The sequence below is a fragment of the Somniosus microcephalus genome, chromosome 5 (assembly GCF_052327205.1).
Source record: "Somniosus microcephalus isolate GS21.2 chromosome 5, FLI_Smic_1.0, whole genome shotgun sequence".
NCBI lineage: Eukaryota > Metazoa > Chordata > Chondrichthyes > Squaliformes > Somniosidae > Somniosus > Somniosus microcephalus.
Window position 1 is genome coordinate 222,366,077 of NC_140991.1, and position 288,358 is coordinate 222,654,434.

At 46.0% G+C, this 288,358-nt stretch overlaps 1 protein-coding gene across 1 annotated transcript; it reads right to left on the reverse strand.

Moving 5' to 3' along the window:
- Window positions 1-22,814: 22,814 nt before the first annotated feature.
- ice1 (KIAA0947-like (H. sapiens)) lies at window positions 22,815-183,400 on the reverse strand. The gene is made up of 19 exons (XM_085988719.1): window positions 183,257-183,400; window positions 152,932-152,990; window positions 151,550-151,585; window positions 141,998-142,015; window positions 105,704-105,815; window positions 105,283-105,359; window positions 105,154-105,191; window positions 104,465-104,547; window positions 97,271-97,307; window positions 97,118-97,177; window positions 92,957-93,049; window positions 92,354-92,754; window positions 84,744-89,960; window positions 61,264-61,432; window positions 58,226-58,386; window positions 35,467-35,657; window positions 33,607-33,713; window positions 31,683-31,781; window positions 22,815-26,267 (listed from the first exon to the last, which is right to left on the reverse strand). Exons 1-19 carry the CDS (start codon window positions 183,347-183,349, stop codon window positions 26,071-26,073), a joined length of 7,248 nt encoding a protein of 2,415 aa, XP_085844845.1. The 5' UTR covers window positions 183,350-183,400; the 3' UTR covers window positions 22,815-26,070.
- Between the last annotated feature and the right edge of the window lie 104,958 nt (window positions 183,401-288,358).

Below are 288,358 nucleotides of genomic sequence, written 5' to 3' on the forward strand. Positions count from 1 at the left end.
CCCTGCCAAGAATGGCCAGCACTATCTCCTCCAAGGGGGTGAGGTGAGGCTAGGAATGGGAGATGTTCCTTGTGATTGGTACAGATTGTTGATAGGTGAGTAATTGGTGGTGGTGGGGGGGGGGGTCGGTAGTCATGCATTGAGCAGCGTGTGAGGCTAGTGATGCAGTTGGTAGGAGACGGCTTTTGAAGATGCATTCACTGACCTTGACCAGTGGTCTGAAGTCATGAAGCTTCTTTGGACATTGGAGCCAGGTGGTGGGGGGCGACACTACTGGCAGTGATGGCCTCGGTGATGTGGTCCCACATCATTCTTTCTGGAGGGCCTCCTGGCCCCTGTGGGTTGAGGACCTCTCGCAGTGTTGATCCCCTGCACAAAGTTGGAGTGCTGTGCATGAGACCTTGGGTGCCCCTTCCCTGGCTTGCTGAGCCATTTTTGTTAGTGCTGAAGCACTTCTCCCATTTTTTGAGGTTCAGAAGGGAATTCAGCTTTAAGAGTTGAAAACTCCCATTTGGGACTTATTTTTAATGTTAATTTTTTTTAAGGCAGTAAGGGTTGAAAACTGCATTTTTTCACTTCATTTTTATTTTTATTAGTTCAGAAGGCATTGCCCTTTTAATCTCACACAATGCCTAGCATTACATGGTAAGATAATGCTGGGCTAAAATCCTTTAGCTCGCAGCACAAATTTTTCTCTGGGAGCGCGTCATCCATTTACGCGGCCATCAACCCAAGGTTGCGGTGATGCCGGCAACTCTCATGGCAGCCACAAATTTTTAGTCCGTTGAGTCCAGAAGGCTTTAAGGTGCCAAATTGAAAAATGAGGTGCTATTCCTCGAGCTTCATTGGAACAGTGTAGGAGGTTGAGGTCAGAGTGGGAGAGGGGTGGAGAATTTAAATGACAGGTGACAAGAACTTGGGGTCGTATTTGCAGACTGAACAGAGGTGTTCCGCAAAGCGGTCACCCAATCTGCGTTTGGTCTCCCCAATGTAGAAGAGACTGCATCGTGAACAGTGAATACAGTATACTAACTTTAAAAAAAATGTTTATTCATTGATGGGATGTGGGCGTCGTTGGCTAGGCCTGCATTTAGTGCCCATCCCTAATTGCCCTTGAGAAGATGGTGGTGAGCCGCCTTCTTGAACCGCTGCAGTCCATATGGTGTAGGTACACCCACAATGCTGTTAGGAAGGGAGTTCCAGGATTTTGGCCCAGCGACAGTGAAGGAACGGCGATACAGGTCCAAGTCAGGATGGTGTGTGGCTTGGAGGGGAACTTGTAGGTGGTGATGTTCCCATGCGTCTGCTGCCCTTGTCCTTCTAAGTGGTAGAGGTCGCGGGTTTCGAAGGTGCTGTTGAAGGAGCTTTGGTGAGTTGCTGCAGTGCATCTTGTAGATGGTACATACTGCAGCCACGGTGCACTGGTGGTGGAGGGAGTGAATGTTGAAGGTGGTGGATGGCGTGCCAATCAAGCGGGCTGCTTTATCCTGAATGGTGTCGAGCTTCTTGAGTGCTGTTGGAGCTGCACTCATCCAGGCAAGTGGAGAGTATTCCATCACACTCCTGACTTGTGCCTTGTAGATGGTGGAAAGGCTTTGGGGAGTCAGGAGGTGAGACACTCGCCGCAGAATTCCCAGCCTCTGGCCTGCTCTTGTAGCCACAGTATTTATATGGCTGGTCCAGTTCAGTTTCTGATCAATAGTAACCCCCAAGATGTTGATAGTGGGGGATTCAGCGATGGTAATGCCATTGAATGTCAAGGGGAGATGGTTAGAATCTCGCTTGTTGGAGATGGTCATTGCCTGGCACTTGTGTGGTGTGAATGTTACTTGCCACTTGTCAGCCCAAGTCTGAATGTTGTCCAGGTCTTGCTGCATATGGACACGGACTGCGTCAGTATCTGACGCGTCTCGAATGGTGCTGAACAGTGTGCAATCATCAGCGAACATCCCCACTTCTGACCTTATGATGGAGGGAAGGTCATTGATGAAACAGCTGAAGATGGTTGGGCCTTGGACACTGCCCTGAGGAACTCCTGCAGTGATGTCATGTGATTGAGATGAATGACCTCCAACAACCACAGCCAGCTTCCTTTGTGCTAGGTATGATTCCAACCAATGGAGAGTTTTCCCCTTGATTCCCATTGTCTTCAGTTTTGTTAGGGCTCCTTGATGCCACACTCGATCAAATGCTGCCTTGATGTCAAGGGCAGTCACTCTCACCTCACCTCTTGAGTCCAGCACTTTTGTCCATGTTTGGACCAAGGCTGTAATGAGGTCAGGAGCTGAGTGGCCCTGGCGGAACCCAAACTGGGTGTCAGTTAGCAGGTTATTGCTGAGTAAGTGCTGCTTGATAGCACTGTCGACGACACCTTCCATCACTTTGCTGATGATTGACAGTAGACTGATGGGACGGTAATTGGCTGGGTCGGAATTGTCCTGCTTTTTGTAGACAGGGCATACTTGGGCAATTTTCCACATTGCCGGGTAGATGCCAGTGTTGTAGCTGTACTGGAACAGCTTGGCTAGGGGTGCAGCTAGTTCTGGAGCACAAGTCTTCAGTACTATTGCCGGAATGTTGTCAGGGCCCATTCTTGAAAGAAGTACAAGTAAATCGCTGTTTCATCTGGAAGGAGTGTTTGGGGTCCTGGATGGTGGGACAGCAGGAGGTAAAAGGGCAGGTGTTGCGCTTGCACAGGAAGGTGCCGTGGGAAGTGTTAGATCCGTGGTTCAGTGGATAAAGAATTACACGGATACTGTACATAAACAAACAACAGGTCTTTACTGGAGAAGGGTCATCTCTAGACTGGAGTACAGAGGCATGCGCACAGCTTATATACCGGTGTGGTTACTGCCGGTACTACAGTATACAGGAGCTGTAAAAAGTAGTTCTGACTTAAAGGCACATACACCACAATTCCTCCCTTTTTAGATTAATACTCCCTTAATATTCAAATAACAATTACATTTTTACATGTACATTCAATAACAAAAAGTCCATTTATAGATTCAGTCTTTGGGGCGGCTTCCTGACCCTTTCGGGATAGCGCCTTTCCGGAGGTTCTTGTTCTTGGTGCAGAGGCGATTCTGACCCCTTTTCATCGGGTAGTTCATCGGGTTCCACTGCTACTGGGTCTGAAGTAGATGCTACCGGTATGTCGGGTTCATCCCCAGGTACTCGAGACATGGGGTTGACGCCTTCCTGTGACACTAAGATCTGATCGACGTGGCGTCTCACAATGTTCTCCCCGACATCCAGTGTGTACATTAATGGCCCCTGCCTTGTACATATCGTTCCGGGTTGCCACTTCTCTGTTCGATAGTCACGAGCCAAGACTGGTTGCCCTACATTGAAGCTCCTTGTCGGCTTCTCGTTGATGTGCTGGAATTGTTTGTCCTCAACATTTCTTCGCACATTTGGCCTGAGCAAATCCAGACGCGATCTCAACCTTCTGTTAAAGAAGATCATGGCCGGGGTCTGGTTAGTAACTGCATGTGTTGCGTTTCAGTAGGCTAATAAGAAATTGTCCATCTTATGCTGTAGTGGAATTTCCTCGTCGCACATGGCCTTTATCGCCTTCTTAAAGGTTTGTACGAACCTCTCAGCAAATCCATTGGTGGCTGGATGATACGGGGCGGATGTGTAATGCCTTACCCCATTCCTTTTCATGAATTTTTGGAATTCGTCGGACACAAACTGTGGTCCATTATCAGAGCAGATCTGCTCTGGCAAACCGTTTCTGGCAAATATGGTCCGTAGGACTGCAATCGTTTTCTCTGTAGTGGTTGAAGACATCTTTATCACCTCAGGCCACTTTGAATGAGCATCCACTGCTATTAAGAACATTAAGTCCATGAATGGACCAGCGAAATCAATGTGCACCAGTTGCCATGGAGAGGAGGGCCACTCCCATGGGTGTAGAGGGGCATGTGGTGGTGCATTTTGGACCTTCTGGCATCCTAAGCAGCTCTTAGTTAGGTCTTCGAGTTGTTGATCGATTCCCGGCCACCACACAGAAGCCCTAGCAAGGGTTTTCATTTTCACTCCCCCCAGATGACCTTCATGTAGCTCCTTTAGCACTCTCTCCCTTAACTTGGGTGGAATCACCACTCTGGATCCACACATCACTGTCCCCTGGCATACTGACAGCTGTTCTCTTCTGGATGAGAATGCTGGCAACAGTGAGTCGCCATGTGTTGGCCATCCCCTCACCGTCAATTCATATACCCGTGACAGCGTCGGATCATTGCGGGTCTCCTTCTCTATATCCGCGTTTGTTACTGGCAATCGTTCAATTATCGACGAATAAAATATCTCGATAGGGTCCACTGCTGGTGCTTCCTCCACCGTAGGCAGTGGCAGGCACGATAGCCCATCAGCGTTCCCATGCGGTTTCGTGCCTTTATATTCTATTTCATATTGATTCGCCCCTAGAAACAGGGACCATATTTGTAACTGCTGTGCAGTCATTACTGGCACGCCCTTCTTAGGATTAAAGATGGAGCCAAGTGGTTGGTGGTCAGTCAGCAAGGTGAACTTCTGCCCATGCAGATAATGGTTGAATTTTTTTACTCCCCATACTAGGCTGAGGGCCTCCCTGTCAATCTGGGCGTAGTTGCGCTCGGCTGAGGTTAGTGACCGAGACGCAAAGGCCACTGGCCTCTCCAACCCGTCTGGGAATTTGTGCGACAGCACCGCTCCAATGCTGTAGGGTGATACATCACATGCCAACCGAATTGGTAGTGCTGGGTTGAAATGGGCCAACACCTTTTTTGATGTGATCAATTCTTTACACTTCTGGAAAGCTCATCTACGTTCGTCATCCCACTTCCATGGTACCCCTGTTTGCAGTAGGGTGTTCAGCGGGTGTAGTACCGTAGACAAATTTGGTAAGAACTTGTGGTAATAGTTTACCAGCCCGAGGAACGACCTCAGTTGTGACACATTTTCCGGTGCTGGAGCCTTGACTACTGCCTCAATCTTGTCAGGGGACTTATGTAACCCCTCTTCATCGATGACGTGGCCGCAATACAAGATCTGTTTCTGGAAAAACTCACTTGTGGCGATTAGCTCGTAGCCCATATTCCTTTAATCTGGCGAGCACCTTCTCCAAGTTAGCGAGGTGATCACTGTCATTTTCGCCTGTGACCAAGATGTCGTCCAAATAACACTGGGTTCCTGGAATCCCTTGCAGCACCTGATCCATCGCCCTTTGCTAGATAGCCGGAGCCAAGGCTACTCCAAACACCAGCCGGTTGTATTGATAGAGACCTTTATGGGTGTTGATCGTAAGGTAATGTTTCGAAGCTTCTTCTACCTCCATTTGCAAGTACGTCTGGGCTAGATCAATTTTGGTGAAGCGTTTACCACCAGATAGCGAGGCGAAAATATCCTCAATTCGTGGAAGCGGATATTGCACTGTGTGAAGGACTGGGTTCACTGTCACCTTAAAATCCCCACAGATGCGGATCTTCTTTGGTTCCCCAGGCGTATTACTCAACGACCTCTTCAATACAGGAACGATGGGTGTAGCCCACTTGCTCCAGGCCACTTTGGACAGTACTCCTGAACGTTCCAACCCTTCCAGCTCTGCTTCAACCGCTGGTCTGATCGCATAAGGCACTGGTCTGGCCTTCAGAAACTTTGGGCTTGCATTGTCCTCTGTTTTAATTGTTGCTGTTATTCCTTTTAGTGTTCCTAGTCCCTCCTGGAACACCTCTTTTGCGTCAGTTAACATTTTTGACAGTCGACCAGGTGTGACGTCGTCATCCTTTTTGGCCTCCACCTTCAGTGCCTGTATGGAATGCCAATCTAAATGTATCTTCCGGATCCACTCACGTCCTAGCAGTGGTGGTCCTCCATTTGGTAATACATATATATCCATTTTAGGTATTTCCTGACCTTTATATGTCACTTTCACCCTTATTTTTCCTTTGGGGTAGACTTTTTGCCCCGTATACGTCTTCAAGACAATCTCTGTAGCTTTCAAGGGTATGTGTGAAAATAGCCGCTTGTAGTCTCTTTGATTTATGACTGTTAGAGCTGACCCTGTGTCCAATTCCATTTCCACTTGGACTCCGTCTATCTTGAGTGTAACCCAGATAATCTGGTGATCCTCTATTTTGGTTACATTATGTAGTTTCAGACAACCCAGCTCCTTGCTTCCGGAGTCTGTGTCACTTTTCTGTTCGTCTGAACAACTGTCCATCACCTGGTGTACCTTTTTGTACTTCTCCTGTGGAGATTTCTTACTGTTGGTTTTCTTCCCAGACCTGCAGACTCTTGCTATGTGTCCTGCTTTCCCACACTGTCTGCACACTTGGTCCTTGAACCAACAATCTTTCTGGTCATGTGTTGTTCTGCCGCAGCAATAGCACTTCCCTGTTCCATAGGTCATTTCGTTGGTGCCGTATTCTTGCGGTCTCTGTTGTATCTCTGCAGCGCCCCTTGCGGCGGCTGCTTCATGTGATACTGCCATATTGAAAGCTTTGTCTAGCGTAAGGTCCTTTTCTGATAGAAGCCATTTCTGGGTTCCTTCACTTTGTAGCCCACACACAAACTTGTCCCTTAACGTGTCTGCTAGTCCCGCTCCAAACTGGCAGTATTTCGATAGCTTGCGCAGTTCCGTTAGGTACTCAGCATTGCTTTCGTCTTTGCGTTGGTTCCTTTTATGGAACTTAAATCGTTCTGCTATCAGCAGCGGTGTGGGGCTTAAGTGGTCCTGTAGGATTTCTACTATGCTTCCAAAATCCTTGTTTACCGGCTTCTCTGGGGTTATTAGATTTCGCAGTAACCCATAAGTTTTTGCACCCATGGAATTTAACAGAACCAGTGCTTTACTAGCATCTGGCACTTCATTCACCCTGCAGTACACCTCAATACGTTCCACATATGTCGCCCAATCTTCGACTTCATTGTCGAACGTAGAGATACTGCCACTCTTCGGCATCCTTGGTTGTGCGTTAACTATCCCCAATGGCGCCTCCCGTGCTTCCCCGTCTTCTCCGCTGGCACAAAATGGTGTCTCCCGCGCTTTCCTTCCTTCCCGCGCTCGCCCGTCTTCTCCGCTGCGGCTTCGCAAAATGGCGTCTCCCACGCTCTTCCTTCTTCTCCGCGGCTCAATGGCGCCTCCCGCGCTCTCCCTGCTTCTCCGCGGCTCAATGGCGCTTCCCCTTGCTTTGCCCCGCAGACCCTGATCAGCCCGTGATCCCTGGCTGTGCTCTGCGCGTTCTTCTCTTGATATTTGTCGACGCCGCTCAGTCTAGAACCCGGCTGTTTCTTATGCTCTCTCTCTCTCCGGTTTGCAGTATTTTCCCTCGACGCCGCTCGGTGATCAATCCCTGGCTGCGCCTTGCTCTCTTCACCCTCTTTCTTACCCCGTCGACGCTGCCCGGCTCTCTCTCTCTGCCGTCGGTCGGCTCCAGCCGCCGCTGCTCGGGAAGGGTCTGCTCAGGACCTGTCGTCGGTCTCTTACTGCTCGTTGTGGCTGGGGAACCAAGCCCGGCTCTCCACAGCCTCCCCAGCGAAGTTGGATCTCTGCCTAACTGCTGGGCGGTTGCTCGCGGTTGACGCCCGTGTTCCTGGACTTGACTTTTTTTTTTGTTTTTTTTTGTTTAATGTTGCAGGTAGATTCGCATCAACACTCGTCGCCACTGTTAGATCCGTGGTTCAGTGGATAAAGAATTACACGGATGCTGTACATAAACAAACAACAGGTCTTTACTGGAAGAGGGTCACCTCTAGACTGGAGTACAGAGGCATGCGCACAGCTTATATACCGGTGTGGTTACTGCCGGTACTACAGTATACAGGAGCTGTAAAAAGTAGTTCTGACTTAAAGCACATACACTACAGGAAGGGGAGAGGGTGTTGAGGGTGATTGAAGGGAGGACCAGGGTGTCACGGAGGAAACGGTCCCTTCGGAATGCTGAAAGTGGAGGGGAGGGGAAGATGTGTACGGTGGTGGAATCAGGTTGGAGGTGGCAGAAATGGAGGATGATCTGTTGAATCAGGCTGGTGGGTGGAAGGTAACCCTAGCCTAACCTAGGAAACTCAATCGTGGTAGGGTGGGGAACAGGCGAGAACAGAAATATGGGCAATGGGGCAGACACGGTTGAGAGCCATGTCAACCACGGACCACCAATTTGTAACCTGTTTAATTCAATATAACTTCCTTCATTGAAGGACTAGTGAGCATATTTAGAAAGCTTGTAGTTCATAACCAGCCTAATAGCTGTATGCTAAAACCAAACTGTGATCAAAACGAGGAAACAAAAGATGCCAGGAAGCACATTCATTTCAGAGTAATTTGCTGCTAAGTAAAATAGGATAGTTAGAATAATTATGTAGCAATAAGTAGGTGAGAACTGAATCAAATCAAGACGAAATTAATTGTATGGTGACTAATTTCCATCTAAGAAGCTCTATTTCGACAGTAGTTGTACCTCGCCTGCTTTTAAATTGGCCTTAGAGGGGAGTTAGTGCCAATGACTCCCAACACGCAGGTTTTGTACAGCTTGTGTCAACTGGCTGCTTTTATATTGGCGTCAGTGGGATGTTTGTGCCATCAGTTCCTGAAGTGCAGGTCTTGTGGAACTGACAGCAACACCAATTGTTGAATTTGAAAAGGCTACAATCTAGGAAAACCAGCAAAAGATTGTTTCCGTTTATTTCACACTTACCAGTCTAAATCGTAGAGAATATTGGCCCCATTTATTTGAAGTTATATAGTGACAAAGGCTGCCTGCTAAGTTTTCTTATTTATATTCTTTAGATTGGTTGGCCCATTGTTGGCTCTACTGCAAAATTAAAACTGTACCACTTTGGTATTAGTTATAGTTTTACTCAATTAAATAAAATGCAATTAATTGGATTATCAATGAAATGCTGAACGCTAGAATGCACCAAGGACAAGTAACTCTGCAGTAGGATAGTGGAAAATAATTGAACTCAATACAACAACCTTTAGTTCATGCCGAGAATCCAGGGCTTGGTTGTTCTTGCTGTTATATTGCTTGGACATGTGAAAGTCAAATGCTTGCTTACAGTTTAATTGACTGTGTGACATAAGAGTTAAGAAAGAAATCTCACTCCCAATGTTGAAATAAATGCAAAAGGAACATGGGTAAGGTTCAGTGTAGTTTAAGGGTTTATTTATTGCTGACAGGTTTGTGTCACACTACATGATGATGGAATTTAAAAGCGTTACATTGATAACCTGTGATAGCACACTACTTTAAATGGGATTAAAATAAGGGATTTTAGACAAACAAACAGTTTAGATCGTTGCAATTTAAATAGTTGTTGCTGGACCATACCCAGTGAAGTCAGGAGGAACATTTTCACCCAAAAGATAAGAGCTACTAAGTCACTATGGACAGCCATTGGCATGAATAGTATAAATCGTTTCAAAAAGCAACTAGCCATGCTTCTGGAGAAAGCCAGGATCAAAAATAGATAGGCTTGTAGGGCCAAATATATTGAAAAATGAAACCACATTTGTAACTTGAATATATATACATTTCCTTTGCAGTCTGTAATCATACTGGTGGTGGAACACAACATTTATTCCATGTGAGGTAACCTTGCAACCAGAAGTACTCCAGCACCTCAAATTACAGACAGAAGCCAAAACTTTAAAGTATAGTGACTGCAAGTGTTCTGAGAGTACCTTTGTCATCACGCTGACATAAAATACATGCACACGTACAACTCCTATCTCCTGGACATAACTGCGAAGTCATGAATACCACAGGAAGAAAAAGCTGTCTGCATTTGGAGTCAGCAACTATCGCAGTAGTGACGAGTTCAATTAAAAAGAAAAAATACTGCAAATACCAGTAATTGGAAATTTAAATGGAAAATGCCGGAAATACACAGTAGTTCATCAGCATTTGAGAAGAGAAATAATGGCCCGGATTTTGCGGTCAGTGGCGAATGGACGATACTTACCGCTGACCTCGAAAAAAGCTGCCCACAAAAATTTAGCAGGCTCGAGAGCGTCAATTTGCTCTATTGCTGTGTGACTTTGAATCTGGCGCCATCTATAGGGGATTTATAGCATCCAGCAACAGTGAAGTCATCAAGTAGGCTGATCAGCCAATCAGATTGAAGAATTCTCACGCAGCAAACCAGGAAGTAAAAAGCACAGACTATAATTCACTTTTTAATGATTCTACAGAAAGCGAAATAAAGATTGTGACATACACATGGGATTAAGCTAGAAGCTGAAATATCAAACAAACTTTAACAAAATAAAATAAAAATAATTTTCTATTATTTTAAAAATCATTGAATTTTTAAATGGTATTCTGAGGGGACGCCATGCCACACTTATGAAATTAGTTTTTCAGGGCCAGAGTGGTTGTTCAGCAGCAATTATGTCTTAATACACTGTTAAAAACTTAGTTACACGTCATTCAACAAGGCTCAACATTTTCATGGTTTTTACAGTGAGAATAGTGTGTAAAAAGTTGAAGTTCATATCAAATCACTGATTCTGTGTTAATTGCATCTGCGAAGACTGCAACAGTGCACCCTGTGGAGGAGCACAACCCAACGACACATTGGGGTCCTTAAACAACTCTGGACTGCTCTGGAGGTGCCCTGCAGTACTTGCCAGAGCCCATCTCTAGATTCATCATGGTCTGCTGCATGCTCCACAACATCGCCATCATGAGGGCACAGCTCATGCCACCAGATATATGGTGAAGAGCTGAGGAGGAGAAGGAAGAGGTGGTGGAGGAGGAGGAAGGAGGAGGAGGGAGGAGACAACCAAGACAGCCCCTTTCTGGCTGGGCTGCCCATGATCAACTGATCCAACTGCGGTACCAGTGAACGCGATCCCAATTCCCCATGCACAGACTGTCTTACACCTTATCTTCCCTCTGTTATGGACCATCACAGCGTCCTCCTGACCACAATGCTATAATAAAAGCCACCACAAAACAAACATTCCAAACCAGCTTTATACATAAATCCATCCAATATTACATAACAAAGTCAACTACTCACCCTTGTTCATCCCCTTAGTGCCCGTCTTGCATATGCCTTTGCCCGTCCTAGTGCTGCTATGCAGTGCTACCCCAGTGGCTGCAGCATGGCTGGTGGAAGGCTGCTGACTTTCAGTGGGGGAGACTGCAGATGGCCTTGCAGGAGAACCTCAAGCAGCTCTGGGCCTAGAAGGCCCGGATTTAGACTGCACCACCTTGGCATGGGCAGCAACAGTCTGGGCTGGCGGGTTGGCAGGCAACAGCAAGGGCACTGGTGGAGTGGCAATGGTGGGAGGACAAATTCTGTCATCCTGAAGGAGGACAGCAGGTTTGTGCTCCACGAAGCCCACTGCCACTCCCCCAGGGCAGCACCTCAGCAATCCTAGTAACCTCTTGGAGGACAGATTGCTGGACTGCAGTGACACCCGGCTATCTACGCTCCTCATAATTTTATACGTCTCAATCAAGTCTCCTCTCAGACTCCTCTGTTCCAAAGAAAACAACCCCAAGGGGCATAGATTTAAAGTAATTGGTAGAAGGATTGGAGGGGTGTTAAGGAGAATTTTTTCACCGTAACAGATGGAAGGTAATGTGTGGGACTGTCAGTGAATGGGGAATTGGGGTTGCATTCATTGGTAGCGCAGTTGGGTCAGTTGATCATGGGCAGCCCAACCAGCAAATTGATTAAATTTTTTGAGGAGGTAACAAGGAGGGTCAATGAGTGTAGTGCTTTTGATGTAGTCTACATGGATTTTAGCAAGGCTTTTGGCAAGGTCCCCCATGGCAGACTGGTCAGCAAAGTAAACACTGATTATTTGCACAAACACCTTTGCAGCCTTCTGCGCATGCACGCGGTATACTGGAGCCATGCATGCACAGGGCCCAACTGTTGCAGCCTGCACTGTGGGGCACGCTTTCCTCGGCTCCGTGCAGAGAAAGTCAGCAGATCCATTGGTGGCCGGGGGCAGGGCCGGGAGGAGGAAGAGAGAGGATCGAAAGGTGGGGGTGGGGGGGAAAGAGAGAGAGAGAGAGAGAAAGAGAGAGCGAGCGCCGAGATCGGGGAGAGAGAGCGAGCGCGGAGATCGGGGAGAGAGAGCGAGCGCGGAGGTCGGGGAGAGAGAGCGAGAGCGGAGGTCGGGGAGAGAGAGCGAGCGCGGAGGTCGGGGAGAGAGAGCGAGCGCGGAGGTCGGGGAGAGAGAGCGAGCGCGGAGGTCGGGGAGAGAGAGCGAGCGCGGAGGTCGGGGAGAGAGAGCGAGCGCGGAGGTCGGGGAGAGAGAGCGAGCGCGGAGGTCGGGGAGAGGGAGCGAGCGCGGAGGTCGGGGAGAGGGAGCGAGCGCGGAGGTCGGCGAGAGGGAGCGGAGGTCGGCGAGAGGGAGCGGAGGTCGGCGAGAGGGAGCGGAGGTCGGCGAGAGGGAGCGGAGGTCGGCGAGAGGGAGCGGAGGTCGGCGAGAGGGAGCGGAGGTCGGCGAGAGGGAGCGGAGGTCGGCGAGAGGGAGCGGAGGTCGGCGAGAGGGAGCGGAGGTCGGCGAGAGGGAGCGGAGGTCGGCGAGAGGGAGCGGAGGTCGGCGAGAGGGAGCGGAGGTCGGCGAGAGGGAGCGGAGGTCGGCGAGAGGGAGCGGAGGTCGGCGAGAGGGAGCGGAGGTCGGCGAGAGGGAGCGGAGGTCGGCGAGAGGGAGCGGAGGTCGGCGAGAGGGAGCGGAGGTCGGCGAGAGGGAGCGGAGGTCGGCGAGAGGGAGCGGAGGTCGGCGAGAGGGAGCGGAGGTCGGCGAGAGGGAGCGGAGGTTGGAGCGGAGGTCGGAGAGAGGGAGCGGAGGTCGGAGAGGAGGTCGGAGAGAGGGAGCGGAGGTCGGAGAGAGGGAGCGGAGGTCGGAGAGAGGGAGCGGAGGTCGGAGAGAGGGAGCGGAGGTCGGAGAGAGGGAGCGGAGGTCGGCGAGAGGGAGCGGAGATCGGCGAGAGGGAGCGGAGATCGGAGAGAGAGAGCAGAGAGAAAGATCAGAGAGCGAGATCAGAGAGAGTGAGTGGAAAGAGAGATCGGAGAGAGAGCAGAGATCAGAAAGAGAGCGCAGAGATCGGAGCGAGAGAGAGCGCGGAGATCGGAGAGAGAGCGCGGAGATCGGAGAGAGAGCGCGGAGATCGGAGAGAGAGCGCGGAGATCGGAGAGAGAGCGCGGAGATCGGAGAGAGAGCGCGGAGATCGGAGAGAGAGCGCGGAGATCGGAGAGAGAGCGCGGAGATCGGAGAGAGAGCGCGGAGATCGGAGAGAGAGAGCGGAGAAAGAGCGGAGATCAGAAAGAGAGAGAGCGCGGAGATCGGAGAGAGAGAGAGAGAGCGCGGAGATCGGAGAGAGAGAGAGAGAGCGCGGATATCGGAGAGAGAGAGAGAGAGAGAGCGGAGATCGGAGAGAGAGAGCGGAGGTCGGAGAGAGAGAGCGGAGGTCGGAGAGAGAGAGCGGAGATCGGGGAGAGAGAGCGGAGATCGGGGAGAGAGAGCGGAGATCGGGGTGAGAGAGCGGAAATCGGAGAGAGCGGAAATCGGAGAGAGCGGAAATCGGAGAGAGCGGAAATCGGAGAGAGGGAGCGGAGATCGGAGAGAGAGAGCGGAGATCGGAGAGAGAGAGCGGAGATCGGAGAGAGAGAGCGGAGATCGGGGAGAGAGAGCGGAGATCGGGGAGAGAGAGCGGAGATCGGGGAGAGAGCGCGGAGATCGGAGAGAGAGAGCGCGGAGATCGGAGAGAGAGAGCGCGGAGATCGGAGAGAGAGAGCGCGGAGATCGGAGAGAGAGAGCGCGGAGATCGGAGAGAGAGAGCGCGGAAATCGGAGAGAGAGAGCGCGGAGATCGGAAAGAGAGAGCGCGGAGATCGGAGAGAGAGCGCGGAGATCGGAGAGAGAGCGCGGAGATCGGAGAGAGAGCGCGGAGATCGGAGAGAGAGAGCGGAGAAAGAGCGGAGATCAGAAAGAGAGAGAGCGCGGAGATCGGAGAGAGAGAGAGAGAGCGCGGATATCGGAGAGAGAGAGAGAGAGAGAGCGGAGATCGGAGAGAGAGAGCGGAGGTCGGAGAGAGAGAGCGGAGGTCGGAGAGAGAGAGCGGAGATCGGGGAGAGAGAGCGGAGATCGGGGAGAGAGAGCGGAGATCGGGGTGAGAGAGCGGAAATCGGAGAGAGCGGAAATCGGAGAGAGGGAGCGGAGATCGGAGAGAGAGAGCGGAGATCGGAGAGAGAGAGCGGAGATCGGAGAGAGAGAGCGGAGATCGGGGAGAGAGAGCGGAGATCGGGGAGAGAGCGCGGAGATCGGGGAGAGAGCGCGGAGATCGGAGAGAGAGAGCGCGGAGATCGGAGAGAGAGAGCGCGGAGATCGGAGAGAGAGAGCGCGGAGATCGGAGAGAGAGAGCGCGGAGATCGGAAAGAGAGAGCGCGGAGATCGGAAAGAGAGAGCGCGGAGATCGGAAAGAGAGAGCGCGGAGATCGGAAAGAGAGAGCGCGGAGATCGGAAAGAGAGAGCGCGGAGATCGGAAAGAGAGAGCGCGGAGATCGGAAAGAGAGAGCGCGGAGATCGGAAAGAGAGAGCGCGGAGATCGGAGAGAGCGCGGAGATCGGAAAGAGAGAGCGCGGAGATCGGAAAGAGAGAGCGCGGAGATCGGAAAGAGAGAGCGCGGAGATCGGAAAGAGAGCGCGGAGATCGGAAAGAGAGAGCGCGGAGATCGGAAAGAGAGAGCGCGGAGATCGGAAAGAGAGAGCGCGGAGATCGGAAAGAGAGAGCGCGGAGATCGGAAAGAGAGAGCGCGGAGATCGGAAAGAGAGAGCGCGGAGATCGGAAAGAGAGAGCGCGGAGATCGGAAAGAGAGAGCGCGGAGATCGGAAAGAGAGAGCGCGGAGATCGGAAAGAGAGAGCGCGGAGATCGGAAAGAGAGAGCGCGGAGATCGGAAAGAGAGAGCGCGGAGATCGGAAAGAGAGAGCGCGGAGATCGGAAAGAGAGAGCGCGGAGATCGGAAAGAGAGAGCGCGGAGATCGGAAAGAGAGCGCGCGGAGATCGGAAAGAGAGAGCGCGGAGATCGGAAAGAGAGAGCGCGGAGATCGGAAAGAGAGAGCGCGGAGATCGGAAAGAGAGAGCGCGGAGATCGGAAAGAGAGAGCGCGGAGATCGGAAAGAGAGAGCGCGGAGATCGGAAAGAGAGAGCGCGGAGATCGGAAAGAGAGAGCGCGGAGATCGGAAAGAGAGAGCGCGGAGATCGGAAAGAGAGAGCGCGGAGATCGGAAAGAGAGCGCGCGGAGATCGGAAAGAGAGAGCGCGGAGATCGGAAAGAGAGAGCGCGGAGATCGGAAAGAGAGAGCGCGGAGATCGGAAAGAGAGAGCGCGGAGATCGGAAAGAGAGAGCGCGGAGATCGGAAAGAGAGAGCGCGGAGATCGGAAAGAGAGAGCGCGGAGATCGGAAAGAGAGAGCGCGGAGATCGGAAAGAGAGAGCGCGGAGATCGGAAAGAGAGAGCGCGGAGATCGGAGAGAGGGAGCGCGGAGATCGGAGAGAGGGAGCGCGGAGATCGGAAAGAGGGAGCGCGGAGATCGGAAAGAGGGAGCGCGCGGAGATCGGAGAGAAAGCGGAGAGTGGAGAGAGAGCGGAGATTGGAGAGAGGGAGCGGAGATCGGAGAGAGAGAGAGCAGAGATCGGAGAGAGCAGAGATCGGAGAGAGAGAGCAGAGATCGGAGAGAGAGAGAGCAGAGATCGGAGAGGGAGAGCGGAGATCGGAGAGAGGGAGAGCAGAGATCGGAGAGAGAGAGAGCAGAGATCGGAGAGAGAGAGCAGAGATCGGAGAGAGAGAGAGCAGAGATCGGAGAGGGAGAGCGGAGATCGGAGAGAGATCAGAGAGAGCGCGGAGATTGGGGCGAGAGAGAGCGGAGGTGTGTGACCTTGCCCTCCGGGTAGTTGGCACCAGCGCTACACTTTCCCCTTGCTCTGGCTGCAGCCCACTCATGCCCGGTGACTCACCTGGTGCAGAACCTACCCCCTATGCTACCCTCTAATGTACGTGCATTGCCAGTATCTGAGCTGATGGCTGCGACTGCGCGATTGAGTGACGGTGTTCCTTTTTCATCAGTGTCTTCTTCCTCTTTCACCACTGCCTGTCCAGGTTGGAGTTCTTGGGTGTCTGAAATGAGAAAGGCACAAGGGTAGGGTTGCGGTAAGGTGGGGGGGTGGGGGTGGAGGAAGCAAGAAGTGCCTGCTTACACCATGTGCAGCTTGTAAATCAGAAGAAATTGTGGGATGAGGGGGAAGTGAGATGTGAGGAGGATTAGGTATGAGCAAACCATCATCGTTAATGGATTGAGCCCCACCGCTGGCCATGGGCTCAGTAACGGCCGCTCCAATACAGCCAAGCACCGTCTCCTCCATCGGGGTTAGGATATGCAGGTGCGCCTGCCCTCCTCCAGTGAGCTGCTGCTGCCTGCAGTTCTGCGTCACCTTCACCTGTGTAGGGGGTGGCGCGTGTCGTGGTGTTGTTTGGCGCGTACGTACCATCAGTTATGCCCCTGACTGTTTAGTGAGCGGTTCGAATCGCTCCCACGCCCCTGGGTTCCAGACACCGGACTTAGGTACAAGGCGGCAGTACAGAGAAGACTCGAGTAGACAGGTGGTTGGATGTAAACAAAAACCAAGATTTTATTGAAGAGGAAAAACTTGACACAATCTCATGGTAAAAATTACTAGCGTACACTTCTACAGGCAAAAATACAAATGCAAAAGAATAATAATAATATACTTATACAGGGAATGGGGAACACACGGCACATCGAGGGAAAACAACTATCTTAACAATCCCCTTATCCTTATCCCACCCCCTATACCTAACTAGATTAAGCTATGAGGGGTCAGAACTTCATGCTCACCAATCAAAAGGTTTGTTAGACTCAAGAACAGCGGTTGGGTTCGGGGTTTGCTCTTGGTGCTCCCTGGAGCTTGTCGTCGTCACGTGGCCTCCAGGCGCTGCAAGGGCATTGTCCAGGTTCGAGTACCCCAAAGCTAAAGTCTCTGTTTGGGTACTTTACCTTGCAGGGATGATTCTTCGTTGACAGCCGCCAGATTCAGTTGGTGTTCAGTTACTTGAAGGTCGGCCGAGGCTGAAGGCCCGATAAATCGAAGCCTCCCCTCAGCTCGTCTCCTCAGTTGGTCTTCCTCCGGTGGTCTTCCCTCCTCCCCTCGTCGCGTCCCGCCTCGCCTGGCCTGAATTGTCCGTGTCCGCCCGACCCGGTGCCGGGGCTAGGTCCAGATGGTGTGGGAAAAGGGCACGGGCAAAGGCCAGGGGGTAAGCACGGGACGGGGGAAGAGCGGCAGCCACGAGGGTGAGGGGCCGAAGAGCAGCACCAGCACACCAACCAACACGAACACCCGACTGAAAACTTGAACTACGAACTGAACCGAACTCCTTGCTACCCAAGGGGGCCTTCAATTATACTTTCGTGAAAAACCCTTATCTGAGCGCCAAATCAGGTTAGTTCTTTGTTTTAATCTTGGCGGGCTATTTTAAATAATGGTAGCAATCCATACTAACTGGTTTTGGATGGCCGGTAATCGCATCTAGTGGCCCGATAATTGACTTGTATTGTCCTGAAAGTTCCTTGATGGGCCTTGTCTGGCCTCGATGGCACGGTTAATCTGTTTCCGATAATATATGCAGACTGCTAGATGGCCTTAACTATAGGCCTAAACTGAATTTAGATTTGCCTCCAATTCGGTCTAATGCATAATTCAGAGTCCTGTCTGGTTCCAAAATACAAAGTCTCTCTTCACAGAAGCCTGCAGCTTGGTTTCGATTTCTCCAAGCTGTCTGCGTTGCAGAGTCCATTTTAAAATCTCACAGGCTTGCTACCACGAGGCACGGACGCCATTTTGGGTACCCTTTTTGATTTTAAACAGTCCACGCAGGGTCCAGTTTATTAATAACAGCCTTCGGGGAAATACAGAAATTTTGCAAATCTTACACCTGCAAGAGAGAGGGAAGTGTGTCAGTGAGTGTCGTGCAATGTGTTTGATGTGGCTGTCATGGTTGAATAGCTGGCAGTGTGTGCAAGCTGAGAGCTGTGGGCGTGAGTCTTCCAGCAGTGGTACGTGTGTGAGGGTGAGGTGAAACTATGCATGTGCGGTATAAATCGTGATTGCTAGAGATTGTTGGTAGGTGAATGATGGGGGTGCAGTTGGTGGAATATGGCAACTGAAGATGCATTCATCGACCTTGAACACTCGTGCGAGGTCATTGATCTTCTTTCGGCACTGCATCTAAGTCCTCGGGGCAACACTGCTGGCCTTTACCTCCATGGCTATCTGGTCCCGCTGCCTTCGCAGTGTCTGTCTGGAGGGCCTCCTGGCTCCCTGTGGATACAGGACCTCTCTCCCCCTGTCCACCTCCTGCAGTAAGACCTCCAAGTGCTGTGTCGGAGAACCTTGGGGGCCCTCTCTCTGGCATGTTGTGCCATTCCTGTTCCTTTTCCAGGTCAAACTTGCTTCTGGAATGACTTCCAGCACCTGCTCTCGTCAAACTGCATCTGCCTTTTAAGAGGTGCTAGCCTCGCACAAACCTGGGCTCCCTGCGAAGCGTGCAGCCACCTAGCAGTGCATTCAACGCTGGGTTGCACGCTGTAATCATGTAAATTACCAAGCAGCACGAAGTTTGTGTGCTGCCTGCATTGGAATCAACAGGCGTGGGGTTTTTAGCTCATATAATTTTGTTAAAAGAAAATTTGTGATGTATATAAATTGTTATCGAGTTTCAGAGAAACTGTTCATTAATGGACTGCAGCGATTCAAGAAGGCTCACCTTCTTCTCCCTTCTTAGGCAGTCCCTCGGAACCGAGGATGACTTGCTTCCACATTAAAAATTAGTTCTTAGGTGACTGATGAGTCCAATGTGGGACCTAGTCTCTGTCACAGGTGGGGCAGACAGTGGTTGAAGGGGCGGGTGGGTGGAGTGCTTGGGTTGACGTGCGCTCCTTCCGCTGTTTGCGCATGGCTTCCGCTTGCTCTCGGTGAAGAGACTCGAGGTGTTCGGCGCCTTCCCGGATGCTTCTCCTCCACTTTGTGCGGTCCTGGGTCAGGGATTCCCAGGTGTCGATGGGGATGTTACACTTTTTCAAGGAGGCTTTGAGGGTGCCCTTGAAGCGTTTCCTCTGCCCACCTGGGGCTCTCTTGCCGTGCGGGCATGCGGACAATGTGACCCGTCCATCGGAGCTGATTGAGCATAGTCAAAGCTTCGATGCTGGGGATGTTGACCTGAGCAAGAGTCGAAGGCTCACCACCACATTTACAAGGGCAGTTAGGGATGGGCAATAAATGCTGGCCTTGCTAGCGATGCCCCTATACCCAGAATGAATAATAATTACTGTATTTGCAATTATGTGCAAATCTTTTATAAATAATACATTTTGTCCCTCAGCCTTACATAACAAGATTTCAGTGCCATTCTCTGCCAGACTTTGACATATGACATGCAACCAATAGACTATAATATCTTATTAAAAAGCTTATGCAGTAATACTTCTTTACGCTTATACCACGGCAACTGGATCCACCCCCTCCCACTCCAAGTTCTCCAGCCACGAGGAGATATCCTTAACCCCGACAGGCAACATAACCTTCAGAACTACCGCTCGCAGCTGCAGAGAACTGTATCCATCTCCCTGACTATACTCTCCCCTATCACTACAACATTCCTTTCCACTCCCCCACTTGAATGGCCTCCTGTACTGTGCTCAGTTTGCTCATCCACCCTGCAAACTTTGCCCTCATCCACACAGGCATCAAGAGTCATGTATCTGTTGGATAAAGGCAAAGGCTGAGGCTCCTCCAGCACTGCACCCGAGTCCTCTTATCTGCCTGACTTGCAGTCACACCCTCTTGTCTCTAACCACTAACCAGACCTGTACCACTACCTAACCTAAGGGGTCTGTCTGCCTCCTGGATCAAAGTGTCCAAGTAACTCTCCCCTCCCTGATGCCCCGCAATGTCTGCACCTTGGATTCCAGCTCAACAACTCTGAGCTGAAGTTCCTCGAGATGCAGACTCTTACTGCAGACGTGGTTGTCTGGCATCGTGCTGCGGTTGTGGCATACCTCCTGTACGGACATCCCTATCTAACCTTGTTTTGTTTTATTTAATTAATTAAAGTTTATGTATTTAATCATATTAGTTTATAGTTTTTTTTTAAATTAATTACTTTATCTAGTTTAAGTCATACGTAGATTAAATAAAAATATTTACCTGCAACACAAACCCCGACACGTATTGGAGGCAAAAAGCACCACCTCTTTCCCCCTCTGCACCAAATTCCCAAGTTTAACACTCTGGTTATGATGCACTTCATTTATGACCAACTCTGTGCGACCACTTATAAACGTCCCAATTATAAATCAGCGTCCCCTTCAACACACCATGAGCAATGTTCCCTCTAATTTTTTTTCGTGCGTAGTCCCTTTAAATTTGGTATCTCTTCCAGCTTGTGAGAGGCCTGCGCAGGATTTCCCCATTGAAGCGCGGTTGCGCACCTTCGGAGAACATTGGCTATGAGTAATGCCATAGGAGATCAGAGATGGCTAGATGTATATTTTATTTGTAACATGTAACATGATTCTTTGTCTGTATTAAGCAACCTGAAAGGCTATACTCTACACTAGGCAATCAGAACAGAGGCTTAAACTGCTCATACTGTTAGTAATGCATCTATAGAAATAAAAATTAACAGCATACCTTTCTATCTCAGTGCCATGAGCCAGTATAGCTGAATGCAAAGTGCTGTAGTTGAATGCTGCAGTGATAGTACCCCTTTATTTGCAAATGATCACCAAAAAAAAGTATTAAAATGCAGTCATATGCAATTAAAAATTGAGATCCTCAGTAAAATGAATTGATTGACACTGGTTGACTAGATTGGATTTGTGTTTAGGTGACAGCTGCATATAGGTAAGTTGCTTTAAAAGCTTATTTAGTTCTATCCAGTCTTCATTAGGTGCTGTCATCTTAAAACACTAGAATTAAGCTCGACTGGATGAACTTAGATGATATTCTAAAATGTTGTAAATCCTATGGGAACTGTAATAGCAAAATCCCATCATAAAATCAGATCACACATACTGAATTATAGATTTTTGTGTGTGTGCGCACCAAGTTTCAGACCTGACTGACAACTCTTTCTGTACCTTTTACATTCATTGTCAAACAATACTTACTAAACTAGGTGAAAATAAAATGGGAATTAATTACTGTTTATTATGAAATAGGCATAAACCATACCATCTATAATTACTGTTAAGTCTGACATTTGCACATATTTCCTGTCAAGCAACACTTGAATACTTCTTGTCGTACCTATTTCCATCACCTACACATCATGAATAAACTTGCGCATTCATTTTACTTACATCAAAGTCAGTCCTCCAAGCTTCATCTCCAAGATCAGTCTCCCAGTTGGACCTCCAAGATAAATGGTGTTGTTCTCCACCAAACCACATGGCATGCTGTACACTTCCACTCCATTGCTGCTGCCAACTCCCACCGTGATCCAATGTAATCTTGAGCCTCCCTAAACACCCAGCTGTGTTCCCACTGTGGAAATCCTACCGTCCCACTGTTATGCTCAGGCCTCAAGCCCCTACTTCACGGCAAGCTCTGGTTGCAGCAGGAGGGGAGGGTGGGGATACCTGTATTACTTAATGTAGTAAGTCACACAACACCAGGTTATAGTCCAACAGCTTTATTTGAAATCACAAGCTTTCGGAGCGCTGCTCCTTCTTCAGGTGAAGAAGGAGCAGCGCTCCGAAAGCTTGTGATTTCAAATAAAGCTGTTGGACTATAACCTGGTGTTGTGTGACTTACTACATTTGTCCACCCCAGTCCAACTCCGGCATCTCCACACCATGTATTACTTAAAGTACTCAGCAGTATTTAATAAAAAAAAACTCAAAAAATGCCTATGTCACCTTAAAAACTGCACAAGAAAAAATATTCAAATTTGTTTATCTTGATTACTTGGTACTGTCAAACTATGTATTGAACAGTAATGCCAAATGAACTGAAGAGAAATATTAAGCTGCCGATGAGATCTGGTGAAGCTGAATAAGTTGAAGCACTCGGACGCGCCCCTTGTTTTATTAAATATTTGCTTCATCACACAGTGCCATCTTGTGAATGGGCATGTTTAGGAGAAGGGATCTTTCATGTAAAATACACCAGACATCATTTCTGGTACGGTGGCTGGGTAGGCAACCTACTCCTGGACCCACAGAAATCACAGAAACCCCACAGTGCAGATAGAGGCCATTTCGGCCCATCGAGCCTGCACCGACACATATCCCACCCGATCCCTGTAACCCCTACACCAACACATATCCCACCCTATCCCTGTAACCCCACGTATTTAATCCCCCTAACACTAAGGGTCAATTTATCATAGCCAATCAACCTAACCCGCACATCTTTGGACCCCAGCCAATGTTACCTCAGGTGGACACATGAAGGTGTGCAAAACCTACTCTTGTGGATTTCTACTGCGTGTTTATCGGTGTGGATAGGCTCCATCCACACACAACACTGTAGCGCCTTGGAACGTTTTACTATGTTAAATGTGCTATATAAATGCAGGTTGTTGATGAAGAGAGAGCCCTGCTTTAGCACAAGACCTCGCCTGGATAGCTTAGCAAAGCATGGCAAATGGCTATCAGGGCATGAAACCTATGGATTTATATTTTAAAATAGCATGTCATTGACATTCTTTTCTGTTGCAACTTACTTTCCATTTCATTTCTGACCTCTGCATTAGAATACTGCTCACAAAAACAAAACAAGAAATGTGATTCGATATTTTACTTTAATATAAAAAGTGTTGCACATGAAAATTCCAGAAGAATTTGTATAAAAAATTTTTAAAAATCAGAAGTGTTATACATATTTTTACATAACCCAAAACCTACATTGCACCTGTGACTTTATACATAATAAACATTCCCAAATGGAACAAAAATATTCAGAAACAATGTTTCATTTAATTACAAGCATTCACAGAAAAAACCCCACTGTTTTTCACTATGAATAATCATATGTACATAACTATAACCTCTGCGAATCCAGGGACCTGGGGGGACTCAACAAAATATCTACATTGTTATTTTTCGTATAAATTTGGACTTGCTTATCCAACAGCTTAAAAACAAATATAGCTGAATCATCAGAGCACACAGGCACAAACAATACAGCATTAAACAATGTGTGGTCTGAGGTGAAATGGGGCAATTTTTAAATGGTTACTTTGCATTTGGAAGTAAATCTGTGGTCAGATGAACTCCAGCCAAATAATTTTTTAAATCGCAAGTTCCATATTTTTATTATTACTGTACCATACAAGTGCCTGGTATTTGTAAGTGCAGTATAAATAGAAATACCACTTGGAATGATGGGATACTGGGAAATAATTTAACTTGTGATATGAGGAAGAACATAACCCACTCTCTCCCATTAGGCCTGCCCACAATATCTTCACAATGCCACACAGTGGACTAATGTGGGCATCTCCCAATTCCCAGCTAGCAATTCTGTACAAAATCCACATCAGAGAGCGTGATTGATTCACAGGGCTGACACTAAAGATGTACTAACATTTTCATTGATTGAACACACAGCTAGAAACACAGACGGATGGTGGTAAAGGACAGTGCTAAGGAACAAAAATATGAAAAGCATCATGGTACTTTGTTAGAAGCTCACAAAGGCTGATAAAAGTACCAATTTCTGTTCCCGCCCCCTTTTTTCCTCTGCCAATTTTCTCCCCTTTCTTCAAAGGCAGTGGCTGATGAGATATATTTCTATAAGCATGGATAGTCCTCTGGTACCTTACACAAGTGGCTGTTCTCCCTCGTGAGTCTAGACATTGAGTATTGGCCATGCGTGAATACATTTTAGCTAAAGTCACTGAACATTGATCAGCAACAGGTGAGAGACATTGAGGCCAATAGCTCCCTTTGTTGAAATTAATAAAGCAATTCCAGACAAGACAGCAAGCTTGGAACAAAGTCTGACTTTGTCATGACTACTGCTGACAGCAGAAGAAATTAATATTTTGAGTCTACTATTTTAACCTGGCCAGCGATTACTGTACACATCCTGAAATCATTCCCAGGAAAGTCTGATGGCATTAAACAATTTCCAGGACTGAAAAAGCAAATAACACTATGTGGTTTGTCTAATGGGGTCAACATATAGTAAAACAAACTGTTTGCTATTATAAAGGTTTGCCTCATCACAGGCAATGTGGGTTCAAATATCCAAAAATAGCATCTGCTGCAACAAACTTTTGGAATCTAGTTAATCAATTTTGATTTTAACTTTAAATCAAACTATGATACTACATGCAATGATGGTCGCCTAGTTCCCGTCTGTATACAAAATGGTTGATTATTTTGGGAGCACATGGTAAAGTACACTTCAGCAACAGTAAGGCAACAATACTGCCTTAACTCCCAATAAATTTTCGTACCCTCAATCACCCTTTCTCGTTTCCTCTCCGGAGGGATCTGACTCGTGTAGGATTGCAGTGCCTCAGGTATCAGTAGCCCTCAAATATCTTGCCCAGTGGCCATTCTGATGACACACACTTTTCAGCAGGGAGTCACTAGATGGCATTCAGGTGCAAAATCCCATGCTGATATTTTTTTCCCTTTTCTAGCATAAAAGATGCGATGGCCGGCTATGGTGACCTGTCACTATTCAAGCCTTTGACTAGAGTGAAAGGGGAGAAAAAAAACTGCCAGAATGGGAATGAGTTATAATAGAGTTTAAAATTATTTCCCTGTATGAAGAAAACCATATCCATTGGTTATTATTCAATAGTAATCTCTCTCTCTCTCTTCATTTACCCAAATTATTTTCTAGTCTTGTAATTTTGGTTGAAGACTGTACTCCTTACCCCACTTTTTCTGCATTTGGTAGCTTTCACATTTGATTTTTTTTTGGCATCGGTGTTAATGGTTATGGGGAGAAAGCAGGGGAGTGGGACTAATTGAATAGCTCTTTTCAAAATGCCAGCATGGTCACGTTGGGCCGAATGGCCTCCTTTTGTGCTGTAAGATTCCATGATTCTATGGATGTTTAGATCATGTTGGGGAAGATTATATAATCAACATGAAATACGGGATTAGCTAGATTGAAAGGGCAGCAGTGTGTGCTGCTGCAACCCACCAGACCCAGGTGGTTAGAACTGTACTTTTTCAAAGATGGAAAGTGAACAACGTGATTTTGTGCAGCACTGCCCTCACCTTTGCTGTTCTGCCAGATAATGACCAGTTTTCAATAATACATATTCTGGTCATACTCAGCTTGCATTGTTTATGTTGCAAAAAAAGTGGGGGAAATTACTAAGATTAAGAAAGATTGCAAATGCTGGCTACCTGAAATAAAAATGGGGAATGCTAGAAATATACAGCAGGTCCCTCAGCATCTGAAAAATACCTGTTCATGTACAAGCATCGACAGTTTTTTATTTCAGGAACAGGATTACAGTTTCATTAAGGTTTACTTTGGAATCCTGGCTTTCAGCATTTTTGATTGGAGTCGAGAAGCACTCGACTTTGTGATTAGCTATTTAAATTTTTTTTTAAAACACAATCTAGTGTTTGCACACATCTATCAAAAAAATGTTGCGCTCCCTGTAAATTAAAAATTTATTGCAACAAGCTGAACTTTTCATAGAAATAGAAATGTTTAATTATAATAAGCAAGGCCTGATCTTTTTTGTTTTAGGCACTGAATTAAAAAAAAATCTGAAGAAAAAGTGGGGTATAGCAAGTTTAACACAAAAAATGGTCTTTTAACTATCCTGACAAATTATACTGAAATGCATATTCAGGTAAATCACAGCATCACAGTTCCAGGATGCATCAAAACTTACTTCCCATCTCTGCAAAAAGTGTTTTTTTTGGGTGGGGGGGGGGGGTGGGTCTTCTCAATACTAATGCCATATTCAGAATTGTTAATACAGACATTGGTTTAATTATCAGATATTTTATGGAGCAATTCAGGTAATCACCTGCAAGTGAAAAGCTGGACATAATTCTTATGGTTTCGTTATTTCGGAGTTTAATCTTTCACACAGAGTCTCCAGTTCCATTAAACAGTTGCTTGCCACAGAAGGGATTGGTTCAGTGACTGATGCATTCCATACATGTAGGGCCTCCAGGGCTCCCTTTGGATTACTAGGGGCCAGGTCGTAAACTGCATAAACTGCCGATAATTGTACAGGCCACGGGACACCTGAAAATGTTGCAAATCAGAAAACATGATCACCAACTGCACAATATATAATATGCAACGTATAGTCAGTTCAAAACATCAGATACAATACATATTTTCTTCTATTCACAATCAGTAGTAGTGACTTTGGACTAGATCATTTTCCTACAATTCGCACTGTGGGTATCAAGAAATCAAGACCTGTTAAAGAATGTCCAATACATACAGCCTAAAGATGCCCATATACTCCATCAGTTGTGGAATAGATTTTCCCTTTATACCAAATGTTGGCTCCATCACTCTTCAGCCTCACACTCTTTATTCAGTTAAACTTAAGTTCTAGGAGGCAAAAGGATATTCCCTAAACCACCCAGCTTTCCACTCACTATTTGACAGCTTAAAAACAGGCAAGAAAGTTGCATGTTGCAATGAACAGGTCATACAAATAAAGACATAACATACTGATGAAACATGAATAATCAACAAAGGAACATTTAAGTTATTTAGAATATTTTTTTTCATTAATACATAAAATTTACAACACAAGACTGCCTGCGTCTCCTATAATTGAAAATATATATTTTACAGTTGTATATATATTTTTGCTGCCCAAAGTCATACATGTAGAATTTTTAAATTTAATTTCCCAAGGTAATCAAGTTAGTGATCACAGACACATAGAAAACGTGCTGTAAATGATTGAGGAAAAGGGACATCTACTTTCCATTCTCCAAGGAGAGGGCATAGGCAGCATTAATGAGATGTATGAGACGCTGCTACTGGAGTGCCTTATAATGCCACAATCACATTGGTGTAAACTAGTCTACATAGGAGAGAAGTCAAAATTATTAGGTGTCCGTTTGGCTCAGTTGGTAGCACGTTTGACTCAGGCTGAGAAGGTTGTAGCTTCAGGACCCACTCCAAGACTTAAACCGATAATCTCGGCTGACACTCCATGAAGTAATGCATTGTTGGAGGTGCTGTTCTTGGAATGAGATGTTAAGTCAAGGCTCCAATTGCCTGTTCATATGATTAGGAACATAGGAACAGGAGTAGGTCATTCAGCCCCTCGAGCCTGTTCAGCCATTCAATTAGATAAGGACTGATCTGTACCCTTGCCTAACAAAAATCTATCAATCTCAGTTTTGAAATTTTCAATTGACCTAGCCTCAGGTTTAGGTGAACTTTAGAAAATAGCATGGCACTATTCAAAGAATAGCAGGGTCTCTTGCTATAAACCTGCCCAATAGTTCTTCCCCCACCAAAAGCAGATTAACTATTCATTGCCGTTTTGTGAGATCTTGCTGTGTTCAAAATGGCCTCAATATTTACCTCCATTACAAGCCACTGCTCTTCAAATAATTTTATATGAAGTACTTGGAGATATTTGACAGACATAAATGCAACACTTGTATAAATGCAAGTCTTTATTTCTTTTATAGATATAAAATTAAATGTACTCTGACTTGCTCTTAACTTAGTGCCTTTATTCTTTTAAAAGGTATTGCTCCTCCATTGTGAAGTTAAAACAAGTTTTGTATTTAAAAAAAAGATAAAAACAGAATCTGATTATCGTTTTAAAAAATTCAGTCTTGGGATGTGGGCATTGTTGGCAAGGCCAGTATTTATTGCCTATTCCCAGTTTTCCTCGAGAAGGTGGCAATGAGCTTTTTCCGTGAACCACCGTACCCCACGTGATGAAGGTGCTCCCACAATGCTGCTCGGGGAGTTCCAGGATTTTGACCCAGCGACCATGAAGGAACAGCAATACATGTCCCAGTAGGGATGGTGTGTGACTTGCCTGGTCCTTTTAGGTGATGGAAGTCACGGGTTTGGGAGGAGCTGTTGAAGAAGTCTTGGCGGGCTGCTATAGTGCATCCTTAAAATTTATGAATATGATTAAAATTTTGCACAATGCCTGGATAAAATTAATTTGCTCCTTTCTGTTGTGCATAGGGCTTCGTTTTAGGCAGTGTATATATTCCTTTGACTAAAAGAGGGAACACAGAGCTCCAAAGTAAAGGCAAAAGCACTTAAACATCTGCAGTAAACGATAAAACAACCCCAAGGTGTACCAGCTCAGAAAGAGAAAAGGTGTTTCCTCATTCAATGAGCAAAGAGAAATTCTACTGTGACTGTGTGCTACAGGTAACTTGTACTGTATTTGCCACACACAGCGCTGTAGGGAACTCAGGATTCAGAAGCACAATTTTCAGAAGACATCCTATTATTTCAGTGACCATGTCACCATGCATATTTGTGTGCAAACAAAACTGCAACAGAAGTGTAGACTTTGAGTATTTTAATACTGATTTACATCACCACAGTGCCAAAAAAACAGATCTTGAAGAGTCTGCAGCATTTTGTGAAGATTATTTTGAATATCATAAGGGCAGGCACTGAAACAATTCTACTGGAACAGATCCCCTAAATAAGGGAATTTTACCTTTGAAGACCAAAAGATGCTAGCACCGCTACTAAATGACCCCGAAATGAAGCTCTATATGCTTTTTCTACACTCAGATTACAACATTTCACAACTTAATCTTCCTAATGTATAGCACGCCACTGATTTTTAAGTCCATGACTGCATTACTGATATCAGGAGACAGCATATGCTGAGGCTAGAGCAACCAACTGTTCTCCATGGATCGACTCTGCTATTAGATGTTCTTTACAGTGATCCTCAAATCCAGATTTAAATTAATGACTTTCTATCAGATTCCAGATGATTATTCATACTTCAAAGTTGTCCCAACTATTTTTGTCTTCCTGTAGGATATGTAGAACATGCGTTCCAATTATACTCAGTCCCTCTCCCTAATCTCTTCTGCCATTAAACTGATGAATGTATTGGTGGCACTTTCTGATCTCACTCTGATCTTGAGAATTTTATTGATTATGCTTCCAATGTACATCTATTTTTTGCCTTTACATGGTCCATCTTGGGCATTTACTTTTTATTGCTGGGCCAATCTCTCTCTCCATCTCTGGCAATGGGTTTGCCACAGACATGTAAAACAAGCTCACAGACTCCTACAGCTACCCAAATTATGCTTCTTTCCATTTACTTCTTGTAAAGACTCTGGCTGATTTTTTCTAGTTTCTCGGTCTTCAACCCATTTGCTCTGATGTTTTGGCACCAGGCCTTCTGAAATGTCCTTTTTTTTTTTCCTCAGCCAAAGATGTTGGCCTTTCTTTCCTCTTTTTGGGCAGTCTGCTGCATTATGTCTTCTGATTTCCAGTATTGTAATTACCTCTCAATAGCTGGTTTCATGCCCTTTTACCCTCTAATGTCTTTTCACTTTTCCTCCACCAGATTTAACCCCTTTCTATGGAACCCTCAATCCATCATTATCTTACTTTACCCCAACCATTTCTTTCCTTCCATCCTATTATAAAGCTCACTTGTCTTCCAGTTTTCATTACTGGCCAAGGGTCCCATCCAAGACATTAACTTGTTTTTTTCTCTTTACTAATCTAATTTAATTTTTTGATGAAGTAACAAGGAGGATTGATGAAGGGAATGCAATGGATATTGTCTACATGGATTTTAGGAAGACGTTTAGCAAAGTACCACATAGAAGGATGATTAACAAAATTGAGGCTCATGGAATAGGTGGGTCAGTGACAGCTTGGATAAGGAATTGGCTTAAGGACAGAAAACAGCAAGTTGTAGTAAATGGCTGTTTTTCAGACTGGAGGATGGTAGACAGTGGTGTTCCCCAAGGGTCAGTGCTGGGGCCACTGCTTTTTTTGATATATATCTAAATGACCTGGATATTGGAATACAGAGTAGAATTTCTAAATTTGCCGATGACACCAAACTTGCAGGTGCGGCAAACAGTGAGGATGATACCAATCGACTGCAACAGGACATAGAAAGGCTAGCAGAATGGGCAGACAAGTGGCAGATGGAATTTAATACAGAGAAGTGTGAGGTGATGCATTTTGGCAGAAGGAACAGGGAGAGGCAATATACACTTAATGGCACAGTTTTAAAGAGTGTGCAGGGACAGAGGGACCTGGGAGTTAATGTGCAAAGGTCCCTGAAGGTGGCAGGACATATTGAGAGTGTGGTTAGCAAAGCATATGGATCTTGGGATTCATAAATACAGCTACTGAGTACAAAAGTAGATAAGTTATGCTGAACCTTTATAAAGCGCTGGTTAGGCCACAACTGGGAGTATTGCGTCCAGTTCTGGTCACCACACTTTAGGAAGGATGTGAAGGCCCTTGAGAGGGTGCAGAGGAGATTTACCAGAATGGTTCCGGGGATGGAGGATCTTAGCTACAAGGACAAGTTGGAGAAGCTGAATTTGTTTTCATTAGAGCAAAGGAGGTTGAGGGGTGATTTGATAGAGGTGTTCAAGATTTTGACGGGTTTGGATAGGCTAGACGGGGAAAGGCTGTTCCCACTAGTTGGTAGTACAAGGACTAGGGGACACAGATTTAAGGTTTTGGGCAAGAGATACAGGGGGGATGTAAGGAAAAACTTTTTTACGCAGCGAGTGGTGAGGACCTGAAACTCGCTACCGACGGAAGTGGTGGAAGCGGAGACACTCATTGTTTTCAAGGGGAGACTGGATAGCCACTTGAGGAAAATAAACTTGCAGGGCTACGGGGATAGAGCGGGGGAATGGGACTGACTGGATTACTCTACAGAGAGCTGGCATGGACTCGATAGACCGAATGGCCTCCTTCTGTACCGTTATGACTTTATGACTACTGACACAGACAGGCCTACAGTGCATTCCAGCATTTTCTGTTTTTATTTCATACTCGACACCAGGCTCTGGATGCTTTTTACTAGGAAGGAAAAAATATTTCCTAGTCTGCTCTAGAGTATATATAATGCATATTTTCTCAGAAAGATAAGATACTTTTACAAACTATAGTGACGGATTACATAAGATTGGAATTCAACACAAATACAATCGCCTTCTGACAGGCCTGTACCAATTTCACCAGAAAATGTGAATTCATTGGAGGAGGAGTCCATCGAAAAGCAAGTGCTGGATCAGCCTGAGGATATATCAGATAGCATTACACACCATGGCAAATTGAGAGTATATTTCTGCTTCGGATCTACAGCCAAGGAAAGACAAAAGTTTTTCTTGCTGAATAAAATGTGTAATTTTATCTGACTTTGGCATATAGCAACATTGGCCCAGAAAGAACATTGAGCAACAATTCAGAAAACAAGACCGAATGATCAATGGGGTTTAACATGTTTGACTGATCATACCGATTTAAGCTTAGCTTCTAACAGAGAAGAGCTGTTACCAGTTTATTCTATTGATGATTTAGTAAACAGGGCTTCTGTGCAGAATACAAGCAATTCTTGAAGTCACATGATCAAGTGTTTAATAGTCTTCAAAATTTAAGCAAGAAAGCTTTTTCAGAAATCAGAGTGAAATATACAGGGACACTTACCCTCTTGAAAAGCCTGTTGGAGGAATTTGTTTATCACTGTAGCAATGTTTTTTACAGCTATTGCAGATCCCTTCTTCAGTCCTTGCTGACCCAAGCGTCCTGGCAATTAAATAAAACCCAGTTCAACATAAATGAGTGTAGCAACACAATTCTGACCAGCACTGATTTGTAAAGAAAGACAGACTTGCATTTCTATAGTGCCTTTCACGACCACCGGATGTCTCAAAGCACTTTACAGTCAATGAAGTACTTTTTGAAGTGGAGTCACTGTTGTAATGTGGGAAATGCAGCAGCCAATTTGTGCACAGCAAGCTCCCACAAACGGCAATGTGATAATGACCAGATAATCTTTTTTGTTATAGTTGGTTGAGGGATAAATATTGGCCAGGACACCGGGGATAACTTCCCTGCTCTTCTTCAAAATGTCTTAAAGGCGGCCCATAATATTGAATTATTTTACAGATTGATACAGGATTGCCAATTTTACATTGTCACTTCCCCTTCCCAAAGAAAATCTTGAAAAAATAGTTCCTATTTCTGATGTCAAAATCAGGCAAGTGCATCAGCAGCTCGCAATTCCTCTCAGCAAAGAAGATATCCAGCAATCAGTCTGAGCATAGACCAACAGAAATATAGTAGTGACAGGCCCACACCTTTAGTGATGAAATCAAATGAAACAGAGCAAAGTTTTCACACAGAACCATCACTCATTATAATAAACTGCCAGGGCCATCCTCAAGCCAGCTCTAAATGTACACTACCTATTTCACTGCAATAGCATATGCTGTATGCTGCAATGCAAGGCCTGTAGTACACTATAACAGGAAAATAATTACAATAAAAGTTAATATTAAAAAATCTGCTCTCAGCTATCCAGACTGAAAAGGACAAATACATGTCAACAATGGCAGTTATACTGACTTTTCACTCAATGTAACCATGCATGCATGAGGGGGCATCATGTTATCTTCAAATGCACCATAATTACTGTTCAAATAGCAAGAAAGCAGAGTCAAATGTTGATCTCAGGGCAAAAGTGTTGAAAATAAAGGTTTCAATGTTTGACAGCACATTATCAGAAACTTCACATGAACATTGGCTAAACCACCCAAGTGCCTACCCTTGTGTGTTGTTAGTTGGTATGCTTGCTGTGGGATGAGGGTGAATGTGAGGGGTGGCTAGTGAGATGGGGATGTGATAATGTAGATAGAGAGGGATGGGTGGAGGTGCAAGGTAAGTTGGTGCGAGTAAAGATGTGCAGGAGTAGGGTAGGGAAGGCAGAGTGATGGGGATGTGATGAGTGGCACAGCTGGATGAGGTTGCGTGTGGCTTTGCAGTAACGTTTCGTGATCTACTGAGATCATTGAAAGGTTTGCGCCACTGCAGCCTGGTCCTCCTGACGACATCCCTACTCGTGCTTTCCTGTGTAATGTGTAATCAGGCTGCGTTGATCTCTTGGGGAGGTCTCTTCCGCCCACGGGAAGGGAAGAGAACCTCCCTGCGTGCTGTGACCCCCTCCATAAACATATGGAGGGAGTCATGGGAGAGTCTGGGTGCAGCCGTGCACCTCTGTGCAGTGCTCGTCAGTGTTTGCAGCACCTCAAGGCTGTAGAACACGGACAGCACAAATGTCAAAATCAATGTGGACATGGTCCCTTTAAGGAAACCAGCTGATGATGCGTCATCAAATGACATAATCAGACCTGCTTCCTTTTAATTGGCCGGGAACCTTGCAGGGCGGGCTTAACAAGACTTATCAACGGAAAATTCTTCTCAGCGCGGGATGGAGCCGGGAGCAGGGTTGCAACCCGCCACCTACCTCGGCTGCACTGAGCCCGCCCCTATATGTGGCAAAATTTGTAGTACTTCATGATTAGCAGGATCTTCAGCTAATGCAAATACAGTTAGCAATCAAGTTAATTACCAATAAGTCTCATGACGCCTGCAACCGTGGCATCCTGAATGTGAAGAACATTTTTATGTCCTTTTCTGCGTTTCATCCACTTATCCATTATAGGCCATACCTCCTTCCTAAAAAAAAATATAAAACCATAGCACCAATTAACCACTATCAAGAAAGGAAAATGCACACTATAAACTTTCCAGTGAAAAGGTGAACAGCATTGTACAGGGAAATACTATCAAAGAGAAGCACTTAACTTCTTACATGTCTGACATTTCATTGAACTGGAAGCAAAGTGGATGTACTTAGTTATATCATGCAAAGGGATATTTTACAACAGTGTGCCCACTAGCTGCTGTTAATTTCCTTATGGTCGTTTTAGAGGCTGGCTGTTAGCCATATATTTCAATTGAACATCCATTTAAAATGTTAAGTATGAACAATTATTAAAACAAAATTGTCATAGCTTCTGGAGGACTCTGTAGAGCAATGGATTTCCAGGTTGATAGCAAGGCAATGTTCTGAGTGGATTTCAGATAACATGGCTCTTAAGTTGATGCTTCTGTGTAATTGCAACCTTGAAAATGCTGCAAAAACATTCAAGTTATTAATTAAACTGGCTTGTGCTGGGTACAGCTCCAGAGACCTTTGAAGCCCTCGACGCTCACCCAAGTGACCACCAGACATCCAAATGTATGTACATTCCAGCAAGTGTCACTGAATAGCAATCATGAGTGTGAACCCTGCCTGATTTTTATCCTGTTCTAGCTTGGGGTACTGAGGCTAATTGTAGCACCTAATTGAGATTAGTTAACTGTATGGTTCAGTTCCATATGGCTGTTATAAACTAAACCATGAAGCGAGTGGTACCATGTAGTCTTTGCCTTTTCATGGTAGTGGGTGTCGTGGCAGAAGCTGATGGGTTGTACGCTGATGCATGGTGGCATCCACTTGAAAAAAATGATTACTATGTAATCACTGACTTTTTCAAGTAAGTTGATCACCAGAAAATAAGGCCGGATTGTTCGGGGAGGTGGGGGGTTCGCAGGCCCTGCTGATTTTACTGGCAGGGCCTAATTTGAATGTGAGGCCTCAGATTCCTGCCTGCAGCCAGCCAGCTTGAGAGGCTGGCTGGCTGCAGGCGGGTAGGCCTCAGTTGCGAGATCGGTGGGAGTGAGGAGTGGTGAAGAGAGGATTGAGGGGTTTGCAGGATTGGCAGGCGATGGGGGGGGGGGGTGGTCGGGGATCGGCAGGCAAGTGGGGAACGGTGGGGGGGGGGCAGGGTGGTAAATCGGGGATCGCGGGAGGAATCGGCAGGGGAGCCGAAGGATCGGGGCCGACCTCAACATCATCGTTGGTGGTGGTTGGGGGAGGCCTGGGAATGCGATCGGAGGCCTCATCGGGGGGGGGTCTCCGATTGCGGGGGGTGGGTTAGGCAGGGACCCTGGATCCAGGAAGTAGGTATAAATCCACTTACCTCCTGGATGCAGCAGTCCCCGCCTCTGTTTAAGTGCCGGGTTTCATGAATTGTGAGAAACCTGTCCCCAGGCAGTGAAATTCAAAATGGAGGGGAAAATAGAGGCTTCCAGCCTCGTAACAATATTTAAATTGAGATAACGCTCCCTGGGAGCAGGTTGGTCGCCTGCCCCCGGGAAAACTGGAAGTGGGCGGATTGGAGGTGGGATCAGGCCAGGATTCACATTTTTAACAATTTAACTGCCCCCATGCTCCAAACCCACCCAAGCTTTATGGGAAAATTCCGGCCTAAGAGTCAGCGTATGTTAGAATTAATTAAAAGTTATATGGTTATTTGAAATCAATAGTATTTTGTTAGTTTTCCATGTCTTGGAGCTCATTAGTCACAGCATATTGGTGAAGTACCTTATGAAACAGTCATGTGTCCATGTCCACTGCTGTTGGGAACACAACAGATCGATGGCGTAAATCAGCTCCCACATATCACCGTTGAAATCCATTCCGTATTCATTACTGGTTTGGAATCTTACTTTAGGACTCTGCTGCATTGCTATAAGGAAACTCGAAACCAAGCAACTTACATCCAGAGGTGGATTCTAGAAATCAAACATTTAAATACAAAAAATTAAACATTTCCAGTATTTTGAATATATAGCTTCATTCATATACGGAAATTGTGTGTTGTAGTGGACTAGCTCACTATCCTTTTACCTCTGGAACTTGGGATTGAAATCAGATAAACAGGTTGGGTAAAATTTTCCCTCTCTGATGCGATGATGCCCAAAAGCCATTTGTGGCTTTCCTCTGCTTCAATTATCCCAATAAAGACTGGGATACTAACAGTGTAAAGGGCAAAGAGGGGAAGGAATTCTGGAAATGTGTATATGAGGACTTCCTTGATCAACGTGTTTCCAGCCCAACGAGGAAGGAGGCAGTGCTGGATATAGTTCTGGGGAATGAAGTGGGGCAAGTGGAGCATGTTTCAGTGGGAGAACATTTGGGGAACAGTGATCATAATATCAGGTTTAGAATAGTTATGGAAAAGGACAAGGTACAATCAAACTTAAAAATACTTAACTGGAGGAGAGCCAACTTCAGTGAGTTGAAAAGGGCTCTGGCCTAGGTGGATTGGAATCAAAAATTGGTAGGCATATCAGTAATTGAACAACGGGGGGCCTTCAAGAGGAGATGATTCAGGTACAGAATAGACACATTCCTATGAGGGGAAAGGAAGGGCATCCAAAGCTCGAGCTCCCTGGATGACCAAGGGGCAGAATTTGTGTTGGTATGATGGCACACTCGGAGTACACAGTCATACCACCTTTGAGATGGACAGCACGTTCGTGTATTTCGGCATGTGCCTGCGCATGAGTAAAATTCTGAACTTGTGACCTATCAAGTTCCGACTAGACAGATCTTCCGCTCCGACTGTGAAATCCTTATTGCTGGCGCAGTGTTGGGCTAATTGCCCACCAATTGCGCAGTAAAATTTGATGGCTGGTGCAAACAGGTGCAGGAGCGCAAGGGGAGGGGGATATGCAGCAGCTTGAAATATACACCTCTCATGATAAAAAAATCTTCAAAATAAATATCTATATCCAGCGACCTAGCTCCTGATCCCAACACAACTCTACCAAGAATGAGAGACTAATTGATTTATTAATTTACCAGGGTGAGTGAGACTAAAAATTCATGAATGGGCATCGGATATTTCTGTTTCCTGATTGGAGCACCGTCCCACGTGATCCCAGGTACACTTATGCACACGGTGCACCCATGGTATCTGTGGGCCACTTCACTGCACTAGACTCCGCAGCGAAACAATGCAAGTTTTCGAAAGAGGCCTCGCACCAGGTAAATGCGGATTTCTTTCGGAGGTCAGCGGCGTACTCCTTAGTTATGCCGACGACCGCAATTTCAGGGCCATAGATTTTAAAATGAGACAGAAAAAGGAGGCTTATGAAAATTGTACGGTTCATAATAAAATAGAGAACCAAGCTGAACACAGAAAGTACAGAGGAGATCTAAAAAAGGGAATAAAAAGGGGCAAAGAGAGAGTATGAGGATAGATTAGCGGCTAACAGAAATGGAGACCCAAAAGTCTTTTATAAACACAAATAGTAAAATGGTAGTCAAAGGAAGGGTGGGGCTGATTAGGGACCAAAAAGGAGATCTTCTTGTGGAGGCACAGAGCATGTCTGAGGTACGAAATGAGTATTTTTCATCTGTCTTCACTAGAAAAGAGGGTTCTGCCAATGTAGCAATAAATAGGAGGCAGCAGTGATTTTGGACAGGATAAAAATAAAGGAGGTACTTAGAAGGTTGGCAGTCCGCAAAGTGGAAAAGTCACCTGGTCTGGATGGGATGCATCCTAGGTTACGGAGAGAAGTAAAGGTGGAAATCGTGGAGGTTCTGGCCACAACCTACCAATCCTCCTTGGATATGGGGGTGGTGCCAGAGGAGGATTACAAATGTTGCACTGTGAGGGAATAAGCCATGTTTCAGAAAGATACACAATATGAACAGAATACTGATATTATTAATACACGATATATATACTGGCTTAAAAAACTAAAGCCTCAGAGACACAAGCTGTAAAGCCTCGGAGACATAGGCCTAGAAATTGTGCATAGCCCAGCTTGAGGCGTTAGAACTGGCGCTGCGCAAAGTTTATAGCCAGACGAAACTTATCGCTGCCTGGCGCGATATTGGGTTGCATCGCCCCTAAAGGTGATTGAGGCGCGAATTCAGGCGTTACACGGGATTCCTAAGGCGCTAAACCTCCGGCGCAACTCAATATCGGAGCGGACGGGCTCAGCGCAGGTGCTCTCAATTACCGATGACCACGAGACTTCCAGGCGCCGGCTAGCTGGGTCATTCTACAGAAATGGTGGCATTCCTGTCTCTCACCTTTGTAGCAAGCAAAATACTTTAAATGAACTTAATGATCACATGTAATATATATTTTTGATAAATATACACTGTTCTTTTAATAATAAAACATATTTGAGTCATGTAATGAGCAATGCTTGTTTTTTTATAATTTATATAAAATACCAAATGCAAGCAATTTGCTTGTCACTCAGACCATGTATGGAAGTTTAGAGACATATTCTGAGTTTAAAAATATATTTTTCTCCTACTTTAAATGTCATTAAGTAAACACAAATGTCACATTTATGGAATGGAAACCTAAAAAAACTAAAATACCAACTAAATATTATAAATAATATAACGGCAATAGCGGTAACCCCATGTTATGTCATTGGTGTTACTGCTTCACAAAACACACTATTTTGAAAAAATGCAATGACTTTTGGAAGTACTTCCTGGTTCAAGTGGTCATTGGAGGAACTGCGATCAACAGAGGCACATGGTGAGTCTGCTGTCTCTCTTCATTTGTTCTAAATTTGATGATTTATTTGATAATTTTATGCGAGGCTTTTAAGTATGTCATTGGTGTTAGTCATTTCATAGGAAGGGAAATGAGAAATTGATCATAGAAATTGATTAAATTAGATATCTGAATGATTTTAATATGATTGAAGACATGTGGTCTGAGGTACTGTGGTGTCCATTTTGTAAAAAACATTTTTTCTGCAAATTGTCATTGGTGTTACCGTCATTGGTGTTACTACTCCTCCTGGACACCAATGACAATCAGTAATACCGGTGACGTTTTTGTGTGAATGAGCTTTTATAAAAGCTTCAACAAAAGTTATTAGGGCAAAATAGCACATTGTTTCATTTTCATAACTTCCTATTGTTATTGTTCCTTTTGTCAGGTATGGCGAAATTGAGTGCAGCTGAGAAGCAGAGGCTTTACAGAGCACAGGGATGCAGACCCTACACGTAGAGCAGAGTACTTAGAAAAAAGGCGTCAGGGTTATGCCAATGATACAGCAACAAAAAAGAAAGAAAATAAATGATCTCAGTGAAAGGGCAAAGAGAGGTCAGCGCAAGGCATGGCGAGTCAACCAGGCAAGACACAGGCAAGATATGAGAGCAGGAGAGACAGTCTTGACCCCCCCATCATCTCCAGAGAGTTCACCCAGCATCTCAAGGTAGAACTGAAGACATTGGTGTTAGTCATTTCATAGGAAGGGAAATGAGAAATTGATCATAGAAATTGATTAAATTAGATATTTGAATGATTTTAATATAATTGAAAACATGATTGGATTACTATTCTGACATATTACACCAATATATTTGACAGACAACTATGACAAGGGAGGAGAGCGTGCAGGAGAGATGCACAAAGGAGCCAGAGGAAAATTCAGAAGTTGGAAGATAAGCTTGAGGAAAGCAAACGACAGTGCAACATGTACAAGAAACGTTATTTCCGTTTGCGGGGTAGAGTTGCAAATTCCGAAAGCCCAGGAACGAAGACAAAAGAGATCCTCCAAGGTTACACAGTCCACTCTCCAGTCAAGAAAGCTCTGAAATTCCACTTTGCTCTTGTGGGAGATTTAAAGGAAATGTACAATGCAGCCAAAGAAACAAAATCCAAACAGGTTTTTGCAAACATACTGATGGGAAAGCTGATCAGAAAATACAAATTCCAGCTGCTGTGCCAGAAGTGCATTGGCTTCTCATGCAAAGCTTGGAGAAAACCAAAGATCAGCTCTCGAGAAACCACCACAAACAAGAGGAAGACTGTGAGACAGTTCTACCTAAGAGATGATGTCAGCAGACTGACCACAGGAAAGAAAAACACAATCACTCTCCAGAAGGTGAAGAAACAGAGGAGGTTACTCTGTGACTCCCTGCTCAACCTCCACAAGAGATTTGTTGCTGAGCATGGAGAACAGATTTCTTATGCCTTCTTCTGCAGGCAGAGACCCTTTTGGGTTGTGACACCAAATGAGCGGGACAGAGAAACATGTCAGTGCAAGACTCATGAAAATCTTCAGTTTATGGCAGATACACTGTACAAACTTGGGCTCTGAGTGTAAAAACCTGGATGAAATGGCTGACAGCACCGTCTGCAACAACTCAAAGTCATGTGCCTATGGTGAATGCCAAGAATGTGAACGCACCACATATCCCCTCACCGAATCAACATCAAATACACTGGTAACTTTAACCCAGTGGCGTCTGGAGAAGATTGACCATTCCAAACCAGGTGAAGAGTCTGAGAAGAGAAGAACAATCACTGTCAAGAAAGATGTGCCAATAACAGAGGATGAGCTTGCTACCCATCTTCAAGATAGGCCCTTTAAGTTCCGCAGACACATCTTCAACATCCGCTGGCAGTACAATGCTTACAGAAATCTAAGAGAGAACCTGACCTCCAAGGACTGCCTTATACACATAGATTTTAGTGAAAACTACACTTGCAAGTATGCAAATGAAATCCAGTCTGTGCACTTTGGGGGTCACATCAACAAGTGACCCTCCACACTGGTGTTCTCTATGTGCAGGACCAGCCCCCCATGCCCTTTAGTACGATCTCCCAAGTAGAAGGCACGACCCAGTCGCTATATGGGCTCATCTTGACCCCATCCTGGAGATGGTGAAAAATCAGTGCCCTGAAGTCCAGAACCTTCATTTCTTCAGCGATGGCCCTGCCACCCAATACAAGCAGAAGGGCAATTTCTACATGATTTGCTCAGAACCTCACCAGAAGAGCTTCCCCAAAACCACTTGGAACTTCTTCGAGGCAAGCCATGGGAAGGGTGCTCCGGATGGGGTGGGGGGTGCATTAAAGAGGTCAGCCGACATCTTGGTCCGTCAGGGAAGGGATATCCCAGATGCACTCTCTTTCTTCCAGGAGTTAAAGGACTCTGGAACGCAGGTGAAACTGTTCTATGTAAGCGAGGAAGATGTTGAGACTAAGGCACAGGAAATGCTGGAGGTGCCTCTTGTGGCAATAAAGGGGACCATGAAAATGCATCAAGTTTTGAGCATCACACCTGGCATCCTCAAATGCAGAGACATCAGTTGTTTCTGCCACGCAGCAGAGGGCGTGTGGGATTGCCCATGTTACAGTCTCCAAGAAATCATTGTAGGAGCTGTGCCGCCTACAGAACGTGACCACTCCGCTCCACAACAACCACACCGACCTGATGTCATTGAGACTCACCATAGCGGGCAGTGGTGTATTGTGAGGTATGATGACCAGACATACCCTGGCATTATACTGGAGGTGGAAGAGCACAACATAAAAGTCAAGTGCATGCACAGGAATGGCGTGAACAGGTATTTCTGGCCAAGCCCAAGAGATGACATAAACTGGTATGGGGACGACCAGATAATGTGTTTCATGCCAGAGCCAGTTCCTGTGAACAAGCGATCAGTTCAGGTTGACCAGAAGATCTGGACATATTTGAAGGGGCAGCTGGATGTGTGACCACAAGTCAAAAAACAGTTGCTGGAAGCCTAAAGTTGATGTAAAGACAGATTACTTTGTTTATTTGTGATCTAATGAGTATGTTTTATATCTGGCTCAATTAGGATAGAACTAGGCTACATGTTTTATGAGTTTCTATGAAAATGGTGATGTTGACTACGATGTTGATGACAATGTTCAGACACAATCATTCTTGATCTTGGTCTTAATGTGCTCTCTTTAATGTGCTCCTCTTTGGTCTTAAAGTGCTTTGGCTAAGTTTTTTTATGTTATTACTCAAATTATATGAATCTCTCAGTGCTGTAAATGAGTTAACTGAAAAAAATGGCACATTAGTTAGATGAAATGTAATAAATTCATTGAGTTGTTTGAAATAGTCTGGAGTCAAGTCATTGGTGTTGTATTGTGTCACTGGTGTTACTGCATGTTTTTTTTCAGTGATATGGTATCAAATGTGTCATTTTTGACTATATAATAATTTTGTGTTTGTTGATTGTTGCTTTATTCATGAGTTAGCAGTTTAAGGATAGTATCATTCAATTTTGATGACTGTCCTTCAGTTATTGTTGATATTATAGCAAAAACATGATGGCACAAATGAAAAAATGTCACACAATGTAACTTTACACATACCTGATTATAATAAATAAATAATCAAAACTTTTTCTTTAAATTATTATCAACCTACTCTGTCTTTCAGTATATGTGCAGATTGAATTGAGAAATAGCATTCTGATAAGCCTTTAATTTTGTTTAAGGTATAAGTAACACCAATGACAAAAAGACGGCACAAGCATTCTTTGAGTGAATGTATAAAAATAATTAAAATACATTAAGCTTTCATTTTTGTGGATTGATAAAGTTAAGAGGTTAATTAATATTGTACAATAAGCTTTGATTCTGTAAAATGAAATACATTTCAAGACATCTTGCAATTCCAAATGCCGTTTCTGTAGAATGACCCAGCTCTTAAAGGAGTGGGTCAGTCAGCTTCAGCATCCACACTCTGCGCCTTGCAGGCCTCAGAATCGGCGCAGGCCCTTCTCTGGCGATAAAAACCTGGACCAGATGGAGAAGGTGAGACAGAGAGCAGAGCGCTTCATCAATGAGGCTCTGGAGCAATTGGTGGCCGCAGTGGAGCGCCGGCGAGATGTTCTCTGCCCAGACAATGGCAGGAGGCCGAATCATAAGGACTACCGACGAGCTTGGAGGAATGTATGCCAGAGGGTCAACTCCAGCAGCATGGTGACCAGGAGCCCTGTCCAATGCAGAAAGAAATTCAACGACCTCACTCGGGTCGTGAGGGTGGGTGTTGTTCCTGCAAACTTCTGCATCCCTTCATTTGCACCTGACTTTATGGCTACAGGTTGGCCTGTGCCCCATTGGCCATCTGCCAGCAAGCACCCATGGCCCTTTCTGGGCACACACATGCACATTTGACTCAGGGCGTCATGTAAGGGCTCTTGCACCATGGGGGGCATGAGATGATCACTCAGGGCATCAGGTAACATAACTTCCCCTCCTTTCCCCTGCAGTCCATGCTGGCGAGGATTGGCAAAGACCAGCTTCGCACCGGTGGAGGACCTCCACAAGTGGTCACTCTCACGGATCTCGAGGAGAGAGTCCACCAGATTCTTGGAGGACGTCAGAGTGGTCCTGTAACCACTGCAGCTACCGACCCCATTGTCGACAGCGATGGTAAGGTCCTCACCTCTTACAACTGTCTCCTTCTACTTGTTCCCCCTGCCAGCATGCTTTCTCACTGTGGACCCATGTCATAGCCTTGCCGCAATCTGGCATCCCTTGCTGCGAAACTGTCCTTTTGCTAAAGCCACTCTTCCACCTCCCTGCTTTCAGATGCTGCATCACCAGCTCGGAGCCGGGCCCTCAAGCTGCCAGTGCCAGTGCCTCCGAAGGCTCAATGAGAAAATTACTGTCCAACAGAAGGTCAGCAACTCTCTCCAGCAACGATCAGGATGGCCAGCCCAAATGGCTGCAGCTTTTATACTAGTGCTGTCCCCTTTAAATAGCGCCCCCCGAGTCCGAGAAGGGCCTGGGAACGCTCCACCCAACTGTCACCAATTGCGCCAGGCGGAAAGGTTGCGGGCGCCACCGAATATCCGGTCGGCGCAAAAATGGCGTTGCACACTGAAATGACGTCATGATCTGCCTGCGCCCACAGGCGCACGCAAAGAGTTAGCGACAGCGCTAAAATCATACTCAATATGGGAGGCGGCGCTATATTCACAGCGCCCGCCCGAAAATTGGGTAACGCCCCAATTCTCGGGCTCTTTAGGCGCTAATCGCTGGCGCTACCAACCGAATTTCTAGGCCGCAGGCTGTAAACAGAGAACAGGCTCCTGAAATAAAGATCAGTTGATAACAAAGTTGTAAACAAGCTTTGAAATGGGAATTAGTTAAATATCTAAAACAATGAAAGATCCGTAAGGTCTATGGTTTGCAACGAACACAATGAGAAGACCCAGTTTAAAAAGTGTTAAGAGCTAACACATGAAACAGAAACACAACATTAAAAGAGGCATGTGCCTTAGAAAAGATGACATCAAGTAAAGAAACACCTGCTGGTCAAACAGTTTTTATGTTAAACTTGGATGACAGGAAACACGATTAAATATGCAACCAATTGAGATAGCTAGAAATGCATGAAACACTCTGGTCAAAGTGTCTTTAATTTAGACGTAGTAAATATGATACCAACAAGGAGACTTTGAAGATATGACTTCAATAGATGACACCAAGCAATTACATTGTGTTTGTATTAAACTTGGAGCAGCACGGAGTCACTGGCCCCGATTTTCGGCTTGTGTGGGGAATGGTCGGATTTCCCCGAATGTGGGGTTTCTGACACACATAAAAAAGTGTCAGCCAGCTCCACGCAATTTTCCCTCAATTGGCCAATTAATTCCCAGCATGTGGGAAGCCTTGCTAATTGTCCAATTCGAGTCAGAAATCCCCACACTATGATGTCATCATTCTTCTCCACCTCTGCAGGCTTCTCAGCCACTCTTGCACAATGGCAGAGGAGCCTGCACCAGCTGTGGCCAGTGCCAGACCCCGAGCTGCCTCCAAATTCGACGAGGCTTCACTGCAGGCATTATTGGATGGGGTTAGGGCCCACAGGGAAGTCCTCTTCCCTAGGTCAGGAAGGAAGAGGCCTCCCACTGAGACCAATGCTGCATGGATGCAGGTGTCAGCAGATGCCAACTCGCTAGGAGTCACCAGAAGAGCCTTGGCATTACATCTCTATCTCCTTCCTTTACTCCCCCACAGTACCATCCAGAGCCCTCGTCCACACTGTGGAGGAGGAAGAGGCTGTGCAGCCAGACTCCTCAGAGGAAGCTCCAACCTCTGAGGGCACAGCGTCAGCAGAAGTAAGCGCACCCAGCACCAGCACAGACTCACACCTCGGGGGGACCTTCGGAACATAGAGTAGTGTTGTCACCTGGTGTTTCACAGCTCACAAGTGAGCCTCAGTAGATTCTGGAGACAGGGACAGCAGTGGAGAGTCCTCGTCGGAGGGCGCAGGACTCTGCCAGCACAGCTCTGCTGCGCTGCACGTCGACCCTCTGCCTCTGGGTCCATCCGCAAGAGAAGAGGTGATGGATCTCCATGCACAGATGCAGGAGTCTCTGGCAGATTTTGTCTTCAGGGTCGCTGCGAGTGTGGAGTGAATGGAGGAGTCCATAGCGACCATGAGCAGAGCCTTTGTGGAGTCATTGGCGCATTAACGCATCACCATGCAAAGGTTGGCAACCTCCATGCAGGAACTAACTCACCAGGGTATGGAAAACATGGTGATTGCTCATAAGAGAATGACATCTCTTGAGGAGCGTTGACCATCTGTTGAACAGAGAAACCAGATCTTCATGGAAGTCCTTCTGAGTGGGACTGCCAGTGCAGAAATGGGTCCCACTGGCCCCCTAAAGCGCAGCAAGGTGCTCTCAAGCCACTTCCAAGCGCTGGCCCCTTCTGGCCTGTGCAGCTTCAGGTGAGTGTGAGCAGCAACCTGGTGCTCATCCTGCTGTTCCTGGTTCTGCTGCTGCCGCCTCTGCTGTTGGAGATCCTCTAATGCCAGGAAGGGAAGGTACCAAAGGCCTCCCATGCTTCTGGCAGATGCCTCTGTTGAGGAGGTGCTGAGTTAGGGTGGTGAGAGTGGCTTCCCAGGAGCTCACACTGGAGAAGTGTGTGAGGCTCCAACTTTCTACAGCTGCTCCTAAGGCTTCAAAAAGTTCCCCCAAGCCTTGATCAACAAGGTCCTGCAGCCTGCAAATGCTGCCTCTTTAAATCTCTTCAGCCTTCAGCGACCTGCTGCTGCAAGCAAGCAAGCCAGCTGTTTTCACGCCAGCTCTCATCGGTGGGGTTCCCCACAGGCGGGTTTCATGTGGGGAAAGCCCCAAATTCGCAACGGCCCCGGAAAATCTTCCTTAACAAGGAGATTATTGGTGATTAGTGCTCCGACGAGCAGTCCCGCCAGTGGCGGCCGGGACTGAAGCGGGGTGCGGGGAAATGGCGGTCCGAAAGTCGGACGGGGCGGGGAATCGGGGGGGGGGGGTCCCGACCCGCTTTTCGCCGATTTTCGGCCCCCAGCCGCATGAAAAGCCGCCCAACGGCGGCCAGAAAATTGGGGCCACAATGTTTGCTAAAAACTAGTAAAGCCAATATTAAGAACTGAATGAAGAATCCTCGATAAGAATGGCATCAAACAGAAACCATTGCTGTCATTGTTTTTAGAACACCTAAAAGGTAGAGAAATAATTATGCATGCAATAGTTGAATTAACAGTAAGATAGAAAGCATTCAAAAGAGGTATCAATAAAGACAATTAGCTGACATCAGAGAACATCAAAGAAGAAACCACTGCCAAAAGAGTGTAAAACATAGACCTTGTCAACAGAAAGGCAGAACTTGCTGAACGGGCAAAGCGTTTCTCAACTCTTCAGAGGCATCTCTGTAAGTCTTTAACTATGAGTCTCGGGAAGTCAAACTAATTGATTTTGGTGGATGTTCTGGAATTAGAAATAAGTAAGAAATAAGAAATGTAACGAAGTAAAGATTTGAGAATAAGGATCTCTGAGAAATAAGAAATGTAAGCTATCTGTATTTTGAATTGTTAATGTTGCGACTGACTCAGCAGTTGTTAAATGAAAGTCAGCTCTTAAATAAAACTATATGGCCTAGAAATTGGGTTGGTAGCGCCGGCGCTGAGCGCCTAAAGAGACCTAGAATTGGGGCGAAGCGCTATGTTGGGGCGGACGCTATGAAGATAGCGCCAACTCAGATATTGACTATACATTTAGCGCCTGCGCTAAGTGTTTGCGCGCGCCCGCGAGCGCAAGCAGCTCATGACGTCATTTCAGTGTGCAACGCCTTTTAGGAGCACCTGAGCGTATATTGGGTGGCGCCCGGAGCCTTAGCGCCCAGCGCTATTAGTGACAGTTCGAGGGAGGGCTAACAGGCCCTTCTCGGAGTAGGGGGGCGCTATTTAAAGGGGACAGCTCTACTGCAGAATCTTCTGCCACTTGGCCTGCTCATTGCGATCGCTGCTAAAGAGAGTTGGCGAGCTAATGTGGAGCGGAGTTCTGGGAATTTAGCTTTACAGTACTTGGGACCTTCAACCCTGTCCGAAGCACTTGCAGCACTACACCTAAAAGCCTTTTGACCAACTGGCATCGGAATGGGAGCTTGTTTGGAGGGAGACGGCCTCATCGCCCAACACTGTGAAGGGGCAGAGAGACGGCGGGAGAGGGGGCCGGGATTGGTCAGAAGGAGGAGGGGCAATGGAGGTCGGCCAATGCGACGGGATGCTGCGAGGGTCTTTAGGCAGCAGGTGACAAGCCTCGACATGTCGGAGGAGCAGTGTTTGGAAAGGATCCGAATCTGGAGGGACATTGTTACTGATCTGTGCCACCTGCTTGGTCAGGATCTGCAGCCGCGTGAACGCTGCAGAACCTCTCTGTCCGTGATGGCTAAACTGACTGATGGCCTCCATGTTTATGCCAACGGATCCTTTCAGTCAGCCACTGGGGACAATGCGACTGTCACTCAGGCTGCAGTCCACTGTTGCATCCGGCAAGTGACAGATGCCCTTTATAGGCGAACGCGTCATTTCATTACCTTCCCTCGGACCCTGCACAAGCAGGCGGAGGAGTAGGAGGAGGAGGAAGAGCAGGCGGAGGAGGAGGAGGAAGATGGAAGAGCTGCTGAAAGTGGAAGGTCCATACGTCAGAGGCTTCTCTGCACTCGTGTCGAGGCCCCTGTGGCGGAATGATGAGAGTCTTAATTCATGCGCACTTTGGATGTTTGAGGGCCTCTGAATGCCGGCATCACTGAAAGTAGTCACATGCACCATGCCACATTGAAACTTCTGTTTATTGGCACAAGTGTCTTTCATTACAGCTAAACAACGTAATGTCGGCAGAAACCATAACTTTCAAAATAACTGAACTGTTCGGCAAAGCCGCAAAACTCAACAAACCTTCTGCAAATATAACAGCATGTGAGGGTGTCCTTGAATTTGGACAAACAAACGTCTCAGCACCTCCCTCTACAACTGGCCCCTTGAGGGAGAACGACTTCTCTTTCACGCCCGGCTCCTTCCCTCCCTGCTGCTCCTACGTAATTGGACCCCAGTGGCGGGCTCAAGGCTGGGGGATGCCTCCTGACTGTCTGGAAGCGCAGAAGCCCGAGGGACGGGCTGGCCGACCTCTGGGCTTGGAGGGTGCGGACGCAGGATGCTTGCTGTGACCATGGCTGGAAGCAGTGTGGCCTGCAGGTGGTGGCAGCTGCAATGCAGGCGTCCCAGCGCTGGCATGTGCAATGGTCTCCTGCCGAGAGAGGACACCTGCACCATGGTCGGACGACACACTGGCTATCTGAGGGGAGCGGCTCGGCTCATCCACCACAATCGCATGCTCCACTGATTCCTGGCCTTGTACGGGAATGGAAGGGCCCGGGGTGATCCTGTCTGATGCAGAGAGGGTGCCTGCAGTGAGAGATTGCATTGCGTCAATCTGGCTGTGGAGGAGCCCAGCAAGTGACTGCGTGGCAACAGTGAGGACCTGTGTGCCAGGTGCCAGTGCTTCAGAGAAGGCCTGGACAGTTCTTCCCATTGCTTCGGACAAGGCAGGTGCCGACCGCTCCACTGCCTCGGACAAGCCCTGCACAGACCTTTCCAGGGATTGTCCGAAGCCCTGAACAATCCTTTCCATAGCCGACTCAAAGCCGTGGACAGTCCTCTCCATTGTTGGGCTGAAGCCCTGGATAGTCCTGTCCATTGTTTCCCCGAACACCTGGAGAGACCTGTCCATTGTTGCCCCAAAGCCCTGCAGAGTCCTCTCCATTGTTGCCCCGAAGTCCAACATACTCCTAGCCAATGAATCTATTGACTCAGGCATCTTCTCCACTGCAGCCATCAGCTCCATGTGTCTGAGCCGGGCCTGTTTGCTCATCTCAGCCAGGCAACGGACCTCATCTGCACTCTGTGCAGCAGTCATGACGACCTGCCTTGCCCTGCGGGGAGACGGTGGCCGCACTTGCCTATCCCCCGTGCGTGGCTGCGTGCCGCTTGGTCCAGCAACTGGTTCATCCTCAGAGCCCCCCCCCCTCCCCTCCAGGGGACTACTATCCCCAGTCTGTAGATGTGTCAGCTCCCCGGATTCTGCAACGGCTGGTCCGGATTCCTCCTGCTCCTCGCCTCTGGTGGCACTGGCACCTTCAGCGTGTTGAGCCCGAGTTGGTGCTGCTTCATCTGAAAGTGGGAGGTGGAAGAGTGGCTTTAGCAAAAGGACAGCTTTGCTGAAAGGCATGCCAGATTGCGGCAAGGCTGTGACATGGCTGCACACTGAGGATGCATGCTGGCGGGGGGACCAAGTGGAAGGCAACAGGTGAAAAAGGTGAGTCTTACCCTCGCTGTCGGTAATGGGGTCGGCAGATGCAGTGGTCACAGGACCAGACAGACGTCCTCCAAGTATCTGGTGCACTCTCTCCTCCAGATCCGTGAGAGTGACCACTTGTGGAGGTCCGCCACCGGTTCGACGCTGCTCCTTTCGAATCATCGCCAGCTTGGACTGCAGGGGAAGGGGAAGTTCTGGAACATGATGCCTTGAGATCTCATCGCATGCCCCCCATGGTGCAAGAGCCCTTATATGATGCCTTGAGATCTCATCGCATACCCCTCATGGTGCAAGAGCCCTTACATGAGGCCTTGAGACATCTGTCCATGTGTGTGGCCAGAAAGGGCCATGGGTGCTTGCTGACAGATGGCCATTGGGGCATCATGGCAACAGGGTGCCCGAAGTCAGCTGCAGATGGAGGGAAGCACAAGTTTGGTAAACCATCACTCACCCTAACGATCCGTGTGAGGTCGTTGAATTTCTTCCTGCACTGAACAGGGGTCCTGGTCGCCATGCTGCTGGAGTTGACCCTCACAGCAACCTCCCTCCAAGATCGTCGGTAAGCCTTCTGATTCGGCCTCTTGCCATTATCCGGATACAGGACCTCTCGACAGTGTTCAACTGCAGCCACCAAGTGGTCCAGAGCCTCAGCGCTGAAGCGCTCTGCTCTCTGTCTAACCTTCTCCATGATGAACAAGTTTGTACCGCCAGACAAGGGCGAGTGCCGAATCTGAGGCCTACAGGGCGTTGAAGCTCAGGCTGACTGACCCACCCCTTTAAGAGCCGGCCGGCGCCTGGAGGTCTCGTGCTTTCCCGTAATTGAGTTCACCTGCGCTGCGCCCGTCCGCGTCGATATTGAGTAGCGCCTGACCTTTTGCACTTTAAGAGCACCGTACAACGGCTGATTTAGCGCCTCAATCCCCTTTGGGGGCGATGCAACCCAATATCGCGCCAGGCGGCGATAAGTTTTGTCTGGCTATAAACTTTGCGCATCGCCAGTTCTAACGCCTCAAGCGGGGCTATACCCAATTTCTAGGCCTATATTTTTAGAATTGTCTCAAAGAGTAATTCTGTATAAACTCGTGAACCCAAATTCGGTACACTCTTTTGTAAGGAGTTCCAGAATTCTGGGGGAGTATTCCAGACCCTCATAATATCCGGAAGGTTACAGTCTAGTTCAACTTATTAAAAAGGAGGACGGTAACATCTTCAGTCGTTCCTTTCCTTTAGGGAGAGATAGCCTGAACCTTTAGACCCATTTAAGCGTCTTATGGAATTCGGCTATCTCCAATTTAAGTTGAGGGTGAACGTCTGGGGAATACGTCTGATCTGGGATAGCTCAAAAGGGCTAGGACTTGTAATTATCCCTTCAGCACCACTGTTTAAAAAAAAAGGGAGAGGCATAAGCCCAGCAACTACCGGCCAGTCAGCCTAACTTTGATGGTGAGGAAACTTTTAGAGACAATAATGTGGGACAAAATTAATTGGCATTTAGAAAAGCATGGGCTAATCCATGAAAGTCAGCATGGATTTGATAAAGGCAAATCGTGTTTGACTAACTTGATCGAGTTCTTTGAGGAAGTAACGGAAAGGGTTGATGAGGGTAGTGCAGTTGATGTTGTGTATATGGACTTTCAAAAGGCGTTTGACAAAGTACCACATAACAGGCTTGGGATTAAAGGGACAGTGGCAGCATGGATACAACATTGGCTAAGGATCAGAAAGCAGTGAATGGTTGTTTCTCAGGCTAGGGGGGGGGCATACAGTAGTGTTCCCCAGTGGTCGGTATTAGGACCATAGCTCTTTTTGATATATATTAATGAACAGGACTTGGGTATACAGGGCATAATTACAAGCTTGCAGATATACAAAGCTCAGAAATGTAGTAAACAATGAGATGCAGAGAAGTGTGAAGTGATACTTTTTGGTAGGAAGAATGAGAGGTAATATGAACTAAATGATACAATTTTAAAGGGGGTGCAGGAACTGAGACACCTGGGGTGTATGTACACAAACCTTTGAAGGCAGCAGGACAAGTTGAGGAGGCTGTTAAAAAAAACATATGGGATCCTTGGCTTTATTAATAGAGGAGGAGAGTAAAAAAGGCAAGGAAGTTATGCTAAACCTTTATAAAACACTGGATAGGCCTCAGCTGGAGTATTGTGTTCAATTCTGGGCACCACACTTTAGGAAGGATGTCAAGGGCTTGGAGAGGGTGCAGAAGAGATTTACTAGAATGGTACCAGGGATGAGGGACTTCAGTTATGTGGAGATTGGAGAAGCTGGGGTTGTTCTCCTTAGAGCAGAGAAGGTTAAGAGGAGATCTGATAGAAGTGTTCAAAATTATGAATGGTTTATATAGAGTAAAGAAGGAGAAACTGTTTCTAGTGGCAGAAGTGTCGGAAACCAGAGGACACAGATTTAAGGTGATTGGCAAAAGAACCAAAGGTAACATGAGGAAACTTTTTAAACGCAGCGAGTTGCTGTGATCTGGAATGCACTACCTGAAAGGGTGGTGCAAGCAAATTCAATAGCAACATTCAAAAGAGAATTGGATAAATACTTGAAGGGAAAGAAATTACAGGAAACATGAGGAAAGAGCAGGGGAGTGAGGTTAATTGGTTAGCTCTATGAAAGAGTCGGCACTGTCAAAATGGGCCAAATGGCCTCCTTCTGTGCTGTATCATTTTATGATCCACCTGCAGCCCTTGGGAGGTTTGCTGCTATATGTGCTTCTGGGCAAACATTCTTGGCCTGCCCAACTGTTGGATGTTAACCAAGGTGGGATTATGGCCCTCAATAAAACGTCAGCAACACTGATTGCTGCAACAGCCATACATAAAATAAATGTGACCAGTCTCAACATAGTTTCCAGTTCATAATACCTACAGCATAAAACTACCCAGAATGTAGTGTCAATTAGGACTCAACCACACTGTAACTCTCATACCCCTCCCTATAATGGTCACAGAAGAGAATGTTCCTGCACAGAATCACATTCAGCTCTCCAACCTTAACTCATCTTTCCTGACCGTCGCCAAAATTATTTGAGCACTACACCCTTGCTGACTGACTCCTGAAACTTTCCAGGAATGCAGATATTCAACGAGAAAATCATATCTCTATCCTTCCAATGAAATACACCTGATGTTATACAAGCCAAACCAGTCATTCTAAACTTACCTACCATGTCCCCAACCCTCACAGACTGTAATGTAGACCTGAATATTTCCTTCTCCCCCATCATGTTGATAGCAGAACATGCCAACATGTTTGTCATCCTTACACCTAAACAGAGTTTCCTCCATGTGACCTGTATAACTCCTTGTTAGATCGAATTGTGCCCACCCAAATTGAAATTAGGCCCTGACCCGCCAACCTTTCACCCCATCGAGATTGAAATCCAGCCCCAAGTAGTACCTCCTTCCCCAGCCAAACTGACAACAAATTTCATCCCCAACAAATTAGTTCCCCTTCGTGAAATAGCTATCCTGCCCATAATTACTCCTTCCTGCAATGTAATTTGGCCTGACACCTTAGACCACACTATTCACACCCCTCTCAATACTGGCACAAAAATGCAACCTGGACTCAAACCGCACAACCTCCCCAACCCTCTCCACCGGCCCAGTTTTTCCGTCCTTCTCTTCTCACTTTGCTCTATCTTCTCCCTCCCCCAACCATCCCCACAGCGTTAAAGCTTTCTCCATAATCTCTTCCAGCCACCAGTGTCACAGCCCTTCAGTAATAACCTGTCTTTAACCCAACTTGACTTGAGGAGGACACTTAATCTCGATTCCCTGTGTGCAATGACAACCCTGGCAACATGGTAGTTTTATACTGCTGAAAGCAAATCTATACTATAAAAAGTCTCGCATCTAGCGCACGTCTGTCACACTTCAAAGTGTTTCAATTTGTCACAGATGAGAAACAATTGTTTTTTGAACAGAAAAAGGGAAAACACCAACCATTACATAATAGAATCTTCTCACCTGAAGCCAGAAATTTATAAGCAGTTACAACTGCTGTCTGATTGACCTCAGGAAGTAACAAGAAGCTACAATTACTGAGATTTGTCTACATATGCCCCTTCTCCCAGGGAACACTTGAGTAGGTCAGTATTTTTGTATTCGTTTTTTTATGGGATGTGGGCATTGCTGGCAAGGCCAGCATTTATTTCCCATCCCTAATTGCTCTCGAGAAGGTGGTGCTAAGTCGCCTTCTTGAACCACTGCAGTCCGTGTGGTGAAGGTACTCCCACAATGCTGTTAGGTAGGGAGTTTCAGGATTTTGACCCAGCGACGATGAAAGATCAGCGATATACTTCTAAATCAGGATGGTGTGTGACTTGGAGGGGAACTTGGATGCGGTGGTGTTCCCTTGCGCCTGCTGCCTTGTCCTTCTAGGTGGAAGAGGTGGCGGGTTTGGGAGTTGCTGCAGTGTATCTTGTAGATGGTACACACTGCAGCCACGGTACGCCGGCGGTGGAGGGAGTGAATGTTTAAGGTGGTGGATGGAGTGCCAATTAAGCAGGCTGCTTTGTCCTGGATGGTGTCGAGCTTCTTGAGTGCTGCTGGAGCTACACTCATCCAGGCAAAGAGAGAGTATTCCATCACACTCCTTACTTGTGCCTTGTAGGTTGCTGAAAGGCTTTGGGGAGTCAGGAGGTGAGACACTCGCCGCAGAATACCTAGCCTCTGCCCTGCTCTTGCTGCCAGAGTATTTATGTGGCTGGTCCAGTTAAGTTTCTGGTCAATGGTGACCCCCAGGATGTTGATGGTGGGGGTTTTGGTGATGGTAATGCCATTGAATGTCAAGGGGAGGTGATTAGACTCTTGCTTGTTGGAGATAGTCATTGCCTGGCACTTCTGTGGCGCGAATTTTACCTGCCACAAGCCCATACGTCGTCCAGGTCTTGTTGCACGTGGGCATGGACTGCTTCAATATCTGAGGAGTTGTGAATGGCGCTGAACACTGTGCAGTCATCAGTGAATATCCCCATTTCTGACCTTATGTTGGAAGAAAGGTCATTGATGAAGCAGCTGGAGATGGTTGGGCATAGGACACTGCCCTGAGGAACTCCTGCAGCGATGTCCTGGGGCTGTGATGATTAATCTTCAACCACCACAACCATCTTCCTTTGTGCTAGGTATGACTCTAGCCAGTGGCGCGTTACCCCCCGATTCCCATTGACTTCAGTTTTACTAGGGCTCCTTGATGCCACACTCGGTCAAATTCTGCCTTGGTGTCGAGGGCAGTCACTCTCACCTCACCTCTGGAATTCAACTCCTTTGTCCATGTTTGCACCAAGGCTGTAATGAGGTCGGCAGCCGCGTGGTCTTGGCGGAACCCAAACTGGGCATCAGTGAGCAGGTTATTGGCGAGTAAGTGCCGCTTGATAGCACTGTCGACAACACCGTCCATCACTTTGCTGATGATTGAGAGTAGATTGATGGGGAGATAATTGGCCAGGTTAGATTTGTCCTGCTTTTTGTGGACAGGACATACCTGGGCAGTTTTCCACATTATCGGATAAATGCCAGTGTTGTAGCTGTACTGGAACAGCTTGGCTAGAGACGCGGCTAGGTCTGGAGCACAAGCCTTCAGCACGATAGCCGGGATGTTGTCGGGGCCCAAAGCCTTTCCAGTGCGCTCAGCCGTTTCTTGATATCATGTGGAGTGAGTCGAATTGGCTGAAGACTGGCTGCTGTGATGGTGGGGACCTCAGGAGGAGGCCGATATGGATCATCCACTCGGCACTTCTGGCTGAAGATGGTTGCAAACGCATCAGCCTTGTCTTTTGCCCTCACGTGCTGGGCTCCACCGTCACTGAGAATGGGGATATTCATAGAGCCTTCTCCTCCAGTTAGTTATTTAATGGTCCACCAGCATTCACGACTGGATGTGCAAGGCTGCCGAGCTTTGATCTGATCCGTTGATTGTGGGATCGCTGTCTATAGCATGCTGCTTCTGCTTTTTAGCATGCATGTAGTCCTGTGTTGCAACTTCCCCAGGTTGACACCTTTTTAGGTACGCCTGCTGCTGCTCCTGGCATGTTCTTCTACAGGTTGGTCCCCTGGCTTGATGGTAATGGTAGAGTGAGGGATATGCCGGGCCATGAGATTACAGATTGTGGTGGAATACAATTCTGCTGTTGCATATGGCCCACAGCGCCTCATGGGTGCCCAGTTTTGAGCTGCTAGATCTGTTCTGAATCTATCCCATTTAGCATGGTAGTAGTGCCAAACAACATGATGGAGGGTATCCTCAATGTGAAGACGGGACTTCATCTTTGCAATGACTGTGCGGTGGTCACAGCTACCAATACTGTGATGGACAGATGCATCTGCGACAGATAGATTGGTGAGGACGAGGTCAAGTAGGTTTTTCCCCTCCTGTTGGTTCTCACACCACCTGTCGCAGGCCCAGATTGGCAGTTACGTCCTTCAGGACTCGGTCAGCAGTGGTGCTACCGAGCCACTCTTGGTGATGGACATTGAAGTCCCCCACCTAGAGTACATTCTGTGCCCTTGCTACTCTCAGTGCTTCTTCCAAGTGGTGTTCAACATGGAGGAGTACTGATTCATCAGCTGAGGGAGGGCGGTAGGTGGTAATCAGCAGGAGGTTTCCTTGCCCATGTTTGACCTGAAGCCATGAGATTCATGAGGTCCGGAATCAATGTTGAGGACTCCCAGGGCCATTCCTTCCCGACTGTATACCACTGTGCCACCACCCTTGGTGGGTCTGTCCTGACGGTGGGACAGGACATACCCAGGGATGGTGGTGGAAGAGTTTGGGACATTGGCTGAAGGGTATGTTTCTGTGAGTATGACTATATCAGGCTGTTGCTTGACTAGTCTGTGAGACAGCTCTCCCAATTTTGGCACAAGTCCCCAGATGTTGGTGAGGAGGACTTTGCACGGTCGACTGGGCTGGGTGTGCCATTGCAGTGGTCTATCCGGTTTCATTCTTATTATTGTGTTGTGAAGGAATAAGCCATATAACCTATTCAGAAAAATACACCATTCTATGAAAGAATTCTGGCCTTATTAAAACATGACAAACTTGGTCTGGAAATCTAGAAACCTAACTATGAAAAAGCTGTGATAGCATTCTGGCGATAGAGATAAGATAGTTGTTGACACTGAATCAATAACCTTATTGAAACAGAAGGTTAAAGGCTCCGGTAGGCTGAACCTTTTGGAATGAGTCAATGGTTCACCCTCGTTAAGGTGTTCTAACTTACACTTTGTAAAGAGGCACATAAAAGAAACATCGGCCTTCATAAAAATGGCATCAAGTAAAACACACCTGCCATTACACCGTTTTTTATGGTAAACTTAGAACACCTAGAGAATGCTACCAGCTGAGGTGACTGTAAGAACTGCAGGGGTCAGCAGAAAAATGACTAGAGATAATTAGCTTACATCAGCAGAAAACCTTAAAGGAAATACCACTGGAAAAGGGTATAAATATTGAACTCTCAAATGGGATAGTAGACTCGCTTTAAAGGGGCAAAGCGATTCTCGGCTTCAGAGGCGGCTCTGTAAGTCTCCAACTCTTTGTACCTCGGGGATCAAAAGGTATTTGATTTTGGTGGATATCCTGTAGAACACTAAGAACTGTAAAACTGCAGCGAAGTTAAGATTTGAGAGTAAGGTTCTCTGATAATAGAATTGTAAGCTCTCTCTTTTTGGAACAGTTAATGCTGCGATTGACTCACCAACTGTAAATTACATGTTGGTTCTTTAATAAATCTATATATTCTTAGAATCGTCTCACATAAAACTTCTGTATCAAACTTGCAAACTCAATCTCTGTATACTCTTTGGGGAGAAGTTGCAGAATTCTGGGGGAGTTTTCTGGGCCTTCATAATATCTGGAACGTTACAGTCTAGCTAAACTTATTGAAAGTGCTATCTGGAGGACAATAACATTTTCAGGTTGTTCCTTTCCTTTAGGGAGAGATAGTCCAGACCTTTAGACCCAATTTAGCGTCTTTAGGATTCGGCTACCTCAAACTTTAGTTGAAAGTGAACATCTGAGGAATACGCCTGATCCGGGGTAGGACTAACTTCAGTGTTTCGCAGCGGTTAGTTACAACAGAGTGACTTGCTAGGCCATTTCAGAGGGCAGTTAAGAGTCAATCACATTGCTGTGGGTCTGGAGTCACATATAGGCCAGACCAGGTAAGGACAGAAGATTTCCTTCCCTAAAGGGCATTAGTGAACCAGATGGGATTTTACGACAATCCGATAGTTCCATAGTTACCATTACTAGCTTTTTATTCCAGATTTATTTAATTAACTGAATTTAAATTCCCTGGTGGGATTTGAACTCACGTCTCTGGATCATTAGTCCAGGCCTCTGGATTACTAGCCCAGTGAGATTACTACTATGCTATCGTTCTCTAGCGGCTAAATGTGCTGCAGACCCCAGGCTACAAATGAGGGAGGTCTATCATTTTTCTTCTGCATTTTTAATTATCATACTGTTGGGGACCAATTTAGAATATTTGTTATTCTGCCTTTGACAATATCTTAGCAAAGGACATTACTCCTTTAAATAGAGTGGAATTCTGTTACGCAGTAGGTCAGGATACACTAAAGGAAGTTGCACATGATAATTATATCACTGCTGACATTGAAAGCAGCAAAGCTATGGCTTAACAACAGCCTGCAGCTAATGTGATATTACCTTTTAGTTTCCTACATCAAAACTACAAATGAGATATGTGTCTACTTATCTGACTGATAAATTCATTGGTAAACATGTTTTCTCATGTTAAAAACACAGAAGGAAAGTATGACTGTAAAATGTGGAAGATTCTGGCTACTACTAGCAAACCAAAGAAAGATTTTCACAATGCAATATCAGACTGAAAAAGAGACAGTACCTTCTCCCAGTTGAGGTACGCGCTCAAACAATTCAGAACGTCTCCTTTGGCACGTTGCTTGACAACAGCTTGCATAGCTTTATTAACTGGTCCTTGCATAGAAAATATATTCTGCCAAACACTTATGATGAGCAACAACAGTTTGCTTGAATCTGGAAAGTCTGGAAAAAACAGTATTACCAAACAGTAAGGTTGGTGTGTGCTGTAAGCAGGACAGTATAAATCGATGACCTGCACGCTTACACGACATGTGGAATTGCAATAAAAAAAATTCAGATGAGATGAAACAAAACTGAACTACGCACCAAGCAGAATTCAGTGTTGTAAGACATTCAGAAAAGCAGAATTTTAGACATCTACTTCATACCTTACGAAAGAGTAATTCCAGTTGAATAAAAACATTGTATGTTTCTTCCTTTCAAATTGTTTCTGATAGTGTTTGAAATACACCGGAGTCTCAATATATCAAAGTCTGAGGTACTTGGCAAAAACTTCAAAATATCAAAAATTTTCACTTCTGGTCTAGACTCACTCATCATTTTGGTCCCTAAACAGCCCCACTCCTTCTCTTACTACCCGTTTACTATTTATATGCCTATAGAAGACTTTTGGATTCCCTCATACCTCTGTTCAGTCCGTAAACATGACCCCGAGCTTCCGGTCGCCTGTCACTTTAATTCTCCGCTCCACTCCCACTCTGACCTCTCCGTCCTCGGCCTCTTGCACTGTTCCAACGAAGCTCAACGTAAGGTTGAGGTAAGGTCGAGGAACATTAGGCACTTTACAGCCTTCTGGACTCAACATCGAGTTCAACAATTTCAGACCATAACCTCTGCCCCTACATTTTTTTCCACATGGCAGCTGTTGATGATTATACCATTCCCATTTACACCTCATCTAGACTCATCTTTTGTTTCTTTACTTGTCCTATTACCATCTCCCTTTGCCTTGCACCATCACCCCTGTTGTTATTTAATCACTCCTGCCTTCCACCCTATCGCAGATCTTCCCTTTTGTTCTTTCCTCCCCTCCCCCTGCACTTGCACAAAAATCTGGTACATCTCTAACTTTTTCCAGTTCTGACGAAGGGTCATCGACCTGAAGCATTAACTCTGTTTCTCTCTCCACAGATGATGTCTGACCTGCTGAGTATTTTCAGCATTTCATGTTTTTATTTTAGATTTTCCAGCATCCGCAGTATTTTGCTTTTTGCTTTATAAAACACTACTTCGGCCTCAACTGGAGTATTGTGTCCAATTCTGGGCACCGCACTTTAGGAAGGATGTGAAGGCCATAGAGAGGGTGCAGAAAAGATTTACAAGAATGCTTCCAGGGATCAGGGACTTCAGTTACACGGCTAGGCTGGAGAAGCTGGGGTTGTTCTCCTTAAAACAGAGAAGGTTGAGAGGAGATTGGATAGAGGTGTTCAAAATCATGTGGGGTCTAGACAGAGTAGATAGAGAGTAACTGTTCCCATTGGTGGAAGGCTCGAGAACCAGAGGACACAGATTTAAGGTGATTGGCAGAAGAACCAAAGGCGACATGAGGAAAAACTTTTTTACGCAGCTAGTGGTTATGATCTGGAATGCACTCCCGGAAAGGGTGGTGAAGGCAGACTCAATTGCGGCTTTCAAAAGGGAATAGGATAAGTACCTGAAAGAATTTTTTTTGCAGGGCTACAGGGAAAGGGCGGGGGAGTGGGACTAGCTGAAGTGCTCGTGCAGAGAACCGGCACGGGCTCAACGGGCCAAATGGCCTCCTTCTGTGCTGTACCATTCTATGATTCTATCTGCACTCGTAGGTTGCTTGTATTTGCTACAGGGAAAGGTATTTAGTATTCATGAATCTCACCTAACATCAATGTTGTCGCAGCGTCGTACTCTGACTTCAGTCTCTTGCTCTCCATTCTCCGACTCCTGGTCAGCGTACAATATGCCATCCTCCCCTGTCTGACTCTACGCAGCATAGGAAGAGTCAGTGTGATACTGGGAGTTTGAACAGTTAGTGCTATGCTATCCTGCTGGGTTTGCACTAGATTCATCTGTTTGAATTTGCAGGGGCCCAGTAACGTAGGAAACATCTGCTCTCAACGTTGCTTCTTCACAAGTGGATTTTAGAACACATGCTGACCAGCAAAGAGGGAAGATCAGCAGACCGGCACTGGAGTAGACTTCGGACTAGGTTTAGGGCTATAGTTATTGTACTAAGCTTTCAGGCAGTCCGAGAAAGTGGGACACAACGCCACAGTAGAGAGGTGAGGGGAAATACTGGAGTAAACTTCAAAACAATTTAATCATAGGGACCAGAACACGCCAAAAACTTCGATATATGAAGACATTGATATATTAAAGACTCCAATATAAGACATGTCCTGCAATGTGACTGGTGGTTATAAACTAAGGCAATGAAAAAAACAATCCTACTTCAGTTTGCTAAAAGAGTATCCTGAAGTTCTGCACTTCACTTTAAAAAAAAAAATCAATAAAAAGCATTTCTAAGCAGATTCTACCACTTTTAAAATCTTTTCTTTCCCCCAACACACATTCAAGTAATGTAAATAATGTAAAGGGAGGAGGCGGAGAGTGACCATATGCATCCCTGTGGAGGGATGCAAAGAGAAAATTTGCAGATTTATGGTCTTTGCAGATTGACTGCAGCCTTTCCTCTCTTTCCACCAGATGATAAAAGTTTCTGTAAATACTAAATGGTGGAGGGGAGGGTATAAAGGGAGGGCCACGATTATGAAACTCTTGCAATCCCCTGCCCTATTTTACCTGGAATACAGAGCTATGAATTTTCCCTAATCTCCAATACAAATTAGAATTATATTCAAAATAGCCCTAATAACCCTAGTTAATAGGAATAGGGTTAATGGGCTCAAACTGAAATGTATTTAATAAGGAATGATTTTACTTACTGAGGGGGGGATCTGATTAATGCCACCAATTATAATTTCACTAGGGCATCCAAAATAACATATTCCATTAGTTCATTTTGCATCAGTGTCATTATGCAATTCAGATGGTTCAGCTTCTTACCTTCCTTTAAGATACTGTAGGAAAGGAGACGAGCTCTTTCAAGATCTCCTTGTTGTCGGCAGATTGCAACATAAACTCGAGAAAGTGCCTGAAGACAGTTACCATCAAGGGTTGTTTTCTCAGCCTTCAGCTTCTTGATGACAGCCATCAGTAAAGCTTCTGTTAAAACCTGCCATTAAAGAAACAAGTGAAAAGATTACTGCATCAACAGCTATGACATTTTACGTAGAACCTACACCACAGAAATAGGTCATTCGGCCCAACTGGTCTATGCCGTTGTTTATACTGCACAAGAGCCTCCTCTCACTCTAATTAACACTGGGTCAGAATCAAAACCATGCAATCTAACCCAGCAATAGGACAATAAGCAAGTATGATCAAATCATGGCATCTCTCCCACCTAAAATGAAAATCTAGCCTTGACCACCCCAAAACAGGAGATTTGGAACCTCTACCACTCCCACGGAATAAAATTGGACCTGCTTCCCTCCACACTACAAATAATTGTGACCCACTGCTCCTCCCACCCCAACCAACCTGCAAGAAAACTTGTGCTGTAATCACCACAGAAAAAACAACCCGACCTTGAACCACCCCTCTGTGTGCACATCTTTTGAGCCCACCCAAATAAAAAAATCTTCTGGCTTGCTACCGCCTCCAGCACAGAAGAAAATTAAGACTAATGCTCTTCTAACAAGAACTTTATTGGGCTTGGACTATTATTTCGTCCCCCCAACATGTGCATAATAATGGTTTCCATTACCAACCGTCCCAATAGGAAAATCATCCCCGTGGATAGAAGGGCTAGCTCACCCGCCTTTGATTTTCCCCTCCCCATTCCCCATCCGCCTCCTCCTCCTATCCCCACTTATCCTGCGCCCACACCCACCTGCCTCACCTCCCCATCCTCATTTACCCACCTGTTTTCTTCCTCTTCTCGGTCCACCTCCCACACCCCTCCTCTTACCCTCTGTTCTCCTCCTTCGCCCATATGCCTCCTCACCCATCTCCTTCCCCGGTCCAGTTACTCCATCTAGCCTCTAACCACGCTTGCCTTGAATACTGCACTTGGTCTTGACCAGTGTGCAATGCCATGGTAGTTCAACTAGTAGCTCAATAATTTTTGTCACATAATTTAAGAATGGTTGAAGTGGATTTGCCAAACAAATGTGTTAACTTAACCCACACCATTTTAATCTACGTCAAAGGCACCCGTTATCTCCCTCCCCGAAGATGTGGAGTCAGCGGTATGTTCCAAAGGTGATGCTTGCCTTCTGGTAATTTATTCAAGTGACACATATTCATGTGAGCAGTAGCAGACTTTTCAACTACAACCTGCTGTCCACACACATTTAGACCAGGAATTGCTGGGAATAGAAATCTGGAGCTTCCAACAGGATACTACGAAAAGCAGTCTTTCTTCGGATTTATTTTCCAACCTTTGAACCAGGGAATTTTTTTTGCCAGGTTCCAGCATGTTGTCCCTATGCCATCCAGAGATTGGTACAAGACCCACCTCAGCAGTAATGTAGCCAATCTTAATATATGCACTCATTTCCTTCACAAGAGTCCACATGGCCAATCATTGCAATATTAACATGGATTTTCTCTTTGTCCTTAGGGGCAATGCTCAGGTAAACTAAAATAAAGAAGCATGAAATGGATGCAATGCTACAATATAAATATCCAGCACAGCCCTATTGACGAGAATGGGATTTCAACCCTTGTGAGAACAGCATCATGGATTAGTAACCTATCTTCTTAAACACTGGTATGTTCATTCCTACTCCTTCTCACATCCCACTTCCCCCTCACTACAAAAAGGAACTATCCAGCACTACCCCAATGATGATTTGCTCCGAAACTGGACTATGCGCATATTATTTTTAAGAGAACATGGGGTAGTAATTCATTATAGCCAAGAAATGGGCAGTGTTTAGACTAAAATTGGTTAAGTAGCACCACCTGAAAATCGTCTAGAATGCACGCAAAATTCCTGCACACTCATTAAAATGATTGCAGTCATGTTTCTAGTCTAAAAACCCAAGCTCATTGGCGTTACATGGAAAAGTTGGACCAATATTGGGGGCAGTCTAATTGAAAGTCAAGGTTGCCACAGGCTTTTTTCACTACTTAAAGGGGAGGTCCATTGATGCTGCAGCACCTCATTCTCAGCATTGTTGGGTGTGCAGCTGCCCCAACAATCCTAAGAAGAAGCAAAAGGATGAGTTACTAACAAATCGTGATGGCAGATCGTCGCCCCAGGGAGGCTTTGGTTTTCGCGGTCGAGAGAAGGCGGGCGGTCCTGTACCTGACAACTGGCATGAGGCCCCCGCCACAAGTCTGCCGGACTATGTGGAGAGAGGTGGCACAACACGTGACGGGCAGCACTGTGGTTCCCAGGACCCACACACAGTGCAGGAAGTGGTTTAATGACCTCACATGGATGGTCAGGGTGAGTGAAGGCTTCAACAAATGCTACATATCACCATCTGTACCACAAGCTTCACACACTGCTCAATGCACCACACACCCACCAACAATCTCTACTTAGCAATACTTACACCCACATCTCACACCTTGCACACAATGACAGCTATTCAACTATGGCAGGCATATCACTCAAACACATTGCACCACACTCACTCACACACTTTCCTTTCTCTTGCAGGCCAAGGTGGCTCACAACCGGAGGGAGCAGGAGTGGACAGGCGGGGGCCAAGCCCACACTGAACAGCTGAGACAGCTGGAGAGTAGAGTGCTGGACATCATTGGGCGTCAGGTTGTGGGCACCATGGCCACTGGTGACGTTGACCCCTTGGGGACAACAATGGTATGTTCATTCCTACTCCTTCTCACATCCCACTTCCCCCTCAGCCCACAATCTTTTCTCACTTTCAAGCTACTCATGCAGTATGCATGCATTTTTGCCTTCCTGCCCCCCTCCCCTCACCATAACCCGATTCTTGTGCCTTTCTACTTTGATAATCAGCAAGCACCTGAGCAGCCTGTCCCTGAGGACACCACAGAGAGTGAGTGAGGAGAAGAGGAGGAGGAAGAAGACACCGCATCACTGCATCCGTCACTCGCAGACACCAGCTCAGATACTGGCACTACTCGTTCTTTAGATGTTAGTGTAGTGGCAGGAGGATCTGCACAGGGTGAGGCACCGGGCACGAGTGGGCTGCAGCAAGGCCAGGGGAAAAGGGTAGCTCGGGGCCAGCTCCCCAGAGGGCGAGTTCACAGATGAGTTCTGCTCTACAGGACTCGGATGAGGACCTCGATAGGGAAGATTTTAGAAGAAAGATGATGGGCATGCACACGGAGAGGATAGGTGCAATGGCAAGGCTGCCAGAGAGCTTCTCAGCAATGGCAAGGAGCATGGAGGAGTCCGCCTCCAACATTGCACAAGGCTCTGTGCTGAGCGTGCAGCCCATCAGTTCCAGTCTGTAAATGATGGTACAGTCCCAGAGAGACTGTGGCGACCCAGACGTGATGGTGCGCATGATGAGCGATGTCGCAGCTTCCATTGCAGCACAGGCGGAAGCGACACAGCGTCTTAGTGCTGCAGCAGAAGCTCAAACTGCTCTTATGCAGTCTCCGCATGATGCCACCCAAGCTCTGACTGCTGCGATTGGGGCTTTCACGGTATCACAGCAGGCCAGAAATCTGTGCTCCAACAGATTGCTAGGAATGCTGAGGTGCCGCCCCGGGAGAGTGGCAGTGGGTCAGTGGAGCAGGAACCTGCTGCCCTCTCTCATCACAGCCACTCAGCCATTGCCCTCGTCGCTGCCTGTCATCCAGGCAGCCCAGACGGCTGACGCACATGCCGAGGTGGTGCAGTCTACAGCCGGGCCTTCTAGGTCCAGAGCTGGTCGAAGTCTCCCGCACGGAAACTCAGCAGCCTTCCACCAGCCGTGCTGCAGCCACTGGGGGCGCACTGCAGAGGAGCTCTAGAGTAGGAAAAGGCACGCAAACGATAGGCACTAAGGGATTGCACAAGGGTGATTAGTTAATAGTGTTGATGTAATATGTGTGATATGTGTACAGATAAATTTATTAATTATGTTTGGAATCTTTTGTGATTTCTCTCATTTCAGCTTTGCATCCAGGAGGACGCTGTGCTATGGCCTGTAACAGGGATGTTATGATGGGGATGTGGTGAGCAATGGGGATCTGGGGTTTCATTCATTCGAATTAGAGTCTGATGAGCTGGTCACGGACTGCCCATCTGGAAGGCCGATTGTCTGGTTGCATCCTCCCTCCCTCCTGTGTCTCTCGCTCCTCCTCATCCTCCTCCTCTTCCTGAGGCGGTCCTGCAATCCCTGGTGGCAAGGGCTGGGCCCTCATGATGGCCAAGTTGTGGAACATGCAGCAGACCATGAAATGAGACATCCGCTCTGGCGAATACTGGAAGGCTCCTCCCGAGCGGGCAAGGCAGCGGAACCGTTGCTTCAGTAGGCCGATGGTCTGCTCGATGATGTTCCTGGTGGCTCTAATTATATGGGTGCTCGGCAGGAGCGCTGGGGGTGTGGAGGGGAGTCATGCGCCAGGTGGAGAGCGGATAGCCCTCGTCTCCGAGCATCCACCCTTGAGCTAGACGTGGTGGTTGCAAGAGTGCTGGCACACTGGTCTGGCGCAGGATGATGGCATCGTGGCTGCTGCCAGGCTAGCGGGCATTGACATGGAAGATTCGCTGTGTGTTGTCGCATACCAACTGCACATTAAGTGAGTGGTAGCCTTTGCGGTTACGGAAGATCTCAGGATTGTTATGTGGTGCCCGCAAAGCCATATGGGTGCAGTCGATGACGCCCTGCACCATGGGGAAGCTATCCTGGCAAAGCCACATTAACGCTCGTCCTGCTGCTCTCGGGTGATCGGAAAGCCAATGTAGTCCCTGTTCCGGGTGTAGAGAGCCTCCGTGACTTCCCGGATGCAGCGATGGATGGTGAACTGTGAGATGTTAGCTATATCTCCTGCTGCAGACTGGAAGGAGCCACTGGTGAAAAAAATTGAGGGCCACAGTGACCTTGACTGCCAGTGGGAGAGCCGTGGTCACCCTGGTCTGAGGTTGGAGGTCTGGTTGCAGGAGGTGGCAGTTCTATGACCACCTCCTTGAAGTGAATACACTGCTCCTTGCTTAATTGAAGGTAGGATAAGTGCTGTCGGAAGACCCTTGGAGGGTAAGGCCTCTTGTCGAGAGCCCTGATGGCCTCCCTCCTCCTCCCTCTGGGCACATGTTCCCATCTTTCTCATTGCCTTCACTCTCCGTCGTAGATCCTGGAGGGTGAGGTCGACTGCCAGTACAGCCCCCATGACTTTTAGCGAGTGTATGTAGTTTGAAACGTTTCAAAAATGAGGGAGTTTTGTACTTCCCAGAACACTCCGATACCAAATAACCTCGAAATGACTAAAGAATACTCTTGCAGTAGCAGGCATTAGTACACAACCACTCAAACTTCAAAACCCGGTCAGGTGCGAGTGACTGGTGCTGATCCCTTTAAATAGCGTCGCTGGACCCGGCTTCCTGCTGCTGCACATCACGCAAAGCTGTTGCTGCTTTCTGCAGCCGGTAAATTCAATGGCCAAAACGAAGTTGGGAGATCGGGTGTCAAGTGAGTGATGCACACTCACTGACGTCATGATCGCGATGTCCCTGGTGATCGAGTTTACTGGCAGCGCTACCGGCAAAACGGATCTATCAGCTGGCAGTGGAGCTCTGAACGGCGTTTTAACGCCATCACGTGGCACTAACCACACAAATTTCTCTACCCATATTTAAATCCTGGAAGATCCATGCCAGCTACAGGAATTGTATCTCATCTCATCTTTTTCCTGGGATTTCTGTAGCCTTATGGTCTGAACACTGACTTCAACAACTTCAGACCATAGCTATCTTTTTCATTTTCTTGGAGGCAGGGACGCACAGTAGGCCCATCATCAGGGAGTAGAGGAGGCAGACTGCAGGTATGAACACTCCTCAGAACGCAATTTCTTTGTTTTAAATCTGTGGCTGATTTACAGCATTATTTAATTGTCACTTTGATTTCCTTTGTGCCAGTTTCAAATTTCAAAGTGGTTGGGGGAGTTATAATCTCACTTTTGTTCCTTTAATGTCTATTTATTCTATTAGGAACTTCATACTTCCTATACCAATTTTCACCTCTTTCCAGCTTCTCCATAAAAACTATCAATGTTATTTCTCTTATGTCCCATCCCAAATCCTCATTTTGTTCTGTTCTGTGAAGGAGCTTGCCGGAGAGTTTTCAGTTTTGATGAAGGGTACACAGCTAAAATGCCTTTCCTCTTCAGATGCCAATTCATCTACTTTGTTTTTCCAGCACCTTCTCTTTCTAACTTGTACGTTTTTTTATACTTCTGTCATCCAAACCCTTTGAATACATGAAAATCTTATGCACACTTCTAGCCACTGAAAATATCCAATTTTTCTGACCTAATCCATTTACCATTGCTGCCCTAAATCTATTATCACTGATAACAGTTTTGAGAAAAACTTGAACTCCTATCTTCCTAATGATAGAAACAGAAGCATTATAAGATAATGACATTAGACTAGGGATTATAATGTTAACTGTTGAGAAGAGCGAGTATTATGGAAAAAAAAAACAATACTCAGTTTACATAGCTCGAACAATCTTGTTTATCAAATTAATTTTTTACAGGTATTTTCAAAGAATTATGACTTATCTAAGTTGCAACTACATTTAGCTAAATCTGTTGTTTACTTTTTATAAACACCCTGTGCTGCCTGTGAAGTCCAGGGCATCAAATGAAACATTATACTGTGGCGGAACCACTAGAGGATGACGGACAATTGTATATAATTACTTTTACAGCAATGTAGTACAGCTGGGGGCTGCACCTTTAATGTATCTGTTAACTGTACTAGGGCTTCTTTCCTGTACTCCGCGTGATGACGTCATGACGTCAGAGCTCGGAACCTGCTAGCAGTTGAGCTCGGAACCTGCTAGCAGTTCCAGGGAGGCTTTCAAGCAGACCAGACCTATTTGCATTGTATCCTACAGTTTCCTGTACAGCTTCGTTTGTTCATTAAATTTTATTGTTTTTGATTTTCTGAGTCGATCTCAATTCTTCGGCTAGGAACCCCAGTTCCTACATTGGTGACCCCAATTTCTTCGAACAATTTTCGTTGAAGTTACATCATGGACACGAACGCCATCACCCTCAAACTGCCGCAATTTTGGGAGCAACAACCAGCCGCGTGGTTTTTCCAGGCGGAAGCCCAATTTGCAATCCGGGGAGTAGCAGCGGATTCGACCCGTTATTATTACGTGGTCTCCGCCCTCGACAGCGCCACGGCCTCGCAGGTCGTCAGCCTCCTCAAGAATTCTCCGAACGATGGCAAGTACGAAGCTTTAAAAGCACGTTTACTGCAGATTTTCGGTCTGTCCAAGTCGGAGCACGCTCGCAGACTTATCTCCATGCCCGGCCTCGGGGACTCAAAACCCTCAGAGCTCATGAGCCAAATGCTCACGCTTTTGGGCTTGGAATCGCAATGTTTTCTGTTCCGCGAGCTGTTTCTCTGTCAACTACCAGAGCCAGTACAGACGGCCTTGGCCAATTCCGAGATCACGGATTGTGCTGAACTCGCCACGGAAGTGGATAAAATATTCACCATCTCACAACAATCTTGTGCAGCCACGAGGCGCCCATCCCCCACAAGAGCGAATCCGACGACTCCTCCTGCAGGCTGGTGTGCATTCCACGCTCGTTTCGGTGCGAAGGCCAGAAATTGCCATCCGCCCTGCAGTTTCTCACCCCAAAAAAACCCTACCTCAAACCAGCGGTTTCTGAGAAGATCAATAAGGCCTAAGGGACGCGCCGGAGTTGCGATGACCGTCGGGTCCGCAGGGAAACTCCTATACATTACAGAATCCCTGTCAGGGCGACGTTTTCTCTGTGATACTGGCTCCGAGTGCAGTATCCTACCAGCGTCGAAGCTAGATCTTCAATCCGGCGGTCAAGGTTCCCCCCTCGAGGCAGCCAATGGTGCGGCCATTCGCACGTTCGGAAAGCGTAGGGTCCAGTTGAGTTTTGGCGGCCAACGTTTTGTTTGGGAGTTAATCACGGCGAAAGTCTCACAGGCCATCCTGGGGGCAGATTTCTTCTGCGCAAACGGGTTTCTCGTCGACGTCCGACACTGCCGGCTAATCAGTGCCTCCACTTTTCACTCGGTCCCCTGCCACCAAAACACCGCGATGCCTTGGTCAGTTGCCTGTGCAGTCCCATCTCCAAATGAGTTCTCTCATCTTCTGAGTTCCCGGAGCTCACCAGGCCCACATTTTCTTCTTCAGTCGCGAGGCACGGTGTGGCGCACCACATTACCATGACAGGATCCCCCGTTTATGCGAGAGCTCGAAGGCTGGGACCCAGTAAACTCGCGGCCGCCAAGGCGGAGTTCCATATAATGGAACGCCTGGGTATTATTCGACGTTCAAATAGTCCTTGGTCCTCGCCATTACACATTGTTCCTAAGCCGGGTAGCGGATGGCGACCATGCGGCGACTACAGACGCCTGAATGAGGCTACCACACCGGATCGGTACCCAATTCCTCACATTCAGGATTTTTCGGCCCATCTGGCAGGGAATTCCATCTTTTCCAAAGTAAACCTCGTCCGAGGCTATCATCAAGTGCCCGTGCATCCTCAGGACGTCCCCAAAACTGCCGTCATCACACCTTTCGGGCTCTTTGAGTTCCTTCGTATGCCGTTTGGGCTGAAGAATGCAGCACAAGCCTTCCAACGTCACATGGATTCCGTGTTGCGCGATCTGCCGTTCATCTTAGTCTACCTAGACGACATCCTTATTGCCAGTAACAGCACGAAAGAACACATTACGCACCCTTTTTTCTCATCTCAGCCAACATGGCCTTATTATCAACGCGGCGAAGTGCCAGTTTGGGATGCACAGCATTGATTTTCTGGGACACAGAATCACCTCAGAAGGCGCCGTCCCGCTGGCCACGAAGGTGGAAGCTGTCACCTCGTTCCCTCTTCCTCAGACTGTCAGGGCCCTCCAGGAATTTCTGGGAATGGTCAATTTTTATCATCGGTTCGTCCCCAAGGCGGCATTGTTGATGCAACTTTTATACGAGGCCCTCAAAGGTAAATTGGGCAAAGACCCGATCGATTGGACACCCCAGATGGACCAGGCTTTCCTCAACGCTAAGAACGCTTTGGCTGCTGCGACCATGTTGGCACATCCCCTTCTGGGCGCAACCATTGCCCTTGCCACCGACGCATCTGATTATGCCATCGGGGCAGTACAGGAGCAGTGGGTCAACGGCACAGGGCAACCACTGGCTTTCTTCAGCCGTCAATTGCGGAAGAACGAACGCAAGTATAGCACTGTTGATAGGGAGTTGTTGGCATTGTTTCTGGCCATCCGCCATTTTCGCTTCCTACTGGAAGGATGCCCATTCACGGCTTTTGTAGACCACAAGCCACTTACTTTTGCGATGGCCAAGACAGCAGAACCATGGTCGGCACGGCAACAACGTCATCTTATGTACATATCTGAATTTACAACCGACATACAACATGTCTCGGGCAAAGACAACCTGGTGGCAGATTGTCTCTCCCGCGCCCAGCTCCACGCAGTACACCTGGGAGTCGACTATGTTGGTTTGGCAAAAGAACAGAAGGCAGACCCTGAAGTGCAGGCATACCAGACCGCACCTTCCAGCTTACAAGTGGCTGATGTCAGTTTCCAGGCCGCAGGGACCACACTCCTGTGTGACATCTCGATGGGCGTCCCACGTCCAATTGTTCCAGTCGAATGACGCAGGAGAATTTTCGACACTATCCACGGGTTGTCACACCTTGGCATGAGAGCGTCACAACGACTCATGGCAAAGAAATTCGTCTGCAAGAGCATGCATCTCGACGTCCGTGACTGGACCAATACCTGCGTGAGTTGCCAGAAGTCCAAGATACAACGCCATGTTAAGGCCCCAGTCGCCACTTTTCCGGTTCCGGAGCATCGATTCGACCATGTGCACGTGGACCTGGTTGGTCCTCTCCCTTCCTCTCGCGGGTACACTCACCTCCTCACCGTGGTAGACCGCACCACCAGGTGGCCAGAGGCAATTTCTTTGGTTGCCACCACAGCGGCAGACGTCTCCAGAGCCTTCATCTCGTCGTGGGTAGCTCGGTTCGGGGTACCAGCTGACATCTCCTCCAACCGGGGGCCTCAATTTACCTCTGAGCTTTGGAACGCCGTAGCTCAAGGTTTGGGCACCAAGCTTCATCGTACCACCGCCTACCATCCACAGGCGAACGGTCTGTGTGAAAGATTCCACAGGTCCCTTAAAGCCGCACTGCGTGCTAGTCTCCGTGGGCCTAGTTGGGTGGACAGGCTCCCTTGGGTGCTGCTAGGTCTTCGCACGGCGCCCAAGGACGACCTGCATTCTTCTTCAGCAGAGCTGGTTTACGGCCAACCACTCAGAGTGCCTGGCGATTTTCTTCCTCCTCACACGGAACCCTGGTCCCCAGCTCAGCAGCTCGTCAGCCACCAGGAAGCGGCTAGGAATTTCATCCCAGTGCCTACGTCGCATCATGACCTGCAGCGCTCCCATGTCCCGGTGGATCTTAAGAGCGCAGAATACGTGTTCATTCGGCAGGATGCTCGCAAAAACCCGCTCAAACCGCCTTACACAGGTCCGTTCCGCGTCATCTCGTCAGGTGACAAGTCCTTCACAGTCGACGTCGGCGGTAAGCCTGACCACATCTCCATCGACCGGTTGAAACCGGCGCATCTGGATCTGAGCGAACCAGTCGTCACCGCTCAGCTGCCTCGTCATGGTCGTCCACCGCCGGTCCAGTACAGCCACAGTCATCTGCGGAGTCGCCAGTGCCCGCCTCACCGGGTCGACCACAGCCGGCCTCCTCTTCTCCTCCGCCTGCGGCATCATCCCAACCACAGCCAACGGCCAGTTCGTCTTCTAGCGCTCTGTTCCAGCTGCCGGGGTATCACAGTCGGTCGGACAGACTCGTCAGACCCCCTTCTCACTTTACCTTCTCTGTTAAAAGCAATTCTGGGGGGGGCGCATGTGGCGGAACCACCAGAGGATTACGGACAATTGTATATAATTCCTTTTACAGCAATGTAGTACAGCTGGGGGCTGCACCTTTAATGTATCTGTTAACTGTACCAGGGCTTCTTTCCTGTACTTCGCGTGATGACGTCATGCCGTCCGTCACGTGATCTCTCAACAGCGGGAAGAACGTGATGACGTCAGAGCTTGGAACCTGCTAGCAGTTCCAGGGAGGCTTTCAAGCAGACCAGACCTATTTGCATTGTATCCTACAGTTTCCTGTACAGATTCGTTTGTTCATTAAATTTTATTGTTTTTGATTTTCTGAGTCGATCTCAATTCTTCGGCTAGGAACCCCAGTTCCTACAATACCTACTTTTTATCTCCAGTGTGTTAGGTTTTTTGTTTCAGAATTCCAGCATTTGCAGTTTTTTTTCTATTGGAAAATTGTACCCATCAGCTGAACTTCAAGCAATCTTTAGCCTAGCTGCCATCTGCTGGAGCAATTTTGAACTAGATATTGAGGTATCTATGTTGTAGTTTCATTATCAGTAGTTATTATACAGAAAGATGTTATTTTAATTGAAAATTATTAAAAATTTGCTTTTGCGCTAGATTTTCTTCCCTATCCTCCTGTCTTCAAGGAGTTATTTCTCACTGGAGTTTGACCAGTCGCCTTCAGGTATCTCCTGTGACCATAATTCATATGCAACACAGCATCGGCGGCAGTTCAAACCTGTGGCAGTGAGTCAGGAGCAGCCCGACTAGAGCGGGCCTGTGTGGGAACACGGCATCGGCGGCAGTTCAAACCGGTGGCAGTGAGTCAGGAGCAGCCCGACTAGAGCGGGCCTGTGTGGGAACACGGCATCGGCAGCAGTTCAAACCGGTGGCAGTGAGTCAGGAGCAGCCTGACTAGAGCGGGCCTGTGTGGGAACACAGCATCGGCGGCAGTTCAAACCGGTGGCAGTGAGTCAGGAGCAGCCTGACTAGAGCGGGCCTGTGTGGGAACACGGCATCGGCGGCAGTTCAAACCGGTGGCAGTGAGTCAGGAGCAGTCCGACTAGAGCGGGCCTGTGTGGGAACACGGCTTCGGCGTCAGTTCAAACCGGTGGCAGTGAGTCAGGAGCAGCCCGACTAGAGCGGGCCTGTGTGGGAACACGGCATCGGCAGCAGTTCAAACCGGTGGCAGTGAGTCAGGAGCAGCCCGACTAGAGCCGGCCTGTGTGGGAACACAGCATCGGCGGCAGTTCAAACCGGTGGCAGTGAGTCAGGAGCAGCCTGACTAGAGCGGGCCTGTGTGGGAACACGGCATCGGCGGCAGTTCAAACCGGTGGCAGTGAGTCAGGAGCAGCCCGACTAGAGCGGGCCTGTGTGGGAACACAGCATCGGCGGCAGTTCAAACCGGTGGCAGCGAGTCAGGAGCAGCGTACCAGTTCAACAGCAGGGGAGAGAGGTAAAAAGTAATCAAAGTGTGACGTCACCAGGAAGCAGGTAAGTGATTGGTTGGTGAGTATTTGGTTGGTGAGTAGTTCTCTTTTTTTTTAAACTTTAACTCTGGTTTATAGTTTCTAAGGTCTCTCTGGTGTAGCAGGGACTGTTGGTAAACCAGTTAACTGTAGTGTAATTAGTGGGATTGATTGATTTAATTTAAATTCAATTAATTAAAGGGTAAGTCATGGCAGGACAGCCGGGCCCCGTGATCTGCTCCTCCTGCAATATGTGGGAACTCATGGACACTTCCTGTGTCCCTGACAACTACATGTGCAGGAAGTGCATCCAGCTGCAGCTACTGATAGACCGCATTGCGGCGCTGGAGCTGTGATTGGACACATATTGGAGCGTTCACGATGCTCAGGACAACGTGAATAGCACATTTACAGAGTTGGACACACCACAGGTAGAGGTTGGACAGGAAGAAAGGGAATGGGTGACCAACAGGCAGAGTACAAGGCGCAGGCAGGTAGTGCAGGGGTCCCCTGTGGCCATCCCCCTCTCCAACAGATACACCACTTTGAGTACTGTTGGGGGGGATGGCTTATCAGAGGAAGGCAGCAGCAGCCTACTTCCTGGCACCAGGGGTGGCTCTGCTGCACAGAATGGGAGGAAAAAGAGGGGTAGAGCTATAGTAATAGGGGATTCAATTGTAAGGGGAATAGATAGGCATTTCTGCGGCCGCAAACGAGACTCCAGGATGGTGTGTTGCCTCCCTGGTGCAAGGGTCAAGGATGTCTCTGAGCGACTCCAGAACATCTTGGAAGGGGAGGGTGAACAGCCAGTTGTCGTGGTGCATATAGGCACCAACGATATAGGTAAAAAGCGGGATGAGATCCTAAAAGCGGAGTATAGGGAGTTAGGAGATAAATTAAAAAACAGGACTTCAAAAGGTAGTAATCTCAGGATTGCTACCAGTGCCACATGCTAGTCAGAGTAGAAATAGGATACTTCAGATGAATACGTGGCTAGAGGAATGCTGCCAGGGGGAGGGATTAAAGTTGCTGGGACATTGGAACCTGTTCTGGGGGAGGCGGGACCAGTTCAAACCGGACGGTTTGCATCTGGGCAGGGCTGGAACCAATGTCCTAATGGGAGTGTTTGCTAGTGCTGTGGGGGAGGGTTTAAACTAAAATGGCAGGGGGTTGGGAACCTGAGTAGGGAGACAGAGGAAAGGGAAACAAGGATAAAAGCAAAAGATAGGAAGGAGAAAAACAAAAGTGGCAGTCAGAGAAATCAACAGTTTAAATCAAACATGGCCACAGTAAATAATAATTCTAATAGGTCTAAGAGCGTTAAAAAAACAAGCCTGAAGGCTTTGTGTCTTAATGCGAGGAGCATTTGTAATAAGGTGGATGAATTGGCTGCGCAAATAGAAGTAAACAAATACGATTTGGTTGGGATTACGGAAACGTGGCTCAAGGAAGGCCAGGACTGGGAACTAACATCCAGGGGTATTCGATATTCAGGAAAGATAGGCAAAAAGGAAAGGGAGGTGGGGTAGCATTACTGGTTAAAGAAGGGATTAACACAATTGTAATGAAGGATATTAGCTCTGATGAGGTGGAATCTGTATGGGTAGAATTGAGAAATACTAAGGGGAAAAAAACATTAGTGGGAGTGGTTTATAGACCTCCAAACAGTAAGGCGGAGGTTGGGGATGGCATTAAAAGAGAAATTAAAGCGTGCAATAAGAGCACAGCAGTCATCATGGGTGACTTTAATCTACATATAGATTGGGCCAACCAAATTAGTAACAATACTGTGGAGGAGGAATTCCTGGAGTGTTTACGGGATGGTTTCCTGGACCAATATGTCGAGGAACCAACCAGAGATCAGGCCATCTTAGACTGAGTATTATGTAACGAGAAAGGATTAATTAGCAATCTTGTTGTAAGAGGCCCCTTGGGTCGGAGCGATCATAATATGATCGAATTCTTCATTAAGATGGAGAATGAAGTAGTTGACTCGGAGACTAGGGTCCTCAATTTAAATAAAGGAAACTATGATGGTCTGAGGAGCGAGTTGGGTAGGATTGATTGGGGAATGGCACTCAAAGGGTTGACTGTGGATAGGCAATGGCAAACATTCAAAGACCGAATGGATGAACTACAGAATTTGTTCATCCCAGTTTGGCATAAAAATAAAACAAAAAAGGTAACCCAACCGTGGCTAGCAAGGGACATTAGGGATAGCATAAGGTCCAAGGGGAGGGCATATAAATTGGCCAGAAAAAGCAATAATCCTGAGGATTGGGAGCAGTTTAGGATTCAACAAAGGAGGACAAAGGGATTAATTAAGAAAGGGAAAATAGAATATGAGAGTAAGCTTGCAGAGAACATAAAAACTGACTGTAAAAGCTTTTATAGATATGTGAAGAGAAAAAGATTGGTGAAGTCAAGCGTAGGTCCTTTGCAGTCAGAATCAGGGGAATTTATAATGGGGAACAAAGAAATGGCAGACCAACTAAATACATATTTTGGTTCTGTCTTCACAAAGGAGGACACAAATAACCTCCCAGAGATGCCGGGGAACATAGGGTCTGATGAAAGGGTGGAACTGAAAGAAATCAGTATTTGTAGGGAAATGGTGTTAGGAAAATTGATGGGACTGAAGGCCGATAAATCCCCAGGGCCTGATAATCTACATCCAAGGTTACTTAAGGAAATGGCCCTAGAAATAGTAGATGCATTGCTGCTCATCTTCCAGAACTCAATAGACTCTGGAACGGTACCCATGGATTGGCGGGTAGCTAATGTTACCCCACTATTCAAAAAAGGTGGTAGAGAAAAGGCGGGGAATTATAGACCGGTAAGCTTGACATCGGTAGTGGGGGAAATGCTAGAGTCCATTATAAAAGATGTAATAGCAGAGCACTTGGAAAGCAGTGACTGGATCGGACAAAGTCAACATGGATTTACAAAAGGTAAACCATGCTTGACTAATCTACTGGAATTTTTTGAGGATGTAACTGGTAAAATAGATAAGGGAGAACCCGTGGATGTGGTGTATTTGGACTTTCAGAAGGCTTTCGATAAGGTCCCGCATAAGAGATTAGCGTGCAAAATTAAGGCACATGGGATTGGGGGCAAGGTATTGACTTGGATAGAGAACTGGTTGGCGGACAGAAAGCAAAGAGTTGGTGTTGTATCCGTGTATTAATGGAGACACGGAATGCAGGAGTTGGTTTAACAGGTGTTTACTGAACAAAGTCTGGAAGTGAACTAAAAGATAAAAGACACTATACAGGCTTATATACCCGAGTGGTCACTACCGGTATTACAGTACACAGGGGCTCTTAAAGGTACATACACTACAATTCCTCCCCTTTTAGATAATTAGTACATAACATTTTAAGTAATCATTAATTAACATGTTTACAAGAACAATAATCTACACATTTGCTGCAGTTAATCAATTATAAGTCAGTCTCTCTGGAGGCTTCCTGACTCGGTCCGGATAACACCTCGGTGGTGTAGTAGTTTTCGATGGTGTAGTAGGTTCTTTTGGCAAGGTCGATTCGGCTTGAATGCCAGTGTCGGGTTCATCTGGTTCCAGTATCACCGGATCGGATGTAGATACTATGGGTATCTCTGCTTCATCATTAGGCGTATAGAGTTGTGGTGTAGGTTGTCCCTTTTCGGATGACTATGATCTGGTCAGCATGGCGCCTTATTATGCTTTCTCCAATGTCCACGGTATACATCAGCGGTCCTAGTCGTGTGCAAATAGTTCCAGGCTGCCATTTCTCGGTACGGTAGTCCCGGGCCAAAACTTGTTGACCTATCTGGAAGGTTCTAGTTGGCCTTTCATTCATGCCTTGAAATTGCCGGTTCTCTACATCCCTTCTGATGTTTGGCTTGATCAAATCCAGCCGGCATCTTAGTCTTCTATTGAAAAACATCATGGCGGGAGTTTGGTTTGTAACCACGTGTTGAATTCCTGTTCGCAAACAAGAAGTTATCTACCTTATGTTGTAGATTTATGTCTTCATTACCCATGGCCTTTATGGCCTTCTTGAAGGTCTGGACAAACCTTTCAGCTAATCCATTGGTGGCGGGATGGTATGGGGCAGACGTGTAGTGCTTAACCCCATTGTTTTTAAGAACTTCCTGAATTCTTCGGACACAAATTGCGGTCCATTATCAGAACAGATCTGTTCAGGCAGCCCATTCCTGGCAAATATGGTCCTTAATACTGTGATGGTTTTTTCCGTGGTGGTGGAGGACATCTTTATTACCTCCGGCCACTTGGAGTGTGCATCAACCGCGATTAAGAACATTGAGTCCATAAATGGACCAGCAAAGTCGATATGTACCCTTTGCCATGGAGATGAGGGCCACTCCCATGGATGTAGCGGGGCATGTGGTGGGGCGTTTTGGACCTTCTGGCATCTGAGACAGCTCTTGGTCATTTCTTCGATGTCTCCATCGATACCTGGCCACCACACAAACGCTCCGGCTAGGTTCTTCATTTTCACTCCACTCAGATGCCCCTCGTGAAGCTCCTTTAGCACTTTATCCTGGAGTTTGCGTGGAATCACCACTCTGGATCCACACATCAAGGTTCCTCGACACACTGACAGCTGTTCTCTTCTTTGCGAGAATGCTGGCAACAGTGGTTTGCCATGTGCTGGCCATCCCTTCACCGTTAAATCGTAGACTCGTGAGAGAGTCAGGTCATTTCTCGTTTCCTTTTCAATGGTAGAATTTGTTACTGGTAGACATTCCACTATGGTTGAGTGGAACATCTCCACTGGGTCCACTGTAGGCGCCTCTTCTACCGTTGGCAACGGTAGGCGCGATAAACCATAAGCATTCCCATGCTGTTTTGATCCTTTGTATTCTATGTCATATTGGTGTGCCCCTAGGAAAAGGGACCACCTCTGTAGCCTTTGCGCTGTCATAATGGGAACACCCTTTTTAGGGTTGAATATGGAGACGAGGGGTTGATGGTCAGTCAACAAGGTAAATTTTTGTCCGTGTAGGTAATGGTTGAATTTCTTCACTCCCCACACCAGGCTGAGTGCTTCCCTGTCGATCTGGGCGTAGTTACGCTCAGCTGAGTTCAATGAGCGTGACGCAAAAGCAATCGGCCGCTCCGAGCCATCAGGGAATCTATGCGATAATACCGCTCCTACGCCGTAAGGGGATGCATCGCACGCCAGTCTGATTGGCAGTGATGGGTTGTAATGAGGCAACACTTCCTTGGACGTGATCAAGCCTTTGCATTTACTCCCGTTTGTAGCAGTGCGTTAAGAGGGTGCAGAACAGTTGACAAGTTCGGTAAAAATTTATGATAGCAATTTATCAATCCCAGGAATGACCTAAATTGTGAGACATTTTCAGGTGCTGGGGCTTTTATGACACCTTCAATTTTTTCAGGTGACTTATGCAACCCTTCTTCGTTAATTATATGGCCACAATATGATATTTGTTTCTGGAAAAATTCGCACTTGGGGCGATTTGCTCGTAGGCCCCGTTCTCTCAGTCTAGTGAGCACCTGCTCCAAATTGGCAAGGTGCTCGTTGTTGTTTTCTCCTGTTACAAGGATGTCGTCTAGGTAGCATTGAGTCCCCGGAATCCCTTGGAGGACTTGCTCCATAGCTCTTTGCCAGATAGCTGGAGCTGATGCTACTCCGAAAACCAGTCGATTGTACTGGTACAGGCCTTTGTGTGTGTTTATCGTGAGATACTTTTTAGAGGCCTCCTCAACCTCCATCTGAAGATATGCCTGTGCCAAGTCAATTTTGGTGAAACGTTTCCCTCTGGATAGTGAGGCGAAAATATCTTCTATCCTCAGAAGAGGATACTGTACCGTGTGAAGGACCGGGTTTACAGTCACCTTGAAGTCCCCACAGATGCGAATTTTTCTCTGTTCTTCAGATTTATCATTATTCAACGTTTTCTTCATGACCAGGACGATGGGTGTTGCCCACTCGCTCCAATCTACCTTGGATAACACGCCTGCCTTTTCCAAATTCTCCAGCTCTGCCTCGACCGCTGGATGAATTGCGTATGGCACCGGCCTTGCCTTAAAAAAACTTGGGAATTGCCGCATCTTCCACTTTTATTGAGGCGGTGACACCTTTCAAGGTTCCTAGTTCCTGTTCAAACACTTCTTTGGCGTTGGCCAAGATGTCTTTTAATCGTTCAGGTATGACGTCATCATCATTTTTTTTCTTACTGGTCACCGTCAGTGCCTGAATGGAGTGCCAGTCTAAACGTATCTTCCTGATCCATTCACGTCCCAACAGCGGTGGACCACCATCTTGCAGAACGTATAAATACAACTTCTGTATTTCCTTGCCGTTGTATACAACAGGCACCCTTATTTTCCCTCTGGGGTATACTTTCTGCCCCGTATATGTTTTCAAGATAATGGATGTGTCTTTCAAAGGTATATGCGGAAATAGTCGCTCGTAATCCCGTCAACTTATGACGGTCAGAGCTGATCCTGTATCTAGCTCCATTTTAACTAGGGACCCCGCTATCGTGAGGGTAACCCAAATGGTCTGGTAATCTTCTTTGGCAATTACATTATGTAATTTGAGACAGCTTAGTCTCGTTTCCGGAGTCGCTATCGCTCTTCTGGTCTTCGGAGCTACTGTCCGTCATCATTTGTACCTTTCTGTACTTTTCCTCATTGATTTTTTTTCTGTCAGGGGATTTTTTGTTTCCCGATCGGCATACACGTGCAATGTGTCCCATCTTTCCGCATTGCCTGCATGCTTTGTCCTTGAACCAGCAGTCCCTCTGGTCATGGGTGGATCTGCCGCAGCGATAACATCTCTCGAAACCCCGTGTCATTTCATGGGTGCCGCAGTCCTGTGGCTTTTGCTGTATCTCTGCAGCTCCTCTTGCTGCTGCTTCGTATGATACAGCCACACTGAAAGCCTTGTCCAGTGTCAAATCTTTCTCAGAAAGTAGCCTTTTCTGTGTTCCTTCACTTAGGAGACCGCAGACGAATTTGTCTCGTAGGGAATCTGCCAGTCCTGCCCCGAATTGGCAGTGCTTTGACAGCTTTCTTAATTCGGTGAGGTAATCAGCGTTACTTTCATTCTTGTGCTGATTCCTCCTGAAGAATTTGAATCGTTCCGCTATCAGCAGCGGTGTTGGGTTTAAGTGCTCCTGTAGGGTATCAACAATCTCCTTAAAATTCTTGTCCATCGGTTTGGCTGGAGTGATTAAGTTTCGTAACAGCCCGTATGTCCTTGTGCCCATCAGATTTAGAAGTACCGATGCCTTTTTATCATCCTCTACTTCATTCGCTGTGCAATATACCTCCACTCTTTCCACATGTGGTCCAATCCTCTATATTACTATCGCAAGCAGTAATATTGCCAGTCTTAGGCATCCTGAAAGTCAAAAATGGCGCCTCCCTCGCTTTCCTTTCTTCCCTGCCGAGAAAAAATGGCGCCTCCCGTGCTTTCCCGCCGCTGCCGCTGCTGACAACGCTGTTCTCCGCGGTTTTTATTTACACAGATATTTTTAATAGTTGGAGACTCGTGCCCGCCGGACTCTCTGGGATTTTTCCCTCCCTCTGCTTGGTCCGAACGCCGACCTGCTTTGCAGCGCCGGCCGTCTCCCGAGTGCTCCACCCTCCGTCTGTTTGCCTCCGCCTTCCGACTCGCTGCTCAGCCCCGCTGCAGAGCCACCTGATCGAGCCCCAGCCCGCCGCCCAGGAAGGATTAGTGCAGTACCTGCCACCAGCCCGGCTAGCTGGTGAAACCACAGTTTTTTTTCTTTTTTTTTTTCTTCGACCTTCGTCTGAGGAATCGATCGCCTTGAGGTGCTGCCGAATTGCAGGTAAGTCCGTTTCCAATTCGTCGCCACTGTTGTATCCGTGTATTAATGGAGACACGGAAGGCAGGAGTTGGTTTGACAGGTGTTTACTGAACAAAGTCTGGAGGTGAACTAAAAGATACAAGACACTATACAGGCTTATATACCCGAGTGGTCACTACCGGTATTACAGCACACAGGGGCTCTTAAAGGTACATACACTACAGTTGGAATAAACGGGTCGTTTTCCGAGTGGCAGGCAGTGACTAGTGGAGTACCGCAAGGATCGGTCCTAGGACCCCAGCTGTTCACAATATATATTAATGATCTGGACGAGGGAATTGGATGTAATATCTCCAAATTTGCAGACGACACAAAGCTGGGGGGGAGGGTATGCTGTGAGGAGGATGTCGTGAAACTCCAGCACGATTTGGACAGGTTGGGTGATTGGGCAGAAACATGGCCAATGCACTATAATGTGGATAAATGTGAGGTTATCCACTTTGGTGGCAAAAACAGGAAGGCACATTATTTGAATGGTAATAGATTGGGAGATGGGGAAGTGCAAAGAGACCTGTGTGTTCTTGTACACCAGTCGCTGAAGGTAAGCATGCAGGTGCAGCAGGCGGTTAAGAAGGCAAATGGTATGTTGGCCTTCGTAGCAAGAGGGTTCGAGTACAAGAACAAGGATGTCTTGCTGCAGTTGTACAGGGCCTTGGTGAGACCACACCTTGAGTATTGTGTGCAGTTTTGGTCGCCTTACCTGAGGAAGGACGTTCTTGCCATGGAAGGAGTGCAGCGAAGATTCACCAGGCTGATACCTGGGATGGCAGGAATGACGTATGAGGAGAGATTGTGTCGATTGGGCTTATACTCACTGGAGTTTAGAAGACTGAGAGGGGATCTCATCGAAACCTATAAAATTCTGTCAGGCCTGGACAGACTAGATGCAGGAAGGGTGTTTCTGATGGCCGGGGAGTCCAGAACCAGGGGTCATAGTCTAAGGATAAGGGGTAAGCCATTTAGGACTGAAATGAGGAGGAATTTCTTCACCCAGAGAGTGGTGAACCTGTGGAATTCTCTGCCACAGAGGGCGGTGGAGGCCAGTTCATTAAGTATATTCAAGAAAGAGTTGGATATATTTCTTAAGGCTAAAGGGATCAAGGGATATGGGGAGAAGGCAGGGACCGGGTACTGAATTTGGATGATCAGCCATGATCTCATTGAATGGCGGAGCAGGCTCGAAGGGCCGAATGGCCTGCTCCTATCTTCTATGTATCTATGCAAGCCTTGACATTGACTATCGGCAGGCTGGAATCTTTTGGTTTGTATGACTCAAATACTCACTACATAAGTATAGGTAATGGAAGCCAATCGGCCCATCTAGCTCATCCTTCCACAGAAACCTACAGGAAATCCCAGCAGAATATCTAACTCTCTCTTAAGTTAATATCTTAGAAACTTCTATAAGGTCCTCTCCCATTTGTTTCCTTTCAAAACTGAAGAGTCTGAGCTTTTCTAACCTTTCCTCCCAACACATCCCTCTCCAACATTGAGGATCAGCTATGTGTCATTACTCTGCATCAATTCCAGGGCTTAGATGTTTCCCATGTGCCTCAGTGACCAGGACTGAATACAGTATGATAATCTAGTGCAACAAGTATTAAAGGTGCAGTTTGACGAGAGCAGTGTGCAACTTCAGCATGACGGTTTCAGAATTATACTCTACTGATTTGGCAATAAAGCATTCTGTTTGTTTTATTGATTATTACTCCTATAATGACTGGACATGGTAAGTGTTGAGCCCATTATTACTTCCATATCGGCCTCTCCTCGAACAAGTTCAGTAACATGCATGGACTAGCTCCCCTATTTTATGACCATTAATTGTATGAGTAGTGTGATGTCTTTAGAAGAGTTTTATATTTACCTATCCTTATTTAATTACACTTATACTCTGGCAATGTAAAAAAAATTGTTGCCTCAGACTTCTTAAGTGCAGTTTCTGTCTACAATTGGAGGGGAAAAAAATCAACTAGCCTGGACCTCCTTCCTGGAACCCTATTCAATGGGTCCTCTCTCAAAACACCCCTACACAGAGGGAAAGACCGGCTGATGCCAGTGTGAGCAGAGAGCACCAATGGTCCACAACTATGCAGAAAGAAAGACTCAACCCATAAACACCCAAAGAAATGTTTATACCTGATCATTAGTTTGTTAATTTTCCTGTTTCAATTTGTAACCTTTTGCTTCTAGTGTTTGGTTTCTTGAAATAAAATGATCACAATAAAAATTAAGGATTTCTTTTTTATACCTACTGCACTAGCTTATCATGTAATTTTAAATTTGGGAATAGCTGAGAATTGGAATTCCATGTTATTTGTGACAGATTAGTATTAATACTTTTTAAAATGAGGAACATACATGTAAATACAAGAGTCTGACACACTGGACTAAGAAAAGTGATTTGCAATCACAGTAACTATTCAGTCTTACAACAGAATCATTACTGTATTAGATGAAGGTACAATGAGCAAAAGGACAATATTTTGTTTTGCATACATTAACTAAGCACTGTCTTTTTTGAGGCGTTTTCATTGGAGAGTTTAATTTTAGAAAGAGAGGGAGAAGGAATGAAAGCAAAATAAATTATAATTGTATGAAAGAAAAAACCTGCATTTGTAGATCACCTAATTACATACTCATGACAGACCAAAGCACTTCACAAACAGCAAATTACTTTTGAAATGTAATTGCTGCTGTTATGTAGGCAAGAGCTTCAGCCAGTTTGTGCACAACAAGATCCCACAAACAGCAAGTAAAATGAATTACCAGTCAATTGTTTTTTGGCAATAATATATGGCACTTTATCACTTCACACATACCCAATGAATTACTTCTGAAGTGTAGTTAGTTATTACCACACAGCACAACAAACCCAGCCCTCAGTGGGACTTTTATATGTCCTTATCTTCCTCCATTATCAGCAGTTACCCAACAACTTTAATTTTTGAACATTTACAATATATTAATTATTACTACCATGAGACTAGTTTGACCAAAACAATTGAATGGCAAGAGCACCTTCTACTGTAGTATAGTAATAGAACTGGTTGCATATGCTTACCTTATTGCCACTCAATTCACAAATCACTTCCTTCTCTTCATCGCGCAATACTGGGATCTGAGGTATATTCCCAACAAAGACATGGCTGCGAATAACAGGAAGTAGGTCAAAACAGGATTTAGTAATTTTCATTAAGGCACTGGTTACAGCCTCTTCACTTGAATTAACAGGTTCAAGAGGCTGGCAGAAAAGTTCAAGTCCAGCTTTACTTCCAGTTTTCTGTTCTACTAGACCATTGTAAAGTGGTTTGGTTGTGTCTACAACATTTACAGTCGAGGACTCTTTTGGGGTGATTAAATCAGCAGTATTATCTCCATGCTGAAAATTGTTTTCAGTTTTCAGTCTTTTAGTATTTTCTGCTCCATCGTCTTCTGCAGTTCTTTTGGCAGCCATTTGGTCTCGTTTGGGTCTATCCATGGTATTCGAAGTGACAGCAACAACTGGCTGCTGCTGCTGCTCCAAATCTTTTGCATGTCCATCGGTTTTTGTGCCTTCAGACCTGGAATTGCTTCCTGCTTTCACAAATGCAGTTGCAGTTGAATTGATTGCTTTGAACCCCATGATTTGATTCACAGCCCCGGCTTGGTTCTCACCATCTGCAGGGCCACGCATGCTGAGCTGAACATTTCCACGGAGAATATTTAAAGTTCTTGCACGGGCAGAGAGGTTAGGATACATGGCATCCAGAATCTTTACAGAGTTCTCCTGAGGTAAAGTTGAACCTGCAGTTGCTGATGCAGACTGAGGTAGTCTCCCAGGCACAGGAACAGCATGTTTTGGGGTTGCAGTGCAAAACTGTAATGGAGAGGACTGGATTCTCTCATTTCTTGCAAATTCTAATGGGGATGGTGAGTGTATTGATGGAGACTTTTGTTGAATATGATCAAACTGAGGTGAAACTGAAGCAGCGTTTGAGGTCTCCTTTGAAGGGGAAGCCAAATCATCTGCAGGGGACCACAAGGAGGCTACACTAGATGTTGTAATAAGAGGGGATATCGGTCTTGTAGCTCTTGCAGTTCTTGGAGGTGTGGCTACAAGTGGTGGCAGCAGAGGTGGCAGAGGTTGTCCCATTTCTAACATCACTTGATGGATTTCTTGTGTGCACAACGCTGGAGCAGAAGTGTCAGCATTGGCTAGTACAGGTGGATTGTTCGGATTTGAACCTCTGCTCCTTAAAACTACACGACTTTTGTAGGCGGATTGTGTTTTTGACTTTTGTAAACTGCTATCTTGCTGCACATCTCCATGTCCTTCACTCAAAGCACGTGGTAAACGTCTATACACTTGTATTTTTCTGCTTTTTGAATTCTTTCTGGAGGTCTGCTCACATTCTGAAGTTCCAAATGACTCCATATTCACTGAATTGCCAACTGCACTTTCAAATAATACCTCTTTTCCACACAATGCCACGGAGTGAACGGGTCTCCGAAGGTCTGAAGGAAGTGATGTGTTCCCAGATAGTCTCTTTGCCTTTGGCATTCCTACTTTATCTTTTTCAACAATGTCCATCTGAGAAACAGACTCAGGAGCAGCTAATAGATCATTGCTAGTGTAAAGCATAGTTTGTGAACCATCATATATTAATTCAGTTTGTGTTGAAATGTCGACTTTTTGTACAAGAGGTATGTAATTGAAGGTTCCCTCTAGAGTAGTATTTGTAGAATTATTCACTTTTTTTACACTTGCGATGCAATTGGGCATTTCCTCTGCAATTCCAATGGAATTCTTGTTTATTTGGATGCCAAAGTGCTCTTTTGTACAAGTGTTACTGTCTTGATTGGAACAGACTTCAGGAGAGCTTTCCAATTTCTCCACAACTTCTGGATCATTTTGCAGACAATTATTTCCCACCAAATGTTTATTTTCTATTTGCGTACATCCTAACAACAGGTCATCGTTAGGGCTCGATTCTGAAAGAGGCTCATTGTCACAAACTTTCAGCGCAGGGTTATCTGAATCCAAAGCTGAAGCTTCACATTCTACTGACATAGTATTGTCACCATTTTCACCTGCATCTTCAGAATTTATATGTGTGTCGTTGTTTGCTTCAAGCACTGGAGTTTGACAGGTGTCTTGTGAAAAACCTTCATCCAAAGTCACCAGTTCAGTTTTACTCTCTCTGCAGTCAGAATGAATAGCTATTAACTCTTCCTTAGCATATGTTATGCTTTCAATATTACAAACCGTTTCATCAGATTCCAATACACTTTTAGAATTAAAAGGCGAGCCAGCACATTGAACAGTAGCATGGCCAGTAACAGAAAGGGAGCACTGCTCAGTTTCAGTTTTGTAATTCCCAGTCTGAACTTCTAGCTCATGAGTCAGATTTTCAGGTGCGCACACTTCAGTTGCAATTTCCATTTCAACCACTTTATGATTAATGGCTTCCTGTGTTTCTCTCTCGGGAGTTAGACTCTTCCCATGCCATTGCTTTCTTTTCTTGATTTTTCTAACCAACATTGAGACTTCTGCTTCAGAGTTCTGTGGATCTTCATTCATCTCGCAAATCTGAGTTGAGGCTGACAGTTGTACCTCATTACCAGGCAGCTTTCTACTTTTCAAAGGTATGTCCTCACTTTTTTCTGAGTTTGCATTTTCTTCAGATTCCACTACATTATTATTCACAGTATCACCTATTTTGTTCTGCCCAACTTTAGCAAAGTTTTCTTGCCCAACACTATCCAGTAACACATATGGACTTGAGGATTCAGTTGAAAAAGCATTAATTTCAAACTGTGTGGCAGTCTGATCAGAAGACAAACATTCCCCCGATAGCCTTACAGTCCGGTTGTTTTTCTTTCCTATATCACTTCTTTCTTTTTCCTTGTTTTCCATTAACTTATCTTTTCCTTCATTCCACATATCAACTGGACTTTCACAAACAGTGTGTTTTACCTTTTCAGTATCTTCAGTTGATTCCGACCGTGCGCAAAGGAAACCCTGCTTTTCATATTTATCAGACATTCCTACAGTAGAAGTAAATTTCATGGATTTGTCCTCAGCAAGATCAGTTACCACAAAAGAACAGTCAGACTCAAGAAATGAAGATACTTCTTTTGTGTTGGTAATTATATCTTGCTCATTTATTGTGTACTTGGTTTGGGAATCTTCAATGGAGGACTGCACTGAAATCAATGTGCATTCAAGAAATGAGTTATTGGAACTAACTTCTTCCACCTCCTCATCTTGTGTAGAAATGCAGTCTTCGCACTGGTCCTGAATAACACCAGGTAGCACAGAACTGTCAAACTCAACAAGTGGAGAAGCCTGCTCCATTTTGTTAAGACAATCTTGACCCTTTGTTGCAGACTCTGCTTGGGCCAGGTGGGTATTGAATGGCACTAAAGTTGATATACATTTAACTTTTGGTCCGCCAAATGTAGAACCATTGGCATCTACTTCCTCTAGTTCCATATCCTTAATATGACTATAGTGCTTGAAACGGTCTTGAGTGACATCAGCTACCATAGAACAGTCAGACTCAAGCGAAGATACCTCCTCAGGTTTGTTGAGACTGTCTTTCTCCTTTATTATTAAGTCTGATTGAGTCGGTTGAATAAATTCCTGTTCTGAAGGTAACAGTTCATTGTTAGGACTGTCAAAAGTAGAACTATTGGAAGCTATGTTCTTTATCTCCATACCTCCAGTACAAACACAGTCCTTGGACCTGTCTTTAGCAACATCAGCTATGACAGAATTGTCAGTCTTGGCAAGTACAGTTGTCTCCTGCATTCTGTCAAGTCCATTTTGTTCCTTTGCTACAAACTCTTCAATATCATTGGACAGCACAGAAGTCAGTGTGCTTTTATCTTTTTGATTATCAGATATTAAACTACCAGAATTAATTTTCTCCATTTCTGTATCCTCTGTAGAAACATAGTTCTTTGACTTATCCCGAGATATGTCAGTTTCCATAGAACAGTCAAAATCAGCTCGTGGCGTTATCTCCTGCATTTTGTCAAGTCCACTATGCTCCTCCGCTACAAATTCAGTATAGGTCTGCTGAACATCAGAGGCTGGCATTGAATTCAGTGTGCATTTATCTTTTTGATGATCGGATATTGAACTACCAGAATTCATTTTCTCCATCTCTGTATACCTTGTAGAAATGCAGTTCTTGGACTTGTCTTGAGAAACACCAGTTTCCATAGAACAGTAACCCTCAGTTGGTGGTGTTATCTCCTCCATTTTGTTAAGATTTTGCTCTATCATTTCCACATCAATTAGCTGCAATGAAGTCTGTGTACATTCACCTTTTTGTCTGTTAGATGTAAAACTATTGCAATTAACTTCCTCCATCTCCATATCCACAGTAGGAATGCATTCCTTTGACTTATCCTGAGCAACACCATGTACCACTGTACTGTTAAGTTGTGAAAGTATTACTTTCTCCACTGTGTTAGTGCCAATTTGCTCCTTTGTCATGGATTCTGAATTGGTGTGCTCCATATCAGAGGGCAGCTCTGAAGTTAATGTGCATTCATCTTTTTTACTGTCACGTGTAAAACTATTACAATGAATTTCCTCCATCTCCATTTCTTCAAAAGTTGTACCTAGTTGTCCACAAGCACTGGCTTCTTGTAATACGAGCTCCTCCATGTCCACTTCTTTAACAAAAGTGCCTATCCCATATCCTTCTTTGCTGCATGGCTTTGAACTTTTAAGTTCAGGTTCCACTGTTTTAAGATTAGATATTACTGAAGCCACAGTGTCTTTCGACCCTTCTGTAATATCATCCCCCTGCATATTGTCACTGTAATTGTGTCGCAGAGATGTCAGATCCTTTTCATGAACAGCGTTGGTTGCGAGAAGAGAATCAGCGTTGCACATTTCTGGAGTTCTGGTCACATCCAAGTCCTTTACAGTTTCCTCAAATAAAGATTGAGCTTTAGCACTGTTCTCATTTCTACACTGAACATCTCCGACAATCAAACAAGGATCTGACAATTCACCCTTCACTTCAGTTTTTGTCAAACACTGCTCATTCAGGTCTTTAGTTTCTGCCTCAGTGCAATCCATTTTCTCAGCAGGTAACTCTCCAACTGTACTTTCAGAAATGCCTGCTTCCACCATGGATGATTGATCGGTTATCAGCACCTCGGTGCATCCAGAACTATCAAGTTGATCAGGCTCTGAAACATTTTCACTGCAGCTTCTTCCAGGAAGATTTCTACCTTCATCATCACTTGAATCGGTAATATCTCCAAATAAGGTTTGCTGCATAAGAGTAAAAAAATTTACAGTTATTTGACATTCAAGTTGTTTCTACCGAACAGAAAATGGTGAAGCAGCATGACATTACCCTTTTATCATTTAAAAATCAGATAAACCATGGCTCTCATGATATCCTACTTAGTAGCTAAGCCACAGAGATCAGGAAGATCCCAGGGTCATTCTTCAGCCCGTGCCGAGTTTCTAATTTCAGTCAGGGCAGTAGTTGGGATGCTACAATTCACTTAGCGTCCCTGAGTTGTTGAAGGGAAAAAAGGAGCTCCTAGGTTCTTGATTGCCATTCAGCACTGCTGTTAAAAATGCAAAAGGGTGGATGTAGATGACAACAGAATCAGACTTGTCTGTGATGGCCTGTGTGCTTGAATAGCCAGTGAACACTCATTCCTTGTCTCACACACAAATAATGATTACTCAGGCCAGGAATTGGAGGGTGCTTACTGCATTGGAACTGTACCTCAGCAAAGAGTTAACAGCTTCAGACGAGGGTAGGGGACAAAACTGACTAGGAAAAAAAAAATCTGCTCCAGTGAGCTGGAATTCCTTCGAGCTACAGGCAATTTTAAGACACAACTGACAACTTCCTTTTTCATTTTAGATCAGTTTAGGCATATTTTGTTCCTTTACCACTCCAATATGTTTTGTATTCCTCTTGGATCTCAGGTTCTATTTGAAATGTTCTTTGACAAAAGCTACCTTTTAGAAGACTTTTATGCCCTCGATGTATCAACCAGCATGACATTAACATACTGCTTCAGTTGTGCTGACATGGGGTGTTCTGCCTTCTTGTGAAGCTTGGAGCACCAATGAGCATGCAAAGGCATACAAGCACTGTGTCCTGCATTAGACCACTATAAATATTGGCTGTCAAAATATGACAAATGATATTAAGTTATAAAATTCAACTGGCCAATAATTGATCTCCCAGCTATGCCAGTATGGATAAGGGAGAGTTCTGTTTATATACACATATATACTAAAAAGACTGCTGACATCATTAGGAAAACAAATCAAATGTTATTTTTCCCTCTATCAACACATATAGGCTGAAAAATGTAACCTGAATAGGACTCATAATTCCGGTTTGTTCCAGTGTAGCTTTAAACATTTTCTTGTGCACCATCAAATCTAAAGATAATCTGGGAGTATGGGAATATCACAACACTTCCATGGCATTGCTTGTGAATAGTATGGTGTCTGGAGTACAGTTGTGATGTTTTAGGTGCTAACCTGACCTGTCCCTTTAAGTACACCCTGTAGGGAAATGGTGTAAATATACAAATGCAGGTTAATTGTAGACTGCGGAAGTCAATAAATCACTTGTAAATTTTAGGCTGCAGGTCAACCACGGGCTTTCTTTCTCTTTGTTTAATAATATTTTATATCTGTAACAAAATGTGACAGTTATCTTCCTCTCTCAAACTCTCCCTTTGTCTCTCTCAATCTCTCCCCTCTCGTAGACTGGCGAGATTCCACCAGGTAGTGGAAATCTGGAACTTTCTCCCCCAAAATGCTGCGGATGCTGGGTCAGTTGAAATTTTCAAGACTGAGATTGATAGATTTTGTTAGGCAAGGGTATCAAGAGACTATGGAGAAAAGATGGGTAAATGAAGTTGAGGTACAGATCAGCCATGATCTAATAGAATGGAGGAATAGGCTCGAGTGTCTGAATGGCCTGCTCCTGTTCCTATGCAACACACAGAGAGGAATTTATTTTTCCTGATGGTCAATTAAATTTTTTAATCAAGGTAATATTATTCATTTGTACATTTTTTGTGCTCATCAAGGAAAAAATACTAATGTTGGACCAGTTGCATAGTAAAGCTCCCTATTCTCAACTCCAGCATAACCTTAGCCTAAGAGGAGCACCCCTGACATAGCCACCACCCCTGCCGCACCCCCCATCCCACCACCCCCTCCATTTCTCATCCAACCATCTTGCTGGGCTGTGTGTGTGGTGTTACCAGAAGTCACCTTGTGCTGTAGGCCTATGCCCACCAAGAACTGGACAGAGAAAGGAAACCTTCACCCTCAGTCTGGGCTGGATTCAAGCACAGGTTTCAAGTGGCAGGAGAGTGTGCTAATGCACTGAATCACATATTATCTCAAACCACATTTATGTTTTCTAGGCCATTACGGAGAACAAACTGAGTGGTAATTCCCCGTGGTACCTCACAGCCCTGCCCAAATGACCTTGGCGTTGATTATAACAACTCCAATTAAATATTTAGTGTAATACTGTAATGTTCTGAAAATATGACAGCCCAAGGACCTGAAAGACTACGTGTTAAACCAATCATTGGAATAACTAATAGAATATTTACTAAAATGTATAAAATTAAGTTGTTCTGTAATAAATACCAAATTCTGCTTAGACCTGCCTTTTTAGTTGAAGGGGAACATGGCAGTGGAGACAGTTGTGGCGGAAGAGGTTCAGTCCAATCAAGTATCTCTTGCAGCTGTTGGCTTAAAGCATCTTGCTCATCATCATCATCACCATCAGTATCCGTACTTGAAGCACTTAGACTGTCAACAGGATCTTTCTGTTTAGTCGGTTCTACAGTTTTGTCATCATAGGAGGCACTGTCGCTATTGCTTTTCAGTCCTTCATCAGCCAAACTCTCATCCATCTCTAGGAGATCATTTTCCTCTTGGTCACACTCCAGCTGACGTGAGGGTGAGGACGTTAGCAGCTCTGAGGTTTCTCGTGGACTACTGTGACTTGGGTTAATTAAACTGCTTCCAACGATCTTACATTTCCTCCGTGGATTCCCTCTCTTGCCTACAACAGTATAGATTGTAAAAAAAAATTTAAACATGGTCAAACATTTCTAGTTTTTAAAAACAGGTTTAGACCCCCCGCCCCACAACCAACCACCATCATCATTACTTAAGCTCTTTGCTAATAAAGATGAGGAATGTTCATGCTATCCACTTCTACACCCAGTGACATGGTCAGACAATTCAAATTAGGCTCGGCATACCTGGGCTGTTAGCGCTTCCCTTGTTTGGCTTCTCTTGTACACTGGGCCTTTCAAGGCACATCCATATTTCATCCAGCAACAGTTTTACTTTATCTGTGGGTACAATCAACTGTCAATACATCACTCTGCTATTTCAGTTTCACCAATTAAGATTTAAACAATGGTGAAGAAGAAATCAAACATGCACAGGTAAATATTTGGGATAATTTTCCAAAGTTGTGCTCCCAGGGGGGAGCCTTGCCCGCCAAGAGTACATTCTGAAAATTCAGGCATGCAGATTTGGTAATTTTTCACCATTTAAAATAATAGTCGGAAAATGATGTCAGTGCATGCCTGAATTTCCAATATGTGCTCTTGGCAGGAACACAAAAATCAGGAAATTAACCAAGGTCTTTTAATTCTAAGGTAGAACTTTTGAAATGTTCAGTGTCAGTATTTCTAAAAAAAAGTTTACTTCTCAGTGAAAGGCCTGGGAAATAGAAAACTTGTATTTTTTTTAAATGTTTTATCAAATTACTGACATTTTACAAAGATAGTTTCTCGAGCATTAAGATATGAGCCTAAATCAAAATATGATGCTGTGACGTAAATTTTTATGTAATGTAGTTAATGCATTTTTAAAAATGGGGTTGTAAAAACCCGAGCTCATCACTAACATTTTTCAAACTTCTTTTAGTATAAAGGAAGCAGCCAAAATATCACTTCAGGTTTTTCTCTCCTTTTTACAAATCAACCATTTAAATACACATCCTGATCACTTCACATTTAACATGATTTGATTTATCAAAATATTCCCAAATATTATCTTTGATTATCCAGCCCAAAATATGACTATCTTCTACCTATAAGTTAAATTCAGCATGTGTAAATTATACACACCGTAGCACATTATTGATTGGTCTCAAAATTCTTCATATAAAAAAAAATCCAGTATTCACATCTGGCATACGGATGCCCATCATCAGGTTTAAACATAAGGGTAGATTTACTTTTTGCTATTTGTAGTTAAATGATAAAGTACATTCTTAATCAAAGCATATGAAGCAAAGATGCAAACTCTTCCCCAATGACTGTGCTTATACAATCCAGAAGTATGATCAACAACCCCTTTAAACTCAAAAAAACATAATGGCCCAAAATTTCGGGTCAGGGGCTTCCCGCGGGTGCAAGCCCCCGACCTTGCGCGCCGGCCGTTGAGCTGTGGGCCCCCGTGGAATTCCGATCCGGGGCCTGCTCCAGCTGCCGGCGCGCAGTGCTTGCGTATCCCAGGGGCGCAGTTAGTTTGATGCGTCCCCTGGGATCACGTGGGCTATGGGCAGCCAATCGGAGCAGATAATGCTCCATTCATAAGTCTGACAGGAAGTGCTGTCAAACTTAGAAATACTACGGGCCCCTTCTTCTTACAAAATATCACTAAATCTTCAAATAAATTTTTAAAAACATCACATTTTTTAAATAAACTATAAATTAAATGAAATAACTATTTTAAACAATAATTTAAATTTTCGAAAAAAATAATTTTATTTTCTAACAGAGCTAAAAATAAACTTACCTTGCTTTAAAGTATTTAAAAATAATGGCCCAGAAATTCGGGTCTCCACGGGTGAGTACGCATGGGGTACTCACCCATAGGCCCGATGGAAGTGCCGGTTTCCTGTATGCATTGCGCATGCGCGGGAAACCGGCACTTCCGTTCCTCTGAAGCAAGAGGTTCAGAGGTCGAACGCGTGCGCGGGGGAGGCTGCGCGTGCGCATGGAACTTCGTTTTTTTTTTTTTTAAAACAGGTTTTTCCGTGAGGGTAATTCTGCAGAATTTAGAAATATAAAAAGCAGGCGTAAGGCCTGCTTTTCACAAGGTAAGTGGTGAATTAATTAAAATTAAAACATTTTTTCCACAGGTTTATTATTTTTATACTTTAAAGCAAGGTAAGTTTATTTTTAGCCCCATTAGAATATAAAATTATTTTTTCCCAAAATTTTAATTATTGTTTAAAATAGTTATTTCATGTAATTTATAGTTTATTTAAAAAATGTGATTTAAAAAAAAAAATATTTGAAGGTTTAGTGCTATTTTGGGGCTGTAGTATTTATAAGTCTTGACAGCACTTCCTGTCAGACTTATGAATGGAGCATTATCTGCTCCGATTGGCTGCCCATGGCCCACGTGATCCCAGGGGACGCATCGAACTAACTGGGATACGCAAGCACTGCGCGCCGGCAGCTGGACCAGGCCCCAGATCGGAATTCCACGGGGCCCTACAGCTCAACGGCCGGCGCACAAGGTAAGTGCAGGTCAGGGGCTTACACCCGTGGGAAGCCCCCGACCCGAATTTCTGGGCCAATAAACCTGTGGAAAAAATGTTTTAATTTTAATTAATTCACCACTTACCTTGTAAAAAGCAGGCCTTATGCCTGCTTTTTACATTTCTAACTTCTGCAGAAGTGCATGCAGGAAACTGGCACTTCCATTGGGCCTACGGGTGAGTACCCCGTGCGTACTCACCCGTGGAGACCCGAATTTCTGGGCCAATGTACATGCAACAACAACAACTTGTATTTATAGAACACATTTAACGTAGTAAAACATCCCAAGGCACCGCACGGGAGTATTATAAGACAAAAAATTTGACACCGAGCCACAAGGATAAATTAGGGCAGGTGACCAAAAGCTTGGTCAAAGAGATAGGTTTTAAGGAGCGTCTTAAAAAAGAGGTAGCAAGGCAGAGAGGTTTAGGCAAGAAATTCCAGAGCTTAGGGCCTAGGCAACAGAAGGCACGGCCACCAATGGTTGAGCAATTATAATCAGGGATGCTCAAGAGGGCAGAATTAGAGGAGCGCAGATATCTCGGGTGGGGAGGGTTGGGGGCTGAAGGAGATTACAGAGATAGGAAGGGGCGAGGCCATGGAGGGATTTGAAAACAAGGATGATAACTTTGAAATCGAGGCGCTGCTTAACCGGGAGCCAATGTAGGTCAGCGAGCACAGGGGTGATGGGCGAACGAGACTTGGTGCGAGTTAGGACTCAGGCAGCCGAGCTTTGCATGACCTGAAGTTTACGTAGGGTAGAATGTGGGAGGCCAGCCAGGACTGTGTTGGAATAGTCAAGTCTAGAGATAACAAAGGCATGGATGAGGGTTTCAGCAGCAGATGAGCTGAGGCAAGGGTGGAGACAGGCAATGCTACGGAGGTAGAAATAGGCGGTCTTTGTTATGCTGTGGATATGTGGTCAGAAGCTTATTTCAGGGTCAAGGTTGCGAAGAGTGTGGTTCAGCCTCAGACAGAGGTCGTCGTACGTGTCTTCACACTGTTCCCTTTGGGGAACTGTATGAAGTGGTGGAAGGATTTCTGGCCGCGATTAACGCTCCTTCCGTGACCGTAACCATCTTTGTACCAGCCATTAGGGTGGTTAGTCCTATGGCGGGAGGGTTTTACGGGCTCCCACAACCCATACGAGGGGGGGGGGGGGGGGCCACCCACACCCATGGACGCAAGTATCCCGCTGGAAGTCAACCCAGAATTTAGAGCCGGAGCTCCGACTCCACTTGCCGGGACTGTCTGGAGCAGGGTTCGAAACCCTACGCCTCCTGGCCCAGCGGCGGGGATGCTACCACTACGCCAAAGGCCCACTCCCAGACAGAGGTTAGGGAGAGGGATGGAGTCAGTGGCTAGGGAATGGAGTTTGTGGCGGGGACCGAAAACAATGGCTTTGGTCTTCCCAATATTTAATTGGAGAAAATTTCCGTTAACCAGAACTGTATGTCAGACAAGCAGTCTGACAATTTAGAGACCGTGGAGGGGTCGAGAGAAGTGGTGGTGAGGTAGAGCTGGGTGTCGTCAGTGTACATGTGGAAACTGACGCTGTGTTTTTGGCTGATGTCGCCAAGGGGCAACATGTAGATGTGAAATAGGAGGGGGCCCAAGGATAGATTCCCAGGGGACACCCGAGCGGGAAGAGAAGATGTTGCAGGTGATTTTCTGGCTACGATTAGAGAGATAAGAATGGAAGTGCAGTCCCACTCAGCTGGATGACGGTGGAGAGGCATTGGTGAAGGATGGAATGGTCAACTGTGTCAAAGGCTGCAGACAAGTCAGTAAGGACAAGGCGGGATAGTTTACCTTTGTCACAGTCACAAAAGTTTGACTTTATGCTGAATTACTTACTTTTGTCAATTGCTGTTGGCATCTCCTGCGTGGCATTCTGTGTCTGTGCATCTTTCAAAACTAGAAGACATCATATTGCACAAATTTTAAAAAGATGTACTTAACACACAAATTAGTGAAAAAGTATTTCAGAATATAGATCGTGCTTTTTACCTTTTATACCATTCTTCTGCTGAACCATCAGTTTCTCCTGTTGATTTAAAAAAAGTTACCAACTTCAAAATAAAAAAGTACAAACTTTTCAGCACAAAGGAACACTATACAACTTTCAGTTCAATAGAGTCAGAGTTATACAGCACAGAAAGAGGCCCTTCGGCCCATCATGTCCACACCGGCCATCAAGCCCTGTCTATTCTAATCCCATTTTCCAGCACTTGGTCTGTAGCCTTGTATGCTATGGCGTTTCAAGTGCTCATCTAAATGCTTCTTGAATGTTGTGAGGCTTCCTGCCTCTACCACCCTTTCAGGCAGTGAGTTCCAGATTCCAACCATCCTCTGGGTGAAAAAGTTTTTCCTCAAATCCCCTCTAAACCTCCTGCCCCTTACCTTGAAACTATGCCCCCTGGTTATTGACCCCTCTAGTAAGGGGAAAAGTTCCTTTCTATCCACCCTATCTATGCCCCTCATAATTTTGTATACCTCAATCAGGTCCCCCCCTCAGCCTTCTCTGCTCTAAGGAAAACAAACCCAGCCTGTCCAGTCTCTCTTCATAGCTGAAGCGCTCCAGCCCAGGTAACATCCTGGTGAATCTCCTCTGCACCCTCTCCAATGCAATCACATCCCTCCTATAGAGTCATAGAGTTATACAGCACGGATAGAGGCCCTTCGGCCCATCGTGTCCGCGCCGGCCATCAAGCCCTGTCTAATCTAATCCCATATTCCAGCATTTGGTCCGTAGCCTTGTATGCTATGGCATTTCAAGTGCTCATCCAAATGCTTCTTGAATGTTGAGGGTTCCAGCCTCCACAACCCTTTCAGGCAGTGAGTTCCAGACTCCAACCACCCTCTGGGTGAAAAAGTTCTCTCAAATCCCCTCTAAACCTCCCGCCCTTTACCTTGAATCTATGCCCCCTAGTTATTGACCCTTCTACTAAGGGAAAAAGCTCCTTAGTATCCATCCTATCTATGCCCCTCGTAATTTTGTACACCTCAATCATGTCCCCCCTCAGCCTCCTCTGCTCCAAGGAAAACAAACCCAATCTGCCCAGTCTCTCTTCATAGCTGAAGCGCTCCAGCCCTGGTAACATCCTGGTGAATCTCCTCTGCACCTTCTCCAAAGCTATCACATCCTTCCTGTAGTGTGGCGACCAGAACTGCACACAGTATTCCAGCTGTGGCCTAACCAGTTTTTTATACAGCTCCATCATAACCTCCTTGCTCTTATATTCAATGCCTCGGCTAATGAAGGCAAGTATCCCATATGCCTTTTTTACCACCTTATCCACCTGTTCCGCCGCCTTCAGGGATCTGTGTACTTGCACACCCAGATCCCTCTGACCCTCCATCTTGCCTAGGGTCTTACCATTCATTGTGTATTCCCTTGCCTTGTTAGTCCCCCCAAAGTGCATCACCTCGCACTTTTCCGGGTTAAATTCCATTTGCCACTGTTCCGCCCATCTGACCAACCCATCTATATCGTCCTGCAGACTGAGACTACCCTCCTCGCTATTTACCACCCTACCAATTTTTGTATCATCCGCGAACTTACTGATCATACCTTTTACATTCATATCCAAGTCATTAATGTAGACCACAAACAGCAAGGGACCCAGCACCGATCCCTGTGGTACCCCACTGGCCACAGGCTTCCAGTCACAAAAACAACCTTCGACCATCACCCTCTGCCTTCTGCCACTAAGCCAGTTTTGTATCCAATGTGCCAAGGCACCCTGGATTCCATGGGCTCTTACCTTCTTGACCAGTCTCCTGTGCGGGACTTTATCGAAGGCCTTACTGAAATCCATGTATACCACATCCACTGCGTTACCCTCATCCACACACCTAGTCACCCCCTCAAAAAATTCAATCAAATTAGTCAGACATGATCTTCCCTTGACAAAGCCATGTTGACTATCCCTGATTAATCCTTGCCTCTCCAAGTGGAGACTAATTTTGTCCCTCAGAATTTTTTCCAATAATTTTCCTACCACTGATGTTAGGCTCACTGGCCTGTAGTTCCCCAGTTTTTCCCTACTCCCCTTCTTGAATAATGGTACTACATTAGCGGTTCTCCAGTCCTCTGGCACATCCCCTGTGGCCAGAGAGGTTCTGAATATATGTGTTAGAGCCCCCGCAATCTCTTCCTTTGCCTCACACAGCAGCCTGGGATACATTTCGTCCGGGCCTGGGGATTTATCCATTTTTAGGCCTGCTAAAACCGCCAATACCTCCTCCCTCTCGATGTTAATATGTTCGAGCATATCACAGTCCCCCCGCCCTATTTCTATGTCTACATCGTGCCTCTCCATAGTGAAAACAGATGCAAAAAATTCATTTAGAACCCCTCCTACATCTTCCGGCTCCACACACAGATTGTCACTTTTGTCCCTAATAGGCCCTATTTTTTCCCTAGTTATCCTCTTACCCTTAATATGCTTATAAAACATCTTAGGATTTTCCTTTATTTTGCTCGCCAGTGTTATTTCATGGCCCCTCCTTGATCTCCTTTCTTTTTTAAGTATCCCCCTGCACTTTTTGTACTCGAGGGCTTCCTCCGTCTTTAGCCTTTTGTATCTGCCAAAAGCCCTCCTTTTTTTTCTAATCCATTCTCGTATATCCCCTGACATCCAAGGTTCCCTGTGGTTTTTGGAACCACCCTTGACCTTTACGGGAACATGTTGCCATTGTATGATCTCAATCTCCCTTCTGAAAGCCTCCCATTGCTCCGATGCGGATTTTCCTACAAGTAGCTGATCCCAGTCCATTTTGGCCAGATCCTGCCTTATCCTATTAAAATCGGCCTTCCCCCAATTTAGAACCTTTATTTCCGGCCCATCCCTGTCCTTTTCCATGACCACCTTAAATCTCACCATATTATGGTCACTGTCACCAAAGTGCTCACCTACTAGCACTTCTTCCACTTGGCCGGCCACATTCCCTAGAATTAGGTCCAGTACCGCCCCCTCTCTTGTAGGACCTTCTACATGCTGGCTCAAAAAGCTCTCCTGGATGCACTTTAAGAATTCTACACCCTCTGTGCCTTTCACACTCTGACTATCCCAGTTAATATTGGGGAAGTTGAAATCCCCCATTATTATTACCCTATTATTTGCACATTTCTCTGAGATTTGCCTACATATCTGTTCCTCTATCTCCCCCTGACTGTTTGGAGGCCTATAGTACACTCCCAGCAAAGTGCTTGCCCCCTTTTTGTTTTTAAGCTCCACCCATATGGCCTCATTAGAGGAACCTGCTAATATGTCATCCCTCCTTACTGCAGTAATTGACTCCTTAATTAATATTGCGACACCCCCTCCTCTTATACCGCCCCCTCTGTCTCGCCTGAAGATTCTGTACCCCGGAATATTGAGCTGCCAGTCTTGCCCCTCCCTCAACCATGTCTCCGTGATAGCAACAATATCATAGAGTGGTGACCAGAACTGCACACAGGATTTCAGCTGTGGCCTAACTAACGTTTTGTACAGCTCCATCATAACGTCCCTGCTCTTATATTCTATGCCTCGGCTAATGAAGGCAAGTATCCCATATGCCTTTTTAACCACCTTATCTACCTGTCCTGCTGCCTTCAGGGATCTATGTACATGCACACCAAGGTCTCTCTGATCCTCTGTCCTTCCTAGGATCCTACCATTCATTGTGTATTCCCTTGCCTTGTTTGTTCTCCCAAAATGCATGACCTCACACTTTTCAGGGTTAAATTCCATTTGTCACTGTTCTGCCCATCTAACCATCCCGTCTATATCGTCCTGTAGCCTGAGGCTTCCCTCCTTGCCATTTACCACTCCACCAATTTTCGTGTCATCTGCGAACTTACTGATCATACCTCCTACATTCATATCTAAATCATTAATGTACACTACAAACAGCAAATGACCCTGCGGTACACCACTGAACACAGGCTTCCAGTCATAAAAACAACCTTCGACCATCACCCTCTGCCTCCTGCCACTAGGCCAATTTTGGATCCAATGTGCCAAATTGCCCTGGACCCCATGGGCTCTTACCTTCTTGACTAGTCTCCCATGTGGGACTTCGTCAAAAGCCTTACTGAAGTCCATGTAGACTACATCAACTGCACTACCCTCATCCACACACCTAGTCACCCCCTTGAAAAATTCAATCAAATTGGTCAGGCATGATCTCCCTCTGACAAAGCCATGCTGACTGTCTCTGATTAATCCGTGCCTCTCCAAGTGGAGACTAATTCTGTCCCTCAGAATTTTTTCCAATAATTTCCCTACCACTGATGTTAGCCTCACTGGCCTGTAATTCCCTACTACCCTTCTTGAACAATGGTACTACGTTAGCTGTTCTCCAGTCCTCTGGCACCTCCCCTGTGGCCAGAGAGGTTCTGAAAATTTGTGTCAGAGCCCCTGCAATCTCCTCCCTTGCCTCACACAACAGCCTGGGATACATCCAGTCAGGGCCTGGGGAAATTATCCACTTTTAAGCCTGCTAAAACTGCTAGTACCTCCTCCCTCTCAATACTAATTTGTTCAAGTATATCACAATCCCCTTGCCTGATTTCTATGCCTACATCACCCTTCTCCATAGTGAACACAGATGCAAAATATTTATTTAAAACCTCACCTACATCTTCCAGCTCTACACATAGATTGCCACTTTGGTCCCTAATGGGCCCTACTCTTTCCCTGGTTATCCTCTTTCCCTTAATATACTTATAAAACACCTTGGGATTTTCCTTTATTTTGCCCGCCAGTGTTTTTTCATGCCCCCTCTTCGCTCACCTAATTTCTTTAAGTACCCCCCCTGCACTTTCTATACTCCTCTAGGGCTTCCACTGTTTTTAGTCCTTTGTATCTGCCAAAAGCCTCCCTTTTTTTCCTAATACATTCTTGTATATCCCTTGACATCCAGGGTTCCCTGGGCTTGTTGGTCCCACCCTTGACCATTACGGGAACATGTTGGCATTGTACTCTATTTCCTTTCTGAAAGACTCCCATTGCTCTGATGTGGATTTTCCTACAAGTAGCTGATCCCAGTCCATTTTGGTCAGATCCTGCCTTATCATATTAAAATCGGCCTGCCCCCAATTTAGAACCTTTACTTCCGGTCCATCTTTGTCCTTTTCCATGACTACCTTAAATCTCACCGAATTATGGTCACGGTCACCAAAATGCTCTCCTACTGACATTTCTACCACTTGCCCAGCTACATTCCCTAGAATTAGGTCCAGTACCGCCCCCTCTCTTGTAGGACTTTCTACATGCTGGCTCAAAAAGCTCTCCTAGATGCACTTTAAGAATTCCACACCCTCTAAGCCTTTCACACTCTGACTATCCCAGTTAACATTGAGGAAGTTGAAATCCCCTATTATTACCTTATTATTTCTACACTTCTCTGAGATTTGCCTACATATCTGTTCCTTTATCTCCCCCTGACTGTTTGGGGGCCTATAGTACACTCCCAGCAAAGTGCTTGCCCCCTTTTTGTTTTTAAGTTCTACCCATATGGCCTCATTAGAGGAACCTGCTAAGATATCATCCCTCCTTACAGCAGTAATTGACTCCTTCAAGGTGCAATAATCTTGGCATAATACTGTAGCATCCATTATCCCCCATACTCCTGCATCATTCCCCAGCAGCTGACTGACAAATTTAATCATATTATACTATAGCACCCATGGAGTGATCTTGCTTTTTTGCTGTTACATTTATATCAATAATAGTAACTATAATCTAGATAGAAATCAGTGTTTATGGTTCAAGTTTGATTTCCATCATTTTTGGTTCTCCAGTCTCAATCCCCAAACATTGACCTCTAATCCAAAATACAATAAAAAGTCTTTTGATTTAAGTATATTGGATACAAATTGAAACTTGCAATTAAAATAAAGAAACCGGCAAGCATGTATGAGTAGCAAATACCTACAAGTACAGATGTTCTTAAAATAGGTTCAAGTTTATTCCCTGCTATGGTCACTCTAGTTCACCAAGTCACAGACCTACAATGGTTTAATGTGGGAATACACTGTTCACCTATTTATTCAGTGAAAGCTAGTGTGCAATGAAGATTGTGACTTAGGAAAGTAACAACAAAGGAGAGGACAAATCTGGGGGAGTTGGTATTATTCTTCTCTATTTTAGAGAGAAAAATAAAGTAAAAAGAACTTGGCCTAGAAATTCACTATAGCCCCGTTTGGGATGCCAGCCTCGCCAGGGCGCTAAAAGTAGCGCCCCGGAAGCAGTCGCGGCCGCCCGCCGGAAATTCAGTTTGCGCGCCCCAGAGGGAAGCGCGGTGCTACTGGAGGCGCCCCGCATCCCTCTTGGGGCGCTGCAGCTGAATATCACTGCGCAACGTGACGCAGTGCCACATGCTGCGGCATGGCACGCTGCGGTACTGCAGGCCTTCCTCCCCTTCTTAAAGGGGAGGGGCCTTGTGCAGCGTGATTGAGGATTGCGAGTGCCGGCAAAAGAGCCTGGCACCGAGGAGAAGTGCCGGGCTCTTGGAACGCAGTCGGCACTCCGCGGGGGGGGGGGGGGGGGCGGGGGCTCGGCAGCGCGGAGAGGTGCTGGCAGGCGGCCAGCAAAAAAAATGGCCGCCCCGCACCTCTCCTTTAATTAGCGCCTCTACCGCCGCAGGTAGGCCCCCCTGAACCAGTCGCAAATAGCGCCCGGCGTTAAAGCAGGGGGCGCATCTAAATATCGCAATCGGGGCGTTGCGCACACCGATGACGTCATTGGTAGCGGCGCAGCGCTAACGGTTAGCGCCACCATTAGCGTCCCGCTGAATTGAGCGGGAGGCGTGGCCAGTGGCTTCCGACCCACTTAGTGCCCTAAGGTGCTAACGGGTGGCGCAGCCCACTGAATTTCTAGGCCCTTACATTTAAACAGTGCTTCTCAAGATGTCCCAATGTGCTTCATAGCCAATAGAATGTAATCACAGTTGTAATGTAGGCAAACCCAGCAACCAATTTGTGCACAGGAAGGTCCCAGAAACAGTAATGAGATAAATGATAAACTAATCTGTTTTTGGTGGTGTTAGTTGAAGGTTAAATAATGGCCAAGACAGCAAGAGAACTGCCCTCTCCTGCTTTTCTTCAAATAGTGCCATGGGGCCATGGAATCTTTTAAGTCCATCTGAACAAGCAGACAAGGCCTCGGTTTACTGTATCATCCAAATGGGAGGTGCTCAAAGCAGCTGTACCTGAGTTTTCTTTAAATTTCTTTCCAATGTCTTCTTCTCCTTTTTCAACTGCTTTATTTCTATATTTTGTTTTGCTGTTGTTTCTTTGTTGGAAAGGAAGAAAACTTTGTTAGAATGAGATCACAGGACAGTCAAATGAGAGATTCCAAAAATTATTCCCAATGTACCGAGTTACAAGAATGCTTTTGTTGATACAATATCGTGTTATTTTATTGAATAAAAAATATAATGCTTTTTCATCAAGATGGAACTTATCCACTTGGCAAGTTCACTAGGTCTTGAAACCCTATAAAATAAATGTTTTCTGCTTTTGCTACTTGTATTTCTAGAGCTAACAAAATTTCTTCATTTGCTATCTGGGGAGAAGGGGTGGGGTGGAGTTGCAGGATCTGCTTTAATACTATGGCTGCAGGTGGGCTCCAAATATATTTAAAAAAATCAAAACAGCATATATAAATATCTACAAGAAGTTTGGAGTGAACATTTGCCAACAGAACAGAGTGCCACATGACAAAATACAGGGATCTATAACTAATTGGTCTTTCAAAGTTTGAAATGTAGCAGCCCACTAACATGTTTGCAGCCTATAGCTATCATATTACTGTAGAGTTTAGTTCCTGGATGCAAAGTGCCAGAACCAAAGAAAGTAAACTTCTGAAAATAGAATAGTGCATTGTATGATTAGTTACCTTCCAGTCTTTTTATCCGTGTTTCCAATTTCTTCTTCCTAAAACATAAGGGTAAGAAACAAAAATCAAATCTAAAACATCATGTAGGCTAAAAGAAGAAAACCAACAAACATAAAACTCTGCACTTACACAGCATCATTTCTTGTCTGTTCTTGCTGCAATTCACTGAATTCTAAATGGGTCTGCTGGTACATCTTGATGGAGCTCTACCAGAAAAATCAAGAGACAGGAAATGCATTAGATACCTAGAATTGTTTTTTTAATTGGGGAAATGGGGGGGGGGGGGGGTGGTGTTGTCAATACTTTTCAATTTGATATCATGTCAATGAGATGTGCTTTTAATTTATGTGAATTTTCAGCATATCTTTAACCTGTTGCCATAAAAGTACTCCCATTAATTTGCCAAGGGCAAAGATTTAGCACCATCTCTCAAATATCTCACAGATGTAATCAAAGAGATTTAGTAATTAACATGTACTCAAGAGAAAATAGTGCCTGCAGGCCTTTCAACTTTATGTTCACCAGTCCTTTTCATGCAAGACCATATTACCCTCTTTTCCTCCAGTTCTACCCTCATGGCATCCATTTCATCCTTGCATTTTTCCAGAGGTGCAAATTTCTGCAACAACTCATCCAGTTGACCTCGAAGTGTTTTACAATCCCTGCAGAGAAGTAACATTAAAAAAGGAACATAAATGGGAACATTTAAAAATGAGATGAAACCAGACTGCTAATTGTAAAAAATATATTTGCAAAATTACCAGGACTGGGACTTAACTACTTGTTTTATAGTCACCTCAGAATTGGAATGAAAGGATATGTTGAATGGGACAAAGCTGATCTTTCTACAAAAATTTCCACAGTTCATCTTTAAAACAGTCGTTGGGTACATTCGGTATTAATTTAAACATTTTTAGAGTATATATGCTATGGGTGTGCTCGTTAGTCACTCACTGTTCCTCAAGTTGTGACATGTTGTTACATATTGGGCACCAAGATATGGTCCGTCTCCCTCCCCCAGGACTATTCTTAATTTTGACAGGTCATCCAATTCTTTGAAATCTGGGGTTGTAAGGCTGAGCTTGTCAAAATATATGTTTCTTGTCTTGTTGAATTTTTCGCATTTTAGTTCATCTTTAAGTGTACTTTTAAAAAAAAGTAATTGTTCTATGGGTCTATGCAGTGAACAAGTGAGCCAGACAGACTAGGAACATGCCAGGTTCGATCTCAACTTAGTGCCCCAGGTTGGAAAGGGGAAGCGGAGAAATGTCAACCGTGGCTTCATTTTTGACTACTACCCAGTGACTCCTACTGGAATTGCACTTGTGTGGATATTGGGTAAGGATAGAACAGGGCTTGGCTCTGCTGTTCCCAGTCAAATAACCTGCCGAGACTCTCAGTGAAGGCTCACACATAAAAATTAACCACTTGGGGAATGTACTGTAGGGCAACTGGCATCTGTGGATCCAAACCCCAGACAGAAGTGAACTCCGAGAGAGAGGGAGAGAGAGAGAGAGAGAGAGAGAGAGAGAGAGAGACAGAAGTGAACTCCGAGAGAGAGAGAGAGAGAGAGAGAGAGAGAGAGAGAGAGAGAGAGAGAAGTGAACTCCGAGAGAGAGAGAGACAGAAGTGAACTCCGAGAGAGAGAGCGACAGAAGTGAACTCCGAGAGAGAGCGACAGAAGTGAACTCCGAGAGAGAGAGAGAGAGAGAGAGAGAGAGAGAAAGTGAACTCCGAGAGAGAGAGCGACAGAAGTGAACTCCGAGAGAGAGCGACAGAAGTGAACTCCGAGAGAGAGAGCGACAGAAGTGAACTCCGAGAGAGAGAGCGACAGAAGTGAACTCCGAGAGAGAGAGCGACAGAAGTGAACTCCGAGAGAGAGAGCGACAGAAGTGAACTCCGAGAGAGAGAGCGACAGAAGTGAACTCCGAGAGAGAGAGCGACAGAAGTGAACTCCGAGAGAGAGCGACAGAAGTGAACTCCGAGAGAGAGAGAGAGAGAGAGAGAGAGAGAAAGTGAACTCCGAGAGAGAGAGAGAGAGAGAGACAGAAGTGAACTCCGAGAGAGAGAGCGACAGAAGTGAACTCCGAGAGAGAGAGAGACAGAAGTGAACTCCGAGAGAGAGAGCGACAGAAGTGAACTCCGAGAGAGAGAGCGACAGAAGTGAACTCCGAGAGAGAGAGCGACAGAAGTGAACTCCGAGAGAGAGAGCGACAGAAGTGAACTCCGAGAGAGAGAGCGACAGAAGTGAACTCCGAGAGAGAGAGCGACAGAAGTGAACTCCGAGAGAGAGAGAGAGAGAAAGTGAACTCCGAGAGAGAGAGAGAGAGAGACAGAAGTGAACTCCGAGAGAGAGAGCGACAGAAGTGAACTCCGAGAGAGCGACAGAAGTGAACTCCGAGAGAGAGAGCGACAGAAGTGAACTCCGAGAGAGAGCGACAGAAGTGAACTCCGAGAGAGAGAGCGACAGAAGTGAACTCCGAGAGAGAGCGACAGAAGTGAACTCCGAGAGAGAGAGCGACAGAAGTGAACTCCGAGAGAGAGAGCGACAGAAGTGAACTCCGAGAGAGAGAGCGACAGAAGTGAACTCCGAGAGAGAGAGCGACAGAAGTGAACTCCGAGAGAGAGAGCGACAGAAGTGAACTCCGAGAGAGAGCGACAGAAGTGAACTCCGAGAGAGAGCGACAGAAGTGAACTCCGAGAGAGAGAGAGAGAGAGAGAGAGAGAGAGAGAGAGAGAGAGAAAGTGAACTCCGAGAGAGAGAGAGAGACAGAAGTGAACTCCGAGAGAGAGAGCGACAGAAGTGAACTCCGAGAGAGAGCGACAGAAGTGAACTCCGAGAGAGAGAGAGAGAGAGAGAGAGAAAGTGAACTCCGAGAGAGAGAGAGACAGAAGTGAACTCCGAGAGAGAGAGCGACAGAAGTGAACTCCGAGAGAGAGCGACAGAAGTGAACTCCGAGAGAGAGAGCGACAGAAGTGAACTCCGAGAGAGAGAGCGACAGAAGTGAACTCCGAGAGAGAGCGACAGAAGTGAACTCCGAGAGAGAGAGCGACAGAAGTGAACTCCGAGAGAGAGAGCGACAGAAGTGAACTCCGAGAGAGAGAGCGACAGAAGTGAACTCCGAGAGAGAGAGCGACAGAAGTGAACTCCGAGAGAGAGAGCGACAGAAGTGAACTCCGAGAGAGAGAGAGAGAGATTGGGAGTGTGAGAGAGCGAGGTCGCGAGAACCAGAGAGAACGGTGTGTGACTCTGTCAACCGGAGCACGGGGCCTGAAGCCGGAGAAAGGCCCGAGGAACCGGGCCGAGCGAGGCACCGGAGAGAGGGAGAGCGAGCGGCAGCAGGGGTCGACCCAGACCGGGAGGAGCGGCCCGAGCCAGTCAGGGAGGCGAGTGGAGAGGTAGGGGTGCCGGATCGGGTCGGGCCTGGACAGCGAGCAAGCCCGGGGCCTGAAACCCGAGAAACTCCGGGGTCGGAGAGACTCGGCCGGGCCGGGACTGCACAGCCGAGCCGAGGGGCTGGGACCAGGGCAGAGGCCCGGAGAGCGAGCAAGCCCGGGGCCTGAAAACCGAGAAACTCCGGGATCGGAGAAACTCGAACAAACACCGGGCCGGGCGGGGACTGCACAGCCGAGCCGAGGGGCTGGGACCAGGGCAGAAGCCCGGAGAGAGAGCAAGCCCGGGGCCTGAAACCCGAGAAACTCCGGGGTCGGAGAAACTCGGACAAACACCGGGCCGGGACGGGACTGCACAGCCGAGCCGAGGGGCTGGGACCAGAGCAGAAACAGCCTGAGACCGACGCGAGGAGAGAGAGGAAAACTCCGGGTCCGGAGGAAAAAAGCTATACCTAGATCTACCTAAATTTAGTTAACCTAGAAAAAGAACAACAAACCCGAAGAAAAAAAAAAAAAGGAATAGAAACCAGAGAGAAACGATAAACAACCCGAACCAGGAACCTGTGAGAGAGAGAGAGAGAAACTTTTAAGAGCAGCTATATCAAAGATGAACCCCTGAAAAACTCTCAATTTTGGACCTAAAAGTGGGATAAGGTGGAACACGACACAAAAAAGAGAAAAAAAGTTATCTACCTGAGACAAAACAAACGACTACAATGAGCAGGGAAATGAAATATCCTGAGCAATGCACAAAAAATAAAGCAAAGGAAAAACACAAGGACATAACACTAAAAAGTAACCCAGAGGTCCTCTACGTTGACTATACCACACACAAAGGGATTAAGACGAAGAACAACCTCATATTCTACACCGACTCCATTCCCTCATGGAAGGAGACTTTACAAAAATACTACGCATACGTCTCCAGCGAAGGTATTGGCAGTGGAGGCAGACTGAAAATATGTAAAGATGGAAATCTAGATAAAGATGACCCCCTGCTAACCATAAGCTACTACAACAAAAAAGGAAAGATCATGATACAGGGGAATGTAGAAAGTCTGGACTCCTTCGAAAAGGAATTCCCCCAGTTGAAAACTAAGGCAGACACAAATAGGACCAATGGACAGGAGGCAAAAGAGAATCGAACAGAGGATGATGAGAGCCAAGCGGAGGAAGAAGAAGAGAGTCCAGCAGAGACACACACCTCCCTGACCATCTCCACCCCCCCCACACCTCTCAACGCAAACAAACTGCTGAAAGAGAGTCTGTCCAAACTAGAACTCGAATTCAACGAATACAGAGAAACACAGACCAAGAACTGGACGGAGGAACTCAAACAGCTGAAAATGGAAAACGAGTCCACCATCCAAAATCTGAGAAAGACCGTAGAGGAACAAAGAAATAAGATCAAAGAACTCCATACCCAACTAAACAAAATGACGGAGGCCGTAGAAAGGCTCAGCAGGCAACACAAACCTCTTAAGGTCCAAAAAACAACACACACAAGGACACAGAACCCGTCGGATGCCACCCCACACGAGGACACACCGAAAGCCACAAACCCCGCTCCTGCCACACAGCTCACCACAGAAACCCAGCCAACAACCAGCCCTCAGTCGAGTCCTGCCCAGACTACCGCTACCCAGTCCTCACACACAGGGACGCAGAACCCGTCAGATGCCCCCCCACACGAGGACACACCGAAAGCCTCAAACCCCGCTCCTGCCACACAACATATCCCAGAAACCCAGCCAACAACCAGCCATCAGTCGAGTCCTGCCCAGACTACTGCTACCCAGTCTGAAAAACCAGCCCCTCAGGCGGTCCTGCTGACCGACTCCAACGGAAAGTTTCTGGACCCCCAGAGGCTGTTCCCAGGTCATCAAGTCCTGAAAAAATGGTGCAGCAACACAGAACATGCAATGAAGATCCTGAACAAAGAATCCCTTGGAAGCCCCAAATGGCTTGTGATCCACACAGGCACAAACGACCTACGCACCCTACGGGAAGGCACTGCTAGGGCGGTGAGCAGGATGGCGGAAAAGGCCAGCAAGGAATTCCCCGAGGCGCGGATCGTGATCTCCACACTACTGCCCAGAAAGGACACCCCAGCCTATATAATCCACAACACCAACAGGGAGATCGACACGAGATGTTCTGTCTTCCCCAACGTCTACCTGGCCCATCATCCAAACATCAACACAAGGGACCTCTATGACGAAATACATCTACTCAAACAGCGGATGTGGGTCTTTGCAAAAAACCTCATAAACACTGCCAAAAGATGCAGCCCTCCCACCCCCTCTACCATTGGGAGCCGTAACCCAAACAGGACCACCAATGTCCCCCACCCCCCTTTACAAAACCAACAACAGAACCGTGCTTTTATACCTGACCCAAGACCCCCCTCTAGACCACAGACTGTAGACCAAGAACTGAGAAAGATCATGACGATGCTGAACAGCCTGATAGAAAGCCGGAGAAATTATTAATATTGTTATTTATCATTATCATTATTGTTATCTTATCAGTATTATTACTACTATTAGATAGATATATGTGCATGCCTCATGAAATTTATACTAAATCATCATTTAGCATTATAGAAAATAGTGTTTCCACACTCATCCCACAAAATAGGTCCATTTTATTTCGTTTTATTGAACTATATAAATGCGTTCTTTCCACATAAGCTGCTGGAATATCCAGGGCCTCCGCTCCTCAACTTTTGGGATGAAGAGTACAGACCCTGAATTCCTAAAAGCTATAAAAGACATTGATATAATTGTGTTAACAGAAACATGGTGCCAAAAGGACATGCCGACCCACTGTCCCCCAATGTACCATGAAATTATTGTGCCTTCAGTAAAGAACATTAAGACACGCAAGGGCAGAACCTCCGGGGGAATCCTGGTGTGGTATAAAGGAGAACTGAACAAACACATCTCACCGATAAAACAGGGAAAATCACACGTATGGCTAAAATTAGATAAAAATATAGGAATAGCAAAAAACGATGTTTACTTATGTGCGATCTACATACCTCCAATAGAATCGCCATATTTTGAAGAGGAGATATTTGACACTCTCCACATGGAAATCAGCCATTTCCAGGCCCAAGGAAAGGTGCTACTATGTGGGGACCTAAATGCAAGGACAGGATGTGAACCTGACTTCATAGACCCACAGGGCAACAACCATGTGTTTGGCCAGACCCCTCTATATGTCACACCAGCCATCGCAAACCGAAACAACCTCGATTGTGAAATAAATAAAAGCGGTAGGGAGGTAGTGCAACTCTGCCGAGCCTTAGGCCTGTACATAGTTAACGGTAGGTTCAGAGGGGACTCCTTAGGGAGACTCACATATTCCTCAACTCTTGGGTCTAGTGTGGTGGATTATACAATCACTGACCTGGACCCCTGCGATATCAACGCATTCACTGTCAGGCAGCAATCCCCCCTCTCAGACCATAACCAAATAAATGTGTACCTTAAACTTTCTGCCCAAACTACAGACACAAAAAAGGAACCCAGTAAGCTACATAAAATAAACCAGACATACAGATGGGCCCCAGACAGTGGAGATAAATTCATCACAGCACTAAATTCACCTGATCTCACAAGTAAAATTTCAAAATTTAAAGAAAATCTATATGAGATCACCAGAGATGGGGTAAACATGGCCATAGAGGATATAAATATGATCTTTCATGAGGCAGCTGTAAAAGCCGACCTCGTGAAACAGAAGAGGAAGAGTCACAAAAGACAAAATAAAAATAAGAAATGGTTTGACCACGAATGCAAAAATGCCAGAAAAGACCTGAGAAAAATATCAAACCAAAAGCATCGCCAACCAAACAATCCGGACCTACGTACTAGATACAATGAAACCCTCAAAAGATATAAACACACCATTAGGAACAAAACACAAAACTATACCCACAAAATACTAGAAGAAATTGAAAACTCCACCAACCCAAAACAATTCTGGGAAATGTGGAATAACCTGAGTACAACACAATTGCAAGCATTACCAATCCAAGATGGCGACATCTGGAGAACACATTTTGAAAACCTCTACAAAGACATCCCAATAAACGAAACAAACCCAAGTCAACATCAGGTCACAGAAAAACTCCACACATTAGAAGCAACAATCAAAGACAACCAAAACCCTCTAGACTCCCCAATCACATGGAAAGAAATGGCCACAAAAACAAAATCTCTCCACCTAAAGAAAGCCTGTGGCCCAGACAACATCAAAAATGAAATGCTCAAGTTCAGCAATATGGAGATGCAGGGTGCGGTACTCAAATTATTCAACATCATATTACGTTCAGGCTGTTTTCCCGATATCTGGTGCCAAGGACTAATCTCCCCCATATATAAAAGCGGAAACAAATCAGACCCAAATAACTACCGCGGCATCTGTGTCAACAGTTGTCTAGGGAAGTTATTCTGCAGTATTCTAAATAGTAGATTACTTGATTTTCTTAACAAACATAATATCCTCAGAAAAAACCAAATAGGCTTTCTTCCAAAACACCGCACCGCCGACCATATCTATACCCTTCACACCCTCATTGAAAAACATATACACCAAACAAAAAATGGGAAAATATTCGCCTGTTTCATCGACTTCAAGAAAGCCTTTGACTCTATATGGCACGAAGGGCTCTATTATAAACTTCTTCAATGTGGAATAGGGGGCAAAGTCTATGACCTTATTAAATCAATGTATCTGAAAAACAAATGCGGGGTCAAAATTGGAGACAAACGCACCGATTTCTTCACCCAGAGAAGAGGCGTCCGGCAGGGCTGCAATTTGAGCCCGACCCTGTTCAACATATACATAAATGAATTAGCAGACATGCTGGAGCAAAGCGAGTCACCAGGTCTCCGTCTCCTGGATGGAGAAGTGAAATCCCTGTTCTATGCGGACGACCTGGTTCTGCTGTCTCCCACAGAACAGGGATTACAGCAACAACTAGACCTACTCGACAAATACTGCCAAAATTGGGCTCTAACAGTAAATCTAAAGAAAACCAACATCATGATTTTTCAAAAAAGGCCCAGATGTCAGGAAAACAAATACCAGTTTACCCTCAGTGATATCACTATAGGACACACTATGAGCTACACCTACCTTGGTCTAACTATTACAGCATCAGGGAGCTTCAGCATAGCAGTGAATGCACTAAAAGAAAAAGCCCGAAGAGCCCTATATGCAATAAAAAGAAAATTCTACAACATCCAAATCCCAATCAAAATCTGGCTCAAAATATTTGACAGCATAATCCTGCCCATTGCACTGTACGGTAGTGAAGTATGGGGCCCGCTAAATCACCAAAGCTACACTAAATGGGAAAAACATACAATAGAAGCCCTACATGCAGAATTCTGCCGAAGCATCCTTCGCACCCAAAGAAAAACGCCAACAAATGCATGCAGAGCCGAACTAGGCAGATACCCACTGATAATAAACATCCAAAAACGAGCACTAAACTTCCTAAATCACCTCAAATCTAGCTCCCCAGACACCCTTCATTTCAAAGCCTTTCAGACCCAAGAGCTAAACCCAGAAAAGAGTCCCCTGAGTCAGCTGCTACGGAAACTAAGTACTCAGCCGGACCCTGACCAGCCCCAGACCAACACAGCCGTCCAAACACCAATCCGAGTGAACCAAATCATTAAAAAATGCAAAGAAACCTACCTGGAACATTGGAACAAAATAACCGAAAGCCAAAGCAGATTAGAATGTTACCGGGCCCTAAAAAGAGAATATAAACTGGCAGACTACCTCACGACCATCAGAGACACAAAACAGAGACAGACCCTCACCAGGTACAGACTAAGCGACCACCAACTGGAAATTGAAAAAGGCAGATACAAGAAATCCTGGCAGCCTAGAGAGAATAGAATATGCGATCAATGTCTGGCTGGCGAGGTTGAAACAGAAATGCATTTCCTCCTAAAATGCGAAAAATTCAACACATCAAGAAACATATTATTCAACAAGCTAAGCCAAACAACCCCAGATTTCAAGGAATTGGATGATCTGTCAAAATTGAGATTAGTCCTAGGAGAAGGAGACAGACCATACCTTGGGGCCAAATATGTAACAACATGTCACAACCTGAGGACTGTTTAAAATTAAGACTGTTTAAAATTAAGACTGTTTAAAATTAATATTGAACGTACCAAATGAAGTACAAAGACTGTTTAAAATTAATATTGTTTAAAAGTAATATTGTATGTACCCAACAAATGTCAAATCGATTGACACCTACAGAATGTTGGAAAACTGTACCTTTTTGCTATGTAAGCTTTGGCAATATGGTTCTCTGTAAACTTTCATGCCAATAAAGCATTTTAATTGGAATTGGAATTGGAGAGAGAGACAGAAGTGAACTCCGAGAGAGAGAGGGACAGAAGTGAACTCCGAGAGAGAGAGACAGAAGTGAACTCCGAGAGAGAGACAGAAGTGAACTCCGAGAGAGACAGAAGTGAACTCCGAGAGAGAGAGCGACAGAAGTGAACTCCGAGAGAGAGAGCGACAGAAGTGAACTCCGAGAGAGACAGAAGTGAACTCCGAGAGAGAGAGGGACAGAAGTGAACTCCGAGAGAGAGAGACAGAAGTGAACTCCGAGAGAGAGACAGAAGTGAACTCCGAGAGAGAGAGCGACAGAAGTGAACTCCGAGAGAGAGAGCGACAGAAGTGAACTCCGAGAGAGAGAGCGACAGAAGTGAAGTCCGAGAGAGAGAGCGACAGAAGTGAACTCCGAGAGAGAGAGCGACAGAAGTGAACTCCGAGAGAGAGAGCGACAGAAGTGAACTCCGAGAGAGAGAGCGACAGAAGTGAACTCCGAGAGAGAGAGCGACAGAAGTGAACTCCGAGAGAGAGAGCGACAGAAGTGAACTCCGAGAGAGAGAGCGACAGAAGTGAACTCCGAGAGAGAGAGCGACAGAAGTGAACTCCGAGAGAGAGAGCGACAGAAGTGAACTCCGAGAGAGAGAGCGACAGAAGTGAACTCCGAGAGAGAGAGCGACAGAAGTGAACTCCGAGAGAGAGAGCGACAGAAGTGAACTCCGAGAGAGAGAGCGACAGAAGTGAACTCCGAGAGAGAGAGCGACAGAAGTGAACTCCGAGAGAGAGAGCGACAGAAGTGAACTCCGAGAGAGAGAGCGACAGAAGTGAACTCCGAGAGAGAGAGCGACAGAAGTGAACTCCGAGAGAGAGAGCGACAGAAGTGAACTCCGAGAGAGAGAGCGACAGAAGTGAACTCCGAGAGAGAGAGCGACAGAAGTGAACTCCGAGAGAGAGAGCGACAGAAGTGAACTCCGAGAGAGAGAGCGACAGAAGTGAACTCCGAGAGAGAGAGCGACAGAAGTGAACTCCGAGAGAGAGAGCGACAGAAGTGAACTCCGAGAGAGAGCGACAGAAGTGAACTCCGAGAGAGTGAGCGACAGAAGTGAACTCCGAGAGAGAGAGCGACAGAAGTGAACTCCGAGAGAGAGAGCGACAGAAGTGAACTCCGAGAGAGAGAGCGACAGAAGTGAACTCCGAGAGAGAGAGCGACAGAAGTGAACTCCGAGAGAGAGAGCGACAGAAGTGAACTCCGAGAGAGAGAGCGACAGAAGTGAACTCCGAGAGAGAGAGCGACAGAAGTGAACTCCGAGAGAGAGAGCGACAGAAGTGAACTCCGAGAGAGAGAGCGACAGAAGTGAACTCCGAGAGAGAGAGACAGAAGTGAACTCCGAGAGAGAGAGACAGAAGTGAACTCCGAGAGAGAGAGAGAGACAGAAGTGAACTCCGAGAGAGACAGAAGTGAACTCCGAGAGAGAGAGACAGAAGTGAACTCCGAGAGAGAGAGAGAGAGAGAGAGACAGAAGTGAACTCCGAGAGAGAGAGAGACAGAAGTGAACTCCGAGAGAGAGAGAGAGCAGCGCGGCGGCGCGAAGAGATACTGTGAGAAAAAATCCTGAGAGAGAAACCCCGAGAGAGAGAGAAACCCCGAGAGAGAAACCCCGAGCGGAGAGCAGGTGAGAGCCGAAAATCAGCAACAAGTCCCGGGAACGGCAACTCCCAACTTGGGCAGAGTTCGCGGCTGCTCCGAGTAACTCGGGAGAGAGAAACAGCGAGAGAAACAGCGAGAGAGAGAAACAGCGAGAAATAGCGAGAGAGAAACAGCGAGAGAGAGCGCTGAGAGAATCACAGATACACACTGAGACAGAGGCCTGAACCGCGAGACCGGAGACCGGGAGGAGCAGCCCGAACCAGGACAGTAAATAAGAGGCCTGGGGAGGGTGAACCCGAGAACGCGAGGCCCAGAGACCGCGGGATCGGAGACCGGGAGGAGCGGCCCGAACCGGGAAAACGAGTAAGAGGCCTGGGGAGGGTGAACCCGAGACCGCAAGGTCGGAGAACGGGAGGAGCGGCCCGAACCGGGAAAACGAGTAAGAGACCTGGGGAGGGTGAACCCGAGACCGCGAGGCCCAGAGACCGCGGGAACGGAGACCGGGAGACCAGGGCAGAAAACAGCCTGGTGAGTCAAAAAACCCGGGGGCCTGAGACCGACACGACGACGCGAAGAGATCTGCCCAGAGCGCGGAAAGCGAATGAGTCCGGGGCACGGAGAGTGGACGAGTTTGGAACACGGAGAGAGAGAGCGAGTCCGAGACCCGGAGAGCGAGTGAGAGAGTCGGAAGAGGAAAAAAATAAAAATAAAAAATAAAGCCGGAGAAATAAGTTTTACCTAATTCTACCTAAGTTTCATTTTAGTTAAAGTTAGTTCGGAAAAAGTTTAATTTTATTTAAATTTAGTTCGAAAAAAACCTGAAAAAAGAACAACAAACCCGCGAGGAAAAGGAATAGAAACCCGAGAGAAACGATAAACTACCCGAACCAAGAGCCTGTGAGAGAAAGAGAAAGATAAACCTTTAAGAGCAGCTATATCAAAGATGAACCCCTGAAAAACTCCCAATTTTGGACCTAAAAGTGGGCTAAGGTGGAACACGACACAAAAAAAGAGAAAAAAAAAATTATCTATCTGAGACAAAAAACAAACGACTACAATGAGCAGGGAAATGATATATCCTGAGCAATGCACAAAAAATAAAGCAAAGGAAAAATACAAGTACACAACACTAAAAAATAACCCAGAGATCCTCTACGTTGACTATACCACACACAAAGGGACTAAGCTGAAGAACAACCTCATATTCTACACCGAATACGTCACCTCCTGGAAGGAGACTTTACAAAAACACTACACATACGTCTCCAGTGAAGGTATTGGCAGTGGAGGCAGACTGAAAATATGTAAAGATGGAAACCTAGATAAAGATGACCCCCTGCTAACCATAAGCTACTACAACAAAAATAGAAAGATCATGATACAGGGGAATGTGGAAAATCTGGACTCCTTCGAAAAGGAATTCCCCCAGTTGAAAACTAAGGCAGACACAAAGAGGACCAATGGACAGGAAACAAAAGAGAGTCGAACAGAGGATGATGAGAGCCAAGTGGAGGAAGAAGAAGAGAGACCAGCAGAGGAAAACACCTCCCTGTCCATCTCCACCCCCCCCACACCTCTCAACGAAAACAAAATGATGAAAGAGAATCTGGCCAAACTAGAACTTGATTTCAACGAATACAGAGAAACACTGGCCAAGAATTTGAAGGAGGAATTCAAACAGCTAAAAACGGAACACGAGTCCACCATCCACAAACTGAGAAAGACCATAGAGGAGCAAAGAAATGAGATCAAAGAACTCCGTACTCAACAAAACAAAACGAAGGAGACCGTAGAAAGGCTCAGCAGGCAACACAAACCTCTTAAGGTCCAAAAACCTGAGGACACAAAAACACACACAAGGACACAGAACCCGCCGGATGCCACCCCACACGAAGACACACCGAAAGCCACAAACCCCGCTCCAACCAGCCCTCAGTCGAGTCATGCCCAGACTACTGCTACCCAGTCCTCACACACAGGAACACAAAAACCGACAGATACCCCCCCAAACGATGACACACCGAAAGCCCCAAACCCCGCTCCTGCCACACAACATATCCCAGAAACCCAGCCAACAACCAGCCACCAGGCGAGTCCTACCCAGACTACTGTTACCCAGTCTGAAAAACCAGCCCCTCAGGCGGTCCTGCTGACCGACTCCAACGGAAAGTTTCTGGACCCCCAGAGGCTGTTCCCAGACCATCAAGTCCTGAAAAAATGGTGCAGCAACACAGACCAAGCAATGAAGATCCTGAACAAAGAATCCCTTGGAAGCCCCAAATGGATTGTGATCCACACAGGCACGAACGACCTACGCACCCTACAGGAAGGCACTGCTAGGGCGGTGAGCAGGATGGCGGAAAAGGCCAGCAGGGAATTCCCCGAGGCGCGGATCGTGATCTCCACACTACTGCCCAGAAAGGACACCCCAGCCTATATAATCCACAACACCAACAGGGAGATCGACACGAGATGTTCTGTCCTCCCCAACGTCTCCCTGGCCCATCATCCAAACATCAACACAAGGGACCTCTATGACGAAATACATCTACTCAAACAGCGGATGTGGGTCTTCGCAAGAAACCTCATAAACACCGCCAAAAGACGCAGACCTCCCACCCCCTCTACCATTGGGAGACCAAACAGGACCACCAATGTCCCCCACCCCCCTTTACAAAACCAACAACAGAACCGTGCTTTTATACCTGACCCAAGACCCCCCTCTAGACCACAGACTGTAGACCAAGAACTGAGAAAGATCATGACGATGCTGAACAGCCTGATAGAAAGCCGGAGAAATTATTAATATTGTTATTTATCATTATCATTATTGTTATCTTATCAGTATTATTACTATTATTAGATAGATATATGTGCATGCCTCATGAAATTTATACTAAATCATCATTTAGCATTATAGAAAATAGTGTTTCCACACTCATCCCACAAAATAGGTCCATTTTATTTCGTTTTATTGAACTATATAAATGCGTTCTTTCCACATAAGCTGCTGGAATATCCAGGGCCTCCGCTCCTCAACTTTTGGGATGAAGAGTACAGACCCTGAATTCCTAAAAGCTATAAAAGACATTGATACAATTGTGTTAAGAGAAACATGGTGCCAAAAGGACGTGCCGACCCACTGTCCTCCAATGTACCATGAAATCATTGTGCCCTCAGTAAAGAACACTAAAACACGCAAGGGCAGAACCTCCGGGAGAACTGGACAAACACATCTCACCGGTAAAACAGGGAAAATCACACGTATGGCTAAAACTAGATAAAAATATAGGAATAGCAAAAAAAGATGTTTACTTATGTGCGATCGACATACCTCCAATAGAATCGCCATATTTCGAAGAGGAGTTATTTGATACTCTCCACATGGAAATCAGCCATTTCCAGGCCCAAGGAAAGGTGATAATATGTGGGGACCTAAATGCAAGGACTGGTTGTGAACCTGACTTCATAGACCCACAGGGAAACAACCATGTGTTTGGCCAGACCCCTTTAGATGTCACACCAGCCATCGCAAATCGGAACAACCTTGATCGTGAAATAAATAAAAGCGGTAGGGAGGTAGTGCAACTCTGCCGAGCCTTAGGCCTGTACATAGTTAACGGTAGGTTCAGAGGGGACTCCCTAGGGAGACTCACATACTCCTCAACTCTTGGGTCTAGTGTGGTGGACTATACAATCACTGACCTGGACCCCTGCGATATCAACGCATTCACTGTCAGGCAGCAATCCCCCCTCTCAGACCATAACCAAATAAATGTGTACCTTAAACTTTCTGCCCAAACTACAGACACAAAAAAGGAACCCAGTAAGCTACATAAAATAAACCAGACATACAGATGGGCCCCAGACAGTGGAGATAAATTCATCACAGCACTAAAGTCACCTGATCTCACAAGTAAAATATCAAAATTTAAAGAAAACCCATACGAGATCACCAGAGATGGTGTAAACATGGCCATAGAGGATATAAATATGATCTTCCATGAGGCAGCTGTAAAAGCCGACCTTGTGAAACAGAAGAGGAAGCGTCACAAAAGACAAAATAAAAATAAGAAATGGTTTGACCACGAATGCAAAAATGCCAGAAAAGACCTGAGAAAAATATCAAACCAAAAGCATCGCCAACCAAACAATCCGGACCTACGTACTAGATACAATGAAACCCTCAAAAGATATAAACACACCATTAAGAACAAAACACAAAACTATACCCACAAAATACTCGAAGAAATTGAAAACTCCACCAATCCAAAACAATTCTGGGAAATGTGGAATAACCTGAGTACAACACAATTGCAAGCATTACCAATCCAAGATGGCGACATCTGGAGAACACATTTTGAAAACCTCTACAAAGACATCCCAATAAACGAAACAAACCCAAGTCAACATCAGGTCACAGAAAAACTCCACACATTAGAAGCAACAATTAAAGACAACCAAAACCCTCTAGACTCCCCAATCACATGGAAAGAACTGGCCACAAAAACAAAATCTCTCCACCTAAAGAAAGCCTGTGGCCCAGACAACATCAAAAATGAAATGCTCAAGTTCAGCAATATGGAGATGCAGGGTGCGATACTCAAACTATTCAACATCATATTACGCTCAGGCTGTTTTCCCGATATCTGGTGCCAAGGACTAATTTCCCCCATATATAAAAGTGGAAACAAATCAGACCCAAATAACTACCGCGGCATCTGTGTCAACAGTTGTCTAGGGAAGTTATTCTGCAGTATTCTAAATAGTAGATTACTTGATTTTCTTAACAAACATAATATCCTCAGAAAAAACCAAATAGGCTTTCTTCCAAAACACCGCACAGCCGACCATATCTATACCCTTCACACCCTCATTGGAAAACATATACACCAAACAAAAAATGGGAAAATATTCGCCTGTTTCATCGACTTCAAGAAAGCCTTTGACTCTATATGGCACGAAGGGCTCTATTATAAACTTCTTCAGTGTGGAATAGGGGGCAAAGTCTATGACCTTATTAAATCAATGTATCTGAAAAACAAATGCGGGGTCAAAATTGGAGACAAACGCACCGATTTCTTCACCCAGAGAAGAAGCGTCCGGCAGGGCTGCAATGTGAGCCCGACCCTGTTCAACATATACATAAATGAATTAGCAGACATGCTGGAGCAAAGCGAGTCACCAGGTCTCCGTCTCCTGGATGGAGAAGTGAAATCCCTGTTCTATGCGGACGACCTGGTTCTGCTGTCTCCCACAGAACAGGGATTACAGCAACAACTAGACCTACTCGACAAATACTGCCAAAATTGGGCTCTAACAGTAAATCTAAAGAAAACCAACATCATGATTTTTCAAAAAAGGCCCAGATGTCAGGAAAACAAATACCAGTTTACCCTCAGTGATACCACTATAGGACACACTATGAGCTACACCTACCTTGGTCTAACTATTACAGCATCAGGGAGCTTCAGCATAGCAGTGAATGCACTAAAAGAAAAAGCCCGAAGAGCCCTATATGCAATAAAAAGAAAATTCTACAACATCCAAATCCCAATCAAAATCTGGCTCAAAATATTTGACAGCATAATCCTGCCCATTGCACTGTACGGTACGGTAGTGAAGTATGGGGCCCGCTAAATCACCAAAGCTACACTAAATGGGAAAAACACACAATAGAAGCCCTACATGCAGAATTCTGCCGAAGCATCCTTCGCACCCAAAGAAAAACGCCAACAAATGCATGCAGAGCCGAACTAGGCAGATACCCACTGATAATAAACATCCAAAAACGAGCACTAAACTTCCTAAATCACCTCAAATCTAGCTCCCCAGACACCCTTCATTTCAAAGCCTTTCAGACCCAAGAGCTAAACCCAGAAAAGAGTCCCCTGAGTCAGCTGCTACTGAAACTAAGTACTCAGCCGGACCCTGACGAGCCCCAGACCAACACAGCCGTCCAAACACCAATCCGAGTGAACCAAATCATTAAAAAATGCAAAGAAACCTACCGGGAACATTGGAACAAAATAACCGAAAGCCAAAGCAGATTAGAATGTTACCGGGCCCTAAAAAGAGAATATAAACTGGCAGACTACCTCACGACCATCAGAGACACAAAACAGAGACAGACCCTCACCAGGTACAGACTAAGCGACCACCAACTGGAAATTGAAAAAGGCAGATACAAGAAATCCTGGCAGCCTAGAGAGAATAGAATATGCGATCAATGTCTGGCCGGCGAGGTTGAAACAGAAATGCATTTCCTCCTAAAATGCGAAAAATTCAACACATCAAGAAACATATTATTCAACAAGCTAAGCCAAACAACCCCAGATTTCAAGGAATTGGATGACCTGTCAAAATTGAGATTAGTCCTGGGAGAAGGAGACAGACCATACCTTGGGGCCAAATATGTAACAACATGTCACAACCTGAGGACTGTTTAAAATTAAGACTGTTTAAAATTAATATTGAACGTACCAAATGAAGTACAAAGACTGTTTAAAATTAATATTGTTTAAAAGTAATATTGTATGTACCCAACAAATGTCAAATCGATTGACACCTACAGAATGTTTGAAAATGTACCTTTTTGCTATGTAAGCTTTGGCAATATGGTTCTCTGTAAACTTTCATGCCAATAAAGCATTTGAATTGGATTGGAATTGGAAGCGAACTCCGAGAGAGAAGTGAACTCCGAGAGAGAGAGAGAGAGAGAGAGAGAGAAGTGAACTCCGAGAGAGAGAGAGAGAGAGAGAGAGAGAGAAGTGAACTCCGAGAGAGAGAGAAGTGAACTCCGAGAGAGAGAGAGAAGTGAACTCCGAGAGAGAGAGAGAAGTGAACTCCGAGAGAGAGAGAGAAGTGAACTCCGAGAGAGAGAGAGAAGTGAACTCCGAGAGAGAGAGAGAGAAGTGAACTCCGAGAGAGAGAGAGAGAAGTGAACTCCGAGAGAGAGAGAGAGAAGTGAACTCCGAGAGAGAGAGAGAGAAGTGAACTCCGAGAGAGAGAGAGAGAAGTGAACTCCGAGAGAGAGAGAGAGAAGTGAACTCCGAGAGAGAGAGAGAAGTGAACTCCGAGAGAGAGAGAGAAGTGAACTCCGAGAGAGAGAGAAGTGAACTCCGAGAGAGAGAGAAGTGAACTCCGAGAGAGAGAGAGAGAGAGAAGTGAACTCCGAGAGAGAGAGAGAGAGGTGAACTCCAACAGAGAGAGAGAGAAGTGAACTCCGAGAGAGAGAGAGAGAGGTAGAAGTGAACTCCGAGAGAGAGAGAGAAGTGAACTCCGAGAGAGAGAGAGAGAGAGAGAGCTACACTAAATGGGAAAAACACACAATAGAAGCCCTACATGCAGAATTCTGCCGAAGCATCCTTCGCACCCAAAGAAAAACGCCAACAAATGCATGCAGAGCCGAACTAGGCAGATACCCACTGATAATAAACATCCAAAAACGAGCACTAAACTTCCTAAATCACCTCAAATCTAGCTCCCCAGACACCCTTCATTTCAAAGCCTTTCAGACCCAAGAGCTAAACCCAGAAAAGAGTCCCCTGAGTCAGCTGCTACTGAAACTAAGTACTCAGCCGGACCCTGACCAGCCCCAGACCAACACAGCCGTCCAAACACCAATCCGAGTGAACCAAATCATTAAAAAATGCAAAGAAACCTACCTGGAACACTGGAACAAAATAACCGAAAGCCAAAGCAGATTAGAATGTTACCGGGCCCTAAAAAGAGAATATAAACTGGCAGACTACCTCACGACCATCAGAGACACAAAACAGAGACAGACCCTCACCAGGTACAGACTAAGCGACCACCAACTGGAAATTGAAAAAGGCAGATACAAGAAATCCTGGCAGCCTAGAGAGAATAGAATATGCGATCAATGTCTGGCCGGCGAGGTTGAAACAGAGATGCATTTCCTCCTAAAATGCGAAAAATTCAACACATCAAGAAACATATTATTCAACAAGCTAAGCCAAACAACCCCAGATTTCAAGGAATTGGATGACCTGTCAAAATTGAGATTAGTCCTAGGAGAAGGAGACAGACCATACCTTGGGGCCAAATATGTAACAACATGTCACAACCTGAGGACTGTTTAAAATTAAGACTGTTTAAAATTAATATTGAACGTACCAAATGAAGTACAAAGACTGTTTAAAATTAATATTGTTTAAAAGTAATATTGTATGTAACCAACAAATGTCAAATCGATTGACACCTACAGAATGTTGGAAAACTGTACCTTTTTGCTATGTAAGCTTTGGCAATATGGTTCTCTGTAAACTTTCATGCCAATAAAGCATTTGAATTGGAATTGGAGAAGTGAACTCCGAGAGAGAGAGAGAGAAGTGAACTCCGAGAGAGAGGTGAACTCCGAGAGAGAGAGAGAAGTGAACTCCGAGAGAGAGAGAGAGAAGTGAACTCCGAGAGAGAGAGAGAGAAGCGAACTCCGAGAGAGAGAGAGAGAGAGAGAGATGCGAACTCCGAGAGAGAAGCGAACTCCGAGAGAGAGAGAGAAGCGAACTCCGAGAGAGAGAGAGAGAGAGAGAGAGCGCGAGAGAGAAGTGAACTCCGAGAGAGAGAGAGAAGCGAACTCCGAGAGAGAGAGAGAGAGAGAGCGCGAGAGAGAAGTGAACTCCGAGAGAGAGAGAGAGAGCGCGAGAGAGCGAGAGAGAAGTGAACTCCGAGAGAGAGAGAGAGAGAAAAGTGAACTCCGAGAGAGAGAGAAGTGAACTCCGAGAGAGAGAGAAAGTGAACTCCGAGAGAGAGAGAGAGAGAGAGAGAGAGAAGTGAACTCCGAGAGAGAGAGAGAGAGAGAGAGAGAGAGAGAGAGAGAGAGAGAAGTGAACTCCGAGAGAGAGAGAGAGAGAGAGAGAGAGAAGTGAACTCCGAGAGAGAGAGAGAGAGAGAGAGAAGTGAAATCGAGAGAGGGAGAGAGAGAGAGAAGTGAACTCCGAGAGAGAGAGAGAGAGAGAGAGAAGTGAACTCCGAGAGAGAGAGAGAAGCGAACTCCGAGAGAGAGAGAGAGAGAAGCGAACTCCGAGAGAGAGAGAGAAGCGAACTCCGAGAGAGAGAGAGAAGTGAACTCCGAGAGGGAGAGAGAGAGAGAGAAGTGAACTCCAAGAGAGAGAGAGAGAGAGAGAAGTGAACTCCGAGAGAGAGAGAGAGAGAGAGAAGTGAACTCCGAGAGAGGGAGAGAGAGAGAAGTGAACTCCGAGAGAGAGAGAGAGAGAGAGAGAAAAGTGAACTCCGAGAGAGAGAGAGAGAGAAGTGAACTCCGAGAGAGAGAGAGAGAGAGAGAGAGAGAGAAGTGAACTCCGAGAGAGAGAGAGAGGTGAACTCCGAGAGAGAGAGAAAGTGAACTCCGAGAGAGAGAGAGAGAGAGAGAGAAGTGAACTCCGAGAGAGAGAGAGAGAGAGAGAGAAGTGAACTCCGAGAGAGAGAGAGAGAGAGAGAGAGAGAGAGAGAGAGAGAGAAGTGAACTCCGAGAGAGGGAGAGAGAGAGCACTGTACGGTAGTGAAGTATGGGGCCCGCTAAATCACCAAAGCTACACTAAATGGGAAAAACACACAATAGAAGCCCTACATGCAGAATTCTGCCGAAGCATCCTTCGCACCCAAAGAAAAACGCCAACAAATGCATGCAGAGCCGAACTAGGCAGATACCCACTGATAATAAACATCCAAAAACGAGCACTAAACTTCCTAAATCACCTCAAATCTAGCTCCCCAGACACCCTTCATTTCAAAGCCTTTCAGACCCAAGAGCTAAACCCAGAAAAGAGTCCCCTGAGTCAGCTGCTACTGAAACTAAGTACTCAGCCGGACCCTGACCAGCCCCAGACCAACACAGCCGTCCAAACACCAATCCGAGTGAACCAAATCATTAAAAAATGCAAAGAAACCTACCTGGAACATTGGAACAAAATAACCGAAAGCCAAAGCAGATTAGAATGTTACCGGGCCCTAAAAAGAGAATATAAACTGGCAGACTACCTCACGACCATCAGAGACACAAAACAGAGACAGACCCTCACCAGGTACAGACTAAGCGACCACCAACTGGAAATTGAAAAAGGCAGATACAAGAAATCCTGGCAGCCTAGAGAGAATAGAATATGCGATCAATGTCTGGCTGGCGAGGTTGAAACAGAAATGCATTTCCTCCTAAAATGCGAAAAATTCAACACATCAAGAAACATATTATTCAACAAGCTAAGCCAAACAACCCCAGATTTCAAGGAATTGGATGATCTGTCAAAATTGAGATTAGTCCTAGGAGAAGGAGACAGACCATACCTTGGGGCTAAATATGTAACAACATGTCACAACCTGAGGACTGTTTAAAAGTAAGACTGTTTAAAATTAATATTGAACGTACCAAATGAAGTAGAAAGACTGTTTAAAATTAATATTGTTTAAAAGTAATATTGTATTGATGCGCCATCAATTACTCAAAAGACTGAAGTTGAGCGAGTAACAATCAGGCTTTTATTAACTAAAGAATGAAGGTCTAGTCTCGAGTGGTCGACCCGTCCAGAATACTAAGGGACTGGGAGGTAGTCACTTATATACCTGGAATAGTGGGAGGAGTCAGCCGAGGCATGTCCAGACCTGTACCTAGTGGAATACACATACAGACACAGACAGGTATGACAGTGGTTTACCACATGTATATACCCAACAAATGTCAAAGCGATTGACACCTACAGAATGTTGGAAAACTGTACCTTTTTGCTATGTAAGCTTTGGCAATATGGTTCTCTGTAAACTTTCATGCCAATAAAGCATTTGAACTGAACTGAACTGAACTGAGAAGTGAACTCCGAGAGAGAGAGAAGTGAACTCCGAGAGAGAGAGAAGCGAACTCCGAGAGAGAGAGAAGCGAACTCCGAGAGAGAGAGAGAAGTGAACTCCGAGAGAGGGAGAGAGAGAGAGAGAAGTGAACTCCGAGAGAGGGAGAGAGAGAGAAGTGAACTCCGAGAGAGAGAGAGAGAGAGAGAGAAGTGAACTCCGAGAGAGAGAGAGAGAGAGAGAGAGAGAGAGAGAGAGAGAAGTGAACTCCGAGAGAGAGAGACTGTTTAAAATTAAGACTGTTTAAAATTAATATTGAACGTACCAAATGAAGTACAAAGACTGTTTAAAATTAATATTGTTTAAAAGTAATATTGTATGTACCCAACAAATGTCAAATCGATTGACACCTACAGAATGTTGGAAAACTGTACCTTTTTGCTATGTAAGCTTTGGCAATATGGTTCTCTGTAAACTTTCATGCCAATAAAGCATTTGAATTGAATTGAATTGAATTGAATTGAATTGAATTGAGAGAGAGGGAGAGAAGCGAACTCCGAGAGAGAGAGAGAAGCGAACTCCGAGAGAGAGAGAAGCGAACTCCGAGAGAGAGAGAAGCGAACTCCGAGAGAGAGAGAGAGAGAGAGAGAAGCGAACTCCGAGAGAGAGAGAAGCGAACTCCGAGAGAGAGAGAAGCGAACTCCGAGAGAGAGAGAAGCGAACTCCGAGAGAGAGAGAAGCGAACTCCGAGAGAGAGAGAGAGAGAGAAGCGAACTCCGAGAGAGAGAGAGAGAGAGAAGCGAACTCCGAGAGAGAGAGAGAGAGAAGCGAACTCCGAGAGAGAGAGAGAAGCGAACTCCGAGAGAGAGAGAGAAGCGAACTCCGAGAGAGAGAGAGAAGCGAACTCCGAGAGAGAGAGAGAGAGAAGCGAACTCCGAGAGAGAGAAGCGAACTCCGAGAGAGAGAGAGAAGCGAACTCCGAGAGAGGGAGAGAAGCGAACTCCGAGAGAGAGAGAGAAGCGAACTCCGAGAGAGAGAGAGAAGCGAACTCCGAGAGAGAGAGAGAAGCGAACTCCGAGAGAGAGAGAGAAGCGAACTCCGAGAGAGAGAGAGAAGCGAACTCCGAGAGAGAGAGAGAAGCGAACTCCGAGAGAGAGAGAGAAGCGAACTCCGAGAGAGAGAGAGAAGCGAACTCCGAGAGAGAGAGAGAAGCGAACTCCGAGAGAGAGAGAGAGAAGCGAACTCCGAGAGAGAGAGAGAAGCGAACTCCGAGAGAGAGAGAGAAGCGAACTCCGAGAGAGAGAGAGAAGCGAACTCCGAGAGAGAGAGAGAAGCGAACTCCGAGAGAGAGAGAGAAGCGAACTCCGAGAGAGAGAGAGAAGCGAACTCCGAGAGAGAGAGAGAAGCGAACTCCGAGAGAGAGAGAGAAGCGAACTCCGAGAGAGAGAGAGAAGCGAACTCCGAGAGAGAGAGAGAAGCGAACTCCGAGAGAGAGAGAGAAGCGAACTCCGAGAGAGAGAGAGAAGCGAACTCCGAGAGAGAGAGAGAAGCGAACTCCGAGAGAGTGAGAGAAGCGAACTCCGAGAGAGAGAGAGAAGCGAACTCCGAGAGAGAGAGAGAAGCGAACTCCGAGAGAGCCCCAAATGGCTTGTGATCCACACAGGCACAAACGACCTACGCACCCTACGGGAAGGCACTGTTAGGGCGGTGAGCAGGATGGCGGAAAAGGCCAGCAGGGAATTCCCCGAGGCGCGGATCGTGATCTCCACACTACTGCCCAGAAAGGACACCCCAGCCTATATAATCCACAACACCAACAGGGAGATCGACACGAGATGTTCTGTCTTCCCCAACGTCTACCTGGCCCATCATCCAAACATCAACACAAGGGACCTCTATGACGAAATACATCTACTCAAACAGCGGATGTGGGTCTTCGCAAGAAACCTCATAAACACTGCCAAAAGACGCACCCCCTCTACCATTGGGAGCCCTAACCCAAACAGGACCACCAATGTCCCCCACCCCCCTATACAAAACCAACAACAGAACCATGCTTTTATACCTGACCCCAGACCCCCCTCTAGACCACAGACTGTAGACCAAGAACTGAGAAAGATCATGACGATGATGAGCAGCCTGATAGAAAGCCAGAGAGGAATGCACTAAATTATTAATTGTTATTTTATCATTATCATTATTGTTATCTTATCATTACTATTACTATTATTAGATAGCTATATGTGCATGCCTCAAAAAATTTATACTAAATCGTCATTTAGCATTATAGAAAATAGTGTTTCCACACTCATCCCACAAAATAGGTCCATTTTATTTCGTTTCTTGAACTATATAAATGCGTTCTTTCCACATAAGCTGCTGGAATATCCAGGGTCTCCGCTCCTCAACTTTTGGGATGAAGAGTACAGACCCTGAATTCCTAAAGGCTATAAAAGACATTGATATAATTGTGTTAACAGAAACATGGTGCCAAAAGGACATGCCGACCCACTGTCCTCCAATGTACCATGAAATCATTGTGCCCTCAGTAAAGAACACTAAGACACGCAAGGGCAGAACCTCCGGGGGAATCCTGGTGTGGTATAAAGGAGAACTGAACAAACACATCTCACCGATAAAACAGGGAAAATCACACGTATGGCTAAAATTAGATAAAAATATAGGAATAGCAAAAAACGATGTTTACTTATGTGCGATCTACATACCTCCAATAGAATCGCCATATTTTGAAGAGGAGTTATTTGATACTCTCCACATGGAAATCAGCCAATCCAGGCCCAAGGAAAGGTGCTACTATGTGGGGACCTAAATGCAAGGACCGGATGTGAACCTGACTTTATAGACCCACAGGGCAACAACCATGTGTTTGGCCAGACCCCTCTATATGTCACACCAGCCATCGCAAACCGAAACAACCTCGATTGTGAAATAAATAAAAGCGGTAGGGAGGTAGTGCAACTCTGCCGAGCCTTAGGCCTGTACATAGTTAACGGTAGGTTCAGAGGGGACTCCTTAGGGAGACTCACATATTCCTCAACTCTTGGGTCTAGTGTGGTGGATTACACAATCACTGACCTGGACCCCTGCGATATCAACGCATTCACTGTCAGGCAGCAATCCCCCCTCTCAGACCATAACCAAATAAATGTGTACCTTAAACTTTCTGCCCAAACTACAGACACAAAAAAGGAACCCATTAAGCTACATAAAATAAACCAGACATACAGATGGGCACCAGACAGTGGAGATAAATTCATCACAGCACTAAATTCACCTGATCTCACAAGTAAAATATCAAAATTTAAAGAAAATCTATATGAGATCACCAGAGATGGTGTAAACATGGCCATAGAGGATATAAATATGATCTTCCATGAGGCAGCTGTAAAAGCCGACCTTGTGAAACAGAAGAGGAAACGTTACAAAAGACAAAATAAAAATGAGAAATGGTTTGACCACGAATGCAAAAATGCCAGAAAAGACCTGAGAAAAATATCAAACCAAAAGCATCGCCAACCAAACAATCCAGACCTACGTATTAGATACAATGAGACCCTCAAAAGATATAAACACACCATTAGGAACAAAACACAAAATTATACCCACAAAATACTCGAAGAAATTGAAAACTCCACTAATCCAAATCAATTCTGGGAAATGTGGAATAACCTGAGTACAACACAATTGCAAGCATTACCAATCCAAGATGGCGACATCTGGAGAACACATTTTGAAAACCTCTACAAAGACATCCCAATAAACGAAACAAACCCAAGTCAACATCATGTCACAGAAAAACTCCACACATTAGAAGCAACAATTAAAGACAACCAAAACCCTCTAGACTCCCCAATCACATGGAAAGAACTGGCCACAAAAACAAAATCTCTCCACCTAAAGAAAGCCTGTGGTCCAGACAACATCAAAAATGAAATGCTCAAGTTCAGCAATATGGAGATGCGGGGTGCGGTACTCAAGTTATTCAACATCATATTACGTTCAGGCTGTTTTCCCGATATCTGGTGCCAAGGTCTCATCTCTCCCATATATAAAAGTGGAAACAAATCAGACCCAAATAACTACCGCGGCATCTGTGTCAACAGTTGTCTAGGGAAATTATTCTGCAGTATTCTAAATAGTAGATTACTGGATTTTCTTAACAAACATAATGGCCCAGAAATTCCAGAACGGGGCTTGCAGCGCGTGCAAGCCCCGTATTTACACTTACCCCGCGCTACTGCCGATCAGCTCCAGGGACGCCTGGAATTGGTGTTTCCAGAAGAAGAATCCCGGGCAGCGTATGACGTCACGCCGCCCAGGAGTGCAGCCAGCGCGAAGTCAGGAGCGTGCAGTGCAAGTGAGACACGCCCCTTGAGGTCTCAGTTTCACTGGACACGCCCCCAATGTTTCTGTCAAGCTGCTAACCATTTTTACATGCAAAGCAGCAGTTTAAATAGGTTTTTGGAAGTTTTTTGAAGATTTTGGTAACTTTCATAAACTTTTTAAAATGTTTACATTATTTTGAGTAATCTGAAGTAGTTTTAAACAGAATTAAAGCAATTTAAAGACTTTTAAAAGCCCTAAAAGAATTTTTTTAATTCCATTTATTTATTTAGCAATGTCGTCGTCATACGTGTCTTCACACTGTTCCCTTTGGGGAACTGTATGAAGTGGTGGAAGGATTTATGGCCATGATTAACGCTCATTCCGTGACCGTAACCATCTTTGAACCAGCCATTAGGGCGGTTAGTCCTATGGCGGGAGGGTTTTACGGGCTCCCACAAGCTATACAAGGAGGGGGGGCCACCCACACCCACGGACGCAAATATCCCACTGGATGTCAACCCAGAATTTAGAGCCGGAGCTCCGACTCCACTTGCCGGGACTGTCTGGAGCGGGGTTCGAAACCCTACCCTGATCTGGCCCAGCGGCGGGGATCCTACCGCTATGACAAAGGCCCAATCCGATTAGCAACGTGAAATGGCAGCATAGGGCTCCAGTCACGGGGAGGGAAAAGGCGCAGGAAACGTATGGGTGTCACCTTTTGTGCGGAGTGGGCCTTTTGCGTAGCAGTAAGCATCCCCGCCGCTGGGCCAGAAGGAGTAGGGTTTTGAACCCCACTCCAGACAGTCCCGGCAAGTGGAGTCGGAGTTCCAAATTTAAATTCTGGGTGGACATCCAGCGGGATACTTGCGTCCGTGGGTGTTGGTGGCCCCCCCCCCTCAGATGGGTTGTGGGAGCCCGTAAAACCCTCCCGCCATAGGACTAACCACCCTAATGGCCGGTTCAAAGATGGTTACGGTCACGGAATGAGCGTTAATCACGGCCATAAATCCTTCCACCACTTCATACAGTTCTCCAAAGGGAACAGTGTGAGGATACGTACGATGATGACCTCTTGCGCAATGCACCTCCTTGGACCCTCAGTCGCAGATGCGAGGGGGCAAGTCGTGCAATTGTTAAATTTTTCATTTTATTGACATGTAAAATGTTGGCCCAGTAATTCCCTTCCAAATGCGCGAGTACGGTCGGGGTACTTACGCATCTGGCTGGATGAAATGCCGGTTTTCAGCATGCACAGTGCATGTGGGGAAAACCGGCATTTCCTGTCCTCTGAACGAAGGGGTTCAGAGGCAGAACGCGTGCGACTGCACAGGCAGCGCTGTGCGCAGTATAATTCGCCGCTTTCATTAATGCTTTCAGTGAGGTCAAGTCATTACAACTTACACATGAAAAAAGCATGGGTACAGTTGCTACAGAGGCTGCGGAGGAAGATATTTCTTATCGTGGAGCTTCTGAAAGTATGTATGTCTGTATATATTCCTTTGCGTGTTATGTATATATTCCTTTACTTATGTGTATGAATGTATTATTTAATTATGACTTTCAGAGAAAGTAACTTATTGGAAAATCATAATTAAAAACATACATTCATGCACATTAGTAAAGGAATATAAAACATACATACATATACGTAAAGGAATATATGTGGACATACATACATAACTCATTCTCACATTCCATTCACACAGCCACAATTGCTCCTTCTACCTACCGTTCTGAAAACACGTTTAAAAAAAAAAAAAATTAAAGTTTAAAACTTACTTAAAATTTCTTAAAATAACTTCCCTCCCTTTCCCAAACCTAAATATTGCATTTCATAAGCTCCTCCATAAAATATATCTCCTTCCCCAGCCAATGAACAACTTTACACTTGCTTTTTTCACGTGTAAGTTCTAGGGACTTACCCTCACTGAATCCATCAGTGAAATCTACAAAGTTCACTGCGCAAGCGCTGCCTGTGCAGTCGCACGCGCTGTGAATAGACCTCGGGTCTGGAAATGCCGGCGTTCCCCGCATGCGCTGTTCCTGCTGAACGCCGGCATTTCCAACGGCCAGATGCGTGAGTAACCCGACCGTACTCACGCTTCTGGCCTGGAATTTCTGGCCCAAAATCCTCAGGAAAAAATCAAATAGGCTTTCTTCCAAAACGCCGCACCACCGACCATATCTATACCTTTCACACTCTCATTGAAAAACATATACACCAAACAAAAAATGGGAAAATATTTGCTTGTTTCATTGACTTCAAGAAAGCCTTTGACTCTATCTGGCACAAAGGGCTCTATTATAAACTTCTTCAGTGCGGAATAGGGGGCAAAGTCTATGACCTTATTAAATCGATGTATCTGAAAAATAAATGCGGGGTCAAAATTGGAGACAAACGCACCGGTTTCTTCACCCAGAGAAGAGGCGTCCGGCAGGGCTGCAATTTGAGCCCGACCCTGTTCAACATATACATAAATGAATTAGCAGACATGCTGGAGCAAAGCGAGTCACCGGGTCTCCGTCTCCTGGATGGAGAAGTGAAATCCCTGTTCTATGCGGACGACCTGGTTCTGCTGTCTCCCACAGAACAGGGATTACAGCAACAACTAGACCTACTCGACAAATACTGCCAAAACTGGGCTCTAACAGTAAATCTAAAGAAAACCAACATCATGATTTTTCAAAAAAGGCCCAGGTGTCAGGAAAACAAATACCAGTTTACTCTCAGTGATACCATCATAGGACACACTATGAGCTACACTTACCTTGGTCTAACCATTACAGCATCAGGGAGCTTCAGCATAGCAGTGAATGCACTAAAAAAAAAAGCCCGAAGAGCCCTATGCAATAAAAAGAAAATTCTACAACATCCAAATCCCAATCAAAATCTGGCTCAAAATATTTGACAGCATAATCCTGCCCATTGCGCTGTACGGTAGTGAAGTATGGGGCCCGCTAAATCACCATAGCTACACTAAATGGGAAAAACACACAATAGAAGCCCTACATGCAGAATTTTGCCGAAGCATCCTTCGCACCCAAAGGAAAACACCAACAAATGCATGCAGAGCCGAACTAGGCAGATACCCACTGAAAATAAACATCCAAAAACGAGCACTAAAATTCCTAAATCACCTCAAAACTAGCTCCCCAGACACCCTTCATTTTAAAGCCTTCCAGACCCAAGAGCTAAACCCAGAAAAGAGTCCCCTGAGTCAGCTGCTACTGAAACTAAGTACTCCTACTCAGCCGGACCCTGACCAGTCCCAGACCAACACTGCCGTCCAAACACCAATCCGAGTGAACCAAATCATTAAACAATGCAAAGAAACCTACCTGGAACATTGGAACAAAATAACCAAAAGCCAAAGCAGATTAGAATGTTACCGGGCCCTAAAAAGAGAATATAAACTGGCAGACTATCTCTCGACCATCAGAGACACAAAACAGAGACAGACCCTCACCAGGTACAGACTAAGCGACCACCAACTGGCAATTGAAAAAGGGAGATACAAGAAATCCTGGCAGCCTAGAGAGAATAGAATATGTGATCAATGTCTGACCGGCGAGGTTGAAACAGAAATGCATTTCCTCCTAAAATGCGAAAAATTCAACACATCAAGAAACATATTATTTAACAAGCTAAGGCAAACAACCCCAGATTTCAAGGATTTGGATGACCTGTCAAAATTAAGATTAGCCCTGGGAGAAGGAGACAGACCATACCTTGGTGCCAAATATGTAACAACATGTCACAACCTGAGGACTGTTTAAAATTAATACTGAATGTACCCAATGATGTACAAAGACTGTTTAAATTAATATTGTTTAAAAGTAATATTGTATGTACCCAACAAGGGTCAAAATTGTTTGACACCTACAGAATGTTGGAAAACTGTACTTTTTTTGGTTGTGTAAGCTTTGGCAATATGGTTCTCTGTAAACTTTCATGCCAATAAAGCATTTGAATTGAATTGAATTGAATTGAATTGAGAAGTGAACTCCGAGAGAGAGAGAGAGAGAGAGAGAAGTGAACTCCGAGAGAGAGAGAGAGAGAGAGAGAGAGAGAGAGAGAGAGAAGTGAACTCCGAGAGAGAGAGAGGGAGAGAAGTGAACTGCGAGAGAGAGAGAGAGAAGTGAACTGCGAGAGAGAGAGAGAGAGAAAGTGAACTCCGAGAGAGAGAGAGAGAGAGAGAGAGAGAGAGAGAGGTGAACTCCGAGAGAGAGAGAGAGAGAGAGAGAGAAGTGAACTCCGAGAGAGAGAGAGAGAGAGAGAGAGAGAGAGAGAGAGAGAGAGAGAGGTGAACTGCGAGAGAGAGAGAGAGAGAGAGAGAAGTGAACTCCGAGAGAGAGAGAGAGAAGTGAACTGCGAGAGAGAGAGAGAAGTGAACTGCGAGAGAGAGAGAGAAGTGAACTGCGAGAGAGAGAGAGAAGTGAACTGCGAGAGAGAGAGAGAGAGAGAGAGAGAGAGAGGTGAACTCCGAGAGAGAGAGAGAGAGAGAGAGAGAGAAGTGAACTGCGAGAGAGAGAGAGAAGTGAACTGCGAGAGAGAGAGAGAAAGTGAACTCCGAGAGAGAGAGAGAGAGAGAGAGAGAGAGAGAGAGAGAGAGAGAGGTGAACTCCGAGAGAGAGAGAGAGAGAGAAAGTGAACTCCGAGAGAGAGAAGTGAACTCCGAGAGAGAGAGAGAGAGAGAGAGAAGTGAACTCCGAGAGAGGTGAACTGCGAGAGAGAGAGAGAGGTGAACTGCGAGAGAGAGAGAAGTGAACTCCGAGAGAGAGAGAGAGTGAACTGCGAGAGAGAGAGAGAAGTGAACTGCGAGAGAGAGAGAGAGAGAGAGAGAAAAGTGAACTGCGAGAGAGAGAGAGAGAGAGAAAAGTGAACTGCGAGAGAGAGAGAGAGAGAGAGAGAGAGAAAAGTGAACTGCGAGAGAGAGAGAGGAGAGAGAGAGAGAAGTTAACTCCGAGAGAGAGAGAGAGAGAGAAGTGAACTCCGAGAGAGAGAGAGAGAGAAGTGAACTCCGAGAGAGAGAGAGAGAGAAGTGAACTCCGAGAGAGAGAGAGAGAGAAGTGAACTCCGAGAGAGAGAGAGAGAAGTGAACTCCGAGAGAGAGAGAGAGAGAAGTGAACTCCGAGAGAGAGAGAGAAGTGAACTCCGAGAGAGAGAGAGACAGAAGTGAACTCCGAGAGAGAGAGAGAGAGAAGTGAACTCCGAGAGAGAGAGAGAGAGAAGTGAACTCCGAGAGAGAGAGAGACAGAAGTGAACTCCGAGAGAGAGAGAGAGAGAGAAGTGAACTCCGAGAGAGAGAGAGAAGTGAACTCCGAGAGAGAGAGAGACAGAAGTGAACTCCGAGAGAGAGAGAGACAGAAGTGAACTCCGAGAGAGAGAGAGACAGAAGTGAACTCCGAGAGAGAGAGAGACAGAAGTGAACTCCGAGAGAGAGAGAGACAGAAGTGAACTCCGAGAGAGAGAGAGACAGAAGTGAACTCCGAGAGAGAGAGAGACAGATGTGAACTCCGAGAGAGAGACAGAAGTGAACTCCGAGAGAGAGAGAGACAGAAGTGAACTCCGAGAGAGAGAGACAGAAGTGAACTCCGAGAGAGAGAGAGACAGAAGTGAACTCCGAGAGAGAGAGAGACAGAAGTGAACTCCGAGAGAGAGAGAGACAGAAGTGAACTCCGAGAGAGAGAGAGACAGAAGTGAACTCCGAGAGAGAGAGAGACAGAAGTGAACTCCGAGAGAGAGAGAGACAGAAGTGAACTCCGAGAGAGAGAGAGACAGAAGTGAACTCCGAGAGAGAGAGAGACAGAAGTGAACTCCGAGAGAGAGAGAGACAGAAGTGAACTCCGAGAGAGAGAGAGACAGAAGTGAACTCCGAGAGAGAGAGAGACAGAAGTGAACTCCGAGAGAGAGAGAGACAGAAGTGAACTCCGAGAGAGAGAGAGACAGAAGTGGACTCCGAGAGAGAGAGAGAGAAGTGAACTCCGAGAGAGAGAGAGAAGTGAACTCCGAGAGAGAGAGAGAAGTGAACTCCGAGAGAGAGAGAGAAGTGAACTCCGAGAGAGAGAGAGAAGTGAACTCCGAGAGAGAGAGAGAAGTGAACTCCGAGAGACAGAGAGAAGTGAACTCCGAGAGAGAGAGAGAAGTGAACTCCGAGAGAGAGAGAAGTGAACTCCGAGAGAGAGAGAGAAGTGAACTCCGAGAGAGAGAGAGAAGTGAACTCCGAGAGAGAGAGATGGTGTAAACATGGCCATATTTGATCTTCCATGAGGCAGCTGTAAAAGCCGACCTTGTGAAACAGAAGAGGAAGCGTCACAAAAGACAAAATAAAAATAAGAAATGGTTTGACCACGAATGCAAAAATGCCAGAAAAGACCTGAGAAAAATATCAAACCAAAAGCATCGCCAACCAAACAATCCGGACCTACGTACTAGATACAATGAAACCCTCAAAAGATATAAACACACCATTAAGAACAAAACACAAAACTATACCCACAAAATACTCGAAGAAATTGAAAACTCCACCAATCCAAAACAATTCTGGGAAATGTGGAATAACCTGAGTACAACACAATTGCAAGCATTACCAATCCAAGATGGCGACATATGGAGAACACATTTTGAAAACCTCTACAAAGACATCCCAATAAACGAAACAAACCCAAGTCAACATCAGGTCACAGAAAAACTCCACACATTAGAAGCAACAATTAAAGACAACCAAAACCCTCTAGATTCCCCAATCACATGGAAAGAACTGGCCACAAAAACAAAATCTCTCCACCTAAAGAAAGCCTGTGGCCCAGACAACATCAAAAATGAAATGCTCAAGTTCAGCAATATGGAGATGCAGGGTGCGGTACTCAAATTATTCAACATCATATTACGTTCAGGCTGTTTTCCCGATATCTGGTGCCAAGGACTAATCTCCCCCATATATAAAAGTGGAAACAAATCAGACCCAAATAACTACCGCGGCATCTGTGTCAACAGTTGTCTAGGGAAGTTATTCTGCAGTATTCTAAATAGTAGATTACTTGATTTTCTTAACAAACATAATATCCTCAGAAAAAACCAAATAGGCTTTCTTCCAAAACACCGCACCGCCGACCATATCTATACCCTTCACACCCTCATTGAAAAACATATACACCAAACAAAAAATGGGAAAATATTCGCCTGTTTCATCGACTTCAAGAAAGCCTTTGACTCTATATGGCACGAAGGGCTCTATTATAAACTTCTTCAGTGTGGAATAGGGGGCAAAGTCTATGACCTTATTAAATCAATGTATCTGAAAAACAAATGCGGGGTCAAAATTGGAGACAAACGCACCGATTTCTTCACCCAGAGAAGAGGCGTCCGGCAGGGCTGCAATTTGAGCCCGACCCTGTTCAACATATACATAAATGAATTAGTAGACATACTGGAGCAAAGCGAGTCACCAGGTCTCCGTCTCCTGGATGGAGAAGTGAAATCCCTGTTCTATGCGGACGACCTGGTTCTGCTGTCTCCCACAGAACAGGGATTACAGCAACAACTAGACCTACTCGACAAATACTGCCAAAATTGGGCTCTAACAGTAAATCTAAAGAAAACCAACATCATGATTTTTCAAAAAAGGCCCAGATGTCAGGAAAACAAATACCAGTTTACCCTCAGTGATACCACTATAGGACACACTATGAGCTACACCTACCTTGGTCTAACTATTACAGCATCAGGGAGCTTCAGCATAGCAGTGAATGCACTAAAAGAAAAAGCCCGAAGAGCCCTATATGCAATAAAAAGAAAATTCTACAACATCCAAATCCCAATCAAAATCTGGCTCAAAATATTTGACAGCATAATCCTGCCCATTGCACTGTACGGTAGTGAAGTATGGGGCCCGCTAAATCACCAAAGCTACACTAAATGGGAAAAACACACAATAGAAGCCCTACATGCAGAATTCTGCCGAAGCATCCTTCGCACCCAAAGAAAAACGCCAACAAATGCATGCAGAGCCGAACTAGGCAGATACCCACTGATAATAAACATCCAAAAACGAGCACTAAACTTCCTAAATCACCTCAAATCTAGCTCCCCAGACACCCTTCATTTCAAAGCCTTTCAGACCCAAGAGCTAAACCCAGAAAAAAGTCCCCTGAGTCAGCTGCTACTGAAACTAAGTACTCAGCCGGACCCTGACCAGCCCCAGACCAACACAGCCGTCCAAACACCAATCCGAGTGAACCAAATCATTAAAAAATGCAAAGAAACCTACCTGGAACATTGGAACAAAATAACCGAAAGCCAAAGCAGATTAGAATGTTACCGGGCCCTAAAAAGAGAATATAAACTGGCAGACTACCTCACGACCATCAGAGACACAAAACAGAGACAGACCCTCACCAGGTACAGACTAAGCGACCACCAACTGGAAATTGAAAAAGGCAGATACAAGAAATCCTGGCAGCCTAGAGAGAATAGAATATGCGATCAATGTCTGGCCGGCGAGGTTGAAACAGAGATGCATTTCCTCCTAAAATGCGAAAAATTCAACACATCAAGAAACATATTATTCAACAAGCTAAGCCAAACAACCCCAGATTTCAAGGAATTGGATGACCTGTCAAAATTGAGATTAGTCCTAGGAGAAGGAGACAGACCATACCTAGGGGCCAAATATGTAACAACATGTCACAACCTGAGGACTGTTTAAAATTAAGACTGTTTAAAATTAATATTGAACGTACCAAATGAAGTACAAAGACTGTTTAAAATTAATATTGTTTAAAAGTAATATTGTATGTACCCAACAAATGTCAAATCGATTGACACCTACAGAATGTTGGAAAACTGTACCTTTTTGCTATGTAAGCTTTGGCAATATGGTTCTCTGTAAACTTTCATGCCAATGAAGCATTTGAACTGAACTGAACTGAACTGAGAAGTGAACTCCGAGAGAGAGAGAGAGAAGTGAACTCCGAGAGAGAGAGAGAAGTGAACTCCGAGAGAGAGAGAGAGAGAGAGAGAGAGAGAGTACATAGTTTTGTGTTGGGGATTACGTTTGCGTAATACTGTGGTGATATCTCAATAACTGACAGTGACAACCCACAGCATTCAAAACTGATTTTAAAATGAGAATGGGCAGCAGAGTAAATTTACACTATCTTTTCATGTCTGGGACTCGGGCCTTCTGTATCTGCCAGCTAAATGCCATACGTGACAGGAGTTGTCAGTCTTAATCCAGCACTGAATTTGCAATCTCACTGAGAAAGCCCATGAGGAAGCCTTCATGAGAGAAATGGAAGTGTGCACACTGGTGCAGTAGGGGGTGCTCTTCTGAGACTGGGGTAGAGTTGACTGTGCTTTGCTCTGCAACAGACGATGCTGCAGCTTACCTGAGTGCTTGAAACATTCCTCAGTTATGATATGCCTTACTTCAATAAACATAAAATTCAAAAAGGGGAAAGAGTCTAAAAACATTTCATTAGTCAGTAGAACCTCAACTTTTCCCAAATGGCTCAAATGGCAAAGGCAACCTGCAAATGTGGCACACAGACAAGAATGTCCCAGGTCTGATTCTCTTTCTGTGAGTTAGCTGATCAGATTCAGGATGGCTATAATTGACCTTAGCACCCATTAGGTAGGGAAGGGGAAATTGGACAAGATCCCCACTCCTGATGTGTATTCAGTGACCCCTATAGGCAAGTGCAAGTACGTTACCCCAGGTTAGGATCGATCAGACTTAGCGCTGATGCTGCTCATTGTCAAAGAGCCTGCCAACACTCTGTGTAGGTTAACTCAGTAATTACAACCACTTGGGTGAGGTATTGAAGGGCACTGAAACTACCAAGAGCAGTCAACACCTTCAGAAGTGGAAGAGAGAGATAAAAACGCAAAAAACATTATTTTCTGTCTAACTACTGAGATCTTTTGATACGAGTTTCTCAACCCTCAGGTCAGAGCACATGGTGCTCACTTATTTGATCATCTTCACATTCTGAAATAAAAAATTATGACATGAATACAGGCAAGTGGTATCAACTTCCTGTGGCTCCGTATCACTTCATAACTCTAATGAATGTTTTTACACAGTAATGACAGGGTGTTCAATTTGTTTATTTACACATAATTGTTAGGAGAAATAGTTTAGGTTGCATATGAAATCGAGCAGAGAATATTCATAGCATTTAAAGAAAATAACTTCAGCAATGAAAGTTAATCCCTCTTAACTCTGAAACGCCACATTAATTCGTACTCAAAAACTGGAAAAACAAAAAAAATTGTCTTACCTTTCAGTTTTTTGAAGTTGTAATAATTTGTTAAGGAAAATGCAGGTATACATTTAGTTGCAAAGGAGAATGTGAAATCTAAAATCAATGAACATTGTTATACGACATTTGCACTGTATCCACATTTCCGTCCCTTTGTTTTGCATATCATAAGATTAATACAGTAGATTTATTCTGTACTATATTTAACATTATTTTCAAGTGCGTGAATAAGGTAAAAATGGTAAACTGGGAGGAGCTCATTTCAGTGATTTAAGAAAGGACCTATCACAGATAGATTGGAAAAGGCGATTTCAGGGTAAAGCAGTAACAGAGCAATGGCGGGCATTCAGGGAAGAGATAGTTCAGGTACAAACTAGGCATATTCCTTTGAAGGGAAAAGGTAGAGCATCCAAAGCTAATGTGTTCTGGATGACAAAAAAAAAATTAAAGTTAAAATAAAAAACAGAAAAAGGAGACTTATGAGAAATATCAGGAGAGGTTACGAGAAACGATTAGCAGGCAACATTAAACTGAACCCTAAAACTTTTTATGAACATTTAGGGGGAAAAATTCAGTTGTCTGCGCCTCCCATTAGCGTCTTAAGAGGGTGCCAATTGGGGCACAAAGCAACTAGAGGCCGGGCGCGGCGATGTTAGTGCCGCTCGCGAAATTAACTAGACATTTGGCGGCGGCGCTAAACACTTCCGCCACGATCTCCTGCGCCGGCAGATTGTGACGTCATTCGAGTGCGCAACGCTCTGTTAGCGCCCCGACCGGATATTGAGTGGCGCCCCCTGCCTTACCGCCTGCTGCTAGCAACAACAGGTTGAGGGGAGCGTTTTGCTGTCAGAAAGGGACTAGGGGAGCACTATTTAAAGGCGACCGCTTCCTGCCTTTTTTTGTCGGTGACTGGGAGGTGGTTTGCAGTGGTGTTACCCAAGGGTCAGTTTTGGGTCCATTATTCTTTGCAATTTTTATAAATGACCTATACTCGGGTGTAGGGAGCAGCACTATAAAGTTTGCAGATGATACGAATCTTAGCAAAGTAATGGATTATGATACTATAAATGAAAAGTGTAAATGAGCAGAGAGATCTTGGGGTCCATATACACAAATCCTTAAGAGTGTCAGGGCAAGTTCATAAGGTGGTCAAAAAAGCATACATTTTATAAATAAAGGAATAGAATATAAAAGCAAAGAGATCATGCTAGAACTTCATAAATCACTGGTTAGGCCTCAGTTGGAGTATTGTGGACATTTCAGAAAAGATGTAAAGGCCTTAGAAAAGGTACAAAGGAGGTTTACCAGGATGTTACCAGGGATGAGGGACTTCAGTTATGAGGAGAGGTTGGAAAAGTTAGGACTGTTCTCCTTGGAACAGAGAAAGTTAGAGGTGACCTAATAGAGGTTTTCAAGATGATGTGAGGTTTTGATAAAGTAAATAAGGAAAAAATATTCCCTCTGGCGAGTGGGTCAATAACTAGAGGCCATAGATTCAAAATCATCGGAAAAAGATCTAGAGGAGAGATGAGGAGAAATCTTTTTCACTCAGAGTTGTCGGGGTCTGGAAACTCTACCTGAAAAGGTGGTGGAAGCTGATTCCACAAATAATTTTAAAACAGAGTTGTACCGGTACTTGAGGATGAGCAACTTACAGGGTTACTGACAAAAAGCGGGGGTGTGGGACTAAGCACAACTGTTATTTCAAAGAGCCAGCACAGGCACGACAGGCTGACTGGCCTTCTTCTGTGCTGTATGTACTTCACAGTGAAATCTGAAGACAAACCTAGTCAAAATACAAAATATATACTTCGGGGTAGAGTTTCCAGTTTGGACACAATTGCCAATTCCGGCGCAAATTGCACCCGTTTTGAAAAGTGATTCTTCCCCAACTCTCCCCCCCACCACGAGTTTCCGCACAAACCTATTTGCATATCATCGAACGCAAAAGCTGCCCCATGAACCAGTGCAATCGGGCAATGCTTTAAAATGTAATCTTTTTTAAAATTTTGCTTTAAAAAATTTTCCTTCACATGTTTAAGAGTGGTAACTTGGGAACGTTTGATTAAAACAGCTGAAATAGGTTAATCATAAAATAAAAGCATTTTTAATCATAGTGTAAATCTGCCACCTGAGTAACGATTTTAAATTACTGAAATTCAATTAAAAAAAATATATAAAACTATTTTCTAGTTATATAGGGGTACATTAGTCAGTTTCTTCGTAAATTAAAATCACATTTAAAATGTACCTATTAGTGTCCTTGCACCAAAAAGAACCAACTTAATTTTTGGAGCCTCCTCGAAGGCCTGCAAACGAGTGCAATTAGCAGAAACATGCCATGATGATTAATTTACCCTGAGGGTGTGACCAATTTTGTGGGCAATGGTAATTAAATTCCGCAATTTTTTGCACTAATTTTAAGTGGCGCGGACGCAAATTCCACAATCTTTCGCAACAGTTATTCTGATTCTGGCCGAATTGCACAGTAAAAAACCAGCGCAATCAAGCGGAAATTCCAGGCCTCCATATTTTCAAAACATCCGCAGCTTCTTCAAAAGTCATTTTTATTTGTTATACTACCATAGTGAATGATAATGTTACAGTAAAAGAACATACTGTACAAATAAGTTAGATTTCAAGAATTCCCAAACCAGTATCCATCACAGTAGTGGAAAAAAGATAAATAACTAGAGAGTTCAGTGCCACAGAATAGAGCATGGAACTCTTGTTCATAATCTCTTATTGAAACAGTAGTTGGTTTAGCAGGGAGGTTCTCTCACTTCAGGTTTATGGTGACCAGAACCCGGTCGCCATGGCCTAGGCTTGACTGGCAACCAACTCCAGGCATGAAGTCCAAGTTCAGCAGCAAAACTGTCAGAAGCATCCTCTTTTGGTCCCAAACAATAGCAGTTCAGAAGTAAGACATTAGAAAAAGGGAAATATTTTTGATTCCCCCCCACTACCTATGCCTGACAGTTGTTATTCGCCAATTGTGTGTCCGATTGCTACAGCACGCTCTGTAGAATCTCTCTCTCTCTCTCAAACACACAATTTTTCCACCGAAGCTACAACTTCCCAATCTTCATCTAACTGGTTGTCATGTGACAATATGTTGCTGTGCTGCACTCTGGGGGTGTAGTACTGCCACAGGAGTTACAACTCCCATGATATACATCTTTCTCATACAGAATCCATCCACCACCAGCTGGAAATCAAGCGCACCCAGGCCTAGATGAAATTTCCAAATCAAACCTCCATCCAGATAAAAGGGTAGCCTACATGGGGAGTAATTCTTGTAGGCATTTAGAATCATAGAAATTTACAACACAGAAAGAGGCCATTTGGCCTATCGTGCCTGGGCTGGCTCTTTCAAAAAGCAGTTGTACTCAGTCCCACATCCCCACTTTTTCTCCAATAACCCTGCAAGTTCCTCATCCTCAAGTACCTGTGCAACTTCCTTTTAAGATTATTTATGGAATCAGCTTCCACCATCTTTTCAGGTAGAGCGTCTAGGTTCCAACAGCTCAGTGAAAAAATTGCGCTTCACCTCCCCTCTAAATCTTTTAAATCTATGACCTCTATTGGCCCACTCGCCAGAGGAACTACTTTTCCTCTATCTACTCTATCAAAGCCTCGCATCATCTTCAAAACCTCTATTAGGTCACCTCTTAACCAGAAAACAAAGAGCAGAGGTTAAAGGTAGTTACTCAGACTGGTGGAAGGTGGCAAGTGGTGTTCCACAGGGATCGGATCAGTGCTAGAACCATTGTTGTACTTCTGATTTATGTAAATGCTGAACAATACCAAAATTTGTAGATGAATCCAAATTGGCGAGTATATTTAATATGGAGGAAGACTGCAACAAAATACAAAAAGATGTCAACAAACTTACAGAATGGGTGTGTAATTCACAAATTAATTTCAATATAGAGAAGTGTGAGGTGGTGCATTTTGGTAGAAGGATTAAGGAGACCACATACTGCTTGGAAAATAAGCATCTAAATGGGGTAGAGGTATAGAGAGATCTAGGGGTACAGATACACAAATCATTAAAAGTAACAACGCAGGTTAACAAAGCCATAAAACATGCAAACAAAGCACTGGGATTCATTTCTAGAGAATAAAACTAAAAAGCAGGGAAGTTATGGTAAACTGATATAGAACCTTGGTTTGACCACATGGAGTACTGTGCACATTTCTGGTCTCTAAATTACAAATAGGATATAGAAGCACTGGGGAAGGTACAAAAAAGATTTACAAGGATGACAACGGGAACTGAGAGGGTACAACTATCAGGAAAGACCAAACAGGCTAGGGCTCTTTTCTCTAGAAAGGAGAAGATGGAGAGGTGACCTGATGGAGGTCTTTAAGGCGGCATTTGACAGGGTAGACATAGAGAAGGTGTTTCCACTTGGGGGAGTCCAAAACTAAGGACTATAAATACAAGATAACCACTAATAAATCCAATAAAGAATACAGGAGAAACTTCGTTACTCAGTGGTGAGAATGTGGAATTTGCTGCCACATGGAGTGGTTGTGGCGAATAGCATAGGTGCATTTAAGGGGTGATATACCTATCAATTCCTCCAATAAAAGGCGAAGAGTTACGAAGGTGACTAAAGGTTTTTATTGACTAAATAACAGAGCCCACTCTCGTGGGTGATCCGATCCAAGCAGGAGGAATACCAGCCAGTCGCTCACCTTTATACCTGGCCTGGTGGGTGGAGCCAAGGCGGAGTCGGCAGTGGTCATCCCAGGTATAGCAGTGTGGCAAGAGGCGACCTCGTACCGTGATACAATAGTGGTCAGTGATACAGTTATAACGAACAGTGGTGAACAGTGCTAACTACTAACAGTGATACGATAGTGAACGTGGTTTACCACATTCACCCCTTGTTTAGAATTAAGTCCGGCGGGGTGAAGTGTACTACCAATTCTGGTAGGTCAGTCTGTCCGGAGGCTTCGTAAGCCTCTCCGATCGCCGCAGCGGTGGTGTTGCCTTATCCGGTGCTGGTGCCTTATCCGGTGTTGATGCTGGTGTTTGCGTGGTCGGCGAGGGCTCGTGGGGTTCCGGCATGCCGTCTACCTGGACTGAGGTTGGGGGGGGTGGTGGCGGTGTTTCCGGATCGGCTGAGGGTGCGAGGTCTCGTAGGGAGACAGTGTCCTCCCGCCCGTCTGGGTACGCCACGTAGGCGTACTGGGGGTTGGCGTGCAGGAGGTTCACCCTCTCGACCAGGGGGTCCGTTTTATGGGTCCTCACGTGTTTCCGCAGCCAGACCGGCCCCGGGGCGGTCAGCCAGGTTGGTAGAGTGGTTCCCGTAGTCGACTTCCTGGGGAAAACGAACATTCGTTCATGGGGGGTGGTGTTAGTGGCCGTGCAAAGTAATGACCGGATGGAGTGCAGCGCTGTCGGGAGGACTTCTTGCCAGCGGGAGGTTGGGAGGCCCTTAGACTTTAAGGCTAAGAGGACGGCCTTCCATACCGTCGCGTTCTCTCTTTCCACCTGACCGTTACCTCTGGGGTTGTAGCTGGTGGTCCTGCTTGCTGCAATACCTCTCTCTAGGAGGAATTGCCGGAGTTCCTCGCTCATGAAGGAGGAGCCCCGGTCGCTGTGTATATAGTTCGGGAACCCGAACAAGGCGAAGAGGGCATTCAGGCACTTAATGACCGTGCTACTGGTCATGTCGGGGCAGGGGAAGGCAAAGGGGAAACGGGAGTACTCATCAACGATGTTGAGGAAGTACACATTACGGTCAGAGGACGGGAGGGGCCCCTTAAAGTCGATGCTCAGGCGCTCGAAGGGGCGGGTGGCCTTGATCAGGCTTGCTCGGTCCGGCCTATAGAAGTGCGGTTTGCACTCCGCACAGGTCTGGCAGTTCCTGGTCATGGTCCTGACCTCCTCGATGGAGTAGGTCAGGTTGCGGGCCTTAATGAAATGGTAGAGTCTGGTGACTCCGGGGTGGCAGAGCTGGTCGTGGAGGGTCTGAAGCCTATCGATATGCGCGCTGGCGCATGTCATTCGTGAAAGGGCATCAGGGGATTCGTTCAGCTTGCCTGGCCGGTACAAGATCTCATAATCGTAGGTGGAGAGCTCGATTCTCCATCTCAAAATCTTGTCATTCTTGATTTTGCCCTTCAGCTTGTTATTAAACATGAAAGCCACCGAACGCTGGTCGGTGAGGAGGGTAAATCGTTTGCCTGCCAGGTAGTGCCTCCAGCGCCGTACTGCCTCCACGATCGCCTGGGCCTCTTTCTCGACCGACGAATGTCGGATCTCGGGGCCCTGTAGGGTCCTTGAGAAGAAGGCCACTGGCCTCCCCTCCTGGTTTAGGGTGGCGGCTAAGGCGAAGTCGGATGCGTCGCTCTCCACCTGAAAGGGGATGGACTCGTCCACTGCGTGCATCGTGGCCTTGGCTATGTCTCCCTTAATGAGGGAGAAGGCCGCGCACGCCTCCTCCGTGAGGGGGAAGGAAGTGGCTTTCAGGAGGGGTCTGGCTTTGTCCGCGTAATTGGGTACCCATTGGGCATAGTAGGCGAAAAGCCCCAGGGTTCTCCTAAGTGCTTTAGGGCAGTGGGGGAGGGGTAGCTCCATGAGGGGGCGCATTCTTTCTGGGTCGGGGCCGATGATTCCGTTCTCCACTACGCAGCCGAGGATGGCAAGGCGCGTGGTGTTAAACACGCATTTCTCCTTATTGTAGGTGAGGTTCAGCCGTTGGGCCGTACGGAGGAATTTCTCCAGATTCGCGTCATGTTCCTGCCGGTCGCGGCCGCAGATAGTGACGTTATCTAGGTAGGGGAATGTAGCCTGCAGTTCGTTCTGGTCAACCATCTGGTCCATCTCCCTTTGGAAGACCGAGACCCCATTAGTGACACCGAAGGGGACCCTAAGGAAGTGGTATAGGCGCCCATTCGCCTCGAAGGCGGTATACTGGCGGTCCTCAGGGTGGATAGGGAGTTGGTGGTAGGCCGACTTCAGGTCGATGGTCGAGAATACTTTATACTGTGCAATCTGATTGACCATGTCAGATATGCGGGGGAGGGGGTATGCGTCCAGCTGGGTATATCTGTTTATGGTCTGGCTGTAGTCGATGACCAGGCGGTTTTTATCGCCGGTCTTTACGACTACGACCTGGGCACGCCAGGGGCTGCTGCTCCCCTCGATAATGCCCTCTTTCAGGAGGCGCCGCACCTCAGAGCTAATGAAGGCTCTGTCCCCGGCGCTATACCGCCTGCTCTTGGTAGCGACGGGTTTGCAGTCAGGGGTAAGGTTAGCAAACAGAGAGGGTGGCGGGACCTTGAGGGTGGAGAGGCTGCAGGTGTTACGCGGTGGGCGGTTTAACGTTTGCTGGTTGTTGACTGTGAGTGGGGGGAGGGGTCCACCGTATGCTAGGGTTACGCTTTGGAGGTGGGATTGGAAGTCCAGCCCTAGTAGGACGGCAGCACAGAGATGGGGGAGGACGAGGAGTTTAAAGTTTTTATACTCCGTGCCCTTAACCGACAGGGTCACGACACAGTAGCCGCTGATGTCCGTGGCGTGGGACCTCGATGCCATCGAGATTCGGCTGCGCGTTGGTAGGACAGAGAGGGAGTAGTGGCTCACCGTGTCTGGGTGGATGAAGCTCTCCGTGCTTCCGCTGTCGAACAGGCAGGTCGTGGCGTGGCCGTTCACTTTGATGTCCATCATTGACTTGGACAGATGGTGCGGGCGGGCTTGGTCCAGGGTGACGGAAGCTAGTGTGTAGCTGAGCGAGTCGTTGTCATCTGCGGGCGAGGCGGTCGGGCGTGGTGAGTAAAATGGCGTCTCCCACGAGGTAGGGCCCCATGAGGCACTATTGGGGTCGGTTGCCTTAATCAAAGATGGCCGCCCCCATGACTCATGTGTGGGGATGCTGGCCTCAGTTGCCCTAAACAAAGATGGCCGCCCCCATGACTCATGTGTGGGGATGCTGGCCTCAGTTGCCCTAAACGAAGATGGCCGCCCCCATAGTTCGCATGCGGCACTGCTGGCCTCTGAGGATCCGCTCCTGCAGGCCTTGGAGAAGTGGCCTTTCTTCAGGCAGGTTTTACATATGGAGTTCTTGGCTGGGCAGCGCGACCTCGGGTGCTTCTCCTGGCCACAAAAAAAACAGCCGGCGGCCCGATCGCGGATGCCCGATGTCGGGGCCGGTGCCGGGGGTGGCGGGGCCGGTCGGGTCCGGGACGCCGACGCAGAGGTAGGTCCCGGGGGCGGCGCTGGGAAGGGTGCTGTGGTAGGGGTCGGGCCCGAGTCCCAGGGTCGCGAGCAGTACCTGGTGAATGCTTCCTGATCTTGGTGGGCCACTTCCAGGGAGATAGCGAGGGCTTCAGCTTTTTCCATGCTGAGGTCTTTAGCTTCCAGCAGTCTTTGCCGTGAGTACTCGGACCGTAGGCCTTTCAGGAATGCGTCGCGGATATTATCTTCAGTATTTTCGGCTGCCGACACCGATTTAAACTCACAGTTCCTGGCGAGTGCATATAGCGCCTGTGAGAATTCGGCTACTGATTCTCCTGGCTGTTGCGGCCGTGATCTTAGGAGGTGCCTAGCGTACATGTAGTTTACCGGGGTCCGGTACTTCTGTTTCAGCAGGTTGATGGCGGTCTCGTAGGTAGTCATGTCCTCGATGAGAGTGTATACTCTCGGGCTCAGTTGTGCCTGCAGGACACTTAGTTTGGATGCCTGAGGGACGCTGGATTCTCTCAGGTATGATTCGAAGCAGACCAGCCAGTGTTTAAAGTCTGCGGCTGAGTTTGCTGCTCGTGGGTTCAGGTCCAGGTACGGCGGTCTGAGGGCTCGCAGCCAAGCTGGCTGGTGTGGCTGTGCTCCTGGGAGCTGCGCTGGTGGCTCCTCCGCCGGTTGTGACTCGTTGTCGGACATCATTAAATTTAGTCAATAAAATTGATATACCTATCAATTCCTCCAATAAAAGGCGAAGAGTTACGAAGGTGACTAAAGGTTTTTATTGACTAAATAACAGAGCCCACTCTCGTGGGTGATCCGATCCAAGCAGGAGGAATACCAGCCAGTCGCTCACCTTTATACCTGGCCTGGTGGGTGGAGCCAAGGCGGAGTCGGCAGTGGTCATCCCAGGTATAGCAGTGTGGCAAGAGGCGACCTCGTACCGTGATACAATAGTGGTCAGTGATACAGTTATAACGAACAGTGGTGAACAGTGCTAACTACTAACAGTGATACGATAGTGAACGTGGTTTACCACAAGGGGAAGTTAGATAAGTACATGAGGGAGAAAAGAATAGAAGGATCTGTTGATAGGGTAAGATGAAGTAAATAGATGGGAGGCTGCTTGTGTGGAGTCTGCCTTCCCTTCCCTGTACCCCCAGGTCCTCTGCTCTGCCCAACTTGATTCTCCTCTCTCCTTTGTCCTTGAACAACATCACGGGAGATCAACTAGTAAACAATAAATTCCATCAAGCATGCAACTTTATAAGAGAGAGTGAATATGCAAAAGGGAACACAGGGAAGGTTTTAAATTTCTGAAATCAAAGAACACGTCTGAGTACACTATATTTATCTTGCATGAATAAAGGATATCATCACACTTTCTCTGGTATTCTGTGAGAACATGGCTGGAAAGAGAAAAGAAACATGGCTTTTAGATAAAATAATTCCACCAGTCTTTCAACAAGAACAACAACTTGTATTTATACAGCACCTTTTAACATAGTAAAACATCCCAAGGTGCTTCATAGGTGCGTTAACAACATTTGACACCGAGCCAGGAGGAGAGAGAGGTAGAGAGGTTTAGGGAGGGAATCCCAGAGCTCTGGGCCTAGGCAATTGAAGACATGGCCGTCAATGGTGCAGAGATTAAAATCGGAAATGCACAAGAGGCCAGAATTGGAAGAGCACAGATGATCTCGAAAGGTTATAGGGCTGGAGGAGACTACAGAGATAGGGAGGGGCAAGGCCATGGAGGGATTTGAAAATAAGGATCAGAATTTTTAAACTGACGCTTTGCCGGACCGGGAGCGCAGGGGTGGACGGGGCTTGGTGTGAGTTAGGATACAGCAACAGAGTTTTGGATGAGGCCAAGTTTATGAAGGGTGGAAGATAAGAAGCTGGCTAGGAGAGCGTTAAAATAGTCAAGTCCAGAGGTAACAAAGGCATGGATGAGGGTTTCAGCAGCAGATGAGCTGAGGTGGGGCGGAGTTGGGTGATGTTACAGAGGTAGAAGTAGACAGTCTTGGTGATGGAGTGGATGTGTGGTCGGAAGCGCATCTTAGTGTCAAGTACAACACCAAGGTTGCAAACATACTGGTTTAGCCACAGACTGTTGCCAGGGAGAGGAATGGAGTCGGTGGCTAGGGAACAGAATTTGTGGTGGGGACCGAAGACTATGACTTCCGTCTTCCCAATATTTAGTTGAAAAAAAATTCTGCTCATCCAGTACTGGATGTCGAACAAGCAGTATGACAAATTAGAGACTATGGAGGGGTCGAGAGAGGTGGTGGTGAGGTGACGCTGGGTGTCATCAGCGTATATGTGGAACCTGACTTGTTTTCGGGTGATGTCATCGAGGGGCAGCATGTTGATGAGAAATAGTGATGTGGGAGTGGGAAGAGAAGCCATTGCAGGTGATTCTCTGGCTACGACTGGATGGATAAGAATGGAGCCAGACAAATGCAGTCCCACCCAACTGAATGATGGATGAGAGGTGTTGGAGGAGGATGGTGTGGTCAACCTTGTCAAAGGCTGCAGACAGGTCGAGAAGGATAGTTTACGACGGTCACAGTCACACAGGATCAGGGCGAACAACATTCTAACTTGTGCTGTTTGTCGCAAAAATCGTCGATGTGGAAAAAAAAATTTGAAATTAGGGGACTTTTTTTTAATTGATGATATTTCTTGCCAAAAAAGTAACAGCAAAGAAATTTAACTCCGTATAAAATGAGCTATATACCGATATACTTACTCTGTGTCAATGATTTTTTGTTTCAGTGCAATTAATGCAGTTACATATTCATTTAAATTCTGAAAGGAAAAACAAAAGTTACAAGATCAAAATGCAGAAAATACAAAATGGCATTTTAACATTGCAAACATTCTTCTTTATCTGTCACATGAAAGTAATCAATCGCAACCTTGCTATAGTCTAATTTGCTTAAAAATTTCCTATTTTCTGATCAACACAACTGATACTTCACTATCTACAATCCATTCACATTGACTCAAGTGTATTGCTTTTCAGGAGCATTTTCTCAACAATAAAAAATACGCTTACACAAAATCTGTAAATCGTATTGCTGAGGTGTTACTTTATAAACTGCTCGTATCACCTCAGTACTATATATAGAATTTTAAATGATACAACTGGGAAGCACCAAGCTCAATGCCAAACTTCTATTTTTCCTCCTTGAAAATCAGCCAGGGCTCCTATTCATGACTGCTATCCAGTGAGCTCAGCTGGAAAGTGTACATGTGTGAATATTAGGTAAAGACAGCATTAGAGTTTGCTGTGTTTCACCACTCTACAGTTAAGCTGACACTCACTGCCTTGGTTCAGAAGTGAAAAATGGCCACTTCAAGGTGCTCAGCCCCTGCAGAACTGTATCCCTAGAAATACTCAACGTCTTAAGTCCAGCGAACTGTGGGGGATCGGACCTCATAAATAAAGTGCTACAAAAAGTTCTCAACATACTCTGCCACAATGTTGGCTTTTAACCTTATGCTTTCAAAATGTTTTCAGTTCAATGCCCCATCAAGCGCATTGCCCAAATTATGGGAAATATTTGAGGTACAGTTCTGTAAAATTTCAAGTAAATCAAGTAAATTTCAGGTAATCAAGCAAAACTCTAGACTAACTAACTTTACAATCTACAATATTATCATGCTGGATCTGAAGGTGCATTGACATTACAACTTTAGTGTTGGGACAAAGCACCAACACCAAAGCTGTAGTGCAAATCTGGAATCAGAGCACAACTTGATTCTGGAGGGAAGCAGCGCAAGACTCACTAGAGGAGGGATGCTGGGTCTATGGCAACTAGGGTTGTGAAGGGGTGGAAAGTTTCCGGTAAATTTCCAGAAATTTAGCTTGGGAATTTTGCCCAAAAAAGCACATGCTAGCATAATATATATTTTTTTGTATTTCTTTCATTTTTTTTCCCCCACAGGTCCTCTCTTAAAATTACTAACAGAGATGGCATTTTCTGTTGTTATTTCGGATTTCCAACATCTGCAGTATTTTGCTATCGTACTTTATGTTTATCTTCTTACTTGGCTTGTTTTAATAATTACAAGTTTTGTGTGTGACTGTGAACAAATGTGTCCTGATTGGTTGGATGAGTGGATGAGCGATTAGCTCCCTCTATTGGTGATATAGTGTCGTGCGTGCACAGGTCATGATTCCATCACATGAAACATCAGGAAAAATTTACTCACCCTGTTGCAATCGTGCTGATCGACCGCAGTTCAACACAGAGACGAATGCCCTTTATTTCTCTGCATAGAACAATGCCACATTTACCATCGGATGTGTGGAAGCATTTTACCCCAGGCATTAAAGATGGAAAGGCTGTGTACATGTGCAAACACTGTACAAAGCCATATGTAAAGAATGCCACAAAGATGCAGCAGCATTTATCCAAATGCAACAACTTCACTCAAAGCTCACAGCAGTCAGCCCAGAGTTCCTCTGCTTCCATTCAAGAAGATGATGGTTCACATTCAGCATCAGGCTCCTTATCATCAGCAACTCCTGGCCCACTTGGAAGGTTCTTTGATACAATGGATAACCATAGCCAGAAGAATGCAGATGAGTGCCTTGCTCGAGCTGTATATGCAACAGGCTCACCCCTCATGCTCACAGCCAATGTGTACTGGAAGAGATTTTTCAATGTTATTCGCCCTGCATACTGTCCTCCCACCAGACATGCTTTGTCTACTTATTTGCTGGAGGCTGAGTATAACAGAGTCCAAGGAAAGCTCAAAGAAACAATAGAGATGGCAGACTGTGTTGTAGTTATCGCAGATGGGTGGTCAAATGTACGAGGGGAGGACATCATAAACTACATCGTCTCCACTCCTCTCCGTGTTCTTCAAGAGCACAGACACGAAGGACAACAGACACACAGGCACATACATTGCTGATGAGCTGAAAGCGGTCATCAACGATCTTGGATCACAAAAGGTCTTTGTAGTAGTTACTGGCAATGCTGCGAATATGAAGGCTTCTTGGGCTCAAGTGGAGGAGGCCTACCCTCATATTACGTCTATTGGGTGCGCAGCTCATGGGCTCAACCTGCTCCTCAAGGACATCATGGGTTTGAGAACCATGGAAACACTGTACAAAAGAGCCAAGCAAGTTGTTAAGTACGTCAGGGGAAAACAGGTAGTTGCAGCAACCTACAACTCCAAGCAAACGACAAAGAACAAGAACACCACACTGAAGCTGCCCAGCAACACTAGATGGGGTGGTGTTGTCATAATGTACAACAGCCTTCTGGAGGGTAAGGAGTCACTGCAAGAAATGGCAATATCCCAGTCTGGAGATATGGAAACCACCATCAAGAAAATACTGCTGGATGATGTGTTTTGGGAGAGAGTGGTTAGCAGCCTTAAACTACTCTCACCAGTAGCATCTGCAATTGCTCAGATTGAAGGAGATGACACTGTCTTGTCTGATGTTCAGGCATTTTGCTGATTTAAAAGAACAAATCAGCATTGCCCTACCCACATCCCTGCTGCTCAAAGCAGAGGAGAAGGCAACTGTTCAATTCATACAGACGCGTCAAGAATTTTGTGTCAAGCCGATTCATGCTGCAGCATACATGCTGGACCCAAAGCATGTTGGGAGACCAATACTTTCTGGAGAACAGGTCAACAGCACTTACAATGTGATTTCTACCCTCTCACTGCCACCTCAATCTGGACATGGACAAAGTTCTGGGAAGTCTGGCAAAGTTCTCTACCAAGCAAGGTCTTTGGAATGGGGACGGGATACGGGAATCATGCAAGCATATCAGTGCACATACCTGGTGGAAGGGACTTTGTGCATCTGAGGCCCTGTCACCCATTGCATCGGTGATACTCCAAATCCCACCTTCATCAGTGGCCTCTGAATGAAACTGGTCACTTTTTGGGAATACGCATACAAAGGTGCGCAACAGGCTGACTAACAAGAGAGTGGAGAAACTGGTGGCTATCCGGGCGAACCTACAACTTACTTAGCCAGATACAGAAGTGTCCACCACACAACTAGACAGTGACAGAAGAGAAAATGGACACGTCAGAGCCAGAGTCAGAGAATCAGGAGGAGCAATGATGAGTAGAAGACTCAAAGGGACAAAATAATGACAAATTACAGGCTAAATAAGCCGACGCTCTTTTTATTTTATTTTAGATGTGTCTTTTTTGTGGGGGTTCAATAAAGTTCAAAATTATAACCTAAATAAAGTTTTGAAAGCCTGTTTTTATTTGTATGGAACAGTATGTCTATTTTGAGGACAAAGATAATAGACTACAGCTCAGCATTCAACACTATCGTCCCCAACAAGCTGGCCACCAAACTCCAAACTCTTGGCCTGAACACTTCCCTCTGCAACTGGACCCTGGACTTCCTAACAAACAGACCCCAGTCTGTCAAATTAGGTAACCACACCTCCCCCACCCTGACCCTGAACACGGGGGCCCCACAAGGATGTGTGCTGAGCCCCCTCCTCTACTCCCTCTTCACCCACGACTGTGTGGCTGTTCATGGTTCCAACACCATCATCAAGTTTGCGGATGATACCACGGTAGTAGGCCAGATCACCAACAACGATGAGTCAGCCTACAGGGAGGAGGTCCAGCATCTCGTGAAGTGGTGCGCCGATAACAACCTGGCCCTTAACATCAAGAAAACCAAAGAAATCATTGTGGACTTCAGGAAGTCTAAAGGCAGAAGTCACACCCCCATCCACATCAATGGGGCTGTGGTGGAAAGGGTGGACAGCTTTAAGTTCCTCGGAGTCCACATCACGGAAGACCTCTCCTGGTCCCTCAATACCTCCTCTCTGGTGAAGAAGGCCCAGCAGCGCCTATATTTCCTAAGGAGGCTGAAGGGATGTAATCTGTCACCCCTGATCCTCTTTAACTTTTACCGCTGCACAATAGAGAGCATCCTGACAAACTGTATCACAGTATGGTATGGCAGCTGTAGCTACTATGACCGGAAAGCCCTGCAGCGGGTAGTCAAAACTGCCCAACGCATTACCGGCACCCGGCTACCGACCATAGAGCACATATACCAGAAACGCTGTTTACGGAGGTCACGGTCCATCATCAAAGACCCTACCCACCCCAGCCACAGTCTGTTCACCCTCCTGCCATCTGGGAGACGCTACAGATGCATTCGCACCTGTACGACCAGATTTAGGAACAGCTTCTTTCCCAGGGCTGTCATCCTACTGAACGCCACAAATAAACTCTAAAGCCTGCACATCTGCCAATGCACTTTATTATGGTTATGTTGATGTTAATGTATTACAAGCCAAATGTATGTTGAATGTTTAAATGTCTTAATCTAAATGTACACTCTCTGGAGCCGCAAGCCTACATTTCGTTGTACTGCACTTGTGCACTAACAATGACAATAAAAGTTGATTTGATTTGATTTGATTTGAAATATCTACTGATTAAGGCGCTAAAAGAAGTGGCTCTGACCCTAAGATGAGGGTGCACGAACTTATGGGTGTAAGTAAACGTGAGATGATATTAGAAGGTGAATGGCTAGTACTGGATTGAGTAGGTGAATCACCATTGATCATTCAAGAGAAAAGCCTGGAAGGAAAAGAGAGCTAATGACTGGATCAACATTAGATGAGCTATAAAAATGCAAGTTGTTACAGGAAACTTTGGTTTATCCGGAGGTTAACTGTCCGGAATGCTCGAGCCACCGGCAAAATTCAGGAGTCGGTTCAGTAAGTTTTTTTTCTTTTCGTTGCTTTTTTTTTTCCACCAGTCAGGCTCTGCAAGGTCTAGCTAAAGCTGTTGCTTAGCTACAGAGACGCTTGCAAGCTACGGCCGACTGTTTAGAAGCTGTTCAACAGGTTTGTTGCTAGATACGGAGCTCAAAAGCTTCCGTATGTTTTAACATTAACGCTGGTTTGTCCGGCAGTTTTGATGGGACGGCAACAGCTCAGTCCCGTCGGTGCCGGATATCACAAAGTTTCCTGTATTTCAGGAGAACAAATGAGGTCCGAACGGTTACTCAGATAGATACTGTAATGAAGATACCAAGCTCTGGCCCTCACTGAAAGTACAGCATATAGGAGACGGTGGCAAGAAGTCAAAGAGAGAGAAGATGGTGGACCAGACTGTTGGATATAGCAAGATTGTACTTATAGCAGATTCATGGATACTCGTGTACATTACAAAAATAAAACCCATAAAGCTGTGAGTTGCATATGTGGATAAAAGAATTACTGATGAGAATAGGAGCAAGTGATGGTGTGCCTTCAAGGCCAGGAAGTCTAAGTAAGCACTGAGTGTACTCATTCAGAATGTAACCGCAATTAAGGCTACAGATCAGAACTCTGCCTTGTCTGTCTTTTAAAACGCAAATTAAGTCAATGAAGAAGCTGCAGACATTCTGACTGAGATTATCAGTTACTGGAGAGTACCCCAAATGACTGCTTCTGTTTCCTTATACTCTTTTTAAAATAAAGGTGAGATAGAAATTTAAAGTACGACACTTAAAGTGTGACAGACAAGAAACCCATGCTTGACATACCATTTTTATTAAATATGTCTAAAAAAAATAAATCTGGCAAATTGATGCAATATTAGCAATGTTACCAATGCCATAAGGGACACTGAATTTTTTTGATAAGTGTCTGTACTGTTCAGCGCTGTCAGTTTATCATACCAAAGCAAACCTCATTACAGCCTTAATCCAAACATGGACAAAGGAACTGAATTCCAGAGGTAAGGTGAGAGCGAGTGCCCTTGACATCAAAGCAGCATTTGACCGAGCGTGGCATCAAGGAGCCCTAGTAAAACTGAAGTCAATGGGAACCGGGGGAGGGGTGTTCCATCACATCAGGGCAGTGTTCTAGGCCCAACCATCTTCAGCTGCTTCACCAATGACCTTCCCTCCAATATAAGGTCAGAAATGGGGATGTTCGCTGATGACTGCAGTGTTCAGTGCCATTCACAACTCCTCAGATAATGAAGCAGTCCATACCCGCATACAACAAGACCTGGACGGCGTTCAGGCTTGGGCTGATATGTGGCAGGGAACATTCATAGAATCATAGAAAGTTACAGCACAGAAGGAGGCCATTTCGGCCCATCGTGTCCGTGGCGGGCAACAAAGAGCTATCCAGCCTAATCCCACTTCCCAGCTCTTGGTCCGTAGCCCTGCAGGTTACAGCATCCCTAGTGCACATCCAAGTACTTTTTAAATGTGGTTAGGGTTCCTGCCTCTACCACCCTTTCAGGCAGTGAGTTCCAGACTCCCACAACCCTCTGGGTGAAGAAATTTCCCTTCAAATCCCCTCTAAACCTTCCACCAATTACTTTAAATCTGTGCCCCCTGGTTTTTGACCCCTCTGCTAAGGGAAATAGGTCCTCTGTATCCACTTTATCTATGCCCCTCATAATTTTATACACCTCAATAAGGTCTCCCCTCAGCCTCCTCTGTTCGAAGGAAAACAGACCCGGCCTATCCAGTCTTCCATCATAGCTAAGATTCTCTACTCCCAGCAACATCCTTGTAAATCTCCTCTGTACCCTCTCTAGTGCAATCACATCTTTCCTGTAATGTGGTGACCAGAACTGCATGCAGTACTCTAGCTGGGGCCTAACTAATGTTTTATACAGTTGAAGCATAACCCCCCCTGCTCTTGTATTCTATGCCACGGCTAATAAAGGCAAGCATTCCGTATGCCTTCTTAACCACCTTATCTACCTGGCCTGCTACCTTCAGGGATCTGTGGACATGCACTCCAAGGTCCCTTTGTTCCTCTACAGTACTCAGTGTCCTACCATTTAATGTGTATTCCCTTTCCTTGTTAGCCCTCCCCAAATGCATTACCTCACACTTCTCCAGATTGAATTCCATTTGCCACTGTTCTGAACACACCTGACCAATTTATTGATATCTTCCTGCAGTCTACAGCTTCCTTCTTCAGTATCAACCACACAGCCGATTTTAGTATCATCTGCAAACTTCTTAATCATACCCCCTATATTCAAATCTAGATCATTGATATATACCACAAAAAGCAAGGGACCTAGTACGGAGCCTTGCGGAGCCCCACTGGAAACAGCCATCCAGTCACAAAAACACCCATCAACCATTACCCTCTGCTTCCCGTCTCCGAGCCAGTTTTGAATCCAATTTGACACTTTGCCCTGGATCCCATGGGCTTTTAACTTCGTGACCAGTCTGCCATGTGGAACCTTATCAAAAGCCTTGCTAAAGTCCATATACACTACGCCAAACGCACTACCCTCATCGACCCTCCTTGTTACCTCCTCAAAAAATTCAATCAAGTTCGTCAGACAAGACCTTCCCTTAACAAATCCATGCTGACTATCCTTGATTAATCCATGTCTTTCTAAATGAAGATTTATCCTGTCCTTCAGAATTCTTTCCAATAATTTTCCCACCACCAAGGTTAGGCTGACTGGCCCGTAATTACTCGGTCTATTCTTTTCTCCCTTTTTAAACAAGGGTACCACATTAGCAGTCCACCATTCCTCCGGCACCACACCTGAAGCCAGACTGGATTGAAAAATGATGGTCAGGGCCTCTGCTATTTCCTCTTGTGTTTCGCTTAACAACCTGGGATACATTTTATCCGGGCCTGGGGATTTATCCACTTTTAAAGCTGCAAAACCCCTTAATACTTCCTCTCTCACTATGTTTATTTCATCTAATATTTCACACTCCCGATAGCAAATTCTGTTTCGCCCCTCTCCTTTGTGAAAACAGACGCAAAGTATTCATTAAGAACCCTACCAACATCTCCCTCCTCCACACACAGATTACCCTCATGATCTCTAATAGGCCCTACCCTTTCTTTAGTTATCCTCTTACTCTTAATGTATTTATAAAACATCTTTGTGTTTTCCTTGATTTTATTTGCCAAGATTTTTCATGCTCTCTCTTTGCTTCCCTAATATCCTTTTTAATTTCACCCCCACACTTCCTGTACTCCTCTAAAGATTCTGGAGTATTTAGCCCTCGGTATCTGTCATACGCCTCCCTTTTTTTCATTATCCTAACCTGTATGTCTCTAGACATCCAGGGGGCTCTAGATTTGTTAGTCCCACCTTTTTTCTTTAAGGGCACATATTGGTCTGAACCCTCCGGATCTCCTCCATGAATGCCTCCCATAGAAACATAGAAGATAGGAGCAAGAGTAGGCCATTCGGTCCCTCGAGCCTGTTCCGCCATTTAATGTGATCATGGCCGATCACCCAAATTCAGTACCCTGTCCCTGCTTTCTCCCCATATCCCTTGATCCCTTTAGCCTTAAGAAATATATCTAACTCCTTCTTGAATATATTTAATGAATTGGCCTCAACTGCCTTCTGTGGTAGACAATTCCACAGGTTCACCACGCTCTGGGTGAAGAAATTCCTCCTCATCTCAGTCCTAAATGGCTTACCCCTTATCCTTAGACTGTGACCCCTGGTTCTGGGCTACCCCGCCATCGGGAACATCCTTCCTGCATCTAGCCTGTCTAGTCCTGTTATAATTTTATAAGTTTCAATGAGATCCCCTCTCATTCTTCTAAACTCTAGCGAATATAAGCCTAATCGACCCAATCTCTCCTCATACGTCATTCCTGCCATCCCAGGTATCAGTCTGGTGAATCTTCACTGCACTCTCTCCATGGCAAGAACATCCTTCCTCAGTTAAGGCGACCAAAACTGCACACAATACTCAATACCCACTGCCATTCGCACCACAGAAGTGCCAGGCAATGACTATCTCCAACAATCAAGAGTCTAACCACCGCCCCTTGATATTCAATCGCATTACCATCGCCGAATCCCCCACTATCAACATCCTGGGGGGTCACCATTGACCAGAAACGTAACTGCACCAGCCACATAAATACTGTGGCAACAAGAGCAGGTCAGAGGCTAGGTATTCTGTGGCGAGTGTCTCCCCTCCTGACTCCCCAAAGCCTTTCCACCATCTACAAGGCACAAGTAAGGAGTGTGATGGAATACTCTCCACTTGCCTGGATGAGTGCAGCTCCAACAACACTCAAGAAGCTCGACACCATCCCGGACAAAGCAGCCCGCTTAATTGGCACCCCATCTACCACCTTAAACATTCACTCCTTCCACCACCAGTGTACTGTGGTTACAGTGTTTACCATCTACAAGATGCACTGCAGCAACTCACCAAGGCTTCTTTGGCAGCACCTCCCAAACCCGCAACTTCTTCCACCTAGAAGGACAAGGGCAGCAGGCGCATGGGAACACCACCACCTCCAAGTTCCCCTCCAAGTCTCACACCATCCTGACTTACAAGTATATCGCCGATCCTTCATCATCGCTGGGTCAAAATCCTGGAACTCCCTCCCTAACAGCACTGTGGGAGAACCTTCACCACACGGACTGCAGCAGTTCAAGAAGGCGGCTCACCACCACCTTCTCAAGGGCAATTAGGGATGGGCAATAATTGGTGGCATTGCCAGCAACGCCCACATCCCATAAAAAAACGAATAAAAAAAAAAAGCTAAAATAGCAGTCCTATCAAAATCCATTAAAAAAAATGTTTAAATCAGCATTACCAGTAAAGAAACAAACTACCTGTGTCCAGCCTGGAGAAGTGCAAGCATTGCGGTACAAATTAAAAGCATACAACATCTACAGATGTAATTAATCATAGTCAAAATACAGGGGAAAAAAATATTTAATGGCAAACAAGTAACCAGTGTACTTTATAAATAAGAGACAGGCATCAAATTCAAGGCTGCAATCAAGCTTGAGGTAACTGGAATAAAGCACTTCAACTTCACACGAGGTTTATGACACTATGGAGCCAACTGATTTAATGGCAGTCTTGTAAACATTCCATACATATATACCAGTGCGCATACAGTACAAAAACAAAATTGCCATAAGGATTACTTTTACTGCTAACAATATTTATTTTGATTCACTCATAGAATGAAACAGCAAAGGAGGAGCCCATCTGGCCCATTGTGCCTGTGCCAGCTCAAAGAGACAAATTCCAGTTTCTCCAGTCTCTACATAACTGAAGTCTCTCATCCCTGGTACCATTCTAGTAAATCTCTACTGCACTCTCACCTAGGCCTCGACATCCTTCCTGAAGTGTGGTGCCCAGAGTGGACACAATACTCCAGCTGGGGCCTAACCAGTATTTTATGAAGGTTTAGCACAACTTCCTTGCTTTTGTACTCACTCTAACATACATATACTTATTATATAAATAAAAGGATCCGTCCGTCTGTATGTCTGTCTGTCTGTCCGCTATACACTCAAAAGTTATAGAGCGTACCTACACATATGTTATATCAAAACAAAGCTTATGATTAGGGGAGTCTCATAGGCGTATTTACTTTTTGGTCAGACAAAAATTGTTCGAACAGTATACAAAAAAAATTCAAAAATCCGCTCATTAGCGGTTGACCAATCCGACCGCTCATTAGCGTTGAGTGATGTGATGGTTGACCAATCCTACAGTTCAGTGACCTGATGGTTGACCAATCGGTGCATCACGGGGGTGCGTTTCATTCCGTGTGGGGGCGGGACCTAATCCTGCAGCCTCCCGAAACGTAGCCGCCATTTTTTTCACTGCTTTTACTCAACAGCGAGCGGGGCAGCTGCGGCGGCCCGCCAGAGCGGGAGGCGAGTTGGGCTCACTCGGGCCGGGCCGGGCCTGACAACCACTCAGCCCAAGACACAGAGCGGGGGAGCGGCAGCAGCCGGCCGTCAACCGCGCGGCCCTGTAAAATGCCGTTTTACAAAAAAGCCTAGGCAACGCCGGGCCCCCCCTCAATAAAGCCCATGATTTTGTATTTTTTTTAAAAAAAACAGCTTTATCAACTTGCCCTGTCAGCTTCAAAGATTTGTGTACGTGAATCCCCAGGTGTCTCTGTTCCTGCACCCCCTTTAAATGGTACCATTTAGTTTATATTGCCTCTCCTCATTCTTCCTTCCAAAATGTATCACTTCCAGGAACATGCTTGGCTGAAGTCCTGGGCCTAGAAATTCAGTATAGCCACTTTTGGGGCGGTAAAGTCGGGCGGCCGCTAAAGTTTGCGCCTGGCGCAAAGTCGCGCCCCCTTCGCCGATATTCAGTCGCATCGCCCCAAGAGGTTGCTGCTGCGCTAAAACAGGCGATGCACGACTATCTTTAGGCGCTAAGGCGGCGGTGCTGAGCGATACCCCAGAGGCCGGGCGCAGCGAGTTGCTGATTGACGGCAGACACTCTGGCGCCGGTCAGCTCTTAAAGGGGGAGGGTGGATTTGTTTGCCTGCCACGCCCTGCACACTGCAGCCCTCAACCTAGGCCTGACCACTTCAGCTTCACCTGCACAACGCCCAGGGCTATGGAGAAGGCCAGGGAGAGAGCGCAGCGCTTCAGCGACGGTGACCTGAGGCTGCTGGTTGGCGGAGTGGAGCGCAGGCACCATGTTCTGTTCCCAGAAGGTGGCAAGAGGCCGCTGCCCAGCGCCTACCGGAAAGCCTGGAGGGAGGTCTCAAACAGGGTGTCTTCCAACAGCGTGGTTGCCAGGACTCCTGTGCAATGCTGGAAGAAGTTCAACGACATCACTCGGGTTGTCAGGGTGAGTACCCTTTCCAGTGTCCTCCTCATCCCTGCATGTGCACCTCACTTTATGGGCAAAGGGACCTGAAAGCCCTAATGGCCAGCCCTCATCCAGCAGCTATGGGACTGGCATGAAAATCACTTGCACATTCAGCACTTTACACACTGTACAAGCTATTCGACCATGGAAGGCATTGCAGACAAGATCAGGGCTTCACACTGTACAAGCTATTCGACCATGGGAGGCAGTGCAGACAAGATCAGGGCTTCACACTGTACAAGCTATTCGACCATGGGAGGCAGTGCAGACAAGATCAGGGCTTCACACTGTACAAGCTATTCGACCATGGGAGGCAGTGCAGACAAGATCAGGGCATCACACTGTCAGGGCCAGTCCACCATGGGAGGCAGTGCAGACAAGATCAGGGCTTCACACTGTCAGGGCCAGTCCACCATGGGAGGCAGTGCAGACAAGATCAGGGCATCACACTGTCAGGGCCAGTCCACCATGGGAGGCAGTGCAGACAAGATCAGGGCTTCACACTGTCAGGGCCAGTCCACCATGGGAGGCAGTGCAGACAAGATCAGGGCTTCACACTGTCAGGGCCAGTCCACCATGGGAGGCAGTGCAGACAAGATCAGGGCTTCACACTGTACTTAGAGGCCATCCTTTCTCTTGCAGGCCAAGGTGGCGCACAACCGGCGGAAACGAATTGACACCGGGGGAGGCCGTCCTGGCGTTAAAGAGCTCTCCGACCTCGACCAGCCTGTGGAGCGCATTATGGCAGGCCGGCTGATTGGACCCGTCGCCAGTGGAGATGCCGACCCTGTTCTGGGCACCAATGGTAAGGGCATCACCTTTTTGACCTCGCTCGTTCCACTTGCGCCTCAGATCAGCATCCTTTGCCACTGTCCGACCAATGCAGTGAATGGCACCACTCATGCCTCCCTCGCTGCCGCCCTGTCCTCACTCTAAAGCTACTCTTGTGCCTTCCTGCTTTCAGATGGTGAATCGCCAGGTGAGGAGGCGGGCCCTCAAGCTGCCACTGTCAGCCCTTCGGAAGACGAGGAGGAGGAAGAGGAAGCCGGCCCATCAGTGCCACCCTCAGCCGCGCCAGCCCATGGCGATGTAGGGGACACGTCTTCCCTGGAGGGGAGCCGGGGGGGGAAGGGTCGGAGGAGAGTGAAGCTCCGGGGCCCAGCGGCCTGCAGCAACGCGGGAGGGGTGGGGAAGCTCGGCGGACTTCTCCCCAGAGGGCGAGTGCGGCCTCCAGTCCTGCGACGGTCAGCGCAGAGGAGGTGCGGCTCCTAGAGGAAATGGCCGTCCAGGCTGGGCGCAGGCACAATGAGCTCATGGCTGCAGTGGCAAGGATGCCTGACTCCATTGAGTCTTTGTCAAGGAGTGTGCAGCAATTTGGAGCAGCACAGGCCAGGAGTCTACAGGACTTCGTGGCAGCACAGGCGGCGTCGAGCCAAGTGCTCAGTCGTGCCGTCCATTCACTGGCTGTTGTCATGCGGACACAGACCAGGGCCACACGGGCACTAACTGCTGCCACCCTCGCTGGATCAGCCAGGCATCGCCAGGGCACTCGCCGCGCAGCAGCAGCCCAGCAGTCTGTTCTTCAGCTGTTTGCTGCGCATGCTGCAGTGCTGGCCCGTGCGAGTGCCAATGTCTCAGGCGACCAGCGAGCACCTGCGATCTGCCAGGTTGGCACCATTCCTGCAGCCGACACTGCCACTCCGCCATTGCAGCTGTCACGAGCCGCTGGACAGACTGCTGCCGCCCAGCCAGAGTTGGAGCAGTCAGCAGCCAGCCACTCCAAGACCAAAGCTGGTGCAGGCCGACCCCCAAGGGCGTCTGCCGTCTCGCCATCTGCCCCTCAGCAGCCTTCCCCCAGCCTTGCTGCAGCCACTGGCCTCCCATTGAGGAGGAGCTGCAGGGCGGGCAGGGGCCAGGCAAGGATGCGAAAGGCATCGCCCTCGCAGGGCAAAAAGTAGAAGGAATGCACAAATGCCTGGTGCTTTTTGTAAGGCCGAGACTGGTGCAGTTGTGTTTTTGTAAGGCCGAGACTGGTAGTTTTGTGTTTTTGGAGGGGGCATCTCCACATGAGGATGCAATGTGGGAAGGGCAGAGGTTTGCAATAAATTATTGTTGTTAAATTGCAGTGTGCATGGTTTTTTGGTTAAGTCCTGGTTGCCCTGCTCGGCTGAGGGCTTGTGGAGCGGCTACATTCATCTGCTGACATTGGCACAAGCCATTCCCTGAGAGGGGGCCTAGAACCGACGTTCAATAAGCCGGCGACGGGCGGCCGTTGCACTTTCTGCCTCCCTCCTGTGCTGGTCCTCCTCCTCCTGAGGTGGTCCTCCAATCTCTGGTGGCAGTGCCTGAGTCCTGCGGATAGCCAGGTTGTGCAGCATGCAGCAAACGACCACGAAATGGGAGACTCGCTCCGGCGAATACTGTAGGGCTCCACCGGAACGATCCAGACAGCGGAACCGTTGCTTCAGGACGCCAATTGTTTGTTCGATGATGTTCCTGGTCGCTTGATGGCTCTCATTGTATCCCTCTTCAGCAGGGGTGCTGGGCGCACTGAGCGGGGTCATCAGCCAGGTACACAAAGGATAGCCTTTGTCCCCGATAAGCCATCCTCGTGGGTGAGGCTGTGCCTGGAACATGTCTGCCACAGAAGTCTGTCGCAGGATGAAGGCATCGTGGCTGCTGCCTGGAAAGCGGGCATTGACAGCTAGGATGAGCTGCCTGTGGTCACACACCAGCTGGACGTTCAGCGAATGGTAGCCCTTCCGGTTGCGGTAATCCTCGGCATTCTCCAGAGGTGCCCGCAAAGCCACATGCGTGCAGTCAATGGCGCCCTGCACCATGGGGAAGCCTGCGAATGCTGCAAAGCCCATTGCACGCTGTTGCTGCTTGGCAAGGGCCATGGAGAAGGAGATGAACTGACGTCTCCTTTTGAATAGGGCATTGGTCACCTGGCGGATGCAGCAATGCACGGCGAACTGGGAGATGTTGGCAATGTCACCAGTAGCGGATTGGAAGGAGCCGGTGGCATAGAAGTTGAGAGCCACCGTCACCTTCACTGCCACCGACAGAGACGTCCTGCTCCTCAGCTGTGGCATCAGATCACCGCCAAGCAGGTGGCAGATCTCTGTGACCACCTCCCTTCTGAATCGCAGCCTCCGAACACACTGCTCCTCAGACATGTTGAGATAGGAGAACTGCTGGCGGTATACCCTAGGTGGGTAAGGCCTCCTTTCCCGACGCCTGTTGCCCCCTCTCCGTCTAGCCAGGGCTGCCACTCGCTCACGGCGTCTGTGAGCCCTTTGGATGTAATTGAGAAAGCCTGCGTTGACACCCATTGCAGCCCCCATAATATGCTGGCAAACAATGAGATGTCAATGAAGGCAAAGACAAGTGGAAAGCTGTGGCCTGAAGCCACAAGTACCTGTCCGAGTGTTGGGCCAAAGCTGAAAGCTCTCTACCTTGGTCTCTCTCCAAAGATCCGTTTCTCAAGAAGGAGTGCTGCGAAATGGCAGCCTTTTATAGTGCAGGAGGAGTGCCCTTTAATTTGCGGCCCCCGCGCCCCGCATCGACTGAGCACCGTTCCACTCTAACAGTCGCTAGGGGCGCCAGGCGCACAATGGGGCGTCGCAACTGAATTTCCGGTTGGGGGCGCACAAAGGGCGTTGCACGAGGAAATGACGTCATGATCTGCGTGCGCAGCTGAGCGCGCGCAAAGACTTTGCGCCGCCGCTAAATCTCTAGTGAAGTTGGGGCGAGGCGCAGATCGCGCTGCACCCGGCCGCTAGCCGCCTAGCGCCCGACATCTACTCCTCCTAAGGCGCTACCGGCTGGCGCAACCAACTGAATTTCTAGGCCCTAGAGTTCTATTATGGGTAGAACTCCATCAAAGTAACTATGTAAAATTAGAAAAGGTGAATTACACAACAGGAACACCAAACAAATTAAGCTGAATTCTGATTTTTGTAAAATAAACAGAGCTTCCTCCTACAATTTTTAAATGTCAATTTTGATCGTTCTAAAAAGTTCAAGGAAACATGAAGCAAAAAAAGTGTAGGAATATATGGCTACTGCTTAGCAAAACTGATCTTCTACAAAAAACATTAGACTATACAGTATTGCGTAGTCAATCTGGCCCACAACATAAATGACGATGCACAATATTAAATCTTTCATTTTACAACCATTACACCATGCTGAACTCCAAACTGATCCAGAAAAATTTCCACTTGGTGGATATGCTTTCAGTACTCAGCCCACTAAATACTGGTCTAATTTCACCAACATTCACACCATCAGTCTCCCTTGCAAGAAACACTTTTATCACAAGTGCTTGGTGTATACTTTTACATTTAGATTTAATGATTAAATGATCTGAAATGCAGACAATACATATGGAACATTTAAAAAACTGTACATTTAAAACCTGAAAACAAAACATTTCACTGCACATTTTTTATTGTGCATGTTCATCAAGACAAGTAGTTAGTTATTATCCCAGTCTATCTGGCAATCTATTTATCCAGCCTCTCACGCCAGGTATACAGAGCACTGTTGATGATTGACCTGCCAGCCTGGCTCATGGATGGGATCTGGGATTCTTCCCAATCAGCTCCAGATAACACTGCAAGCCAATGCTCTAACAGGTAGGGTGGTCCTAACTGAACAAGCAGCAGAAATCTTACCAGCTGATCAAACTCCTCTGTGCAGACATGGTGGTCCCTATTGCTAACATCTCTGGGCTTGGGTAAGTGTATTGTATCCCTACTGGGAGTGTGCACTCTCCACATCTGGAAACAAAAACTTGACTAAAGTGGATTTCTCAGTAATTTGTTTTGAAAAGTTGAGAGTATGGTAAAGAGGTCCCTTGTATGTCAGACACCCAACAGACGAGAGAAAAAAACTTCACGTAGCTGGATGAATACAAGAGATGACATAATATAGTTCAAAGGGTAATAAAGAGACGAACTATGTTGTGAATAGTAACCCAGGGAAATGTTAGTACAAGAACATTTATTTTTCCTTGCAAAACACGAGAAGATTTGATAACAGGTTGATTTATTTGATAACTTAAATGATTTATTGAAGCAGATTATTTCTAAAGTCATTGACTTTATTTTTGCCTCTGTACATAGAAACATAGAGCCTGCTCCGCCATTCAATGAGATCATGGCTGATCATCCAAACTCAGTACCTTGTCCCTGCCTTCTCCCATATCCCTTGATCCCATTAGCCTTAAGAAATATATCTAACTCTTTCTTGAATATATTTAATGAATTGGCCTCAGCTACCTTGTGGTAGAGAATTCCACAGATTCACCACTCTCTGGATGAAGAAATTGCTCCTCATCTCTGTCCTAAATGGCTTATCCCTTATCCTTAGACTGTGACCCCAGGTTCTGGACTCACCGACCATCGGGAACATTCCTCCTGCATCTAGTCTGTCTAGTCCTGTTAGAATGTTATAAGTTTCAATGAGATCCCCTCTCATTCTTCTAAACTCCAGCAAGTATAAGCCCAATCGACCCATTACCTCCTCATACGTCATTCCTGCCATCCCAGGTATCAGTCTGGTGAATCTTCGCTGCACCTCCTCCATGGCAATAACATCCTTCCTCAGATAAGGTGACCAAAACTGCACACAATACTCAAGGTGTGGTCTCACCAAGGCCCTGTACAACTGCAGCAAGGTATCCTTGTTCCTGTACTCGAATCCTCTCACTACGAAGGCCAGCATACCATTTGCCTTCTTAACCGCCTGCTGCACCTGCATGCTTACCTTCAGCGACTGGTGCACAAGGACACCCAAGTCTCGTTGCACTTCCCCTTCTCCCAATCTATTGCCGTTCAGATAATAATCTGCCTTCCTGTTTTTGCCACCAAAGTGGATAACCTCGCATTTATCCACATTATACTGCATCTGCCCAATCACCCAACCTGTCCAAATCATACTGGAGCTTCTCGGCATCCTCCTCACAGCATACACGCCCACCCAGCTTTGTGTCATCTGCAAACTTGGAGGTATTACATCTAGTTCCCTCGTCTAGATCATTAATATATCGTGTGAGTAGCTGGGGTCCTAGCACCGATCCCTGCGGTACCCCACTAGTCACTGCCTGCCACTCGGAAAAAGACCCGTTTATTCCAACTTTTTGCTTCCTGTCTGCCAACCAGTTCTCTATCCAAGTCAGTACCTTGCCCCCAATCCCTTGTGCTTTAATTTTACACACTAATCTCTTATGCGGGACCTTATCGAAAGCCTTCTGAAAGTCCAAATACACCACATCCACTGGTTCTCCCTTATCTATTCTACCAGTTACATCCTCAAAAAATTCCACTGGATTAGTCAAGCACGATTTACCTTTTGTAAATTCATGTTGACTTTGTCCGATCCTGTCACTGTTTTCCAAGTGCTCTGCTATTACATCTTTTATAATGGACTCTAGCAGTTTCCCCACTACTGATGTCAGGCTATAATTCCCCGTTTTCTCTCTACCACCTTTTTTGAATAATGGGGTAACATTAGCTACTCTCCAATCCATGGGAACTGTTCCAGAGTCTATAGAATTTTGGAAGATGATCAGCAATGCATCTACTATTTCTAGGGCCACTTCCTTAAGTACCCTAGGATGTAGATTATCAGGCCCTGGGGATTTATCGGCCTTCAATCCCATCAATTTCCCTAACACCATTTCCCTACAAATACTGATTTCATTCAGTTCCTCCCTCTCATTAGACCGTATGTTCCCCGACATCTCTGGGAGGTTATTTGTGTCCTCCTTTGTGAAGACAGAACCAAAGTATGTATTTAATTGGTCTGCCATTTCTTTGTTCCCCATTATAAATTCCCCCGATTCTGACTGCAAGGGACCTACGCTTGACTTCACCAATCTTTTTATAATCTTTAAATAAAGGAAACTACGATGGTCTGAGGAGCGAGTTGGGTAGGATTGATTGGGGAATGGCACTCAAAGGGTTGACGGTGGATAGGCAATGGCAAACATTCAAAGACAGAATGGATGAACTACAGAATTTGTTCATCCCAGTTTGGCATAAAAATAAAACAAAAAAGGTGACCCAACCGTGGCTAACAAGGGAAATTAGGGATAGCATAAGGTCCAAGGAGAGGGCATATAAATTGGCCAGAAAAAGCAATAATCCTGAGAATTGGGGGCAGTTTAGGATTCAACAAAGGAGGACAAAGGGATTAATTAAGAAAGGGAAAATAGAATATGAGAGTAAGCTGGCAGAGAACAGAAAAACTGACTGTAAAAGCTTTTATAGATATGTGAAGAGAAAAAGATTGGTGAAGTCAAGCGTAGGTCCCTTGCAGTCAGAATCGGGGGAATTTATAATGGGGAACAAAGAAATGGCAGGCCAACTAAATACATATTTTGGTTCTGTCTTCACAAAGGAGGACACAAATAACCTCCCAGAGATGCCGGGGAACATAGGGTCTGATGAAAGGGTGGAACTGAAAGAAATCAGTATTTGTAGGGAAATGGTGTTAGGAAAATTGATGGGACTGAAGGCCGATAAATCCCCAGGGCCTGATAATCTACATCCCAGGGTACTTAAGGAAGTGGCCCTAGAAATAGTAGATGCATTGCTGGTCATCTTCCAGAACTCGATAGACTCTGGAACGGTACCCATGGATTGGCGGGTAGCTAATGTTACCCCACTATTCAAAAAAGGTGGTAGGGAAAAGGCGGGGAATTATAGACCGGTAAGCTTGACATCGGTAGTGGGGAAAATGCTAGAGTCCATTATAAAAGATGTAATAGCAGAGCACTTGGAAAGCAGTGACTGGATCGGACAAAGTCAACATGGATTTACAAAAGGTAAATCATGCTTGACTAATCTACTGGAATTTTTTGAGGATGTAACTGGTAAAATAGATAAGGGAGAACCAGTGGATGTGGTGTATTTGGACTTTCAGGAGGCTTTCGATAAGGTCCCGCATAAGAGATTAGTGTGCAAAATTAAGGCACATGGGATTGGGGGCAAGGTATTGACTTGGATAGAGAACTGGTTGGCGGACAGAAAGCAAAGAGTTGGAATAAACGGGTCCTTTTCCGAGTGGCAGGCAGTGACTAGTGGGGTACCGCAAGGATCGGTCCTAGGACCCCAGCTGTTCACAATATATATTAATGATCTGGACGAGGGAATTGGATGTAATATCTCCAAATTTGCAGACGACACAAAGCTGGGGGGGAGGGTATGCTGTGAGGAGGATGTCGTGAAACTCCAGCACGATTTGGACAGGTTGGGTGATTGGGCAGAAACATGGCAAATGCACTATAATGTGGATAAATGTGAGGTTATCCACTTTGGTGGCAAAAACAGGAAGGCAGATTATTATTTGAATGGCAATAGATTGGGAGAAGGGGAAGTGCAAAGAGATCTGGGTGTTCTTGTACACCAGTCGCTGAAGGTAAGCATGCAGGTGCAGCAGGCGGTTAAGAAGGCAAATGGTATGTTGGCCTTCGTAGTAAGAGGGTTCGAGTACAAGAACAAGGATGTCTTGCTGCAGTTGTACAGGGCCTTGGTGAGACCACACCTTGAGTATTGTGTGCAGTTTTGGTCGCCTTACCTGAGGAAGGACGTTCTTGCCATGGAAGGAGTGCAGCGAAGATTCACCAGGCTGATACCTGGGATGGCAGGAATGACGTATGAGGAGAGATTGTGTCGATTGGGCTTATACTCACTGGAGTTTCGAAGATTGAGAGGGGATCTCATCGAAACCTATAAAATTCTGTCAGGCCTGGACAGACTAGATGCAGGACGGATGTTTCTGATGGCCGGGGAGTCCAGAACCAGGGGTCATAGTCTAAGGATAAGGGGTAAGCCATTTAGGACTGAAATGAGGAGGAACTTCTTCACCCAGAGAGTGGTGAACCTGTGGAATTCTCTGCCACAGAGGGCGGTGGAGGCCAGTTTATTAAGTATATTCAAGAACGAGTTGGATATATTTCTTAAGGCTAAAGGGATCAAGGGATATGGGGAGAAGGCAGGGACCGGGTACTGAATTTGGATGATCAGCCATGATCTCATTGAATGGCGGAGCAGGCTCGAAGGGCCGAATGGCCTGCTCCTATCTTCTATGTTTCTATGTTTCTCTTCACATATCTATATCTCTTCACATATCTATAGAAGCTTTTACAGTCAGGTTTTATGTTCCCTGCAAGCTTACTCTCTTACTCTATTTTCCCCCTCTTAATTAATCCCTTTGTCCTCCTTTGCTGAATCCTAAACTGCTCCCAATCCTCAGGTTTGCTGCTTTTTCTGGCCAATTTATATCTCCTATCCTTGGATCTTATGCTATCCCTAATTTCCCTTGTTTGCCAATGTTGAGTCACCTTTTTTGTTTTATTTTTATGCCAAACAGGGATGAACAAATTCTGTAGTTCATCCATGCAATCTTTTAATGTTTGCCATTGCCCATCCACCGTCAACCCTTTAAGTAACGTTCCCCAATCCATCCTACCCAACTCACGCCTCATACCATTGTAGTTTCCTTTATTTAAATTATTACAACATAGATATGTTTATATCCAATGATGTCAATTTCTTACGACTTTGAACAATGGACTACAGGGCTCCACAAATTGAAAGGTTCACTGATTAATTTCTCTCCCCATCTCCTCCTCCCACAGGCCTATCCTTGTGTGGACTGATAGCTTACCAACCCACAAGTGTCCAGCATTAATCAAACCACCAGCTGCATGCTACTTCCAGCTTCACAAGCACAGAGCTCAATTATCCTGCAGGCATTTCATGTAAATCAGGGTGGCAATCGTGATCACCAACTCCAGATTTCCCTTTGCAAGATCAGGAAGACCAAGTGGTCAATTACAAGCAACCCTCAAGTCATTCCAAAAATTTATTTTTTTCTTTGGAATCGTGCTTTCAATGTGGCAGGATTCCTGTTGTGTGCTTTTGCTACACCCAGGAACCTTTTCTTGGGAAAACACAACTGGCCCAAACTTACTGAGTCACATGACACCTTCATCACCAACAAGAAGTGTGATTACAGGCATAAAATGTCTGGTGTCCACTATTTTCTGCATCTTTTCTGCACAGCAGCCAACTCGCCTCTACAGTGAGCTCACCTGATCAGTATAACAAAGCATGCTGCAATGTCCTGCAATGGCAAGTCCACGTTTAATAAAAGTTACGCTCTCTTAACTGTTGAAAATAACTCAAGTAAACTGCAGATATTACCAAATGTATCACACAAACAAGATGCATAGTGGACCTTGGTGATTAACTGAAATACAAACCACTATTTGGTTGGACCTATATAACCCTCTGGGTGAAAAAAGTTCTCAACTCCTCTCTAATCCTTCTACCAATTACTTTAAATCTATGACCCCTGGTTATTGATCTCACTGCTAAGAGAAATAGGTCCTTCCTATCAATTCTTTCTAGGCCCTTCATAATTTTATACACTTCAATTAAATCTCACCTCAGCTTCCTCTGTTCCAAAGAAAGCAACCCCAACCTATCCAATCTTTCCTCATAGCTAAAATTCTCAAACACCCTTTCAGGCAGCACGGTGGCATAGTGGTTAGCACTGTTGCCTCACAGCACCAGAGACCCGGGTTCGAATCCGGCCTCGGGTGACTGTCTGTGTGGAGTTTGCACATTCTCCGTGGGTTTGCTCCGGTTTCCTCCCACAGTCCAAAGATGTGCGGGTTAGGTTGATTGGCTATGATAAATTGACCCTTAGTGTTAGGGGGATTAAATTCGTGGGGTTACAAGGATAGGGTGGGATATGTGTTGGTGTAGGGGTTACGGGGATCGGGTGGGATATGTGTCGGTGCAGGCTCGATGGGCCGAAATGTTCTCTATCTGCACTGTGGGGATTCTGTGAACTGAGACACTATTCATAGAAATTTATGGCATAGAAGGAGGCCATTCAGCCCATCCTGTCTGTGCCAGCCGAAAAAGAGCTATCCAGCCTAATCCCACTTTCCAGCTTTTGGTCCGTGGCTTGTAGGTTACAGCACTTCAAGAGCATATCCAAGTACCTGTACTTTATAAATGTGATGAGGGTTTCTGCCTCGAACACCCTTTCAGGCAGCGAGTTCCAGATCCCCACCACCCTCTGGGTGAAAAAAGTTCTCAACTCCCCTCTAATCCTTCTACCAATTACTTTAAATCTATGACCCCTGGTTATTGATCTCTCTGCTAAGAGAAATAGGTCCTTCCTATCAATTCTTTCTAGGCCCTTCATAATTTTATACACTTCAATTAAGTCTCACCTCAGCCTCCTCTGTTCCAAAGAAAGCAACCCCAACCTATCCAATCTTTCCTCATAGCTAAAATTCTCCAATTCTGTCAACATTCTCATAAATCCCCTCTGTATTCTCTCTAATGCAATCACATCTTTCCTGTAATGTGGTGGCCAGAACTGTATGCAGTACTTTAGCTGAGGCCTAACTAGTGTTTTATACAGTTCAAGCATAACCTCCCTGCTCTTATATTCTATGTCTCAGCTAATAAAGGAAAGTATCCTGTATGCCTTCTTAACCACCTTATCTACTTGTCCTGCTACCTTCAGGGATCTGTGAACATGCACTCCAAGGTACTCTGTTCCTCTACACTTCTCAGTATCCTACCATTTATTGTGTCTGCCTGCCTACAGCAGGCACCTCAAAGCACTGGAGAGGTACCACCAACGCTGCCTCCGCAAGATCCTGCAAATCCATTGGCAGGATAGACGCACCAACGTCAGTGTTCTCGCTCAGGTCAACATCCCCAGCATCGAAGCTCTGACCATGCTCAATCAGCTCCGCTCAATTGTCCGCATGCCCGATACGAGACTCCCAAAACAAGCGCTCTACTCGGAACTCCGGCACGGCAAGAGAGCCCCAGGTGGGCAGAGGAAACGCTTCAAGGACACCCTCAAAGCCTCCTTGAAAAAGTGTAACATCCCCACCGACACCTGGGAATCCCTGGCCCAAGACTGCACAAAGTGGAGGAGAAGCATCCGGGAGGGCGCCGAACACCTCGAGTCTCTTCGCCGGGAGCAAGCGGAAGCCAAGCGCAGGCAGCACATGTCAACCCAAGCACCCCACCCACCCACCCGCCCCTTCAACCACCGTCTGCCCCACCTGTGACAGAGACTGTAGGTCCCGCATTGGACTAATCAGTCACCTACGAGCTCATTTTTAATGCGGAAGCAAGTCATCCTCGGTTCCGAGGGACTGCCTAAGAAGATTTATTGTGTATTCCCTTGCCTTGTTAGCCCTCCCAAAATGTTTTACCTCACACTTCACTGGATTGAATTCCATTTGCCACTTTTCTGCCCACCTGACCAGTCCACTGATATCTTCCTGCAGTCCACAGCTTTCTTCCTCACCATCAACATGGCCAATTTTTGTACCATCTGCAAACTGCATGCCCCCTACATTGAAATCTAAATCATTGATATATACCACAAAAAGCAAGGGACCGAGTACTGAGGCCTGTGGAATCCCACTGGAAACAGCCTTCCAATCACAAAAACACCTGTCGACCATTACCCTTTGCTTCCTGCCACTGAGTCAATTTTGGATCCAAGTTGCCACTTTCCCTTGGATCCCATGGACTTTTACTTTTCTGACCAGTCTGCCATGTGGGACCTTGTCAAAAGCCCTGCTAAAATCCATGTAGACTACATCAAATGCGCAAAAGACTTCATCGATCCTCCTTGTTACCTCCTCAAAAAATTCAATCAAGTTAGTCAGACACGACCTTCCCTTTACATTTTGCATCCAATTTCCACCCCTCCTTCACCTTCACATAGTCCATCTCCGACTCTTCCCTTCCTCGACTTCTGTGTCTCCATTTCTGGGGATAGGCTATTGCCAAACATCCACTACAAGCCCACTGACTCCCACAGCTACCTGAACTATACTTCCTCCCACCCCGCTTCCTGCAAGGACTCTATTCCATTCTCCCAGTTTCTCCGTCTCATCTGCTCTGACGATGCCACCGTCCATACTAGTGCTTCCGACATGTCTTCCTTTTTCCTCAACAGAGGATTCCCTTCTACCGTGGTTGACACGGCCCTTGACCGTGTCCGTTCTATTTCCCGCACTTCTGCTTTTACCCTTCCTCTCCCTCCCGGAACCACGATAGGGTTCCCCTTGTCCTCACCTTTCATCCCACCAACCTCCACATTCAACAGATCATCCTCCGCCATCTCCAGACACATCTTCCCCTTTCAGCATTCCGTAGGGACCGCTCCCTCCGTGACACCCTGTTCCACTCCTCTATCACCAACACCCCTTCCCCTTCGCTCGGCACCTTCAGGTGCAAGCGCAGGAGATGTAACACCTGCCCTTTTACCTCCTCCCTTCCCACTGTCCAGGGCTCCAAACACTCCTTCCAGGTGAAACAGCGATTTACTTGTACTTCTTGCAATTTAGTATTCGCTGTTCACGATGCGGTCTCCTCTACATTGGGGAGACCAAATGCAGATTGGGTGACTGCTTTGCGGAACACCTCCGTTCAGTCCGTAAGGGTGACCCCCGAGCTTTCTGTCGCCTGTCACTCCACTCCACTCCCACCTCTCTGTCCTCGACCTCTTACACTGCTCTAATGAAGCTCAACGTAAGCTCGAGGAACAGCACCTCATCTTTCGATTAGGCACTTTACAGCCTTCTGGACTCAACATCGAGTTCAACAATTTCAGACCATAACCTCTGCCCCTATCATTTTTTTTCTCTCTCACTTGGCAGCTGTCGATCATTCTGCCATTGCAATTTACACTTCATCTAGAGTCATCTTAACTTGTCCCATTACCATCTCCTTTTGCCTTGCACCATCATCCCGTTTGTCTCTTAATCTCTCCTGCCTTCCATCCTATCACAGACCTTCCCTTTTGTTCTTTTCTCCCCTCCCCCCTTTCCCTGCCCCTACACTTGCTTAAAATCTGTTACATCTCCAACTTTTGCCAGTTCTGACGAAGTGTCATCAACCTGAAACGTTAACTCTGTTTCTCTCTCTGCAGATGCTGCCTGAGCTGCTGAGTATTCCTAGCATTTTCTGTTTTTATATCCATCACAGTGCAGTTCACTTTCTCCTTCATTTAGCTGTCACATTATGAAACAGCGAATTTAGTCTCGGTGTTAGTCTCACTTCTCTTATTTGTTTTCTAACTTCAATCACTTACTCTAATTAACCTCAGCACAGCTGCTCGTTACTAAAACCGCAGTCAGGCAAACAAACCCTCGTTATATGATTTTTGTACGGAAATTAAAGCTGCTGTGCTATTAAATTCAGTATGAAAATTGTACTAAGTATTAAATCTCACCAATTCTGCCATTCCACCCCTATAAAGACCCATCCAAAGTGATGGTCCAGCAGCATTATAAAGTACCGTGATAACCGCTGGAAAAAGGGCAACGTGAGCACTATTATATTCAACGAAACTGCTCTAAATGTACCTATTGGCCTAAGTTACGCCAGTCAGTGAGTCAACATATGTATGCTAAGACTTACATTTATATAGCGCCTTTCACGACCTCAAGATGTCCCAAAGCACTTTACAACCAATAAAGTATTTTTTGAAGTGTAATCATTGTTGTAATGTAGGAAACACGGCAGCCAATTTGTGCACAGCAAGCTCCCACTAACAGCAATGAGATAAATGACCAGATAATGTTTTTTTCTTTAGTGATGTCGGTTTTGGGATAAATATTGGCCAGGACACTGGGGAGAGCTCCCTTGCTCTTCTTCGAAATAGTGGAATGGGATCTTTTACATCCATCCGAGGGGGCAGATGGGGCCTCGGTTTAATGTCTCATCTGAAAGACGGCACCTCCAACAGTGCAGCACTCCCTCAGTACTGCACTGGAGTGTCAGCCTAGATTTTGTGCTCAAGTCTCTGGAGTGGGACTTGAACCCACAAACTTCTGACTCAGAGGCTAAGGTTATATTTGATATATATATATTGGCTGTCCCGATGGTTCCACACATGCCCAGACATATATATGCAATCTACTACTGATAATTCCAAGTTATTTTTTGCATTAAAAATTTGAAATATCCAATAATTTGAACCAAGCAATGTAAAATAATACAGCAAATGGGAATTTAGTGTTATAAAATTGAATCATATGATTTGAATTAAGTGACTCTAAATTAAAGGAGTAGACTGTACACCTCTTGATTTTTAATGAAACCAGGATGACTGTTGTGTTTAGTGCATAGAACGTGGGCTGTCTGAGCAAGGCCAGTTTTATTTAAGGCACCTAATTTATTATAGCCAGCTAAAGTAGCACAGTAGAAAGAGAGACAAGTAGGATAACGGAAGGCATGTTTTAAATCTCAGATCAGATGCGCATCACCATAACCAACAGTACAGATCTGTAGTTGACATTTCGGGTGTTTTGACAAAGGGTGTGCACTCGAAACGGCAACTCTTCTGTTCTTTCCACAGATGCTGCCTGACCCGCTGACTGTTTCCAGCATTTCCTCTTCTTGCTTCAGATTTTCAGCACCTGCAGGTCTTTTGCTTTTTGTTTAGTACACATCTGTATCCTGACCACAGAACATGCAAGCAATAAATGCAAAATTATTTCTCAGTTACTCTGTGTATCAACATTATAATAAATTACTCCTTCACCCATCAATGACATTGGAATATTCCAAAGTCTGATTCCACAATGAGAACTGCTTTCAGCGCAAAAACATTCAGAAAGACAATTAAAAAAAAAATATATATATATATATATATATATATATCCTATATCTGCACAAGTATCCAGTTTACAAAACCTTCTTTCCTGTTCTCAAGTTTTTGACACACTTTTCTGTTATAAATTCACACTTGCTTTATGTCTCCCAGCTCCTCAAACGATACTGCGGAGAAACACATGCTCCGACCAACTCAAACCAGCATTCTAATATGGGGTAAGATGATTATTATAAACCACTTAAGCTTGTCTCTACAATGACAGCATTCAAATCCAGAGTTCAGAATATTAACTTGGTATCTCTTATTCTCTACTTAATGCAGTAACTTTACTTGCTATGTTCATTTTTTTGCTGTTACAAGTGCATCATTATTTTTTACAAAATAACGAAACATCACAGAGAATCTCAGGCATAAATTATTCAAATATATCAAATACTTGTAGTGAGAGACACACAAAGTCTGCCAAAGTTTATAAAAGTATACATATTAAGTTGTACTGTATAGGGAAATTACAAGGCAGTTCAATAAAGCGATAATTGTTTTTACATTCTTACTTGTTTAGAGGGTCAGGTTAGACATAGTACACTCAGCTACGTATATAATCACAAACCATATAATTCAAAATGGCATTTACACTATTTTGCATATTTCAGGAAAACAACAAATCATACCCTAGTTTTTTTTGAAAATCCACTGAGAAAGATGTTCATAGTATGAAACAATCAAAACAATCCTGTCTCTATCATAACTTAATTGCATCTGTATTATAATTTAATGCCATTTGAATCATAATCGCATGCTCTGTATTATAATCTAAAATCATTGGCCCAGAAATTCGGGTTGGGGTCTTCCCGCAGGTGCAAGTCCCCAACCTGCAGTTACCTTGCTCGCCGGCAGTTGAGCTGTAGGGCCCCGTGGAATTCCGATCCAGGGCCTGCTCCAGCTGCCGGCGCGCTGTGCTTACGTATCCCAGGGGTGCAGTTAGTTCGAAGCGTCCGCTGGGATCACGTGGGCCATGGGCAGCCGGGAATGCTCCATTCATAAGTCTTGACAGGAAGAGCTGTCAAGACTTATAAATACTACGGCCCCAAAATAGCAGTAAACCTTCAAATAATTTTTTTTTTAAATCATTTTTAAATAAACTATAAATTACATTAAATAACTATTTTAAAATAATTTAAATTAAAAAAAAAAAATTATATTCTAACAGTGCTAAAAATAAACTTACCTTGCTTTGAAGTATTTAAAAATAATAAACCTGTGGAAAAAATGTTTTAATTTTAATTAATTCACCACTTACCTTGTAAAATGCAGGCCTTACACCTGCTTTTTAAATTTCTAAATTCTAAAGACTTACCCTCACGGAAAAACCTGTAAAAAAAAACGTAAGTTCAAAGCGCACGCGCAGACTCCCCCGCGCGCCCGTTCGACCTCTGAACCCCTGCTGTCAGAGGAACGGAAGTGCCGGTTTCCCGCGCATGCGCAGTGCATGCAGGAAACCGGCACTTCCATCGGGCCTACGGTTGAGTACCCCATGCGTACTCACCCGTGGAGACCCAAATTTCTGGGCCATTATGTATAATGTAATGCCTTTGTTTTATAATGTTAGGCACTGCATTACAATATGTCTATTATAATATAATGTTGATTATATTACAATGTATTGCTCTCTATTGTAGTTCATTGCTCTATTATATAAAGTAATGCTTACTCTCTATTGTAACACAGGTATTAGCCATAGCTCAGCAGCAGTAGCACTTTTGTCTCCGAGTCAGAAATTCAAGTCCCACACCAAAGGCTTGAGCACAAAGTCTAGCCTGACACTCCTGTGCAAGGGAATGCTACACTGTCACAGGTGTTGTCTTTTGGATGAGACATTAAACCAAGGCCCCATCTGCCCTCTCAGGTGAATGTGAAAGATCCCATGGCACTATTCAAAGAAGAACAGGGGAGTTCTCCCGGGCGTCCTGGTCAATATTTATTCCTCAACAACCATCACTAAAACTGATGGTCTGGTCATTATCACATTGCTATTTGTGGGACCTTGCTGTGTGCAAATTGGCTGCCACGTTTCCTACATTACAACAGTGACTACACTTCAAGTACTTCATTGGCTGTAAAGCACTTTCGGACATCATGAAAGACACTATATAATGCTCGTTTTTCTTTATGTAATATGCATTATAATCTCTGCTTCTCTCTAATTTATGAAAATGTAATCTACTTGATTATAATGCAATGCTTGCTATTATAATCCACCACTCTTCGTTGGATGGGTCTGGCTATTACATTGTACAGCTCCATCTGGGAACCCGTCGCTCTCTCTTAGCATTATAATCTGATGCTCTGTTATAATGTAGTTACCTCTATTGTCATCCACAGCCAATTATAATCAACTGCTCTATTTACAATGTATTGTTTGCAATTATAATGTATGCCCTTGCTATTATAGTCCGTTGCTATTATAGTCCTTTGCTCTTTCCAGTATAATGTTTTGGTCTGTATTATAATGTATTGCTCCCTATTTCAATCTATTGCTCTCTCATAATCTAGAACATATTGTCTTGTTACTCTCCATCAAAATCCACTGCTCTCTATCATAAGGTATTGCTCTATTTCAATCCATCACACAATCCATTAATATCTATTACCATATATCGCTCTCTATTATAAACCATTGCTCGTCATTGTGTGCTGCCCTCTGCCACGGATCTCCACTGCTCTGTTATAGATTAAGCATCATAGACATTGTGACCATTTGCCTCTTTACCTGCTGTAAGGTGTCACAGTTCACACAGGAGCCCGAGGTCACAGCATCCGCCGCCACCTCGGCCGCCTGTGCGCGGGATTCTCCGGGCATCATGTTCCCAGGGAGCGGCGCTGCTCTCGGGCTCTCACTCACAACTCCGGCCTGCCCCGCAGCGACGCCATGCCCGAGTCGCACAGCTGACGTCAAAAACACCCGCCCATACGCACTCAGGACCCCCGGCGGCGGCGGCCAGTCCACACCCACAGCTACAAAAACAGACGGCAACACGAGCAGCCGCAACAAATACAATTGCGGAGGCCGCCACCACTGCCGTATAGACACAAAAAACACAGCTAGTAACACATTTAAAGACAAAATTAACCGGCGACTGCTCGGGCAGCCTCGCGGAACCTTGTGAGGCCCCTGCTCTTCACGGAGCGACACGCGCCGCCTATTCTGAGCGTCACAATCAGCCCAAACCAGCGTCACACTCAAAAAGGGCAGGTCTGGTGGCCTCCTCGTGGGACTACTCCTGGGCCCGGCCAAGGCCAAATTGTCCATTAACTGGTCTACGCAGCAGGCAGTCGTGGGGGTCGTTTGGCCAGACTGCTGGCTTCTCTTCCGCAGCCACGTTCGTGCCCAGGTGGCCCTGGAGATGGAGCATGCGGTGTCTGCCGGCACGCTTGAGTATTTCCGTGACCAGTGGGCGCCGCGGGGACTGGAGTGCATCATGAAACCGGACAATCAAATTTTAATTTAATTTGTTTAAGTTTCATTTGAAGTTTGTTTAATTTAAAGTCAAATTTGTTTAAAGTACCCAACAAAAGAGTACACTCAAAGCGGGCAGGTCTGGTGGCCTCCTTGTAGGACTGCTCCTGGGCCTGGCCAAATTGTCCATCAACTGGTCCAAGCAGCGGGCAGTCGTGGGGGTCGTTTGGCCAGACTGCCTGCCTCTCTTCCGCGGCCACGTTCGTGACCAGGTGGCCCTGGAGATGGAGCATGCGGTGTCCGCTGGCACGCTCGAGGCCTTCCGCGAGGTGGGTGCTGCGGAGACTTGAGTGCATCATCACCCCGGCCAACGAAATTTTAATTTAATTTGTTAAGGTTCTTTAAAGTTTTAAGTTTAGTTACAGTTTATTTGGTTTAGTGGGTGTTAGATCCGTGGTTCAGTGGATAAATAATCACACGGATGCTGTACATAAACAAATAACAGGTCTTTACTGGAGGAGGGTAATCTCTAGACTGGGGTACAGAGGCATGCGCACAGCTTATATACCGGTGTGGTCACTGCCGGTACTTACAGTATACAGGAGCTGTAAAAAGTAGTTCTGACTTAAAGGCACATACACCACAATTCCTCCCTTTTTTAGATCAATAATACCCCCTTAATATTCAAATAACAATTACATTTTTACATGTATAATGTGGTAAACCACTGTTGTTAGTATTGTTGTTCACTGTTAGTACTGTTGTTCACTCTTGCATATTGTTGTACTTGTCTGTGCATGCCTCAGCTGACTCCGCCCCTGGCTCCACCCTCATGGCTGGGTATAAAGGTCGCTGCTCAGAAGCCTCCAGCCCTTTTGGATACCAGGCAACCACAAGAGGCATGCTCTGTTCTTTGGTAATAAAAGCCTGTTTATTACTTTCTCAATCTCCAGTCTTTTGTAGCAATTGATAGTGCATCAATTTTATTACCAAAGTTAAATGTTGGCTGCGGATGCTGATCAACCGATGGCGCAAAACGCTGAGCAGCAGGCGCTGCTGCGAGCCCTCAGACCAACATGCCTGGACCTAGACCCCCAAGAAGCGGGTTCGTCGACTAAATTCGCACAATGGCTGCGTTGCTTTGAGGCGTATCTGGAAGCCTCGACCGTGACTCTTGATGAAAATAAACTGAAAATCCTGGCCTCGAAGGTGAGCCACCAAGTCTATACTTTAATCCAAGATGCGACGACCTACGCGGCGGCTATCGACCTACTGAAAGGGCAGTATGCACGCCCGGTTAACACGGTCTATGCCAGGCACCTTTTAAGATCTCGCAGACAGCAGCCCGGGGAATCGGTGGAAGCCTTCCTACGGGCACTGCGGGTACTCGGACGCGGCTGCGACTGCAAGGAAGTATCGGCCGCGGCACATGCGGAGGGATTGATACGAGACGCTTTCGTTGCGGGTCTAAGGTCCGACTACTCCCGGCAGAGGCTGCTGGAGAAGGGTGAAATAGACCTGACAAAGGCAGTGTCCCTCGCGCTCTCGCTCGACGCGGCCCACAGAAATATGGACGCTTTCTCCCCTCATCGCCCCGCGCCGTGGACGCCGCAATCTTGGGCCATGGGACCTCCGACTGCTGCAGCGATGTCCAAGGCACAAAAATGCTATTTTTGTGGCCAAGCTAAACACCCTAGAGCACGCTGCCCCGCGAAGAATGCTACCTGCTCCGGCTGCGGGAAGAAAGGTCACTACGTTAGCGCCTGCAAAGGGAAGACCGCTAACGCCAGCAGCGCTGCGTGCGAACCGTGGGCGCAGCCATCTTGTCCGCCATCTTGGGCTCCCCCAGCCGCATGGGGATCGGGACCGTGGGCGCCGCCATTTTGTCCGCCATCTTGGACGCCTCCGACTTCAACCACGGGGGAGCCGGACTCAACCACCGCCTCATCTGACGACCACATCGACTCGCTCGACCATACGCTGGCCTCCGTGACGCTGGACCAATCTCTCCCTCATCAACTGTCCAGGTCCATGATGGATATTACGGTAAACGGCCGCGCCACTACCTGCCTTTTTGACAGCGGGAGCACGGAGAGCTTTATCCACCCCGACACGGTGCGCAGTTACTCTCTCCCGGTCCTGCCGACGCGCCATCGGATCTCTTTGGCTTCCAAAGCCCAGTCAGCGGACGTCGGTGGCTACTGTGTAGTGACCCTTTCAGTAAGGGGCACAGAATACAAAAATTTTAAACTTCTGGTCCTGCCCCATCTCTGCGCTGCCGTTCTACTGGGGTTGGATTTTCAGTGCCACCTTAAGAGTGTCACATTAGCGTATGACGGACCCCTCCCCCCACTCACAGTCTGCAGCCAGCAGCTTTTAAATCGCCCGCCGTGCACCATTTGCAGCCTCTCCACCCTTAAAGTCCCCCCCCCTCCTTGTTCGCTAACCTCACCCGCGACTGTAAGCCCATCGCTACCAAAAGCAGGCGTTACAGTGTTGGGGATAGGAGCTTCATTAAATCCGAGGTAGCGAGACTCCTGAAGGAAGGGATTATTGAAAGTAGCACCAGCCCATGGCGAGCACAAGTGGTGGTAGTGAAGACTGGCGAAAAACAGCGCCTAGTTATTGACTACAGCCAGACGATCAATCGCTACACCCAACTAGATGCATACCCACTCCCCCGCATATCTGACATGGTCAATCAGATAGCACAATACCGGGTGTTCTCGACGATTGATCTGAAGTCGGCATACCACCAGCTCCCCATCAGGGCTGAGGACCGCCAGTACACAGCTTTTGAAGCTGACGGTCGGCTCTATCACTTTCTCAGAGTTCCCTTCGGCGTCACCAACGGAGTTTCTGTCTTCCAACGGGAGATGGACCAGATGGTTGACCAGAACGCGCTCCAGGCCACTTTCCCATATCTAGACAACGTCACCATCTGCGGCCACGACCAGCAGGACCACGACGTTAATCTAGAGAAATTCCTCCGGACGGCCCAGCGGCTGAATCTCACATACAACAAAGACAAATGTATGTTTCGTACTACGCGCCTCGCTATTCTTGGCTGCGTAGTGGAGAACGGAGTCATCGGCCCAGACCCCGATAGAATGCGCCCCCTTATGGAGCTCCCCCTCCCCCACTGCCAGAAAGCACTGAAGAGATGCCTGGGGTTTTTCTCTTACTATGCTCAGTGGGTGCCCAACTATGCGGATAAAGCCCGACCCCTCATCAAGTCCGCCTCCTTCCCCCTGACAGCAGAGGCCTGTGCAGCCTTCACTCTCATAAAAGGAGACATTGCGAAGGCCACAATGCACGCTGTGGATGAGTCCCTTCCTTTTCAAGTGGAGAGCGACGCATCCGACTTTGCCCTAGCTGCAACCCTTAACCAGGCGGGGAGACCCGTGGCCTTTTTCTCAAGGACCCTCCAGGGCCCCGAGATTCGACACTCCTCTGTCGAAAAGGAGGCCCAGGCCATTGTGGAAGCCGTGCGACATTGGCGGCATTACCTGGCCGGAAAACGATTTACCCTGCTCACTGACCAGCGTTCAGTGGCTTTTATGTTTCATAATAAGCAGCGTGGCAAAATCAAGAATGACAAGATCTTAAGGTGGAGAATCGAACTCTCCACCTACAATTACGATATCTTGTACCGGCCCGGGAAACTCAATGAGCCCCCAGATGCCCTATCACGTGGTACGTGCGCCAACGCGCAGGTTGATAGGCTACAGACCCTCCACAATGACCTCTGCCACCCGGGGGTCACCAGGTTCTTCCATTTTATCAAATCCCGTAACCTGCCCTACTCCATCGAGGAGGTCAGGACCATGACCAGGAACTGCCAGATCTGTGCCGAGTGCAAGCCGCATTTTTATAGGCCAGACAGAGCGAGCCTGATCAAAGCCACGCGCCCCTTCGAGCGGCTGAGCATCGATTTTAAAGGGCCCCTCCCCTCCTCTGACCGCAATGTGTACTTCCTCAATATAATTGATGAGTACTCCCGTTTCCCGTTTGCCATCCCTTGCTCGGACATGACCAGTACCACGGTCATTAAATGTCTGAATGACCTCTTCGCCTTGTTCGGTTTCCCTAGCTATATCCATAGCGACAGGGGCTCATCTTTTATGAGCGACGAACTTCGGCAGTACCTGCTCGCGAGAGGCATTGCTACAAGCAGGACCACCAGCTACAACCCCCGGGGTAACGGCCAGGTGGAAAGGGAGAATGCGACAGTCTGGAAGGCAGTCCTTTTAAACTTAAAATCTAAGGGCCTTCCGACCTCCCGCTGGCAGGAGGTCCTCCCTGCGGCGCTCCATTCCATTCGGTCGCTGCTCTGTACACCCACCAATGCCACTCCTCACGAGAGAATGTTCTCCTTCCCCAGGAAGTCCACGTCGGGGATTTCGCTACCAACATGGCTGACTTCTCCAGGTCCCGTCCTACTGCGGAAGCACGTGAGGACCCATAAGGCGGACCCCCTGGTCGAGAGGGTGAGCCTCCTCCACGCCAACCCGCAGTATGCTTACGTGGTGTACCCGGACGGGCGGGAGGACACAGTCTCCATTCGAGACCTCGCACCTGCAGGTGCTCCTGAAACACCCTCTTCGCCACCCACCGCTACTCCTGCCTACCCCCAGGACACAGTCCCCGCACGAGACCTCGCACCTTCGGGTGCCTCTGAGAGACCACCATTGCTACCTCCCATTACCCATGCTCTGACCCCTGTAGACGGCATGCAGCAGCCCCAGGGTCCGCCACCTGCTACACCTCCTCTGAACGAGACACCGGGTTCACCATTGGATGCTGCACCATCACCGCCGCTGCTGCGACGCTCAGGACGGCTTACAAGGCCTCCTGATAGACTTCAGTACACGAATTTTTAGTGCACTTCACCCCGCCGGACTCAATTCTAAACAAGGGGTGAATGTGGTAAACCACTGTTGTTAGTATTGTTGTTCACTGTTAGTACTGTTGTTCACTCTTGCATATTGTTGTACTTGTCTGTGCATGCCTCAGCTGACTCCGCCCCTGGCTCCACCCTCATGGCTGGGTATAAAGGTCGCTGCTCAGAAGCCTCCAGCCCTTTTGGATACCAGGCAACCACAAGAGGCATGCTCTGTTCTTTGGTAATAAAAGCCTGTTTATTACTTTCTCAATCTCCAGTCTTTTGTAGCAATTGATAGTGCATCATATATTCAATAACAAAAGTCCATTTATAGATTCAGTCTTTGGGGCGGCTTCCTGACCCTTTCGGGATAGCGCCTTTCCAGAGCTTCTTGTTCTTGGTGCAGAGGCGATTCTGACCGCTTTTCATCGGGCAGTTCATCGGGTTCCACTGCTACTGGGTCTGAAGTAGATGCTACCGGTATGTCGGGTTCATCCCCAGGTACTCGAGACGTGGGGTTGACGCATTCCTGTGATGCTAACATCTGATCGACGTGGCGCCTCACAATGTTCTTCCTGACATCCACTGTGTACATTAATGGCCCCTGCCTTGTACATATCGTTCCGGGTTGCCACTTCTCTGTTCGATAGTCCCGGGCCAAGACTGGTTGCCCGACATTGAAGCTCCTTGTCGGCTTCTCGTTGATGTGCTGGAATTGTTTGTCCTCAACATTTCTTCGCACATTTGGTCTGAGCAAGTCCAGGCGAGATCTCAGCCTTCGGTTAAAGAACATCATAGCCGGGGTCTGGTTGGTTACTGCATATGTCGCGTTTCGGTAGGCTAATAAGAAATTGTCCAGCTTATGCTGTAGTGGAATTTCCTCATCGCACATGGCCTTTATCGCCTTCTTAAAGGTTTGTACGAACCTCTCAGCCAATCCATTGGTGGCTGGATGATACGGGGCGGATGTGTAATGCCTTACCCCATTCCTTTTCATGAATTTTTGGAACTCGTCGGACACAAACTGTGGTCCATTATCAGAGCAGATCTGCTCTGGCAAACCGTTTCTGGCAAATATGGTCCGTAGGACTGCAATCGTTTTCTCTGTAGTGGTTGAAGACATCTTTATCACCTCAGGCCACTTTGAATGAGCATCCACTGCTATTAAGAACATTGAGTCCATGAATGGACCAGCGAAATCAATGTGCACCCGTTGCCATGGAGAGGAGGGCCACTCCCATGGGTGAAGAGGGGCATGTGGTGGTGCATTTTGGACCTTCTGGCACCCTAAGCAGCTCTTAGTTAGGTCTTTGAGTTGTTGATCGATTCCCGGCCACCACACATAAGCCCTAGCAAGGGTTTTCATTTTCACTCCCCCCAGATGACCTTCACGTAGCTCCTTTAGCACTCTCTCCCTTAACTTGGGTGGAATCACCACTCTGGATCCACACATCACTGTCCACTGGCATACTGACAGCTGTTCTCTTCTGGATGGGAATGCTGGCAACAGTGAGTCGCCATGTGTTGGCCATCCCCTCACCGTCAATTCATATACCCGTGACAGCGTCGGATCATTGCGGGTCTCCTCTATATCCACGTTTGTTATTGGCAATCATTCAATTATCGACGAATAAAATATCTCGATAGGATCCACTGCTGGTGCTTCCTCCACCGTAGGCAGTGGCAGGCGCGATAGCCCATCAGCATTCCCATGCTGTTTCGTGCCTTTATATTCTATTTCATATTGATTCGCCCCTAGAAACAGGGACCATCTTTGTAACCGCTGTGCAGTCATTACTGGCACGCCCTTCTTAGGATTAAAGATGGAGACAAGTGGTTGGTGGTCACTCAGCAAGGTGAACTTCTGCCCATGCAGATAGTGGTTGAATTTTTTCACTCCCCATACTAGGCTGAGGGCCTCCCTGTCAATCTGGGCGTAGTTGCGCTCGGCTGAGGTTAGTGACCGAGACGCAAAGGCTACTGGCCTCTCCAACCCGTCTGGGAATTTGTGCGACAGCACCGCTCCAATGCTGTAGGGTGATGCATCACATGCCAAACGAATTGGTAGTGCTGGGTTGAAATGGGCCAACACCTCTTTTGATGTGATCAATTAATTGCATGTCTGGAAAGCTCGTCTACTTTCGTCATCCCACTTCCATGGTACCCCTGTTTGCAGTAGGGTGTTCAGTGGGTGTAATACCGTAGACAAATTTGGTAAGAACTTGTGGTAGTAGTTTACCAGCCCGAGGAACGACCTCAGTTGTGACACATTTTCCGGTGCTGGAGCCTTGACGACTGCCTCAATCTTGTCAGGGGACTTATGTAACCCCTCTTCATCGATGACGTGGCCGCAATACGAGATCTGTTTCTGGAAAAACTCGCACTTGTGGCGATTAGCTTGTCGCCCATATTCCTTTAATCTGGCGAGCACCTTCTCCAAGTTAGCGAGGTGATCCCCGTCATTTTCGCCCGTGACCAAGATGTCGTCCAAATAACACTGGGTCCCTGGAATCCCTTGCAGGACCTGATCCATCGCCCTTTGCCAGATAGCCGGAGCCGAGGCTACTCCAAACACCAGCCGGTTGTATTGATATAGACCTTTATGGGTGTTGATCGTAAGGTAATGTTTCGAAGCTTCTTCTACCTCCATTTGCAAGTACGCCTGGGCTAGATCAATTTTGGTGAAGCGTTTACCACCAGATAGCGAGGCGAAAATATCCTCAATTCGTGGAAGCGGATATTGCACCGTGTGAAGGACTGGGTTCACTGTCACCTTAAAATCCCCACAGATGCGGACCTTCTTTGGTTCCCCAGGCGTATTACTCAACGACCTCTTCCTTACAGGAATGATGGGTGCAGCCCACTCTCTCCAGTCCACTTTGGACAGTACTCCTGAACGTTCCAACCCTTCCAGCTCTGCTTCAACCGCTGGTCTGATCGCATAAGGCACTGGTCTGGCCTTCAGAAACTTTGGGCTTGCATTTTCCTCTATTTTAATTGTTGCTGTTATTCCTTTTAGTGTTCCTAGTCCCTCCTGGAACACTTCTTTTGCGTCAGTTAGCATTTTTGACAGTCCTCCAGGTGTGATGTCGTCATCCTTTTTGGCCTCAACCTTCAGTGCCTGTATGGAATGCCAATCTAATTGTATCTTTCGGACCCATTCACGTCCTAGCAGTGGTGGTCCTCCATTTGGCAATACATATATATCCATTTTAGGTATTTCCTGACCTTTATATGTCACTTTCACCCTTATTTTTCCTTTGGGGTAGACTTTTTGCCCCGTATACGTCTTCAAGACAATCTCTGTAGCTTTCAAGGGTATGTGTGAAAATAGCCGCTTGTAGTCTCTTTGATTTATAACTGTTAGAGCTGACCCTGTGTCCAATTCCATTTCCACTTGGACTCCGTCTATCTTGAGTGTAACCCAGACAGTCTGGTGATCCTCCATTTCTGTTACATTATGTAGTTTCAGACAACCCAGCTCCTTGCTTCCGGAGTCTGTGTCACTTTTCTGTTCGTCTGAACCACTGTCCATCACCTGGTGTACCTTTTTGTACTTCTCCTGTGGAGATTTCTTACTGTTGGTTTTCTTCCCAGACCTGCAGACTCTTGCTATGTGTTCTGCTTTCCCACACTGTCTGCACACTTGGTCCTTGAACCAACAATCTTTCTGGTCATGTGTTGTTCTGCCGCAGCGATAGCACTTCCCTGTTCCATAGGTCATTTCATTGGTGCCATATTCTTGTGGTCTCCGTTGTATCTCTGCAGCGCCCCTTGCGGCTGCTTCGTGTGATACTGCCATACTGAAAGCTTTGTCCAGCGTAAGGTCCTTTTCTGATAGAAGCCGTTTCTGGGTTCCTTCACTTTGTAGCCCACACACAAACTTGTCCCTTAACGTGTCTGCTAGTCCCGCTCCAAACTGGCAGTATTTCGATAGCTTGCGCAGTTCCGTTAGGTACTCAGCATTGCTTTCGTCTTTGTGTTGGTTCCTTTTATGGAACTTAAATCGTTCTGCTATCAGCAGCGGTGTGGGGTTTAAGTGGTCCTGTAGGATTTCTACTATGCTTTCAAAATTCTTGTTTACCGGCTTCTCTGGGGTTATTAGATTTCGCAGTAACCCATAAGTTTTTGCACCCATGGAATTTAACAGAACCAGTGCTTTATTAGTATCTGGCACTTCATTCGCCCTGCAGTACACCTCAGTACGTTCCACATATGTCGCCCAATCTTCGACTTCATTGTCGAACGTAGAGATACTGCCACTCTTCGGCATCCTTGGTTATGCGTTAAGTATCACCAATGGCACCTCCCGCGCTTCCCCTTCTTCTCTGCTGGCACAAAATGGTGTCTTCCGCGCTTTCCTTCCTTCCCGCGCTCGCCCGTCTTCTCCGCTGCGGCTTCGCTAAATGGCGTCTCCCGCACTCTTCCTTCTTCTCAATGGCGCCTGCCGCGCTCTCCCTGCTTCTCCGCGGCTCAATGGCGTCTCCCCTTGCTTCGCCCCGCGGACCCTGATCAGCCCGTGATCCCTGGCTGTGCTCTGCGCGTTCTTCTCTTGATATTTGTCGACGCCGTTCAGTCTGGAACCCGGCTGTTTCTTACCCTCTCTCCGGTTTGCAGTATTTTTCCTCGACGCCACTCGGTGATCAACCCCTGGCTGCGCCCTGCTCTCTTCACCCTCTTTCTTACCCTGTCGACGCTGCTCGGCTCTCTCTCTTCCGTCGGTCGGCTCCAGCCGCTGCTGCTCGGGAAGTGTCTGCTCTGGACCTGTCGTCGGTCTCTTACTGCTCGTTTTGGCTGGGGAAACAAGCCTGGCTCTCCACAGCCTCCCCAGCGAAGTTGGACCTCTGCCTGACTGCTGGGCGGTTGCTCGCGGTCGACGCCCGTGTTCCTGGACTCGACTATTTTTTTTAATGTTGCAGGTAGATTCGAATCGACACTCGTCGCCACTGTTAGATCCGTGGTTCAGTGGATAAATAATCACACGGATGCTGTACATTAACAAATAACAGGTCTTTACTGGAGGAGGGTAATCTCTAGACTGGGGTACAGAGGCATGCGCACAGCTTATATACCGGTGTGGTCACTGCCGGTACTACAGTATACAGGAGCTGTAAAAAGTAGTTCTGACTTAAAGGCACATACACTACAGTGTGCATCAAAAAGGGTACACTCAGTCCGAACCCCGCATCACACTCAGTCTGAACCCTGCGTCACGATTACCCCAGAATGTGCAGCTCAGTGCCAGGATCAGTCAGACTATAACACTAGGATCAGTCAGACTATAACACTAGGATCAGTCAGACTATAACACTAGGATCAGTCAGACTATAACACTAGGGACAGTCAGACTTCTTCTTCTTAGGCAGTCCCTCGGAACCGAGGATGACTTGCTTCTACATTAAAAATGAGTTCGCAGGTGACTGATGAGTCCAATGCGGGACCTACAGTCTCTGTCACAGGTGGGGCAGACGGTGGTTGAAGGGGCGGGTGGGTGGGGTGCTTGGGTTGACGTGCGCTCCTTGCGCTGACTGCGCTTGGTTCCCACTTGCTCCCGGCGAAGAGACTCGTGTTCGGCGCCTTCCCGGATGCTTCTCCTCCACTTTGTGCGGTCTTGGGCCAGGGATTCCCAGGTGTCGATGGGGATGTTGCACTTTTTCAAGGAGGCTTTGAGGGTGTCCTTGAAGCGTTTCCTCTGCCCACCTGGGGCTCTCTTGCCATGCCGGAGCTCCGAGTAGAGCGCTTGTTTTGGGAGTCTCGTATCGGGCATGCGGACAATGTGACCCATCCATCAGAGCTGATTGAGCGTGGTCAGAGCTTCGATGCTGGGGATGTTGGCCTGAGCAAGAACACTGACGTTGGTGCGCCTATCCTGCCAATGGATTTGCAGGATCTTGCGGAGGCAGCGTTAGTGGTACCTCTCCAGTGCTTTGAGGTGCCTGCTGTACATGGTCCATGTCTCTGAGGCATACAGCAGGGCAGGTATCACTGCTGCCCTGTAGACCATGAGCTTAGTGCCGGGTTTGAGGTCCTGGTCTTCAAACACTCTCTTCCTCAGGCGACCGAAGGCTGCACTGGCACACTGAAGGCGGTGTTGGACTTCATCATTGACGTCTGCCCTTGTTGACAGTAGGCTCCCGGGGTATGGAAAGTGGTCCACATTGTCCAAGGCCTTGTCGTGGATTTTGATAATCGGGGGGCAGCACTGTGTGGCGGGGGCAGGTTGGTAGAAGACCTTTGTCTTATGGATGTTTAGTGTAAGGCCCATGCTCTCGTATGCTTTGGTGAAGGTGTTTACGATGGTTTGGAGTTCGACCTCCGAGTGAGCGCAGACGCAAGCATCATCTGCATACTGTAATTCGATGTGATGGGACGACCTTAGATCTGGACTGGAGGCGACGGAGGTTGAACAGTTTCCCGTTTGTTCTGTAAATTAGCTCCACTCCAGTGGGGAGCTTACTGAGGGTGAGATGGAGCATTGCAGCAAGATTGAGAAGAGCGTTGGTGTGATGACACAGCCTTGCTTGACCCCGGTTCGTACCTGAATTGGGTCTGTGCTGGAACCGTTGGTCAGGATCACGGCTTGCATGTCGTCGTGAAGCAGGCGGAGGATAGTGACAAACTTTTGAGGGCAGCCGAATTTGAGGAGGACACTCCATAATCCCTCACAGTTGACAGTGTCGAAGGCCTTTGTGAGATCAAAGAAGGCCATGTACAGTGGTTGGTGCTGTTCCCTGCATTTCTCTTGTAATTGACGTGCGGTGAAGATCATGTCCATTGTGCCCCTTAGTGGGCGGAATCCGCCTTGCGACTCTGGGAGGAGCTCTTCGGCCACTGGGAGAATGCGATTGAGGAGGATTCTTGCGATGACTTTCCCTGTGGCAGATAGCAGGGAAACTCCTCTGTAATTACCGCAATCGGACTTGTCACCTTTCTTGAAGATGATCACAGTCAGACTATAACACTAGGATCAGTCAGACTATAACACTAGGGTCAGTCAGACAGCACCAGGATCAGTCAGACAGCACCAGGATCAGTCAGACTATTAAAGCTAGGATCAGTCAGACTATAACACCAGGATCAGTCAGACAGTACTAGGATCAGTCAGACTGTAACACCAGGATCAGTCAGACAACTAGGATCACTCAGATTGCACCAGGACTTGTCAGAGTACAGCGTACAACTCATCCTGCTCACGTCGGCTTGTCCTTCCATGGGATCTCTGACTTTGACCCTGGTCTTCCTACTATTGTCCCCAACCTATTCCCTGCTACCAGGAAATATGTATTCCATTAATTACTACAGTTAAACAGGCCTATGTAACCTGAGCTTTCCCATGTCCATTCGCGTGTGCACTTTGGCTGCCGATCTGGATCCGAGCCATTCCACTTTTTCCCATTTTCTTTTTCTCTCTATCCCTCCCTGAAAGCACTCTCCTGTCGTCGTGCCTTCTTTCATCTCTCCTCTCTTGGATACACTGCCCTCCCAAATCCCTACCCCAATCCTTCATTACTCCTCGACATTCCTACTCTCCTGCTGCCGTCCCAGGCTTCACTCCCTCTTGGGTAAGCCCACAGCTTCCCTCTGTGCCTCTCTTGGCATCTTACGAAGGGCCCATCGAGGCACTCATCGCTGCCGCCTTACGAGCAGCAACTCCAACTGTCTCATCCTACTCTCTCGCCGACCTTCCTGGGGGCAAATCTTGCCAGTCTCCTCCCCATCCAACTCATCACCCCCCAACGCTGACCCTGTGGATACTGGCAGTGGGCCAGCCATCGCCGACCCTCTCCGCATCTCCCTCCAGAATGTCCGTTCACTTGAAAACAAGGCCCTTGCCATCCATGAGCTTATCGTGGTTGACTGCATCGATATCATGGCCCTGACGGAAACTTGGTTGAGGGGTGATGACACCTTACCCTTAAATGAAGCCACCCCGCCTGGCTATACCTTCCACCACTTGCCCCGCTCAGACCGACGTGGTGGCGGTGTGGCTCTCATCACCAAACCACACCTTGGTCTGTCCCCCTATTCCTCCGGCAGTTTCTCCTCCTTTGAGTATCTCATCTTATTCCACCCCCTCACCTCTCATTTAAAATTCTCGTTCTCTACCGCCCACCCAAGTACCATAAAAAGTTTATTACTGAGATATCTTCACTGTTCTCATCTCTCAGCCTCTGCATCAAACAACTTCTTATCCTCGGTGATTTCAACCTCCATCTCAATTCATCATGCTCTCTCTCCTCTGAGTTCACTAGCCTCCTATCCTACCTTAATCTCTCCCTCCATGTAAACTCCCCAACCCATATTCACGGCCACCCCCTCGACCTTGCCATCTCTCGTGGCCTCGCTACTCCCATCGTGTCAATTGCAGATAAGGCCATCTCTGACCATTTCCTCATATCGCTCTCCACCCCCACCACCCCCCAACCCTACTTCCTTCCGTGTCCGCCCCTGAAAAAAACTCTCCCAACTTTCTTACAACTGCACTTATGAAATCCCAACTATCCAGCCTCTGCATTACATTTCTGCAGCTACCGATCTGCTCAACCACACCGTCACCACTATCTTTGATGCCCTAGCCCCTACTAAAACAATTACCCTCTCTCACCCTGGCCGTTCCCCCCCTGGTACGGCTCTCATCTTCGCTCCTTTAAGTCCAAGGGACGCAGACTCGAACAGATATGGCGGCCAACTGGTTTAGTCATTCAACGCCAGATCTGGCTAGACCACATAAAGCACTAGCGGGCCCTGCTCTCGTCTGCCAAAATTGCTCACTATTCCAGAATCATTCTGGAATGCAAAGATAAACCCCGGCTCCTATTCTCTACTGCTAACCATTTTCTTAAACCCCTCTCCCCTTTCTCTTCCACCCTTACCTCCGATAACAAACGTGCTCATGGACTTCTTTGTCTCTAAGATTGAGACCATCCGTTCTGCCATTTCTCTTCCTTCCCCTAGCCCACTGGGCCAAACTTCCTCTAAGGTTCCACCCTGCCCTAGCCCTGAACTCACATCTTTCTCCAGTTTCTCTCTGATCTCCCCTCGCGATCTCTCTGCGCTCATCTTGCCTATGAGACCCACATCCTGCTCCCTCGACCCTATTCCCACCAAACTGCTGACCACCCAACTTCCTTTTCTGGCTCCCATGTTAGCTGATATTGTTAACAGTTTCCTCAGGTACTGTCCCCCTCTCCCTCTAATCTGCCGTTATCACCAATCTCCTCAAAAAACCAAACCTTGATCCCTCCGTCCTTGCAAACTACCGCCCCATCTCCGACCTCCCTTTCCTCTCCAAAGTCCTTAAACGTGTTGTTGCCTCCCAAATCCGTGCCCATCTTTCCCGCAAATCCATGTTTGAATCCCTCCAATCAGGTTTCTGCCCTTGCCACAGTACTGAAACGGCTCTCATCAAAGTCACAATGACATCCTTTGTGACTGTGACAAAGGTAAACTGTCCCTCCTTGTCCTTCTTGACTTGTCTGCAGCCTTTGTCACGGTTGACCACTCCATCCTTCTCCAACGCCTCTCCACCATCGTCCAGCTGGGTGGGACTGCACTCGCCTGGTTCCATTCTTATCTATCTAATCGTAACCAGAGAATCACCTGCAATGGCTTCTCTTCCCGCTCTTTGCCCCTTGGCGACATCATCTGAAAACACAGTGACAGTTTCCACATGTACGCTGACGACACCCAGCTCTACCTCAATACTTCTTCTCTCGACCCCTCCATGGTGTCTAAATTGTCAGACTGCTTGTCCGACATCCAGTTCTGGATGAACAAAAAACGAAGCCATTGTTTTCAGTCCCCGCTACGAATTCTGCTCCTTAGCCACTGACTCCATCCCTCTCCCTAACATCTGTCTGAGGCTGAACCACACTGTTGGTGTCATATTTGACCCAGAAATGAGCTTTCGACCACAAATCCGCAGCATAACAATGACCGCCTACTTCCACCTCCGTAACATCACCCGTCTCCGCCCTTACCTTAGCTCATCCGCTGCCGAAACCTTCATCCGTGTTTTCAAATCCCTCCATGGCCTCGCCCCTTCCTATCTCTGTAATCACCTTCAGCCCCACAACCTCCCAAGATATCTACGCTCCTCTAATTCTGCCCTCTTGAGGATCCCTGATTATAATCGCTCAACCATTGGTGGCCGTGCCTTCTGTTGCCTAGGCCCTAAGCTCTGGAATTCACTGCCTAAACCTGTGCCTCGCGACCTCTCTTTCCTCCTTTAAGACACTCCGTAAAACCTACCTTTGACCAAGCTTTTGGTCATCTGCCCTAATTTATCCTTATGTGGATCAGTGTCAAATTTTTTGTCTTAAAATACTCCTGTGCAGCGCTTTGGGAAGTTTTGCTACATTACAGGCGCTATATAAAAAGTTGTTGTTGTTGGGATCCCTCTGATTATAACACCAGGATCAGTCAGACAACCCTAGGATCACTCAGATTACAACACCAGGATCTCTCAGACTACAGTGTAACACCAGGAGAAATCAGACTACAGTATAACACCAGGATCACGCAGACTACAGTATAACACCAGAATCAGTCAGGCAACACTAGGATCACTCAGATTACAACGCCGGGATCACTCAGACTACAGTATAACACCAGGATCACTCAGAATACAGTATAACACCAGGCTCTCTCAGACTACAGTATAACACCTGGATCACTCAGACTACAGTGTAACACCAGGATCAGTCAGACTACAGTATAACACCTGGATCACTCAGACTACAGTGTAACACCAGGATCTCTCAGACTACAGTATAACACCGGGATCTCTCAGACTACAGTATAACACCGGGATCTCTCAGACTACAGTATAACACCAGGATCACTCAGACTACAGAATAACACCAGGATCAGTCAGACTACAGTATAACACCAGGATCACTTAGACTTCAGTATAACACCAGGGTCATTTTAAAGGGTGGAAGATGCCTGTGCGGGAATTCTTTTAACGTGGGTGGCCGTTGCACACCAGCTACCACACGGGCTTGACAGAGCAAGATCTTGGTCTAATGGCAAGGGGATCCAAGACGACTGGAGACCAGGCACTGCTACCTCAGCCTAGCACGCACACACAAACATACTCCTACTGTCCCCTCTCCCTCCTTCCCGCACGTCCTCTCTGCCTGGGTTTCATAGGCTGCAGTGTGGTCCTCCTGACCCCGCTGCTGGTCCATGCTGCGCCACTCCTTGGCCTCGACCTTGCTACTAGGCTCGTCCTCGCTCCTGGGCCCCGTCCCCGCCCCTGGGCCTCGTCCTCGCTCTTCACCACCTTCCAGTGGCTGAAGAGCTCCTCCCAGAGTCGCAATGCGGATTTCGCCCACTAAGGGGCACAATGGACATGATCTTCACCGCGTGTCAACTACAAGAGAAATGCAGGTAACAGCAGCAACTGCTGTACATGGCCTTCTTTGACTTCACAAAGGCTTTCGACACTGTCAACCGTGAGGGATTATGGAGTGTCCTCCTCAAATTCAGCTGCCCTCAAAAGTTCTTTACCATCCTCTGCCTGCTTCACGATGACATGCAAGCCATGATCCTGACCAACGGTTCCACCACAGACCCAATTCACGTATGGACCGGGGTCAAGCAAGGCTGTGTCATCGCACCAACGCTCTTCTCGATTTTCCTGGCTGCAATGCTCCATCTCGCCCTCAGTAAGCTCCCCGCTGGAGTGGAGCTAATCCACAGAACAAATGGGAAACTGTTCAACCTCCATCACCTCCAGTCCAGATCCAAGTTTGTCCCATCCTCTGTCATCGAATTACAGTATGTAGACGATGCTTGCGTCTGCGCACACTCTGAGGTCGAACTCCAAACCATCATCAACACCTTCACTGAAGCATATGAGAGCATGGGCCTTACACTAAATATCCGTAAGACAAAGGTGCTCTACCAACCTGCTCCCGCCACACAGTAAGAACATAAGAACATAAGAAATAGGAGCAGGAGTAGGCCAATCGGCCCCTTGAGCCTGCTCCGCCATTCAATAAGATCATGGCTGATCTGATCCTAACCGCCAATCCACTATCACAGAACCATCTCCTGAATCTAACAGAATTAGACACACGAAATAGGAGCAGGATCAGGCTACACGGCCCCTGGGCCCGCTCCGCTACCCACAGGGCCATGACCGATCCGAACCTAGACTCATGTCCAAATTCCTGCCCACTCCCCGTAACCCTTAATTCCCTTTACTTCTAGGAAACTCTATTTCTGTTTAAATTTATGTAATGATGTAGCTTCTACAGCTTTTTGGGGCAGCATTTTCCATGGACCTACCACCCTCTGAGTGAAGTAGTTCCTCCTCATCTCAGTTTTGAAAGAGCAGCCCCTTATTCTAAGACTATGCCCCCTAGTTCTAGTTTCACCCATCATCGGCAACATCCTCCCCGCATCCACCCGATACAACCCCTTCACAATCTTATATGTTTCAATAAGATCGCCTCTCATTCTTCTGAACTCCAATGAGTAGAGTCCCAATCTACTCAACCTCTCCTCATATGTCCATCCCCTCATCCCCGGGATTAACCGAGTGAACCTTCTTTGTACTGACTCGAGAGCAAGTATGTCCTTTCTTAAGTATGGACACCAAAACTGTACGCAGTATTCCAGGTGCGGTCTCACCAATACCTTGTACAACTGAAGCAATACCTCCCTATTTTTATATTCTATCTCCGTAGCAATGAAAGCCAACATTCCATTGGCCTTCTTAATCACTTGCTGCACCTGCATACTAACCTTTTGAGTTTCGTGCACCAGAACCCCCAGATCCCTTTGTACTTCAGTACTTTCCAGTTTCTTGCCATTAAGATAATAACTTGCTCTACGATTTTTCCTGCCAAAGTGCATAACCTCACACTTTCCAGTATTGTATTCCATCTGCCAAATCTCTGCCCACATACTTAGCCTGTCGATGTCCCCTTGCAGGTTTTTTATGTCCTCCTCACTCACTACTTTCCCTCCCATCTTAGTATCATCTGCAAACTTTGATATGTTACACTCGGTCCCCTCCTCCAAATCGTTAATATAGATTGTAAAGAGTTGGGGACCCAGCACTGACCCCTGCAGAACACCACTAGTTACTGATTGCCAGTCTGAGAATGAACCATTTATCCCAGCTCTCTGTCTTCTGTTAGATAGCCAATCCTCTATCCATGCCAGAATATTACCCCCAATCCCGTGATTTTTTATCTTAAGCAATAATCTTTTGTGTGGCACCTTGTCAAATGCCTTTTGGAAGTCTAAATACACTACGTCCACTGGTTCCCCTTTATCCACCCTATATGTTACTTCCTCAAAGAACTCCAGCAAATTTGTCAAACATGACTTCCCCTTCATAAAACCATGCTGACTTTGTCCTATTAAATTATGATTATCCAAATGTCCTGTTACTGTCTCCTTAATAATGGACTCCAAAATTTTACCTACCACAGATGTTAGGCTAACCGGTCTATAGTTTCCAGCCTTCTGTCTACTGCCCTTTTTAAATAAGGGTGTTACATTAGCAGTTTTCCAGTCTGCCGGGACCTTTGCCGAGTCCAGGGAGTTTTGGAAAATTATTACCAATGCATCCACAATCCCTACCGCCACTTCCCTCAAGACCCTAGGATGTAAGCCATCAGGTCCAGGTGATTTATCCGCCTTGAGTCCCATTATTTTACCGAGTACCACTTCCTTAGTGATTTTGATCGTGTTCAGCTCCTCCCCCCCCCTTTAGCCCCCTGTTTCTCCAGTGTTGGGATATTCTTAGTGTCTTCTACTGTAAAGACTGATGTAAAATATTCATTCAGTGTTTTTGCCATCTCCATATTTCCCACCATTAATTTCCTGGTCTCATCCTCTAAGGGGACCAACATTTACTTTAGCCCCCCTTTTTCTTTTTATATAACTATAAAAACTCTTACTATATGTTTTTATATTTTTTGCTAATTTACTTTCATAATCTATCTTCCCTTTCTTAATCAATCTTTTTGTTATTTTTTGCTGTCTTTTAAAGTTTTCCCAATCCTCTATCCTCCCACTAGATTTGGCTACCTTATATGCCCTTGTTTTTAGTCAAATACTATCCTTAATTTCTTTACTTAGCCACGGATGGCTGTCTTTTCTTTTACACCCTTTTCTGCTCAGTGGAATATATATTTTTTTGGAAGTTGTAAAATAACTCCTTAAATGTACACCACTGATCATGTATCATCTTACCCTTTAACCTATTTTCCCAATCCACTCTACTCAATTCCGCTCTCATACCTTCATAGTCTCCTTTATTCAAGCTTAGCACGCTTGTTTGAGATCCAACCTTCTCACCCTCTAATTGAATATGGAATTCAACCATGTTATGGTCACTCATTCCAAGGGGATCCTTTACTAGGACATTTTTAATTAATCCTGTCTCGTTACACAGGACCAGATCTAAGGTTGCTTGCCCCCTGGTCGGTTCAGTTTCATACTGCTCAAGAAACCCATCCCTAATGCACTCAATGAACTCATCCTCAAGGCAGCCCTGCCCAATTTGATTTGTCCAATTAATACGATAGTTAAAATCCCCCATAATTATAGATGTTCCCTTATTACAAGCCTCAACTATTTCCTGATTGATACTCCGTCCAACAGAGTTGCCACTGTTCGGAGGCCTATAGACTACGCCCACTAGTGTTTTTTTCCCCTTATTATTCCTTACCTCCACCGAAACTGTTTCATTATCCTGATCTTTTGACCCAATATCATTTCTCTGTATTACAGTGATTCCTTCCTTTATTAACATGGCCACCCCACCTCCCCTTCCTTCCTGCCTGTCCTTCCTGATCGTTAAATAAGCTGGTATGTTTAATTCCCAGGCATTGTCACCCTGCAGCCATGTTTCTGTAATGGCCACAAGATCATACCCATATGTAGTTATTTGTGCCATTAACTCGTCTATTTTGTTACGAATGCTACGTGCATTCAGATAGAGAACTTTCAAATATGTTTTGTGACACTTAGTTCCTGCTTTTGCCCTTTTTATTACTTTACCTTTTACTCCGTACCTTCTGCCCCTTCCTGACATGCTCTGGTTTTTAATTTCCCCACTGCTACCTAAGTCTATGACCTTCTCTGTTGTCATTTTTATTATTTGCTCTCTTGGAACCTCCCCCCCACTAGTTAGTTTAAAGCCCTCTCTACAGCCCTAGTTATATGATCTGCCAGGACTCTAGTCCCAGCACTGGCCAAGTGAAGCCCGTCCCAACGGAACAGCTCCCTCCTGCCCCAGTACTGGTGCCAGTGTCCCAGGAAGCAAAACCCATTTCTCCCACACCAGTCTTTGAGCCACGCATTTAACTCTCTAATTTTATTTGTCCTAGCCAAATTCGCTTGTGGCTCAGGTTATTACCCTTGTGGTTCTGCTTTTTAATTTGGCCCCTAGCTGCTCAAACTCCCTCAGCAGAACCTCCTTCCTTGTCCTATCTATGTCGTTGGTACCAACATGGACCACGACAACTGGATCCTCCCCCTCCCACTCCAAGTTTCTCTCCAGTCCAGAGGAGATGTCCTTAACCCTGGCACCGGGCAAGCAACACAGCCTTCGGGACTCTCGCTCTCGGCTGCAAAGAACTCTATCTATCCCCCTAACGATACTATCCCCTACCACTACAACATTTCTTTTAACTCCCCCCACTTGAATGGCCCCCTGCTCCACGGTACTGTGGTCAGGTTGCTCATCCTCCCCGCAGTCCCTGTTCCCATCCTCACAGGGAGTAAGAGCCTTGAACCTGTTGGACAAGTGCAAGGGCTGCGGCTCCTCCAACACTACCTCCTGGATCCCCGTACCTGCCTCACTTCTAGTCACACCATCCTGACCCTGGCCACGGACTACATCTGAATTAATTAATCTAATTGGTGTGAATACCTCGTGATACACAGAGTCCAGGTAACTCTCCCCCTCCCTGATGTGTCTCAGTGTTTGAAGCTCGGACTCCAGCTCTTCAACACGGAGCCGGAGTTCCTTGAGCAGCCAACACTTACTGCAAATGTGATCACCGTGAGCATCAATGGTGTTCACCAGCTCCCACATATTGCAGCAGCAACACATCACCTGATCTCCCATTCTTTGTAATTAATTAAATTTATTAATATTATTCTTAAATACCCTCTGCCCCGATTCTAGATGGTGAATATCACACCTTAGAAACTATAAACCAAAGAGATTTAAGCTTAAAAAGGGAGAAATACTTACCAACCAATCACTTACCCGCTTTCTGGTGACGTCACACTTGGATTACTTTTTACCTCTCTCCTTCCCTCCGAGTTCCCAGACTGGAGATTGGTACGTCTTACCTGGTCTCTGGGGCCTTTTATAGCCCCGCTGCTGCCGCTGAAACACCCGCCGACGCTGTGAGGCCTTAACTGGTCTCTGGGGCCTTTTATAGCCACGCTGCTGCCGCTGAAACACCCGCCGACGCTGTGAGGTCTTACCTGGTCTCTGGGGCCTTTTATAGCCCCGCTGCTGCCGCTGAAACACCCGCCGACGCTGTGAGGTCTTACCTGGTCTCTGGGGCCTTTTATAGCCCCGCTGCTGCTGCTGAAACACCCGCCGACGCTGTGAGGTCTTACCTGGTCTCTGGGACCTTTTATAGCCCCGCTGCTGCCGCTGAAACACCCGCCGACGCTGTGAGGTCTTACCTGGTCTCTGGGGCCTTTTATAGCCCCGCTGCTGCCGCTGAAACACCCGCCGACGCTGTGAGGCCTTACCTGGTCTCTGGGGCCTTTTATAGCCCCGCTGCTGCCGCTGAAACACCCGCCGACGCTGTGAGGCCTTACCTGGTCTCTGGGGCCTTTTATAGCCCCGCTGCTGCCGCTGAAACACCCGCCGACGCTGTGAGGCCTTACCTGGTCTCTGGGGCCTTTTATAGCCCCGCTGCTGCCACTGAAACACCCGCCGACACTGTGAGGCCTTACCTGGTACTGCTCCCTGATTATCAAAATCCATGACGAGGCCTTGAACAACATGGGCCAATTTCCATACCTCAGGAGCCTACTGTCAACAAGGGCACACGTCGATGACAAAGTCCAACACCACCTTCAGTGTGCCAGTGCAGCCTTCGGTCACCTGAGGAAGAGAGTGTTTGAAGACCAGGACGTCAAACCTAGCACCAAGCTCATGGTCTACAGTGCAGTAGTGATACCCGCCTTCCTGTATGCTTCAGAGACATAGACCATGTACAGCAGGCATCTCAAAGCACTGGAGAGGTACCACCAACGCTGCCACTGCAAGATCCTGCAAATCCATTGGCAGGATAGGCGCACCAACGTCAGTGTTCTCGCTCAGGCCAACATCCCCAGCATCGAAGCTTTGACCACGCTCGGTCAGCTCCCATGGACGGGCCACATCGCATGCCCAATACGAGACTCCCAAAACAAGCGCTCTACTCGGAGCTCCGACACGGCAAGAAAGCCCCAGGTGGGCAGAGGAAATGCTTCAAGGACACCCTCAAAGCCTCCTTGAAAAAGTGCAACATCTCCACCGACACTTGGGAATCCCTGGCCCAAGACCACATAAAGTGGAGGAGAAGCATCTGGGAAGGCGCCGAACACCTCGAGTTGTGAGGGAAGAAGCCATATAACCTGTTTAGAAAAATACACCATCTTATGAAAGAATTCTGGCCTAATTAAAACATGACAAACTGGGTTTGGAAATTTAGAAACCTAACGATGAAAAAGCTTTGAAAGAATTCTGGCTATTGAGATAAGACAGTTGTCGACCCTGAATAAATAATCTTAGTGAAACAGAAGGTTCCGAGTAGCTGACTTTTAGGAACAAAAACAATGGTCCACCCTGGATTAGGTGTTTTAATTTAAACTTCGTAAAGATGGCACATAAGATAAGGAACATCTGCCCTCGTAAAGATGACACATAAAATAATGTACACCTGCCTTTCACACCATTTTATATGGTTAACCCAGAACACCTGGAGAAAGACAAGATTCTGGAATATTGCAAGCTGATGTGTGTGGGAAGTGTATCCAGCTGCAGCTACTGGCAGACCGCATTGCGGCGCTGGAGCTGCGAATGGATACATACTGGAGCATTTGTGATGCTGAGGACATCGTGGATAGCATGTTTAGGGAGTTGGTCACACTGCAGGTAAAGGCTGCACAGGCAGGAAGGGAATGGGTGACCGCCAGGCAGAGTAGTAGGCGAAGGCAGGTAGTGCAGGGGTCCCCTGTGGCCATCCCCCTCTCAAACAGATATACCGCTTTGGATATTGTTGGGTGGGATGGCTTATCGGGGGACGACAGCAGCAGCCAACTTCCTGGCACTGTGGGTGGCTCTGCTGCACAGGACAAGAGGAAAAAGAGTGGGAGAGCTATAGTAATAGGGGATTCTATTGTAAGGGGAATAGCTAGGCATTTCTGCGGCCGCAAATGAGACTCCAGGATGGTATTTTGCCTCCCTGGTGCAAGGGTCAAGGATGTCTCGGAGCGGCTGCAGAGCATTCTGGAGGGGGAGGGGGAGCAGCCAGTTGTCATGGTGCATATAGGTACCAACGATATAGGTAAAAACCGGGACGAGGTCCTAAAAGCTCAATATAGGGAGTTAGGAGGTAAATTCAAAAATAGGACCTAAAAGGTAGTAATCTCAGGATTGCTACCAGTGCCACGTGCTAGTCAGAGTAGAAATAGAAGATATTTCAGATGAATACGTGGCTAGAGGAATGGTGCAAGGGGGAGGGATTCAAATTTCTGGGACATTGGAACCAGTTCTGGGGGAGGTGGGACCAGTACAAACCGGACGGTTTGCACCTGGGCAGGACCGGGACTCATGTCCTAGAGGGAGTGTTTGCTAGTGCTGTTGGGGAGGGTTTAAACTAAAATGGGAGGGGGTTGAGAACCTGTGCAGTGAGACAGAGGAAAGGGAAACAAGGGTTGAAGCAAAAGACAGGAAGGAGAAAAGCAAAAGTGGCACGCAGAGAAGTCAAGGGTTTAAATCAAACATGGTCACAGTAAATAATAGTTCTAAAAGGTCTAAGAGTGTTAAAATAACAAGCCTGAAGGCTTTGTGTCTTAATGCGAGGAGCATTCGTAATAAGGTGGATGAATTAGCTGCGCAAATAGACGTAAATGGATATGATATGATTGGGATTACGGAGACATGGCTCCAGGTTGACCAAGGCTGGGAACTCAACATCCAGGGGTATTCAATATTCAGGAAAGACTGCCAAAAAAGAAAAGGAGGTGGGGTAGCATTGCTGGTTAAAGAGGAGATTAACACAATAGTAAGGAAGGATATTAGCTCTGATGATGCGGAATCTGTATGGGTAGAGCTGAGAAATACCAAGGGGCAGAAAACGTTAGTGGGAGTTGTATACAGACCCGCAAACAATAATGCCAAGGTTGTGGATGGCATTAAACGGGAAATTAGAGACGCATGTAATAAGGGCACAGTAGTTATCATGGGTGACTTTAATCTACATATAGATTGGGCTAACCAAATTAGTAACAATACTGTAGAGGAGGAATTCCTGGAGTGTATACGGGATGGTTTCCTGGACCAATATGTCGAGGAACCAACTAGAGATCAGGCCATCTTAGACTGAGTATTATGTAATGAGAAAGGATTCATTAGCAATCTTGTTGTGCGAGGCCCCTTGGGGCGAAGCGATCATAATATGATAGAATTCTTCATTAAGATGGAGAGTGAAGTATTTGACTCAGAGACTAAGGTCCTGAATTTAAATAAAGGAAACTACGATGGTATGATGCACGAGTTGGGTAGGATGGATTGGGGAATGTTACTTAAAGGGTTGACGGTGGATAGGCAATGGCAAACATTTAAAGACCGCATGGATGAACTACAGAATTTGTTCATCCCCGTTTGGCATAAAAATAAAACAAAAAAGGTGACTCTTCCGTGGCTAACAAGGGAAATTAGGGATAGCATAAGATCCAAGGAGAGGACATATAAATTGGCCAGAAAAAGCAGCAAACCTGAGGATTGGGAGCAGTTTAGGATTCAGCAAAGGAGGACAAAGGGATTAATTAAGAGGGGGAAAATAGAGTGAGAGAGTAAGCTGGCAGGGAACATAAAACCTGACTGTAAAAGCTTCTATAGATATGTGAAGAGAAAAAGGTTGGTGAAGTCAAGTGTAGGTCCCTTGCAGTCAGAATCAGGGGAATTTATAATGGGGAACAAAGAAATGACAGACCAACTAAATACATACTTTGGTTCTGTCTTCACAAAGGAGAACACAAATAACCTCCCAGAGATGTCGGGGAACATAGCGTATAATGAGAGGGAGGAACTGAATGAAATCAGTATTTGTAGGGAAATGGTGTCAAGGAAATTGATGGGATTGAAGGCCAATAAATTCCCAGGGCCTGATAATCTACATTCTAGGTTACTTAAGGAAGTGGCCCTAGAAATAGTAGATGCATTGCTGGTCATCTTCCAAAATTCTATAGATTGTGGAACACTTCCCATGGATTGGAGGGTAGCTAATATTACCCCACTATTCAAAAAAGGTGGTAGAGAGAAAATGGGGAATTCTTGACCGGTAAGCCTGACATCGGTAGTGGGGAAATGCTAGAGTCCATTATAAAAGATGTAATAGTAGAGCACTTGGAAAACAGTGACAGGATCGGACAAAGTCAACATGGATTTACAAAAGGTAAATCGTGCTTGACTAATCTACTGGAATTTTTTGAGGATGTAACTGGTAGAATAGATAAGGGAGAACCAGTGGATGTGGTGTATTTGGACTTTCAGAAGGCTTTTGATAAGGTCCTGCAAAAGAGATTAGCGTGTAAAGTTAAAGCACATGGGATTGGGGGCAAGGTACTTACTTGGATAGAGAACTGGCTGGCAGACAGGAAGCAAAGAGTTGGAATAAATGGGTCTTTTCCCGAGTGGAAGGCAGTGACTAGTGGGGTACCGCAGGGATCGGTGCTAGGACCCCAGCTATTCACAATATATATTAATGATCTAGACGAGGGAACTAGATGTAATATCTCCAAGTTTGCAGGCGACACAAAGCTGGGTGGGCGTGTGTGCTGTGAGGAGGATGCCGAGAAATTCCAGTATGATTTGGACAGGTTGGGTGATTGGGCAGATGTATGGCAGATGCAGTATAATGTGGATAAATGCGAGGTTATCCACTTTGGTGGCAAAAACAAGGCGGCAGATTATTATCTGAATGGCAATAGATTGGGAGAAGGGGAAGTGCAACGAGACCTGGGTGTCCGTGTGCACCAGTCGCTGAAGGTAAGCATGCAGGTGCAGCAGGCAGTTAAGAAGGCAAATGGTATGTTGGCCTTTGTAGCGAGAGGATTTGAGTACAGGAACATGGATGTCTTGCTGCAGTTGTACAGGTGAGACCACACCTTGAGTATTGTGTACAGTTTTGGTCGCCTTATCTGAGGAAGGATGTTCTTGCCATGGAGGGAGTGCAGCGAAAATTCACCAGACTGATACCTGGGATGGCAGGAATGACGTATGAGGAGAGATTGGGTCGATTGGGCTTATACTCACTGGAGTTTAGAAGAATGAGAGGGGATCTCATTGAAACTTATAAAATTCTAACAGGACTAGACAGACTAGATGCAGGAAGGATGTTCCTGATGGCAGGGGAGTCCAGAACCAGGGGTCACAGTCTAAAGATAAGGGGTAAGCCATTTAGGACAGAGATGAGGAGGAATTTCTTCACCCAGAGAGTGGTGAACCTGTGGAATTCTCTACCACAGAAGGTAGTTGAGGCCAATTCATTAAATATATTCAAGAAGGAGGTAGATATATTTCTTAAGGCTAAAGGGATCAAGGGATATGGGGCGAAGGCAGGGACAGGGTACTGAGTTTGGATGATCAGCCATGATCTCATTGAATGGCGGAGTAGGCTCGAGGGGCCGAATGGCCTACTCCTACTCCTATCTTCTATGTTTCTGATGTAGCAGTAATGAATTGCAGAGGTCAGCAGAAAGATGAATAGGGATAATTGACTTGCATCAGCAAAAACTTTAAAGGAAATACAACTGAACAGGGTATAAGTATTGAAGTTTCAAACGAGATAGCAGAGTCGCTTTAATCGGGCAAAACAATTCTCGACTACAGAGGCAGGCTCTGTGGCCTACCACTCTTTGTACCTTGGGGATCAAAGGTAATTGATATCGATGAATATACTTATAGAAAACTTTAAGAACTGTTAAACTGTAGCGAAGTTAAGATTTAAAAGTAAGATTCTCTGTTAAAAAGATCGTATTTTTTCTCTTTTTAGTACTGTTAACATTGCGATTGACTGATTCACCAACTGTAAGTTGCACGTTGGTTCTTTAATAAATCTCTATATTTTTAGAATTGTCTCACATAAGTCTTCTGTATCAATAACTCGTGAACTCAATCTCTGTACACTCTTTGGTGAAGAGTTACAGAATTCTGAAGGAGTTCTCCGGACCCTCGTAATATCCGGGAAGCTACAGTCTAGCTAAACTTATTAAAAGCGCTATGTGGAGGAGGGTAACTTTCTCGGGTTGTTCCTTTCCTTTAGGGAGAGATAGCCCGGACCTTTAAACACAGTTAAGCGTCTTTAGGATTCGGCTACCTCAAACTTTAGTTGAAAGTGAACGTCTGAGAAATATGCCTGATCCGGGATAACCCCAAAGGGGCTAGGACTAGTAAATATCCCTTCAGACTCTCTTCGCTGGGACCAAGCAGAAGCCAAGCGCAAACAGCGGAAGGAGAGCACATCAACCCAAGCACCCCTCCCACCCGCCCCTTCAACTACCACCTGTCCCACCTGTGACATAGACTGTAGGTCCCGCATTGGACTCATCAGTCACCTGAGAACTAATTTTTAGTGTGCAAGCAAGTCATCCTCGGTTCCGAGACTCTGCCAAAGAAGAGGATAACACCAGGATCACTCAGACTACAGTATAACAGCAGGATCACTCTCAGACTACAGCATCAGAATCACTGAATACTGCACCAGGATCACTCGGACTACCTGATGCCCTTGTGTGGTGTCCTGAGCCATTTTACTCATTGGTCCTTATTCAATATGGACTGCTAGCTGCTGGTACTGAACCAGTGCTCACAGGCAGCTTGTCGTTTGGTGAGGGGTGTGAAATCATGCTCCTCCTGGCCCCACAAAAATCATTAAAAGAACTTACCTTTCCAGTTTTTTTCTGAGCAGCCTGCAGCAGTCCCTTTAATGAGGCTGCTTTACGCCTATTTTATTTCTTAAGCTGTTTTGCTCATTTTGGGAAATTTGACCCGTTTGCACTGGCTGTTAAGGCCAGTTTGGAAGAAAAAATGGCGGCCACATTGCTTCCTCCCACTTCCGGTGCCGAACGCGGCGGCCACCATTTAAGTCAGGTCGGCAGTGCTGCCAATGCCTGCACTCACTGCAGATATTTGGATGAGGCAGATCGTGACGTCAATCAGTGTGCAACACTGATTTGACTTACATCCTGCCATTTTGGGCATCGCCGCTCCTTTTAACGACCTCTCCAAATCACGACCAGCTGAACATGCATTCAGCAGCAGGAAGGATCCCCCAGCAGCGCTAGTTAAAGGGATCATCAACAACTTGCAGCTGATTTGCTTTTTCATTTCTACTAGCTCTGCGTAAGGTTGTGCAACTGTTTGGAGCTTTCTAGAGTTGTTTAAAGTTGCTGAGGTGACAGGGAATGTTGCTGCAAGTGGAGAAGGCCTTCTGATTTCAAATGTTCTGTTCACACCACTTGCTCCCAGTCATGGGGGCTCTTCTTGCAGTCCCCCTCGCGTTCAATTATGATAGAGAGATGGAGCGGGGGCAGCGAAGAAGAGGACAAGATACTCGCAGTGGGAGCAGGAGAAGGGGCAGGAGGGCTCTCAGCGGGAGGACACTTAACAGGAGGCCTTACCAACCTAGGATCTTGTGAGAACACTTCTCTTACCTGCACTTAAGCCAGGAGCAGTGTATTAGGAGGCACCACTTCACCAAGGAGGTGGTCACAGCACTCTGACACCTCCTGGAACCAGACCTGTGTTAGCAGTCAACCTCCTTTCACAACAACACATTTCGAGTAAGCACGAGACTTTGTAGTGGAGTATGCGGAACAAACTTTATTGCTACACAGAAAGGTGATCGGCCTTTAACTGCATATGGAGAGTGGATATTTGATTTCTGTATCTTTCAAGATACTCTGACAGACTGTTGAAAACCATGCTCCTTTATACACCATATATATATATTTTGACTACATCAAAGGAAAATGTCAGAGATAAGCCTGTATGACGTATCTATTTCCCAAATCCTTTGAAAACAGATTATCCATGTAAAAGGTTTGCAATTGTTTACCTCAGAATGACTCACCCTACACAACACTTCCTGACGTAACATTTGATAGCATCTTTGAAGTAAAAGCTTTACCAACTGCTATCTGTATCTAATGGATCCCTACTACCCATGTTTATTAACCTAAAACTAAACCACTCATGGGTGACATCATTACTAACACTTATTCCCTTACACAAACACTTTACATCTCAGAAAACAAGCAATGTCCTTTTACGACACTTCAAAGTCATCCTTTTTATATCTTGGAAAGCCTGGAAGCCTGTTAATCCAAGATACAAAGAAGTTTGACTGTCAACCCTTAACACCCCAAGATGCCCAACATACATCTCTCCAGGGTGTCCAACATATCCACCACTTTTTATTCTAATGCATGCTCATATAATGAGGTAGACTGTTTATACTGTATAATAATTCTAGTCCATATCCACTGAATTGTGTTTTAAAGTGTCACCCACCATTCATGATTTCCAAAGGTAGATGTCCCCTTTTCAACATCAGTATTACATCATATCATATACACTGTCAGTCATTTAATGTTAGGGTTTTAAACTACAGAAGTCATGTCTAAGTTTAACTTGGGTAATATAACACATCATGATACAAACAAAATAAAACATAATGCATTGTACAGAACACTACAGTTTACCATATGATCAAATAATCATGAACTTCAAAGATTCTCCAACTCTCCTTGTATCATTATGTATCTTGTGGATAATCTTGCTAAGTATCATTTTCCACTAGCTTTCAGTTATTCCAATTTCATTGTGATCTCCACCCTAAATTTTAGAAATCAAAATTCTAGGCCCCTCTTTACTTTAATCCCTCTGATTGGTACCAGTGCGTTTAACTCTACATTGTTTCATTAAAAAGTCAGTTTCGCCAAGTTGTCTGACTTCCATGAGCCACATTAACCATTTCACATCGTGTTGTTGTCAAATAACTGAGCTTGTCTGAGACCCGTTCTTCAGTGCATCTTCACCATGCATTTCCGCATGTAGTTGCCTCATGCGCAACATATCACATTTGCACACACCCAATGGCCCAGAAATTCGGGTTGGGGGCTTCCCGCAGGTGTAAGCCCCCGACCTGCACTTATCTAGCGTGCCGGCCGTTGAGCTGTGGGCCCACGTGGGATTCCGACCCTGGGCCTGCTCCAGCTGCCGGCGCGCAGTGCTTGCATATCCCAGGGGCGCAGTTAGTTCGATGCGTCCCCTGGGATCACGTGGGCCATGGAGAGCCAATTGGAGCAGGGAATGCTCCATTCATAAGTTTGACAGGAAGACCTGTCAAAACTTATAAATACTACAGCCCCAAAACACCACTAAATCTTCAAATACATTTTTAAAAAATCACATTTTTTAAATAAATTATAAATTACATGAAATAACTATTTTAAACAATAATTTAAATTTTTGAAAAAAGTAATTTTATTTTCTAATGGGGCTAAAAATAAACTTACCTTTCTTTAAAGTATTTAAAAATAATAAACCTGTGGAAAAAATGTTTTAATTTTAATTAATTCACCACTTACCTTGTAAAAAGCAGGCCTTACGACTGCTTTTTAGATGTGTAAATTCTGCAGACTTACCCTCCCGGGAAAACCTGTTAAAAAAAAAACTAAGTTCGATGCGCACGCGCAGCCTCTCCTGCACACGCGTTCAAACTCTGAACCCCTTCGTTCAGGGGAACGGAAGTGCCGGTTTCCCGCGCATGCACAGTGCATGCAGGAAACCGGCACTTCCATTGGGCCTACGGGTGAGTACTCACCCGTGGAGACCCTAATTTCTGGGCCAATATCATACCACACTTGACATCAGATACAAGCCATTCCTGGGGTTTTAAGTTAGCTTATGAAAAGATTGGAGTTTTTTCTCATCTCTCCCTGCATGGTCCCAATGTCTAGGGTAGTGGCCAGGCTACCAAATACATTTTCCTCATTCTTCAGTATAGGCAAAGGCACAAACATTTCCAAGAGAAACCTTTCAATTAATGAGTCTCACCTACACTTTACAGAATTTACATTGGTACCAAATTGAAAATCCTTTCATGAATCATGCCCATGTGTTTTATATTACTCAGGAATGCACTTGCACATCTTTTCCTAACCCCTGTTCGAGTTCGTGAAATTCACCTATAATCACCTACGAAATGATTTTTAGAAAAATTTCCCTTATATTACCATTTCCTCTAATTCAGGAGCCCTGGAGAAACTTTACCATCCAATGCAATATGATCATTACCATTGAACAAAAGTTCCCAAATCAATCCAAGCTATAAACACACTTTTGTTCATTCTGATTAAACTCTTGTTGCTCAAAATATTGCAATTCCAGAGAGCAATTCAGTCTTCAAGATGGAGGGATGTTAGTTATCTTTAACACAGCAGTCTGTCTCCCCCCAAAAAACTTCTTTCTTAACACACAGTTTGGACGGAACCACGTAGACTGGACCTTTTCAAAAATAATTTGATTATCCCCTTCAGATAAATTTCCCTTTCCGAGTGTTTGAACGGTAACTCTTATCAATTTATCTATTCATTTTAAATTTCACAAACAAATTATGCCCAGGCTTCGTGATTTTACAAAGGAGATAAAAATAGTTGCGATCACGTTTGGATGTACGTCTTATATCTTCCCCTCGAGCAATGTGTTTTGGAAGATACCAAAGGATCCCAATAAGTTAAAGTTTTAATTCCAATTTTTCCACCACACTGCGACATTCAAGATCCATCAATGTCTGCAGATAAGAACTTAAATTCTGAACATTACTGGAGCCCCCACTGCACGTTTCCAGCAAAGTTAGAGCTCTGTAACACCTTGAAGTCATTTCATTTCAAAGAACCCCTCTTGGTAATCTTGCACCATCAACACACATATGGCCCTCTGCGTAAAAGAAAAAACAGAAAATTCATTGTGGCTTACCTGCAAGCCCAATGGATTAATTTGTCATTTGTCAATTTCTGATTCCCTTCTGTCAGTGTGAGGAAACACCCACTCAAATTAAAAAACTTAACATTTAAAAATTCCCAAAATGTTTACATTCAGTAATGCAAAAGTTGTTGCTTAGTGAATTAAAACAGAGTTAATCTGATACCAGAAAGTAACAAAAAAACACACACAGCTGCTGGTGAAAAGTGTTGACTATTTTTGCATTTCAAAAGAAGACAAACCCAGATATCATCAATTAATGTCAGCTTGTGTCACACAACTTCTCACTGTTTTCAAATAAATGTTACAAAACTTTTGGCAAAAAAAACTTACTTTTATAACTATAAGCATTTTGTGAAACAATTCCAGATTGTTATACACACAGCAATAGCATTCCCCCCTTTTTCTCTCTTCTGGTCACACATTTCAGTAATACTAAGATGATTAAATAAGCACCTCAAAGCACTGTGTACTGAAATTGGTCAGAAATTTTAAAAAATGCCAATTATTGATGTGATTGCCTCATGTCTGGAACTAGAGGCTTTCACACAATTTACAACAACCAGAATTTCATCGTGGCCACAATAAAATTCTGGTTTCACAATTTAATAGGTAAATTAACCTCAGTAACTCCAATTTAATTCAGACCAATATCTTAAACTCACTACACATTCAAGTTTGAAAAAGAGGGCAGAGCCACAGCCACAGTAACATTCACACATGCTTTGTAAAAATACCTTGACATTCACACTGAAAACAACAGAAGAAAAGAGATACAATCTTCCCTTTGCTCCTGTATTCCATCATAAACTATTTTTCATTTTCCCATTAAACCAATTTTCAATTTCTGATGTTTTCTACCAAATCCTAATCTGTACTGATTCAAAATTTCAAGCTCACAGTCCATGTCCTCACCCAAGCCTGTTACCTCCTGCACAATTCTTACACTCCTCCTATATACCAGAGAAAAGTGTTAACAACAGAGTAAAGGTTGAAGGGAATGTTAAATATTCAGTCGAGAGTCCCAATCCTTTTCTCAGTGCACACTTTGGAACCGCTATAACTGTCTCTCTCAACATTTTCAACATTCCAACTTCCATTCCGCATCCCTTTAAACCATGCTCACAACTCCCACATTTTAGCTTTTCACTGAACATCTCATCAGTTCTGAAACAGTCCATTCCTACAGAAACTTTAAGTGCTTCTAAGCAAGCTTCTCCCATTCCTTTCATCTCTAACTGTTTCTGCATCAGTTTCTTATCCACGGCTTCCTACACCGAAATAATGAGCAACTCTTCAGACTGTTCTTTCATTAGCCCAAGGCCACTATCTTTTTGTTTCTGCTTCTGTTCCAGTTTCTGTATTTGTTTCTGTTTCTGTAGGTACACTTTTTCCAGTGCCTTTTCTAACTGTAGTCTGTCCACCTCAGCTTCTAAGCTGCACTCTTTATCTTCCAATTCCTCTCTCTCATCACACATTTGCACCATAGCATCATGACTAGCCAGGAAGGAATTAGTAGCTTGCATAACGTGGACCCTGACTGCATCAAACTCCTCTATAATTTTTTCTATTTCTGCCTTCAAGACTCTATTTTCAGCCTGTGTCTAAGCATGCTTTCTCCACAAGGCGCCCATTCCCAGACAAAGCCCTTGCAATAGGTATGTTCCCTGTCTCCTTTCATTTTGTTTCTGCTGAAACAGGAACATTTTCTGTCTACTGTGGCGTACCGACCACAGAAAGGACACAATCCGCTTTTCGGTCCATAGACTATAAATCAGGTGTCATGCCTTTAAGAAGGATCACACCTTTAAGAAACTCAATCTGCAACATAGTTAAGCCCAGAGCGGGGGAGGAGCAGTCGAAGCTGTGGATTGATGAAAGGCTGTCGGACTTGGTGTAGGCTCTGACGCCATTTTGTGTTCAACATGCAGTCTCAAGAATTAAACCTTTTCTGTTGAACCTCTCCGAGTTCAGTATTTTTTGCTAGGAGTACGTAGACTCCTACATTGGTGACCCCGACGCTCAGGACGACTCCTAAGCGTAACCGTGGCTGACACAAACGCAGTTTCTGTGAAGCTGCCGGAGTTCTGGGAGAACCTAGCCACCGCCTGGTTCCTTCAAGCCGAATCGCAATTCCGACTCCGCGGCATCACCGCCGACGCAACGATGTACAACTACCTCCTCGCCTCCCTGGGCAGCTCCACAATCACGAATGTCTGGACAACACTACAAAACCCTTCGGAGGAAGGCAAGTACGCACATCTCAAGGCCGCGCTCCTTAAAAAATTCACAGCCTCCCAATTTTTGCGCAACTGCCACCTCCTCGACCTCCCGGGCCTCGGTGACTCCACGCCGTCAGACTTGCTCTCACACATGCTTGCTCTGACCGACAAGAAACCGCCCGGCTCCCTCTTCCGCATGCTCTTTATCCGCCAACTACCTCCAGCATCCGCCCGGCGATCGTGGCGTCCAGCCTCACGGACCTCGAGGTCCTGGCCGACGAAGCCGATAAGCTCCTGTCCGCCGGCTCCAACCACGCCGTCACCCCCGACCTGGCCTCCGCAGCGTCGGCGCGCGCTCCACCCTCTATCACGTGGCCACACAGCTTGGCCACGAGGCCCCCCACGTCCCCCAAGCCCTCCGACCCAGGGCTACTGCTACTTCCATACCCGGTTCGGCGCACGGGCACGCCGCTGCAGCCACCCCTGCACATTTCCAACCACCCCCACACCGGCCTACATGATGGCCGTGGGGCAAACAGGCGCGCTGCTGTACGTTACGGACAGTGCCTCCGGACGCCGTTTCCTATGCGACACGGGCACGCAGCGCAGCATCATCCCCGCGTCCGCCCTCGAGATCCAGCGAGGCAGCCGCGGCCCTGTGCTGGCTGCCGCCAACGGCACCGACATCCGGACGTACGGCACCCGCACCGTCACCATCGACCTCGCAGGCCGCCGCTACCACTAGGAGTTTATCACTGCCAAGGTGCTCTCCCCGCTCCTCGGTGCGGATTTCCTGTGCGCCCACGGCCTGTTGGTCGAAATGCCTCGGCGCCGCCTCGTGGACATGAACACCATGTCACCTATCCCGGGCGCCATGGCCCCCCCCAACCCGCCAAAATGGCGTGGCAGTGCCGCGCCCGCTCAACAGACGACTACTCAGCACTCCTGGCTGCGTTCCCAGCCCTCACCAACCCAACCTTCTCCGCGAAAGTTGCTAAGCACGGGGTAGAACACTTCATCCCCACCACAGGCCCACCGGTGTATGCCCACGCCCGCAGGCTGGACCCGGCCAAGCTGGAGATCACGCGGGCCGAGTTTGCCACAATGGAACAGCTCGGCATCATCCGCCGCTCCAACAGCCCCTGGGCCTCCCCGCTCCATATCGTCACCAAACCCGACGGGGGATGGCGCCCCTGCGGGGACTACCGGCGCCTAAACGACGCCACCACGCCGGATCGGTACCCCATACCGCACATTCAAGACTTCTCGGCTAGACTGGCCGGCCGCTCAGTCTTCTCCAAAGTCGACCTGGTGCGCGGTTACCATCAGGTGCCAGTCCACCCCACGGACGTTCCCAAGACGGCCATAATCACCCCTTTTGGGCTATTCGAGTTCCTCCGAATGCCCTTCGGCCTCAAAAACGCGGCCCAGGCCTTCCAGCGGCTCATGGAATCGGTTCTCCGGGACCTGAAGTTCCTCTTTGTCTACCTGGATGATATTCTGGTAGCTAGTTCCTCCAAGCAGGAACACATCGAGCACCTCCGCACCCTGTTCCAGCGGCTCAGTGAGCACGGGCTCATCATCAGCCCAGCCAAGTGCCAATTCGGCCTCAGCAGGATCGAATTCCTCGGCCACCACATCACGCAGGATGGAGCCATTCCCCTGCCCGTCAAGGTGCAAGCCGTCCAGCAGTTCCCCCGGCCTACCACCATCAAAGGCCTCCAGGAGTTCTTGGGGATGATCAACTTTTACAACCGCTTCATTCCCGGAGCGGCCTCCCTCATGCGGCCCCTATACGAAGCCCTCCGGGGTAAGAAAGACAGAATGGCGATCGAGTGGTCGGCGGACATGTTGACCGCTTTCGACTCGACCAAAAAGGCGCTCGCCGACGTCACCATGCTCGCTCACCCATAGCCCAATGCCAGGGTGGCCCTCACCATGGACGCCTCCGACCACGTGGTCGGCGCCGTGTACGAACAGTGGGTCGACGGGGCCTGGCAACCGCTGGCCTTTTTCAGCCGCCAACTGCGCCCCCCGGAGGCCAAATACAGCGCCTTTGACCGCGAGCTCCTCGCACTGTACCTGGCAGTCCGCCATTTTAGATTTCTTCTGGAGGGCCGCCCCTTCACCGCGTTTGTCGACCACAAACCCCTGACATTCGCGATGGCGAAATCTGCGGACCCGTGGTCAGCCAGGCAACAACGCCAGCTCGCCGCGGTGTCTGAATTCACCACGGACGTCCGGCATGTCTCCGGTCGAGACAACGTGGTGGCCGACTGCCTATCCCGCCCCGCCGTCCACGGTGCCCACCTGGCAGTGGACTATGCTCAACTGGCAGCGGAGCAACGCACCGACCCCGATCTGCTCTCCGCACCCACAACCCTCCCAGGGCTGCGACTGACCGACGTCGCCTGCGGCCCTTCCGCCATCACAGTCAAATGCGACACCTCCTTGGCGCAACCCCGCCCCATAGTCCCGGCGTCCTGGCGAAAACGGGTGTTCGACATCGTCCACGGCCTCTCACACCCCGGCACCCGCGCGTCCATTAGACTGGTGGCCAACCGATTTGTCTGGCGCGGCCTGCGCAAAGAAGTGCGCGTCTGGTCCAGATCCTGCATAGCTTGCCAGCATGCCAAAATCCACCAGCACGTCAAAGCCCCACTCGAGGAGTTCACCGTGCCAGAAAGAAGGTTTGACCACATCCACATCGACCTCGTCGGCCCCCTGCCGCCATCACAAGGTCACACGCATCTGCTGACAATCGTGGACTGTACCACCCGCTGGCCCGAGGCCATTCCACTGACGTCAACCACCACCGCCGACATCGCGAGGGCGTTCATCGGTACCTGGGTCGCTCGGTTCGGCGTCCCCTCCGACATGACGTCGGATAGAGGCCCGCAGTTCACCTCTGATCTGTGGGCCACCATCGCCCGAAACCTCGGGGTGGCCGTTCACCACACCACGGCTTACCACCCCCAAGCCAACGGACTGTGTGAGTGATTCCACAGGTCCATGAAGGCGTCCCTCCGCGCCAGCCTCGAGGACAAGGCTTGGATCGACTGCCTCCCATGGGTGCTACTTGGCCTACGCTCTGCGGTCAAGGAAGACCTGCAAGCCTCGGCAGCGGAACTCGTGTACGGCCAGCCGCTGCACGTACCTGGAGAGTTCCTGCCCACCGCCACGACCCCCTGGTCGGCTGACCAGCAATGCCGCGCTTTCGCCAACCGAGCACAACAGTTCGCTCCGGTACCCACCGGCCGGCATGGCGAACCAGCAACCCGCATACCACCTAGCCTGCACATGGCCAAATTTGTTTTCGTGCGCCATGACGCCCACCGAGGACCTCTACGGCCTCCATACGACGGACCCTACAAGGTACTCCAGACGGGGAACAAGTTCTTCCTCCTCGAAGTGGGCGGCAGAACTGACAAGGTGTCGGTCGACCGGCTCAAGCTGGCGCACCTAGAGCCCGACGAACCCATTCAAGTGGGCCAACCCCCACAGTGGGGCAGACCGCCTAAGAGCCCGACGCGTTCGACCGCCCTGCTCCCGACACCAACCGCCAAGAACCGTTCCGGCCGTGCCATCAAGCCGCCACGCCGGTTCGTACACTCCCTACTAGCGGATTCTGGGGGGAGCTGTGTGGCGTACCGACCACAGAAAGGACACAATCCGCTTTTCGGTCGGCAGACTATAAAAGAAGGATCACACCTTTAAGAAACTCGATCTGCAACATAGTTAAGCCCAGAGCGGGGGAGGAGCAGTCGAAGCTGTGGACTGATGAAAGGCAGTCGGACTTGGTGTAGGCTCTGACGCCATTTTGTGTTCAACATGCAGTCTCAAGAATAAAATCTTTTCTGTTGTACCTCTCCGAGTTCAGTATTTTTTGCTAGGAGTACGTAGACTCCTACACTACTGTCTTTTTGTCTCTGCAGACACACATTCTCCAGTGCCTGCTCAATCTCCTCCCAGCTCCTGTTTAAAATTTCTTTGGAAAAACTGTAAGGTCCCCCCTTACTTTTAATCCAGTCAGAAATTTTCAAAGGGACCAACTTGGTCAAGAAACCGACTATTTTGTCTGATTCCATCCCATTCCCTAGATTGCGATTCCCAGGAGCTAGTTATACCCACTATCGATATTAATTCATACTCACCGTTTGCACATTCGTTGGACGAGTTCATGGCACTAAATGTTAGCAGTCAACCTCCTTTCTCCTCTGGTTCACAACAACACGTTTCGAGTAAGCACAAGACTTTGTACTGGAGTATATGGAACAGACTTTATTGATACAAGTTGAGCGTCCTGAATCCGGCAACCTCGGGACTGAGGCCGAGCCGGTTTTCGTGTTTTTCCAGACTTCGGAACGTGTTTCTGATGTCCAAAGTCCGGGAATATCGTAACCTGGGCTCAGGTGTTTCTGGACTTCGGACATCAGAAACATGTTCCGAGTCCGGAAATGCCTGGGCCCAGGTTGCGATATTTCCGGTTTTTGGACGCCACCTTTAAGTTCTTCTCCTCGCAACACATGGTATGCCTCCCTCTCTTGTTTTTGCAACTCTGTAACTGTACTTAATGTGAGCCTCCTGGCCTGTATCTTTTGCTACCATCTTCAAATTTGAAAAGGAATGTACAGTACACAAAGCATGAAATATAATAAAGGTTTTTATTTGTAAAACAGTTAAGTTATTGAAATATAAAACAGTAAATGAAGGCTTTTATTTGTTAAACAGAGTACAATAAACAGGTACAGTTACAATTGGCTGGAGGCTGTGCTTGAGGTAGAGGGCTCAGCTATGATGTCTGGGGCTGATGATGGGCCAACAATAGGATTATCAAATGTGGAAATTACTGGTATAGTTGCACGCTGTAGGTCTTGGACCTTCTGTTGCGACATCTTTTGAAAGATATTTAATATTGTTGTTTATTTAAATAATTTGGGCTTTTCTTTCACTAATCTTATCCAAATTCTGTAGACCTGCAGTATTTCTTCTTCACTTACGAAGCTTCGTTGCTCTAAGACATGAATTAATTTTTGACAAAGATTGATTGCTTTGTCAATCGGCACTTTTTTGACTTGATCACAGGCATCATCATCATCCTCACTGCTTTCATCCTTTTCTTCTGGATGCAAAACCCTCTGCAGGATTTCTTCATCTGTCACTGCATGCACAATGGGAGCATCGTTGTCCATGTCCATGACTCCTGCGACATCGTCCTCAGTCAATTCCTGCACAGCTTTGCAAGTCAGCCCTCTAGCATAATCTAAAAGTTGAGCAATCATTACTTTCTCCCTGGACACACAAAAGCCCTGAAAGTCCTGAGGAGCATCATCATCAACATCGTCAGCAAACAGTTGATGGCCAGATGTTATGCCAAGCATTGACCAAGGTGTCTGCAGTTACCAAGTTCCATGCATCCACAGCTGTCCATATGGCGTCCTTGATAGAGAAAACTTTTGAGAATGCTTTTATTCCCATACCTGTGTTCACAGCATTAAGTAAACACCTCATAAACTCGCTTTTGTACAGACACTTCATCGATCTCAAAATTCCTTGGTCCATTGGCTGTATCAGTAATGTAATATTTGGAGGTAAGTAGATTCCATGGACATTGGCCTAGAAATTCAGTTGGTTGCGCCAGCCATTAGAGCCTTAGGAGGAGTAGATGTCGGGCGCTAGGCGGCTAGCGCCCGGGCGCAGCGCGATCTGCGTCTCCCCCAACTTCACTAGAGATTTAGCGGCGGCGCAAAGTCTTTGCGCGCGCTCAGCTGCGCGCGCAGATCATGACGTCATTTTCTCGTGCAACGTCCTTTGTGCGCCCCGAACTGGAACTTCAGTGGCAACGCCCCATTGTGCGCCTGGCGCCCCTAGCGACTGTTAGAGTGGAACGGTGCTCAGCCGATGCGGGGCGCGGGGGGCGCAAATTAAAGGGCACTCCTCCTGCACTATAAAAGGCTGCCATTTCGCAGCACTCCTTCTTGAGAAACGGATCTTTGGAGAGAGACCAAGGTAGATAGCTTTCTGCTTTGGCCCAACACTCGGACAGGTACTTCTGGCTTCAGGCCACAGCTTTCCACGAGTCTTTGCCTTCATTGACATCTCATTGTTTGCCAGCATATTATGGGGGCTGCAATGGGTGTCAACGCTGGCTTTCTCAATTACATCCAAAGGGCTCACAGACGCCGTGAGAGCATGGCAGCCCTGGCTAGACGGAGAGGGGGCAACAGGCGTCGGGAAAGGAGGCCTTACCCACCCAGGGTATACCGCCAGCAGTTCTCCTATCTCAACATGTCTGAGGAGCAGTGTGTTCGGAGGCTGCAATTCAGAAGGGACGTGGTCACAGAGATCTGCCAGCTGCTTGGCGGTGATCTGCAGCCACAGCTGAGGAGCAGGACGTCTCTGTCGGTGGAAGTGAAGGTGACGGTGGCTCTCAACTTTTTTGCCACCGGCTCCTTCCAGTCTGCTGCTGGGGACATTGCCAACATCTCCCAGTTCGCCGTGCATTGCTGCATCCGCCAGGTGACCAATGCCCTTTTCAAAAGGAGACGTCAGTTCATCTCCTTCTCCATGGCCCTTGCCAAGCAGCAACAGCGTGCAATGGGCTTTGCAGCATTCGCGGGCTTCCCCATGGTGCAGGGCACCATTGATTGCACGCATGTGGCTTTGCGGGCACCTCTGGAGAATGCCGAGGATTACCGCAACCGGAAGGGCTACCATTCGCTGAACGTCCAGCTGGTGTGTGACCACAGGCAGCTCATCCTAGCTGTCAATGCCCGCTTTCCAGGCAGCAGCCACGATGCCTTCATCCTGCGACAGACTTCTGTGGCAGACATGTTCCAGGCACAGCCTCACCCACGAGGATGGCTTATTGGGGACAAAGGCTATCCTTTGTGTACCTGGCTGATGACCCCGCTCCGTGCGCCCAGCACCCCTGCTGAAGAGGGATACAACGAGAGCCATCAAGCGACCAGGAACATCATCGAACAAACAATCGGCGTCCTGAAGCAACGGTTCCGCTGTCTGGATCGTTCCGGTGGAGCCCTACAGTATTCGCCGGAGCGAGTCTCCCATTTCGTGGTCGTTTGCTGCATGCTGCACAACCTGGCTATCCGCAGGACTCAGGCACTGCCACCAGAGATTGGAGGACCACCTCAGGAGGAGGAGGAGGAGGAGGAGGACCAGCACAGGAGGGAGGCAGAAAGTGCAAGGGCCGCCCGTCGCCGGCTTATTGAACGTCGGTTCTGTTTTGATTTCTTTTTGGGTTCAATAAAGACTCATTTCTGAAAGAGAATGTTGTTTAATCTAAAGTCTTGTTCAAGACTTTCTACAGCTTTTTACAGAACACACTATGCTGTGATGCATCTAGAATGAAACTGAAAGTAAAACTCCTCTGGACTGCTTGTCTCTCACATGACCTCTGCTGGTCAGGCACAAGTAATCAAAAACACAGACAAATATGCTGTAAGGCATAAGTAATCAAACACAGACAAATGTCACCACTATTTGCTGATATCATTACATCTCCCTTTCTTAAAACAAAAGTATTTTACTTTTAACTAACAACATTTAATGAACTTACATTATCATTATCATGATCAAGGTTTTTTACCCTTGCTTTGTGTGTTCACATGAAATATGTCAATACACTAGAACTTGAAGAAAGAATAAGATAACATTACTTCCTTCTTTAACAATAGTCCTTAAATTTGCTCAATGAGTCTCTCAGGAGGCGTCACGTGTCTTGAGGATTTTCTGATTGATTGTCCTTGAATCTGAGTTGTTGCCTCAGATGATTGGTTCTCAGCTGTGTGATCAGGTTGTTCAACAGTATCAGTCTCTTGACCTGCTGTGGCTGGTCCCATGAGAAGATCTCGATGATTTCTTCTCAGAACAGCACCCTCATCTGTCTGAATGGTGTATGATCTTGGTTGAACTTCACTCAGGACAGTTCCCTTCTGAGTCCATGTGTTTGTTTTGTCTTTCAACCTTACTTGGTCACCAGTGTGGAGTTCAGGTAGGTTTTGTGTTCCTCTGTCATAGTAATACTTTTGCTTTTCTTTCTGTTGTTCTTTGAACTTCCTCACTTTCTCCCCCTCTTTTGTTTTCAGGAGGTTCTCCGGGATGGGTAGGTTTGACCTTAGCCGACGTCCCATCAGAAGTTGGACTGGTGACGTACCACACTCGAGCGGCGTTGTGCGGTGTACAAGCATGCTTTGGTAGAAGTCAGTTCCCCTGTCTTTTGCCTTGTACATCAGTCTTTTCACTGTCTGGACCGATTTTTCCACTAGTCCATTGGACTGTGGATAGTGAGGACTTGACGTTGTGTGGACAAAGTCCCACTCTTTGGCAAAGTGTCGGAAATTTGCATTGTTAAACTGGGGTCCATTGTCTGTGAAGACCTCGCTTGCCACGCCATGTCTGGAGAATATGGCTTTCATACTTCTTATCACAGCTTCTGCAGTGGTGGTGTACAGTCTACAAACCTCTGGATACAGGGAGTAATAGTCTGTGACGACAAGATAGTCCTTCCCTTGACATACGAATAGGTCAGCGCCTACCTTCTGGTAAGGTCTGTCTGGTGCTGGGTGTGGCTTTAGTGGTTCTACCGGATTGCTTGCTCGATATTTCAGGCATATTGTGCAGTTTGACACCTCATTTGTCACATCTTGGTTGATTCGTGGCCAGTACATCACCTCTCGTGCTCTTTTCTTACACTTTTCGATTCCCAGATGTCCTCCATGGATCTTTTTTAGCATCTCTCTTCTCAGACTCTTTGGGATAACTATTTTACTTCCTTTGTAGATGATGTCTTCGACCACTGATAGTTCCGCCCTGCAGTTCCAGTACTCTGCTATATCAGGTGAGCAGTCTTGCTTCATGTTGGGCCATCCATCCAAGATGCTTTTTCTCAGTCGTCTCATTGTTTCATCTTTGTTTGTCTCAGTCTTTATGAGCTCCATTTTTGCATCTGCTATGGGCAGTGCACTTGTGATCATGTCCACGTAGGCGTTCACTTTTTCATCCATTGTGGTGTTTGCGGGCTCACTTGGATCAACAGCTCTGGACAACGTGTCTGCTGTATACATCAGCTTACCCGGTGTGTACGCAACATTCAGTGTATAGCGTTGCAGCCTGATCATCATTCTTTGTATTCTAAGCGGACAGCTATACAGTGGCTTTTGGAACAATGCAATCAAGGGCTTATGGTCAGTCTCTACACTGATTGCTTGTCCTGCCACAAACTGGTGAAATCTTTCACAGGCGTATGTGATGCTGAGCAGCTCCTTTTCTATTTGAGCATATCGCGTCTCCGCATCTGTCATTGAGCGCGATGCATATGTAATAGGTTGCCAGTAGTCATATTGTTGCAGAAGAACGGCACCGAGCCCACTCTGTGATGCATCTGATGATATCTTGATGGGTCTCGCTGGGTCATAAAACCTCAGAACTGGTTCCTCTGTGAGCAGTTTCTTTAGAGCGCTCCATGACTTCTCATGCTCATGATTCCATTCCCATTCTATGTTCTTTTCAGTTAGTCTTCTCAGTGGCGCTATTTTTTCTGAGAGGTTGGATATGAATTTACCCATGTAGTTGATCATTCCATTAAACCTCTGCACGTCCTTTTTGCATTGTGGCCTTGGCATATTCTCAATGGCGGACACCTTTCTGGGATCTGGTTTGATGCCCTCACTGCTAAGGATATCTCCCACGAATGTCAGTTCTGTCACCCCGAGCTGGCATTTCTCTCTATTCAGCTTCAGGTTTGTTTTCCTTGTTGCTTCCAGCACTTTTTTCAGTCTCTCGTCATGCTCAGTCCTTGTGGTTCCCCATACTATGATGTCATCCATTGATGTATCAACTCCCTCCAGGTGCTCATAGATCATATGGATAGTCTTGTGATACACTTCAGGAGCTGAGGCAATGCCAAATGGTAACCTTAGGAATCTGTATCTGCCAAATGGAGTGTTGAACGTGCACAGTCTTGAACTTGCTTCGTCCAGCTTCATCTGCCAAAATCCTGAGGACGCATCTAACTTGCTGAAATATTTTGCATTTGCAAACTGTGCCATGATTTCCTCACGTGTAGGAAGCTTGAAGTGCTCTCTCTTTATTGCTCTGTTTAGATCTCTTGGATCCAGGCAAATTCTGAGCTTTCCATTCTTTTTGTCCACTACGACGAGGGAACTCACCCACTCAGTTGGCTCATCTATCTTCTGAATCATGTTCAGGCTTTCCATCCTGTCCAACTCTGCCTTCAGTTGCTTTTGAAGAGCAAACGGAACTTTTCTGCATGGATGTCATGCTTTTATCTACTCTGATCGTGTGTTCTCCTGGAATGCAGCCTAGACCCTTAAATAGGTCTTTGTACTCTTTCATGAGTTCATCATAGACTGTCTCTCCTTCGCTTTCCACAACGAGGACTCTCTTTACCAGGTTCAGTCTCTCACAGGCTTTTAACCCTAGTATGGCTTGCACATCCTTTGGCACCACGATTAATGCTAGCGTGTGCTCTCTGTCCTTGTGTGTTACTTTGACAATGCATTTTCCTTTCACTGGTACATCAGTACCTGAGTATCCGGTCACTTTCACTTGTATTCCATGTAACTTTGGTCTGGGTCTAATTCTCTTAAAATCGGTCTCTGATGTCACATTAACTTGTGCTCCAGTATCCAATTTAAATGGAATGTGTATGTCATTCACTTTTAGTGTCAATATCCAGTCTCTTTCTTCTTTTTTGTTTTCAGACACAACATCTACATTGAATTCCTCTATCTCGCTTTCATCTACTGTATGGACCTTGCTTTGTTGCACTTGGTTCTTACAGCAACGGCCATAATGGTTGTTTTTGTTGCATCTATTGCATGTTTTACCATATGCTGGACACTTTCTTGGTGGATGCTGTGTACCGCATCGACTACATGACTTCTGATTGTCCCTTTCATTTTCGTTTGCTGGCCACGTCTCTTTTTTCACATTGGCGCTCTCTTTGCTAAACGGTTTGTATCCGTTCTTTCTCACTGCATCCACGTTGCAGCTACTGTCACTGAACAGCTCCTTTGCCTGCAACTTCACAGTCTCTGTAACCCTACACAGTGCTATGGCTTTTCCCAGGTCTAGATCTTGCTCTCTTAGCAGTCTTTCCCTTAGACCATTATCTGGAATACCACACACCAGTCTGTCTTTTATCAGCGAGTCTGTCAGTCCCCCAAATTCACACGATTTGCTTCGGTTTCTCAGTTCAGTCACATACTGATCAATAGTCTCGCCGATTTTCTGTACACATGTGAAAAATTTGTGCCTCTCAAAGGTCACGTTGCGTTTAGGTATGCAGTAGGCCTCAAACTGTTCCATTATTTTATCTAGCTTCATTTTGTCTCCATCAACAGCAAATATGAAATTATTATATACCTCCAGCGCTGCATCACCCACGACATGTAAGAACAGTGACGATTTCTGTTTATTACTTTTATCGTCAGCTCCGATTGCTGATAAATACAACCCTACACGTTGTTTGAATCTTCTCCAATTTTCAGCCACATTACCTGTCAATTGAAGCGTCGCCGGTGGGAGTAAACCTTCCATTTTTTCACTTCGTTAGCTATTCTCTAATGGTAAGCAACGATGTTCTCTTCTGGCTTGCTAGTATGTGGAGAGCTGATTTCGCTTACTTGCCACAACTGCGTTCACTGTCCCATCAAGTTGCTAACTTCAGATTTTTGCTCTTTCAGCCACTTCTGACATCATGTTTTGATTTCTTTCTGGGTTCAATAAAGACTCATTTCTGAAAGAGAATGTTGTTTAATCTAAAGTCTTGTTCAAGACTTTCTACAGCTTTTTGCAGAACACACTATGCTGTGATGCATCTGGAATGAAACTGAAAGTAAAACTCCTCTGGACTGCTTGTCTCTCACATGACCTCTGCTGGTCAGGCACAAGTAATCAAAAACACAGACAAATATGCTGTAAGGCATAAGTAATCAAACACAGACAAATGTCACCACTATTTGCTGATATCATTACAGGTTCTAGGCCCCCTCTCAGGGAATGGCTTGTGCCAATGTCAGCAGATGAATGTAGCCGCTCCACAAGCCCTCAGCCGAGCAGGGCAACCAGGACTTAACCAAAAAACCATGCACACTGCAATTTAACAACAATAATTTATTGCAAACCTCTGCCCTTCCCACATTACATCCTCATGTGGAGAAGCCCCCTCCAAAAACACAAAGCTACCAGTCTCGGCCTTACAAAAAGAAAGAAAGACACCAGTCTCGGCCTTACAAAAACACAACAGGCATTTGAGCACACCTTCTACTTTTTGGCCTGCAAGGGCGATGCCTTTCGCATCCTTGCCTGGCCCCTGCCCGCCCTGCAGCTCCTCCTCAATGGGAGCCCAGTGGCTGCAGCAAGGCTGGGGGAAGGCTGCTGAGGGGCAGATGGCGTGATGGCAGATGCCCTTGGGGGTCGGCCTGCACCAGCTCTGGCCTTGGAGTGGCCGGCTGCTGACTGCTCCAACTCTGGCTGGGCGGCAGCAGTCTGTCCAGCGGCTCGTGGCAGCTGCAATGGCGAGTGGCAGTGTCGGCTGCAGGAATGGTGCCAACCTGGCAGATCGCAGGTGCTCGCTGGTCGCCTGATACAGTGGCACTCGCACGGGCCAGCACTGCAGCATGCGCAGCAAACAGCTGAAGGACAGACTGCTGGGCTGCTGCTGCGCGGCGGGTGCCCTGGTGATGCCTGGCTGATCCAGCGAGGGTGGCAGCAGTTAGTGCCCGTGTGGCCCTGGTCTGTGTCCGCATGACACCAGCCAGTGAATGGACGGCACGACTGAGCACTTGGCTAGAAGCCGACTGTGCTGCCACGAAGTCCTGCAGACTCCTGGCCTGTGCTGCACTGAATTGTTCCAGACTCCTGGCCTGTGCTGCACTGAATTGTTGGAGACTCCTGGCCTGTGCTGCTCCGAATTGCTGCACACTCCTTGACAGAGACTCTATGGAGTCAGGCATCCTTGCCACTGCAGCCATGAGCTCAGTGTGCCTGCGCTCAGCCTGGATGGCCATTTCCTCTAGGAGGCGCACCTCCTCTGCGCTGACCGTCGCAGGACTGGAGGCCACACTCACCCTCTGGGGAGAAGTCCGCCGAGCTTCCCCACCCCTCCCGCATTGCTGCAGGCCGCTGGGCCCCGGAGCTTCACTCTCCTCCGACCCTTCCCCCCGGCTCCCCTCCAGGGAAGACGTGTCCCCTACATCGCCATGGGCTGGCGCGGCTGAGGGTGGCACTGATGGGCCGGCTTCCTCTTCCTCCTCCTCGTCTTCTGAAGGGCTGACAGTGGCAGCTTGAGGGCCCGCCTCCTCACCTGGCGATTCACCATCTGAAAGCAGGAAGGCACAAGAGTAGCTTTAGAGTGAGGACAGGGCGGCAGCGAGGGAGGCATGAGTGCTGCCATTCACCGCATTGGTCGGACAGTGGCAAAGGATGGTGATCTCATGCGCAAGTGGAACGAGAGAGGTCCAAAAGGTGATGACCTTACCATTGGTGCCCAGAACAGGGTCGGCATCTCCACTGGCGACGGGGCCAATCAGCCGGCCTGCCATAATGCGCTCCACACGCTGGTCGAGGTCGGAGAGCTCTTTGAGGTCAGGACGGCCTCCCCCGGTCTCAGTTCGGTTGCGCCGGTTGTGCGCCACCTTGGCCTGCAAGAGAAAGGACGGCCTCTAAGTACAGTGTGTAGCCCTGATCTTGTCTGCACTGCCTCCCATGGTCGAATAGCTTGTACAGTGTGTAGCCCTGATCTTGTCTGCAATGCCTCCCATGGTCGAAGAGCTTGTACAGTGTGTAAAGTGCTGAATGTGCAAGTGATTTTCATGCCAGTCCCATAGCTGCTGGATGAGGGCTGGCCATTAGGGCTTTCAGGTCCCTTTGCCCATAAAGTGAGGTGCACATGCAAGGATGAGGAGGACACTGGAAAGGGTACTCACCCTGACAACCTGAGTGAGGTCGTTGAACTTCTTCCGGCATTGCACAGGAGTCCTGGCAACCACGCTGTTGGAAGACACCCTGTTGGAGACCTCCCTCCAGGCTTTCCGGTAGGCGCTGGGCAGCGGCCTCTTGCCACCTTCTGGAAACAGAACATGGCGCCTGCGCTCCACTCCGCCAACCAGCATTCAGGTCACCGTCGCTGAAGTGCTGCGCTCTCTCCCTGGCCTTCTCCATAGCCCTGGGCGTTGTGCAGGTGAAGCTGAAGTGGTCAGGCCTAGGTTGAGGGCTGCAGTATGCAGGGCGTGGCAGGCAAACAAATCGACCCTCCCCCTTTAAGAGCGGACCGGCGCCAGAGTGTCTGCCGTCAATCAAGAACTCGCCACACCGGCGCTGCGCCCGGCCTCGGGGCTATTGCTCAGCACCGCCGGCTTAGCGCCTAAGTATAGTCGTGCATCACCTGTTTTAGCGCAGCAGCAACCTCTTGGGGCGATGCGACTGAATATCAGCGAAGGGGGCGCGACTTGGCGCCGGGCGCAAACTTTAGCCGCCGCCCGACTTTAGCACCCCAAAAGTGGCTCTACTGAATTTCTAGGCCATTATCCTTTACCAAAAGCTCAGCATTGGGATGTGCTGAGCAATTGTCTAGCAGCAAGTATATTTTGCAGTTTTCCTCGAGGCCAGCTTCCGTGCGATGAGCACATGCCTGAGGGACAAAATTCTTCTCAAACCAGTTCAGAAAGATTACCCTGGTTACCCATGCTTTCCTATTGGCATAATAATGCACTTGTAGGAACTGGGGTTCCTAGCCGAAGAATTGAGATTGACTCAGAAAATCAAAAACAATAAAATTTAATGAACAAACGAAGCTGTACAGGAAACTGTACGATACAATGCAAATAGGTCTGGTCTACTTGAAAGCCTCTCTGGAACTGCTAGAAGGTTCCGAGGTCAACTGCTAGCAGGTTCCGAGCTCTACTGCTAGAAGGTTCCAAGCTCTGACGTCATGACATCATCACGTTCTTTCCGCCGTTGAGAGATCACGCGACGGACGGCATGACGTCATCACGCGGAGTACAGGAAAGAAGCCCTAGTACAGTTAACAGATACATTAAAGGTGCAGCCCCCAGCTGTACTACATTGCTGTAAAAGGAATTATATACAATTGTCCGTAATCCTCTGGTGGTTCCGCCACACACTGGCAATACTCTCAAACCCTTGAAACATCTTGGACGCTGGCTTCTCCCAATGACCATAAGCTTACACTTATATGTCCCAGCCGCATTTGCAGCAGCAAGCACAGTCAACCTATCCTTGGCGTCTTTAATACCTGCTGGCTGCGTTTCTTCGGCTGCTGCTAATGCCTTTCGCGGTACGTAGCGCCAAAACAATGCTGTCTCATCAGCATTGTACATTTGCTCAAGTGAAAGGTTTTCATCAGCAATTAGTTTGATGAACTCATCAATATAATTTTCAGCTGCCTCATGATCTGCTGAGGCTTTCTCACCTCATACTTTCAGTTGCCTGATGCCATGATGCCTTTTAAATTTGGCTAGAAGAGTACTCGCATGGAGTTTCGATCCCCAGTTGTGCATGGAATATTTTAGCTTGTTGCACCACCATTGGGCCAGACAAAGGAACATAGAAACATAGAAGATAGGAGCAGGAGTAGGCCATTCGGCCCTTCGAGCCTGCTCTGCCATTGAATGAGATCATGGCTCATCATCCAAATTCAGTACCCGGTCCGTGCCTTCTCCCCATATCCCTTGATCCCTTTAGCATTAAGAAATATATCCAACTCTTTCTTGAATACACTTAATGAACTGGCCTCCACCGCCCTCTGTGGCAGAGAATTCCACAGGTTCACCACTCTCTGGGTGAAGAAATTCCTCCTCATTTCAGCCCTAAATGGCTTACCCCTTATCCTTAGACTATGACCCCTGGTTCTGGACTCCCCGGCCATCAGAAACATCCTTCCTGCATCTAGTCTGTCCAGGCCTGACAGAATTTTATAGGTTTCGATGAGATCCCCTCTCAATCTTCTAAACTCCAGTGAGTATAAGCCCAATCGACACAATCTCTCCTCATACGTCATTCCTGCCATCCCAGGTATCAGCCTGGTGAATCTTCGCTGCACTCCTTCCATGGCAAGAACGTCCTTCCTCAGGTAAGGCAACCAAAACTGCACACAATACTCAAGGTGTGGTCTCACCAAAGCCCTGTACAACTGCAGCAAGACATCCTTGTTCTTGTACTCGAACCCTCTTGCTACGAAGGCCAACATACCATTTGCCTTCTTAACCGCCTGCTGCACCTGCATGCTTACCTTCAGCGACTGGTGCACAAGAACACCCAGGTCTCTTTGCACTTCCCCTTCTCCCAATCTATTGCCATTCAAATAATAATCTGCCTTCCTGTTTTTGCCACCAAAGTGGATAACCTCACATTTATCCACATTATAGTGCATTTGCCATGTTTCTGCCCAATCACCCAACCTGTCCAAATCGTACTGGAGTTTCACGACATCCTCCTCACAGCATACCCTCCCACCCAGCTTTGTGTCGCCTGCAAATTTGGAGCTATTACATCCAATTCCCTTGTCCAGATCATTAATATATATTGTGAACAGCTGGGGTCCTAGGACCGATCCTTGCGGTACCCCACTAGTCACTGCCTGCCACTCGGAAAATGACCCATTTATTCCACCTCTTTGCTTTCTGTCCGCCAACCAGTTCTCTATCCAAGTCAATACCTTGCCCCCAATCCCATGTGCCTTAATTTTGCACGCTAATCTCTTATGCGGGACCTTATCGAAAGCCTTCTGAAAGTCCAAATACACCACATCCACTGGTTCTCCCTTATCTATTTTACCAGTTACATCCTCAAAAAATTCCAGTAGATTAGTCAAGCATGATTTACCTTCTGTAAATCCATGTTGACTTTGTCCGATCCTGTCACTGCTTTCCAAGTGCTCTGCTATTACATCTTTTATAATGGACTCTAGCATTTTCCCCACTACCGATGTCAAGCTTACCGGTCTATAATTCCCCACCTTTTCTCTACCACCTTTTTTGAATAGTGGGGTAACATTAGCTACCCGCCAATCCATGGGTACCTTTTCACTTTGCCTCTGTCGCCACCATTCCATCACTGCTCGATCCAAATCATCACATTTCAGCTTATGCATACTTTTTCTGTTACTCATTTCCTTATGAACATCACTTTCCGCATAAAACTTCATGAGCTTTTCTTTCTGTTTTCTAATATCATAGATGGTGGAGAGTCCAACACCATACTCCTCACTCAATCTTCTCACTGAAGCACCTCTGTCTAATCTCTGAAGTAACTCAACCTTCTTGGCAATTGAAAGTGAACTATGCTTCCTCTTTCCTTTATCTGAACCCATTGGGGTATCTGTTGGGCTTTTTGACATGTTTGCAATGACAACACAAATTCACAATATTTACCTGTGCAGATCTTTAAATCAGGAAAAACACCACAGCAATGGAGCCAGGTTGGGTGGGGTCTGATCATGGGATGTAGGTGGGTCAGCTGGGGTCTCAGCATGGGGTGTAGGTGGGTCACCTGGGGTTGAGTCTGGCCAAAGGGACTTGTGTGCTGTGCAGAGTTGATTCTGGCCGGGGACTTGCACGTGGGAGCTTGGTTGGTTCTAGCCAAAGGGACTTGTGTGCTGTGCAGGGTTGATTCTGGCCAAAGGGACTCGTGTGCTGTGCAGAGTTGATTCTGGCCAAAGGGACTCGTGTGCTGTGCAGAGTTGATTCTGGCCAAAGGGACTCGTGTGCTGTGCAGAGTTGATTCTGGCCAAAGGGACTCGTGTGCTGTGCAGAGTTGATTCTGGCCAAAGGGACTCATGTGCTGTGCAGAGTTGCTGCGGACCCAGTAGCAGCAGTGCGGTGACTGTGAAGACCTGGCCTGGAACTTGTAGGATTGGCGTTTTTATACTGTACAGTAGTTGGGTTTCATTTTTTGACTTTTCACTGGGCCTGGCTGGCGGCGGAAACGGTTTGACAGGGTGTCCAGATTCCGGAACATTTGACGGATTCCGGACGACCCTGCCACCAATCGTCCCGGAGTCCGGATTCCGGAACATTCTGGATCCGGAACTCCGGATTTTGGATGTTCAATCTGTACACAGAAAGTTGATCGGCCTTTAACTGCATATGGAGAGTGGATATTCGGTTTCTGTATCTTTTGAGTACACTCTGACAAACTGTTGAAAACCATGCTCCTTTATACTCCATATAATAATTTTGACTACATCAAAGGAAAATGTCATAGATAAGCCTGTATGACGTAACTATTTCCCAAATCCTTTGAAAACAGAATATCTATGTTATCAGTTTGCAATTGTTTACCTCAGGGTAACGGTAGCATAGTGATAATGTTACTGGACTAGTAAGCCAGAGGCCTGGACTAATGATCCAGAGAGACGTAAGTTCATAATCCCACCATGGCAGTTAGGGAATTTAAATTCAATTAAATAAATCTGGAATAAAAAGCATGAAGCTATCGATTGTCATAAAAACCATCTGGTTCACAAATGTCCTTTAGGGAAGGAAATCTGCCGTCCTTACCTGGTCTGGCCTATATGTGACTCCAGACCCACAGCAATGTGGTTGACTCTTAATTGCCGAGTCCGGAAGGACATAGCTGCCAGCCTGCGACAGGTGGTGAAAGAACCAACACAAGGGAAAAGCCTACTTGGCCTCGTCCTCATGAATCTACCTGTCGCAGATGCATCTGTCCATGACAGCATTGGTAGAAGTGACCACCGCATAGTCATTGTGGAGACGAAGTCCCATCTTCACACTGAGGACACCCTACCACTGTGCTAACTGGGATAAATTCAGAACAGATCTAGCAGCTCAGAATTGGGCATCCATGAGGCGCTGTGGGCCATCAGCAGTAGCAGAATTGTATTTCACCACAATCTATAACCTCATGGCCTGGCATATCCCTCACTCTACCATTATCATCAAGCCAGTTCAATAAGGAGTGTCTAGGAGCAGCACCAGGTGTACCTAAAATTGAGGTGCCAACCTGGGGAAGCTGCAACACAAGACTACATGCATGCTAAAAAGCGGAAGCAGCATGCTGTAGACAGGACTAAGCGATCCCAAAATTAATGGATCAGATCAAAGCTCTGCAGTCCTGCCACATCCAGTCGTGAATGGTGGTGGACCATTAAACAACTAACGGGAGGAGGAGTCTCCCATCCTTAATGATGGTGGAGCCCAGCACGTAAGTGCAAAAGACAAGGCTGAAGCGTTTGCAACCAACTTCAGCCAGAAGTGCCAAGTGGATGTTCCATATCGGCCTACTCCCGAGGTCCCCACCATCACAAAAGCCATTCTTCAGCCAATTCGATTCACTCCATGTGATATCAAGAAATGGCTGAGTGCACTGGATACAGCAAAAGCTATGGGCCCCGACAATATCCCGGCTGTCATGCTGAAGACTTGTGCTCCAGAACTAGCTGCGCCTCTAGTCAAGCTGTTCCAGTACAGTTACAACACTGGCATCTATCCGACAATGTGGAAAACTGCCCAGGTATGTCCTGTCCACAAAAAGCAGGACAAATCCAATCCAGCCAATTACTGCCCCATCAGTCTATTCTCAATGATGGGAGGTATCATCGACAGTGCTATCAAGCGCCACTGACTCACCAATAACCTGCTCACTGATGCCCAGTTTGGGTTCCGTCAGGACCACTCGGATCCAGACCTCATTACAGCCTTGGTCCAAACATGGACAAAGGAGCTGAACTCCAGAGATGAAGTGAGAGTGACTGCCCTTGACATCAAGGTAGCATTTGACTGAGTGTGGCATCAAGAAGCCACAGAAGTCAATGGGAATCGGGGGGAAAACTCTCCACTGACTGGAGCCATACCTAGCACAAAGGAAGATGGTTATAATTGTTGGAGGTCAATCATCTCAGCCCCAGGACATCGCTGCAGGAGTTCCTCCGGGCAGTGTCCTAGGCCTAACTATCTTCAGCTGCTTCATCAATGACCTTCCCTCCAACATAATTTCAGAAATGGGGATGTTTGCTGATGACTGCACAGTGTTTAGCATCATTCACAACTCCTCAGATAATGAAGCAGTCTCTGCTTGCATGCAACAAGACCTGGACAATATTCAGCCTGATAAATGGCAAGTAACATTCACGCCACACAAGTGCCAGGCAATGTCTATCTCCAACAACAAAGAGTCCAACCACAGCCTCTTGATATTCAACGGCATTACCATTGCCAAATCCCCCACCATCAACATCCTGGTCACCATTGACCAGCCACATAAATACTGTGGCAACAAGAGCAGGTCAGAGGCTAGGCATTCTGTGGCGAGTGTCTCACCTCCTTACTCCCCAAAGCCTTTCCACCATCTACAAGGCACAAGTAAGGAGTCTGATCGAATATTCTCCACTTGCCTGGATGAGCGCAGCTCCAACAATATTCAAGAAGCTCGACACCATCCAGGATAAAGCAACCCGCTTAATTGGCACCCCATCCACCAACTTAAACAGTCACTCCCTCCACCACTGGTGCACCGTGGCTGACTTGTGTACCATCTACAAGATGCACTGCAGCAACTCGCCAAAGCTTCTTCGGCAGCAGCTCCCAAACCTGCAACCTCTTCCACTTAGAAGGACAAGGGCAGCAGGTGCATGGGAACACCACCACCTCCAAGTTCCCCTCCAAGTCACACACCATCATGACTTAGAAGTATATCGCTGGTCCTTCATCGTTGCTGGGTCAAAATCCTGAAACTCCCTACCTAACAGCACTGTGGGAGTACGTTCACCACACAGACTGCAGTGGTTTAAGAAGGCGGCTCACCAACACATTCTCTATGGCAATTAGGGATGGGCAATAAATGCTAGCCTTGCCAGCAACGCCCACATCACATAAACAAATTTTAAAAAGTCCCACTTTCTCAAATTCTGTTTCTTAGAGGGAATTTTAACACTCAAATAGCACCAGGATCAGTCAGACTATAACACCAGGATCAGTCAGATAATAAAACCAAGATCAGACAGACTACAGAATAACACCAGGATCGCTCAGACTACAGTATAAAACCAGGATCATTCAGACTTCAGTATAACACCAGGATCAATCAGAATACAATGTAACACCAGGATCAGTCACAATACAGTATAAAACCAGGATCACTCAGACTAAAGTATAACACCAGGATCACTTAGATTGCAACAGCAGGATCAGTCAGACTACAGTATAACACCAGGATCTCTCAGACTACAATATAACACAAGGATCACTCAGACCACAGTATAACAGCAGGATCAGTCAAACTATAGTATAACACCAGGATCAGTCAGACTACAGTATAACACCAGGATCAGTCAAGACTACAGTATAACACCAGGATCACTCAGACTACAGTATAACACCAGGATCAGTCAGACTACAGTATAACACCAGGATCAGTCAGACTACAGTATAACACCAGGATCACTCAGACTATAGTATAACACCAGGATCAGTCAGACTACAGTATAACACCAGGATCAGTCAGACTACAGTATAACACCAGGATCACTCAGACTATAGTATAACAGCAGAATATCTCAGACTACAGTATAACACAAGGATCAGTCAGGCTACAGCATAACACCAGGATCAGTCAAATTGCATTAAAACACCAGGATCAGTCAGTCTACAGTATAACACCAAGATCACTCAGACTACAGTATAAAAACAGGATCTTTCAGACTAAATATAACACCAGGATCAGTCAAACTACAGTGTAACACCAGGCTCACTCAGACCACAGTATAACACCAGGATCACTCAGATTAGTTTTTACAGTAGAAGACACTAACAATATCCCAACACTGGACAAACAGGGGGCTATAGGGGGGGAGGAGCTAAACACAATCAAAATCACTAAGGAAGTGGTACTCGGTAAAATAATGGGACTCAAGGCGGATAAATCACCTGGACCTGATGGCTTACATCCTAGGGTCTTGAAGGAAGTGGCGGTAGGGATTGTGGATGCATTGGTAATAATTTTCCAAAACTCCCTGGACTCAGCAAAGGTCCCGGCAGACTGGAAAACTGCTAATGTAACGCCCTTATTTAAAAAGGGCAGTAGACAGAAGGCTGGAAACTATAGACCGGTTGGCCTAACATCTGTGGTAGTTAAAATATTGGAGTCCATTATTAAGGAGACAGTAACAGGACATTTGGATAATCATAATTTAATAGTTATGAAGTTATGGTTTTATGAAGGGGAAGTCATGTTTGACAAATTTGCTGGAGTTCTTTGAGGAAGTAACATATAGGGTGGGTAAAGGGGAACCAGTGGACGTAGTGTATTTAGACTTCCAAAAGGCATTTGACAAGGTGCCACACAAAAGATTATTGCTTAAGATAAAAAATCACGGGATTGGGGGTAATATTCTGGCATGGATAGAGGATTGGCTATCTAACAGAAGGCAGAGAGTTGGGATAAATGGTTCATTCTCGGACTCGCAATCAGTAACTAGTGGTGTTCCACAGGGGTCAGTGCTGGGTCCCCAACTCTTTACAATCTATATTAATGATTTGGAGGAGGGGACCGAGTGTAACATATCAAAGTTTGCAGATGATACTAAGATGGGGGGGAAAGTAGTGAGTGAGGAGGACATAAAAAACCTGCAAGGGGACATAGACAGGCTAAGTAAGTGGGCAGAGATTTGGCAGATGGAATACAATACTGGAAAGTGTGAGGTTATGCACTTTGGCAGGAAAAATCGTAGAGCAAGTTATTATCTTAATGGCAAGAAACTGGAAAGTACTGAAGTACAAAGGGATCTGGGGGCCCTTGTGTATGAAACTCAAAAGGTTAGTATGCAGGTGCAGCAAGTGATTAAGAAGGCCAATGGAATGTTGGCTTTCATTGCTAGGGGGCTAGAATATAAAAATAGGGAGGTATTGCTTCAGTTATACAAGGTATTGGTGAGACCGCATCTGGAATACTGCATACAGTTTTGGTGTCCATACTTAAGAAAAGACATACTTGCTCTCGAGTCAGTACAAAGAAGGTTCACTCGGTTAATCCCGGGGATGAGGGGATGGACATATGAGGAGAGGTTGAGTAGATTGGGACTCTACTCATTGGAGTTCAGAAGAATGAGAGGCAATCTTATTGAAACATATAAGATTGTGAAGGGGTTGGATCGGGTGGATGCGGGGAGGATGTTCCCGATGATGGGTGAAACTAGAACTAGGGGGCATAGTCTTAGAATAAGGGGCTGCTCTTTCAAAACTGAGATGAGGAGGAACTACTTCACTCAGAGGGTGGTAGGTCCATGGAATATGCTGCCCAAAAAGCTGTAGCAGCTACATCATTACATAAATTTAAAACAGAAATAGACAGTTTCCTAGAAGTAAAGGGAATAAAGGGTTATGGGGAGCGGGCAGGAATTTGGACATGAGTCTAGGTTCGGATCGGTCATGGCCCTATGGGTAGCGGAGCGGGCCCAGGGGCCGTGTAGCCTGATCCTGCTCCTATTTCATGTGTCTAATTCTGTTAGGTTCAGGAGATGGTTCTGTGATAGTAGATTGGCGGTTAGGATCAGATCAGCCATGATCTTATTGAATGGCGGAGCAGGCTCGAGGGGCCGATTGGCCTACTCCTGCTCCTATTTCTTATGTTCTTATGTTCTTATGATTACAACACCAGGATCAGACAGACTACAGTATAAAACCAGGATGACTCAGACTACAGTATAAAACCAGGATCACTCAGACTACAGTATAACACCAGGATCACTCGGATTATAACACGAGGATCACTCAGACTACAGTATAACACTAGGATCTCTCAGACTACAGTATAAACCCAGGATCAGTCAGACTACAGTATAACATCTGGATCAGTCAGACTAAAGTATAATACCAGGATTACTCAGACTACAGTATAACAGCAGGATCACTCAGACTACAGTATAACAGCAGGATTACTCAGATTATAACACCAGGATCACGCAGACGACAATATAACAGCGGGATCACTCAGACTACAGTATAACACCAGGCTCAGTTAGACTACATTATAACACCAGGGTCAGTCAGACTACACTATAACACCAGGATCAGTCAGACTACAGTGCAACACCAGGATCAGTCAGACTACAGTATAACACCAGGATCAGTCAAACTACATTAAAAACACCAAGATCACTCAGACTACAGTATAAAACCAGGATCATTCAGACTACAGTATTACAGTAGGATCACTCAGACTACAATATAACACCAGAATCAGTCAGGCTACAGTATAACACCAGTCTCAGTCAGACTACAGTATAACACCAGGATCAGTCAGACTATAGTATAACACCAGGATTACTCAGATTACAACACCAGGATCACTCAGGCTACAGTGTAACACCAGGATCAGTCAGAATACAGTATAACACCAGGATCAGACAGACTACAGTATCAAACCAGGATTACTGAGACTACAGGATAACACCAGGATCAGTCAGACTACAGTGTAACACCAGGATCACTCAGACTACAGTATAACACCAGGATCAGTCAGATTAGAGTATAACACCAGGATCACTCAGATTACAGTATGAAACCAGGATCAGGCAGACTAGAGTATAACACCAGGATTACTCAGACTACACTATAATACCAGGATCAGTCAGACTACAGTATAACAGCAGGATTACTCAGACTACAGTATAACACCAGGATCACTCAGACTACCGTATAACACCAGGATCATTCAGACTACAATATAACACCAGGATCAGTCAGACTACAGTATAACACCCGGATCAGTCAGACTACATTATAACACCAGGATCCATCAGCCTATATTATAACAGCAGGATCAGGCAGACTACAGTATAACACCAGGATCTCTCAAACTACAGTATAACACCAGAATCTCTCAGACTACAGTATAACACCTGGATCAGTCAGACTACAGGAGAACACCAGGATCAGACAGGCTACAGTATAAAACCAGGATCACTCAGAGTACAGTATAACACCAGGATCAGTCAAACTATAGTATAACACCAGGATCAGTCAAACTACATGAAAACACCAGGATCAGTCAGTCTACAGTATAACACCAAGATCACTCAGACTACAGTATAAAACCAGGATCACTCAGGCTAAAGTATAACATCAGGATCAGTCAGAGTACAGTGTAACACCAGGATCACTCAGACTACAGTATAACACCAGGATCACTCAGAATACAACACCAGGATCAGTCAGTCTACAGTATAACACCAGGATCACTCAGACTATAACACCAGGATCACTCAGATGACAGTATAACACCTGGATCTGTCAGACTACAGGAGAACACCAGGATCAGACAGGCTACAGTATAAAACCAGGATCACTCAGAGTACAGTATAACACCAGGATCAGTCAAACTATAGTATAACACCAGGATCAGTCAAACTACATGAAAACACCAGGATCAGTCAGTCTACAGTATAACACCAAGATCACTCAGACTACAGTATAAAACCAGGGTCACTCAGACTAAAGTATAACATCAGGATCAGTCAGACTACAGTGTAACTCCAGGATCACTCAGACTACAGTATAACACTAGGATCTCTCAGACTACAGTGTAAACCCAGGATCAGTCAGACTACAGTGTAACATCCGGATCAGTCAGACTAAAGTATAACACCAGGATCAGTCAGATTACACTATAACACCAGGATCATTCAGACTACAGTGTAACACCAGGATCAGTCAGACTAGAGTATAACACCAGGATCAATCAGGCTACTGTACACCTCCAAGATAAGTCAGACTACTGTATAACACCAGGATCAGTCAGACTAGACTATAACTCCAGGGTCAGTCAGAGTACATTATAACACCAGGATCAGTCAAACTGCATTATAACACCAAGATCACACAGACTACAGTAAAAAACCAGGATCATTCAGACTACAGTATAACAGCAGGATCACTCAGACTGCAGTATAACACCAGAATCAGTCAGGCTACAGTATAACACCAGGATCAGTCAGACGCCAGTATTACACCAGGATGACTCAGACTACAGTATAACACCAGAATCTCTCAGACTACAGTGTAGCACCAGGATCAGTCAGACTACAGTATAACACCAGGATCAGTCAGACTACAGTATTACACCAGGATCACACAGACTACAGTATAAAACCAGGATGACTCAGACTACAGTATTACACCAGGATCAGTCAGACTAGAGTATAACACCCGGATCAGTCAGACTACAGTTTAACACCAGGATCACTCAGACTACAGTATAACACCAGGATCACTCAGACTACAGTATAACACCAGGATCACTCAGATTATAACACCAGGATCACTCAGACGAAAGTATAACAGCTGGATCACTCAGACTACAGTGTAACACCAGGATCACTCAGACTACAATATAAACCCAGGATCAGTCAGACTACAGTATAACACCAGGACCACTCAGATTATAACACCAGGCTCTCTCAGACGAAAGTATAACAGCGGGATCACTCTGACTACAGTATAACACCAGGATCACTCAGACTACATTATAGCACCAGGATCAGTCAGGCTACATTATAACACCAGGCTCAGTCAGACTACACTATAACACCAGGATCAGTCAGAGTACAGTGTAACACCAGGATCAGTCAGACTAGAGTATAACACCAGGATCAGGGAGTGCGGAGGCATTGAGTGGAGCGAGAGTTTGGTAAGTGGTAGAAAAGTCACTTAAGTGTATTTAGTAAATTTTAGTGAGCTCCAAGACTGGTGTGGGAAAAATGGGTTTTCTTTCTTGGGACACTGGCACCAGTACTGGGACAGGAGGGAGCTGTTTCATTGGGACGGACTTCACTTGGCCAGTGCTGGGACTAGAATCCTGGTGAATCATATAACTAGGGCTGTAGAGAGGGCTTTAAACTAATTAGTGGGGGGGAGGTTTCAAGAGAGCAAGTCATAAAAATGACAACGGAGAAGGTCATAGACTTAGGTAGCAGTGGGGAATTAAAAAACAGAATGTGTCAGGAAGGGACAGAGGTATGGAGTAAAACGTAAAGTAGTAAAAGGGGAAAAAGCAGGAACTAAGTGTCACAAAACATATTTGAAAGTTCTTTATCTGAATGCACGTAGCATTCGTAACAAAATGAATGAGTTAACAGCACAAATAATTACATATGGGTATGATCTTGTGGCCATTACAGAAACTTGGCTGCAGGGTGACCATGACTGGGAATTTAACATACCAGGTTATTTAACAATCAGGAAGGACAGGCAGGAAGGAAGGGGAGGTGGGGTGGCTATGTTAATAAAGGAAGGAATCACTGTAATACAGAGAAATGATATTGGGTCAAAGGATCAGGATAGTGAAACAGTTTGGGTGGAGATAAGGAATAATAAGGGGAAAAAACCACTAGTGGGCGTAGTCTATAGGCCTCCGAACAGTTGCAACCCTGTTGGACGGAGTATTAATCAGGAAATAGTTGAGGCTTGTAATAAGGGAACAGCTATAATTATGGGGGATTTTAACTATCATATTAACTGGACAAATCAAATTGGGCAGGGCAGTCTTGAGGATGACTTCATTGAGTGTATTAGGGATGGGTTTCTTGAGCAGTATGTAACTGAACCGACCAGGGGGCAAGCAACCTTAGATTTGGTCCTGTGTAATGAGACAGGATTAATTAAAAATGTCCTAGTAAATGATCCCCTTGGAATGAGTGACCATAACATGGTTGAATTCCATATTCAATTAGAGGGTGAGAAGGTTGGATCTCAAACAAGCGTGCTGAGCTTGAGTAAAGGAGATTATGAAGGTATGAGAGCGGAATTGATTAGAGTGGACTGGGAAAATAGATTAAAGGGTAAGATGGTACATGATCAGTGGTGTATATTTAAGGAGTTATTTTACAACTTCCAAAAAATATATATTCCACTGAGGAAAAAAGTGTGTAAAAGAAAAGATAGCCATCCGTGGCTAAATAAAGTAATTAAGGATAGTATCTGATGAAAAACAAGGGCATATAAGGTAGCCAAATCTAGTGGGAGGATAGAAGATTGGGAAGTCTTTAAAAGACAGCAAAAAATAACAAAAAGATTGATTAAGAAAGGGAAGATAGATTATGAAAATAAATGAGCAAAAAATATAAAAACAGATAGCAAAAGTTTCTATAGTTATATAAAAAGAAAAACGGTGGCTAAAGTAAATGTTGGTCCCTTAGAGGATGAGACCGGGAATTTAATGGTGGGAAACATGGAGATGGCAAAAACGCTGAACAAATATTTTGTATCAGTCTTTACAGTAGAGGACACTAAGAATATCCCAACACTGGACAAACAGGGGGCTCGAGGGGGGGAGGAACTAAATTCGATTAAAATCACTAAGGAAGTAGTACTTGGTAAAATAATGGGACTCAAGGCGGATAAATCCCCTGGACCTGATGGCTTACATCCTAGGGTCTTGAGAGAAGTGGCGGTAGGGATTGTGGATGCATTGGTAATAATTTTCCAAAACTCCCTGGACTCAGGAAAGGTCCCGGCAGATTGGAAAACTGCTAATGTAACACCCTTATTTAAAAAGGGCAGTAGGCAGAAGGCTGGAAACTATAGACCTGTTAGCCTAACATCTGTGGTTGGTAAAATTTTAGAGTCCATTATTAAGGAGACAATAACGGGACATTTAGATAAACATAATTTAATAGGACAAAGTCAGCATGGTTTTATGAAGGGGAAGTCATGTTTGACAAATTTGCTTGAGTTCTTTGAGGAAGTAACATATAGGGTGGATAAAGGGGAACCAGTGGACGTAGTGTATTTAGACTTCCAAAAGGCATTTGACAAGGTGCCACAGAAAAGATTATTGCTCAAGATAAAAAATCACAGAATTGGGGGTAATATTCTGGCATGGGTGGAGGATTGGCTATCTAACAGAAAGCAGAGAGTTGGGATAAATGGTTCATTCTCAGACTGGCAATCAGTAACTAGTGGTGTTCCACAGGGGTCAGTGCTGGGTCCCCAACTCTTTACAATCTATATTAATGATTTGGAGGAGGGGGCCGAGTGTAACATATCAAAGTTTGCAGATGATACAAAGATGGGAAGGAAAGTAGTGAGTGAGGAGGACATAAAAAACCTGCAAAGGGACATAGACAGGCTAAGTAAGTGGGCAGAGATTTGGCAGATGGAATACAATACTGGAAAGTGTGAGGTTATGCACTTTGGCAGGAAAAATCATAGAGCAAGTTATTATCTTAATGGCAAGAAACTGGAAAGTACTGTAGTACAAAGGGATCTTGGGGTCCTGGTGCACGAAACTCAAAAAGTTAGTATGCAGGTGCAGCAAGTGATCAAGAAGGCCAATGGAATGTTGGCTTTTATTGCTAGGCGGATAGAATATAAAAACAGGGAGGTATTGTTGCAATTGTACAAGGTATTGGTGAGACCGCACCTGGAATACTGCATACAGTTTTGGTGTCCATACTTAAGAAAAGACATACTTGCTCTTGAGTCAGTACAAAGAAGGTTCACTCGGTTAATCCCGGGGATGAGGGGGTGGACATATGAGGAGAGGTTGAGTAGATTGGGACTCTACTCATTGGAGTTCAGAAGAATGAGAGGCGATCTTATTGAATCATATAAGATTGTGAAGGGGCTTGATCGGGTGGATGCGGTGAGGATGTTACCAATGATGGGTGAAACTAGAACGAGGGGGCATAATCTTAGAATAAGGGGCTGCTCTTTCAAAACTGCGATGAGGAAAAACTTCTTCACTCAGAGGGTAGTAGGTCTGTGGAATTTGCTGCCCCAGAAAGCTGTGGAAGCTGCATCATTAAATAAATTTAAAACGGAAATAGATAGTTTCCTAAAAGTAAAGGGAATTAGGGGTTATGGGGAGCGGGCAGGAAATTGGACATGAGTCTAGGTTCGGAACGGTCATGGCCCTGTGGGTAGCGGAGTGGGCCCAGGGGCCGTGTAGCCTGGTTCTGCTCCTACTTCTTCTGTTCTAATTCTGTGTTAGATTTCAGGAGATGGCTCTATTCCTGTTCCTGGCTGGGGTGGAGATCACCTTTTACAGAAGGTAAGTACTGTGAAAATATAGGGACAGAGTGATCTCCTGGATGAGTTTCGATCGCCTAGATGGGTTGGTGAGGAATTTCCCAGATTTTTTCTCCCAAATTGGCCATTGGGTTTTTATCTGGTTTTTCGCCTCTCCCAGGAGATCACATGGGTTCAGGTGGGATGTAGAGTGATAGTAGATTTGAGGTTAGGATCAGATCAGCCATGATCTTATTGAATGGTGGAGCAGGCTCGAGGGGCCGATTGGCCTACTCCTGCTCCTATTTCTTATGTTCTTATGAATCAGGCTACTGTATACCTCCAGGATAAGTGAGACTACAGTATGACACCAGGATCAGTCAGACTAGAGTATAACACCAGGATCACTCAGACTACAGTATAACACCTGGATCAGACAGACTACAGTATAACACCAGGATCACTCAGACTACAATATAACACCAGGATCACTCAGACTACCGTACAACACCAGGATCACTCAGACTACAGTATAACACCAGGATCACTCAGACTACAGCATATCAACAGGATCACTCAGAATAAAATATAACATCAGGATCACTCAGACTACAGTATAACACCTGGATCAGACAGCCTACAGTATAACACCAGGATCACTCAGACTACAGTGTAACACCAGGATCACTCAGATTACAGTGTAACACCAGGATCACTCAGACTGCAATATAACACCAGCATCACTCAGACTACAGTTTAACACCAGGATCAATAAGACTACAGGAGAACACCAGGATCGGACAGGCTACAGTATAACACCAGGATCACTCAGATTATAACACGAGGATCACTCAGACTACATTATATCACTAGGATCTCTCAGACTACAGCATAAACCCAGGATCAGTCAGACTACAGTATAACACCCGGATCAGTCAGACTACAGTATAATACCAGGATTACTCAGACTACAGTATAATACCTGGATCAGTCAGACTACAGTATAACACCAAGATCACTCAGACTACAGTATAAAACCAGGATCACTCAGACTAAAGTATAACATCAGGATCAGTCAGACTACAGTGTAACACCAGGATCACTCAGACTAAAGTATAACACCAGGATCACTCAGAGTACAACACCAGGATCAGTCAGTCTACAGTATAACACCAAGGTCGCTCAGACTACAGTATAAAACCAGGATCACTCAGACTAAAGTATAACACCAGGGTCAGTCAGACTACAGTATATAACACCAGGATCAGTCAAGACTACAGCATAACACCAGGATCGCTCAGACTACAGTATAATACCAGGATCACTAAGACTACAGTATAACACCAGGATCACTCAGATTATAATACCAGGATCACTCAGACGAAAGTATAACAGCAGGATCACTCAGACTACAGTGTAACACCAGGATCACTCAGACTACAGTATAAACCCAGGATCAGTCAGACTGCAATGTAACACCAGGATCACTCAGACTACAGTATAACACCAGGATCACTCAGAATACAACACCAGGATCAGTCAGTCTACAGTATAACACCAAGATCACTCAGACTACAGTATAACACCAGGATCACTCAGATTATAACACGAGGATCACTCAGACTACAGTATAACACTAGGATCTCTCAGACTACAGTATAAACTCAGGATCAGTCAGACTACAGTTTAACATCCGGATCAGTCAGACTACAGTATAACACCAGGATTACTCAGACTACAGTATTACACCAGGATCACTCAGACTACAGTATAACACCAGGATCACTAAGGCTACAGTATAACACCAGGATCACTCAGATTATAACACGAGGATCACTCAGACTACAGTATAACACTAGGATCTCTCAGACTACAGTATAAACTCAGGATCAGTCAGACTACAGTTTAACATCTGGATCAGTCAGACTACAGTATAACACCAGGATTACTCAGACTACAGTGTAACACCAGGATCACTCAGACTACAGTATAACACCAGGATCACTAAGACTACAGTATAACACCAGCATCACTCAGATTATAACACGAGGATCACTCAGACTACAGTATAACACTAGGATCTCTCAGACTACAGTATAAACTCAGGATCAGTCAGACTACAGTTTAACATCCGGATCAGTCAGACTACAGTATAACACCAGGATTACTCAGACTACAGTGTAACACCAGGATCACTCAGACTACAGTATAACACCAGGATCACTCAGACTACAGTATAACACTAGGATCTCTCAGACTACAGTATAAACTCAGGATCAGTCAGACTACAGTTTAACATCCGGATTTGTCAGACTACAGTATAACACCAGGATTACTCAGACTACAGTGTAACACCAGGATCACTCAGACTACAGTATAACACCAGGATCACTAAGACTACAGTATAACACCAGGATCACTCAGATTGTAACACCAGGATCACTCAGACGACAGTATAACCGCGGGATCACTCAGACTACAGTATAACACCAGGATCACTCAGACTATTTTATGGGGAACAGATAGGCGTTTCTATGGCCGTAGACGTGACTCCAGGATGGTTTGTTGCCTCCCTGATGCCAGGGTCAAGGATATCACTGAACGGCTGCAGGGCATTCTGAAGGGGGAGGGTGAACAGGCAGAGGTCGTGGTTCACATTGGGACCAACGACATAGGTAGGAAGAGGGATGAGGTCCTGCAGCAAGAATTTAGGGAGCTAGGTAGCAGATTAAAGAGTAGGACCTCAAAGGTTGTAATCTCTGGATTACTCCCGGTGCCACGTGCTAGTGAGTATAGGAATAGGAGGATAGAGCAGATGAATGCGTGGCTAATGAGTTGGTGCAGGAGGGAGGGCTTTAGTGTCCTGGATCACTGGGCCTGCTTCTGGGGAAGGTGGGACTTGTACAAGTTGGACGGGTTGCACCTGAACCAGAGCGGGACAAATATCCTTGCGGGGAGGTTTGCTAGCACTGTTCGGGGGGGTTTAAACTAAAATGGCAGGGGGTTGGGAACCTGAGCAGGGAGACAGAGGAAAGGAAAACAAGGATAAAAGCAAAAGATAGGAAGGAGAAAAACAAAAGTGGCAGTCAGAGAAATCAACGGTTTAAATCAAACGTGGCCACAGTAAATAATAATTCGAATAGGTCTAAGAGCGTTAAAAAAACAAGCCTGAAGGCTTTGTGTCTTAATGCGAGGAGCATTTGTAATAAGGTGGATGAATTGGCTGCGCAAATAGAGGTAAACGAATATGATTTGGTCGGGATTACGGAAACATGGCTCAAGGATGGCCAAGACTGGGAACTCAACATCCAGGGGTATTCGATATTCAGGAAAGATAGGCAAAAAGGAAAGGGAGGTGGGGTAGCATTACTGGTTAAAGAAGGGATTAATACAATTGTAATGAAGGACATTAGCTCTGATGATGTGGAATCTGTATGGGTAGAATTGAGAAATACTAAGGGGAAAGAAATATTAGTGGGAGTGGTATATAGACCTCCAAACAGTAAGGCGGAGGTTGGGGATGGCATTAAAAGGGAAATTAAAGAAGCGTGCAATAAGGGCACAGCAGTCATCATGGGTGACTTTAATCTACATATAGATTGGGCCAACCAAATTAGTAACAATACTGGGGAGGAGGAATTCCTGGAGTGTTTACGGGATGGTTTCCTGGACCAATATGTCGAGGAACCAACCAGAGATCAGGCCATCTTAGACTGGGTATTATGTAAGGAGAAAGGATTAATTAGCAATCTTGTTGCACAAGGCCCCTTGGGTCGGAGCGATCATAATATGATCGAATTCTTCATTAAGATGGAGAATGAAATAGTTGACTCAGAGACAAAGGTCGTCAATTTAAACAAAGGAAACTACGATGGTATGAGGAGTGAGTTGGGTAGGATTGATTGGGGAATGGCACTCAAAGGGTTGACGGTGGATAGGCAATGGCAAACATTCAAAGACTGAATGGATGAGCTACAGAATTTGTTCATCCCAGTTTGGCATAAAAATAAAACAAAAAAAGTGACTCAACCGTGGCTAACAAGGGAAATTAGGGATAGCATAAGATCCAAGGAGAGGACATATAAATTGGCTAGAAAAAGCAATAATCCTGAGGATTGGGAGCAGTTTAGGAGTCAACAAAGGAGGACAAAGGGATTAATTAAGAAAGGGAAAATAGAATATGAGAGTAAGCTTGCTGGGAACATAAAAACTGACTGTAAAAGCTTTTATAGATATGTAAAGAGAAAAAGATTGGTGAAGTCAAGCGTAGGTCCCTTACAGTCAGAATCAGGGGAATTTATAATGGGGAACAAAGAAATGGCAGACCAACTAAATACGTACTTTGGTTCTGTCTTCACAAAGGAGGACACAAATAACCTCCCAGAGATGCCGGGGGACATAGGGTCTAATGAGAGGGAGGAACTGAAAGAAATCAGTATTTGTAGGGAAATGGTGTTAGGAAAATTGATGGGACTGAAGGCCGATAAATCCCCAGGGCCTGATGGTCGACATCCCAGGGTACTTAAGGAAGTGGCCCCAGAGATAGTAGATGCATTGCTGGTCATCTTCCAGAACTAGATAGACTCTAGAACAGTACCCATGGATTGGAGGGTAGCTAATGTTACCCCACTATTTAAAAAGGTGGCAGAGAAAAAGTGGGGAAGCCTGACATCGGTAGTGGGGAAAATGCTAGAGTCTATTATAAAAGATGTAATAGCAGAGCACTTGGAAAGCAGTGACAGGATCGGACAAAGTCAACATGGATTTACAAAAGGTAAATCATGCTTGACTAATCTACTGGAATTTTTTGAGGATGTAACTGGTAAAATAGATAAGGGAGAACCAGTGGATGTGGTGTATTTGGACTTTCAGAAGGCTTTCGATAAGGTCCCACATAAGAGATTAGCGTGCAAAATTAAGGCACATGGGATTGGGGGCAATCCCAATTGGGGTTGGATAGAGAACTGGTTGGCGGACAGAAAGCAAAGAGTTGGAATAAACGGGTCGTTTTCCGAGTGGCAGGCAGTGACTAGTGGGGTACCGCAAGGATCGGTCCTAGGACCCCAGCTGTTCACAATATATATTAATGATCTGGACGAGGGAATTGGATGTAATATCTCCAAATTTGCAGACGACACAAAGCTGGGCGGGAGGGTAAGCTGTGAGGAGGATGTCGTGAAACTCCAGTACGATTTGGACAGGTTGGGTGATTGGGCAAATGCACTATAATGTGGATAAATGTGAGGTTATCCACTTTGTTGGCAAAAACAGGAAGGCAGATTATTATTTGAAAGGCAATAGATTGGGAGAAGGGGAAGTGCAAAGAGACCTGGGTGTTATTGTGCACCAGTCGCTGAAGGTAAGCATGCAGGTGCAGCAGGCGGTTAAGAAGGCAAATGGTATGTTGGCCTTCGTAGCAAGAGGGTTCGAGTATAAGAACAAGGATGTCTTGCTGCAGTTGTACAGGGCCTTGGTGAGACCGCACCTTGAGTATTGTGTGCAGTTTGGTCACCTTACCTGAGGAAGGACGTATTTGCCATGGAGGGAGTGCAGCGAAGATTCACCAGGCTGATACCTGGGATGGCAGGAATGACGTACAAGGAGAGATTGTGTCGATTGGGCTTATACTCACTGGAATTTAGAAGATTGAGAGGGGATCTCATCGAAACCTAGAAAATTCTGTCAGGTCTGGACAGACTAGATGCAGAAAGGATGTTTCTGATGGCCGCGGAGTCCAGAACCAGGAGTCATAGTCTAAGGATAAGGGGAAAGCCATTTAGGACTGAAATGAGGAGGAATTTCTTCACCCAGAGAGTGGTGAACCTGTGGAATTTTCTGCCGCAGAGGGCGGTGGAGGCCAGTTCATTAAATATATTCAAGAAAGAGTTGGAAATATTTCTTGACGCTAAAGGGATCAAGGGATATGGGGAGAAGGCAGGGACAGGGTACTGAATTTGGATTATCAGCCATGATCTCATTGAATGGCGGAGCAGGCTCGAAGGGCCGAATGGCCTACTCCTGCTCCTATCTTCTATGTTTCTATGTTTAAATCTTACAGTATAGCACCAGGATCAGTCAGGCTACATTATAACACCAGGCTCAGTCAAACTACAAGATAACACCAGGATCAGTCAGACTACAGTGTAACACCAGGATCAGTCAGACTAGAGTATAACACCAGGATCAATCAGGCTACTGTATACCTCCAAGATAAGTCAGACTACAGTATGACACCAGGATCAGTCAGACTAAAGTATAACTCCAGGGTCAGTAAGACTACAGTAAAAAACCAGGATCTCTCAGACTACAGTATAACACAAGGATCACTCAGAGTACAGTATAACACCAGGAACACACAGACTACATTATAACACCAGGATCAGTCAGGCTACAGTATTACACCAGGATCAGTCAAACTACATTATAACACCAAGATCACACAGACTACAGTATAAAACCAGGATCATACAGACTACAGTAGAACAGCAGGAACACTCAGACTACAGTATAACACCAGAATCAGTCAGGCTACAGGATAACACCAGTCTCACTCAGACTACAGTATAACACCAGGATCAGTCAGACTACAGTGTAGCACCAGGATCAGTGAGACTACAGTATAACACCAGGATCCCTCAGACTACAGTATAAAACCAGGATCACTCAGACTAAAGTATAACACCAGGATCACTCAGACTACAGTATAAAACCAGGATCATTCAGACTACAGTATAACACCAGGATCACTCAGACTACAGTATAAAACCAGGATCATTCAGACTACAGTATAACAGCAGGATCACTCAGACTACATTATAACACCAGAATCAGTCAGGCTACAGTATAACACCAGTCTCAGTCAGACTACAGTATAACACCAGGATCAGTCAAGACTGTAGTAAAACACCAGGATCTCTCAGACTACAGTATAACACCAGGATCACTCAGAGTACAGTATAAAACCAGTATCATTCAGACTACAGTATAACAGCAGGATCACTCACACTACAGTATAACACCAGAACCAGTCATGCTACAGTATAACACCAGTCTCAGTCAGACTACAGTATAACACCAGGATCAGTCAGACTACAGTATTACACCAGGATCAGTCAAACTATAGTATAACACCAGGATCCGTCAGCCTACATTATAACACCAGGATCAGTCAGACTAAAGTATAACACCAAGATCACTCCGACTACATGATAAAACCAGGATCACACAGACTAAAGTATAACACCAGGATCAGTCAGACTACAGTGTAACACCAGGATCACTCAGACCACAGTATAACACCAGAATCACTCAGATTACAACACCAGGATCTCTCAGACTACAGTGTAACACCAGGATCAGTCAGAATACAGTATAACTCCAGGATCAGACAGATTACAGTATAAAACCAGGATGACACAGACTACAGTATAACACCAGGATCAGTCAGACTACAGTGTAACACCAGGATCACTCAGACTACAGTATAACACCAGGATCACTAAGACTACAGTATAACTCCAGGATCACTCATATTATAACAGAAGGATCACTCAGACTACAGTATAACACTAGGATCTCTCAGACTACAGTATAAACTCAGGATCAGTCAGACTACAGTTTAACATCCAGATCAGTCAGACTACAGTATAACACCAGGATCAGTCAGACTACACTCTAATACCAGGATCAGTCAGACTATACTATAACACCCGGATCAGTCAGACTACAGTATAACACCAGGATCATAGAGACTGCAGTATAACACCAGCATCACTCAGACGACAGTATACCAGCAGAATCCCTCAGACTACAGTATAACACCAGGGTCAGTCAGACTGCAGTATAACACCAGGATCAGTCAGACTACAGAAAACACCAGGATCACTCAGGCTAGAATGTGACACCAGGATCACTCAGACTACAGTATAACACCAGGATCACTCAGACTATAGTATAACAACAGGATCACTGAGACTACAGTATATCAACAGGATCACTCAGACTAAAGTATAACATCAGGATCACTCAGACTGCAGTATAACACCTGGATCAGAAAGACTACAGTATAACATCAAGATCACTCAGACTGCTGTATAATACCAGGATCAGTCAGACTACAGTATAACACCAGGATCAGTCAGACTAAAGCATAACACCAGGATCAGTCAGGTAACAGTATAACACCAGGATCTCTCAGTCTACAGTATAATACCAGGATCTCTCAGCCTACAGTATGACACCAGGATCAGTCAGACTACACTATAACACTAGGATCAGTCAGACTGCAGTATAATACCAGGATCAGTCAGACTACAGATAACACCAGGATCACTCAGACTAGAGTGTGACACCAGGATCAGTCAGAATACAGTATAACACCAGGATCCGTCAGCCTATATTATAACACCAGGATCAGTCAGACTACAGTATAAAACCAGTATCTCTCAGACTAGAGTATAACACCAGGATCTCTCAGACTACAGTATAACACCTGGATCAGCCAGACTACAGTATAACACCAGGATCAGTCAGACTACAGTATAAAACTAGGATCTCTCAGATTACAGTATAATACCATGATCAGTCAGACTACAGTATAACACCAGGATCTCTCAGACTACAGTAAATCTCCAGGATCAGTCAGACTACAGTATAACACCAGGATCAGTCAGAAAACAGCATAACACCAGGATCTCTCAGTCTACAGTACAACACCAGGATCACTCAGACGACAGTATAACAGCAGGATCACTCAGACAACAGTATAACACTAGGATCACACAGACTACACTATAGCACCAGGATCAGTCAGGGTACATTATAACACCAGGCTCAGTCAGACTACATTATAACACCAGGTTCAGTCAGACTACACTATAACACCAGGATCAGTCAGTCTACACTATAACACCAGGATCAGTCAGACTACAGTGTAACACCAGGATCAGTCAGACTAGAGTATAACACCAAGATCAATCAGGCTACTGTATACCTCCAGGATAAGTCAGACTACAGTATGACACCAGGATCAGTCAGACTAGAGTATAACACCAGAATCACTCAGACTACAGTATGGTACCAGGATCAGGCAGACTAGAGTATAACACCAGGATTACTCAGACTACACTATAATAGCAGGATCAGTCAGACTACAGTATAACACCAGCATCACGCTGACTACAGTATACCAACAGAATCCCTCAGACTACAGTATAACACCAGGATCAGTCAGAATACAGTATAACACCAGGATCTGTCAGCCTACATTATAACACCAGGATCAGTCAGACTAAAGTATAACACCAGGATCTCTCAGACGACAGTATAACACCAGGATCTCTCAGAATACAGTATAACACCTGGATCAGTCAGACTACAGGATAACACCAGGATCAGTCAGACTACAGTATAAAACCAGCATCACTCAGACTAAAGTATAACATCAGGATCAGTCAGACTACAGTGTAACACCAGGATCACTAAGACTACAGTATAAAAACAGGATCACTCAGATTACAACACCAGGATCACTCAGACTACAGTATAACACCAGGATCACTCAGAGTTTAAGACCAGGGTCACTCAGATGACAGTATAACAGCGGGATCACTCAGATTACAGTATAACACAAGGATCACTCAGAGCACAGTATAATATCAGGATCAGTCAAAATATAATATAACACCAGGATCAGACAAACTACTTTAAAACACCAGGATCAGTCAGTCTACAGTATAACACCAAGATCACTCAGACGACAGTATAACACTAGGATCTCTCAGACTAAAGTTTAAACCCAGTATGTCAGACTACAGTATAACACCCGGATCAGTCAGACTACAGTATAACACCAGGATCACTCAGACTACAGTATAACACCAGGATCACTCACACTACAGTATAAAACCAGGATCATTCAGACTACAGTATAACACCAGGATCAGTCAGACTACAGTATTACACCAGGATCAGTCAAACTATAGTATAACACCAGGAGCAGTCAAACAACATTAAAGCACCAGGATCAGTCAGTCTACAGTATAACACCAAGATCACTCAGACTACAGTATACATCCAGGATCACTCAGACTAAAGTATAACACCAGGATCAGTCAGACAACAGTGTAATACCAGGATCACTCAGACTACAGTATAACACCAGGATGATTCAGACTAAAGTATAACACCAGGATCACTCAGACTACAGTATAACACAAGGATCACTCAGAGTACAGTATAACACCAGGATCAATCAAATGATAGTATAACACCAGGATCAGTCAAACTACATTTAAACACCTGGATCAGTCAGACGACCGTATAACACCCGGATCAGACAGACTACAGTATAACACCAGGATCACACAGACTACAGTATAAAACCAGGATCATTCAGACTACAGCATAACAGCAGGATCTCTCAGGCTACAGTATAACACCAGAATCAGTCAGGCTACAGTATAACACCAGTCACAGTCAGACTACAGTATTACACGAGGATCAGTCAAACTATAGTATAACACCAAGAGCAGTCAAACTACATTAAAACACCAGGATCAGTCAGTCTACAGTGTAACACCAGGATCAGTCAGAATACAGTATAACACCAGGATCAGACAGACAACAGCATTAAACCAGGATGACTCAGACTACAGTATAACACCAGGACCAGTCAGAATACAGTACAACACCAGGATCACTCAGACAACAGTATAACACTAGGATCACACAGACTACACTATAGCACCAGGATCAGTCAGGGTACATTATAACACCAGGCTCAGTCAGACTACATTATAACACCAGGTTCAGTCAGACTACACTATAACACCAGGATCAGTCAGACTACACTATAACACCAGGATCAGTCAGACTACAGTGTAACACCAGGATCAGTCAGACTAGAGTATAACACCAAGATCAATCAGGCTACTGTATACCTCCAGGATAAGTCAGACTACAGTATGACACCAGGATCAGTCAGACTAGAGTATAACACCAGAATCACTCAGACTACAGTATGGTACCAGGATCAGGCAGACTAGAGTATAACACCAGGATTACTCAGACTACACTATAATAGCAGGATCAGTCAGACTACAGTATAACACCAGCATCACGCTGACTACAGTATACCAACAGAATCCCTCAGACTACAGTATAACACCAGGATCAGTCAGAATACAGTATAACACGAGGATCTGTCAGCCTACATTATAACACCAGGATCAGTCAGACTAAAGTATAACACCAGGATCTCTCAGACGACAGTATAACACCAGGATCTCTCAGAATACAGTATAACACCTGGATCAGTCAGACTACAGGATAACACCAGGATCAGTCAGACTACAGTATAAAACCAGCATCACTCAGACTAAAGTATAACATCAGGATCAGTCAGACTACAGTGTAACACCAGGATCACTAAGACTACAGTATAAAAACAGGATCACTCAGATTACAACACCAGGATCACTCAGACTACAGTATAACACCAGGATCACTCAGAGTTTAAGACCAGGGTCACTCAGATGACAGTATAACAGCGGGATCACTCAGATTACAGTATAACACAAGGATCACTCAGAGCACAGTATAATATCAGGATCAGTCAAAATATAATATAACACCAGGATCAGACAAACTACTTTAAAACACCAGGATCAGTCAGTCTACAGTATAACACCAAGATCACTCAGACGACAGTATAACACTAGGATCTCTCAGACTAAAGTTTAAACCCAGTATGTCAGACTACAGTATAACACCCGGATCAGTCAGACTACAGTATAACACCAGGATCACTCAGACTACAGTATAACACCAGGATCACTCACACTACAGTATAAAACCAGGATCATTCAGACTACAGTATAACACCAGGATCAGTCAGACTACAGTATTACACCAGGATCAGTCAAACTATAGTATAACACCAGGAGCAGTCAAACAACATTAAAGCACCAGGATCAGTCAGTCTACAGTATAACACCAAGATCACTCAGACTACAGTATACATCCAGGATCACTCAGACTAAAGTATAACACCAGGATCAGTCAGACAACAGTGTAATACCAGGATCACTCAGACTACAGTATAACACCAGGATGATTCAGACTAAAGTATAACACCAGGATCACTCAGACTACAGTATAACACAAGGATCACTCAGAGTACAGTATAACACCAGGATCAATCAAATGATAGTATAACACCAGGATCAGTCAAACTACATTTAAACACCTGGATCAGTCAGACGACCGTATAACACCCGGATCAGACAGACTACAGTATAACACCAGGATCACACAGACTACAGTATAAAACCAGGATCATTCAGACTACAGCATAACAGCAGGATCTCTCAGGCTACAGTATAACACCAGAATCAGTCAGGCTACAGTATAACACCAGTCACAGTCAGACTACAGTATTACACGAGGATCAGTCAAACTATAGTATAACACCAAGAGCAGTCAAACTACATTAAAACACCAGGATCAGTCAGTCTACAGTGTAACACCAGGATCAGTCAGAATACAGTATAACACCAGGATCAGACAGACAACAGCATTAAACCAGGATGACTCAGACTACAGTATAACACCAGGACCAGTCAGAATACAGTACAACACCAGGATCACTCAGACTACAGTATAACAGCAGGATCACTAAGACTACGGTATAACACCAGGATCACTCAGATTATAACACGAGGATCACTCAGGCTACAGTATAACACCAGGATCACTCAGACTATAGTATAACACCAGGATCACTCAGATTACAACACGAGGATCACGTAGACTACAGTATAACACTAGGATCTCTCAGTCTAAAATATAAACCCAGGATCTGTCAGACTACAGTATAACACCCAGATCAGTCAGACTACAGTGTAACACCAGGATCACTCAGACTACAGTAAAACACCAGGATCACTCAGTCTACAGTATAACACCAGGACCACTCAGATTATAACAACAGGATCACTCAGAGGACAGTAAAACAGCGGGATCACTCAGACTGCAGTTTAACAACAGGATCACTCAGACTACAGTATAGCACCAGGATCAGTCAGGCTACATTATAACACCAGGCTAAGGCAGACTACATTATAGCACCAGGTTCAGTCAGACTACACTATAACACCAGGATCAGTCAGACTACAGTGTAACACCAGGATCAGTCAGACTAAAGTATAACACCAGGATCAGTCAGACTACAGTATAACACCAGGATCAGTCAGACTACAGTATAACACCAGGATCACTCAGACTACCGTATAACACCAGGATCACTCAGACTACCGTATAACACCAGGATCAGTCAGACTACAGTATAACTCCAGGATCAGTCAGACTACAGTATAACACACGGATCAGTCAGACTACAATATAACACCAGGATCTCTCAGACTACAGTAAATCTCCAGGATCAGTCAGACTACAGTATAACAGCAGGATCACTCAGACAACAGTATAACACCAGGATCACTCAGACTACACTATAGCACCAGGATCAGTCAGGCTACATTATAACACCATGCTCAGTCAGACTACATTATAACACCAGGTTCAGTCAGACTACAGTGTAACACCAGGATCAGTCAGACTAGTGTATAACACCAAGATCAATCAGGCTACTGTATACCTCCAGGATAAGTCAGACTACAGTATGACACCAGGATCAGTCAGACTAGAGTATAACACCAGGATCACTCAGACTACAGTATGGTACCAGGATCAGGCAGACTAGAGTATAACACCAGGATTACTCAGACTACACTATAATAGCAGGATCAGTCAGACTACAGTATAACACCAGCATCACGCTGACTACAGTATACCAACAGAATCCCTCAGACTACAGTATAACACCAGGATCAGTCAGAATACAGTATAACACCAGGATCCGTCAGCCTACATTATAACACCAGGATCAGTCAGACTAAAGTATAACACCAGGATCTCTCAGACGACAGTATAACACCAGGATCTCTCAGAATACAGTATAACACCTGGATCAGTCAGACTACAGGATAACACCAGGATCAGTCAGACTACAGTATAAAACCAGGATCACTGAGACTAAAGTATAACATCAGGATCAGTCAGACGACAGTGTAACACCAGGATCACTAAGACTACAGTATAAAAACAGGATCACTCAGATTGCAACACCAGGATCACTCAGACTACAGTATAACACCAGGATCACTCAGAGTTTAAGACCAGGATCACTCAGGTGACAGTATAACAGCGGGATCACTCAGACTACAGTATAACACAAGGATCACTCAGAGCACAGTATAATATCAGGATCAGTCAAAATATAGTATAACACCAGGATCAGACAAACTACTTTAAAACACCAGGATCAGTCAGTCTACAGTATAACACCAAGATCACTCAGACTACAGTATAACACTAGGATCTCTCAGACTAAAGTATAAACCCAGTATCAGTCAGACTACAGTATAACACCCGGATCAGTCAGACTACAGTATAACACCAGGATCACTCAGACTACAGTATAACACCAGGATCACTCACACTACAGTATAAAACCAGGATCATTCAGACTAGAGTATAACACCAGGATCAGTCAGACTACAGTATTACACCAGGATCAGTCAAACTATAGTATAACACCAGGAGCAGTCAAACTACATTAAAGCACCAGGATCAGTCAGTCTACAGTATAACACCAAGATCACTCAGACTACAGTATACATCCAGGATCACTCAGACTAAAGTATAACACCAGGATCAGTCAGACAACAGTGTAATACCAGGATCACTCAGACTACAGTATAACACCAGGATCACTCAGACTAAAGTATAACACCAGGATCAGTCAGACAACAGTGTAATACTAGGATCACTCAGACTACAGTATAACACCAGGATCACTCAGACTAAAGTATAACACCAGGATCACTCAGACTACAGTATAACACAAGGATCACTCAGAGTACAGTATAACACCAGGATCAGTCAAACGATAGTATGACACCAGGATCAGTCAAACTACATTAAAACACCTGGATCAGTCAGACGACCGTATAACACCCAGATCAGACAGACTACAGTATAACACCAGGATCACTCAGACTACAGTATAAAACCAGGATCATTCAGACTACAGCATAACAGCAGGATCTCTCAGACTACAGTATAACACCAGAATCAGTCAGGCTACAGTATAACACCAGTCTCAGTCAGACTACAGTATTACACGAGGATCAGTCAAACTATAGTATAACACCAAGAGCAGTCAAACTACATTAAAACACCAGGATCAGTCAGTCTACAGTGTAACACCAGGATCAGTCAGAATACAGTATAACACCAGGATCAGACAGACAACAGTATTAAACCAGGATGACTCAAACTACAGTATAACACCAGGATCTGTCAGAATACAGTATAACACCAGGATCACTCAGACTACAGTATAACAGCAGGATCACTAAGACTACGGTATAACACCAGGATCACTCAGATTATAACACGAGGATCACTCAGACTACAGTATAACACCAGGATCACTCAGACTACAGTATAACACCAGGATCACTCAGATTACAACACGAGGATCACGCAGACTACAGTATAACACTAGGATCTCTCAGTCTAATGTATAAACCCAGGATCTGTCAGACTACAGTATAACACCCGGATCAGTCAGACTACAGTGTAACACCAGGATCACTCAGACTACAGTAAAACACCAGGATCACTCAGACTACAGTATAACAGCAGGACCACTCAGATTATAACAACAGGATCACTCAGAGGACAGTAAAACAGCGGGATCATTCAGACTGCAGTTTAACAACAGGATCACTCAGACTACAGTATAGCACCAGGATCAGTCAGGCTACATTATAACACCAGACTAAGGCAGACTACATTATAGCACCAGGTTCAGTCAGACTACACTATAACACCAGGATCAGTCAGACTACAGTATAACACCAGGATCACTCAGACTACCGTATCACACCAGGATCACTCAGACTACAGTATAACAACAGGATCACTGAGACGACAGTATAACATCAGGTTCACTCAAACTACAATATAACACCTGGATCAGACAGACTACAGTATAACATCAAGATCACTCAGACTGCAGTATAACACCAGGATCACTCAGACTACAGTATAACATCAAGATCACTCAGACTACAGTGTAACAGCAGGATCACTCAGACAACAGTATAGCACCAGGATCAGTCAGGCTACATTATAACACCAGGCTCAGTCAGACTACATTATAACACCAGGATCAGTCAGACTACACTATAACACCAGGATCAGTCAGACTACACTATAACACCAGGATCAGTCAGACCACAGTGTAACACCAGGATCAGTCAGACTACAGTATAACACCAGGAATACTCGGATTACAGTATATCAACAGGATCACTCAGACTAAAGTATAACATCAGGATCACTCAGACTACAGTATAACAGCAGGATCACTAAGACTACGGTATAACACCAGGATCACTCAGATTATAACACGAGGATCACTCAGACTACAGTGTAACACCAGGATCACTCAGACTACAGTATAACACCAGGATCACTCAGACTACAGTATAACACCAGGATCACTCAGATTATAACACCAGGATCACTCAGATGACAGTAAAACAGCGGGATCACTCAGACTACAGTATAACACCAGGATCAGTCAGACTACACTATAACACCAGGATCAGTCAGACTACAGTGTAACACCAGGATCAGTCAGACTACAGTATAACACCAGGAATACTCAGACTACAGTATAACACCAGGATCACTCAGACTACCGTATAACACCAGGATCAGTCAGACTACAGTATAACACCTGGATCACTCGGATTACAGTGTATCAACAGGATCACTCAGACTAAAGTATAACATCAGGATCACTCAGACTACAGTATAACACCTGGATCACTCAGACTACAGTATAACACCAGGATCACTCAGATTACAGTATAACACCAGGATCACTCAGATTATAACACCAGGATCACTCAGACGACAGTAAAACAGCAGGATCACTCAGGCTACAGTATAGCACAAGGATCAGTCAGGCTACATTATAACACCAGGTTCAGTCAGACTACACTATAACACCAGGATCAGTCAGACTACAGTGTAACACCAGGATCAGTCAGACTAAAGTATAACACCAGGATCAGTCAGACTACAGTATAACACCAGGATCACTCAGACTACCGTATAAAACCAGGATCAGTCAGACTACAGTATAACTCCAGGATCAGTCAGACTACAGTATAACACCAGGATCATAGAGACTGCAGTATAACACCAGCATCACTCAGACTACAGTATACCACCAGAATCCCTCAGACTAGAGTATAACACCAGGATCAGTCAGACTGCAGTATAACTCCAGGATCAGTCAGACTACAAATAACGCCGGGATCACTCAGGCTAGAGTGTGACACCAGGATCACACAGACTACAGTCTAAAAACAGGATCACTGAGACGACAGTATATCAACAGGATCACTCAGACTAAAGTATAACATCAGGATCACTCAGACTACAGTATAACACCTGGATCAGACAGACTACAGTATATCATCAAGATCACTCAGACTGCAGTATAACACCAGGATCACTCAGACTACAGTATAGCACCAGGATCAGTCAGGCTACTTTATAACACCAGGCTCAGTCAGACTACATTATAAAACCAGGATCAGTCAGACTACACTATAAAACCAGGATCTGTCAGACTACACTATAACACCAGGATCAGTCAGACTACAGTGTAACATCAGGATCAGTCAGAATAGAGTATAGCACCAGGATTACACAGACCACACTATAATACCAGGATCAGTCAGACTACAGTATCACACCAGGAATACTCAGACTACAGTATAACACCAGGATCACACAGACTACCGCATAACACCAGGATCAGACAGACTACAGTATAATACCAGGATCACTCAGATTACATTATAACACCAGGACCAGTCAGACTACAGTATAGTACCAGGATCTCTCAGTCTACAGTATAACACCAGGATCTCTCAGACTACAGTAGAACACCAGGATCACTCAGACTACAGTATAACACCAGGATCACTCAGATTACAACACGAGGATCACGCAGACTACAGTATAACACCAGGATCACTCAGACTACAGTATAGCACCAGGATCAGTCAGGCTATATTGTAACACCAGGCTCAGTCAGACTACAGTATAACACCAGAATCACTCAGACTACCGTATAACACCAGGATCAGTCAGAGTACAGCATAACACCAGGATCACTCAGACTACAGTATAACACCAGGATCACTCAGACTACAGTATAACACCAGGATCACTCAGATTATAACACCAGGATCACTCAGACGACAGTATAACAGCGGGATCACTCAGACTACAGTATAACACCAGGATCACTTAGACTACAGTATAGCACCAGGATCAGTCAGGCTACATTATAACACCAGGCTCAGCCAGACTACAGTATAACACCAGGATCAGTCAGACTACACTATAACACCAGGATCACTCAGACTACACTATAGCACCAGGATCAGTCAGGCTACATTATAACACCAGGCTCAGTCAGACTACATTATAACACCAGGATCAGACAGACTACACTATAACACCAGGATCAGTCAGGCTACAGTGTAACACCAGGATCAGTCAGACTAGAGTATAACACCAGGATCAATCAAGCTACTGTATACCTCCAGGATCACTCAGACTACAGTATGACACCAGGATCAGGCAGACTAGGGTATAACACCAGGAATACTCAGACTACAGTATAACACCAGGATCACGCAGACTACCGTATAACACCAGGGTCAGTCAGACTACACTATAACACCAGGGTCAGTCAGACTACAGTATAACACCAGGAATACTCAGACTACAGTATAACACCACGATCACTCAGACTACCGTAAAGCACCAGGATCAGTCAGAGTACAGTATAACACCAGGATCAGTCAGACTACAGTATAACACCCGGGTCAGTCAGACTACAGTATAACACCAGGATCACTCAGCCTACAGTATAACACCAGGATCTCTCAGACTAAAGTATAACACCAGGATCACGCAGACTACCGTATAACACCAGGGTCAGTCAGACTACACTATAACACCAGGGTCAGTCAGACTACAGTATAACACCAGGAATACTCAGACTACAGTATAACACCACGATCACTCAGACTACCGTAAAGCACCAGGATCAGTCAGAGTACAGTATAACACCAGGATCAGTCAGACTACAGTATAACACCCGGGTCAGTCAGACTACAGTATAACACCAGGATCACTCAGCCTACAGTATAACACCAGGATCTCTCAGACTACAGTATAACACCCGGATCAGTAAAACTACATTATAACACCAGGATCAGTCAGACTACAGTGTAACACCAGGATCACTCAGACTACATTATAACACCAGGATCAGACAGACTACACTATAACACCAGGATCAGTCAGACTACTGTACGACACCAGGATCAGTCAGACTAGAGTATAACACCAGGATCAGGCAGACGAGCGTATAACACCATAATTACTCAGACTACACTATAATACCAGGGTCAGTCAGACTACAGTATAACACCAGGAATACTCAGACTACAGTATAAAACCAGGATGACTCAGACTACATTATAACACCAGGATGAGTCAGACTACAGTGTAACACCAGGATCCGTAAGACTACAGTATAACACCAGGATCCGTAAGACTACAGTATAACACCAGGATCACTCAGATTATAATACGAGGATCACTCAGACTACAGTATAACACTAGGATCTCTCAGACTAAAGTATAAACCCAGGATCATTCAGACTACAGTATAACACCAGGATCACTCAGACTACAGTGTAACACCAGGATCACTCAGATTATAACACCAGGATCACTCAGGTGACAGTATAACAGCGGGATCACTCAGACTACAGTATAACACCAGGATCACTCAGACTACAGTATAGCAGCAGGATCAGTCAGGCTACTGTATACCTCCAGGATAAGTCAGACTACAGTATGACACCAGGATCAGGCAGACTAGAGTATAACACCAGGATTACTGAGACTACACTATAATTGCAGTATCAGTCAGGCTCCAGTATAACACCAGGAATACTCAGACTATAGTATAACACCAGGATCACTCAGACTACCGTATAACACCAGGATCACACAGACTACAGTATAACACCAGGATCAGTCAGACTACAGTATAACACCTGGATTAGTCAGACTACAGTATAACACCAGGATCATAGAGAATGCAGTATAACACCAGCATCACTCGGGCTACAGTATACCACCAGAATCCCACAGACTACAGTACAACACCAGGATCAGTCAGACTGCAGTATAACACCAGGATCAGTCAGACTACAGTATAACACCAGGATCACTCAGACTACATTATAAAACCAGGATCACTCGGACTAAAGTATAACACCAGGATCGGTCAGACTACAGTGTAACACCAGGTTCAATCAGACCACAGTATAACACCAGGATCACTCATATTGCAACACCAGGATCACTCAGGCTACAGTCCAACACCAGGATCTCTCAGACTACAGTGTAACACCAGGATCAGTCAGAATACAGTATAAAACCAGGATGACTCAGACTACAGTATAACACCAGGATCAGTCAGACTACTGTGTAACAACAGGATCACTCAGACCACGGTATAACACCAGGATCAGTAAGACTACAGTATAACACCAGGATCACTCAGATTATAACACGAGGGTCACTCAGACTACAGTATAACACCAGGATCTCTCAGACTACAGTATAACACCCGGATCAGTAAAACTACATTATAACACCAGGATCACTCAGACTACAGTGTAGCGATTCATGTGCATCGCCACTAAATAATCTAGTTCGACTTCGACGAAATATAAATAAGTTTTTTATTTACAGGAACAGGCTAAATACAACAGCTAAGGTAGCAGGTAAGATGGCTGACTGTAGGAGCACCGTGGTGTATGTCTTTCCCCAGCGGGGACGCCACGAGGACTGACTAGAAGTTTCTGAGCTCAACTGCCAGCAGGTTCCGAGCTCAACTGCCAGCAGGTTCCAAGCTCTGACATCATGACGTCATCACGCAGAGTACAGGAATGAAGCCTGAGTGCAGTAACAGATACATTTAAAGGTAAGTTAAAGGGAATTATGTATCTCAATGTAAGGAACAACCGGTGGTACCGCCACATAGGCCCCCCCAGAATTCGCTTTAACGAAAGTCCAAGGATCAGATGGTCTGACGAGCTGGTGGTCACGGCGGTCGTGCTGTCTCGACTTGGTAGGCGAGGTCTGAAGATACTGCTCGTGAGCGGATCCTTACGTGCGTCCTGGCGAATAAAGTGTATCCATCAGGCGAAGGAACATGGAAACGTGCGAAACAGCAGGCCTTGTCAGAGTGACGGTCAGGTTGGGCGGACGCGGACGATCGTTCTGTTGATGTTGGAACAAGTCCTTGTTCTGACAAACCCTGCCGGAAAGCCAAACGAGCGATCCAGAAGGTCTTGACAGGCGAGGTCGATGAACTCACCGACAGGTGAGCAAACTCTTCAGGATGCTGGAACGCATGGAACGGTGCGTGCCATAGTGCTACGACGTGAACACAACAGAGGGTGAAGAGTTGCTGCGTTGATCAGTGATCGGTGAGGCCAGCAACTTTCACGTGGCTGATCGCGGCCGCAGGATGCCCGTTAGACCCATCCTCGATGAGTGCAGCATCAGTAGAGGTTTGCGTTTGTTAAAGGGAAAACTGGAGAAAGGGCGGCAACGGTCCGGGTTGTTGTTGCTTTCAGGAGGGGTCAACTCTGCCTGGAGGGCGGCAACACTTGTAACTGTTGTAGATTTAGGAGAACACAGCTGGGAGGGTGGCACACTTTTTGTTCACGCCGGTGCATTGTCGGCGGAGAAGGAGTCGTCGTTTTTCAAGAGGGATAGGTCCTCGTGGTTCATGAGGGATGGGTCCTCGTGCGCGAGGAGTGCATCCTCATGTTTCATGGGGGTGAGTCCTCGTGGTATCCCCGCAGGGCGCGCTCCAATTTTGTGGGCCCGAACATGCTGTACCCCGCGCTTGGAGAGATGCATACTTGCTGTTGCTTTGGACGTAGAGGCGTACGATCCGTGTGGCGGTAGGAAAGATGAGTACGGGGACCGTAAGCAAGTGCGTGGTCGGCGCCGCATCGGTGTTCTCGTCGAACGGGGCTTCTACCTTTATAAAGCACGAGGGAGACTGTGGCTCCCTGGATTGCGGTAGCGACAGCAAAACGGCTGGTACTTCCATGACGTGCTTCTTTTGTGAAAATTGCTCACAAAAAAACGGGGTTCGGTTGAGTTTTGTCCGTGTCAAACGGGATCTGCTCCAGGCTGCGCTTACCTTGTGAATACGTTCGCAAAGACGGGGTCGCCTTTGGAGGAATCGGTGTTAGGCGGTTGCTGTTCCGTGGTTGTTCGTCGGTTGTGCGTCGGTTGTCTTGTGGGAAGACGAGGTTCAGGCTACGCGTTGCTACCGTGAAAATCGTTCACGGATACGGGGTCATCAATTGTAGTGTTGGAATTGATGAGCTCCCATATTCACATCGTTGGGTCACCAATATAGCGATTCGTGCTCATCGCCACTAAATAATCGAGTTCGACTTCGACGAACTATAAATAAGTTGTTTATTTACAGGAACAGGTTAAATACAACAGGTAAGGTAGCAGGTAAGATGGCTGACTGTATGAGCACCGTGGTGTAGGTCTTTCCCCAGCGGGGATGCCACGAGGACTGACTAGAAGTTTCCGAGCTCAACTGCCAGCAGGTTCCGAGCTCAACTGCCAACAGGTTCCGAGCTCAACTGCCAGCATGTTCCAAGCTCTGACATCATGACGTCATCACGCAGAGTACAGGAATGAAGCCTGAGTGCAGTAACAGATACATTTAAAGGGAAGTTAAAGGGAATTACGTATCTCAATGTAAGGGACAACCGGTGGTACCGGCACAACAGTATAAAACCAGGATCACACAGACTAAAGTATAACACCAGGATCACTCAGACTGCAGTATAACACAGGGATCACTCAGAGTACAGTACAACACCAGGATCAGTCAAACTATAGTAAAACACCAGGATCAGTCAAACTACATTAAAACACTAGGATCAGTCAGTCTACAGTATAACACCAAGATCACTCAGACTACAGTATAAAACCAGGATCACTCAGACTAAAGTATAACACCTGTTGTGTATGTAACTTTAAGAGAAGAACTGATTCTATACTGCAGTACCGGCAGTGACCAGCCCTGTATATAAAGCCATAGCAGGCTTCTGTACTTCAGTCGTTAATTACTCTCTGTTCAGTAAATACCTGTTTTATTGTTCTCCTGCAGTCTGAGTATTATTGATCCTCAGACACTACAACACTGGATCAGTCAGACTACAGTGTAACACCAGGATCACTCAGACCACAGTATAACACCAGGATCACACAGATAACAACACCAGGATCACTCAGGCTACAGTACAACACCAGGATCTCTCAGACTACAGTGTAACACCAGGATCAGTCAGAATACAGTATAACACCAGGATCAGACAGACTACAGTATAAAACCAGGATGACTCAGACTATAGTATAACACCAGGCTCAGTCAGACTACATTATAACACCAGGATCAGTCAGACTACACTATAACACCAGGATCAGTCAGACTATAGTGTAGCACCAGGATCAGCCAGACTAGAGTATAACACCAGGATCACTCAGACTACAGTATGACACCAGGATCAGGCAGACTAGAGTATAACACCAGGAATACTCAGACTACAGTATAACACCAGGATCACTCAGAATACCGTATAACACCAGGATCAGTCAGAGTACAGTATAACACCAGGATCACTCAGACTACCGTATAACACCAGGATCAGACAGAGTACAGTATAACACCAGGATCTCTCAGACTACAGTTTAACACCCGGATCAGTAAAACTACATTATAACACCAGGATCAGTCAGACTACAGTGTAACACCAGGATCACTCAGACTACAGTATAACACCAGGATCACTAAGACTACAGTATAACACCAGGGTCACTCAGATTATAACACGAGGATCACTCAGACTACAGTATAGCACTAGGATCTCTCAGACTAAAGTACAAACCCAGGATCAGTCAGACTACAGTCTAACACCCGGATCAGTCAGACTACAGTATAACACCAGGATCACTCAGACTACAGTATAACACCAGGATCACTCAGACTACAGTATAACACCAGGATCCCTCAGAATATAACACCAGGATCACTCAGACGACAGTATAACAGCGGGATCACTCAGACTACAGTATAACATCAGGATCCCTCAGACTACAGTATAGCACCAGGATCAGTCAGGCTACATTATAACACCAGGATCAATCAGACTACAGTATAACACCAGGAGCACTCAGACTACAGTATAGCACCAGGATCATTCAGGCTACATTATAACACCAGGCTCAGTCAGACTTCTTTATAACACCAGGATCAGTCAGACTATACTATAAAATCAGGATCAGTCAGATGACAGTGTAACACCAGGATCAGTCAGACTAGAGTATAACACCAGGATCACTCAGACAACACTATAATACCAGGATCAGTCAGACTACAGTATAACACCAGGAATACTCAGACTACAGTATAACACCAGGATCACTCAGACTACCGTATAACAGCAGGATCAGTCAGACTACAGTATAACACCAGGATCAGTCAGACTACAGTATAACACCAGGATCTCTCCGACTACAGTATAACACCAGGATCTCTCAGACTACAGTATAACACCTGGATCAGTCAGACTACAGTATAACACCAGGATTAGTCAGACTACAGTATAACACCAGGATCACTCAGATTACAACATCAGGGTCACTCAGACTACAGTATAACACTCGGATCTCTCAGACTACAGTATAACACCAGGATCAGTCAGACTACAGTATAACACCTGGATCAGTAAAAATACATTATAACACCAGGATCACTCAGACTACAGTATAACACCAGGATCACTCCGACTACAGTATAAAACCAGGATCACTCAGATTACAGTATAACACCAGGATCAATCAGACTACAGTATAACAGAAGGATCACTCAGAGTACAGTACAATACCAGGATCAGTCAAACTATAGTATAACACCAGGATCATTCAAACTACATTGAAACACCAGGATCAGTCAGTCTCCAGTATAACACCAAGGTCACTCAGACTACAGTATAAAACCAGGATCACTCAGATTATAACATGAGGATCACTCAGACTACAGTATAACACTAGGATCTCACAGACTAAAGTATAAACTCAGTATCAGTCAGACTACAGTATAACACCCGGATAAGTCAGACTACAGTCTAACACCAGGATCACTCAGACTACAGTATAACACGAGGATCACTCAGATTATAAAACGAGCATCACTCAGACGGCAGTAAAACAGCGGGATCACTCAGACTACAGTATAGCACCAGGATCAGTCAGGCTACATTATAACACCAGGCTCAGTCAGACTACAGCATAACACCAGGATCAGTCAGACTAGAGTATAACACCAGGATCACTCAGACTACAGTGTGACACCAGGATCAGTCAGACTACAGTATAACACCAGGATCAGTCAGACTACAGTATAACACCTGGATCAGTCAGACTACAGTATAACACCAGGATCATAGAGACTTCAGTATAACACAAGCTTCACTCAGACTACAGTATACCACCAGAATCCTGCAGACCACATTATAACACCAGGATCAGTCAGCCTGCAGTATAACACCAGGATCAGTCAGACTACAGATAACACCAGGATCACTCAGACTAGAGTTTGACACCAGGATAAGTCAGAATAAAGTATAACACCAGGATCTGTCAGCCTATATTATAACGCAAGAATCAGTCAGTCTACAGTATAACACCAGGATCTCTCAGACTACAGTATAACAACTGGATCCGTCAGACTACAGTATAAAACCAGGATCACTCAGACAAAAGTATAACATCAGGATCAGTCAGACTACAGTGTAACACCAGGATCACTCAGACTACAGTATAACACCAGGATCACTCAGATTACAAATGGCCTCTATCTGCACTGTGGGGTTTCTGTGATTCTCTGTGATCAGGATCACTCAGACTACAGTATAACACTAGGATCTCTCAGACTACAGTATAACACCAGGATCAGTCAGACTACAGTATAACACCAGGATCAGTCAGACAACAGTACAACACCAGGATCACTGAGACTACAGAAGAACACCAGGATCAGTAAAACTACATTATAACACCAGGATCACTCAGACTACAGTATAACACTAGGATCAGACAGACTACAGTATAAAACCAGGATGACTCAGACTACAGTATAACACCAGGATCTGTCAGACTACAGTGTAACACCAGGATTACTCAGACTACAGTATAACACCAGGATCACTAAGACTACAGTATAACACCAGTATCACTCAGATTATAACACGAGGATCACTCAGACTACAGTATAACACAAGGATCTCTCATACTACAGTATAACACCAGGATCAGTCAGACTACAGTATAACACCAGGATCAGTCAGACAACAGTATAACAGCGGGATCACTCAGACTACAGTATAACACCAGGATCACTCAGACTCCAGTATAACACCAGGATCAGTCAGACTACACTAAAACACCAGGATCAGTCAGACTGCAGTATAACCCCAGAATCACTCAGATTCTAACACCAGGATCACTCAGACGACAGTATAACAGTGGGATCACTCAGACTACAGTATAACACCAGGATCAGTCAGACTACACTAAAACACCAGGATCAGTCAGACTACAGTGTAACACCAGGATCAGTCAGACTAGAGTATAACACCAGGATCAATCAGGCTACTGTATACCTCCAGGATAAGTCAGACTACAGTATGACACCAGGGTCAGTCAGACTAGAGAATAACACCAGGAGCACTCAGACTACACTACAATAACAGGATCAGTCAGACTACAGTATAACACCAGGAATACTCAGACTACAGTATAACACCAGGATTACTCAGACGACACTGTAAAACCAGGATCACTCAGACGACCGTATAACACCAGGATCAGTCAGACTATAATATATCACCAGGATGAGTCAGACTACAGTATAACACCAGGATCACTCAGACTGCCGTATAACACCAGGATCACTCAGACTATAGTATAACACCAGGATCACTCAGACTACAGTATAACACCAGGATCAGTCAGACTACAGTGTAACACCAGGATCACTCAGACCACAGTATAACACCAGGATCACTCAGATTACAACACCAGGATCACTCAGACTACAGTGTAACACCAGGATCAGTCAGAATACAGTATAACATCAGGATTAGTCAGACTACAGTATAAAACCAGGATCACTCAGACTAAAATATATCATCAGGATCAGTTAGACTACAGTGTAACACCAGGATCACTCAGAATACAATATAACACCAGTATCACTCAGACTACAACGTGACACCAGGATCAGTCAGACTAGAGTATAACACCAGGATCACTCAGACTACAGTATGACACCAGGATCAGGCAGACTAGAGTATAACACCAGGAATACTCAGACTACAGTATAACACCAGGATCACTCAGAATACCGTATAACACCAGGATCAGTCAGAGTACAGTATAACACCAGGATCACTCAGACTACCGTATAACACCAGGATCAGACAGAGTACAGTATAACACCAGGATCTCTCAGACTACAGTTTAACACCCGGATCAGTAAAACTACATTATAACACCAGGATCAGTCAGACTACAGTGTAACACCAGGATCACTCAGACTACAGTATAACACCAGGATCACTAAGACTACAGTATAACACCAGGGTCACTCAGATTATAACACGAGGATCACTCAGACTACAGTATAGCACTAGGATCTCTCAGACTAAAGTACAAACCCAGGATCAGTCAGACTACAGTCTAACACCCGGATCAGTCAGACTACAGTATAACACCAGGATCACTCAGACTACAGTATAACACCAGGATCACTCAGACTACAGTATAACACCAGGATCCCTCAGAATATAACACCAGGATCACTCAGACGACAGTATAACAGCGGGATCACTCAGACTACAGTATAACATCAGGATCCCTCAGACTACAGTATAGCACCAGGATCAGTCAGGCTACATTATAACACCAGGATCAATCAGACTACAGTATAACACCAGGAGCACTCAGACTACAGTATAGCACCAGGATCATTCAGGCTACATTATAACACCAGGCTCAGTCAGACTTCTTTATAACACCAGGATCAGTCAGACTATACTATAAAATCAGGATCAGTCAGATGACAGTGTAACACCAGGATCAGTCAGACTAGAGTATAACACCAGGATCACTCAGACAACACTATAATACCAGGATCAGTCAGACTACAGTATAACACCAGGAATACTCAGACTACAGTATAACACCAGGATCACTCAGACTACCGTATAACAGCAGGATCAGTCAGACTACAGTATAACACCAGGATCAGTCAGACTACAGTATAACACCAGGATCTCTCCGACTACAGTATAACACCAGGATCTCTCAGACTACAGTATAACACCTGGATCAGTCAGACTACAGTATAACACCAGGATTAGTCAGACTACAGTATAACACCAGGATCACTCAGATTACAACATCAGGGTCACTCAGACTACAGTATAACACTCGGATCTCTCAGACTACAGTATAACACCAGGATCAGTCAGACTACAGTATAACACCTGGATCAGTAAAAATACATTATAACACCAGGATCACTCAGACTACAGTATAACACCAGGATCACTCCGACTACAGTATAAAACCAGGATCACTCAGATTACAGTATAACACCAGGATCAATCAGACTACAGTATAACAGAAGGATCACTCAGAGTACAGTACAATACCAGGATCAGTCAAACTATAGTATAACACCAGGATCATTCAAACTACATTGAAACACCAGGATCAGTCAGTCTCCAGTATAACACCAAGGTCACTCAGACTACAGTATAAAACCAGGATCACTCAGATTATAACATGAGGATCACTCAGACTACAGTATAACACTAGGATCTCACAGACTAAAGTATAAACTCAGTATCAGTCAGACTACAGTATAACACCCGGATAAGTCAGACTACAGTCTAACACCAGGATCACTCAGACTACAGTATAACACGAGGATCACTCAGATTATAAAACGAGCATCACTCAGACGGCAGTAAAACAGCGGGATCACTCAGACTACAGTATAGCACCAGGATCAGTCAGGCTACATTATAACACCAGGCTCAGTCAGACTACAGCATAACACCAGGATCAGTCAGACTAGAGTATAACACCAGGATCACTCAGACTACAGTGTGACACCAGGATCAGTCAGACTACAGTATAACACCAGGATCAGTCAGACTACAGTATAACACCTGGATCAGTCAGACTACAGTATAACACCAGGATCATAGAGACTTCAGTATAACACAAGCTTCACTCAGACTACAGTATACCACCAGAATCCTGCAGACCACATTATAACACCAGGATCAGTCAGCCTGCAGTATAACACCAGGATCAGTCAGACTACAGATAACACCAGGATCACTCAGACTAGAGTTTGACACCAGGATAAGTCAGAATAAAGTATAACACCAGGATCTGTCAGCCTATATTATAACGCAAGAATCAGTCAGTCTACAGTATAACACCAGGATCTCTCAGACTACAGTATAACAACTGGATCCGTCAGACTACAGTATAAAACCAGGATCACTCAGACAAAAGTATAACATCAGGATCAGTCAGACTACAGTGTAACACCAGGATCACTCAGACTACAGTATAACACCAGGATCACTCAGATTACAAATGGCCTCTATCTGCACTGTGGGGTTTCTGTGATTCTCTGTGATCAGGATCACTCAGACTACAGTATAACACTAGGATCTCTCAGACTACAGTATAACACCAGGATCAGTCAGACTACAGTATAACACCAGGATCAGTCAGACAACAGTACAACACCAGGATCACTGAGACTACAGAAGAACACCAGGATCAGTAAAACTACATTATAACACCAGGATCACTCAGACTACAGTATAACACTAGGATCAGACAGACTACAGTATAAAACCAGGATGACTCAGACTACAGTATAACACCAGGATCTGTCAGACTACAGTGTAACACCAGGATTACTCAGACTACAGTATAACACCAGGATCACTAAGACTACAGTATAACACCAGTATCACTCAGATTATAACACGAGGATCACTCAGACTACAGTATAACACAAGGATCTCTCATACTACAGTATAACACCAGGATCAGTCAGACTACAGTATAACACCAGGATCAGTCAGACAACAGTATAACAGCGGGATCACTCAGACTACAGTATAACACCAGGATCACTCAGACTCCAGTATAACACCAGGATCAGTCAGACTACACTAAAACACCAGGATCAGTCAGACTGCAGTATAACCCCAGAATCACTCAGATTCTAACACCAGGATCACTCAGACGACAGTATAACAGTGGGATCACTCAGACTACAGTATAACACCAGGATCAGTCAGACTACACTAAAACACCAGGATCAGTCAGACTACAGTGTAACACCAGGATCAGTCAGACTAGAGTATAACACCAGGATCAATCAGGCTACTGTATACCTCCAGGATAAGTCAGACTACAGTATGACACCAGGGTCAGTCAGACTAGAGAATAACACCAGGAGCACTCAGACTACACTACAATAACAGGATCAGTCAGACTACAGTATAACACCAGGAATACTCAGACTACAGTATAACACCAGGATTACTCAGACGACACTGTAAAACCAGGATCACTCAGACGACCGTATAACACCAGGATCAGTCAGACTATAATATATCACCAGGATGAGTCAGACTACAGTATAACACCAGGATCACTCAGACTGCCGTATAACACCAGGATCACTCAGACTATAGTATAACACCAGGATCACTCAGACTACAGTATAACACCAGGATCAGTCAGACTACAGTGTAACACCAGGATCACTCAGACCACAGTATAACACCAGGATCACTCAGATTACAACACCAGGATCACTCAGACTACAGTGTAACACCAGGATCAGTCAGAATACAGTATAACATCAGGATTAGTCAGACTACAGTATAAAACCAGGATCACTCAGACTAAAATATATCATCAGGATCAGTTAGACTACAGTGTAACACCAGGATCACTCAGAATACAATATAACACCAGTATCACTCAGACTACAACGTGACACCAGGATCAGTCAGACTAGAGTATAACACCAGGATCACTCAGACTACAGTATGACACCAGGATCAGGCAGACTAGAGTATAACACCAGGAATACTCAGACTACAGTATAACACCAGGATCACTCAGAATACCGTATAACACCAGGATCAGTCAGAGTACAGTATAACACCAGGATCACTCAGACTACCGTATAACACCAGGATCAGACAGAGTACAGTATAACACCAGGATCTCTCAGACTACAGTTTAACACCCGGATCAGTAAAACTACATTATAACACCAGGATCAGTCAGACTACAGTGTAACACCAGGATCACTCAGACTACAGTATAACACCAGGATCACTAAGACTACAGTATAACACCAGGGTCACTCAGATTATAACACGAGGATCACTCAGACTACAGTATAGCACTAGGATCTCTCAGACTAAAGTACAAACCCAGGATCAGTCAGACTACAGTCTAACACCCGGATCAGTCAGACTACAGTATAACACCAGGATCACTCAGACTACAGTATAACACCAGGATCACTCAGACTACAGTATAACACCAGGATCCCTCAGAATATAACACCAGGATCACTCAGACGACAGTATAACAGCGGGATCACTCAGACTACAGTATAACATCAGGATCCCTCAGACTACAGTATAGCACCAGGATCAGTCAGGCTACATTATAACACCAGGATCAATCAGACTACAGTATAACACCAGGAGCACTCAGACTACAGTATAGCACCAGGATCATTCAGGCTACATTATAACACCAGGCTCAGTCAGACTTCTTTATAACACCAGGATCAGTCAGACTATACTATAAAATCAGGATCAGTCAGATGACAGTGTAACACCAGGATCAGTCAGACTAGAGTATAACACCAGGATCACTCAGACAACACTATAATACCAGGATCAGTCAGACTACAGTATAACACCAGGAATACTCAGACTACAGTATAACACCAGGATCACTCAGACTACCGTATAACAGCAGGATCAGTCAGACTACAGTATAACACCAGGATCAGTCAGACTACAGTATAACACCAGGATCTCTCCGACTACAGTATAACACCAGGATCTCTCAGACTACAGTATAACACCTGGATCAGTCAGACTACAGTATAACACCAGGATTAGTCAGACTACAGTATAACACCAGGATCACTCAGATTATAACACGAGGATCACTCAGACTACAGTATAACACAAGGATCTCTCAGACTACAGTATAACACCAGGATCAGTCAGACTACAGTATAACACCAGGATCAGTCAGACAACAGTATAACAGCGGGATCACTCAGACTACAGTATAACACCAGGATCACTCAGACTCCAGTATAACACCAGGATCAGTCAGACTACACTAAAACACCAGGATCAGTCAGACTGCAGTATAACCCCAGAATCACTCAGATTCTAACACCAGGATCACTCAGACGACAGTATAACAGTGGGATCACTCAGACTACAGTATAACACCAGGATCAGTCAGACTACACTAAAACACCAGGATCAGTCAGACTACAGTGTAACACCAGGATCAGTCAGACTAGAGTATAACACCAGGATCAATCAGGCTACTGTATACCTCCAGGATAAGTCAGACTACAGTATGACACCAGGGTCAGTCAGACTAGAGAATAACACCAGGAGCACTCAGACTACACTACAATAACAGGATCAGTCAGACTACAGTATAACACCAGGAATACTCAGACTACAGTATAACACCAGGATTACTCAGACGACACTGTAAAACCAGGATCACTCAGACGACCGTATAACACCAGGATCAGTCAGACTATAATATATCACCAGGATGAGTCAGACTACAGTATAACACCAGGATCACTCAGACTGCCGTATAACACCAGGATCACTCAGACTATAGTATAACACCAGGATCACTCAGACTACAGTATAACACCAGGATCAGTCAGACTACAGTGTAACACCAGGATCACTCAGACCACAGTATAACACCAGGATCACTCAGATTACAACACCAGGATCACTCAGACTACAGTGTAACACCAGGATCAGTCAGAATACAGTATAACATCAGGATTAGTCAGACTACAGTATAAAACCAGGATCACTCAGACTAAAATATATCATCAGGATCAGTTAGACTACAGTGTAACACCAGGATCACTCAGAATACAATATAACACCAGTATCACTCAGACTACAACGTGACACCAGGATCAGTCAGACTAGAGTATAACACCAGGGTCACTCAGACTACAGTTTGACACCAGGATCAGGCAGACTAGACTATAACACCAGGATTACTCAGACTACACTATAATAACAGGATCAGTCAGACGACAGTATAACACCAGGATTACTCAGACTACACTATAATAACAGGATCATTCAGACTACAGTATAACACCAGGATCACTCAGACTACCGTATAACACCAGGATCAGTCAGACTAAATTATAACACCAGGATCAGTCAGTCTACAGTATAACACCAAGATCACTCAGACTAAAGTATAACACCAGGATCAGTCAGAATACAGTATAACACCAGGATTAGTCAGACTACAGTATAAAACCAGGATCACTCAGACTAAAGTATAACATCAGGATCAGTTAGATTACAGTGTAACACCAGGATCACTCAGATTACAACATCAGGATCACTCAGAGTACAGTATAACACAAGGATCTCGCAGACTACAGTATAACACCAGGATCAGTCAGACTACAGTATAACACCAGGATCACTCAGACTACAACGTGACACCAGGATCAGTCAGAATACAGTATAACACCAGGATCAGTCAGACTACGTTATTACACCAGGATCAGTCAGACTACCGTATATCACCAGGATCAGTCAGACTACAGTATACCACCAGGATCTCTCAGTCTACAATATAACACTAGGATCTCTCAGACTACAGTATAACACCAGGATCACTCAGACTAAAGTATAACACCAGGATCACTCAGATTACAACATCAGGATCACTCAGAGTACAGTATAACACTAGGATCTCTCAGACTACAGTATAACACCAGGATCACTCAGACTACAGTATAACACCAGGATCACTCAGACTACAGCAGATCAAAAGGATCACTGAGACTACTGTATATCAACAGGATCACTCAGCCTAAAGTATAACATCAGGATCACTGAGACTACATTGTAACACCTGGATCAGACAGACTACCGTATAACACCAGGATCACACAGACTGCAGTATAGCACCAGGATCAGTCAGGCTACATTATAACACCAGGATCAATCAGACTACAGTATAACACCAGGAGCACTCAGACTACAGTATAGCACCAGGATCATTCAGGCTACATTATAACACCAGGCTCAGTCAGACTTCTTTATAACACCAGGATCAGTCAGACTATACTATAAAATCAGGATCAGTCAGATGACAGTGTAACACCAGGATCAGTCAGACTAGAGTATAACACCAGGATCACTCAGACAACACTATAATACCAGGATCAGTCAGACTACAGTATAACACCAGGAATACTCAGACTACAGTATAACACCAGGATCACTCAGACTACCGTATAACAGCAGGATCAGTCAGACTACAGTATAACACCAGGATCAGTCAGACTACAGTATAACACCAGGATCTCTCCGACTACAGTATAACACCAGGATCTCTCAGACTACAGTATAACACCTGGATCAGTCAGACTACAGTATAACACCAGGATTAGTCAGACTACAGTATAACACCAGGATCACTCAGATTACAACATCAGGGTCACTCAGACTACAGTATAACACTCGGATCTCTCAGACTACAGTATAACACCAGGATCAGTCAGACTACAGTATAACACCTGGATCAGTAAAAATACATTATAACACCAGGATCACTCAGACTACAGTATAACACCAGGATCACTCCGACTACAGTATAAAACCAGGATCACTCAGATTACAGTATAACACCAGGATCAATCAGACTACAGTATAACAGAAGGATCACTCAGAGTACAGTACAATACCAGGATCAGTCAAACTATAGTATAACACCAGGATCATTCAAACTACATTGAAACACCAGGATCAGTCAGTCTCCAGTATAACACCAAGGTCACTCAGACTACAGTATAAAACCAGGATCACTCAGATTATAACATGAGGATCACTCAGACTACAGTATAACACTAGGATCTCACAGACTAAAGTATAAACTCAGTATCAGTCAGACTACAGTATAACACCCGGATAAGTCAGACTACAGTCTAACACCAGGATCACTCAGACTACAGTATAACACGAGGATCACTCAGATTATAAAACGAGCATCACTCAGACGGCAGTAAAACAGCGGGATCACTCAGACTACAGTATAGCACCAGGATCAGTCAGGCTACATTATAACACCAGGCTCAGTCAGACTACAGCATAACACCAGGATCAGTCAGACTAGAGTATAACACCAGGATCACTCAGACTACAGTGTGACACCAGGATCAGTCAGACTACAGTATAACACCAGGATCAGTCAGACTACAGTATAACACCTGGATCAGTCAGACTACAGTATAACACCAGGATCATAGAGACTTCAGTATAACACAAGCTTCACTCAGACTACAGTATACCACCAGAATCCTGCAGACCACATTATAACACCAGGATCAGTCAGCCTGCAGTATAACACCAGGATCAGTCAGACTACAGATAACACCAGGATCACTCAGACTAGAGTTTGACACCAGGATAAGTCAGAATAAAGTATAACACCAGGATCTGTCAGCCTATATTATAACGCAAGAATCAGTCAGTCTACAGTATAACACCAGGATCTCTCAGACTACAGTATAACAACTGGATCCGTCAGACTACAGTATAAAACCAGGATCACTCAGACAAAAGTATAACATCAGGATCAGTCAGACTACAGTGTAACACCAGGATCACTCAGACTACAGTATAACACCAGGATCACTCAGATTACAAATGGCCTCTATCTGCACTGTGGGGTTTCTGTGATTCTCTGTGATCAGGATCACTCAGACTACAGTATAACACTAGGATCTCTCAGACTACAGTATAACACCAGGATCAGTCAGACTACAGTATAACACCAGGATCAGTCAGACAACAGTACAACACCAGGATCACTGAGACTACAGAAGAACACCAGGATCAGTAAAACTACATTATAACACCAGGATCACTCAGACTACAGTATAACACTAGGATCAGACAGACTACAGTATAAAACCAGGATGACTCAGACTACAGTATAACACCAGGATCTGTCAGACTACAGTGTAACACCAGGATTACTCAGACTACAGTATAACACCAGGATCACTAAGACTACAGTATAACACCAGTATCACTCAGATTATAACACGAGGATCACTCAGACTACAGTATAACACAAGGATCTCTCATACTACAGTATAACACCAGGATCAGTCAGACTACAGTATAACACCAGGATCAGTCAGACAACAGTATAACAGCGGGATCACTCAGACTACAGTATAACACCAGGATCACTCAGACTCCAGTATAACACCAGGATCAGTCAGACTACACTAAAACACCAGGATCAGTCAGACTGCAGTATAACCCCAGAATCACTCAGATTCTAACACCAGGATCACTCAGACGACAGTATAACAGTGGGATCACTCAGACTACAGTATAACACCAGGATCAGTCAGACTACACTAAAACACCAGGATCAGTCAGACTACAGTGTAACACCAGGATCAGTCAGACTAGAGTATAACACCAGGATCAATCAGGCTACTGTATACCTCCAGGATAAGTCAGACTACAGTATGACACCAGGGTCAGTCAGACTAGAGAATAACACCAGGAGCACTCAGACTACACTACAATAACAGGATCAGTCAGACTACAGTATAACACCAGGAATACTCAGACTACAGTATAACACCAGGATTACTCAGACGACACTGTAAAACCAGGATCACTCAGACGACCGTATAACACCAGGATCAGTCAGACTATAATATATCACCAGGATGAGTCAGACTACAGTATAACACCAGGATCACTCAGACTGCCGTATAACACCAGGATCACTCAGACTATAGTATAACACCAGGATCACTCAGACTACAGTATAACACCAGGATCAGTCAGACTACAGTGTAACACCAGGATCACTCAGACCACAGTATAACACCAGGATCACTCAGATTACAACACCAGGATCACTCAGACTACAGTGTAACACCAGGATCAGTCAGAATACAGTATAACATCAGGATTAGTCAGACTACAGTATAAAACCAGGATCACTCAGACTAAAATATATCATCAGGATCAGTTAGACTACAGTGTAACACCAGGATCACTCAGAATACAATATAACACCAGTATCACTCAGACTACAACGTGACACCAGGATCAGTCAGACTAGAGTATAACACCAGGGTCACTCAGACTACAGTTTGACACCAGGATCAGGCAGACTAGACTATAACACCAGGATTACTCAGACTACACTATAATAACAGGATCAGTCAGACGACAGTATAACACCAGGATTACTCAGACTACACTATAATAACAGGATCATTCAGACTACAGTATAACACCAGCATCACTCAGACTACCGTATAACACCAGGATCAGTCAGACTAAATTATAACACCAGGATCAGTCAGTCTACAGTATAACACCAAGATCACTCAGACTAAAGTATAACACCAGGATCAGTCAGAATACAGTATAACACCAGGATTAGTCAGACTACAGTATAAAACCAGGATCACTCAGACTAAAGTATAACATCAGGATCAGTTAGATTACAGTGTAACACCAGGATCACTCAGATTACAACATCAGGATCACTCAGAGTACAGTATAACACAAGGATCTCGCAGACTACAGTATAACACCAGGATCAGTCAGACTACAGTATAACACCAGGATCACTCAGACTACAACGTGACACCAGGATCAGTCAGAATACAGTATAACACCAGGATCAGTCAGACTACGTTATTACACCAGGATCAGTCAGACTACCGTATATCACCAGGATCAGTCAGACTACAGTATACCACCAGGATCTCTCAGTCTACAATATAACACTAGGATCTCTCAGACTACAGTATAACACCAGGATCACTCAGACTACAGTATAACACCAGGATCACTCAGATTACAACATCAGGATCACTCAGAGTACAGTATAACACTAGGATCTCTCAGACTACAGTATAACACCAGGATCACTCAGACTACAGTATAACACCAGGATCACTCAGACTACAGCAGATCAAAAGGATCACTGAGACTACTGTATATCAACAGGATCACTCAGCCTAAAGTATAACATCAGGATCACTGAGACTACATTGTAACACCTGGATCAGACAGACTACCGTATAACACCAGGATCACACAGACTGCAGTATAGCACCAGGATCAGTCAGGCTACACTATAACACCAGGATCAGTCAGACTACAGTGTAACACGAGGATCAGTCAGACTAGAGTATAACACCAGGATCAATCAGGCTACTGTATACCTCCAGGATAAATCAGACTACTGTATGACACCAGGATCAGTCAGACTAGAGTATGACACCAGGATCACTCAGACTACAGTTTGACACCAGGATCAGGCAGACTAGAGTATAACACCAGGATTACTCAGACTACAGCATAACACCTGGATCAGACAGACTACATTATAACACCAGGATCACACAGACTAAAATATAGCATCAAGATCAGTCATGTGGTGTATGTGCCTTTAAGAGCCCCTGTGTGCTGCAGTGCCGGTAGTGGCCACTCGGGCTATATAAGCCTGTCTAGTGTCTTGTATCTTTTAGTTCACCTCCAGACTTTGTTCAGTAAACACCTGTTAAACCAACTGCAGCATTCCGTGTCTCCATTAACACACGGATACAACAGTGGCGACGAATTGGAAACGGACTTACCTGCAATTCGGCAGCACCTCAAGGAGATCGATTCCTCAGATGAAGGTCGAAGAAAAAAAGAAAAAAGAAAAAACTGTGGTTTCACCAGCTAGCCGGGCTGGTGGCAGGTACTGCAATAATTCTTCCTGGGCGGCTGACTGGGGCTCGATCGGGTGGCTCTGCAGCAGGGCCGAGCAGCGAAGGCGGAGGCAAACAGAGACGGAGGGTGGAGAACTCGGGAGACGGCCAGCGCTGCAAAGCAGGTCGGCATCCGGACCAAGCAGAGGGAGGGAAAAGTCCCAGAGAGTCCGGCGGGAACGAGTCTCCAACTATTAAAAATATCTGTATAAATAAAAACCATGGAGAACAGCGTTGTCAGCAGCAGCAGTGGCAGGAATGCGCGGGAGGCGCCATTCTTTCTCGGCAGGGAAGAAAGGAAAGCGTGGGAGGCGCCATTTTTTTTTCAGGATGCCTAAGACTGGCAATATTATTGCTTTCGATAGTGATGTAGAGGATTGGACCACATATGTGGAAAGAGTGGAGGTATATTGCACAGCGAATGAAATAGAGGATGATAAAAAAGCATCGGTACTTCTAAACCTAATGGGCGCAAGGACATACAGGCTGTTACG

What these genes read in the sequence shown, in the direction of transcription:
- ice1 (XM_085988719.1), bottom strand. Translation starts at nt 183,349, where the DNA reads ATGATGCCCGGAGAATCCCGCGCACAGGCGGCCGAGGTGGCGGCGGAT. An exon ending in ACTGTGACACCTTACAGCAG is followed by an intron (nt 152,991 to 183,256) that starts GTAAAGAGGCAA and finishes TTTTCCTTTCAG; the next exon opens with AATTTAAATGAATATGTAAC. An exon ending in CCAACAGGCTTTTCAAGAGG is followed by an intron (nt 26,268 to 31,682) that starts GTAAGTGTCCCT and finishes CAACATTTTCAG; the next exon opens with GTGTCCCGTGGCCTGTACAA.